This window comes from Lygodium microphyllum, chromosome 19 (genome assembly GCF_053477565.2).
Source record: "Lygodium microphyllum isolate KBCC chromosome 19, Lygodium_microphyllum_v1.1.10, whole genome shotgun sequence".
In the NCBI taxonomy this organism is placed as follows: domain Eukaryota; kingdom Viridiplantae; phylum Streptophyta; class Polypodiopsida; order Schizaeales; family Lygodiaceae; genus Lygodium; species Lygodium microphyllum.
In genome coordinates, this window is record NC_141153.1 from 98330710 (window position 1) to 98619067 (window position 288358).

General features: G+C 40.8%; 2 protein-coding genes across 2 annotated transcripts in view; one reads left to right on the plus strand and one right to left on the minus strand.

Annotated features, from left to right (window-relative positions):
• Positions 1-109880: 109880 nt before the first annotated feature.
• On the minus strand, positions 109881-112571 carry LOC148020187 (glutamyl-tRNA reductase 2-like). Its single transcript, XM_087700494.1, has 3 exons — positions 112088-112571; positions 111720-111961; positions 109881-111539 (listed from the first exon to the last, which is right to left on the minus strand). The coding sequence occupies exons 1-3, from the start codon at positions 112350-112352 to the stop codon at positions 110409-110411; spliced, it is 1638 nt and encodes a 545-aa protein (XP_087556620.1). The 5' UTR covers positions 112353-112571; the 3' UTR covers positions 109881-110408.
• Positions 112572-285508: 172937 nt separating this feature from the next.
• LOC148020188 (putative fucosyltransferase 7) overlaps positions 285509-288358 on the plus strand; it is a 4366-nt gene continuing 1516 nt past the window's right edge. Inside the window, exons 1-2 of the mRNA XM_087700495.1 lie at positions 285509-286988; positions 287985-288358. The exon at positions 287985-288358 is cut by the window's right edge and continues 1516 nt beyond it. Of these exons, the coding sequence (XP_087556621.1) occupies positions 286601-286988; positions 287985-288358 (762 nt within the window). The 5' untranslated portion in view covers positions 285509-286600. The remainder of the gene's footprint in view (positions 286989-287984) is intronic.

A 288358-nucleotide genomic window follows, 5' to 3' on the forward strand; every position in this document is an offset into this window, starting at 1 on the left:
TTGGTGTAGGCCATTCTTTGACGCACTGAACCTTCTTAGGATCCACTTTAATTCCATCTTCTCCCACTATATGACCCAAGTACTCAACTTCCTTTGTCATAAAAGAGCATTTAGTGGCCTTGGCAAACAGTTTGTGTATCCTCAATATGTCAAAGACCTCTTTTACATGCTGCAAATGGTCTTCTTTATTCTTGCTATAGATCAAAATGTCATCAAAGAATACCAAAACTGTTTTAAAGAGCAATGGCTGAAGTATCTTATTCATGAGAGACTGGAATGTGGCTGGAGCATTTGATAACCCAAAAGGCATAACCATAAACTGGTAAAGACCCCTCTCCGTCCTGAAGGCTGTTTTAAATTCATCCCCTTCCTTCATGCGTATTTGATGATATCCCGATCTCAAGTCAATTTTGGAGAACACCTTGGCATCCTTCAATTCATCTAAGAGATCATCTATTCTAGGTATTGGATACCTATTCTTGATAGTGACCTTGTTGAGATCGCGGTAATCAATGCACATTCGAAAGGAGCCATCTTTCTTCTTCACAAGAAGGACTGGAGAAGCAAAAGGTGATTGGCTTGCCTTAATGAGACCCATTTCCAAAAGCTCTTTGACTTGGCGTTCTACCTCTTCTCTTTCCACTTTGGAGAGGCGATATGGTGGTTTGTTGATGGGCTTTGTATTGGGCAGCAAGTCAATGGGATGATCCACTTCTCTTTTGGGAGGAAGAGAGGTAGGTGGCTGAAAAATATCATCATATTCTTTCAGCAATTTACAAAGACATGGGTCCATGTTGTTGGTAGGAGAAGAGGGCTGATCCTCTTCAATCTTAGAAAGAAGAATGGTGAACATACATGCCTTTGCATTTATCTCTTTCTTAACCTTCTTGGGGCTGATCATCTCCATTCTTTTCTTTTCAACTCCATGTAGTGTTACTTGTTGTCCACACCATTTAAACTCCATTTCCATGTTGTTGAGATCCATGGTAAATCTGCCCAAAGATTTCAGCCAGTTGCAGCCAAGTATTATATCAATGGGACCCATTTCTAATGCAATTAGGCTCACTGATGTGGTGCACAATGGGGAAAGGGTGATAGGTACATTTGGACAGCATTGATTGCTCTTCTCAAAATTTCCATTTGCCACTTGGATTTTGAGTGATGTAGGCATTTCATGTGTATTCAATTTCAGCCCATTGAGTGACTTAGCATTAATGAAGCTATGTGTACTTCCCGTATCAATGAGTATATGAGCGGTCCTTCCCTTGATTTGACCTTTAAGGCGTAGGGTATTATCCCCTCTTGAACCACTCCATGCATCACTTGATATGGCACATAGCGATGGATGTAAATCAGTCCATGAATCATCCAAATAATGACCGCCCGGATCTAACTCATCATGGACATTCTCTTCATTTTCATGCGCCTCTTCTTGAGTTGTTGTGACATCAAGCTGAGCCAAGCTTCCTTCAATAGATTCAACATCGGAATCATCCTCGATGATCATGCTAATCTTCATATTTTTGGCCTTGCATTTGGACTTATGATCGGGTGACCATTTCTCTCCACATTTGAAGCATAGTCCTTTAGCATACATATCCTTGAGCTTGTCATTCGATACATGTTTGCCTTGAGTAGGGGCTGAAGTTTTGGCACTTATATCAGTTCTCTTTCCATCAAATCTATTTTCAGCATTAGGTCTGAAATTACTGCTTTGTTTTGACCCAAAAACAGTAGGAAAAGTGGGTATCTTGCTGTAGGTATTGCTGAAAGTATTTGATGGCTTCCCAATATGCTGAAAATCAGTTTTAGCATGCCCATAATGGCCTGATGTCCTTGGGAACTGCATAGGCTGAAAAGAATGCCCTGTTTTTGGCTGAAAACCCTTGTATTTCTGCCCATAACGTTCAGCCAATTGAATGGCAGCTTGTAGGGATGTAGGGTTCATGGCTCCAACTTCGGAAGAAAGAGTAGGTTCCAAACCAAATATGTATTTATTCAACTTGGCACTATCGGAGACCCCATGAACATACATCGAAAGGTTCAAAAACTGATTTGAGTACTCTCTAACCGAGAGACCACGTTGCTCAAGTGCATACCACTTTTTCTCTAACCGCTCTTTTTCAATAGGAGAAACAAAGACTTCAATCATAGCATTTTTCAATGCATCCCAAGACAAGAAGTCATGTCCCATCCTCGCCATATATCTCTACCAAGTGTGAGCATAGCCTTCTAGATGAAGGGCTGCAAATTTTACTTTGGCATTCTCGGGCCTTGGGTAAAGGGAAAAATACATCTCTAACTTGTCAAACCACTCCTCCAACTCCGTGGGTGAAGGGTTCTCTCCCTTGAAGTTTGAAATAATTATTTTCTCCTTGTACTCTCTCTCGTATTGAGGAGGTTGTCCATTATGGTGCTGGGCAGTATGGTGTTGTGGCCCAAAAGAATTGCCAAAAGATCCTTGCCTAGGATATTCATTATTTCCATGCCCTTATGCATAAGGAGTTTGCTGTCCATAATGCATACCATGACTTTGTGGCTGGAAATAATGTCCTTGAGGCTGAAAGTATGTGTTGCTCACATTGGGAGGTTGTCCATGCATAGGTGAGTTGAAAGGTGGTTGCTGCCCATTATTTTGCTGATTCCAACCATGATTTGACATGGGACTTGGCCTATTGGGCTGCACTTGAGTAGAGAAATTATGTTGTGGCTGTCCAAAAGCATTCAGGGCTGAATTAACATGCCCTTGCTCATAGCCACCAACATTTGCTTGAGGGTAAAATTGCTTGTAGAAAGAGTTGCACCCATGGATGTCTTCATCATGCTTTGAGTTTGTTTGCACTCTCTCTTGAGGATCCTGCCCATGTGGCTGAAAGTGACCCTTTTGTTGATGGAATTGTGGCTGAAGTGAAGTGGGCTGAACAAAATCCTTAGCTTTAGATGACTCTCCAACTTCAAATTGACCTACCACCTTAGGAGTAGGTGGTTTAGGTGTTTCTTCAGCCCTATGAGGATGTGGGACATTAAGACCAGCTGTAGGCAACATTTTCTCACCAAGAAGTGCTACAAGCTTGTCAATACCCAACCTCATACCCTCGAAACCTGATTTCATATCCTTTATGTCATTTGACAATTGTTGAAAACTGTTTGAATTCATTGAGATATGAGACATCTCTATGGGTTGATTGGTAGGGGAGTGGGTGGAACTTGCATCGATCTCTTCGTTCTCATAATGCATTCGGTAAATGGCATCTTGAGAAGTGTCATGTTCAACCCTTTCCTGTTGATGTTCACCCCTTTCCTGTTGATATTCCTTCAATTCTTCATTGATAGTATCCAAAACAGGGTCTCTCTTCTTATTCCTAGCCATGGGTTGATTTCTGTCCTGAATTTCCTGCAGTAGAAAAACTTGATTATCTTCACTTCTAGAGCTCCAAATTACGAGGTCTCTGGCTCTGTTCGAAGCTTGAAGAGCCCTCTATCCAAGATCTATCAAGTGCAGAAAATGGATGAGTACAGAAATTTCTATAAGGGATTTTCTATTGCTGTCTGAAAATTCCTGCAGGCAGTGAATACCCTGTTCTAGTCAATTAGTGGCTTGTACCATCAATACCAAGCATGTACCAACTTCATAACCCTGTAGGAGAGTCTCATACATCTGCCCATACTGAAAAATGACCTCTGTAACCAGTAAAATGGCTGTCTAACTCAATGTAGACTGCAATCTTTAATGAGGGTATGCATACATACTCTGTCCCAAACTTTAATGCTGAACCATAGTGTCTTTATCATAGGATGCATACATTTTACTGTAGCTATATGTCTTCATATATTTGCCATACATTCATGAGTACCATACATTTGCCAATATCTCAAGAACTCACTGCCCATAACTCATGCTGTAGGCTAATTTCAAGTGCCTTTGAGATTTGTACCTGCACCTAAACTTGAAAATACGTGGGATCCGAGACCCGAGGGGTTTGCAAAGTTCCCTCTCGGGCTGGGTTGCACTCCCCTTCAGGGTCCTCGTCGGTAGGGGAGGGTCACCTCTCTTTTGTCCTACCGACTCGCCCGGCATCCACTTTTCCTCGTGGGCAAGTACATGGCAAGTGAATTCTAGCTCTAAAAATCAGTATGATATGCATGGAATAGGAAGGAAATACAATTGCCTTTCATTTGCCCTTTTCATGATATGCAAGATTGGAACTGAAAAGGCTGAAATGTAAATGAGAAATGGAGAGGTATTTACCTCAGCAGTGACTCACTGCTTACAAAGCTTTTCTCACTTACCAATTGGGTAATGATTTTCTCATGATCAAGAGGCAAAATAGGCAATCAATTTCATGTCAGGGTTAGGCAATAAAGTTTGAGTAATGAAGCTCAAGAAATTACTGATTTCAGTGAATGAAAGTAGATGGGTAATGCTCATTCATTATGGAAGAGTTTGCGACATTTAGAGATGGCCATTTCAGTAAATTGAAGAGGTTTAGTAAAGACAATGATTGACATAACCTATAGGCTTCATGTAATGCATTAGGCTATGAATGAAAGCTTCATTAATCCTCTTATTTCTCTTCAACAATTGGAAATGAGATCAGCAATTGGATGTAAAGACAAATTAAGAGTGATTAGAGTACCTCATTTAATTGATTGGAGAAGAGCATTGTTGATGGAATGACCTTCAATCCCTAATGCTTGACATAGGTGAGTTGAGCTTGATAATCCGTCTAAAATCAGTCCAAGAGATCTTCAATATTCAAGAATAATCCCTTCCTTGATAGGCTTCAGCTTCATTAATCCCATGAAAGCTCCATGACTCCATGAATGCTCCAAATGAGGGTTGATGAAGACCGATTACCTTCTCTACTTGAAGTAGGTTGCAATACGTAATAGAGAGGGCTTCAATGTGTCCAAGAGATCCCGAAATTTGAGAGGGAATGCCAAAATTTAATGGCATAAAAGCTTCATGCTGTCCATTGAATACCTAGACCTCCATTGGCTTCAATCTCCTTCAATGTCGGTCCAATGTTGATGGATTCTTGAGGGGAAATGGTTGAGGAAGCTTCAGAGATGCTTTGCCCACAAAAGCCCCATGATTTGCTTTAAAAATTTCAGGAATCTTTGATGCTGTCCCAAACTGCCATAGCTAGGGTTTTGAAGAAGAGGGAAAACTCCAAAATAGTAAGAATCTTGAAGAAACTTGTGAGAGATCTCTTGCCCAGGGTTAGAAAGATCATTAGCAATGCTTAAGAGACATCCTATCTCTGAAATTTTTCCACGCAGTAAGGGAGTATGTGCAGGCGGCGCAAACAGCGTGAGTACATACTCATGTACCAGAAATCCACGATGATGCTAAGTAGCTATATTAGCTACTCCACTTGAAGCTCTTGAAGCAAGGAAGAAGGTCATGCAATCCATTCTCATGATAGGAGTAAGAAAGAGAAGATCTGATCTTGTCTTGGCCATGGATTCTTGTGGACAGCTTGAAGGAAAAGAGAAGAAACCCTTTGTTTCATGAAAAGTAACTCTAACTTTTCCTTTCTCTAAATCCTGTAACCATTAGTTTGTCCACTTACCCAAATTTTTGGCTCAAATCTTGATCACGTCCTGCTATTTTGGCTGGAGCCCTCCATTTCTTCCATTAGTAATGCCAAGAATCACCATCTTCATCCCTGTTTGTAGCAGAGCTTCACATGTAATTCCGGTTTGAAGCCTCCATGTCCTGTCAAGTCCTGTCACTCAAATTCCTAACTATGGTTTGCTCTCCCTAGCCTAGGAAACTGAATCTAGTACTTGAAAATGACTTCTGCAAGGACCTAAGCTACAGCTCTGATACCAATGTAATGAAAGCAATCAACCATGGAATGAAATCTAACTGAAATTGAAAATTAACTAAGCTACAACAAAGAATTAACAAATCTATTGCACCAAGACATCCTCATCATGTATTAATGGTTGGGGATTCAAGAATACATGACGGCCATGGCTGAGTGCTTCATAGGCTAAGAAGAAGCTAACTCCAAGAAAATGGTAAAGCCAAGATTATTGAATGATCAAAAGATGTCTTGCCTTTGGCCTCTAGTCCCTTTTATTCTAACCCTCTTTCCAAACTCAAGGGCTGTTCACACATGTACACATAGGCTAGGGCTAAATTTACAAAGGCTGGAATTAATCCAAGGTGCAAACATTAATGTTGTATTTTCCTTCATGACAGCATCCAACCACCACACCCCATACTCCCATGCCTGCCGACACTGACTATGACGCATATGTGACTGAGCTACTAGCACAACTAGACAAGGCAAAGGAAGAGAAGAAAGTGGCCTTGATGGAGCTAGAAAAAGAAAAAGAAATGTTAGCTGCTCTTAGGCTAGAAGTCTCAAGGCGGGGAGCCGACCAACGAAGAGAAATGAAGGCCCTGCAGGACCAGCTAGTAGCAAAAGCAAAGGAAGCCCAGGACAATGAAAGCCACCTTAGACAAAGGCTGGAAGATGAAGAGCAGAACCTGGTGGTAGAGCAAAGGAGTCTAAAGCTATTAGTGCAGCAATACAATGATCTACATCAAAAGGTTGCTCAAGTGGAAACGCTAAGACAGGAGGTTCAGGAAGGCGAAGCCAGTACACCACAAGAACATACCATGGAGCCCCGTTTGTGGCAGGAGCTAAAAGAACAAAACAGATTAATAAGTGAAATCGAGTTTCTGAAGAGTGAAGGGCCAGGAGTCTCAGTAGCAGAAGCAAAACGACTACAAGATGAAGCGCAAAGATTACAAGATGCGTTGGAGACCTCCCAAGAAGATGTAGAGGCCTTCATGGCCATGGCTTTCAATAAAAAAAGGCTATTCCTTGCTGAGATCCAAAGCCAAGAGCAGCTGGTGTAGGAAAAATCAGAAGTACTAGCCGAGGTGCAACAAAGGCTCAGCATTGTAGATCAAGCCAAAGGGATTATTGAAGAGCAGCTGGCTCAGAAGTCAAGAGAAAGGAACCAGTTGTGGTTTTTAACAAATGAGCAGCAACAACAGATAGTGACCATCCTGATGAGCCAACTGGAGGAAGAGAGAAAAAGGATGGAAGAAAGAGCTATGGATTAGGAAAGGAATAATTTTGACAGGATGAGAGACTTGACCGAACACTTGGCAGTGGCAGAATGCGAAAGGGTGCTTGCAGAAGCCAGGGTTGAAGCTGCCGAAATAACTACTAAAACACAGCGGCAGGGCTTCCTCAACACAGTACTCCATGTCATACAAGCTGAGGGTGATGATCCAGTGGAAAACGTGAAAAGAAAGTTGGAGCTGACCACCCGAGCTCTAAGATATGGTCTTCAAGAGCGGGAGCTCCCAACGAGTACAGGGATCACTAAGGAGCAACAATTCCACTACTTACGCTGTACGGGCCTTTCCACTGCTGAGCTCAAGGAGTTAGGTTTTGAGGAGCATGAATAGCCACCACCACCACCGCCAGTCATCCCATTTGTGGTTGAGCGACATGTCGAAGAGGGTCCGGATTTCGAGCAAGGTGATGAAGAAGAGCAACAAAGAATGCCGAGTCCGCCTCAACCCAATCTCCCACAGGAAGAACCTGCAGATGCCCATCTGCCTGAGCGTATAGTTGCAGCAAGGAGGAGAAGACAAGAATTAGCTGAGGAGGCCCAATGCCGAGCACACACAATTCCAAGACAACTTCCTGAAGAGCCCATGCCACTGAGAGGTGATGCACATCATGTAGAGACTGGCCCCAGGAGTTGGTCATCTGGCGTCAGCAAGAGTTCCAGGAGCTCTCATTTGCTTTCCCACGCTCTCTGGACCGGGCCCTGCCTCTGGGAGTCTTAGCCAAGATCAAGGATCTGGCTAATGAACTTGCAAACAGGTGGATTGAAGAGAGGAGCCTGATAATAACTAGGTGGCGACAAGAACCACAGGATTACTGGGAAGATAAGGTCAATCTGGTTCCCAAAACCGTCCAAGGCTACGAGGCATAGCCGAAATGGCGGAGGAGGATTTGGGACACCACTTTTGATGCATGGACCGCCTTTTGTAGTTCACTCCCCGAAGAGCGCAATGATCCTATCTACATGCCCTACCCCCATAGGCATGGAGTGGACTATGATAGAGACTTGCATGGGGATTAGGACTTCCCAAAAATATATAATGTAAATGCTAGGAGCCTTGAGGAATGCCTTGCAGACTTCTCTTCCTGCCCAGATCCAACTTTTTTGACCACTTGTAATTACCTCCGACTTATCAAATTCCTGCTACTCCAAAAACCCACAGCAGAGGAAGCCCATCTCCCCCCACTCTTCTTTGATATCAACCTAGGAATAGATAGTAGAGCTATGACTAGGTTAATGATGCGGGCTACTCTCCTTCCTTCCTTCTGTCTAGAGCTCTTAGAAAATATAAGTGACACTCGCTTCACAAGGTGTAATCACCCTTTCTTGTCAACCACTCCTCTTAGAGCTAAGGCCGATATTAAAGAATACCTACAAAGTCGTGCATTCTTATCTCAATGCCTGCGATCGCCCCGTGATTAAATGGGTGTGATATGCCTTGACAATTGTACTCCCTCTCTCATTCTCAAAAAAAAAAAAAGAAAAAAGAAAAGAAAAGAAAAGAAAGCAAAGAGCGAAAAAGCCACAAGGAAACAAAGACAAGGTGACTGGAGAGAAAGACAAGAGCAAAAAATAGCAAAGCTGAAAGATGAATCTACTACTAAGAAAGTTAACAAGGACAACACTTCACATGTGCTTGCAGTCTCTCTTCATTGTTATTGTGCACCACACTCACTGCATCTAGGGTTCTCCCTAGCCCCTTCCCTACTTCACACTTAGGGCACATCAAGGGCAGGACTTTCAGACCTGTCACCCTAAGTTTTGCACCGCACCTCCAACGACGCACAAATTGGGTCCTCAAGTGTGGGACATTACCAAGGGCTTGCCCAAGGTTAGACCCATCTCCCAGTTCCACTGGCACGGGCACATGCACTACACAGTGAGATAGACACACCCCCTAGGAAGTGCACAACTTTTCTTGCAGGTTATGTTCGTGTTTCAAGAACTGGCTGCTTGGCTAAAGAAGATCATCCACTACATCCTCCAATGACAAGGATTTTTTCCATGAGTCGGACATGACTCCATTACTGCAACTTCAGGAGCTTCGCTGCGAAGGTTTAAATGGCTCAACAGATTTCATATTGCCAATCGTTCGGGCTGCCATGACTGAACCAAATCAAGCAGAAGGAAAACCCAGTGATGGATCTGCCATTGGCTTAGATTTTGGAACCTCATCTTCCAAAGATGCATGCCTACCGCCTCAAGATCTACGGATCGCTTATTAATTCCACAAGCCTGAGGATTTTCAATGCAAGGTTCAAGATCTTCAGCTCAGCACTGAAGATCTTGAAATCAAACCTGAAGATCTTGAAATCAAACCTGAAGATCTTGAAATCAAAGCTGAAGATCTTCAAATCGAAGACAAGGATCCTCAGGATAACAAGATCTTCAAAACAAAGACAAAGATCTTCCATGCGAAGACAAAGAAAACCTTTGTCAAGACAGAGTTCAAGGGTGTTTCTCCAGGATAAATCCCTCCAACACAATTCTCCTAAGGGATTGCTTATTGATCAAGCGTTTCTGTTGACCAAAGGATAACTGGCTACCTATTTTCCACCAGCCAATTGGAACCTCTATCAGCCGTCATAGAATGGGAGTCACAATTGTGTGTGAAATCCCGAGCATTTTCATGAAGTCTAAAGCACGCTGGAATCTCTCCTGGTCATCGTCATCAAACTCCATCACCTCTCATTCACAAGCATCAGTGTCATCTATCCCACTACTTCCCACCACAGTGCCATGGGACTGGCACTTGGCTAGGAGGGGGGTAATGTTTACCTAATGTTTACCGCAACACAGAGGAGTGGGAAATGGAAAAAAGGAAATAGCAAAAGGCGCAGGACAAAAGGAAGAAAAAGGCGCCTTAATCGGTAACCAGACCCTCAAAAAATTAAAAGCACGGGCACGACCCTCAGGAAGTCTTAGAGTCGCCCAAGGAAAGTAAAAGAGTAAAAAGCGCACCATTAAGTGTGAAAGCGCTCCCGAATCCTTGTAAAAGAGCGCCAGGCTCACTCCTGTGCAAATTTTATGCATTAATTGGGAATAAGATAGATTAGAACTGTGGGAAATGAGAAATGGGCCTAGGCTAATGGCCGGCCATGTAAAAAAGGGGATGACCGCCCATGAAAAGTAGGGTATGTATATAAAGTTCAAAAAGTGAATGAGAAGATCATTCTTGTGTGTGGCCAAAGCTTCTTCTTCTTCTTCTCTTGTTTCTTGCCTTCTTGCTTGTGCTTGAGAGAGGGATTGAGAGAGTGTGAGGGAGTGAGTGAGTGATTGTGTGAGAGTGAGGGATCTTGGAGAAGAAGCTCTCCATCTTCTCTCTTCATCTGCCCCTCCTCTCTTCTCTTCTCTTGTCTCGCGCGTGGCTATGGAGGATGAAGCTCATGGGAGAGGGATTGAGGTTGCTTGAGCTTGCCTCAAGGATCGTGGAGCTAACGGTGTGCAAGAAAGAGGAGGGTACTCGATCGAGCATCAAGGTAAGCTTACTACACCCGTAAGGTAGGCATTGTGCCTCTGCTATGTGAGAGGTAGCCATGGCCGCTCGGTTCGAAACACGTGAGCAATAAGTGGTCCGTAGGTCTTGGGGTGGAGCTTGTAGCTCCCCTTCAGCCACTCATTTGATGCACCTCTAGTGTCACACATTGCTACAAAGTAAGTTTAAGCTTATATCCTCTAAAATATGTGTTTTCTATCAGAGCTGATATAGATGGACATCGACATCCTACTCTACAATCACGATTTTTGTATAAAGCTCAACATAGTCACAACAATTAAATCAAATACAAAAATGTACTCAACAAATAAGACTCGAATGTACATTGCTATATGAAAAGAAATACAACTATCTCAATAGAGACAAAAATTGATAACGACTCTGTTAACCCCAATGCAAAGAAAGCAAAAAAAAAAAGACATAGTGAAAAGTGAAAAAAGGTAGCTCGATTGAAGAAATAGGAGGAAAAAAGGCCAAAAGAGCAAGGACAACCTTAAAAGTTTAGGGCAAGCGCGAAAGAGAAAAGGCACATTTTAAATATAAAAGCACACTCTAAATCCTTGTAAAAGAGCACCAAGCTCCCTCTATGCAGTTTATAAATGTAGTCATGCATAGGTGAATGCACAATGCAAATAGAAAGGGAATAGGAAAAGAGGACCTAGGCTAAAATGATTGGGCATGTGAAAAAGGGATGGGTGCCCAAAGGGGATTAGGGTTTTGTGTAAAAGGTAAAAAGTGAATGAAGAAGCTCATTCTTGTGTGTGGCCAAAACTAGCTATCCTCTCTTCTTCTTCTCTTCTCTTCTCTTCTCTTGTCTTGGTGGGGCAATGGAGCATGGAGCTTGGAGCTTGAGGATCAAGCTTGCTTGAGCCTTCACCTTAGATCATGGAGCTACCGGAGTGCTTGAGGGAGTAGACAACTCAATTAAGAATAGAGGTAAGATCAATACACTTGTAGGTGTGAGAGTGCATATGGCTATGTGAGAGAGAGCCATTGCACTTGGCTTGAAATGCTTAAAGCAATAAAAGTGGTCCTTGGATCTTGGCGATCGAGTGAGAAGCTCTCACATTTTGGTTCAATTGTTGGGACAACCAGATTCAATCTTTGAGTGCTTACACGCTCCGAATCGAGCATTGAAGTAGGCTTTTCCTTGAAACCAATGCTTGAGATAGGTAGGAAGTGAGGGAGTTGAATATGTATTCAATCTCCTTTGCAAGTAAGGTTTTTTTTTTGGGATTTCGGTAAGTAGGTGGGATTAGTGTAAGAAGTTGCTTGTGATTTGGATGCATTTAGATAAGGAAGAATAAGGAAAAACAGAGAAACAAACTGTAGGATTATTGCTATAAAAATGGGGGCAAAACAGGAAGAAAAAGTGGCTTCAATGCATTGAGAGAGAAAAGAGAGAAGAAAGGGAGTGGAAGATTGAAGAATAAGGGGTTTAAGAGGTAGAGAGAGCAAAGGGAACCTCATTTATGCATTCAAAGTTGAGAGAGAGAGAGAGAGAGAGAGAGAGAGAGAGAGAGAGAGAGAGAGAGAGAGAGAGAGAGAGAGAGAGATGTTTGCAAGGTAGCAATCAAGTAAGGAGTGCTTTGATTTATGCGACCAGACACATTCGTGGGCTATGTGTGAGCTAGTTTGATAGCTAACTTCTTGTTGTTTGATCCTGGAGCTTGCTAGGGACTAGGACGAGGCATCGAGAGCATTGTGATGGATAGCAAGTCTACATTAGTTTTTACACTGCCGCGTTTGGACCATTTGATTCCTAGAATCAGACCATGTGACTGCCCTGAAGTTATCCAATTATCAAAATCAGACCGCAAAATTGGATCGTCCGATCGGACAAACATAACCATTCTAGAATCAGAGGGCCCAAAACATCGGAGAGTTTGACTATTTGATTTGGATGAATCACACTCGAACAAACTCAGACATCCCAGAATTGGACGTTTGATTTTGGGAGTCGGATGAAAAGCCTGCAAATCAAATGGGAAAACTAGACATAAAATTTTGACAAACTCTGACCTCATTAGACCCTATAGGGGCCAAGCCCTAGTTGTAGGATACCTCGGTAGATCCCTAGGTGAGTGAAAGGGACAATAGTGCCGATTGACTCGAGATTTGAGACTTGACAGTCTAGGAGTGAGTGCGGCCACTGACCATACCCCAATAGAGATCCAAACAGACAGCTTGAACCCACTACCTTTCAGAAGAGTGTTAACCTTACCACATGAAAAAGTGGAAAAAAAAGGAAAAGCACAAGTCAGGAAGCTGAAAGAGGCATCCCACAAGGAAATTAGACATGGACAAGCCCAAAAGTGCATGCATGGCCACAAGAAGTCCAAGGTGCAGCCACTAAAGCCGAAAAAGTGCTAAAAAAGAGAAGGTGCACCTTTGAATGTAAAAAAATCATTGTAAAAGAGCGCGAGTGTGCAAATTGTAAAGATAGATGGACGGTAGCAAGGAAGCTAGGAAGATAGGAGGACAATAGAAAAAAAGGGCCTAGTCCATGGCTGGGGCGGCCATGTAGAAGAGGGGATGACCGCCCAAAAGAGATAAGGGTTTTGTATATAAAGTTGAAAAGTGAATGACAAGCTCATTCTTTTGGTGTGTGCCAATGTGGAATCATCTCTTTCTCTTCTTCTTTCCTTCTTGCTTGCTTGTGTGTTTGAGAGAGGGAGTGTGAGAGTGTGAGGGAGTGAGTGAGTGTGTGAGGGTGAGAGATCAAGGAGAAGAAGCTCTCTATCATCTCCTCTCTTATTCTCTTTTCTTGTCTCGCACGTGGCTATGGAGGATGGAGCTTGAAGGTGGAGGCTTGAGGTTGCTTGAGCTTGCATCAAGAATTGTGGAGTTACCGGTGTGCACGAGGGAGGAGGGTACTCAATTGGGCAGCATCGAGGTAAGCTCACCAGAGAGATAGCATGTCGGCTATGTGAGAGGTAGCCATTAGTGCTCAACTTGAAACACTTGAACAATAAGCGGTCCGTGGGTCCTAGCAATTGGGTGTGAGCTCTAGCCTCTACATTTTGGTTCCATTGATGAGACCAACGAATTCGAGCCTTGAGTGCTTGTGTGCTTCAAATCGACTATTGAAGTGGCGTTTTACCCCCAAACCTGTGCTTGATATAGGTAGGAGATTTAGGTGCTTTGATCTTCGAGACAAGTAAGTGTTTGGAGTTTTTGATGAGTAGACAAGTAGATTACTTTAGCCGAGGGATTACTTTGTGATTTTTGGTTGCATTTAGGTAGATTAGGACCAATAACTTGCAAGGAAACAATAGGGCTTTGCTACTGTGAAATAGGTAGAACAGGGAAAAGAAAAGGGAAAAAATGAGTTTTGGGGGTTAATGTGTGCAAGACATGGAGTTGGAAGGTTAAGGATGGCTAGATAGGACCTTAAAAGCCCAAAACCAATAGGGGAGAGCTCATTTCTGCACTTTAGTGAGAGAGAGAGAGCTTGAGAGAGCTACATGTAGCACATAATGAATTGAGCATGTTGATTTCGAGTCCATCTTTCATTCTAGGTACGTCCAGGCCTTCCTTATGGTCTATTTACCTGTTTTGGAAGGTTACAAGTTATGCCGTAAACCCTAGGGACCCCTAGCATCGATTGAGTGAGCATCTGCATTTGTGTCCCACTTGTTGATGTCCGACTCCTAGAATTGGACCAATCGGACAGTTTGACTGGTAGAATTGGACAGTTTGACTAGTCAGTCAAACTAGGCTAGTCGATCGCGAGCACCGTTCGATCAGACCATCCGATCGGGATTGGTGCGGACCACTTTGTGTCTAGTCAATTGGACCAAACTTGGGAATCAGACCATCTTGGTCCGAGATTGAATGACCATCCAATCGAACATACCCAATCAGACTCGGACCGTCTGACTCCCAAAGTCAGACCACCCAGAATTAGATCGCCCGTTCGATTCTGGGGATTGGACCAATAGGAAAGAACAAAAACATGGACGAATTACCTAGCCTCTGACCAGAATGAGCTGAACCAGACCTGACACCCCCCGAGATAAAAAATCTGGCTTACAAAAGTCGAGAACATGGGAAATTGTGACCTATGGCCTAGAGGTAGCCTCTAGTGCCCTAGTCGAGAGTCCAACCCCACTTAGAGCTGAAACCAACTCATAGACCCCAATTCCACCCGGATCGAGTAGAGAAGAGTAGTAAAGACCCTAGACAATTCTTAGGAGCAACCAGAGAACATGCTTAGAGCCACATTAGGTTGCAATAGAAAAGGGGAATAGCGTGAGCTGCACTTTTCATTCTGCATTCGTACCCCACATTGATTTTATCACTTGAAGTGCCATGAAAAGCCAAACGCGTGATTTCGCACGATGCATGAAAAAGAGCACCACAAAAATTAACCCACCAATGGGAGAAGACCCTAAAACTAGGATGGGTGATCGAGAACCCCAAGCGTAGGACCAAAATCAAGAACCGACTCCATTTGAGGAGTGGATCTACCTGACTTGATTAGTCTCATAGACACCTTGGTGGAACAAGAGACCACAAACATGGCAAAGTGAGGCACTAACCATGGATGGGACGAAGAGCTTGACCTAGGTGGGTTCTCGATAGAAATCCATGTTGAGACTTCAAGCTCAATTGCTCATATGTATGTGTGTGTGATCGACATTACCTACAGTTGTGTCCAGTTGTACTCATGTGTGGGACATTAAATAAGTCGGGACTAACCACAGTTAGTCATGGTTAGTGGTGACCTAGTTGTACTATCTCTTTCATGTTAGTAGAGATTGAATAATGAAGCTGAATGAGATGAGCTAACTACTCACTCTTTGGCTCCACTCTGTCTCTCTTATCTTTGAACATGGTATCAGAGCCAACATGAATGGGCTCTTTGGAGCATGGCATTAAAGGAGTCTGGATCTGGAGCTTGAAGATAAGAGTCTCTACTGAAGAAGAAAGGCTACTATTGTTTCTATCAAAGTATTTATCAAGGTTTATGCTTTGTGCTTCTGCAAGAGCTTGTTGTCGCTTGTTTGGGAGTTTCATAAGGCTTCATTGAGCACATGTGAGTGGCCATTTGACATCAAAGACATCAGATTTGAAAAAACATCATCAAAGGAGAATGTGACTAGAGCCCATTTTTTTGCAGAGGCCATATCTTGCTATACAGAAATGGATTTTGGCGAAATAGCTTGTATTCCTGACCGTTTCGACGTGGTCTACAACTTTGCAGATTTTTTTTTCAAATTCTTCATAGATTTTGAGATATTTAGCACAGACCTATGCAGACTGGATGTTTATTATAGTAAACAGCAGGTGGTTCCAGGGTGCTGGTGGCTTTCATCCTAACAATGTATATGTCTTATTCTCATGCATTTGAGCATGGTTCTGGAGTATCAAATGCTTAGCTTTGGAAGGTTTTAACAGGCTTGAAATCTGTCCTGAACTGTGGACAACAAGTATCTATTACTTCTTGAAGTAATCTATGACATTGGATAGTATATGTAGACCCTGATTATGGACATATGTATGTTGGATGTTGTATAAACTGAAAAGAGCATTGAATGTTGAATTTTTGAGCTAAAAATCAATTGCATTGACATGATTATTGGCTGTACATGAACAATATAGGAGTTATATGACATTGGTTCTTGAAGACAGGGCATGTATGAATGTTGGTATGATCATGTCTTGGTCTCTACATTTGTTGGTATATGTATGCTATGATTCGGGAAGCTTTTGAGCTTGGATTACCCTTGTTTTGGTTGCGTATTGGTTGATTATTATCATCCGAGAAGATATTTGGCATTTGTACTTGCTGTACATGTACCATAGTGTGCTCGAAAGGTCATGTATGGACCTCCTGCATATAGTGGCAAATGTCTGGGATGTTTTGGGGCATGTTTGACACATTTGTTGATTGTAGACTGTATGTTTCTCTACTGTCAGTAAGATTGAATGTACACAGGGTATGCAACAAGTACATGCTCTATGAACTAGTTGATGTACCTACATGCTATGCCACTTGATTGTGGATGTATCTGACATGTTTATGGACTGAAATACTATGAATTTAGCAAGGATTTTCTTGCAGAAAAGTGTCATAAAAGTTGAAGGCTGAAATTGGTCAGTAAGACATCTTGGTCTGTTGGGAGTCAGGCATTGATATCAAACTGTATGCTGCAATATGGCAAATGCTCAGGGAACTGATAACATCACCCAAATTGTCAGTGAGCTTGATAACAAGAACTTTGCACTATGGAAGTTCAAGATGCAAAATTTTCTAATTGGTAGAAGATATTGGGATTTATGCATGGGGATTGAAGTTGAACCTGAATTACCTGAATGGAATCCAACAACACAAGATTAGTGAAGAGCTCACCGACAGTGGTCGGAAAGAGCTAGCAAAGTACTACGTTGGTTCTCTTTGTGCATTTCTGATTCAATGGCTATGCAGATTACAAGTTGTCATTTCCCGAAAGATGCTTGGGATATAGCAATTTAATAATATGTCCAAAAATAGTAGGAGCATTCAAGCATACACGACGAAGATAAAGACCATAGCCAACCAACTGGCTATTATTGGGTCTAGTGTTTCAGAGGATATGACATTGAATGGGCTTGGCAAGGAGTACAAGACATTTGATACTTCTATTTTTGTAAGAGTAGAACTCCTGATTGGGATGAACTACTTGCATTACTGCTGCATGAAGAAGTAAAGCTTGGTCTTAACATAGGTTCTAGTTCAGTCTCAAGGCAAAGACAATGTTCTCTACTCTAGCCAGCATGGCACAGGTGGCAGAGGCCGTGGTTCTTTTTGAGGTTGAGGAGACACTCAAAATACATATGGACAACAATAGCAGAATGCATGGAATAGCTCGAATATGCAGGGCCATCGAGGATCTTGTGGCTTTAGAGGTAGGGGGAGATCACTTAGAGGCAGAGGTGGTGGATCCTGGCAGTCAAATGAGCAGTCTAACAAGGACAAAGACTATCATTATTGGGGAAGATATGGGCATATTGCCAAATATTGTCATAAGAAGCAAGCATACATGAAAGCAAAAGGCAGACAACATGGAAATTAATGTGCTTAGCAAGACAGAGATAAGAAATGGTACATAGATTCAGGGGTCTCTAATCATATGACACCCCATGGAGAATGGTTTGATGAGTTAGTTGTAGGTTCTCATGGATATGTCCACACTAGGGATGATACCCAACATGATATTCAGCATACAGATGTGGTCCCATTGCTTATGCCTAATGGCAAGAAAAAGAGTCTACATGATGTGCTTCATGTACCATCGATGACTAAAAATCTTTTGTTGATTGGAAAGATGGCAGCTCAGAATCTGTAAGTCAGATTCAATAAGGATGGATGCTTTATCGAGCAATATGGTAATGACTGCAAATTAATTGCTAATGGTAGAAGGGATGGCAGAATGTTTATGTTGGATGCATCTATTCTGGAATTGAAGGCAGCCATGTTTGCCCATGATGATGGAGTTGTATGGGATGTTGAAATTTGGCATAAATGTATTGGCCATGTAAATGTTCAGAAGCTGAAATCTATGCAACAAAAAGAGGTTGTACTTAGGCTACCTAAGTTCAAATACAATGATCTTGGACATGTATGCTCTGCTTGTCAATTCGGGAAACAAGCAAGGCTTTCTTTTATGAGACATGTCAGGAACAATTCTCATCCATTGTAGTTAGTACACTCGGATGTATGGGGTCTACCTCATAATGCTTCTTTTGATGTCTCTTTCATTGATGATTTCAGCATAGATACACATGGCTGTACATTATGAAACACAAAGATGATGTATTTGAGATGCTTTTACAAACTTCAGAAAGCATGCTGAAAATGAATTGGGCTGTTATATCTCATGTTTAAGATAAGATGGAGGGGGAGAATATGTATCTAAAGCGTTTGACAGGTATCTTGCCAAATATGGTATAAAAAGATAGCTTACTTGCAGTTATACACCATAGCAGAATGGTGTAGCAGAGAGGAAAAATCGTGTGCTTATGGAATTGGCAAGGGCAATGCTTAATGAAAAGATTTTGCCAAATGCTTATTGGGTTGAAGCAGTGGTTAGTGCTATTTATGTGCTGAGAATAGAACTCCTACAACTGGGATTCATGATGTAACTCCTTATGAGAAGCTGTATGGGAACAAGCTTGACATTAGGCATCTTAAGGTGTTTGGTTGCATTGCTTATGTGCACGTTCTTGATAAAAAGAGGAAGAATTTGGATCCAAAAGCTATCAAGAGTGTTTTTTTTTGGGTTATGCACAAGACAAGAAAGCTTACAAATGTTAAGTACTGTCCACTCAGGAGATCTTGATCAGCAGAGATGTAGTTTATGATGAGCTGGCTTCATGATATGGTAATCCTATTGCAATGGTTTTTGATGGATCAGCCAGCACTATTAATACTAAAAGTTCTTCTTCAACGAGTACTTCTATGAGTACTTCTATAAGTGGTCCTACAGGTGATGCCTCATCTATAGTTAGTCCTTGGACAGGATGACTACGTAATCGTACTCCTACATGCATTGACACGGATATGTCAGTGAGGGGGAGATTGGATAAAGGAAAGGAAAAGATGTTTGATGATGTGATTGGTCCGCTTACAGCAAGATATAAGTCACTTGGCAGTGATAGTTTGGATAATGAGTTGGGAATACCTTCAGTTATGATGCCTGGTGTAAGGCATAGCAGGTATGTGCCGCCTCATGAGAGGCAAGCTCAGAGTGAACTGCAGTTAAGAAGGTTTGAAAGAGTCAGAAAACCACTTGACAGGTTGACATATAGTGGATATTCAACCTGTCATTATGCTTACATGACTAGAGTAATAGATTTCAAAGAACCTATGAAGTTTGATGATGTAGTTGTACATGAGAATTGGTGTGCTACCATGGATGAAGAATATGCAACATTGGCTAAAAATGAAACATGGAATTTGGTCAAGTTGCCTGAAGGAAAAGTACCCATGGGCTGCAAAGGGGTCTACAAAGTAAAATGCAAGTCAGATGGTTCACTAGAACAGTATAAAGCTAGGATGGTTGCTAAGGGATATGCACAACAATATGGCTTGCATTATGAAGAGACTTTTAGTCCAATTGCCAAGATGGCAACAATGAGAATGGTCATTGCATTGGCAATGTCTAAGGGCTAGAAATTATGGCAATTGGATGTTAAAAATGCTTTTTTGAATGGTGAATTGCTTGAAGAAGTGCATATGGAGCAACCTGAAGGCTATGTTTATCTTTTTTGACATATGTGTGTAAGCTAAAAAAAGCTTTATATAGGCTGAATAGGCACCGTGAGCATGGAATGCGCAGATAAGTAGTTATTTACAGTAGCATGGATTTCAAATAGCTCATTCAGATCAAAGTCTATTCATGAAGAAGACAGATCATGGTTATGTTTTTCTGGTGGTTTATGTAGATGATCTTATCATCACTGGAGATGATAAGATCAAGGGATTTTTGAAATTAAATCATTGCTATAGGCTGAATTTAAAGTTAAAGATCTCGGAGCACTGAAGTATTTTCTTAGGATTGAAGTTATACCTACACTGTAGGATATATGGCTGTTGCAAAAACAATATGCTCATGATATGTTGTAGAAGTATGGCATGACGGAGTGTAAAGCTATGGAGACACCCTTGGATCAAAATGTCAAGATGGCAATTGATGTTGGGATTGAAATAGAGAATGTAACTATGTATAGACAGATGGTGGGCATGATCTACCTTACTATCACTCGTCTTGACTTGAGTTATGCAGTGGTGGGACCGATCAGTCAATTCATGCAGAAGCCTTGTAAGCCACATCTAGATGCAGTCAGGAGGATTATGTAGTACTACATGAAGAGTACTATGGATTATGGGTTGTTTTATGAGTATGGGAAATCCCTTGACTTGACAGGTTATACTGAAGCTGATTGGACTGGTTGCCTATGAGAGGAGGTCAACTAGGTTATGCATTTGGTTTTGGCAGCAGTATGATCAGCTGGAGTAGTAAGAAACAACCTACCGTTGCTTTGGATAGCATTCAAGTGGAATGCAAGGGTGTAGCATCAGCAGCATGTGAAGTAGTTTGGTTGATGAAATTATTGAATGACTTGGGGATACAGTTGGACAGCAAAGTCAGATTGCATTGTGATAATCTCAGCAGTGTGATGTTAGCTAGCAATCCCATCTATCATGCTAGATCCAAACATATCGAGGTTCATTATCATTTCATCAAATAAATGGTACTTGTAGGGTAGATTGACTTGTTGCATGTGAAGATTGAAGACCAGGTAGTAGATATCTTTACCAAATCACTTGGTAAAGAGAAGTTTATCTACTTTAGATAGCTACTTGGAGTTCAATAGTTAGTTTAACCTTGAGGAGGAGTGTTGAGACTTCAAGATCAACTGCTCATATGCACATGTGTGTGACCAACATTACCTATAACTGTGACCGATTATTATACTCATGTGTGGGACATTAAATAAGTCAGTGTTGACCTAACCACAGTTAGTCATGGTTAGCGGTAACCTAGTTGTACTATCTATTTCATATTAGTAGAGATTGAATATCGAAGATGAATGAGATGAGCTGACTGCTCACTCTTTGGCTCCACTCTGTCTCTCTTATCTTTGAACAATCCAGTGGCTAGTCACCAATTACAACCTACAGAGCTAGACAAACCACCACAGTAGGACGTCCGAGGATACCATAGCAGACTTCGAAGAGGAGAGGAGACTAGTGTGGGAAGCTTTGCAAGGTATAGTGGCATACGATAGGACGTCCGAGGATACCATAGCGGACTTCGAAGAGGAGAGGAGGCTAGTGCGGGAAGCTTTGCAAGGTATAGTGGCATACGATGAGGAACAACAAGCCAAAAGCTTGCGACAAAACATAGAAATGCATAAGATTAAGCTAGTGCTAGCCCTGGCAAGCAAAAATAGGATAGGACCTAACGCAGAGAGGGAAAGAGTGCTGGAAGGCGATCCCTCATTGCTTGTAGGAGTAGGGGTTAAGTGGGCTCTAAGAGCTAATTAAGAATTCGTATCGTGGCTAAGCAGCTAGACAAGTACTAGCCAAATGATGACCCATATAGCTTCATAGAGCAGTTCGAGCAAGTCTGCGAGGCCAACAGCCTCACCAATCTCACTTTGTGCTCACAAGGTTTGGTCTATGCTTAGGATATAAGGCTAGGACCTAGTACACATGTCTAGACGCTGTTGAGCGGATTGACTTCAAGGACCTCAAGGGTCTCTTCATTAAGAGATTCTTTGAGCCTGGGTACTCTGATAACCTTCTGGTGCGGCTGATGAATGTGAAGTAGAAAGACAAAGAGGACATTAAAAGACTATGTCATCCATGTGTGGAGCCTCTTCAAGAGGATCCCAACTGGTGATTCGACCTACCGAAAGAGTGGTCTCCACAGTCTTCATCAATGGGAGATATGCAGGAACTCTACAAGGCCTTGGTAGATAATTCAAGCTTGTAGCGAGACGCACTAGCTAGGGTCTTTAATGAGGCAATCAGAGTGGATGACCAACTCAAAGAGAGAAGCTCCAAGATCTTGATTCAAGAGGAGACAAATGCTAGGAACTCTGAGAGAGTTTCAACGTCAAGTGAAAGACTAGGCCCCCTAGTTCTTAGGATAAAGGAAAGGGCACGGATGCAAGTCATCAGGGAGCTAGCAGAGATGAAGATGGAGCTAGCAAAATTACAAGAAATGATGAGACAACCAACCACCCTCACATCCAATGTGTGTATTGTAGTGGAAACCACATGCCAGCTGAGTGTCAGGACTTGAGGTCCCAACCTTGCACCAATTGCGGTAGGTTTGGTCACAATGTTGTGCATTACCGACTACCAAGGAGACTCCCGTACTCACAACCATATGGATATCCTCACCTAGCGAATAAGCCTCAAAGCTTCTTTGAAAGGGGACTCGCATTGGCTCTCCCTGCACCTAATGATGCCAAACCAGTGATTCCTAGGATGGAGATAAACCCCACAGGCATACCTAGACCACATGGACCGTACATAACCCATCCATCGAGTGACGCTCCAGTCCGCTATGTGGAGGAGTCGTATGACAAGGAACCTTATGTGCACCCCTATGTATTGTATGACAAAGAGGGCAATGCAATCCTTATGGATAACTGACCTATACCAGTGATGGTGTTAGGTAAAGGTAGAGGTAGAGGCTTTGGAGGGCGAACCCAAGAACCAAAGGACTTGTGGACACCCAGGACATATATCCTCACATTCTCGCGAACGGGAGTAGACTAATTGGGAAAAGGCCAACCTTAGATGCACAGAGTGTGGAATCACTCACATGTTTGCAGAATGCCCTAGGTAAAGAACACCCTTTAGGATGGCAAATGAGCCATCTGTACCATTGGGGATGTGTGGAGTTCAAACGTTCACAAAGAGGACACACCCACCCCAATGCATGTCATGATCCGCGCGCATACAAAGCAGATTGGCACTGCCTGGACCCAACAACTTAGATGCAACCTTTATTGAAAAGAAAAGTCACAGGCAAAGAAGAAAGAAAGTTGACGGAAAGGTCACACTAAGACTGAGAGTGCCATGATGCTATCTACCGGAAAAAAAGTGACAGATGTAGAGGCAAAAATGTCAGCTCTAAAGACAACCAAAAAGGGGAATGCAAAGGAAGCACCAACTTGAGGCCATCGAAAAGGTTAGGGAGTGGGTGAAAGAAGCCTAGGAGCACCTAAAGAATGCTAAGTCCATATTGGAAGGTGAGATCGATGATATCTCAAGTGTAAGCACACTAGTCTCGCCTCCATGACCAAAGTCGAGAGATGCGACTGTGCCGCATCTCTCGACTTTGGTAAGCACAGTAGTCTGGCCTCCAAAGTCAAGAGATGCGACTGTGCCGCAAATAGTACCACTTAAATAGAGCCTACACCTACATGTCAGCTAATCAGTTAGGGCCATTAGCCAAGAAACACAGTGGGTTGAAGGAGCAATGGAGCAAGGGGCAACTAATTTACACGATCATGATGCAGTAATTATGATACCTAGCTTGATGCTGTACTCAGTGCCAAAGTCCTTACACGTTAATGCCTTTTGGGAAGGCACTGAAATGCATGAGGTCTTACCGATCCTAGCCCTAGGAGACACCACAAGAAAGGGAATTGTGGATATGGGAGTAGGAGTTAGTGTGTTGAGCCATGCAGTACTCTAGTACTCGGGTAATCTTCTTGTTGAGAATGCTAGGTTCAACGTCACCCTAGCCAATGGAATGAAAGTGCGACCATTTGGAGTGTTAAGGAACTGGCCCTTGAAGATTGCAAGAATCCAATTCTCTGTTGAATTTATAGTCATGAAGGGAGTGGACTATGACATCCTGTTAGGCCGATCCTGGATGTGCAATGCACAGGTCATAGAAGACTGGGGCAATGGTTTGATCTTCTTAGGCAATTAAACAGAGGTAGTAAAAGTAGAGATGGATACATGGAAGACCACAACAGTCGACCTAGACACCATCTACACACCATGCTGAAGGGTGATGCGCAAATTAGAAAATTTTACGGGCCACTGACCAAATATATCCCCTGCCATGAGGATGAGCGAGATTGGATGCATGTGCTTGCCACGATTGATCTGCCATTCTTAGATAGTGAGGAGTATGAATAGACCACTAGGACAATTGATAAGCCCAAAAACATACCCTCAGTGCCAATCTACATGATGGTCGAGCAGACAATCCAACCCCATCAAACTCCACGCCCCCAATAACAAGGGAGAAATCTTGGAGATCCTAGAATATCTGACAAGCAAGCTGACTAGCAATCTAGCTGCTAACCTTAAACCTCTCCAAGATCTCTTGGACGAACCTAAGTGGCAATGGACCAAAGTGCACGACTTACATACAATTGGGCCTTGGTCACCATCGAGAAGGAAAGACCATATCAAGACCTAGGAGATGATGAGTAGTCACAGAGGAGGATGGTTCTAGCGAAGAATATGAGGATTGTTTTTCTTTTAGTGATGGAAGCGAAAGAGAGATGGACACGGTAGAATATGAAATTGAGGGAAGGATGATAGAGAAAATTCAAGCTGACTCCAACCCACATAGGAAGAATGCTTTCAGAATCGAGAGAGGAGTCATGTGCATGGATTGCGATAGAGCCTAGCTAGAGCATGTAAGGGCAATTGACTACGACTAAACGGGCATTACCCAACCAAGTGCTTCACTAGTGCTTAAGATAGAGTCATCGTCCAAACTAAGACCAGTGGGCGAGACTCCCTCTTCTAGCAAAGACGGAGGGTTCGATTCTGAGTCATAGGTAAGTTCAGATAGTGATCTTGAGATGTCACAACCACCTAAGACTAGACATTCCATCTCAAGCACCAAAGGTTGAAGGAAGAACAACATAAACAGCCTAGGGATATGCAAGCTAAAGAGAAAAGGAAGCCGCAAGACCTACCAAAGAAATTTACTAAGTTTAAGAAGGGCAATAGGGTAGTGATCTTGCAAGCAGCCGAACGACAGGGACAAGCAAGCGAACCAATAGAAGGACCAGCCAAGGTCAAGGAGGTTGATCTAGCTAAGGAAGGGAAGACATCCCGACTTGTCTTTATTGCCAATGACTTGATCGAGGAAGAGGAGGCAATTCTCCCTGCTCTCTTGAGAGAGTACAAGGACATCTTTGCTTGGTTCCTCGATGAGTTGAAAGGGGTAGATCTGAGTGTCGCAACTCATAATATCCCCATGACCCCCGATGCAACACCAATCAAGTAGCGACCGTACCCTATGAATCCCAAGCATGCTCACGTGGTCAAGGAAGAAATTGACAAGCTACTAAGGGCACGATTCATTCACAAGATTGAGCACACGGAATGGGTCTCGCCCATAGTAATCATATTGAAGAAGAATGGAAAGATCAGAGTGTGTGTCAACTACAAGAAAGTAAACACTGCTACTAAGAGGGACAATTATCCACTGCCATACACCAAACACATGCTCGATAGAGTAGCGGGCAAAGAGGCCTACAATTTTCTGGACAACTTTTCACGATACAATCAGGTGCAAGTGCACCTTGACGACTAGGCACAAGACTGCCTTCACCACTGAGTGGGGCGTCTTTGCTTACATAGTCATGCCTTTCGGGTTGACTAATGCACCTGCTACTTTCTAGAGGCTCATATGCACAATATTCAAGGATATGCTTAGGAAAAAGTTAGAGGTCTTCATTGATGACTTATATGTTCACTCCAATTGGAAGGAACACTTAGATATGTCTTTGAACAATGCAGACTATACCGTCTCTCATTAAACCTCTTAAAGTGCTAGTTCTGGGTAAAGCACAGATGCATCCTAGGGCATGCGCTGTTCAAGAACGGCATTGCCAATGACTTCTCAAAAGTCAGGGTTATTGTTGATCTTCCATCCCTAATCGATTATAAGGGAGTTCAATACTTCTTAGGCCATACAAGGTACTATCAACAGTTTGTGCTAAACTATGCATTGATTGCTAGACCCCTGTACAAGCTATTGACAATATTCGAGTGGACCAAGGAATGCTAGCTTGCATACGAGGAATTGAAGAAGGCTCTAACCACCGCACCAATCTTAAGAGCCCCACACTGGAGCCTAATCTTTCATGCTCATATTGACGCTTCGAAAGTCATAGTAGGAGCTGTGCTTAGCTTGGTGATCACAATCTAGACTATCCAGTGAGGTTTACTAGCAGACAACTCACGGATACAGAAATGAAATACTCCACAACCAAATAAGAGGGATTAGCCATGGTGTTCGTAGTAAAGAAATTTCAGCATTATCTCTTGGCTATGCCCTTTATTTTCTTCGTTGACCATCAAGCCTTGCTATATCTAGTAAACAAACCTTATGCTATAGGATGCATATCACGATGGTTACTTCTGCATCTCAAATTTGACTTCTCTGTTGTCGTACACAAGGGAAAAAAACACTATATGTCAGATCATATGTCTTGCATATCCACAAGAGAAGCTGCTGGACAGGGCATTGGAGACAAATTACTCGACGCACATCTATTCACTCTATCTAGCGAAATAGATATGTTTAGATTTGACTTGACACCATACTGGACATATGACATAGTCCATGTACTTGAGCATGAACTACTTGACCAACCTATAGAAAAAGCTTGGCTGAAGTGACTCATTCTCAAAATCCAACCCTATCAATTAATAGCAGGCCAATTCTATCGGCTAGGGCAAGATGGATTGTTGCGGAGATGTATGTGTGAGCACAAAATGCATGACATACTAGTGGAGGCGCACAAAGGAATTGCAAGAGGACACTTCAGTGGAGATACGACAGCCCGCAAGGTGCTGTAATCTCAATTGTGGTAGCCCACACTTTTTTGAGATGTGGCACGACTCATAAAACAATGTGACGAGTGTCAAACAACGGACCAAGGTGCCAATTTGCAATGACAAAATGGAGCCGAGTCCCATTGTAGCACGACAACCATTTGAGAAATGGGAGATCAATTTCATTGGGCCTATCAATCCTGCGGTTCAATATTCACAAGCCAAATAAATCATCGTTGCAACTGATTATCTCACAAAGTGGGTGGAAGCTCGAGCCACCCCAAAGAATGCCGCACGAACCACTGCTAAGTTTTATGGGAGTAAGTAATCTCTTGATTTGGCTGCCCCATCGAACTTGTCAATGATCAAGGTACACACTTCATCAACGAGGTGATTGCTCATCTCCTATTCACCCCCTAGCCTTGTTGATATCCAGGCATCACTGTTAGAGGAGGAAAAGAAGTTAAAAACCAAGGAAGAACCAAGCACCTCTAGAGATGAATATGCATTATTTGTTGGCAACAGGTACAAAGGCAAGAAGGACCAACTTTTCTGTGACTTCTGCAAAAGGACCGGCGGACACACCGAGAAGTTCTGCCACGCCAGAAAGAGATCCCAAAAGGCCTATCTAGTTGCAGTTAAAGAAGAAGAAGAAAATGGAGTAAAAGAAGAAGAAGAAGACCACCAGGAGAATGACCAAACCTCATCAGTCCTTCTATTCAAATAAAATTTTTTAGCCTTGTATTGCCTAGCGCTAATGCTTCGGACATAAACTTATAAACTCCTCATGTAGCCTTGTACTATAGCCTCTATACACTTTGTGAGGCCCTGCTACTAGAATCCCAAATGCACAATAGGAGAAGTGCTACCATTCAGTTTCCTATAAAGCATTGTACTTACACACTTTTTCTATGTAGTGAAAGTACTCTTTTCTTTCCACCAGTAAAGTGTCCTTGTCACTGTCCACACACAAGATTGTGCTTACACACTTTTTCTATGTAGTGAAAGTACTCTTTTCTTTCCACCAGTAAAGTGTCCTTGTCACTGTTCCACACACAAGATTGTGCTTATGAGTCCAAGTCTCAATCTTGGAACCTAATTCACTTGCGTGACAATTTGACTTGTCAGTGTCAATGTCTTCATGAGTTCATTCTTCCTATTTCAACCTCCATAGCTTCTGCCATAGCCATGTCCTAGATCCAAGTTTTTAACAATACCTAGATTTGGGTACCTAAAGCCAAGACCACCAATGATATTATTCAAACGGCACCCTCAAGCTTCACCACACAAAACATCAAGACAAATCAAGTGTCAATGCCACTAAAACCTTGGCTCTGTAGGGCCCATTGCCCTTCCAAAACCTAAATTGGTTGAGACTCAACAAGTCTATCAACCAAAACCATAGACAGCTACTCCTAAACTGCCTCAACCTCGCCCTGCTAGTACCCCAACCACCGCCAAAGCATCTGGTAGTGCGTCACCCATGTCACAAGCCATCCCTAGTGCACCAATGCCATAATCGCATCCAAAGCTTCACCTAATAGCTACTGAACTATCTAACCCAACCAAACCTCACCCACCTACTGGCCTTAGACCCTTTTACCAACGGAGATCCATTCTAACCTTGTCCGTCGACTTAGTTGAGAATACATGCAATGACTTGGTTGCCTGCCATAGATGCTTGGATGCCATGTTTACCATGCTTGCTAAAAGTTACGATCGGACTTAGGTCTTTTAGATGAGCCTTTAGGAACAGAAGTGCAAACACTACCTTGCTCATGGGAGGAATCTAAATTTGTATTTATCAAAACCTCCCAAGCAGTCGAGGAACTCATTGCCACCAAGCTCTCCATTGAACAAGCACGCAAACAATGCTTGATCACATCTTATGTCAAGAGCAAAGTCCTTGCCACGGACTAAGAAATTGAGAAGTTAAAGCAATTCGATGTCGATGACTCCTCTTTTACACAAATGGTATGCTCTTCGACTTCAGTGGGAATAAGAAGGATGCCAAATCATGACCAATGCTGAGCAATGACATGCCATTAAGACCTCCGAGTATGATCCCACTTACATAGCTCCTACCTCTTTTAGGGTATTGGCCATTACTCATCTCAATCGATCATTGGAAGATCATGTCATGAGCCACCCTTACCTAGATATATTCCTTGCTGGGAAGAAGAGCTACACATTGCTAGCAAGATCGACTTTGGTGACCTTATCACTGATGTCCTCACCTATATCACAAGTAGGCACCAGACCTCATGATATGGATCGCCATGCTCAATTGGAATATAACCCACAATTCTATGCTTGGCTTCTGTAAGGTAATGTCCTGCCCATGCATGCTTAAATGACCTTAGCCCTTCGCTCTCCAATCCTGGGAAGGATTCAAATCATTCTCGGGGGAGGGAGGGGGTAAGGTGGAAAGGAAACAAAACAAGCATAAAAAGAAAGTTGGAAAAGAAGAATACTAACATAAACATCCATCAATGTCTAAAGGACAAGACTTAGAATGTGGAAACAATTATCATGAATATTTTTAAATCATGTGGATTTCTTGAAGCAGATACTTTACTCTATACTTAAGCATTTCATATTCTTAGGAGCTTTCATGCACGTTTTATCTACCTCCTTGAGGAAGTTGACTAAAGAAAACTAATGGTGAGCCATGATATATGACAGGAACCTAAAATGGCAGGGCAAGATAAATGTGGCAAGCTCCCATTCATGGAGGAAGAGCAAGAAAAGTATGGCTTGATGGTAGAAATGAGGGGTTATAGCTAGTTTATGTTCAAGCACACCCTAAACCTAGAAGATGCCATCATGGAGGAGTCGGCATAATACAACTTGTGGACCAATGCAGCCTATAGAAGTATGTAGAGAAGGTCTAGACAGGCAGTCGATTACAACAAGCAGGAAGTGCATAGAATTTCTGAGGAGCTTCAATGCCGAAAGAAACTATGGCATGGTGATGATAAGAAAAGGAGAAGCCTACCAAGTAGAGGTGGAATTAAGCCCTATGATGGTGGAGAAGGCCCTGGGTTTAGCCAACAGGACTGACAAATGCCCAAGGAGGGATGTGTATAACATGCTAGGGATGAGCAAGGCTGCTGTGCGCACAGTGGATGGGAGATAAGCTTGGCGATATCCCAAAACCTGAAATCAAAATGCAAGAAAAGATGATTCATGCCCTCTTCTTCAATCAAAGATACAATGCCCTTATGAATAGAATCGGGGTACCATTGCTAGATAGCATTGTGGTTGGATCCCCAAATGAGGTGGATTGGAATGCCTTCGTGCAAAAGACCATAAAAACTTAGCAAAAGCCTTGACCACAAGCACAATAGTAGCAGGTGGGGAGTTCCAAGCAAGTGAGGTCAGCCAAGAAAAAGTCCTCCTCTAAGGCACCCACCATCAGGTTCCTGATGGCCATCATCCAAGAGGCCTAGAAGGATGCAGAAGGAGGTGAAGAGGAAGTGGGGGAGACCCCTAATTGATTTCCGCACCCCGAACATGAGTAGTCTAGTGAGAGGACTATAAGTGATAGGGAAGAGCAAGAGACACAGTCTCTGGCAAGAGAGAGTCCAAGGCGCCCAAAGAAGAGAACCCCATCAAAGCCACATAAGGAAATGAAAGAAAGAATGACAAAGGAGGAATGGGCCAAGCTCAAAAGGTCCTAAAGAAAGTCCAAGAGGGCCAAAGAAGAGAGAAAAAGAAAAGTAGAGGAAGAGGTGGAAGATTTGAGGAGAAAGGAAGATGAAGACATAGTCGAGGCCATGCACATGTCGGTGGAGGAGACCTTGGGTGTAGAAGAGCTAGCCACCATGAGCCCCCGGAGGGAAGGAGAGCCAAGCGGTAGTGCCAGGGCCTCAAAGGTTGAAGCAATCCTGATAGTATCAGGCAAGGGCAAGGCCCCAATGCACCCCCTCCCATCAATCTTCACATCCCACGCCACGACCACCTTGACTGCCCAAGACACTGCACCACTACATGAACTAAAAGACCACGACCGCAAAGCTGACATTGAGTGAGGCAGGATCCCAAGAGGCAAAAGTTAGAGGCCTCCATGACTATAGCATCCCCCATGATGCCCCCCACAGCTGCAACATATGATGAATATGTCAAAGAGCTTCTAGCATAGCTAGAAGAGGCCAAGGAGGAGAAGAGAGCCGCAACAACATCCGAGTTGGAGATTGAGTGTGAAGCCTCAGCAGCACTCAGGTTTGGAAGCAACCCGCCAGGTAGCAAAGTATCAATGAGAAATCCAAGAGCTAAAAGAGCAACTCAAAGCTAAGGAAGGAGAAGAAGGAAAGTGGAAATTTTTTGCGCCCCCTCAATTCTTTGATTGATGCCTCTTGATGGCTAGGGGATGTAGAGAGAGGAAGGGAGATTGTTGATCTACTCCTTGAGAGGAACATGATGGCCAAAATCTTGCAGAATATGGTGGAGAATTAGAAAAACTGGTTTTTAGTATTTCTCTCTCCTCCCTCTCTCTCCTATAAGGGGTTACTCCTGTGCACTACCTTGAAGAAGGAATCAGGAAGGAGATTGGAGCAAATGATTATGGAAATTAATGGAGATGCTAAAGATTGATGTGCACCATGGAATTGAGAGCAATGGAGGCTCCGTCCGCTGGTCATGCAGTCATTTAATGCGTCTCGGGTTTCATGAAAACATGGTATGACTATTTTTTATGAAGGAAATGAAGTTTTTTTGACATTTTATGATGGAAATGATGTTCTTATGTGAAGAAACTTTGTGTGAGTGCTGTTTGTATTATTTTTAATTGTTGTACATCATAAAATTCTGATTTCAAAATGATTTACATGCCCTATTTAAATCTCGCAAATCCGAAATGCGGTTTTTAAGGGTAAAATGATGGTTTTGTCAGTTTGGGTGGGTGAAATGTGTTCCTATGGGAGAAAATGGAAAATAAAATTGAATTTCAATATGTTGGAATGGTTGGCATGAAAAAATAAGAAAACAATATTGATTTTTGTCAAATAAATACATAAAAATAAGGGATAATAGGGGAAAAAATAGAAATACACCATAAAAATAAGGAAAAATACAATGAGTTTTTTGTGAATGTATGGTAGTGGCGGAGCATGAGGTTTAGCCTGAATTTTCCCTATTGTTTTGTCAAAATTCATAATTTATCACATTTCCTATATCAAAACATGACAAAATGAACCCCTACACCTATGCAACGGAAGCACTACCTAAACGTAGGGGGTGGGGTGTTTGAGTGATGCGATTTAGGTGCTATTTTGCTGATGCATATCATGATATAGAGTTTATTTTATTTTAATTAAGGGGATAGTAGCATGAGCGTGGTCTCGGTGCTATCCCTACATCACCGCAATGAGTTAGTGAATGAGCATTGGAAAGCCTGGTTGTGCACGACACCTTTCTGATTGAAAATCATGTTTGAGCACATTAGGATCATCCACTTTTGCACGTGCATATCAATGATGGCATTAGAATATGAAGAACTGGATGCATAGTACGTGTTTTCCATTATGATGACCTACACTTGAGAGTGTGAGGGACAACCTAATCCATAGGCTAGTCGATCGAGTTTATTGGGGAATTTTTTGGTAAGGACACATGGTATCTCCTGGAACACATTCAAAATGAAAGAGTGGATCTTGTGTCGTGTGTACTTTATATTGGAGCGATGCCTCTTGGGGCCAATCCCCAAGGTGTAGGAGAGTCGCAGTGGAGCCGTGGCAATTAGCTGAGAGGAGCTTCCTTATGTTTGTGTTATGAGGCACTATGCCTATATGTTATGGGATCTCCCTCTGAGGAGAAGAGATGGTGAACGTTGGAATATGACTTAATACAAACGCAGAGTCTATTAGTGTAGAGTGAGGCTTAGACACTCCTGGCCCACGAGGCCGTGTGGTGGGGCTATCTATTGTGTGCATGAGGTCCGGATACTATAAGACCTATCGAGGGAAACCCTAAGCAAGATGCTAGGGGAAAGCAAGTTCTGAATCCTGATATGGAAGGTGGATCTCTAAGGCTTGTTGATAGTAAAATTGATCCTGAGAAGGATAAAGGATTGCCAAGAAAGAATGCAAAAGTTAAAAAAGAGGCACCAAAGCTGGTCCAAAGACCAAAAGAGAGAATGATTTGTTGGCGTGAGAAGAGAACTTTGGCTAACTACCATGACTTTGATCTAGCAAGTTCTCTTTGCGAAGTTAAACCAGATGTGAATCTCCTACAATTGATTAAACCGTCTCTAAGAGTACGCAAAGAATTCGAGAAAATCTTGCTTTATTGGGTATATTGTAGAACCTTTGGGCATAGCACCAGTGGGAGAAGATTGGTTTGATAATGTTGAAAAGCATTGCCCTAGGGTTCCAGCGTATGTGGATGGAATATTAGTAGAGCACGCTATCGTGGACACTGGATCCTCCGTCAATATCATGAGTTCAGACTTGATGGAGAGGCTAGGTCTAGAAATTCAAAAAGACGGCTCCACACTTCTTAGGATGGCGGATGACAATCTAAGACAACCAGAAGGTTGCATCACTAAAGTCCACGTTAGCATTGTGAGCGTGGAATGTTATTTGGAGTTTAGGGTGATAAGGTTTGTAGGACGTCCTAGCTATCGAGTTTTGCTAGGCAGGCCATGGATTTTACGAACAGACTGTCAAGTCGATATACTCACTGGTTGAGTGATTCTAGGTAGAGGTGCCAATCATGTAATAGTGGATGCTTACCTTGAGTCTCCTCGGAGTGAGAGAGCTCCTTAATCCTCTACTAAACTAGAAACAATAGATGATCCATCTAGTAGTGAGACGTCATCAAGTGATGGATCTAAAGAAGGGTCCACTACATAGGACATTTATCAAATAACTTTGAATGAGCCGATAAAGCCTCAAGATCGAATAAGAGACGCGTACGTTATTGAGTTGGACCTTGATATGCCTAATGATTCATGGCCAATTAAATTAGGTTCCATGCTCAGTTTGGAAGAGAGAGAGGACTATGTGTCCCTGATTTAGGAGTTTCGTGACATCTTCACTTGGAGCTATGACGATCTTAGGGGCATTCGCCCCAGTCTGGTTGTGCATTACTATTCTTGTAAAGGAAGGTACCCGCCCTCCCTGTACGCCAGAAAGTAAGGCATATGCCTTTTGAACTAAGGGACGGGTTTTGAGGAGCTACAGAAGTTGCAAAAAGCGGGTTTGATCTTCCATGTTTAGCATACTGAATGGTGTTCGCCAGTTGTGATTAGGAAGAAGAAGAATAATCAAATCCAGCTTTGTGTAGACTTTAGAGAGTTGAACAAAAAGACTGTTAAAGACTACTACTCGTTGCCCTTTATTGACTAAATTTTGGATCAATTAGCAGGTAGGGAAATATATTCGTTCATGGATTGCTTTGCGGGGTATAACCAAATGGCAATTGCTGAGCAAGACAAGCTTAAAATGACATTTATTACTGGCTTTGGTACCGTTGCATACCATGTGCTAGCATTTGGTTTATGTAATGCACTTGGTTTGTGGCAAAGAACAACCGACAAGACCTTTGGTGACATCTCCCTAGAGGAGTTGAAAGTATTCATTGATGACCTGGGGGCAGCCACCACAAGAGAAAGGCAGTTGATTATTTTGCAGAAGTGTTTTGAGCATTGCATACAATTTTGCATAGCTCTCAACCCACAGAAGTGCGTCTTTGGAGTGCCTTATGGGCTATTGTTAGGTCATGTGGTTAGTTTAGTAGGGATTGAGACCTACCCTGAAAAGATCAAGGTCATAGTCACCATGAGTCCACCATGTACTCCAAAGGAAGTATATAGCTTTCTATCATCATAGGTAGGGTATTATTGGAGGTTTATCAATGCCCTGGCAGAAAGAACGTTGCCATTGAGGAACCTATTGTCCTTTAACTGTCAGTTTGCATGGAGTGATGCTTGCAAAGTACCTTTTGACGATGTGAAGGAGGAGCTTGCCAAATAACCTATATTAAAAGCACCTAAAAGGGGCGAAATGTTCTATATATTTTCAGCAGCCACCGTGTATAGTATCGGCTGCTGCTTATCCCAAATTTGGGAGGAAAAGTGGTACCATTCGATAGCCTTTGCTAGTTGCAAGTTGGGCATATCAGAAATTAACTATACCTATATGGAGAAGTTGTGCCTTGTGATGGTATTTGTGATAAAAAAGTTAAGGGATTACATTCTTTATGAGAAGGTAGTTTTTTATACGAAGGCGAAATGGCTTTGATTGTTGTTGAACAAGTTACGGCCACCGGATCGTTTAGCAAAGTGGTTAATCACTTTGCAGGAGTTTGATTACGAGATCAAGAGCAAGTCACCAAAGCTACAGGGCATTGTAGAATGTCTTGTGGATTTCAGAGAGCCAAAAGAGGTCTTGGTTGAAGAAAGTGACACGAAGACTGGCATTGAGGTGATCAGATGTGATGATGGTATATGGCTATCCCAAAGATAGTATGGCTTGGATATGTTGTCCAAGTATGGTATGACAACATGCAAACCACTTTCAGTCCCGTTGGAGCAGAATGTAAAGTTGAGTGCTGATGTTGGGGATGAGATAAAAGACCCTACTATGTTTAGGAGGATAGTGGAAAGTTTGATCTACATGACCATTACAAGGCCAAAACTTGAGCTATGCTGTTGGTCTTGTGAGTCAGTTTATGCAAGTACCTAGAAAGCCACATTTGGATGCAGTCAGACACATATTGAGATATGCGAAGTTCACATTACATTATGGACTTTTCTATGAGGCAGGTACAGATGTACATGTGTTTGGATACACAGATGTAGATTGGGCTGGTAGTATGTCTGATAGAAGATCTACCAGTGGATACGTGTTCTCTCTTGGTAGTGCAGCAGTTACTTGGAGCACAAAAAAGTAATCTACAGTTGCTTTGTCAAGTACAGAGGCTGAGTATAGAGGTGCCGTTGTTGCAACATGTGAGGTAGTATGGCTGCAAAAGTTATTGGCTGATTTAGATGTGCATGTGGAAGGTCCAGTTGTCATTTATTGTGACAACATGAGCAGTATACAGTTGGCTAGGAACCCTGTGTTCCATGCCACGACAAAACATATTGAGATACACTACCACTTTGTGAGAGAGAAGGTACTAGCAGGTGAGATTGACTTTCAGCACACAGGATCAGATAGCTGACATCTTCACAAAAGCATTGAGTACAGAGAAGCTTCAAAAGTTTCGAAGCTTACTTGGAGTTGCAGAGATGTAGTTGAGCTTGAGGGGGAGTGTTGAGATGACAAGCTCAACACATGCGGACATTAATGATGGACCGTCTGGTTAGATGGGTCCACACGTCTACACTTAGCATGTCGGTGGTCATTATGACTCTCACATGGCCACTGACTCATTATTTATTATATTCAGGTTGTTACACCTATTTACAGAGCTGACATAGTTATAGCGCCAGTCGACTAGTGTAGTCGGTTATGCATTGTTTGACTTAGTAGGCCACTTTCCTTTATGTTGTATCTTATCTATACTTTGTGTATATTGTAAAGTGTGTGGAAGAAGAAGAAGAAACCAGCAAGAAAACGTTTTGGCCTCCATCTCTCTTCTTGTCTCTTGAGTGAGCTTCTCCTTGTGCATTCTGTGTGTGTTCGGCGTAGCATCTTGAGCAAGTCCCCCCACCGCGTGATTCTTGACACATTTTAGGAGCCAATTTTGGGGCATTCTTGAAGCATTTAAGGCCAATTCTAGAGCAGAAAAGTGCCCAAGAGATGCAAAAGAGCGACTTTTCATGGAAAATTCAATGGTGGCGGATAGCTGAGCTGGAGTTTTCCTAGGTGCATTTCAACGCCAGGAATCCAATGCAAGTCTCAGTTCGTCGATCGGAGGTCGTTTGGCCCCCCATTTAATCCCCGCAAGGTTCGGTGCTCTGAAGTAGCTATTGGATCCGAAAGCCGGAAAGAGAACGACGGGCCCAGATTTGTAGATTTCGACGTCACGAAGCCACCCGTCCAGATGTCGGATCTCAATTCCAACATCGTTAGGCCCCTCAAAACCGAAAAAACCACTTGCGAGTAGTGTGAAACCAAAAGGTTGGAACCGGTTTTTTCAAAGTTTAAAAGCTTAAAGCTCTTAATAAAGATTAAAAAAACCATTTTTTGCATACAACAGGGGGTGCAAATTTTTTTGCGCCCCCTCATTTCTTCGATTGATGCCTCTTGATGGATGGGGAATGTAGAGAGAGAAAGGGAGATTATTGATCTACTCCCTGAGAGGAATATGATGGTTGTGATCTTGTAGAATATGGTGGAGAATTGAAAAAACTGGTTTTTAGCCTTTCTCTCTCCTCCCTCTCTCTCCCCTCTAATGGGTTGTTCCTGTGCACTCCCTTGAAGAAGAAATTGGGAAGCATATTGAAGCAAATGATGATGGAGATTAATGGAGATGTTGAAGATTGATATGAAGAATGGAGTTGAGAGCAATGGAGGCTGTGTCCGCTAGTCATGCAGTCATTTAATGCGTCTCAGGTTTCATAAAAACACGGTATGACTATTTTTAATGAAGGACATTAAGCTTTTTTGACATTTTATGATGGAAATGATGTTTTTATGCGAATAAAATTTGTGTGAGTGTTGTTTGCATTATGTTTAATTGCTATACATCATAAAATTCTGATTTCAAAATGATTTACATGCCCTATTTAAATCCCACAAACCCGAAAAGCGGTTTTTAAGGGTAAAATGATGGTTTTGTCGTTTCGGGTGGGTGAAATGTGTTCCTATGGGAGGAAATGGAAAATAAAATTGAATTTCAATATGTTGGAATGGTTGAAATGAAAAATAAAAAAATAATATTTTTTATTGTCAAATAAATACATAAAAATAAGAAAAAAAAGAAATACGCTTCATAAAAATAAGGAAAAATATAATGAGAGTTTGTGAATGTATGCTAGTGCGGAGCATGAGGTCTAGCCTTAGTTTTCCCTATCTTTTTGTCAAAGTTCGTGATTTATTGCTTTTCTTACATCAAAACATGACAAAATGAACCCCTACACCTATGCAACGAAAGCACTACCTAAACGTAGGGGGTGGAGTGTTTGAGTGATGCGATTTAGGTGATGTTTATTGTTGATTTTGCTGATGCATATCATGATATAGAGTTCTTTGTATTTTAATTAAGGGGATAGTAGCATGAGCATGGTCTCGGTGCTATCCTTACATCGCCATAACGAGTTAGTGAATGAGCATTGGAAAGCCTGGTTGTGCATGACACCTTTCTGATTGAAAATTGTGTTTGAGCACATTAGCATCATCCACTTTTGCATGTGCATATCAAGATATGAAGAATTAGATGCATAGCACCTGGTTTCCATTATAATGACCTACGCTTGAGAGTGTGAGGGACAATCTAATTCGTAGGCTAGTCGATTAGGTTTCTTGGGAAATTATTTGGTAAGGACACATGGTATCTCTTGGAATACATTCAAAATGAAAGATTGGAGCTTGTCTCGTGCGCACTTTATATTGGAGCGACACATCTTGGGGCCAATCCCCGAGGTGTAGGAGAGTCGTAGTGGAGCCAGTGGCAATCAACCGAGAGGAGCTTTCTTATGTTTGTGTTACGAGGCACTATGCCTATATGTTATGGGATTTCCCTTTGAGGAGAAGAGATGGTGAATGTTGGACTATGACTCAATACAAATGAAGAATTGATTAGTGTAGAGTGATGCTTAGACGCTCCTGGCCCATGAGGTCGTGTGGTGGTTTTGTCTGTTGTGTGCATGAAGTCTGGCTAGTGCCATAGCCAGTGACGGCCCATCTGAGGTCCCATCAGTGTGCTTGACAGAGGGAGTGAGTGAGTGTACGAGGGTGAGGGATCAAGGAGAAGAAGCTTTCCATCATCTCCTCTCTTCTTCTCTTCTCTTCTCTTGTCTTGCACGTGGCTATGGATGATGGAACTTGAAGGTGGAGGCTTGAGGTTGCTTGAGCTTGCATCAAGAATTGTTGAGCTACGGGTGTGCATGAGGGAGGAGAGTAATCGATCAGGCATTGAGGCAAGCTCACTACACTCATAGAGAGAGATAACATGTTGGATATGTGAGAGGTAGCCATTAGTGCTCAGCTTGAAATGCTTGAAAAATAAGCTATTCGTGGGTCTTGGTGGTTGATTTAAATGTATAGCATGGATGTAGACCACTATGAGCGGTCATACTCGCATGAAACAGCTAGCACTATAGCTCAGATTGATTAAAGGAGTGTGATCTGCATTGATTGTGATTGAATTCACACATTTTGTCACATAAACACTTGGAATGGACCAAAAAAGCTGAAAGCCCGATTTCACATAGTGCATTTTGAGGAGCATACCACTAGCATATGAGTATCCATAACATTGAGGATTATTTTAAATAACAAGGAATTCACGCAAAATAAGATGAGATGAATGAACCCACTAGTAGGAGGAGACCCTAGACATTGAACAATTGCAAAGGACACCAATTGTCATACACTGGGAGCCTTGAATTGTCAAGTGGCTTCAAGAGCAATAGTGACATGTATGATTAGGGACATAGACTTAATCAATCTGATTGACACGCTAGTTGCTCAAGAAATCGACAACATATTAGGGGCCAGCACCAACCCTTAAATGACAAGATTGACTTGGGAGATGACTTGGTATGACCTACAAACCAAAATGGAGCATCATGGTAGACCAAACTAGGACATCATAGCTGATCTAGAGGAGGAGATAAGGTTGGCAAGGAAAGTGTTGCCAAGCATAGCTATCTATTACCAAGAGAAATGAGCTCAAAAGTTGAGGCAAGACATAGAAATGCGTGAAGTCCAATGTGTTTTAGCACTTGCCAACCAAGATAGGACATGACCAAATGCTGAGAGGGAGAGAGTGCAAGAAGCCGACTCTTAGACAACACGGCTCTGCACAAAATAGAGCAGAGCAGCCATGGCAACTTTGTTGCTGGCAAGACTAGGAATCACCTCAAATTGTAGGAGCCAAACTAAGATACTTATGGTTGCCAAGCAACTCGACAAGTATCAGCCCATCGACAATGACCCGTATAGCTTTGTGGAGCAGTTGTTCAAGCAAGTATGAGAGGCTAACGGCCTCATGGACCTTGCTCAACGCACACAAACTTTCAGACATTGCTTAGGAGACAAAGGATAGATGTGGTACACTAGTCTTAGACAATGCCAAATGCAATGGTTTCAATAACCTTAAGAGTTTCTTCATCAAGAGATTCTCTAAGGGGGATACTCTGACAACCTCATCATTAGATTGATAAATATTGGTCAAAAGGACAAGGAAGTTATTCGAGACTATATCACCCATGTGTGAAGTCTCTTTAAGAGAATCCTGACTACTGCAAAGCGACCTAGCAAATGCGTGGTCCCACTATGCTCATAAGTGGAATCCAAGCAAAGATCTTTATAAAGCCTTAGTGAGCAACTCAACCTTGCAAAGGGATGTGCTAGCTAGGGTCTTCAAAGAAGCCATATGAGTGGATGACCTACTCAAGGAGAGGAGCTCAAGACCCACAACTTGAGACAACACTACCTCTAGAACCTCAGAAAGAGCTATGTCTATTAGCGAAAGATCTAGCCAGAGCACCTAAGACAAGGGAAAGAGTATTGACTAGGGCCAAGAGTTGGCGGACATGAAGCTAGAGTTGGCTAGGTTGTAAGAGATGATGAGAAGGTCCACATGACCTGATGTGCAATTCATGCTTTGTAGAGCAAACCACCTTTTAATTGAGTGCATGAATCCTAGATCGAGATCCTGTGCCAATTCTGGTAGGTTTGGCTATGATGCAATGCATTGTCAATTATCGAGGCGATTACCATACTCACAGCCATACAATCAACCTTACTACCTAGGGAGTAGATTGCCATATTTCAGAAGGGGAGCTCCACTAGCTTTCCCAACACCCAATGCTTCAAAGCCATCTGTCCCTAGGATGGATATCAACCCCCATAAGGATACCTAGACCACCTGGATCCATCATGACCCACCCAACCATTGAGTGACGCTCTGATACATTGCATAAAGGAGCCAAATGAGGATGAAATATACATAATGGTCACATCTCGTATGACAAAGAGGGAAATCCCATCTTGATGGATTTCAGACCAGTGTCAGTGATGGCATTTGGTAGGGGAAGAGGTAGAGTTCTAGGAGGACAAAACCAAGAACTCGGATTTATAGTCACCTAGGGCACATCTCATCTCAATGCCTTGAAAGGGAGCAAGCCAATCGAGACAAGGCCGACCAGAGATGCCCTAAGTGTGGGATCCCACACTTGTACACCGAGTGCCCTAGGCGGAAACCTTCTACTAGTTTGGCTATCATGCCATTCATATCATTGGGATTGTTTGGAGTTAAAACACTTTATGGCAAAGCCAATCCAATTTTTCTGAATGTCATGAGCTGAGTATAGGCAAAGCAGGCTGATATTTCATTACCCAGACCTAGCAACTTTGACACAGCTTCAATAGGGAAGAAAAATCACAGAAGAAGGAAAAAGAGAGTTGAGAAAAAGATTATGCTTAAGATGGATAGTTCCACCACGTTATCAAAGGGGAAGTAAGTCACGAACGTAGAAGCACAGACATCTCCTCAGACAGTAGAAAAGGGAACTGCCAAGCTTGGAGAATATCCTGATTTGAGGCACCAATGAGAAGTAGTTGATAAGGTCAAGGAGTAGGTGAGAGAAGCCCAAGTGCACCTAAAGGATGTGGAACCCATTATTGAAGATGAGATCAATGAGCTCTCTAGCGTGAACACACCAATCTCGTTGATTCGGTTAGGATTAAGAGACGCATCCACACCATACGTAGCACCGCATAGATAGAGCATAGATGCCACACAGGTAGGCAGACTATCCAAGAGCATTGGCAAAAGAGTGTAGAGCCTAATGAAAAGCAAGCGGTTGGCAACTTTCTCACGATGTTGATATTGGCCCCCGTGACCCTACCTCTAGGAGAGCTACTCAGGTGGAACTTGATGCTATGGCAAGGGTTGAAGAAGTGGGTAGAATGACCTGATGAGCTTGGAGTGACTAACTTGCTTGACCATAATGTTGTAACACACATACCAAGCTTAACTTTGAACTCAATGCCTAAGTCTTTGCATGTAAATGCCTTTTGGGAAGGCATAGAGATGCACACAATCTTGCTTGTAAATGCATTAGGAGATGCTATAAGGAAGGGAATTGTAGATACAGGAGTTGGAGTTAGTGTGCTTAGCCATGTAGTCCTAGAGGCTTGGGGCAACCCACCTATGGAGACCGCAAGGTTTAATGTCACACTGGCTAACAAAATGTGAAGATTAGACTGTTTGGAGTGCTAAAATATTGGCCCTTGAAGATAACAAGAGCCCAGTTCTTACTGAACTTCATAATCAAGAAGGGAGTGGACACTACCACATCATGCCAGGATGACCACGGATGGGAAATGCACAAGTGATAGAAGATTGGGGCAAGGGTCTCATGTTCTTGAGCAGTAGAGTGGAGGCTGTAAGAGTCGAGATGGATACTTGGAAAACCATGCCGGTCAACCGAGATACCATCTCTGTCGCTATCTTAAAAGGAGATTCATAGGTTATGGGCCACTAATGAAGTATATCCCATGCCTCGAGAATGAGCAAGATTGGATGCATGTGCTAGCCACCATTGACTTGCCATTCTTAGATGACGAAGAGGATTATAAGTAGGTTGCAAAGATAGCTAGTGAGTCCCATAAATCTACAACATCTCAGCTGACCAAAGGGTAAGACCTCACCATCTGTGCCACTTTGAATGATGGCTAGGAGCCCTAGCAGTCAAACAAAACCTGACCTTTCCACATTCTGTCTAAAAAACTCAAACTCTAGGGGGCCCTTGAATACTTGACAAGAGGGTTGGTAGGCAACCCAGCTGCAAGTCTCAAGGCCCTCAAGGATCTCATGGACAAACTGAAGTGGTAGTGGACCAAAGTGCAGAACTTGAACCTAATGTACAATTGGGCAGTGATAACGGACGAGAAGAGGGTTGAGGCTAGAAGCCTAGGAGGCGATGAGCAATTAGAAGATAACAATTCAGACGATGAGTATGAACACTACTACTCTACAAATGAGGAAAATGAGAAAGAAACCAACATAATAGAGTATGACACAAATGACTAAGTGATTGAACAGATATGAGTAGACTCCAAGCCAATGAAAGCCAATGCTTTTAGGATGGAAAGAGGATTCTTTAGAATAGAATGTGGTTGTACTTGGTTGGATAAGCTAGGGGTGATAGACTACAAGAAAGTTGGATTAGTTCAACCAAGTGCTACACCACTCCTTAGAACAAAATTGTCCTTGGAGTTGCGACCACTAGGGGAAACTTCTTCTTCTAGAGAAGGTTGTGAGTTTGACTCTAAGTCAAAAGTGAGCTCTGAGAGCAACCTGAAAATGCCCTGACCACCTAAGGCCAAACGCACCAAGGGGGGAACCTCCCAGTCCACCTAAGGCATAGGCGGTTGAAGAAGGACAAAGGGAAGTAGCCAATTGGTTTGAAAGCCGAAGAACAATGAAAGCCTAGGACCTACCTAAGCACTTAAAAAAGTTCAAAAAGGGTTATAGGATAGTGATCTTGTTAGGAGCTAAGAGGCAAGGACAAGCAAAGGAACCTATCAAAGGGCTTGCTAAGGTCAAGGAAGCCAACTTGGCAAGGGAAGGGAAAAAGCCTTGATTGGTATTCATAGAGCTGATGGCTTGACCAAGCAAGAGGAGGATGATATCATTGCTCTCCTGTGATGTATTTTCTTAGTCCTTAGATGAACTCAAAGAAGTTGATCCGAGGGCCATAACATCCTGATGACTCTTGATGCAACACATGTGAAGCAGTGGCCATACCCAATGAATCCAAAGCACACACATGCTGTCAAGGAGGAGGAGATAGATAAGCTATTGAAGACCGGTTTCATCTATAAAATCGAGCACACGGACTATATATTATCCATAGTGATTATCTTGAAGAAGAATGGAAAGATTTGAGTATATATAAACCATAAAAAAGTCAATGCTGCGATAAAAAGAGATAACTATCCACTATCCTACACCGAGCACATGCTCAAGAGAGTGGCAGGAAGAGAGGCCTATAATTTCCTAGATGGCTTCTCAAGTTATAACCATGCACAAGTATACCCTAATGATAAGCATAAAATAGCATGTACAATAAAACGGGGCATGTTTGCCTATATAGTCATGCCATTCAGGCTAACAAATGCACCAACTATCTTTCAGTGCCTCATGTTGTACCATCTTCAAGGACATTCTTAGGAGAGAATTAGAGGTGTTTGTTGACAATCTATGTGTTCACTCCAGTTGGAGGGAACCCCTAGGAAAACTTCATGTAGTCTTTGAGTAGTGTAGGCTATATGACCTCTCCTTGAACCGCTTGAAGTGCCAATTATGGGTGAAACATGGATGTATCCTAGGGCACATGGTGTCTCAGAATGGCATTGCTATTGATTTCTCCAAAGTTAGAGTCATTGTTGATTTACCACCACCCACGAACTATAAGGGAGTTCAGTGCTTCCTGGGACACACAAGGTACTATCGACAAATTTTTTTGAACCATGCATCAATTGCTAGGCCCCTTTATAAATTGCTAATCGTATTAAGTGGACTAAGGAATGCCAAAGTGCCTACAAGGAACTAAAAAAGGCTCTCACAACCACACTGATTCTACGAGCCCAGATTGGAACATAACATTCCACGTGCACATTGATGCCTCGAAGTTTGTCATGGGAGCTATTTTGTGCCAGCCTGGTGAGAACAAAATCTCGATTATCCTATGAGATTTACTAGCAGACAACTCACTGATAGAGAGATGAATCACTTCACAACAGAGAGGAAAGGCCTAGCCATGGTATTCGCTATAAAGAAGTTTTGTATTTACCTTTTGGATATGCTCTTTGTCTTCTTTGTTGATCATCAAGCCTTGCTTTATCTAGTGAATAAACCTTGCACTACAGGGTGCATAGCTAGATGGTTACTCTTGCTTCTAGAATTTGACTTCTCTAGGGTTATACACAAGGGTAAGCATCATTACATGGCTGACCATATGTCCCGTATACCCACAGGAGAAGCCGCTGGATAGGGCATCGTAGATGACTTGCTCGATGTGCACCCATTTACTATGTCCAGGAGACCCTTTTAGGGTAGATCTAACACTGTATTGGGCTAATGACATAGTCCAAGTCCTAGATTATAGATTGCTTGAGAGACCTATAGAGAAGGCTAGGCTAAAACACCTTATCCTTAAGATTCACCTTATCAATTTATTGTCAGCTAGCCCAATAGAATAGGATAGGATGGGTTATTGTGAAGATGCATGTGTGAGCACAAAATGCATGAGGTGTTTACTGAAGCACATGGTGAAATTGTTAACGGACACTTCAGTGGGGTGATGGAGACATTATGGCATGCAAAGTGCTGCAATCTTAGTTATGGTAGCCCACCGGATTTTGTGATATTGATAAGTTCATGAAGCACTACGACGAATTTCAAAGAACCAAAGTACCAATCCATAAGGACAAGATGGAGTTGACCATGGTAATAGTGTGATAACTCTTTGAAAAGTGGGGGATCAACTTTATTGGGCCAATCAACCCTACAAAACAGCACCCAAAATTAGGTATATCATTGTAATGAGGGATTATCTCACAAAATGGGATGAAGCTTGGTAGGCCACTAGGAAGAATGATGCTAGGACCATGACTAAGTTCCTTTGGGAGTAGGTGATCTTGCAATTTGGCTACCTAATTGAGCTAGTTAGTCATCAAGGCACGCACTTCATTAATGAAGTGATTGCCCATTTACTATTTACATTCTTGATCATCCATATAAAATTATCACCATACTATCCTCAAGCTAACGATCAAGTGGAATCCACGAACATAATCCTAGTAAGCGTTGTTAACCCGAGTGCAAGAAAGCAAAAAGAAAATTAAGAAGTTGGAAGGCAAAGCAAAAAAGGCAGCTTGGCTGAATAAATAGGAGAAAAAAATGGCAAAAGTGCAAGGACAACCTTAAAAGTTTAGGGCAAGCACAAAAGAGGAAATGTGAATTTTACATATAAAAATTGCACTCTAAATCCTTGTAAAAGAGTGCCAACTCCCTCTTATGCAGTTTCTAAATGTAGTCAAGCATGAGTGATGGCATAGTGCAAATAGAAGGGGAATAGGAAAAGAGAACCTAGGCTAAAATGGTCGAGCATGTAAAAAAGGGATGGGTGCCCAAAGGTGATTAGGGTTTTGTATAAAAGGTAAAAAGTGAATGAAGAAGCTCATTCTTGTGTCTGGCCAAAACTAGCTCTCCTCTTCTTCTCCTTCTTCTTGTTCTTGCTTGCTTGAGCTTGTGCTTTTGAGAGAGGGAGTGTAAGGGAGTGAGTGTGAGAGACTGTGGTGGAGAAGCTCTCCATCTTCTCCTCTCTTCTTCTCTTATCTTCTATTCTCTTGTCTTGGTGGGGCAATGGAGCATGGAGCTTGGAGCTTGAGGATCGAGCTTACTTGAGCCTTCACCTTGGATCATGGAGCTACCAAAGTGCTTGAGGGAGAAGGCAACTCGATTGAGCATGGATGTAAGCTCACTACACTCATAGGTGTGAGAGTGCGTACGACTATGTGAGAGGTATCCATTACACTTGGCTTGAAATGCTTGAAGTAATAAGCGGTCCGTGCATATTGGCAGTTGAATGAGAAGCTCTCACATTTTGGTTTTGTTGTCAGGACACCAAGGATTCAAGTGTTGAGTGCTTGCATGCTCTGAATCGAGCATCGAAGTGGGGTTTTTCCCAAACTGGTGCTTGAGATAGGTAGGAAATGAGGGAGTTGAAGAGGTATTCAATCTCCTTTGCAAGCAAGTTTTTCTAGTTTTTTGGATCTAGTAAGTAGATGGGATTAGTGTAAGCGATTGTTTGTGATTTGGATGCATTTAGATAAGGAAAAATCAGGAAAAATAGAGAAACAAACTGTAGGGTTACTGTTGTAAAAGGGGCAGAACAGGAAGAAAAAGGGTGCTTCAATGCATTAAGAGAGAAAATAGAGAAGAAAGGGAGTGGAAGATTGAAGAACAAGGGGTTTAAGAGACAAAGAGAGAAAATTGGAGCTCTACATTTAGAGTTGTGAGAGAGAGAGAGATGGATAGGTTGTTTAAGGGCAGCAGTCAGGTAAGGAGAGCTTCGATTCATGTGGGCAGGCTATTTGTGAGTTGGTTTGATAGCTAACTTCTCGTTGTTTGATCCTAGAGCTTGCTAGGGACTAGGATGAGGCATCGAGAGCATTGTGATAGAATTTTGGCAGGTTGACATTAGTTTTCACCACCGTGTTCAAACCATTTGATTCTTAGAGTCGGCGGACCATCAATTGCCCCAAAGTTGTCCGATTGTCAAAATCAGATGCAATTGGATCGTCCGATTAGACAAACCCTAACCATTCTAGATGGCTCCAAAAATTGGATAGGGATATTTGATTTTGAATGAATTGGACTTAGACAGTCTAGAATTGGATAGTCCAGAATTGGAGCCCAGAATTGGATGTTCATTTTTGAGAATCAGATGAAAAACGTGCAAATAGGATGGAAAATTGAACATCAAATTTTGACAAAACTCTAATCTCATTAGACCTTGTAGAGGCCAATCCCTAGCTGTATGATGCCCCTATAGATCCCCACGTGAGTGAAAGGGGGAATAGAGCCAATTGACTCGAGAGTTGAGACCCGATAGTGCAGGAGTGATTGCATTCATATCACTAACCATACCCGAATAGAGATCCGAAAGGACAACCTGAACTCGTTACCCTTCAGACCACACTTCAAATGTATAGCGGGGATTTAGAGTGGACCACTGCGACTGGTTGTACTCGCATCATCGAACAACTAGCACTAGCCAAAATTGATTAAAGGGAGTGTGATATGCATCAATTGTGATTGAATTCACACATTTTGTCATATAAACACTTGGAGTGCACCAAAAAAGCTGAAAGCCTAATTTTGCACAATGCACTTGGAGGAGCACACCACTAGCATTTGAGTACTTGTAACGTTGAGGATTGTTTTGAATAACAAGTATTTCACACAAAATAAGATAAGCTAAATGAATCCACTAGTAGGATGAGACCCTAGACATCGAACAATGGCCAAGGACACCAATTTTCGTACACTAGGAGAATTGAATCATCAAGTGGCTTCAGGAGCAATAGTGATAGGCATGATTAGGGACGTAGCTCTACCCCACTTGATCAATCTGATCGACACCCTAGTTGCTCAAGAAATCAACAACAAGGGCTAGCACCAACCCTTAAAATGATGAGCTTGAGTTGGGAGAATTTCCAGTCGATATTCAACAAATGATGACTCGATATGACTTGCAAACCAAAATGAAGCATCACAATAGACCAACCAGGACATCATTAGAGGAGGAGATAAGGTTGGCAAGAAAGCACTACTAAGCATAGCCACCTACAACAAAGAATAATGAGCTCAAAAGCTGAGAAAGACATAGGAATGCATGAAGTCCAACACGTTTTAGCCCCTCGTCAACTAAGATAGGACAGGGCCAAACACTGAGAGGTAGAGAGTGCTAGAAGCCAATCTTATGCTGAGTGAGCTTCTCACCAAGCAACTCTTAGACAATACAACTACAGAATAGAGTGGAGCAGCCATGGCAACTTCGTTGCTAGCAAGACTAGGAAAGGACTAGGAATTACCTCAAATTCTAGGAGCCAAACTAAGATACCTATGGTTGCCAAGCAACTTGACAAGTATTAGCTCGACAATGACCCGTATAGCTTTGTGGAGTAATTCAAGCAAGTATGCAAGGCTAACGGCCTCAAGGACCTTGCTCAATGTGCACAAACTTTCAGACTTTGCCTAGGAGACAAAGGGCAGACATGGTACACTAGTTTAGACAATGTTGCAGAACCTAATGATTTCAATAACCTTAAGAGTCTCTTCATCAAGAGACACTTTGAGGTGGGATCCTCTAACAACCTCATCATTAGATTGATGAATGTGAGTCAAAAGGACAAGGAGGATATCCGAGACTATGTCACTCACGTGCAAAGTCTCTTTAAGAGAATCCTAGATGCCAGAGAGCGACCCAGTGAACGAGCGGTCTCCATTGTGTTCATAAGCGGAGTCCTCAATGAAGAGCTTTACAAGTCCTTGGTGAGCAACTCAACCCTGCAAAGGGATGTGCTAGATAGGATCTTTGAAGAGGCCATATGAGTGGATGAACTACTTAAGGAGAGGAGCTTGAGACCCACAACCCAATATAGCACTGTCTCTAGAATCTCACATAAGGGTTACGACCATTGGTAAAAGATCTAACAAGAGCACCCAAGATAAGGGAAAGAGTGTCGACTAGAGCTAGGAGTTGGTGGACGTGAAGCTAGAGTTGGCTAGACTTCAAGAGACAATGAGAAAGGCTGCATGACCTCATGTGCAATGCGTGCATTGTGGAGGAAACCACCTTTTCGCTGAGTGCATGGATCCCAGGTCCAGACCTTATGCCAATTGTGCTAGGTTTGGCCATGATGCACTACATTGTCGACTACTGAGGCAATTGCCATACTCACAACCATACAATTAGCCTTACTACCTAGGGAATAGACTGCAACCTTTCGAGAGGGGAGCTCCACTAGCTCTCCTAGTAGCCAATGATTTAAAGCTAGCTATCCCCAGGATGGATATCAAACCCACAAGGATGCCTAGACCACCCAGACCTATTGTGACCCATCTACCGGGAAACACTCTGATACATTATGTAGAGGAGCCAAATGAGGACAAAGTATATGTGAACCCTTAAATCTTGTATGACAAAGAGGGTAACCCCACCTTGATGGATTTTAGACCAGTGATGGTGATAGCATTGGGTAGAGGAAGAGGCAGAGGACTAGGAGGATAGAACAAGGAACCCATCATATGCTAGACTTGCGGCGACCACCCACTAGGACACATCTCATCTTGATGCCCTAAAAGGGAGCAAGGCAATTGAGACAAGGCCATCCTGAGATGCTCTAAGTGTGGGATCACACACTCGTACGCCAAGTGCCCTAGGCAAAAACCTTCCACTAGTTTGGCTATCGTGCCATTTGTACCATTGGGACAGTTCAAAGTTGAAATACTTGATGGCTAAGCCACACCAAGTCTGCTAAATGTCATGACCTAAGCACAGGCAAAGTAGGCCGGTATTTAATTACCCGGACCTAGCAACCTTGACATAGCTTTATTAGGAAAGAAAAGCTCTAGAAGAAGGAAAAAGAGGGCTGAGATGAAGATTACACTTAAGATGGATAGTGCCACCATGTTACCAAAGGGGAAGCAAGTCACGGACATAGAAGCAGAGACATTTGCTCCTAAGATAGCAGAAAAGGAAAGTGCCAAGGTTGGAGAATATCCTAATCTGAGGCACCAATTGGAAGCAGTGGATAAGTTCAAGGAGTGTGTGAGAGAAGCCCAAGCACACCTAAAGGATACAGAATCCATTATCGAAGACAAGATCAATGAGATAAGTTCAAGGAGTGTGTGAGAGAAGCCCAAACACACCTAAAGGATATGGAATCCATTATCGAAGACAAGATTAATGAGCTCTCTAGTGTGAGCACACCAGTCTTGCCTACTCTATTGAAATGAAGAGATGCATCCAAACCCCACATAACACCACGTAGATAGAGCCTAGATGCCACAGGTGGGTAGATTGCCCAAGATAATTGGAAAAAGAGTGTAGAGCCTAATGAAAAGTAGGCAGTTTGCAACTTGCTCATGATGTTGATATCGGCCCTGTGACCCTACCTTTAGGAGAGCTACTCATGCAAAACCCGATGCTATGGTGAGGGTTGAAGTAGTGGGTAGAATGATATGATGAGCTTGGAGTGATGACTTGTGTGACCATGATGTAGTAACACACATATCAAGCTTAACCTTGGACTCAGTGCCTAAGTATTTGCACATAAATGCCTTTTGGGAAGTCACATAGATGCATGCAATATTGCCTATCAATGCATTAGGAGATGCTACAAGAAAGGGAATTGTAGATACGGGAGCTAGAGTTAGTGCGCTTAGCAATGTAGTCCTATAAGATTGGGGTAACCCACCTGTGGAGACCGCAAGGTTTAATGTCACGTTGGCTAACATAATGAAGGTCAGACCATTTGGAGTGCTAAAAGTCTGGCGCTTGAAGACAATGGGAGTCTAGTTCTCAATGAATTTCATAGTCATGAAGGAAGTGGACTATGACATCCTACTAGGATGACCCTAGATGCAAAACGCACGAGTGATAGAAGATCAAAGCAATGGCCTAATATTTTTAGACAATAGATCAAAGGGCTATAAGAGTCAAGATGGATACTTGGAAGACCATACTAGTTGACCAAATCCCATCTCTGCTATTTTGAAAGGAGAATCACAGGTTAGTAATTCTTACGGGCCACTAACAAAGTATATCCCATGCCCCGAGGATGAGAAAGATTGGATAGATGTGCTAGCCACCATCGACCTGCCATTCTCAGATGATGAAGAGAATTATAAGCATGCTGTAAAGATAGCCAGTGAGTCCCATAAAGCTACAACATCTCAGCTACCAAAGGGTAAGAACTCACCATTGGTACCACTTTGCATGATGGCAAGGAGCCCTAGCAGACAACCAACACCTATCCCTTTCCACATTATGTCTAACAAACTCAAACTCCTGTTGAGATGACAAGTTCAACACATGTGGACATTAATGATGGACCGCCTGGTTAGATGGGTCCACACATCTACACTTAGCATGTCGGTGGTTATTATGACTCTCACATGGCCACTGACTCATTACTTATTATATTCAGGTTGTTACACCTATTTACAGCTGGCGTAGTTATAGCGCCAGTCGACTAGTGTAGTCGGTTATGCATTGTTTGACTTAGTAGGCCACTTTCCTTTATGTTGTATCTTATCTATACTTTGTGTACATTGTAAAGTGTGTGGAAAAAGAAGAAGAAACCAGCAAGAAAACGTTTTGGCCTCCATCTCTCTTCTTGTCTCTTGAGTGAGCTTCTCCTTTTGGATTCTGTGTGTGTTTGGCGCAGCATCTTGAGCAAGTCCCCCCACCACGCGATTCTTGACAACTCTAGGGGACCCTTGAATACTTGACAAAAGGATTGGCAGGTAATCTAGCTCCCAAATCTCAAAGCCCTCAAGGATCTCATGGTGGATGAGCCAAAGTGGCAGTGGACCCAAGTGCACAAGTTGAACTTGATGTACAATTGGGCATTGATCATCACGGACGAGGAGAGGATTGAGGCTAGAAGCCTAGGAGATGATGAGTAGTCAGAAGATAATGATTCAGACGATGAGTATGAAGACTACTACTCTAAAAGTGAGGAAAGTGAGGAAGAGACTGAGACAATAGAGTATGACACATACAACCAAGTGATGGAATAGAAATGGGTAGGCTCCAAGCCACAAAAAGTCAATGTCCTTAAGATTGAAAAAGGAGTCTTCAAAATAGAATGCAAGCCTACTTGGTTGGACCACCTAGGGGTAATAGACCATGAGCAAGCTGGATTAGTTCAACCAAGAACTGCACCACTCCTTAGAATCAGAGTTAGAACCACCCAGGGAAACTCCTTCATCTAGCAAAGGTTGTGAGTTTGACTCTGAGTCAAAACTGAACTATGAAAGCGACCCAAAAATTCCCCAACCAATTAAGGCCAAACACACAAAAGGGGACCTCCTAGTCCACCTAAGGCGTAGGCAATTGAAGGAGGACAAGAGAAAGTAGCCAAGGGGATTGGAAGACGAAGAGCAATAGAAGCCCCTATGACCTACCTAAGTGCTTCATGAAGTTCAAAAAGGGAAACAAGGTAGTGATCTTGTTAGGAGCTAAGAGGCAAGGACAAGCAAATGAACCAATAGAAGAGCCTACTAAGGTCAAGGAAGACAACTTGGAAGGGGAAGGGGAAAAGCCTTGACCTGTGTTCATAGCTGATGACCTAATTGAGCAAGAGGAGGTTGATCTCATCATTCTCCTATGAGAGTTCATAGATGTATTTGCTTGGTCCTTAGATGAACTCAAAGGAGTCAATCCGAGGGTCATGACCCATAACATCTCGATGACTCTAGATGAAACACCAGTTAAACAATGACCATATATGATGAATCTAAAACATGCACACACTGTCAAGGAGGAGGTAGATAAGTTGTTGAAGGCTGGATTCATCTATGAAATTGAGCACACGGATTAGGTATTGCCCATAGTGATTGTTCTAAAGAAGTGGAAAGATTCGAGTGTGTGCGAGTTATGAAAAGTTCAATGCTGCAAACAATGGAAAGAGATAACTATCCACTTCCCTACATGGAGCACATGTTCAAAAGAGTAGTAGAAAAAGAGGCCAAAATTTTCATGGATGGCTTCTCAAATTATAACTAGGTGCAGGTACAACCCGACGATAGGCATAAGACAACATTTGTGATGGAATGGGGTGTGCTTGCCTACATAGTCATGCCATTTGGGCTAACGAATGCACTAGCTACCTTTTAATGCCTCATTTATACCATCTTCAAAGAAATGCTTTGGTGAGAATTGGAGGTGTTGTTGTGATGATCTATACATTCACTTCAGTTGAAGGGAACACCTAGATAAACTTCATGCAGTCCTTGAGTGGTGTAGGTAGTATAACATCTCCTTGAACCCCTTGCAGTGCCAGTTCTGGGTGAAGCATAGATGTATCCTCGGGCATGTGGTGTCTTAGAATGGCATTGCCACAGACTCCTCCAAAGTCAGAGTCATTTTCAATCTACGACCACCTACAAATTATAAGGGAGTTCAATGCTTCTTGGGACACATAAGGGTACTATCGACGGTTCGTTTTGAACTATGCATTGATCTCGCTAGGCCCCTTTACAAATTGATGATCATATTTGAGTGGACCAAGGAATGCCAACGTGCCTATGAGGAACTAAAAAAGGCTCTCACAATTGCATCGATTCTATGAGTCCTAGATTTGGAACATTACATTTCACGTGCACATTGATATCTCGAAGTTCTCCGTGGGAGCTGTTTTGTGTCAACTTGGTAAACATAATCTCGATTATCCTGTGAGCTTTGCTAGCAGATGACTCATGGATATGGCTACACCCTTTTTTTTCTTCATTGGCCACCATCAAGCCTTGCTTTATCTAGTGAAAAAACCTTACGCTATAGGATGCATAGCTAGGTGGTTGCTTCTACATTTAGAATTTGACTTCTTTGTGGTTGTATGCAAGGGTAAGTAGCATTACATGGCAGAACATATGTCATGTTGCATACCCACAGGAGAAGTCGCTAGATAGGGCATTATCCAATGTGCACCTGTTTAGCATGTCTAGTGAGAGAGACCTTTTCAGGGCCGATCTAACATCGTATTGGGCCGATGACATGGTCCAAGTCCTAGAGCATGGATTGCCAGAGAGACCTATAGAGAAGGCTAGGCTAAAGCACATTGTTCTTAAGATTTAGCCCTATCAATTACTTGTCGGATAGCTCTATAGACTAGGACACATGATGGGTTATTGCAAAGATGCATGTATGAGCACAAAATGCATGAGGTGCTTCTTGAAGCACATGGTAGAATTATTGGAGGACACTTTAGTAGAGACATTATAGCATGTAAGGTGCTCCAATCTCAATTGTGGTGGCCCACCCTATTTCGTGATGCTGCTAAGTTCATGAATCACTACAACAAATATCAAAGGACCAAAGTACTCTGTAAAAGGACAAGATGGAGTTGACCTCGGTAATAGCGCGACAACCCTTTGAAAAGTGGGGGATTGACTTTATTGGACCAATCATCCGTGCAACACATTACTCACAAGCACATCATTGTATCAATAGATTATCTCACAAAATGGGTCAAAGCTCAGGCCACCAAAGAAGAATGATTCTAGGACTACAGCTAAGTTCCTTTGGGAGCAAGTGATTTGGCAATTTGACTATCCAACTGAGCAAGTTAGTGATCAAGGCACACATTTCATTAATGAAGTGATTGCCCGTTTATTGTCTACATTTTTTATCATTCATAGAAAATCATCACTATACTACCCTCAAGCTAACGATCAGGTAGAATCCACGAACAAAATCCTAGTGAATGTATTGACTAAGTTAGTCTCTACCTCACCCAACGATTGGGACAATAAACTCACGACATCGCTATGGGCCTATAGAATAGCCTACAAGATGGCCGTAGGGCAAACATTATTCAAGCTTACCTACGGGACCGAAGCAATCTTGCTTGTGGAGTTTTTGTTCCAAGCTTAAGAGTGGGAATACAAGAAAGATAGGATGGAAAGGAGACTAAAGCGCCTTTTTGAGACCCGCCCCACTCCTAGCTACCCATGCACTAATCTGCAAAAGACAAGGCACAAGAGCTGGTTTGACAAACATGTCAAATAACATGACTTTGAGCAAGGCAACCTAGTGCTACTGTACTCTATAAAGGGCTATAAGCAGAAGATGAAGTTTAGAGGAATGAGGCCTTTCAAGGTCTACAACAATAACATTAGAACTAGCAATGTAGGGCTTAAGATCTTAGAAGGAGAGGGCATAGGCTTCTTCAATGGCAATTGCCCCAAGAAGTACTTGTTGAGATATCGAGCTCCACTCGTGATATGCCAGGGTGACCGTTGTGTATTTATGTCACCGACGTGTCAGTTGCAGATGCGGTTGGTACACCGCCCATGAATAATAGCTACATGATAGCTATCCTTATCTACTCTAGTTCATGGCTCAGTTAGTATGCCACCTTAGTTAGTTGAGTTTGGTTTGAGACCCATATATAGGGTTCTTCTATTTCTTTGTATGAGAGTTCTTTTGGCTTACACAACTAAGAAGAGGAAAACTGTTTTCAGCCTCCACCCTTGTGTGTCTTCCCCCATTGTGCAAGCAAGAAAGCTACAAGTGAGACTCCTTCCTTCTCTCCCACAATCTTGACATGGTATCAGAGCCTTGTTCGTGGTAAGGAGCTCAAGAAAGCAAGCCAAGCTCGCGGTGATCTGGTAAGAGGAGCAGTGTTGCTTTCATTTTCTGTTTTGGGAGCAGATCTCTGCAGGTAGCACAGCCGGAAATTGCAGGAGTGCATTGTCTCAGGTTGAGACGCCCTTCGCGGTGAAGCAAGAGGGCAGTATATGCTGCGGGAAAGGGCTTTAGCCCTTGGCGACCTTATTTTTTTGATTTGAGGCCATTTCGGGGCTTGTTTTGGAGGCGGAAGTTTTCTGCACGCACTCAGGAAAAGGCCCAGTTTTATGCTGTGCAGCCACTGTTCTACAGGTCGGTGAAAAGTTTCTGTAGAAATTGCATCGTATGCTTGTGCGCAGAGACATTGGTAGTTACAGAATCATCCCTGTTGCCTGTTGATGCAAAATCGTCACTAGGAAGTGACTGTGTGATCAAATACCACTTTCGCCAGTTTTGCAGATTTGCCCTTGTGAGGGTGAAGCTGAGTTTTTGCAGTGACAGAATTTTTCGCAGTGTTCTGTAATGGCGTCTGATTCTCTCTCACAGATTGTCACTGAAAAGCTTGACAAGAACAACTTCCAAGCATGGAAGTTTAGAATGACGAATTTTCTTATGGGAAAAGGATATTGGGAATTTGTTGCAGGAAATGAAGAAGAACCAGTTCTTCCTGATGTTCCCAATCAACAGCAAATGCAGGCATTCAAAGCATGGCATGAGAGAGCCAGGAAAGTAATGTACTGGCTGTCTATCAGCATTTCAGACTCTATGATTGTGCATATTCAGGATGCAAGTACGCCAAAGGAGGCATGGGATACTCTGTCAAAGATGTATAGCACAAATACGCAAGCCAGGAAAATGCAACTCAAGCAAGAGTTGCACAATGTGCAAAGAGAAAATATGAGCATCAATGACTACCACATGAAGGTGAAGAAGATTGCAAATGCACTTGCTTCCATTGGGTCGCCAGTGGAAGATGATGATTTAGTTTCTGTGACCTTGAATGGTCTAGGAAAGGATTATGCGCAGTTTCGGACATCCATTTCCGTCCGTGAAAGATTTCCTGATTTTGAGGAGTTGATTGCTCTTCTAATTTCTGAGGAACAGAGAAATGGTGGTGCATCTTCTTCAGGAGGAACTTCAAAAGAAGCTGTCTTCTACTCAAATGCTGGAAGAGGTAGAGGCAGAGGTAGAGGAGGCCGATTTGGAGGCCGTGGTAGAAATCAGAATATGCAGCAAACTCAAGAAAACCAGTCCTATGGAGGAGGACGTGGTAACTCTAGAGGCAGGGGGAGCCAAAGAGGTCGTGGTGGATGGCAAAGAGGTCAAAATGCAAACAGTAATGTTGAATGCTACTACTGTGGTAAAATGGGTCATATGGTTAAAGACTGCTATAAAAAGCAGAATGACATCATGAATGGAAAACTGCAACAAGGGAATTATGCATCTTCTAGCAGACAGGGTGATGACAGAAATGAGCATTTGTTCATGGTGCAGCACATGAACAATTCTGTGACAAGTGCAGAAGAAAGCAATGATGTATGGTATGTTGACTCAGGTGCATCAAACCACATGACAGGTCATGCAGAATGGATGGAGGATGCAAGGAAAATGGAAAAACTAGGATTTGTGGAGACTGGTGATGATACTGCACATCCTATTGTGCAGATTGGAAAAATTCCCTTGTCTATGCAGGATGGAAAAAAGAAATACCTGTCCGATGTATTTCATGTCCCGAATATCACCAAGAATCTGGTTTCTGTCGGTCAAATGGTTGAGCAGGGCTTGCAGGTCAGATTTAATCCTCATGGATGCTTTGTTGAGGATATGAAAAATAAAGGTCGCTTGATAGCAAAAGGAAAGAAGAAGGGCAGAATGTTTACGTTGGATGCAGACATGTCTGAATTGAGTGCAGCAATGTTTGCACATGGGACCGGTGTAGTTGCAGATATTGATATCTGGCATAAACGCATTGGTCATGTTAATGTACAGCGACTTAAATCAATGCAGGCCCAAAATATTGTTGCAGGATTGCCTAAATTCAAGGTTGCAGAAATGCATAAGGTATGTGAAGCCTGTCAGTTTGGAAAACAGGCAAGGAAACCATTTCCTAGACATGTTCAAGAGAGTGAGAAGCCATTGGAATTAATCCACTCTGATGTGTGGACTACTAAAGCTGCATCTCTTGGAGGCTGTCATTATTTTGTCAGTTTTATTGATGACTATAGCAGAAAAGTTTGGGTGTATTTTATGAAAAAGAAAAGTGAAGTTTTTGGGCATTTCAAAACTCTTAAAGCTATGGTTGAAAAAGAAACAGGCCTGCAAATAAAATGCCTAAGGTCAGATGGAGGGGGAGAGTACCTCTCAAATGAGTTTGCAAAGTTCTTGCAGGAGCATGGCATAAAGCAGCAATATTCATGCAGTTATACCCCACAACAAAATGGAATTGCAGAAAGGAAAAACAGGCATATTGGAGAGGTATCTCGTGCCATGCTCAATGAAAAAGACTTGCCAGATTTTTATTGGGCTGAAGCAGTTGCTACAGCAGTCTACATAATGAACAGGACTCCCACTGCAGCAATACATGGAATGACTCCAGAGGAGAGGTATACTGGTAGGAAACCAGATATTTCTCATTTGAAAATTTTTGGTTGCATTGCCTATGTACATGTGCCAGATGAGTTGAGATCCAAGTTGGATCCAAAAGCTGAGAAGTGCATCTTTATTGGTTACTCTCTGCAGCAAAAAGGGTATAGATGCTATAACCCTTCTACTCGTAAGTTTACAGTGAGCAGAGATGTTGTTTTTGATGAGATGAGTAGCTGGTATAAACCAGTAAATGTGATTGATGATGTAGATGCACAAAATGGTAATGCTGCACAGAATTCACAGCAGCAATCACAAAATATTAGTGGACCTGGAGCGTCTTCTAGCAGTGGTTCACATTCTTCGCCATGGACAGGCAGATTGAGATCAGGAGAATCTTCTCAAAGCAATGCAGATAGTGGTATGCAGGTATCACGAAAAGGAAAAGAGAAGGTTGATCAGCCCATGTTTGATGTGAATGCAGGTCACTCTTATGTGGATGGTGAATCCAGTGGCTCAGAACAGAGCATTGATGATGAGTTGGGTATTTCTTCTATTGTTACACCTGGAGTAAGGAAGACCAGGGATGTTTTGAGAGCACCTGGGAGTGAACCCACTTTGCGCAGGTCTACCAGAGTTAGGTATCCTGTGGATAGGCTGAAATATGATGGATTTACAGCCATTCACTATGCATATATGGTCAAGGTGATACAGGAACCAGAACCCACTTCTTTTGAGCAAGCCATGGGAAAAGAAAAATGGGAGAAAGCCATGGATGAAGAAATGGATGCCTTGGAAGCAAACGCTACATGGGAATTGGTACCTTTGCCTAAAGGTAAGAATGCAATTGGCTGTAAGTGGGTTTATAAGGTGAAGCACAATGCTGATGGTTCTGTGAACAGATACAAGGCAAGATTAGTAGTCAAGGGGTATGCACAAACATATGGCATTGACTATGAAGAAACATTCAGTCCGGTTGCAAGGATGGCAACCGTAAGAGCAGTCATTGCTATGGCTGCATCAAAGGGATGGTCTTTACATCAGATGGATGTAAAGAATGCCTTCTTGTATGGTGATTTGCAAGAAGAGGTCTATATGGAGCAGCCACCAGGTTATGTGCATGCTGTTCATCCTGAATTTGTTTGTAGGTTGAAGAAAGCTTTGTATGGCTTGAAGCAAGCACCTAGAGCATGGTCTGACAAGATAGGACAGTATCTTGTCACTATTGGCTTTCAGATTTCCAAGGCAGATTTCTCACTTTATGTGAGAAAAACAGAGAAAGGTATTATGCTACTTGTCATTTATGTTGATGATTTGATTATGACAGATGACAGTGATGAAGATATCCTTCATGTGAAAATGCTATTGAAGCAGAAGTTTGAGATGAAGGATTTGGGAGAGCTGCGTTATTTCTTGGGCATTGAGGTGATTAGATCACCAAGTGGGATACAGCTCTTGCAGAGGCAGTATGGATTGGACATGCTGTCCAAATATGGGATGACAGGCTGTAAGCCTATTTCAGTTCCTTTGGAGCAGAATGTGAAGCTGAGCGCAGATGCAGGTGAGCTTCTGGAAGACCCTACTATGTACAGACGCATAGTAGGAAGCTTGATTTATATGACTATTACCAGGCCAGATTTGAGCTATGCTGTTGGATTGGTAAGTCAGTTTATGCACGCTCCAAGGAAACCACATTTGGATGCGGCTAGACGCATACTCAGGTATGTGAAGTCCACATTGCAGTATGGACTATTTTATGAGACTGGGGTTCAGATACAGTTGCATGGATACATTGATGCTGATTGGGCTGGTAGCATTTCTGATAGACGATCTACCAGTGGATATGTGTTCTCTTTTGGGAGTGCTGCAGTCACTTGGAGCAGCAAGAAACAGCCTACAGTTGCCTTGTCGAGCACAGAGGCCGAGTACAGGGGTGCAGCAATGGCTGCATGTGAGGTAGCTTGGTTGCATAAGCTACTTTATGATATGCATGAGCCTACAGATGGGCCAGTTGTTATTTATTGTGACAACATGAGTAGTATACACTTGGCAAATAACCCAGTCTATCATGCTAGAACAAAGCACATTGAGGTGCATTATTTCTATGTGCGAGAGAGGGTTTTACTAGGTCTTATTGATCTAGTTTATGTCAGCACAGAGGATCAGGTAGCTGACATATTTACGAAGGCATTGGGCGCAGAGAAGCTGCGCAAGTTCAGAGACCTGCTTGGTGTGCAGGAATTGGGATTGAGCTCGAGGGGGAGTGTTGAGATATCGAGCTCCACTCGTGATATGCCAGGGTGACCGTTGTGTATTTATGTCACCGACGTGTCAGTTGCAGATGCGGTTGGTACACCGCCCATGAATAATAGCTACATGATAGCTATCCTTATCTACTCTAGTTCATGGCTCAGTTAGTATGCCACCTTAGTTAGTTGAGTTTGGTTTGAGACCCATATATAGGGTTCTTCTATTTCTTTGTATGAGAGTTCTTTTGGCTTACACAACTAAGAAGAGGAAAACTGTTTTCAGCCTCCACCCTTGTGTGTCTTCCCCCATTGTGCAAGCAAGAAAGCTACAAGTGAGACTCCTTCCTTCTCTCCCACAATCTTGACAGTACTACCCTCCAAATGCATCCACAACACGAGCCTCCAATGCTGAACCTACTTGTAAATGTAAGAGTGGCCACTATCATTAAGATTGAGGAAGAGGATGAGGAAGTAGTGGCACCTGCCTACCTACGCATATCAATTGAGTGCCCATAAGACACATTTTTTTGATGCACTCATTGATGAGGGAGTTGATTGGTCAATGCCAGTTGCAACCTACTAATGTAAAACTTAGCCTATTTGGGGGGTAGTCCTACTCACTACTAGAAAAGTGAAAAATAGTGGTCTCTATTGAGATTGAAAGCCTTCCTATGATCTTCTATGTGATGTTTAACACCAAGACCATTGGTAAGGAATTGTTGCTAGGACACACATTCAAGAAACAAGCACATTGTAGTATATCGACAATGACTCGCATCGCATTCACCTCACCATTGGCAATGTTTGGATAGTGACGGCTTTCAGTAAGGGTAGCGTAGCTCCATCTAAGACCATAGCACCACTGGTAGAGGAACCTAGTGTAAGGTCTAAGGAGGGGGTTGTAACTTGCCCCACTTTGCCGAGACAAAACACCCGCAATCTAGAGGAGCCACACCCAAGACCATCGAGGAACAACTCAAATGGGAGCCCAAACGCCAACTGTAATCACCTAGAAGCTAAACCGCACAAACTATTAACCACAAAACATCATTCCTAGGCCTAGGAGGCAAAGCTACAGCTACCAAAGTAGACGATTGGCCAAGCTGTGATGGTGCCCAAAGGCCTATTGCGTGCTCAAGACTACTACGAAGGCAACAATTGGATTTGGTTGCCTAAGACTATAAGCAGCATGCATGCTCCTCAATCCTGGACCTCCAGCCCATCTCCACAAAACAATAAGCTAGCTAGGAATGAGAAATCAATTGACTCCAAAAGCACCAAATCCATAGAACCTCAACGTGTCTATTAACCAAAACCAAAACCAGCTACCCCTAGACCAACTCAACCTGACACTCCTAGTATCCCAACTACTCCATGAGTAGAAGGCAGTGCATCATCTAAGCTATAAGACCAATCCATCGCACAAGTGGCCGACAAACATCCCACTAAACAACCTAGGAGGTATGCATAAATAGTAGAGTCATCCAGCTTAACCACACCCCAAACTCTCACAGGCCTTAGACCCTCCTACGAGTGTAGATTTATCCTTACATTGGCCTCAGACCTAGCCAGTAATACAAGGGACGACTTAGTCACCTGCATTAGATGATTGGATGCTACCTTCACCATGCTAGCTAGGAGCTATGAATGGTTGGACTTAGGGATCCTAAGCCAACCATTAGTAATAGATGTACACTCCTTGCTATGCCGTTGGGAGAAATATGAGTTCGTGTTCATCAAGATTCCCAAGGTAGTTGATGAATTAGTCACCAATGAGATCTCTCAAGAACATGCTCACACACAATGACCTAAATGTACATACTAAGGTAGCCTCTGCCTCATGCAGCGACTGTTGGGACAATAAACTCATGGCAGCACTATGGGCCTATAGAACAATCTACAAGATGATCATATGGCAAACACCATTCAAGCTTACCTATGGGGTCGAAGCAATTTTGCTTGTGGAGTTTTTCATTCCAAGCTTGAGAGTGGTAGTGCAAGAAAGATGGGATGGAAAGAAGGAATGGACGGAATTCTTGGTAGAGCTAGAGCGCCTTTCTGAGACATGACTCCTAGCTACCCATGCGCTAATTTGTGAAAAGGAAAGATGTAAGAGTAGATTTGACAAACATGCCAAACAATGTGACTTTGAGCATGGTGACCTAGTGCTACTGTACTCTATAAAGGGCCATAAGTAGAAGATGAAGTTTAGAGGATTGGGGCCTCTCAGGATATGTAACATTAGTCAAACTGGCAATGTAGAGCTTGAGACCCTAAAAGGAGAGGGCATAGACTTATTCAATGGTAGTCACCTTAAGAATTACTACCCTCCAACACATCCATTGCACGAGGCTCCAATGATAAAACCCCCTGTAAACATAAGAGTAGCCACCATCACCGAGATAGAGGATAAGGATGAGGAAATGGTAGAACCTACCTACCTACGCATATCAATGACTGCCCAGAAGACACACGAGTTTGGCACACTTATTAATGAGGGAGCTAACTTTGATATGCTTACACACGATCATTGGATCCTCATTGGTCAACACCAACTACAGTCTACTAATGCTAAACTCAATCCATTTAGGGGATAATCCTACTCACTGTTGAGAAAGTGTAAAATAGTAGTCTCTATTGAGACTAAAAGCCTACCTATGATCTTCTATGTGATGCCTAACACTAAGGCCACTGGTAAGCAATTACTACTTCTAGGATGCACATTCAAAAAACAAGCACATTGCAATGTCAACTATGACTTGTAGTGCACTCACCTAGCCATTGGCAATGTTTGGAAGTGACAGCTTTCAGCAAGGGCAGTGCGGCTCCATCGCAGCATGTAGAGCCATTGGTAGAGAAACCAAGTGGAAAGCCTAAGAAGGGAGCTCGAGACTTGTCCCACCCTGCCAAAACAAAATGGCAAAAACCCAAGGGAGCCGCATCCAAGATCATTAAGCAACAACTCAAATGGGTGCCTGAATGGCCACTGTAGCTGTTTAGAAGCCACCTGAATCCGTAACCACAGAACCTTACACCCTAGGCCTAGGAGACAAAGCTATTGTATTTTTTTTCTTTGTAGCACTCCATTACAAACCACGATCCCACTGGCCTACAGACTCGATATGCAGAGAGACACGGTCTCACTGCATTAATCGACCGATTGTATGGATGCGGCAGCCCAATAAGTCACTCATCTTTCTTATTCATAGTTACTAATTTTAATTAAAATGCATTATTGTATGGTGGACTGATGTGTAGTTGTTTCTTTTTTTATAGAGTCCCTTCGATGCTCCTTTGCGGCGGGACAAGCTTTCGAATGGCGAGGATCTATAGCTCGCCCTTGGATCTGTGGAGCGTATATTCTCTTTTTTTTTTGTCATGTGATTTATGTAGCCATTTTCTATGCACTATGTTATTATCATCCTTTGTATCTTGCCATGGATGGTGGAAGCATCTTCTTCTTCTTCTTCTCTTTCATTCATGATCTGATTGCGGTGGTTATCATTCTGCATCTATCATGCTCTTTTATGGTGCAAATTTTCACTAGCTATATGGCCAATCTTACCACAATAATGACATGTCATCTGATCTTTGTTGTCGGTGTTGAATCCTTGACCTATTTCTTTGGGTTAAGCAACTCCTTTGGTGTATAAGAGATTTTCCCTAGATGATGGGATACCATCTTTTGCATTCTTGATTTTCTGCTTATTCTCTTCATCAAGAAGAGAGTGCTCAATATCTTTAAGTGAGAGACTTGGAACATTACTTAGGGTGGACACAAGATTCTCATATGGATCCTTATTTACACTTGCAAGCAGTACAACTATTGCTTCATCTTCATTAATATTCTTCTTAAGAGTTGCAAGCTAGGTTTTTAGGCTCTTGAACTTGTTAATGTGTATGGTCATGGAAGCATTGTCTTTTATATCCAGTTTATAAAACTGCATGAGTAATTTTACCTTTAAATTCTTTGCTTGGGTACCAAACTTCGTGTCAAGTTCCTCCCAACAAGCAGTTCTAGCATCTCTAATGCTAGAGATATGATGTAGCACATCATCACTTAGTCCCCATGTAATGATCCCTAGAGCTTTGTTGTTCATTTTTCCCCACTCGTTTGTCTTGAGCTGTGGTCTTCTTCAACGAACCTATCTTCATCATCTTTCTTCTTGCTATCTGTATCATCCTCAAATAGGTCCCACAAGTCCTTTCCCATAAGGTGATACATGGTCGTCTCCTTCCAGGCATGAAAGCCTTCTCTATTGAGCTTGGCTATTTTCTCAAGTTCAAACATTTTGAAGGATGTCTTACCACGAGTGTACTCAGGTAGTGTCTATCCTTTTACAATGATATTGAAGCTTATAAGAGATTTAATTACTTGGGCATTCCACATTAAAATTCTTTGTGTTTGTCATTGCAAGACTGAAGTAAAACCAACGATTGAATTGTTCTTGGATGTGCCAAGAAACATAGGTGTCAAGAAGCACTAGGTTAGTATCAAGAGATACTAGCTTGATTTTAGGCTTGATGTTGCCTGATTTCAGGTGGTGTACTTGAATTCAGGTGAGTTGCTCTCCAGATCTTCTTCTTGAAGGTTTATACTTGCTAGAGACTTTAGTGCTTGTAGCACAGTGATTAAAACCACTGTTGATAGCTTCACTGAGAGGAACTAGTGATAAATGTCAAGTTTTTGAGGTTTTGGCTATGGAGTCTTTAGGATTTTTGATAGACTTACTGGCAAGTTTTTTAATCATAGCTACCTGTAGAGGCAACCAATTGGCGAGTCCTTTGATGGGGAGTAAGCTCATTACCCCACTTTGATTGCCCTATGCTTGGAGAGGGAATTGCGGCATATGCGCACAACAACAACAGTACGATCACAGGAGGCACGGTTCTGGACATTGAGTGTGAATTTTTGTAATGCCATCTTGTAGAGGGGCTAATGTTGAGCTATGATGTAATACACAGAAGCACCCTAAGGTGTAGAGGATATGTCTAGAAGGAAGCTTCAATAGATATTGCTTGGTTTGGGAGATCCAGAGGCTCCAAGGTAGGTAGGTACTGTTGGCTATGGCTGCCATAAACTATAAAGTGAAGATAGAGATGAAAAATGAGGTCATAAGCTAGCATTGAGTTGGTGGACTAAAGTTGAGAAGGCTTGAGAGAGCAGAGAGGAGAGATAGATTGAGTTGGGCCATGCTCAGCTGAGCTTTGATACCATGTCAAAAGAGTGGATCTAGAGCATGGCTATGGTGGTTTGAAGAGGTAAAGTGAACTCATGAAGACATAGAGTTGAAGATAGAATGTCATACAAGTGAATTAGGTTCCAAGATTGATTATCTTGGACTCATAAACATAGTCTTGTATGGTTGGGACTCAGACTCTCAACTAAAAGAACAAAAGTACCATCATATTGCATTACTCATCTTGCAATTACAATGCTTTATAGTAGTTGGGTTGTTCCACTCTCCTCATTGTGCACATGGGATTCAAGACATCTCTTTCTAGAGCATACATCATTTGTCATTTCTCAACACTAACTACTCCATGAGCAAAAAGGCAGCCCATCATTTGAGCCGCAAGACCAATCATCACACAAGTGGCTGACAAACACCCCATTGAGTAGCTTAGGAGACATGCATCAGTAGTAGAGTTATCCAACTCAACCAAACCCCAACCTCCCCGCAAGCCTCAAACCCTCCTATGAGCATAGATCTATCCTTACCTTGGCCTCAGATCTAGTTGTAAATACGGGGGATGACTTGGTCACCTGCATATCAGACACTTGTACGCCACCTTCACCGTGCTAGCTAAGAGCTATGAACGGTTGGATTTAGGCCTCCTTGAGGAGATGCTAATAACATAAGTGTGCTCCTTGCCATGCACTTGGGAGGAATATGAGTTCATGTTTGTCAAGATTCCCGAGGTGGCCAAAGCCTTGATTGACATCAATATTTCTCAGGAGCAAGCTGTCAAACAGAAGTTGCTCACATCCTATAGTAGGAGCAAAGTCTCTACAACAAGCTAAGAGCTAGAGCGGTTAGCCAATTCTAACTCTTTCTTTATGCAAAAATGGTATGCTTTGCATTTCCAATGGGAATAAGAGGGCTACCAAATTATGACCAATGCTAAGTAGAGATGTGCAATCAAAACCGTTGAGTACAACCCTATCTATGTAGTTCCTGCCTCTTTCAAAGCCTTGGCCATCACACACAAATGATTTTTAGAGGAACATGTCATGGCCCATTCCTATTTGGATCGACACTCTTGATGAGGAAGAACTACATGTTGCTAGCAGGATGAACTTTGGAGACCTCCTAACCAATGTCCTAACCTACATTACACAAATAGGCATGAGGCCTCAAAACATGGACAGTCATGCCCACTTAAAGTATAACCTACAATTCTATGCTTGGTTCATGAAGAAATAAAGCACCACAAGCAAGTGCTTCACACCCTTAACCCTTCATCCTCCAATCCTAGGAAGGATTTTCATCATTCTCGGGGGGCAGGGGTAAGGTGGTGGAAAAGAAAACATGACTTGAACTTTAGAACTTCAAACCAAATTTCAAAAGCAAAAAAGGTTCAAAATAAAAAAGGACGAATAAAGGGAACTTGTACTTGAAGAAAATATTTTATGGAATTCGTGCTTGGAATGTGTGGTTTGCTTGAAGTATAAAAAGTTTCCATTCCTTACTGGAACATCGTACCACCATTCCATAATGTTAGATCTTGAACTTTTTTCTTTTTCGCAAAAAGTACTCTCAAAGGAGCTAATTGTAAACTTTTGTGTCATAATAGGAACTTGAGATGGCAGGCCAACTCCCGTTCTTAGAGGAAGAGCACAACAAATACCGATTAGCCACTAAAACACAAGTCTAGAATCAACTAAAGTACTGTAGTGTCAGCAATTTGAGAGTGCTAGTGAATAAGGAAGGCATGGTGAGATAAATTGTTAGCCAATGCAATCTGCACAAATACATGGAGAAGGTTGGCTAGAAAATCAACCATGGCAAATGCACAGAGTTCCTAAGAACTTTTGATGTAAGAAGGAACATTGGCATGGTGACCATCAGGCAAGGTGAAACCTCTAGAAAGGTGGAAGTTGCCCTTAATCTAGAAATTGTGGAGGAGATAGTGGGATTAGTAGAGAAGCCAAAGAAGAGACAAAAAAAGGATGTGTACGGGATGCTAGGTATGGATAAAAATAAGGTTTACACCAATGACAGAATCAACCTAGTTGATATTCGGGACCCCACCATTCGCCTTAGGCTAAAATAGTCCCCGCCCTTTTCTCAAGCCAGAGATATAATGCTCTCATGAACAAAACAGGTATACCATTGCTAGAGAGTCTTGTAGAGCTAGCACCTTGGATGAGGTAAATTGAAACACCTACATAGGGAAGACAATACATGCATTGGTGGCAAAGGTACTAGCCACAACACTAAGGGTAGTAGAAGGGGAGTCTCTGCCTACCATAGCGGAGTTCGAGAGGAAATAACCTACCTCCTCCAAGGCTTCCACTATAGGCTTTGGAGGAGTGTTAACTACCATCATTGAGGAAGCTCTAGGGGAGATATAAAGTGAAGTAGTAGAGGAGACCTTGGAGTCTCACTAATTCGAGAGGAGCATCACTCTTCCACCCCAACAAGCCCAACCATATCACTTTTAGTAGGAGAACAGAGGGAAGATAAAGTCCACAAGGAACAACATGACAACACACAGAGAGAGTTGCTAATGAAAAGGAGAATGAAAAACCATCTCAACAGCAAGAAGGCTCGAGAGAGAGGACAATCATAGTAGCAAGGCTCAAAATTTTGGAGCCAAGGGGACAAGAAAAAGGTTACTCTCAAAATCCCCATAAGAAGAACTCTATCCACCTCCAAGAAAAAAAAAGAGTTGCAAAGGGTGGAGGAGGAATCAAAGAGACTAGAAGAAGAGTATAGAAAAAGGAAAAAAGAGGAGGAAGAAGAGCTAAGGCAACATGAGGAGGAGTAGATTGCTATAACGAAAACAAAATCAAATATTTAGCCTATAAGCTGGCCCATTTTGAGAGAGTGGATGCCTCCTCTAAAAAGCAAAGCTGCAACTGTCAAGACAAGAATGCTGGAGTAACAATGCACATTCTTGAGCATGTCATTGAATGTTAGGTAGTCGAGAGGAGAAAAGACATTGGAACAACTAAAAGAAAACTAGAGCTAACAAGAAGGGCACTCCAATATGGACTCCATGCCACGACACCTAAGCCTCGACTTGGGAGTAGAGGAGCAACATGCTCACCTAATCTCAAGTGGCTTAACCACACAAGGAACTCTCCTTTTCTAGGGCTTGGGGAGCCAGAACAACAAATGTAGCCACCTCAATAGGAGCCACTAGAGCTAGTCCAGGAAGAAGGGCCTGATTTTGAATCAGGTCAACAAGAGAAAGAATGAGTGTAGGAACCGAGCCCTCTATGTGGCCACAAGTATAGTTAGAAGAGCAAAGGGCTACATGCCAAGCCATGCATTTCTTGGCAAATCTCTTAGGTCCCCTCGAAATGTAACTATTGAAGAGAGCATCGGGATGATGTCTAGCATACTCTCTCCCAATGTATCTTAAAATAAAAAAGGAAAAGAAAAATAAAAGAGAAAATAAATAAAAGACCCACACAAAGCAAAAGGAAAGGAACAAATAGCCTTTCCATGTAATATTACAGTGCCATAAACACTAACCTAGGGGTTCTCAAGTTAGATGCATTCGATGGCCTTAGTCGACCAGCTTCGTGCCCCCTAGCCCTCCCTATTCCCCCCACTTCACACTTAGGGCACATCAAGGGCAAGCCACACTTAGGGAGTTTACACTCACCTAAGGTTAGACTTGTCTCCGAAAGTCACACCCACAACGCCTCCCCTGTACACAAATTGGGTCCTCAAGTATGGGACAATACCATAGGCTTCCCTGATGTTTGATCCAACTCCCAGTTTCACAGGCATAGACATCCCGCACTACATGGTAAGGTAGGCATACTCCCTAGGTAGTGCACTTCCTTTTCCTTTTCATGTACATTTGACAATTTGTGACCAGCCACCAACTTTGGAGGCCCTTGTCATCCACTCATTCTACACTTGACCTCCACAACATCACATCCATCTTTTGATGCTTTTTCTCCACAGCCAATCTCCACGAAGCCCCATCATCAACCCACATGAAAACCCTTCAACCGTTTGAGCCCTAATCAACAAGTGCCAACAAGTGCCATGGGATTGGCACTCGCCTAGGAGGGGGTAATGTTAACCCCAGTGCAAAGAAAGTAAAAATAAAATTAAAAAGAGACAAGGCAAAGAGAAAAAAGACAACATGTGACTGAAGAAATAGGAGGAAAAAAGGCCAAAAGCACAAGGACAACCTTAAAAGTTCAGGGCAAGCGCAAAAGAGGAAATGTGTATTTTTAAAATATAAAAGCACACTCTAAATACTTGTAAAAGAGTTCAAGGCTCCCTCCTGTGCAATTTGTAAATGTAGATGGGTATGGGTGACGACACAATGCAAATATGAAGGGAATAGGAAAAGATGACCTAGGCTAAAATGGTTGGGCATGTAAAAAAGGGATGGGTTCCCAAAGGGAATTAGGGTTTTGTATAAAAGGCAAAAAGTGAATGAAGAAGCTCATTCTTGTGTGTTGCCAAAAATATCTCTCCTCTTCTTCTCCTTCTTCTTGTTCTTGCTTTCTTGAGCTTGTGCTTGAGAGAGGGAGTGTGAGGGAGTAAGGGAGTGAGTGTGTGAGGGTAAGGCACCATAGTGGAGAAGCTCTCCATCTTCTCCTCTCTTATTCTTCTCTTCTCTTCTCTTCTCTTCTCTTGCACGTGAAAATGGGGCATGGAGCTTGGAGCTTGAGGATCAAGCTTGCTTGAGCTCACACCTTGGATCGTGGAGCTACCGGAGTGCTTGAGTGAGGAGGCAACTTGATCGAGCATGGAGGTAAGCTCACTACACTCGTAGGTGTGAGAGTGCATATGACTATGTGAGAGGTAGCCATTGTGCTTGGCTTAAAATTCTTGAACCAATAAGTGCTCTGTGGATTTCATTGATCGAACGAGAAGTTCCCATAGACTCAATACTCATGGAAAACTAGTGAGCAGTCATAGAACCTTCGTGAAATCAAGTCAATTGATGAATACAAGACAATGGTAGTCCTACTGCTAGATGTTGTGTCTAAGGACAATACAAGTGTTAGCTCTACCTACTAGATAGCACTTAGGATGCCAGTCAAAGGATTGTTGGTCAAAGGGACACACGAAATATCTAATCGCCAAGCATGGGAGATCTTTGCCGTCAAATCCTCATTTCCACTGGATATTTGATCCCTTGATCTCCTAAATTGTGTCACCCTTGATCTTCTCATTCTCTTTCTTATATAGCTTGTTTCCTATTATGATATTCTCTCCATCTATGTGCCCTACCAGATGGTCTTCATCACTGCTCATGCACTCATTGGCTCATTAATGCACCATTGGCAACTCCTAGCTTTAAAGGCTACTAACCATTGCCACCTTTAACACTGGCATGTACGGTAGACTCAGACATCCACAAAATTAGTCATTGATATTGCTTTCATTCTCTCTATTGGGCGTATCATCCTATTGGATCTAGTTTGAGGATGGAGGTGGGCCGTTGAGGGCTAGAGGTGGGATGGGGGGCAGTAAGGGGTGAGGGGGTTGGGATTTGGCAGAGGTGGGAGGTTGAGTAGTCTCAAGCCAAGAGATTGGTATCAGAGTGGAGAGAGTGGGTTACGTTGAAGGTGGTGCTACTACAACCAAAGATCCATGGGAGTTTAGAGGGAAAACTATGGGATGTTGTGGTAAATGAGCTCTACCACCAGCTTCTTTAAGTAGATGGCTTTGAGATAGATTTGCTACTATAGCTAGTCATACTCAAAGATAAGTGGACAAAGCAGGCCCCCATCTCCAAAAGGACCAATAGAAATGAGTGGCTCTCTAGAGCTAGCGTTTTGAGGTTATTATGGACTAGTTGTATTATTGTACTCTTTCTGGAGTGCTGTAAAGAGTGGTACTCCCAATGGAGTAGCCTACTATCCTAGAGGAAGCTCATCAAGGAACTGCTGGTTGTCCCTTCACTACTAAAGTAACAATCCACAAAATCTAGTAAGTTGGCTTGTGGTGACCCTGATCACAAGCCAATTTACTTTGCTCTGTTGAAGTAATGATCCACAAAATCTAGTAAGTTGGCTTGTGATGATGCTTGCAAGTGGGTCCAACACTACGATTCTTGTCAAAGGTTGGGTCAAGCCTAGAGCTGGAGACCAAATCTACCTTTGGAACCCTTCTAGAAATGTAGTCTAGACTTCATTGGTCCGATCTCTTTGGCTATTGCTTACACAAAAAACAAGTATATCCTGATTGCAATTGATTATTGCACAAAATGGGTAGAAGCATATGCTCTACCAAACAACACCACCAAATTAGTTGTTAAATGTTTAATATGGGATATCTTCACCAGGTATGGAACTTCAATGGAATTGGTCAATGATAGAGGTATGCACTTTGTCAATAAGGTCATCAAAGAGCTCACCCCATTTTTTCTCATTGTGCACAAAAAGTCTTTTCCTTATTATTTGCAAGCCAATAGCTTAACTGAATCAACCAACAATGTATTATGTAAAATTTTAACCATGTTGGTAGATCAAAACAGAAAAGATTGGGATACCAAGCTTTGCATAGCACTATGGGCCTTTTGGACTTCCTTGAAGGTTGCTATTGACATGACTTCATACAAATTAGCATTCGGTTTGGAAGTCATTATACCCTTGGAGTATGTAGTATTCAAGTTTTAAACTCGTGGTACAAGATCTCAAAGGAATCACTTCCATTTCGACTGGAAGCCATTGCACAAGTAGAAGAAGATTGGATCTACAACACCTACATTTTATTCAAAATACAAGCTTGGAAAAAGCATCAACTGGATAGATTGTCCAAGAAACCACTTTTCTTGATGGTCTTTAAGACTCAAATGGGCAAGCTTAATCTCTGATGGAGCGGTCCTTTTTGGTTCTTTTATGATTTTGGCACTAACTCCTTCCATTTGATCGATTTATAGGGTAAGCTATTTTGCTAAATCTTGTCTGTGGATTTTGATTACATCACTATCATGCTGAAGGCCTCTAGTACCCATTCCCTACCAAATCGGATTCCCTTATCACTCCTTTGCAATTGAATTTTGAAAAAATTTTCCCACTGGTTGCCCATACATAGATCGAGTGGTTGCAAAAAGTCACTACTCTTGCTGACATGGTGCTCATTTATGAAGCCCACTCATTAGCTCACACTTTCAATGATAGCATGGTATATCAAAAAACCCATTCTAATCATGTCTACTTATGGCCTATTTTGCTAACATGGTGCACATGCATTGGCCATAGTCCTTTTGCATTAAGCACACAACCTTTTAAGAAGATTCTCCTTTTCAATACCGTTTTTTGTTGCCCAACACTTGTGTGCAAACATACTTTCACTTCTATTGCTTTCTCTATGTCTTGCCCTTCTTACATCTTGTTGCTATGGTGACCTTTCAACTCACCACATTGATGAGGAGATTTTCCCCCTGTGAGGTGTTTGCCAGGCTCATTCCAAGGCGCACCTTTTTTTAGTCCATCAATAGGTTTTCCAAATGATGCTGCGCAACGCTCCCTTGGAACATCACAGGGTTTGTCACTTAGACCCCACAGAGTCTACATTGCAATGGAAGAGTTCCGGCTACGAAACCACTAGGATCGACTTGAATTTCTAAGTTCCTAAAATCAGACGGGTCTCCTAACAGCCAGCTAGCATCAATAATTTTGAGTTTCTACTTCTATAGGATTACGGTGGACTTGCCATTGCACTTGGTTCAAAGAGAATGGGAGATGGAGGGGAGTGCGGTATGTCAACCTTCCAGCCCATAAGGAAAAATCCAATTCCGGCCCCCTAAAACAATGTAAGCTGATTTTACCTAATGCTTAGTTGGTCAATTTATCATTTTCCTATTTCTATTGCCAATTTAGAAAAGTTCCCAACTAATCGGGACCACCCTACTATTGGACAAACCCATCGGGGGTTACACCCACTGGCTTTCCTTTGATGACATAATTTTCTTAGTTTTTTAATTACCTACAACACATTTATTGGATTATATACACCCAAATTCCTTAATTAGTCCGTTAAATCATAGGTTCCTTTATGTAATTTATCTCACGTACATGCATACAATTCAAACAATCTTTGAATAAAACTAACTTCTTTATTATATTAGAAGCTTATTACAATTTCCATCTTTTCGACCCTGTGGAAGATACATAGAATTCCATGAGAGTATTCTACCCACCAAGATTCCACTCTTGTAACTAGTATTTAGGATTCTAGGATCCCATCCTAGGTCATGAAGGTGCTCGTCAGATTCTAGGAATAATGCAGAATTTATGGCTAGAATCCCCCCTGGCACCCACATTTCCTATGCCCAAGACTATCCCTATGGAAAGACCTTTCGCTACTACGTAGCTAGTCTAAGCCTCTCGAAGTGATAACCATGACCCCCTTGGAGTAGGGTCTTGCAGTAGTTAGCTTGGGGGTAGCCTAGTGCGACCTTTTCTTTTATCCTATTTGTCAATGTTTTCAATCAAAGATCTAGATTCTAGCAAACACAAATAGTCCTTTCAAACATATATCAAATGATGCAATGACAATCACATCATCGTGTAGCTCACAGCTTTCATAGCCAAGGTAGACCTTATCCTAAGGTAGCCTTAGATTATAATGAGGATTCTCCTCCCCATAAAGAAGTGTTGAGTACATCTCTTACAACCTCTTACAACATGTTAAGCAAGGCATGAATTTTTTGTTTGGGCTATCTTACCCAACATAAGCAAAATTCCTTAAAGAAATATATTGTGTCAATAGCTTAACTAGATAACTTACAAATCCTTTAAATAGAGTTTCACTTTTTAAGTGTTGCTGCGTTTGACAACAATTATATCGAGTTATTTTACTAATCTCGAGTGCACATAAATTCATATGTGCAATAACCTCTTGCAACTATTTCCATCATGATTCTACAATTTAGAGTCTCGATTAATCTAACTACAAATCATAGTGATTAATCATTTATGCATGTACTAGTATGCTTTCTAGATGAAATTGTCAATTCGTGTAAGTGTAAAATATAGAAGCTAATATTTTATGTGGCGAAATAATAATCTAGTAATGAATAACTTGGTTTAGCATGACAACATTGGGAATTTTTGTCTTTGCTCGCGCTTACATCACCACACCCGATGTTCCGTTGGTAGAGGCAACTCCAGCAACCTCAAGCACTCCTGTATTTATGGCAATACCTGTTCTTTGATCGGTCGCAGTGGTTCTCACGGTCTTTCCACCTCATCACTTTGGAGCCATCGTCCACGAGTGTGTTCAAGAGATAGGGAAGGCGGAATAAATTCGAGATGGGAGAGCATAAGAGAAGATAGCTTAGTCGAAGACTGAGACAAGAGGGATTGAGCTAACTCTCTCCCTTGCAGCCTCTTGCGGTAACTCCTCTCTCTCTCTCTCTCTCTCTCTCTCTCTCTCTCTCTCTCTCTCTCTCTCCCAAGCTCCTTCTCGCAGCCTCTTGGAGGGGTATCCTTTTACCTCCCTCTCTCTACCTCTTTCTCGTAGCCTCTCGGGGTCTCCTTGTACTTTTCTAAATTTCTCCCCGTGCCTCATATTTATAAGTAAATTAGAGAGGAAGGGTTGTGGCTGAGAAGAAGAGTTCTTTATGGAGGGGATCCTGGAAAAATCAACAAATTGAAACTTCTAGGATGCAATCTAATGCTCAAATCACAAATCTAATGGTTCCGTTGAAGGGGTAAAACCCCAAGACGCTTGATTAGAAATCTTCCAGATCACTCCTTCTCCTTGTTTCGAAGTGCTGTTTGCTACTTATAAAATGTAATCGCAACGCGCGCAATTTTTCCAATCCTTTTTTTCATTAAATCTCCAAAATTGGATTAAAAAACCACTTGTTTTTTTTTTACATGACACCGTGTTCTAAATGTTTTCATAGCTTTTTAAGATATTTATAAAAACTAATATCCAAAATATAAAAAATATGCTAGTTTTGTTTAAAAATCTAGTATTTTGGGACCATCTATACTATACACATTAACACTAGTGACTCATATGGCTCATAACTCTCGTTCATATGGTAAATTCCATGATGGGGGCTACAGTCCTTGTCAATCCAAAAAAATATCGGGTAACGATCCTTGGTTTTTTAAAATTAAAAAAAAAATTGTTAGTTATTAATGTTAGTTAGTTTTTATTTTAGTTAGTAACCTTACTAACTTGACTAACTAACTTTTGAACTAAGCAACTAACTTTTCATTGCATGGAAGTATTACATCCTCCTCCCCTTAAAGAAATCGAGATATCCTCATCTCAAGAGAAATTATGGGTAGTGTTGATGACGAAGAGCATTATCATCTATCCATGTAGCATCTTCTTTAGGATAATCCTTCCCCTCCTTGGTTAGGTATTACAACTTGTTGATCATCAAGGATATGATTTGAGTTAGCTATGTATACTTTCAATAAGCTAACATGAAATACATTGTGGATTTTTATATTCTCAGGGAGTTGTATCTTGTAAGTGCTTGGTCCTAAGCACTTGAGAACCTTATAGGGTCCATAATATCTTGGACTTAGCTTTTTAAATTCTCCTAAAGATAAAGAACTCTTCTTTGGATGGACATGGATGAAGACCATGTCTCCCTCTTTGAAGGTTCATTCTTGCCTTTTTAGATCAGCATATGCCTTTTGTCAGTTCTTGGCAGCTTGAATATCATGTCTGATAATCTTTATTTGATCACCCATTTCTTCTAACATTTTTCTCGAAGCTTCTACCCTTAGAGTAGGATTGGAAAAATTAAGTGGCATATGACAATCTTGACCATATAGTGCCTCAAATGGAGTCATTTGAATGCTTCGATGATAGGAGGCATTATAAGCAAATTCTACTAAGGGTAGATACTGAATCCACCTTTTTGGTTCCTTGTTGCAATATGCGCACAGAATATCCTCAATTACTTGATTAACTCATTCTGTCTGCCCATCAGTTTGTGGATGATAAGCAGTACTGAAACAAAGTTGGGTTCCAATGGCTTCAAATAAACACTTCCATAAATGTGATGTGAAAAGAGAATCACGATAACTGATGATCCTTTTAGGTAACCCATGTAACCGAAAAATACATTTTACAAAAAATCTTGTAATATCTAAAGCTTTGTAATTGGTTTTTGTTGGAATAAGGTAAGTGACCTTTGTTAGTATGTCTACTATTACCATTATTGACTTATATCCTCCTTGTACATAAGGTAACCCAACTACAAAGTCCATGCTAATAAACTCCCATTTCATCTAGGGAATGTCAAGTGACTGGAGTTTTCTTGGTAACTTGACACGTTCAGATTTTACCCTTTGGCAATTTAGACATTCAACAACATAATTAAGTACATCGCCCTTGAGTCTTTGCCAGTAATAGCTTTTCCTGATAGCATTAAGAGTTTTCGCATATCCAGGGTGTTTTGAAAAAGGAGAGTCATGTGCTTCCCAAAGTATCCTTCTCTTGAGAGTCTGACTTGAAGGAATGCATAGACTCATTTTGAAATAAGTAAGTCCTTTGTCTTCATCTGTAGAGAATTCTTGATACTTAGTCTTGAGTTTGGGATCTTGTTCCTTATTTTGAACCTCCCAAAACAATTATTGATAGTCTGAGTCCTTATTTGCTTCATCCTTAGTCAACTCGATGATAGAATTAGTTGGCATTGGTACCATTGTAGCTAGAGTTTCTGCCCTAGATGGTTCTTTAGCGATAAGAGCATTAAGGAAGGCTTTAAGACTAAGGGCATCTACTACTACATTTTCTTTACTAGGTCTGAACTTAATTTCAAAGTCATACTCTTGCAGAATTTCGATCCATTGTCATTGCCTCATATTAAGATCATGCTGAGTAAAAATCCACTTAAGCCTTTTATGATCTGTGACTAAGGAAAACTTATTTCCAAGCAAGTAATGTCTCCATAATTTGAGAGCGTGAATCACAGCTAACAACTCCAGGTCGTGAGTAACATATCTCTTCTCATGGGCTTTCAACTTTCTCGAGGAGTAAGCTATAGGATGACCTTCCTGCATTAGTACTTACGCATCCCAGTGCAAGAGAGCTAGCATTTGTGACAACTTTAAATTCCTTGCTTAAGTCAGGTAGCTTTAAGATAGGAGCAATTACCAAATTATGCTTTAGTTGCTCAAAGCTAGACTATTCAATTGGTGTTGTAACTTGCTTTTTGAGTAAGTCTGTAAGAGGTGTTGCAATTTGGACATAGTTTTTGATGGATATCCTATACCATCTTGTTAGACCTAGGAAACTTCTCACTTCCATGATAGTGGTTGGGGGCAGCAAATCTTGAACATCTTTGACCTTGGCGGGATCTACTGATATACCTTCAGCGCAGACACTATGAATCCCAAGTATTCAATCTTCCTTTTGAAGAAGGCACACTTCTTCTTCTTGGCATAAAATTTGTGTGTTCTCATCATCTCCAGGACAATGCAAAGATATGGTTCATGATCTTCTTCCTCATTAAAATAAGTTAGGACATTATCAAAGAATACAAGAACAAAGTCATCAAGATGAGGCTTGAAAATATCTTGCATTAACTTGTTGAAGGTAGCTAAAGCATTTGTCAGCCCAAATGACATAAGAATGAATTTGAAATGATCGTATCTTGTGTTAAAGGCAATCTTTGGAATAACTTCATTCTTGACTCTGATTTGGTAATATCCTGAGACCAAATATCGATCTTAGAAAAGATCCTTGCTCCTTGTAGATGATCAAGAAGCTCGTCTATCCTCAGGATAGAGTACTTATTCTTCACTGTTACGTGGTTTGGCCCTCGATAGTCGATACAAAGATAGAGAGTTCCATCTTTCTTCTTTTGGAATAATATTGGGGCTCCCCATGGTGAACTACTTGGCCGAATATACCCTTGTTCTAACAGTTGTTTGAGTTTCTCTTTTAGTTCGATGGCTTCAAGAATAAACATTTTGTAAGTTCTTTTTGCCACCACTAGAGCGGCTCCTGGAACAAGTTTGATCTCATGATCGACTTCCTTTTCCGGAGGTAACTCAGTTAACTCTTCAGGAAATATGTCGGTGTACTTTTTTAACTATGATGGTTCTTCTTCTGTGTTTGACCATCTTGATTCACCTTTTAAGCTTGATTAAGTAAATAGGTAATTCTTTCTTCTAGCCTTTCACAATTCGAGAAGCTTTTGCTAATTGAACTTTAGGTTCCCCTATTTCACCTTGTGCAGTTGTTATTTCACCGTTCAAATCTTGACAACCTATTCCACAATGGATATGAGCATCATTGGGAATCAGCCAATCCATTCCCAGTAAACATTCATAAGCTCCTAAGTTCATTACTCTGAACCTCATACTTGAAAGGTTTCCTCCAAGGTTAAACTCTACCTTGGGGGAGTTTGCTATGTAGAAAGTACTTCCTTTCCATTTGCTAATTCCACAAGAAGTTTTGATGCATTTACTGTATCTATTCCTAACTTCTTAGCACACTTGGGTGAAATAAATGAGTGTGTACTTCCATAGTCAATCAAAACTTTAAATGATTTACCTTGGTGACTAGCTGATGTTTGTATTACTAAATATTGATGATTTGGACCCTTCATGTGGAATGTAGCATGAACAATTTCTTTTTCAATATCTTCTTCCGTAATAGGGTCTTCCTCCCTATTAATCTCTTTTAGGCTAATATTTGACGTTCTTTCTCTTGCCATAGCTACTTGGCCACGGCCTTAGGTAGCTCTGCCTTGACCACGAAATTGGCCTTGGCGATGGTTTCCACCAAGCTCTAGGCAATCTCTCCTGAAATGTCTTGGCTCATTACAGTGAAAGCACCTAAGACCATCCTTATTTCCCTTGGTGGGAACAAAATTTCCAACTGCATTGGATTTTACCTTTTTCTTCTGACCTTGGTAGAATTGGCCTTGGGTTCCTTTTGCTTGACCTTTGAATCCTCCTTTGCTTTGGTTATTGTAGCTCCACAAATTATTATTTTTAGGCTTTGATTGTACTTCCCGCACAATAGGAGCACCTCGAATCAAAGCATCTTGGAGGTCTATTGGGTGCATTGATTCCAAACGAGTGTTTAGAGGAGAATTTAGCCCATTGCAGAACTTGGACACTTCTTAAGCAATATCCATGGAGGGTGCATATTTAAGAAGTGAAACAAACTTGGAGTAATACGGCTCCAGGGTTAGTCCCATTTGCTTCAAATTAAAGAACTCATTCATCTTCTGGGTACGATGAGCTAGAGGTAAATATCTTCCTCTTACAACTTCTTTCAGCAAATCCCAAGTATTGGTATTTTCAGGGACACCTTGATCTTGGCACCACTACTTCCACTAGAGTCAAGGTGCTTCACTAATTAATTTTAGCTTAGCTATCATGGCTTGGTTGGATGGGACAGTTCCAGCAGTAGTAAAATAATCTTCCATGTATTTGATCCAAAATTTTTCATCGGCTTCCACATTCTCACCTTTCTCATCAAATTCCGAAGGTTTGACTTGCTTTAAAAGATTCCTTTTCTCTTGGGCTTCGTTGGGAATTATTGTGGGTGCAAAATTCTAGGAAATTTTTATCAATTCCCAAGTTAAATTTTACGAAATTTATATAGCGTTAATATTAGATTTTGATACTTCAATTATTTCTCACTTAATTTATTGAAACAAATTTAATTAAAACTCTTTTTCCATTGCTTAAGTTAAACTACAATTTCAAAGATTCAAAGGGAAAATAAGGTTCAATTATTTCTCTGATTGATAAAGGATCAATCAATCTTTATTACAATGGATGTACAAGCTAATCAGATAGCTCACAGGCTCATCTTATTTTTTTCGAAAAAGGATTCACTGCTACAATCTAAGCATGACACTCTGATACATCCTTTATAAAGTAACTTGGATTTGGAGAGTAGATATCTAGGAATATATATTTGTGAGGGAGTTCAAGAAATCTATCCTTTTCATAGTTGCAGAGGCTAGAGCAACCTACAACTTTTACTTTGTCAGTTGGAAGGATCTTCGTAACTTCCTCATATGCCTCTAGTATACAGGGTTGAGTTTACACTGGCCTCATAAAATAGATAGATCTCGACAACTTTAAGATCTTCCATCCATTTTACCCTTCAGATTATTCTAAAGATAAGCTAGACGACTTGCATCAATATAGCAATATCATCCACTAATCATCCACCATCTTTCATGATATAGAGGTGAGGGGTTGTACAGCTGATCTAGTACCCGTATCATCTAAATTCTCCAGGAAAAACTAGATGAATGTATAGTTGACATAAACATTACTCGTCAGAAGATCAAGAATCGTTTCCAAGATTCGTTATTCTACCATAATTCAAAAATATACATTAACAAAGAGAAGAAAACATGTCCTAGGCTGTATTTTAAAAAAATATTTTCCTTAAGCTTACGTTGTATTCTATACTAGCGTGCACTCTGATACCAACTGTGAGGTGTCTGCCAGACTCATTCCAAGGCACACCTTTTTGTAGTCCATCAGTAGGTTTTCCAAATGACACCACCTAGCGCTCCCTTGGAACATAACAGGGTTTGTCACTTAGACCCCACTGAGTCTACATCGCAACGGAAGAGTTCCAACCGAACCCATTAGGATAGACCTAAATTTTCGGATTCCTAAAATCAGATGGGTCTCCTAATAGCTAGCTAGCGTCAATAATTTTGAGTTCCCTCTTCTATAGGATTACTCAATCTAAAGCAGACTTGCCATTGTACTTGATTCAAAGAGAATGGGAAATGGAGGGGAGTGCAGTATGTCAACCCTCCTATCCATAAGGCAAAATCCCATTCTGTCACTCTAAAACAATGCAAGTTGGTTCTACCTAACGACTAGTTGGTCAATTTATCATTTTCCTATTTCTACTGCCGATTTAGAAAAGCTTCTAGTTGACCAGGACCACCCTACCATTGGATGGTAGACCTTTTTAATTACCTACATCACATTTATTGGAACATATACAACCAGCTTCCTTAATTAGTCCGTTAAATAACAGGTTTCTTCACGTAATTTTTCTCACGGACATGCATACAATTCAAAAAATCCTTGAATAAAATAAACTTCTTTATTATATTGGAATTTTATTACAATTTCCATCTTTTTGACCCTACGGAAGATACACAGAATTCCATGAGGGTATTCTACCTACCAAGATTCCACCCTTGTAACTAGTATTTAGGGTCCTAGGATCCCATCTTGGGTCACAAAGGGGCTTGTTAGATTTCCTACTGCGTGAGACTATCCATATGGACAGACCTTTCGCTACTACGCAGCCGGTCTAAGCCTTTGGAAGCGATAACCATGACCCCCTTGGAGTAGAGTCTCGCAGCAGCTAGCTTAGGGGTAGCCTAGTGCGACCTTTCCTTTTATCCTGTTTGTCAATGTTTTCAATCAAAGATCTAGATTCTAGCAAACACAAACAGTCCTTTTAAACGTATATCAAATGATGCAATGACAATCACATCATTGTGCAACTCATAGCTTTCATAGCCAAGGTAGACCTTATCCTAAGGTAACCTTAGATTATAATGAGGATTCTCCTTCCTATAAAGAAGTGTTGAGTACATCTCTTACAACATGTTAAGCAAGGCATGAATTTCCTGTTTGGGCTATCTTACCCAACATAAGACAAATTCCTTAAAGAAATATATTGTGCCAATAACTTAACAAGATGACTTATAGATCCTTTAAATAGAGTTTCACTGTGTGGGGATGGTTCCGTAGATGACTTACAAATCCTTGTCAATTCGAAAAAAATATCGGGTTACGATCCTTGTTTTTTTGAAAATTAAATAAAAAATATTAGTTATTAACGTTAGTTAGTTTTTACTTTAGTTAGTAACCTTACTAACTTATTAATTAACTAACTAACTTTTAAACTAACCAACTAACTTTTAATTGCGTGGAAGTATTACACCCCCAAACCCTGAGGCCCTTATAAACACCCAACCATGCCCTTATAGACACCCAACCATGACTCCTTGTAGCTCACTAACTTCATCAATCTCTAGCTCACTATTGGTACAATAGTGATGTTGAGACTAGGTTTGAATCCTAAGCCAAATGGAGGAAGATTTTCAAAATTGGATAGATTGGAGGTCATTCATCACCTTAAGGTTTTGGGAGCTAGATGGCTAGCCCAACTATGGAAAATTTTGGTTAAGCGTACACTAGTGTGACAAATACTAGGTTGGATGACATCCCAGAAAGGGGAGATATAAGGGTCACCACCCAATTTCTAACTTGGTATCATAGCTTAGGTTGATGAGCTTGGGTGGCACTAGGACCTTAACCAAGGTATGACTTGAGGGGGGTGTTGAAAATGCAATCTACGCTTACTAGGGAAAACTAGCTCACTATTGGTACAATAGTGATGTTGAGTCTAGGTTTGAATTCTAGGCTAAATGCTAGAAGCTTTTCATAATTGGATAGATTGAAGGTCATCCATCACCTTAAGGTTTTGGGGGCTAGATGGTTAGCTTAATAATGAGAAACTCCTAGTTAAGTGCATATTGGTGCGAACAATACTAGGATGGGTGACCTGGGTACAAGGGTCCCCACCCATTTTCTAACTAACCCCAATACCCAAACCATCATGGAGTAGCTTCTCACAAGCTCCACGGTCCACATTCAGGCCACAAATATACCCTCTCTACAAAGAGAGTGTAGGAGAAGTTGTGCCTATCCAGCCATGGTGAAGTTACCTCTTCATTTCTCTAAGGGGAAGAGAATGTAATATACCCAACTTTCTTCAATCAAATATGCATGATCATCCCTATTTTCACTCGGTTGGCCACTTGTCAAGGCTACTTGTCAATGAGTTTTAATGATTACATATCCCCTTATAAGCTCATATTAGTTTATCTTCTATTTTAAAAATAATGTATTACTATTTAATTAAGATTTTCTTCTTATTTAATTAAATTATACCTATTTATCAAAATCTTATCCGGATTCATTCCATTTTTTCTTTAATTTGAAGATGTATTATCAATTTTCTATTAATCCTAGTTAATTAAATTTTTAAAATTACTATCATTATTAGATTTATTTTTAATTATTGATAAAATGTTAACTCAATTATACTTAGTAATAATTATTTGATTTACTAATATTTATTTTAAATTTTTGGTAAATTATTTAACATTTTTATACCCTAGATATCCTCTTAAAATTGTAACTTTATTTTAAATTTTAGAATTGTACAAATTTTAACTAAATGTGTGTGTGTGTGTGTGTGTGTGTGTGTGTGCATAATATGTATAAAATATAGTAATAGAAAAAGAAAAAAGAAAAACGGGCTTAATCTAAGACTAAGGGGGGAGCTCCTTTATGGGGTCATTCAATGTGGGGGGGGGGGGGGGGGTGGCGGGGGGGGGTGGGGCGCTGCCTTCTCCTCTAGGTTAATGCCCCCTTGCATGCGCCATTGTCTTGCTATACGAACCTTGGCCCCCCTCCCTCCACGTGTCCCCCCTTTAAAAGGAAGGAAAAATCTCTAGTCTTCCCTTTTTTATCAATTGAAGATTTTCTCTTTAAACTTAGGCTTACTCCCCCCCCCCCCCCCCCCCCCAAAAACAAAAAAGGTCCCCCGCTCCCCCCCACCCCGCCTTCTTTTTTCTTGGAAGAATTAATGCAAAAAAGTTTGCCTTATCCTAGGAGATTTTTTTTCTTCCTTCTAAACCTTCACATAAAAATGAAAACTCCCCCTTAGATAACAAATAAAAGAAGCCTCCCTTACTAATCAAATAAGTAAAGACGAATCTCCCCCTAGCCCCATAAGAGTTTTGTAGATATACCATAGTGTCGCCTACAGATGCACCAACATAGGTAGTAGTCACTCAATATTTGCTTGGGATGTGCTTTACATGTGATTCCCTATGGTTATAGTGGTGAACCCTCACATGTGTGGCATCATAAGAGTGTAGTCTTGAGATGTGCCTACATGTTGTATCTTTCTATTTTATGAACATAAGGATTCCTTATTGATATATTTTATATCACTTTGCATTGCACTATTTCTGTGCCTTATGATAGGTTATTACTCAAAGTCATGTGAAGGGTTGTAACTCTTGGTATCAAAGCAACTCTAGCATGAAGTAAACTAGGTTGATAGGGGAGCATGCTTATGCTTGTAGGGGAGATCCTAATGTTGTTGGAAGTAAAGGTGCATGTGCCTACGCTGCCCTTATTTACTATACATACCATGATCACACACCTGTACAATGTTGGTGGTGAGCATCCATCACTGTCACTTTATTCTTTATTCTTTCAATGATTATTGGATAAGGGAAGACCGATCGCATATTGTGATTGTTAGCATTTCCGTATATGGTGTCACTCTCTCTTGCTCTCTTTCTCCATCTATAATAGCTTTGCTTTGCTCTTGCTTGTGCTTGTGGACTTCCACTCAGGCTCTATCTTCAATTGGTATCAAAGTGGGCATTCGAGGAGATTCTTTATCCTTTTCTTTAATTGGGATTCAAAGCTTCAACTCAAGATATGGTAGCCATTATTTTTTCCTCTTGAGTTATGCATTATCTCCCCTTTTTTAGTCTTATTCTAGCTTGCTTGTGGCTTGTTGAGAAGCTTCCTAGGGCTAAGCTAAGCCTTATTGAGTGTTTATTGAGCTTAGAAATAGTCATATATCCATTTTGAGTGGATATAGAGCATGTTGCAGAAGTTGTGGACATGTATGGTAGCTTGATATCACTTTGGTATTTTGGTCATAACTTTTGCATGTGATATTGGAATCAAGTATTCTATAGCTAGAAACAAAGAGTGTGATGAGAGTTACAAATGTAAGTACTCATAGAGTTGATTTTGTGTAGTTTTCAATTCTCTATTTTATATAGAACATAACAACTTTGGTTTAGACACCTGATTGGTTTATGCTCTATTAATGCTTATGGGGAATGTTTGCAATGCTTGGATAATGCATTGATGCTCTAGAGAGGCTTTTGGAAAAATTAGATCTTGATTAGCTTAGTTATTGAAGTGTTTATTATTGTAATAATAGTTTATGCAACAAGCATTGATTTGCTTATGCTTTATTAATGCTTATGGGGAATGTTTGCAATGCTTGGATGATGCATTGATGCTCTAGAAAGGATTTTGGATCGATTAGAGCTTTATTAGCTTAGTTATTGAAGTGTTTATTGCTGTAATAATAGTTTGGGTAACAAGCATATAACAATGAGCTTCATGCTTTGAATGCCTATTGTGCTTACATGGTATTTCAGGATATGCTATGTGTTTACAGTGATGCCTAGCATTGATGTATGAACTTAAATGTGGTTATGAAATGCTTTGGCACTTGGATTTAAGCTACATTTGATGTACTTGGGCTTTGGTCAGTTGTTTTGAGTTTCCATGCTTACTCACTTATTGGTATTGAAGCTTCATTAAACACTTATGCTCTAGGATGTATTTGTGATGTGCTTGGGTTTCCAACAATGCTTTGATGTATATGTCTTGAGCTTTGCTTACTCATTTTGCATTTTGGACTTGATTTCACTAGGAGATGCTTGTAATTACTTGGTAGATCTTGGTTTGTTGAGACCGTGGGACTCTTGGTTCATGTAAATGCTCTCTTATATGCTATTGGATATAGTTACCTCCACTTTGTGGGCTAATTTAATTTCGTATGGTTTGGACATTGGCACTTACCTTTGTCAACAATTTGTTAGTGATGTATATATGCATATTGGTAATGTGTTGAGCACCATTGTTCTTTGCTCAATCAATTATGTTTGTCAAATACACCTTTGAGTTTATGACAAGGATGAATAACTTAGCAAGATTTGAGTTATGGAAACTTGGGAGAGGTTGAGAGAGAAGAGAGAAACTCTTGATTGGCAAAAAGTAATCTCGTTCAAGCCCTTTCTAATCTTCATTAATCTTAGTTACGCCAAGAACCTCCAAAATGGACCTCTTCTTGACCACGAGCTACCAAAATATCCAAAAACCCGCCATTTCCACTTCAGGTCTTCTCCAAGAGCTCTAAAATTGGTCACATCTAACTATAAAAAACCCTGATTGGTCACAATTTGAACTATGCCAAGTCCTATAACCAAATCTTGAATCCCAATTACTTAGAATGGTACTAGTATTCAGATTTGGACTTGAAAATGACATTTCCAAGAATCAAATTCAAGGCTCTGATACCATTGCAAATAAGATAATTCCCACAACAAGCTAAAAATTTGAAAATAAAAGAAGTACACTAAAATTCCAAGAAAGAAATAGCCAAGATAGCTAGGCTACAATAAATCATGTTACCGCTTGATAAAATGGTTGAGAATCACTCATGAGAGACTGCAACAGGATATCCTCCTCATGCTATGGAAGGACATGGAATCCACCCCAATGCCATAGTGGCCAAGGAGTAACAGCAACCCTCCCACGAACATAATCAACCACAAAACAAGGGACAAAGCACACAAAATCTATGTGTATGGCTCTGCCATTAATCTCAAAATTGAAAAGAAACCATAAATCTCTATTTTAATAATGAACAAATTTGTTATCTTCATCCATATCTTCAACCATTATGCAAGAACAAAAGGGAAAAGAGAAATTTCTGCACAAAAGATAAAGGAGAGAGAACAACTTTTTGCACCACCAAAAGGAGAATATGCAATTGGAGGAGAGAGAGGGAAGGGAAAGAGGCACATAACCACTCGTGCACTCTACCCCACCTCTTCCCCAAAAATCACACCCCTTCGTATTTTATTATTTCTTTGATTTTTTTAAATACATTTGATGTTATAAGGCCTTTAGCCTTTAATTTTGAGTATTCATACCCTTTACAAATGCATGCACGTAACACTTTTGTGTATACCATTTATTTATGATGAATGTGGATGTGGGCCCCTCATGTATCTATCTCTTTTTGGTGATTTTGTAACAACTTAGTATTATTCTCTTAACAAAAAATAAAAATATGATGCATGATTGGATTCTTTTGTGCCTTGTTTTTATGCTTCTTTTGAGTGTCATCAAGGAGTATACACTCTCAATGGATGGTGGAAAGTGGAGACCTCAAACAAGAAATATTTACAATTGGCAAAAAGATACTTTGTAGGTTACAACTTTACCTTTTATATCTAACCCTAGACTAAGGTTAGATATTGGCTAAGATATTATTTTACATTATTACATCCACTAGTAACTACAAGTAATAGACTACCAAAGTGTTGAGATGACAAGCTCAACACATGCGGACATTAATGATGGACAGCCTGGTTAGATGGGTCCACACGTCTATACTTAGCACGTCGGTGGTTATTATGACTCTCACATGGCCACTGACTCATTACTTATTGTATTCAGGTTATTACACCTATTTACAACTGGCATAGTTATAGCGCCAATCAATTAGTGTAGTCGGTTATGCATTGTTTGACTTAGTAGGTCACTTTCCTTTATGTTGTATCTTATCTATACTTTGTGTACATTGTAAAGTGTGTGGAAGAAGAAGAGGAAACCAGCAAGAAAACGTTTTGGCCTCCATCTCTCTTCTTGTCTCTTGAGTGAGCTTCTCCTTGTGCATTCTATGTGTGTTTGGCGTAGCATCTTGAGCAAGTCCCCCCACCACGCGATTCGTGACATCGTATCAGAGCTGCACCACTGATTGAGGCTAGTTTTGAAGGCTAAAGCAAAGGAGAGGAGCCAAGGATTCGAGCAAGCAAGCAATGGGTAAGAAGCTCTTCCATTCTCTACTTTTTCTCTTGGACAGTGCCTGTGGAGGCACCGAAAGTAGGGCAGAGCAAAAATCTCAAATTGCAGTGCGAATTTGGTGTACGCGAAGAGCACTGTGTATTTTGTAGATCAGCCCTTTAGGACTAGCCCGCTGCTATTTTGGCCATCTGAGGTCATTTCAGGTCCCGTTTTAGACTCGCAAGGTTGCGGATAGCAGTTTGAGATATCCTGCAATTTTAGCTGTGTCTGCCGTATACAAGTGCACAGGTTATAGATTTCAGATCTGTAAGTTCAAAGGTGTTTACCAGCAAATAAACATTTGCAAATTGGTTGCAGATTGCATGTATTATTGAGCAGACAGTAAAAAAGGCTATCTAGTGTATTGCTGTGTACTACAGGTCGAGGGTTGCAGAAGATTTGCTTGCTGTTTGGTATTAGTTTTGTGATAATGGCAGAGCACAGTGGAAACCCCATCATTGAGAAGCTCGACAAGAACAACTATCCTTGATGGAAGTTCCGTATCATCATGAACTTCCTTATTGGAAAAGGCCTCTACGAGTTTGTTTCAGGTGAAGAAAATGAGCCGGAGGTGAGTGATCCTCCAACTGCAGAAGAGACAAAGGCATGGAAGGAATGGAATGCAAAAGACAAAAAGGTCATGTATTGGCTGTCTACAGTAATTGACAATAGTATGCTGGGACATATTAGAAATGCATAGAATTCATATGCAGCTTTGACCATACTTGAAAGTATGTTTTCCGTAATATAAAGGCATGAAAGATTCAACTCAAGCAAGAGTTGAATACATTGAAGAAAGGGAAGATGTCTATCAATGAGTATGCACTGAAGGTAAGGAGCATTGCAGATGCCTTGGCAGCAATTGATGCAATGCCCGATTATGATGATTTGGTGTCGTCTACCTTGGGTGGACTTAACAATGAAAAGGCTTGGAAGTCTTTTGTAACTTCCGTATATGTCAGAAAGCCATTTCCAGATTTGGATGAGTTGGTCTCCCTTATGATCACTGAAGAGATCAACATGCAGAGTGAGACATCTAAAAAAAGTGGTGAACAGGTCCAAGCTTTCTACTCCAGTTCAGGAAGGGGATGTGGCAGGTCCTCTTCAAGAGGCCATGGTACAGGACATGGTAGTGACAACCAGCAAAACAGATTGAATCAGCAATTTGGCGATATGTAGGTTTCAAGAGGTCGTGGTAACTTTAGAGGCAGGAGGAGCTTTAGAGGAAGAGATGGATGGCAAAACAGAGATTCTAACAACTCTGGTATTGTGTGTCACTACTGTGGCAAAACAGGTCATATTGCAGCCCAATGTTATGCTAAGAAAGATGATATTCGCAGTGGTAAGTTGCAGCAAGGAAACTATGCATCGTCTTCACGATAGAATGAAGACAAAAATGAGTGTCTATTTGTTATGCAGCATATGTTGAATGCTGTTACAGGAAAGGGAACACATGATGATGTTTGGTATGTTGATTCAGGTGCATTCAATCATATGACCAGCCATGCAGAATGGTTTGGAGAGATGCAGAATTTGCAAAATGCAGGTTATGTGCAGACGGGTGATGATTCATGCCACCCAATTTCACACATTGGAAAAGTTCCCTTGTCCTTGCATGATGGTAAGACAAAGAGTCTTTCAGATGTATTACATGTGCCATCTATTACAAAGAACTTGGTGTCAGTCAGTCAGATGGTAGAGCAAGGGCTGCAAGTCAGATTTAATACAAAGGGCTACTTTGTAGAAGACTTCAATGACAAGTGTAGGTTGGTTGCAAAGGGAAGTAGAGTTGGACGTATGTTTACTCTGGATGCTGGAATTCCTACTATGAATGCTGCTATGTATGCTAAAGAAAAAGGTGTTGTTGTAGATATTGAAATTTGGCACAAACGCATTGGACATGCAAATGTACAAAGGTTGAAATTAATGCAGTCCAAAGGGTTGGTTTGCCTACATTTAGAGTTGCAGAATTTCATAAGGTATGCGAAGCATGTCAGTTTGGTAAGCAGGCAAGACAACCCTTTTTACATGACAGAGATGTAAGCAGAAATATCCTTGATATTGTGCATACAGATATTTGGGAACCTACAAAAAATGTATCTCTTGGAGGTAGTTCATACTTTGTCACATTCATTGATGATTGTTCTAGAAAGCTGTGGATATACTTTATAAAGGAAAAGAGTGAAGCATTTGAGCACTTTAGAACTTTCAAGGCTGCAGTTGAAAGAGAAACAAGCTTGAAAGTAAAGTGCTTGAGGTCAGATGGAGGGGGAGAGTACCTCTCGAATGAGTTCAGTGATTTTGTGAGGTCTCGTGGGATAAAGAGACAGTTCACATGCAGGTATACCCCACAGCAAAATGGGGTTGCAGAAAGGAAAAACAGGCATATTGCAGAAGTTGCATGCACCTTGATGGCTGAAAAGAATATGCCTAAGCATTTTTTGTCTGAGGCTGTTCATACTGTTGTTTATATTATGAACAGAACTCCCACAGCTGCAGTTCATGGTATGACCCCCGAAGAATGTTTTATAGGTAAGAAGCCTGATGTCTCATGTTTGGCTGTATTGCATATGTTCATGTGCCAGATGAGTTGCGGAAGAAATTGGATCTAAAGGCTGAAAAGTGTGTCTTTGTTGGTTACTCTTTAGAGAAAAAAGGGTATCGTTGTTATAACCCTGTCACATGTAAGCTCAGAGTGAGCAGGGATGTCATCTTTGATGAAACAAGCAGTTGGTATGCATCTAGTGGTGATGCATTGGATGATGATGATGATCATGACACTCATGTGCAAATTGAAAAGCAAGAATCACGGACTCTTAGTGGACCAGAGACATCATCAGGTAGTCCTTGGTCTAGGAGACTAAGAAGTAGCTCCACATCTTCAAGTGCATCTAGTAGCACGATAGGCAAAGACAAAGGAAAGAATAAAGTGTGAGATGGCATTAATGCAGTTCTTGATGGAGACTCCAGTGGCTCAGAGAGCTTGGATGATGAGCTTGGTATTCCTTCAGTGAGGACTTTAGGTGTGCAGAGAGCAAGCGTCAATGCAAAGACTCCATCGAGTGATCCAGTGGTACACAGGTCTAGCAGGGTGAGATACCCTGTTAACAGATTTGGTTTTGAAGGTTATGCAGCTCACCATTATGCTTATATAGTGAAAGTGATTGAGGATGTTGAGCCCACATGTTTTGAGAGGAGGCTGTTGGTCATGCTCATTGGGATGCAGCAATGGATGAGGAGATGGCTACATTAGAGGGCAATAAGACCTAGGATCTAGTATCATTGCCGAAGGGCAAGAAAGCTATTGGATGGATTAAGCATAATGCAGATGGTTCTATTAGTAGGTACAAAGCTAGGCAGGTTGCAAAAGGCTATGCCCAGAAATATGGCATAGATTATGAAGAAACCTTCAGTCCAGTTGCTAGGATGGCAACTGTTAGATGTGTGATTACTTTGGCAGCAGCCAAAGGTTGGAGGTTGCAGCAAATGGATGTGAAGAATGCCTTCTTGCATGGTGATTTGTAGGAAGAAGTGTATATGGATCAACCAATAGGTTATGAAGATTTAGAGCATCCCACATATGTGTGGAGGTTGAAGAAGGCGCTCTATGGGCTCAAGCAAGCACCTAGAGCATGATCTGACAAGATCAGAGAGTATATTGTCAATATTGGCTTTTATGTTTCTGATGCTGATCACTCACTTTATGTGAGAAAGGGAGATGCAGGTTTGGTCATCATAGTCATCTATGTGGATGACTTGATTATTACAGGTGATAGTGATAGTGGGATTGCTGAAGTCAAGGACTTTTGAAGAAGAAGTTTGAGATGAAGGATTTAGGTGAGCTAAGGTACTTCCTTGGCATTGAGGTGATCAGATGTGATGATGGTATATGGCTGTCCCAAAGATAGTATGGCTTGGATATGTTGTTCAAGTATGGTATGACAGCATGCAAACCACTTTCAGTCCCGTTGGAGCAAAATGTAAAGTTGAGTGCTGATGTTGGGGATGAGATAGAAGACCCTACTATGTTCAGGAGGATAGTGGGGAGTTTGATCTACATGACCATTACAAGACCAGACTTGAGCTATGCTGTTGGTCTTGTGAGTCAGTTTATGCAAGTACCTAGAAATCCACATTTGGATGCAGTCAGTCGCATATTTAGATATGTGAAGTCCACATTACATTATGGACTTTTCTATGAGGCAGGTACAAATGTACAGGTGTTTGGATACACAGATGCATATTGGGCTGGTAGTATGTCTGATAGAAGATCTACCAGCGGATACATGTTCTCTCTTGGTAGTGCAGCAATTACTTGGAGGAGCAAAAAGCAATCTATAGTTGCTTTGTCGAGGATAGAGGCTGAGTATAGAGGCGTTGTTGTTGCAGCATGTGAGGTAGTATGGCTACAAAAATTATTGGCTGATTTAGATGTGCAAGTGGAAGGTCCAGTTGTCATTTATTGTGACAACATGAGCAGTATACAGTTGGCTACGAACCCTGTGTTCCATGCCAGGACAAAACATATTGAGGTACACTACCACTTTGTGAGAGAGAAGGTACTAGCAGGTGAGATTGGCTTGGTGTATGTTAGCACACAAGATCAGATAGCTGACATCTTCACAAAGGCATTGGGTACAGAGAAGCTTAAAAAGTTTCGAATCTTACTTGGAGTTGCAGAGATGCAGTTGAGCTTGAGGGGGAGTGTTGAGATGACAAGCTCAATACATGCGGACATTAATGATGGACCGCTTGGTTAGATGGGTCCACATGTCTACATTTAGCACGTCGGTGTCATTATGACTCTCACATGGCCACTGACTCATTACTTATTATATTCAGGTTGTTACACCTATTTACAGCTGGCATAGTTATAGCGCCAGTCGATTAGTGTAGTCGATTATGCATTGTTTGACTTAGTAGGTCACTTTCCTTTATGTTGTATCTTATCTATACTTTGTGTACATTATAAAGTGTGTGGAAGAAGAAGAAGAAACCAGCAAAAAAACTTTTTGGCCTCCATCTCTCTTCTTGTCTCTTGAGTGAGCTTCTCCTTGTGCATTCTGTGTGTGTTCGGCGCAGCATCTTGAGCAAGTCCCCCCACCACGCGATTCGTGACTACAATGTCTACTCGCTAAGGCAGTGCTGAAAACTATAGTTACATCACTACTATAATAAATGCAACAGTATGACCAAGACCATTGGGGACAAACAATCAAGAAAGATCAAGCTCCCACTATCGAGAATATCTGGGTAACAACTAGAATATGTAAAAGAAACTAGTAGTAAATAGGCATACAACTAGTACTAAAGTTGATAATAAACTCAAGGATGTATGATTTCTTGACACCCTTGAGTTTATGAAAAAATTTAGTACTAGTTGTATGTCTATTTACTACTAGTTGCTTTTACATATTCTAGTTGTTATCTAGATATTCTTAGTAGTGGGAGCTTGATCTTTCTTGATTGTTTGCCCATAGTGGTCTTGGTCATGCTGTTGCATTTATTATAGTAGTGCTGTAATTATAGTTTTCAACATTGCCTTGGAGGGTAGACATTGTACTTTGGTAGTCTATTACTTGCAGTTGCTAGTGGATGTAATAGGTACATCATCTTTGGCATTGGTTGATAGTGGTACAATAGTATCTCAGTCCATTCAAATATGGGAACAAACAATGGAAGAGGAACAATGTATTTCTCGCTCTCTTGATACTTACAAGTTTCTACAGGTTTTACAGGTTTACACAGTAGGCATCCATTATTTTACATGTTTACTTTGATTCCCACAAGTTCCCCATAACCCTTTTCAGGGCCCTATAGGTTTTTATAGGATTTGTTGTATAAAGGGAGTTCTTACAGGTCCAAATAGGGCATTTATAGAGGTAATAGAAAGGGTGCAAGAAACTTTTGTACAACAATAATAATCTTATTATAGAAATTTCTATATTGATCCATAATTGGAGCTTTATATCTTGATACGTAGAGGGGATATTCAGCTTCATTTTAAATTGAAAATCTCATCGATTTGTTATCAAGAGCTCAAGATATTTCAATTTTACTGACAGGAGGTACAATGGGACAACACATGGACAACATACTAGGGTAACACTATTTGAGCTATAGAATACTTAGATTGGAGCTATACTTGGGGAGAAGCAAAGGATTTATTGACCAACCTCAATAACCAAGCTCATGTTGATGGAAAAAATGATGAAAGAAGATCAACCCAATATCAGCCAAGTAAAGAGCACATTTCAAATGGTCAAACCATGTCACTTCATTTTGGACAATCCTACCCTAGGCAACATTCTTGGAATAAGGATTCATGGAGACAATACTCTTACGGATAGCCAAATAACAATTTGCAACCATCGTACAATGAGGAATACAAAGAAAAGATCAATATCACCGAGTTCAAGGGGAGAAAATATTCACCTTTCGAAGTGGGAGGAGTGGATAAACAAACTTGAGATGCATTTCACTCTCTATCCTCAAAGTGATGAAGAAAAAATTTATTTTGTGGCTCTTTACCTTCAAGGCTATGCTCACACTTGGTGGTGATATATATGCAAGGTTAGCTAACACTTTTCTACATGGAAAGAGATCAAGCAAGCTATGCTTGATGCTTTTATTTTCCCTTTAGAAAAGGAAAAACTTTAAAGACAATGGTATGCATGGGCCCAAAGAAGAAATGCCCATTATAGATCATTTAAATACCTATTTGAATCTCTCTATGTATGTTGAGGGCATTTTAGATTTTGCAAAGTTAAACAAGTATATCTTTGGTCTTGACCCCACATTGTCATCGGAAGTGGGAGCTCAACAATTTAAAACTTTTCACGAAGTAATTCAATTGGTTGAAAGAAATTCTCAGAAATAAAAGAGAGATGTAGGGAATTTTCAGTAAAGAAGTTTGGGGAGTAATTTCTCCAATTAACCTAGAAGATATGGACAAGTTTTCAACCAACTAAGAAAGGGTTTCAAGTAGGAAAAAAAGGGTTTCAATAGTCATAACAATAATTATAGCAAAGTGCCAAAATTTTCCAATGTTTATGCTTCTAAACAGGGTGGGAAATATGCTCCAAAACAAGGACAAAATTTCAGAGATATGGCTAAGGCAAAAGGAAAATTTTCAAGGGCTGAAAGTGCTCCAAAATTTATCCAAAATAGTTCCAAGAGCAACTTCCTTCCTCATGACAAGCTTAGAAAAATACATGCCAAAGGATTGTGCTTTAAATGTGGAGAGAAGTGGTCCTAGGATTACAAGATGAAGTGTAAAGTAAAAAATTCCAAAATCGACATGGTGATTACTCAAGTTGTGGAAGTTGAAGAAGAAGAGGAACAAGAGGGAAATTTATTGCATGTTAATGCTTATCCAATGGTGGAAGAAATGCATGAAGAAGAGGATGTCACCAATGAAAAATTTTATGGTCCCATGGATGTGTTTTGATCCAGGTGGCACCAATGATTCTTATTCTTCCTTATGTGCTATTTCACATGATGCATGGATGGGCTACAAAGGAGAAAATACACTTAGACTCAAAGGTATCATTAATAGTAAAATTGTACATATTCTTGTGGATACGGGAAGTACTCATAGCTTCATCACAATACCAATTCCTTGAGCAGGTTGAAGTTGCTACCCATTGATATGGAATCATCCTTGTTAATACAAGGTGCAAATGGTGCTAATGAGTCTAGTAAAGAAGTATGTCCATGAACTCCTATTGAATTGTCTCCTACTTGCATAATAAAAGTGGATTTTTTCACTTTGAATATGGGACTAATTGATATTATCATTGGCTGTAATTGGCTTGGCAAATTTACTTTGGATTTGGAACAAAAGAAAATGGAATTTAATTAGAATGGAACGCACACAGAATTGAAGGGCATTGACCACAAACACATAGAGCTCATCTCCATGAAGAAATTGTTGAAGAAAATCAATATCAACTCATATATTTTTACTTTTTTTACTTATAAAACTAGATGAATGAGGACTAGATTTTAGGAGCTGATTTTGAGCCAGCCGTGCTTGAAGCATTTGAGGCTGTTTTTTAGCAAGAAGTGCATGAGAGCGCCAAAGACCAAATTTTCATGAAAAATCAAAGGTGACAGATGGTCAAATTGGAGTTTCCCTAGATGCATTTCGATATCAGGAATCCAACACGAGTCTCGGTTCATCGATCAGAGGTCATTTGACCCCCCATTTAATCCCCACAAGGTTTGGTGTTATAAAGTAGCTACTAGATCCGAGAGCTGAAAAGTGCATGACGGAGGTCAACGTGTTGGATTTCGATGCTGTAAAGCCACTTGTCTAGATGGATCTCAAATCCGAGTTCATTTGCCCACCTGAAATTGAAATAGCCACTTGTCGGGAAGTGTGAACACAAAGGACATGAACTGATTATTTTAACCTTAGGCTTTAATTAAAAGAGCTTAAGCTCCAAAAAAAAAATTTGACGAGGGGGGGCGCAAATTTTTTTGCACCCTCTCAAAATTTGATCGATGCCTCTCCAATTCACATATGTTGAGAGAGAGAGAGAGAGAGAGAGAGAGAGAGAGAGAGAGAGAGAGAGAGAGAGAGAGAGAGAGAGAGAGAGATGACTATGATTTTGCTTATTTTTATGGAGAAATAAGAAATCTAATTTTCTAGTCCTTCTCTCTCCTCTCTCCTCTTTGTGGTTGTTCATGTCAAGATTGTGGGAGAGAAGGAAGGAGTCTCACTTGTAGCTTTCTTGCTTGCACAATGGGGAAATAAACACAAGGGTGGAGGCTGAAAACAGTTTTCCTCTTCTTAGTTGTGTAAGCCAAAAAGAACTCTCATACAAAGAAATAGAAGAACCCTATATATGGGTCTCAAACCAAACTCAAATAACTAAGGTGGCATACTAACTGAACCACGAACTAGAGTAGATAAGGATAGTTGTCATCTAGCTATTATTCATGGGCGGTGTACCAACCGCATCTGCAACTAACAAGTCGGTGACATAAATGCACAACGGTCACCCTGGCATATCACGAGTGGAGCTCGATATCTCAACAGTTCATATGCATCAATTCAAGAGAGAGGGGGAGGGTTGTGATGAAGAATCTGGAGCAAATGATGATGCTGGAGCGATGGAGGATATAGATCGGGTTGAGAGAGTGCATCAATTGCAAAGAAGAAGCATCAGGGGTCTCCCGTCTATGAGATACGAGCCTTGAAATCGCGATTTCTATACGTAAGTGAGCGGTTCTTTTGTTTTATGGAAAATGGTTGAAGAAAGTGTTTGATTTTGATTGTTCTTGATTTTCCCATGTTGCATTCTCTCTTAAATATGAAAGAAAACCAGAAAATATGATGATATAATAATTTTTCACAAAACAAAAAAACCTGCAAGTTGCAGTTTTAATAAAAATAATAGAATTTGGGGTTTTTGTTGAGTGTTGTGGGGTCATATGGGATAGAAATGGATATGAAAATATTGCTAAGTGTCCTTGATCAGTGAGAACTCATAATTTTAAATTATATTATTTTTATGGATAAATAAATGGCAAAAATAGAAAAAATAAAGAAAAAATATTTTTTATGCCTAAAAAATTAAGAAAAAATACATTTTATATCTATGAGCATATAACAAGGTTGGATCATGAGGATTAAGCCTCAGTCAAGCCTTGTTTATATGTTATAGTGTGTTTTTATCGATTTTTACATTACATGAAAATGACATAAAAATGAACCTTACACCTACCCAACGAATGTAAAAATTAAACGGTAGGAGGGAGGAGGGTTTGTGAGAGTGGTTAGTTGTTGAAAATGATACAAATTCTGATCTATTTATCTATGCACAACATATAGGACAATTTATCATTTGAATTAAGGAGATTAGTAGTACGAAGAAATTCGGTGCTAGTCTCTATCAACGCCGCACATACGATTAGTTGGAAAGTCATTGAAGGGTTGTTTTCACACTTCACCTAGCTAGTGTCTAATGATAAAATGCTTGAGTAGAATGGTCATTCACACTTAGATTGAGCATAACATGGTATCAAACTTGGACACGTTGCAATTGTTTGCCAAATGTTGACCTACGTGGAGTGTGTAAGGAAACTTGAGCTGTAGGGTAGAAAAATGGTTTATTGGGGCAAGCTTGGTAAGGAAATATCAAATCTCCTAGATTTTTCAAAGTATATACGAGTGGATACTTTTCATATGTGCTTTATGTTAGAGCAGCCTCCTTTATGTTTGTGTTACATGGTATATCATGCCAAGATGTATGGGATCTCCCTCTGAGGAGTAGGGAAGGACAATCATTGGACTACGTTCTACTACAAACACAATATCTACATTAGTATTTAGGGCAGAGTGTGTCCCTTAGATGCTCCTGGCCATGAGGCCTTGTGGGATTGACTTGTGAGTGTTATAGAGGCCCTGCTAGTGCTTATAGATAGTATCAGGCCCATTTTTGGTTCCGACAGGTGGTGCGTTTTTCTCAAGAGCTGCCTACAAGTGGCATTTTTGTGCCTTGGTTAATGGGGACCTATTCTCTAGTGTATGATAGAAATTAGTGACCTAGACTCACAAGACTGTCAAGCGGAGCTCCAAAAGCAAGAAGGGGATGAACGAGCTAGATGGCGTGGGCTGAGATAAATAGAAGATACTCTCCGCAAAGGATTGGACCGATATCTTTGGAAGGGCGGGGTCATAATAACCCTAGCTTGACACATAGTCCATTAGGGGGAGGAAACTCTAGTTCTTACCCCCCTCCAATTAGTCCCTCCACTTCGAGTGGAGCTCTAGTTTCGGGTTGTAGATTTTATTGACGATGTGCTTGTATATAGTAAGAGTATTCATGAACATGAGTCACATTTGGTGACAGTCTTTGAAACTTTGCGGGAAGCAAAACTCTATGCTAACCCAGACAAGACGATTCTATGTTTAGCAGAGATAGAATATTTATGTCATATTGTATCTGCCGTCGATGGGATCAAGATGGACCCCAAGAAGGTGTTGAGAAATCAAATGATGTATGCCTAGAAGAGGCCTTATATAAGAGAGATGACAAAAGTTGTATGCTCCACAATGCTCTAGGAAGAGATGTCCAAAATCCCATAAGCACAAAGAGGAAAAGTGGTAATATCCAAAAGCTATATAAGCATGTACTTGACACTCATTTCAATGCAATGATACTATCAATTGTGTCACTCAAGACTATCTTTATGAGCCCAAGCTAATCTATCTTGGAACCTAATTCTCTTGAGTTACAATCCCTCATTCTGATAATGTATTGTGTTTTTGACTTGCGTCCACCATAGCTAGCTAGCTCTAGATCCAGGTTTCTCAACATGGTATCAGAGCCATGGCTGAGTTAGTTAGCTAGTGTGTGTCCTTTCTCAATCTCCTTCCTTATCATCTCCTATATCCCTCAACGCCATCATTGAGGCTGATCTGCAAACATTATAATGGGCCTCTATTCAATTGCTTCAGCATAAGGTTTTGGTACTTCAAAAGAAAGCCACAGAAGAGAAAGAAGAAGAGGGATTCTGTTGCTTCAAAAGAAATCCACATAAGAGAAAGAAGAAGAGGGCTTCTGTTGCAAACAAGTTTTTGATCACAGTCAACTACTTTATCTTAGAGCCAGCTGTGGCACACCACACTCTCGAGGAACCTTCAAAGCCTGGTGAATCATGATCCAGATCAGAGATTTGATATGTGGCAAGGAAGAAAATGAAGAAGAGATCTATCAGTGCTGCCTACTGTTGCTGAAAAGGAAGCTCAGACTCTCAGTCTCAACGACGTGCAATGACGTGCTCATAGCTAGTATCACATAGAAGGTTCATGTTGAGGGGCTTGTCCAGAGCTCTCGCCAAGGGAAGTGGCACCGCATTGCAAATCTGTCTGTGCTTTGACTGGATGTTTCCAAAGAGTCTGGCGTAGAAAAGATAGCTATGACTGTGAGTCATAGATACGTGCAAGCAGATGGACCTCATAAGGCCAATCATCTGGCTTTTGCAGTCCTTGGTGGCAAGGTCAAGCTCCAGGGCATCGCAAATGTCTCTGGCATCCAAGTACCGTCTTGAATTGATGGCATCATGTAAGGGGCTGTGTCTACATCCTCACGGCTCCATCTCAGAGCACGGCATTCAATGCAACTCCTGATATTGTCAATCACTAGCGAGATCAAGGGAAATATTTTTTTTTAAATATTTCCTTTAAGCTATAAAGTCTTTCATAAAGTCCATTCACACCTCCTTCTCCAAAACCACTCCATTCACAAGCCTATTTCACAACCAAATTGCCTTCACATTTAACTAGCTTTCACACTATATGTGTCTCAACTTGGCTTGAACTAAAAGTTACTACTCTTATCAAAAATCCTAAGAGGTTACTTGTGATTAGAGTGTCTATTGAACTCCTATTCTTGTAAGGGATTAGACATTTCCCAAGTACACTTGCAGTAAGACCTTCCCACAAGAAATGATTTTCTTGCACTATGCACAAAAGTCACAATTATCAAATCCCTTGTAAAACTCAATCTTCTTGTAAAAGGATAGACACTGCCCGAGAGTTCTCGTGGTAAGACCTCCTACTAAGATGACTGAAGTGGAACATATAGCAAAGTTTAATTGTGAAGGCTTCCATGCCTGGAAGGAGAAGACCATGTAGCATCTTATGTGGAAAGACTTGTGGGACTTGTTTGAAGATGATGCAGATAACAAGAAGGAAGATGATGAAGATGGGTTCCTTGACGAAGACCATTTCAAAACCAAAGAATGGAGAAGATGAATATCAAGGCACTAGGCATCATTGCCTGGGAACTAAGTGATGATGTGCTACATCATATATCTGGCATTAGAAATGCTAGAACCACTTGGGAGGAACTTGACAGAATGTTTGGTACCCAAGCAAAGAACTCAAAGGTAAAACTACTCATGAAGTTTTATAAACTAGATATCAAAGACAGTGCTTCTATGACCATGCAGATTAACAAGTTCAAGAGTCTAAAAACCCAGCTTGCAACTCTTAAGAAGAATATTGATGAAGATGAAGCAGTAGCCGTACTACTTGCAAGTGTAAACAAGGATCCATATGAAAACCTTGTGTCCACTCTAAGTAATGTTCCAAGTCTCTCACTCAAATATATTTAGCACTCATTGCTTGATGGAGAAAGCAAATTTAAAAGCAAAGATGTAAAAGAGACCAGCTCAAGGGAAAATCTCTTGTACACTAGAGGAGCTACTGGACCCAAGGGAAGAGATCGAGGATTCATCACCGACAACAGGAGTCGGATGACATGTCATTATTGTGGTAAAACTGGCCATATTGTCAGTGAAGGCTTCCACAAGAAAAGAGCACAGCAGATGCAGAATGACCACCACCAAAGTCAATTCATGAATGAAGAAGAAGAAAAAGATACTTTTGCTACCATCAACAACTCTGACAAATTGTTTTAAGGAATTTGTTTCCATAGTGGATATTGTAAAAACCCTACCAAAAATGTAAAGTTTCAAGCCTTAACTTGACTAGGCTGCTAGAGAGCTAGTTTCCCAAGCCATGTCATCATGTAGGGGGGGCAAAAGCCAGCAAGGGTAGAGACTCATCATTTGAGGGGGGGTGTTGAGAAATCAAATGATGTATGCCTAGAAGAGGCCTTGTATAAGAGAGATGACAAAAGTTGTATGCTTCAGAATACTCTAGGAAGAGATGTCCAAAATCCCATAAGCACAGAGAGGAAAAGTGGTAATTTCCAAAAGCTATATAAGCATGTACTTGACACTCATTTCAATGCAATGATACTATTAGTTGTCCCTCAATACTTTCTTTATGAGTCCAAGCTAATCTATCTTGGAACCTAATTCACTTGAGTTAAATCCCTCATTCTGATAATGTATTGTGTGTTTGACTTGCGTCCACCATAGCTAGCTAGCTCTAGATCCATGTTTCTCAACTGAAGGTTGTTGTGATACTTACTTGACCAACATCCCAAAATGAAACAGCTCTTCGTTCCTTTTTGGGATTATCGGGATTCTATAGGAGATTTATATATGCATACTCGTATATATTGCTCCTATGGCAGATTTATTGCAAGATATGGTGCCCTATGTGTGGACATCAGTTCAACAAGAAAGTTTTGAGGCTATGAAACAAGCAATTTCTACTGCCCCTATTCTCAAGATAGTTGATCCTGAGAAACCATTTGTTTTAGAAACAGATGCAAGTAGCATCGCGATAGGTGCATTCCTTAGCCAAGAAGGCAGACCTATAGCTTTTGAAAGCAAGAAGCTTTCCCCAAGCCAACAGAATTGGCCAGTTCATGAACAAGAGCTTTATGCTATTGTTCATTGCCTTAAAGTTTGGCGGCACTATTCATATGGTGCAGATTTTAAAGTTTATACAGATCACCATACCTTTAAGTATTTTTGTAGTCAACCAAATCCTCGAGGGTGCCAAGCTCGATGGGCGGAAATGATGCAAGAATTTCATATGGAAATTCTATACAAGAAGGGTAAGGATAATGTTGTTGCTAATGCATTATCTCGTATAATGTATCAAATGAGCTTTACAATTTTAGAAAGCTCATTGCTTCAAGAAATAAAGGAAGCATAGTTAGAGGACTCTTATATGGCAAAAATTTATCAAGCCATAGAATGAGACTCTTTGATTAGGGATGGACCAGATACTTCTATTTCATTACCTACTGTTATTTCTCATAAGGCAAGTTCATTTAAGAACTTTTCGATTGAGAATGGGTTTCTTAAACGAAAAGGCAAGATCTGTGTTCCTAGTGCACGAGAACTACGAAAGAAAGTTTTGTTTGATAACCATGATGTGTCTTGTGCAGGACATCCTGGTATTGATAAGACCATACAGCTTGTTAAAAGGACATTTTGGTGGCCAAAGTTGGCCAAGGATGTCTACCAATATGTCCAACAATGCTTTCAATGTCAAGTTAATAAAGCAGAAAGGGTGAAGCCACCAGGTCTGCTGATGCCATTACAAATTCCAGAATCTAATTGGAAAAGTGTTTCCATGGATTTCATTGTCGGCTTACCTAGAACCCAGAGACAAAAATACACTATCCTAGTGATAGTGGATCACTTCAGTAAAATTGCTCATTTTATAGCCATTCGCGAAAGTGTGGAAGCTCCACAAGTCGCAGATTTGTTTATTGATCATGTGTTTAGATTCCATGGTCTACCTATGTCCATTGTGTCTGATAGGGATGTCAGGTTTACTGGTCATTTTTGGCGTCATGTCTTTGGTCGTTTAAAAGTGACTTTAAACATGTCAAGTGGTGATCACCGAGAAACAGATGGTCAAATAGAAAGAGTCAAGCAGATACTAGAATACATGCTAAGAGCATATGTATCTAATAAACAAACAGATTGGGATACGCATTTGTCTTTGTTAGAATTTGTGTATAACAACAGACCTCATAAGGTGACAAGTTTGTCTCCTTTTGAAATAAATTATGGAATGAATCCAAGTTTTCCTAGTACAATAAGGTCAGATGAAAAATGCCCAACTGCGGCAGAATTTCTTACTGACATACAGGCTAATATTAAAATTGCTCAAGCCAAGTTACGGCAAGCTGCTGATAGAGCTAAGCATTTTGCATATAAGAAAAGTTCAAGTAGGATCTTTGAATTAGGAGAAAAAGTTTTTCTCCAAGTATCAACCAAGTCGTCTAGTTTATTGACTGGCAAATGTCCAAAGTTATCTCCAAGATATTGTGGACGGTGGAAAATTATTCAGAAGCTAAGTGATGTGGATTACCGATTGAAACTTCCTCCTGGATGCTGTGTTCATCCAGTGTTTCATGTTGGCAAATTAAGAAAGTATATCTCACGTGATGATAATCTAATTGATGGTATGGTACCTTTGCAGCAAGAACATGATTCAGTTATTGACCATGGACCAGACAAGATACTAGATTGGAGAGAGAAATGGTTGCGTAATCGTACTCTCCACGAGTATCTAGTTGCCTAGAAGGGTCTACCACTTATTGATGCTACATGGAAATCAGAAACTCTGATTCACGACACTTCCCATCACTAATCATTGAGGACAATGATTTTTGAAAGGGGGAGAGAATGTAAGGCATAATAACCTTCGGTCAGGCAAGTAGCCCAAGACGACCATTAATTAGTGTGTCCCGAATGTGTCTCGAACAAGGGTAAGAAGTTCCAAGGTCCGAAGCTCGGGGGATACCCCCATATTTCTTGCTAAATTGGGCAAGACTTGTCTATTTGGGAACACCAGTCGGGTGCACCATGAAAACAGGCCCTAGAGACCCGATTAGAAGGTGAGAAGAGGGTATATTTGGTTGGGAGGTGAGTAAGACACATAGAAAATCTTCTTCTCTTTCTCACATTAATGCCAAACATAATAACCTTCGGCCAAGCAAGTAGCCCAAGTCGGCCATTAGTTAGTGTGTCACGGACAAGGGCAAGAAGTGCCAAGGTCCAAAGGTTATTATGTCTGACATTAAGAAATCTGAGGGTATCCCCCGAGCTTCGGACCTTGGCACTTCTTGCCCTTGTTCGGGACACACTAATTAATGGCTGTCTTGGACTACTTGCCCAGCCGAAAGTTATTATGTCTGACACTACTTGCCCGGCCGAAGGTTATTATGTCTGACAACGGCCATTAAATAGTGTGTCCCGGACAAGGGCAAGAAGTGCCAAGGTTCGAAGGTTATTATGTCTAACACCTTCCAACGATCATGGAATTTTAAATATCTTGAGACATTTTAAATTTTAAATTGTGCATCGTTCTCTTAACTCACAAGACGAGGAGATACTATTCTATTCAACCCAAGGAGGGGATATGCTGAAAGTCTCTCATCCTCTTCTACTCTAATCCAAGAAGAGAAGACGTTGAAGAACCCTATTCTATTCTAACAATCCGACAGAAGTCATACCTCTACTCTCATCCCTACTCCGTCTACTAAAGAGAGAGAGAGAGAGAGAGAGAGATCAAACCTATTCTCTCGCTCTTGCTCTATACTAGAGAAAGAGCTACTCTTGTTCTTACCCTTACTTGCCAAGGTGAGAGAGAGAGAGAAGTATTGCTCTCCATGAAGCAAGAAGAACCATCCGTGAGGCCTACATCATCAAATCTTGCAATAACCATCATCATCATCGAGAGTCTTACACCTTTGCTAGCCGGTATTACTGTCGTGTTCTTCTTTTTCTACAAATCATATTTTTGTCATGGCCTCGAAGAGAAGGAATTCAAAAGCATAAATAGTGAGTGGCCTCGTTAACATGGAAGCAACGATTGGAGTTGCGAGCACGGGAGTCATTAACGGAGTCACGAGCGTGGATAACAACCCTTTACCAATCACGATACCATAGGTTTTTCTAAAAATTTATATCCGAATTCAATAGAAATAAGATAAGTCTCTTAAGAAATACTGCAATGTTAGAGAGTATTCACTTGGTAAATTATTAGAACATCTTATAGGCTAGAAACTGTTAGGAAAACTACGAAAACCTAGAACTCAAGAGAAATCATGATGAATTTTTCAAGATAAATTTATTAAGAACAAAATCTTGAAGAAATTAGTCAAGGATATAGTTTTAATCTTGAAGCTTTGATAGAAGATTTTAAAGACCGAAAATATCTCTAAGTTTGAAGACATAATTGCTTGAAGACATCAATCTTATTGGTGATTTTCTATATTAGATCATGATTGAATTAAGTATTGGAACTGATAAAAATTGAGGAGCCGTATACCTCCCCCAAGGATAGGTGCTCAATCCCTATACCAAGAGGGGATGTTTTTACCGCCGCTGACTCCAATGGCGAGAGGTCTCCCAGCAGGGATCGTATTAAGTAGGAGGTGGTTAGGGTGCCAGGGGGGCTCTGGCTAGTAAATCCTTTACTCACCTAGAAACTACTTGGTCCCTTGTATGGCCCGAGTTCTACCTGGGTCATCTAAAAATGCTAGCTATAGGTGGATTTGATCTTGGTGACGTGCAGATGTGCCAAATGAGACAACACGTGAAATTGTAATTTTTTCTCCTGTAGGGGCAGGAGAACACACATTATGGAATATAATCAATGAATTTGTTTTATTCTGATTGTATGTCTGTGAGTAAATTACGCAAATGAACAATTGTGCATAAAGGGATTTGTAATTAATGAAGCTATTTTTATATGTTTCACGTAATGTGATAGGTAATTAGATAACTAAGAAACTTCATAAAGGAAAGCGGGTGGATGGATTCCTGACGAATCCAGTTCTATGGTAGGGTGTTCTTGGTTAGCCAAGAGGTTTCTCCAAAAACAAACACTAGGAAGAAACTCTAAGAAGGGTCGATTCACCGATTTACCTAGGGTTTGGTCTTAGAACCAAACTGTAAATTATCTTAGGGAAAAGGTATAGCGGTTGTGCCAGAGCACTAGGGATTTCGTAAATCCTTAGTTTGCTATTGAAAAAAAGCATTGTACTCCATGAACCAAGGGTAATGGCAGTCGCTCCTTCTGGACAATAAGCCTCTCAAAGGACACCTCCGGATGTGAGTTAGTTGGTGATAGGTGACTGTTAGGTCAATTAGGAACCTTCAAGTCGGTTCTCAGTGGGTAATGGCAGGATGCTTCCCCTGCAGGGTAGACCTAGGGTTAACTAGCCTAACAAAATCCAATCATTCTTGTTAGAGTACGGATAGCGACGACTGGAAGGTAAACTCTGGGCGACTACTAAAACGTTACTCGTCACGTAATCAGGGCAGGTATGTTACAAAAAAAAACTCAATGAGAAAGGTGAATGAACTAAAAAGGAACATTAAGAAAACTAATGAAAATATATTGGGCATCAAAAAGAATATTGAAATATCTCGACTTTCAAAAAAAATCATTATTAACTTCACATATTTATCATGTCTTTTGTCAGATTTTGTAAGTAAGTAATAACTTTGGGACTACCAAAACAATTTAGACTTTGGAGATCTCAGCTAAAACCCAGAGGAGAGAATCACGAAGTGGACTCTACTATCTCCAAAAAAAATGAGACAAAAATACCATATTCTTGCACACATGGCAAACTCTCTTTGGCCCTTTTCTTAATCATGTATTTAACAAAAGTGCATTTTTGAAGCGTGTTTGGCCCTAATGCATGACAAGTAACGTGTTGATGCAATTAAGGGATCAAGAGATAGCCTACATCAGAACATAATATGCTAAGAGATAAGCACAAGAGTATATAAAACAAAGAGTCAAAGGGTTAGCAATCAATGTGAATGGACTCGTCAAAATTAGTCTAAATATAGAGTCCATAGATTTGCCTAAAAATACCAATGTAGTGCTAAAATGGGCTATCCTCTTGAGTGGTTGGGAGGTTAACCGAGCTTTCCTGACTTTCTGTGTTCACTTGAGGCTATGGTGGCCATGCATGAAGGTAATGCATGTATGCATGCATGACATAAATCTTTAAGAAATGTGATTTTGATCTTAAATGTAAAGCAAGAGCCTATGTAATTTATTTAAGTCAAGTGATGATTGAAAAGGCTTGAGATGTTATAGTTCACGTAGTCTTGTAATTTTTTCTTTTCCTACTTATTTGAATTGATTGAAAATGCTTGTTGATTGAAATGTGCTTATTTCATATCTACGTTGCTAGTTGATAGACTATTACAAAGGAAGTTATAAGTGACTTTGAGTTTGATGAATCCTCTAAGTATGATAATCATAGTCCATTAACAATGCACATCCATTGTCCTACTCCGAGTGCACTCGAAGCTCTCTCCTCATGCTCGAATAGGAAAACGAAGACGACGTTGGGAACATAATTCATTTCAACAACACAACACTACTATTCCCAATTCTTCTTTATCCAGGACCTCACATATTCCATGGGAGGAGGCCGGGGGGCCGTGTACAAAGACAGGGAGAATTACTTCACCTTCACCTTCCTGGCTCGAAGCCATACTTCCCTGCCCTCCAGTCGACGTGCTTCCACCTGCAAGCAGCAGCCGTTGGCTTGTGCCTGTCGACTGGCTTCAAGACGTTTATCGTGTTCTGTCTCTTCAGCCGGGGGGGGGTGGATGACCCAATCCAATAGGTTGAGTTCTCGCTTGTAGAACTTCTTGTGATCTACGTGTCCTTCAATGTCTAGGACCGTGTAGAGAGACTTCAGCAAGTCAGCAATGCCTTGGCCTTCTGTGGCAGACGGCGCCTGTCAAGGTCATCATTCCTGCCCGCAGGGAGCCAAACTGTGGTGATTGGACAAGCATCGGCTGCAACATGATGACGGAAGGTGTCGTCCTTTACATTTACAAAAGAATAGGGGGATCGATCAGAGATGATAATGGGAGAAAGCCACAAAATTGCGTTTTGTCTGGTTCAAACAGGGGAATGTGGCGTCCAGCCCAGGGGAAAGTGAAATTAGACGTTGAATTTCTTCCGCCAAGATGCCTGGCGAATGGGAAGGAAGTGAATGGGAAGATAACGTTTCCTTGTAATGCTTCAACATTGAAAGCGGGACTGCTGATGTTGGCCAAGGTTTCAGAGATTTCCTGTCATTAGGAACTGCAAGTGGAATGGTTGAAAAGACACCTAGTATCTAATCTAAAGCTGCTTTTGAAGAGAAATTTATGCCTATCAAGGGCAAACTTCCTTGTCTCGGAGAATGCTCAGTAAGGGCCTGAGAAGAGGAGTAACCTGTATTAATGCCAATATGACTTTTTGGGAAATTTACTCGGTAAGGAGTGGTTTGCTGATAAAGCTGTAATTAAATGCACTAAGTGGTAGGATTTTGCACAGTGGAACAATTAATACTTTACTAAAGCTTGGAAAGATATGGGAAGCAAGTGTCCTCACAGCAACTTGAAGCCATGGAAATATAGAGCAATTAGGACTTGACAAGCCACACCCAACAGACAGGCTTTACTATCAGGGAGCGTACCCATGAAGAAACTTCCTTCTCAATAACAGGTTGGGGAAGTTAAGAGGGTCTCTCCCTCCTGCTTGCTGTGTAAAAGGGCTGACGAATTAAATCTCTCATCTCCCTTGGGAATGCACAGAACTTAGACGGCCACAGAAGGAATTTGAAAAATGGTTGATACAGGTGGGATTCGACAGTGCAATCAATGAGAACAAGACTTTTTTGGAAATAGGTGCAGGTTGAAGCTTTGGAACAAAATTAGAGCTACTGTTATTAAATAGATCTGGAACTTCAAGAATTCTGTGCTGCATTACAAATGGAAGTGGAAATCAGTCTCTAACAAAGCCCCTTGTTTACTGATTGGTGTACCCGTTAAGAAAGGCATGAGCTTTTATTAGACATGATATGACTTTGCGTCATTCATGAAAGTTCAAATTCAAGTATGCTAAACACTATATAGAGACCACATAAGCTCTTTGGATTGCAAACGCCTTGGCATAATAATAAGCCCTCGATCAAACCAGAAGGATTCCATAGCTATTGCTTTCTAGACAGGTCAAGATATCTTGGCCTAAACAACCCTCCCCCCAGGCCCTACTATCCTTTGAGTATTTCAACCAGAACTGAATAAAGCTGCATTAGCTCAGCATCCATAAATAAACGAATTGAGCTTCTGTAATCATCCCTGTAGCTGGCGAGAATTGTCTATTGAAGCAGTTACACATCATTCCCACATATAAGGGAGGGGGATTGACGAGCATGCTTTATTTGTTTGATTAACTACAGGACATGTGAAAGTATGTACTGTTAGTTGAGATTTTTAGCCAAGAAGAATATACCGCAAGTACAATTGCCCTGCTGTGAGGAAAGGGTGCACAAGGAAGTCATAGAACTCCAACATCATTGACGAATTTGTTCGGCTTTGACTCTCAGTTGTTGCTCCATAGACAAGGCATTGGACTTCAAGTCAAACATTCGCTCTAATGCTTGCATGTTTTCCAGTGTTTCATTTACGGTTCGACTATCGGCACCATCACATCGCAAATGAGTCATAGGACCATGCAGAAGCTTATTGACAATACCCCGGCTCAAATCCTCAACAAGCTTCTTATTCTTCTTTGATAAGTCAGCTCCCATTTTTCCCAAGCATTTCTCCAGCTCAGACATTCGAACACTCTCAGCATACGCTCGCAACTTTTTGATGGTGGGTACTGTCTCAAGAGAATCTCGCCATGCCTCAAAGCTTTTCAGTTCCTCTTCAATGATGACTTGGGCTTCCTGAGCTTTCTTTCGCCTTTCTTCCTTATTGGCGGCAACCGCCTCCTTTAAATCATCCACATTGTACACCCGTGCATTCGCCACTTCACCCACACAGGCAGACACATTCCTGGGAACAGAAATATCAATGAAATGCCTTATTCCATCAACACCTTCTCCTGCAAGAGGTAGATTCTCCACGGTCTCCTTGAAAAATAAAGGACATTCTGACGCTGTGCTGGTAAAAATGACATCAGCTTCTCCAACACATTCAACCATATAATGCAGGGGCTGAAAAATCAATTTTGCATCTGGATATTCATCCTGTAAATCAATGACCCTCTGTTCAGTCCTGTTTACTATGGTCATACTCTTGCACCCCTTCGAAAGCAAATGTTTGACTAGCAGCTTTGACATCTTGCCAGCTCCAATAATAAGGATGCGTGCTTGTGAGAATCCAGACTCATTCAGCTTCATGACTGCCAGCTCTACAGCTGCAGAGCTGACAGAGACGGCTCCAGAGGCAATGCTGGTTTCAGTGCGGACACGCTTTCCTGCAGTAATGGCTTGCTTCAGCAGTCCAGTGAGGTTTCTCCCAAATCCCACTGCTGTTTGGCCAACCTTATATACTTGCTTCACTTGTGCAAGAATCTGGCCTTCTCCCAAGACCAAAGAATCCAGACCTGAGGCAACTCTAAACAAATGCTGAGTCGCATCCCTATCCCGCAAAATAAACAGATGCTCCCTTAACTCTCTTGAAGGGATCCCACTTGTCTGCAAAATCCATTAAGAAATGCAGGTGGCAAGGGCTCCATTTGAGAAACAAGTGCAGCAAATACAGACAGCTCAAATACAAGGAACCAAACAGGATGCAGAATGAAATGTTGCACATTCAGGTAATTGCAGAATGACACATAATGCAAAGGAATGGAAATCATGGATGTGATGGCGAACCTTGGTCATCCAATCGGTGACTTCTCGTATACCCCTGTGCCAAGAGAGGGCAACCACATAGATTTCCATGCGATTGCAGGTGCTGAGCACCCCTGCCTCCTCAATATGGGGTAACTCGCACAACTCTGCAATGGCTCGTGGCCATTCGGCTTCAGGGACCGCCAATTTCTCTCGCATTTCCACAGGAGCATTGTGGACACTCAATCCAAGAACCAGAATGCTGCTTCTCTCTTTTGTGTACCCTGCAATTGTTGTTCAACCAGGCCCAATCAAGTTACCGCAGAGCCAAGCTTGGACCATCCAGGCCCCAATGTGATAATCTCGACAATCTGAAATGCTCATTGAAGACACAGAGGCATGATACTTACTGTCAGCGGCCGCATTTTTCAGCTGCTCAAGGGCCGCGAGGCTTGCAAGCTTGCTGCCCTTGTGACTCGCAGGCATTGAAGGGCCGTCGAGGCTCAACCGAATGCTCAACCCACGTGGCATTTGCCGCGCAGCGGGATGCGCAATGTGAGGCTTGAGAGCCTGCAAAGATGGTCCGGTCCGCAGCAGGAGCGGCGTCTTCGAATCGTCAGGGAGGCCATCGCACACGGGGGAGCGTGGGAGGGAAGCTCCGACCGCCGACGCCATGGAGGAGGGGATTAGGGTTAGGCGGCCTTCTCTCTGTACCTCTTTGTCTGACTCAGTCTCCTTCCTGTCTCCACACACACACACACACACACTCTCTCTCTCTCTCTCTCTCTCTCTCTCTCTCAATGTGCTTACCTCAAGCTATTGCAATGGCCTGTCGGAGGTGGATGCAGAGAATCTGCATCAACCAGACCAGTCTCTGAGAGAGAGAGAGAGAGTAAAACCACGCAATAAAAAATGCCATCGCCAAGACACCAGAAAATGAGGCTGACGTGGCGCCTCAGCCACGTGACCCTGCCTGGTCTGCAAGCCTAAAGCCTGATTGGGCCTCCCCTTAACGCTATCCACACTAGTCTCAGTCAAAGGTTTAGCCTTTTCCACATCTGCTCAAAATCCCAAACACCTAAAAGATGGCCTGCCATGTCTTCCCCAATACTTGAAATTTAATTCAGTAGCGTTAGGATTCAACATGGAGCCCTATTTTTCATGGGACACTTTCTTCTCGACTTTGCTATTCCCACTAGCATGACAAATTCAAACATTACCAATCCATTGATAATCATCAAAAATTTATGTTCTTCATATTATCATGATTATAGACATAAGTGTATCACTAAATTTATATTCTTCACATTATTATGATTATAGACATAAGTACACAACTTTGTTTATGTTCTTCACATTATTATGATTATATATATAAATATACAAATTTGAACATTGCCAATCCATTGATAATCATCAAAATTTTATGTTCTTCACATTATTATGATTATAGACATAAGTATATCACTGAAAAATACAAACCACAATTATAACAATTGAAAACACTAAGCATATATGTCTTATACTGATGTTTCTACTACTTTATAGCATATTATATGAAGCAAATAATATTGTAGACGTATCCAATGCAACTACAAGTAATGTACCATTTTCTCATTATATGATATTGTATGCTCTAAATTCCTTATGGTTTTGGAGTGGCATTCCTCATTATTGCCCATCCATAAACATTTGCCGAAGTAGAAAACTGACATATGGCTGGCTGTCTAGCTTGCAAAACTACAAGAAAATAGCTCTCATGAGCTTGCAAGGGGTCTAGCAACTGATCACCAACATCTTGACCCTGACTGCTATGCATAGCTATGTCATCTGGGCCAATAAGTGCCTCATTTTCGGCATAAACAGCTTGCTGTAATGGCACTATAGCTGCTGTAAAATTAGCCATATAGTGTATTGAACGCTCATCAAGAGGCCTAAGAGGTGTCTGCATCTCATAGAAGACAGCATGACAGCTGCGTATGACCTGCTGGGCATCCAAATCCCATAATCTATAGGCCTTAAAGTCACCATCTCCATAACCAAGGAGGATACATCTACGTGACCTAGGCTCATGTGGCATACGTACAGATGCCTGGTAGCCGAACATCCTCAAGTAATCATAGGAGGGCTGCATGCCACTCTATGCCTCATGCGGTGTAATACCATTCAAGGTCAAGCACGACGTCCTGTTAACCAAATAGACTGCCGTCATAAGGGCCTCAGCCCAAAATCCATAAGACAACCCAGCTGTGGTAAGCATAGAAGCAACCTTTGCCTGTAAGGTCAGGCACATGCCATGAGAAATCCTATAATACCATGGGCACAAGAAATCAATGCCATACTGCTGACAAGAGGTCCGAAGGCTGGGAGAGAGCACATGACTCTCATAATCCATCTGTAAGCACCTAGGCTTGGTACTAGGTAGAATCCATAAACCTGTCATGCATAAATGTAGCATCCTCAATCTACACCAAGGGAAAAGCCCAAACACGGTGGGTAGCATGATCAACAAAGGTCGCAAAGTACGATGCTCCACCAAGTGACTGGGAAGGCGTAGGTCCATATATTGCACAATGGACAAGATCTAGAGGAGCATGCCTTGTACGATTGCCATAAGCCAAAGGGGCTCTGCAAGGACCAAGAGTACAATCAGGGCAAGCATTAATATTTGTAAGTGACATAGGAGGCAACAATGAGTCTAAACAAGACAAGATCTCCATCTCTCTATGATGCATATGGCCTTGGTGATAATGCCATAACAATGCATGTGGTATCCGGATAACTGCAACCATAGAATCTCCCACATGAGAGACATGCACTGGGTAATGAGAACCAACTCTAGAACCTCTGGCCAAAACCAAGCAACCACGACAGATCTTCCATGACTTATCCTGAAGAGAAATAGTATATCCTGCATTATGCAATTGACTGACAGAAATCAAGCTCTTATTGAGCATAGGAACATGTAAAACATCCCTGAGTATAAGAGAAGTCCCAGCTAGGTGTATATCCCCTGTACCAACAATAGCATAAGACTGCTCAAGATCCAAATCAATACATCCGTCAACCTTCGTGTAAGAAGAGAACCATGCTCTATGAGGGGTAACATGACAAGATGCCATAGAGTCCAAAAGCCAATCAGACGCATAGGCCTGATCACTAAGCAAGTAAGTTGTAGAGAAACAAGATGACAGGAGTACATGCTCAATTGCATCCTCGTTGGTAACAACATGTACCTCACCACTAGTAATAGTGGTAACACCCGCTGCATCTCCTGTATCTCTGACTCTCTGCTCATGGAAGCATACATTTGTAGAAGAAGAATATGTAGAATATGACAAGGAATCCAAGTCATCATGAATAGGGCTATCCATAGCATCCACACAGCTCAAGGAGTCGAGCGTTGTCCCAACATAGGGAACCTACTCATCAAGACAACTGTCAGTAGAAGCACAAGTGGTAGAAGCATACTACTACAAGTACTCTTCCATCCTCACTAGAGAGGGAAGCACTGAAGCATCAACTAGGGATACAGAAGCTCCCACATGAAAAAGACTCGTAGCTAAGTGCATGACATAACCAACCACAATATTGTAAAGGCCAAGACATCTATTAAAAGAGCATATGGTATTCAGTCATGAAATCAGCCCATAACCATAATGGCAAACATGACTCTACAGTACATCAGACCACATAGTAGCATCCAAGTTAGTGCAAGACCGATGAGTGGCATAAGATCCTACAATGGTCAAGCTCCAGGAGAAGCCCAAGTATCTGTACAACAACATCCAAATAAGTGGCTTTGTAAAGTACATGATATTAGACAAAGTGCATAGCTGGGTAAGCATCAAAAGCAACTGCTCTTTGACATGTATGGGCAAAAGCAACCCAACTAGCGTAGAAGCTAGGCAACACAGAAGCAACAAAGCCATAACTGTTAAACCCAAGCACTATCAAGAAGTCCACTGATCAAGGAGTAACCCGCAAAGAACCAATCACCAATGAGTAATGAAAGCTCAATAACCAACTGCCAAGATAATGGAGCAAGCACTGCTCAAACATGTATCTGCATCCAAGTAAATCCAAGATCCATAATCGGGGCATTAAGGGCCAAATAGCATCCAAGCTGCATAAGTGATAAGCCAATCAAATGCAAACTGCTCCATAAAATTCTCAAATGCAGGTCAATTCAAGCCCAAATATCTGCCATACTGCAGTGAATCCAAAAGCATCCACATCATATATCAATCCCATAATGGGTAGCACGGGGCATAAACCTTGTCAAGTGAGCTGCAAAGAAAATGACAGTGAACCAAGAATTAAGCTCTACTCTTTGATTAAGAAGTATCCGGGAGCATAAACATCAAAGTGGCATCATCCAAATACATCAGCATATCATCCCGAGTAGTTGGGAGCACCCGTAGACCATAGGCACAACCAAACTTGAGGTAAAATAACCTATCAACCAAGTTAGCATAAATCCCAACCAACAACAAAGTGTCCACATCCAAGGCTCAATAGCCCTCAAATAGCATACTCGGGCATAAACCATGATGTCCAAGCATCAATATATCCAACAGGACACCCGAATGTTAACAAAGAGCATTATGCATAAGTCGTCCCTGATAAAACCTTGCGCCTAAACAATGTGCCTAAACAACATACAGTAGTAAATCCTTGCATAAATTGAGCTATGGAAGCTCAAACCAAGTCCCAAAGCATCTCAAAACATTGGGCAAACATCCTCAAAGCATTTGGGCATCAAATATCAAGCCTCAGGAGCATCACATAAGCTAAGAGCATGGCATTTTTTTTAACTGTAAATCAACTCAGATCTCGAGGGGAAGAAGCCATGGCTGGCATTGAAGTGTGAGGTGCCCACCCATCGGCTTTCCAGGCACTCTTTTAGCGGTCTATCGAGAAATGAATCTAAGTGTTGCTGCTCGGCACTCCCAGGAAATGTTCCGAGTTTTTTCACCTAGGGTTTCCCGAATCCGCCTCGAACGGTTCCCTTAATAGCTTTAGTTTTCTAATTAGGTCCTACCACATTTATATGTGACACTTAAAGTCAGCTTCATTAATTAAGCCTTTTAGGGAACAAGGTTTGTTCACATAACTTATAGCACAGACACAAAAACATAGCAAAGCAATCTATTGACAAACAAGTTCAAACAAGTTCCTTAACTTATCTTCAAGTTAATCTTTGTCTCCTGCCCATACAGGAGAAATTATGTATCGCTTCTGTCCAACAGAAGTATCCCTTCTGCCCTGCAGAAGTAACTGGTCCAATTCACATGGCACCACAAACTCAATCCTTTATCTAGAATAGGATCTCCCAACATGCCCAGATGTTGGGGGCCACGGAGGTCTTCAACTCCATTCTAGACCTAGCAAGGGGTGTCCAGAGCTCCAACTGACCCGCAAGCTGTCTAGGAGTGAAACATCATTACCGTGGTTGGCCTTTTCACCACTCGACCTTCGGCCCATGAATTGAGCAGTGCCCTCTCAAGTTAATACACGGTGCGATCATGGAGGTGATCCACCCGTGCAATATATCCTTCCTTAATTAAATCCTTTAAGAATCAAGCACAAACAAGGCATTCAGCCCTAATATCATTCTCCAAGAAAACATTCCTTTATTCCCATGGCGACTTGTCATCGCAGACCCTTGCCATGCATTTACCATAAATCACAAGCACGTGGAATAATCATCCAAACAACAACTAACAACCAGTTGAATGTAAAAATATGTAGGATGTTGTTCGATCAACCAACAAAACCAATTGCATTCTTTCCAACCAATGCAAGAATAGACGATATAACATTTCCATCGTATATTTGCTCTCCCCCTTGGGATCTAAGAGCAATACTATGCAAACATGTTTCTTAACACTTCCTTCCTTCGGCTAGGGCATATGTTAAGGGTTCAAACACTATTCATGATGTAAATTCTATAGGTCACTTACCTTGATTGATAACCCAACTCTGGATTTGGATTGGAAAAAGTCATCGTTATCCGACGGAACCTAAGACATCTTAGTTTTAAACCTTATGATTAATTTCTTGTACTAGCTCTTAGTCAAGTCACGAGGCAACTAGAAAATTATCCTCATATATCAAACATGTTATAGGCATAATGTGTAAATACTTGATAAGATAATTACGAGATGATCTCAAGTAATTAGACTCCAATAGGCCTTGCATTGAGCTAGAATCTAGTTTTTCTTAATATTTGGGCTCTTAGGCTGAGTACTTTTGAAGTATTTAAACTTTAAACTAGTACTTTCTATTCACGATTCTCAATGTCATATTCTTTTAGTAATTATGCTATTTGTAACCCTTGACTAATTCTTCCTTGTAATTTCTCTACCAGCAAATAAGTCATATGTAACTAGGTGCAATTAACTTCCCTTGATATATGCACTTCACAAACTCCCTCTTTCGAGTAGGTGAGATGAAATTTATCCTTTCCCATGACCTATACTCGTGCATCATAGTATGGGGCCTAACGTATCTCATACGAGAATCAAAGCAAGCATCTATCAATTTGAAAATACATTTACTTACGATTGGAATCGTAGTTGGATTGACAGTGATGCCTTTGCTCGAAGCCTTGTTGCTGGTTGTAGGATTGTCATCCGCACACGACATTCTTCGCTTGGAGGCCATCGTTCGCAGGTAGACTCAAGAGATTAAGAAGGTGGAATAGATTCAAGATGGGAGAGCGTAAGAGAAGATGGTTAAGTCGAGGATTGAGATAGAGGGAATTGAGCTAATTCTCTTCCTTGCAGCCTCTCGGGGTGACTCTTCTTTCTCTCTCTCTCTCAAGCTCTCTTTCAAGCTCTTCCTCACAATCTCTTGGAGGGGTATCCTTCTCTCTACCTCTCTCTCGCAGCCTCTCGGGGTCTCCTTATGCTTTCTTATGCCTCTCCCATGCCTCATATTTATAGTGAATTAGAGAAGAGGGCTTGTAGTTGAGAAGTGGAGCTCTTTGTAGAGGGGGATGTTGGAAAGATCAGTGATCTGATGCTCAGATCATAAATCTGATGGTTCCATTGGCTTCGAAAGGGGGGTAAAACCCCAAGACACTTGATTAGAAAGCTCTTAGTTCACTCCTTCTTCTTTTCTCTGTTCAAAGTGCTGTCCACTGCTTGTGTACTGCGATCGCGGTGCGTGCGATTTCGCAAATCCTCTCTTTATTTTTTTCTTTTTATAAAATCCCCAAACTAACTAAAATATCACTTGTCTTTTCTTTTAAATGACATCCAGTTCTAAAAATCTCCATATCTTTTTTTTGGATAATATCTAAAATATCTAAAATATACTAGTTTTATCCAAAATCTAATATTTTTGGACCATCCAAACTATACACATTAACCTAGTGATTAATATAACTCATAAGTCTCATTCACGTTGTAATTTACGTGAAGGGTGGCTACGGTCCTTTTCAATCCGAGAAAAATATCAAATTTATAACTCTCGATTTTTCTAAATAAAATATTTAAAATTAAATAAAAATTATTAATAATTAATGTTAGTTGGTTTTTACTTTAGTTAGTCTTTAGTTAGTAATCTTACTAACTTATTAATTGACTAACTAACTTTTGAACTAACCAACTAACTTTTATTATGTGGAGATATTACATCCTCCTCCCCTTAGAGAAATCGAGATGTCCTCATCTCGAGACAATTTAGGGGTATCATTTTGGAACCTGTGGGTTATGGTCCCACCATGCTTTCGTTGCGCTACTTTGATCACTCACAGACATACGGTCTTTTGAAAAAATCAACCTATTGTATTTGATATATCCGAGTTTTGATGACAAGAGAAAATTTATTGTAGTTACATCTCATGGATATCTTCTAGGTTTTTCCTAAGCACTTGGTATATTCTAGATCACTGGAGCTTGTACAAATTTATTTCTTGTAAGCTCAAGTTCTCTTCGAGTTCCGTTGGGACAATTGATATAGTTATGTCCAATGTTGTGGCACTCGGAGCATCGATATTTAGGGTGCTTTGGACATTCCCTTTTGAAATGACCTAACTCCCTGCAATAGAAACAACGTTTAGGGTGCTTTGGACATTCCCTTTTGAAATGACCTAACTCCTTGCAATAGAAACAACGTGGAGCTTTATCACTTGTGGTCACAAGGTTCTTGGTTGTCCTTGGCAGGATTTTCTTCTTTAGACCAAAGTGTCCTACGATTCTTTTAGCAGATTGGAGTGGTACTTTATCTTGGAAACTACATTCCTAGATTGTCCTCTTCTTAGTTCGGGACTGAGCTCCATGGACAATTGGCTTTGCTTGTAATACTAAAGAATACTTCCAAGCTTCGACATTCTGTTAAGACCCAATCTATATTAGTTGAGAAGGAATAACTTAAGAGAAATTCATTGCACATTATAACTATCATTCCTTGCCAGAGTATCTCTAATCATTTGCAAGTTCTAGGCTCAAAATAGATGCAACTCATAATACTCAAGTTAACTGTAGTTACAAGAGTAAAGTTTATTCCGATACAAGTTGTATTTCATGTCGACAAAATTTCTAGGATTTCTAATAATCCTGAAGTGGTGTAGTAGGTTCTAAGTTTTCGTCTTCATCTGATTCCTCTATATATCTGAAGACTGCACTTGTATAGCTTTGTTTTCTTGGAGGCTCCGTATCTTCTAGACTTAAGTCAAGGCGGCCTGCTTGGACATGTCCTAGTTCATTGCAATGGAAACATTGACAGTAGGGACATCTCCTACAAATGTGCCCTATCTCTCCACATGTATGGCATCTCTTACCTAGATCTCGAGAGTCATCTTTACTACAAATTCTCGATTTAAATTCTTGGACGATTGGATTCGCTCGGAGTAATGCGTCTTGCAAGTCCGTTGGATGCATTGCTTCAAGACGGTGGTTCAGAGGAGTGTTTAGGCCATGGCAAAACTTGGATACTTGATGTGTAATATCCATAGGTGGTGCGTATTTTAGTAGGGTCACAAACTTTGAGTAGTAAGCTTCCAAAGTTAATTCTGGTTGCTTTAGCTTGAAGAATTCATTCATCTTCAAAGTCTGGTAGGTTGGTGGAAGGTATCGTCCACGTACAGCATCTTTCAGCTGAACCCAAGTAACAGCAGCTTCAGAAACACCTTCATCTTTGTACCATTGCTTCCACCATAATCGAGCCTGGCCAACTTGGCTATCATTGCTTGATTGGTAGAGGCAATTCCCGAAGCAAAGAAATAGTCATCCATCAACTCAATCCATATCTCTGCCTCTGCTGCGATGTCTATCCCTTCTCCATCAAACTCAGGTGCCTTAATTTGCTTAAGAAAGAATTTCTTCTCTTGCATGTCAACATTCGTGGGTGTAGAAGGTGCCTAACAATCAAGCCATACTCCTTAGATTATTTTGTTTAGGATATGTCTACAAACGATACATTAATCAATCATGTATCATTACAAAGTTCCGCTCTGATACCAACTGTGAGGTGCCCGCCCATCGGCTTTCTAGGCACTCTTTTAACGGTCTATCGAGAAATCAATATAAGCGTTGCTGCTCGGCACTCCCAGGGAATGTTTCGAGTTTTTTCACCTAGGGTTTCTCGAATCCGCCTCGCAACGGAATGTTCAAGACTGAACCCACTAGGATCGACCTGAAATTCGGGTTCCTAGTTGTTAAGGTCTTCTGATAGCATTCTAGCGTCGGGTTTTGGACATCCTACTTTACACAGAGATACCCAATCCGAAGGAGACCCATGCCGCACTTGGTTCAAAGAGAATGGGAAATGAGAGGGATGTGCTGCTCAACCTCTCTGCCCATAGGGCATAGTCCCATTCCGGTCCCCTAAAACGGCGTGAATCGAGGTTCTATCCTAACAATTTCTAAGGTCGAAGATGGTAAACCTTGTGAGAAGCCTCCCAGCTTTCTGGGACCACCCTGCCGTAGGATGGACCCGTCGGGGGTTCTGCCCACCTGCTTCCCTTAATAGCTTTAGTTTTCTAATTAGGTCCTACCACATTTATATGTGACACTTAAAGTCAGCTTCATTAATTAAGCCTTTTAGGGAATAGGGTTCGTTCACATAACTTATAGCACAGACACAAAAACATAGCAAAGCAATCTATTGACAAATAAGTTCAAACAAGTTCCTTAACTTATCTTCAAGTTAATCTTTGTCTCCTGCCTATACAGGAGAAATTATGTATCACTTCTGTCCAACAAAAGTATCCCTTCTGCCCTGCAGAAGTAACTGGTCCAATTCACATGGCACCATAAACTCAATCCTTTATCTAGAATAGGATCTCCCAACATGCCCAGATGTTGGGGGCCACGGAGGTTTTCAACTCCATTCTAGACCACCTAGCAAGGGGTGTCTAGAGCTCCAACTGACCTCCCGCAAGCTGTCTAGGAGCAAAACATCATTCCCGTGGTTGGCCTTTTCACCACTAGACCTTCGGCCCATGAATCGAGCAGTGCCCTCTCGGGTTAATATGCGGTGCGATCATGAAGGTGATCCACCCGTGCAATATATCCTTCCTTAATTAAATCCTTTAAGAATCAAGCACAAACAAGGCATTCAGCCCTAATATCATTCTCCAAGAAAACATTCCTTTATTCCCATGGCGACTTGTCATCGCAGACCCTTGCCATGCATTTACCATAAATCACAAGCACTTGGAATAATCATCCAAACAACAACTAACAACCAGTTGAATGTAAAAACATTTAGGATGTTGTTCGATCAACCAATAAAACCAATTGCATTCTTTCCAACCAATGCAAGAATAGACGATATAACATTTCCATCGTATATTTGCTCTCCCCCTTGGGATCTAAGAGCAATACTATGCAAACATGTTTCTTAACACTTCCTTCGGCTAGGGTATATGTTAAGGGTTCAAACACTATTCATGATGTAAATTCTATAGGTCACTTACCTTGATTGATAACCCAACTCTGGATTTGGATTGGAAAAAGTCATTGTTATCCAACGGAACTCAAGACATCTTAGTTTTAAACCTTATGATTAATTTCTTATACTAGCTCTTAGTCAAGTCATGAGGCAACTAGAAAATTATCCTCATATATCAAACATATTATAGGCATAACGTGTAAATACTTGATAAGATAGGTGCGAGATGATCTCAAGTAATTAGACTCCAACAGGCCTTGCATTGAGCTAGAATCTAGTTTTTCTTAATATTTGGGCTCTTAGGCTAAGTACTTTTGAGGTATTTAAACTTTAAACTAGTACTTTCTATTCACGATTCTCAATGTCATATTCTTTTAGTAATTATGCTATTTGTAACCCTTGACTAATTCTTCCTTGTAATTTCTCTACCAGCAAATAAGTCATATGTAACTAGGTGCAATTATCTTCCCTTGATATATGTACTTCACAAACTCCATCTTTCGAGTAGGTGAGATGAAATTTATCCTTTCCCATGACCTATACTTGTGCATCATAGTATGGGGCCTAATGTATCTCATACGAGAATCAAAGCAAGCATCTATCAATTTGAAAATACATTTACTTACGATTGGAACCGTAGTTGGATTGACAGTGATGCCTTTGCCCGAAGCCTTGTTGCTGGTTGTAGGATTGTCATCCGCACGCGACATTCTTCGCTTGGAGGCCATCGTTTGCAGGTAGACTCAAGAGATTAAGAAGGTGGAATAGATTCAAGATGGGAGAGCGTAAGAGAAGATGGTTAAGTCGAGGATCGAGATAGAGGGAATTGAGCTAATTCTCTTCCTTGCAGCCTCTCGGGGCGACTCTTCTTTCTCTCTCTCTCTCAAGCTCTCTTTCAAGCTCTTCCTCACAATCTCTTGGAGGGGTATCCTTCTCTCTATCTCTCTCTCGCAGCCTCTCCGGGTCTCCTTATGCTTTCTTATGCCTCTCCTATGCCTCATATTTATAGTGACTTAGAGAAGAGGGCTTGTGGTTGAGAAGTGGAGCCCTTTGTGGAGGGGGATGTTGGAAAGATCAGTGATCTGATGCTCAGATCATAAATCTGATGGTTCCATTGGCTCCGAAAGGGGGGTAAAACTCCAAGACACTTGTTTAGAAAGCTCTTAGTTCACTCCTTCTTCTTTTCTCTGTTCAAAGTGTTGTCCACTGCCTGTGTACTGCGATCGCGGCGTGCGCGATTTCGCAAATCCTCTCTTTATTTTTTTCTTTTTATAAAATCTCCAAACTAACTAAAATATCACTTGTCTTTTCTTTTAAATGACATCCAGTTCTAAAAATCTCCATATCTTTTTTTTGGATAATATCTAAAATATCTAAAATATACTAGTTTTGTCCAAAATCTAATATTTTTGGACCATCCAAACTATACACATTAACCTAGTGATTAATATAACTCATAAGTCTTGTTCACGTTGTAATTTACGTGAAGGGTGGCTATGGTCATTTTCAATCCGAGAAAAATATCGAATTTATGACTCTCAATTTTTCTAAATAAAATATTTAAAATTAAATAAAAATTATTAATAATTAATGTTGGTTAGTTTTTATCGTAGTTAGTCTTTAGTTAGTAATCTTACTGACTTATTAATTGACTAACTAACTTTTGAACTAACCAACTAACTTTTATTGTGCGGAGATATTACAAGAAGCTCCAAGCTCTAGGTCTTCAATCTGGGCTGAAATAATGCTGGGCCAAGCTCCACGATCAAGCTATGATCCAAAGCTCTGATACTAGTTGAAGGGGATGCAATGGTAGTGTAGAAGGAAAAGAGGAAGATGCATGAGAGAAGAGCACACACAATGTAGGTGCTATCTAACTGAGCTGACAGCCTTATTGCACTATCATATTATATATGAATAAATAATGGGAAGTCACAGTGTACACAGGCAGGCCCAGAGGCCTTTTACCCCAACATTAGCAAGAGTGAACTATGAGAGTGAACTTGATATGAGTGAACTTTCAAGATGAGTCATATAAGCAAACTTTCAAGATGAGTGAACTCGATATAAGTGAATGAACTTAATATGAGTGAACTTGATATGAGTGAACTTTCAAGATGAGTGATAACTAAATATGAGTGAACTGTCAAGATGAGTGAACTTGATATGAATGAACCTAATGAATGCACATGATATGAGTGAATTTTCAAGATGAGTGAATGGAATATCAGTGAATCTAATGAGTAAACTTAATATGAGTGAATGTGATATGAGTGAAATTTCAAGATAAGTGAACTTGATATGAGTGAATCAATATGAATGATAACTAGATATGAGTGAACTAGATATGAATGAACTTGATAATAAGTGAACTTGTATGAGTATAAACTCTAGCGAGAGTGATGTTCAATGAGTGAATTTACAGTGAGAAAGAACTACGATGAGAATGATATTTTAGTGCAAATGAACTCTAATACTAGGTGCGAATGATCCTAAGTATCAAATGGAAACAAGCAATAATTAACCAAATAATAAAATAATGGTGGTGTATTTGATCCTTGCATTTTGAGTTTTGTGTTTTTTGAGTTTTACTCACTCTTTTTTCTTCAATGCTCACACTATCAACCATCCATAATAAGAAAGTTGCATCTACAACATTGATACATGGATTGGCCAAGTAAAAATACTTGAAATTTGAGTTTCGCATTTTGCATTTTATGTTTTTGTGTTGTTCTCGCTTCAATACACACAACACCCAATAAGCATGATAACCATGATGTAACTTCTATCCACAATAATGTCACACAATTTATTTAAGCAAGAAAAGTTTGAGTTTTGAGTTTTAGATTTTTGCATTTTGTGTTTTTTTAAAAGGTTTTATTGTATTTTGATTTTGATTATGTATTTTTGTCTAGTTTAACAAATCCAATCTTTCCAATCTTAATCCAACAAACTAGTTCCTCTCCTAATCCAACCTTCCTAAACTAGTCACATGTATTTGGAGTATGCAAGTCACAAGTATGGATGATTGTTACCTCATCAGTCCCATCCACTCAAGTGGATAAGCCTCTTATTTTGCTACATGGTAGGAATATGAGAAGCTTCATGATTACACTGTCTCTTTTTTCGATTACAAAACCAAAATGTTGGGCTAAATGTACAACAATCAAGACATTGCATTGTCAAGATTGTGGGAGAGAAGGAAGGAGTCTCGCTTGAAGCTTTCTTGCTTGCACAATGGGGGAAGACACACAAGGGTGGAGGCTGAAAACAGTTTTCCTCTTCTTAGTTGTGTAAGCCAAAAGAACTCAAAATACAAAGAAATAGAAGAACCCTAGATATGGGTCTCAAACCAAACTCAACTAACTAAGGTGCCATACTAACTGAGCCACGAACTAGAGTAGATAAGGATAGCTATCATGTAGCTATTATTCAGGGGCGGTGTACCAACCGCATCTGCAACTGACAAGTCGGTGACATAAATACACAACGGTCACCCTGGCGTATCACGAGTGGAGCTCGATATCTCAACACTCCCCCTCGAGCTCAATCCCAATTCCTGCACACCAAGCAGGTCTCTGAACTTGCGCAGCTTCTCTGCGCCCAATGCCTTCGTGAATATGTCAGCTACCTGATCCTCTGTGCTGACATAAACTAGATCAATAAGACCTAGTAAAACCCTCTCTCGCACATAGTGATAATGCACCTCAATGTGCTTTGTTCTAGCATGATAGACTGGGTTATTTGCCAAGTGTATACTACTCATGTTGTCACAATAAATGACAATTGGCCCATCTGTAGACTGATGCATATCATAAAGTAGCTTAGGCAACCAAGCTACCTCACATGCAGCCATTGCTGCACCCCTGTACTCAGCCTCTGTGCTCGACAAGGCAACTGTAGGCTGTTTCTTGCTGCTCCAAGTGACTGCAGCACTCCCAAAAGAGAATGCATATCCACTGGTAGATCGTCTATCAGAAATACTACCAGCCCAATCAGCATCAGTGTATCCATGCAACTGTATCTGAACCCCAGTCTCATAAAATAGTCCATACTGCAATGTGGACTTCACATACCTAAGTATGCGTCTAGCCGCATCCAAATGTGGTTTCCTTGGAGCCTGCATAAACTGACTTACCAATCCAACAGCATAGCTCAAATCTAGCCTGGTAATAGTCATATAAATCAAACTTCCTACTATGCGTCTGTACATAGTAGGGTCTTCTAGAAGCTCACCTGCATCTGTGCTCAGCTTCACATTTTGCTCCAAAGGAACTGAAATAGGCTTACAGCCTGTCATCCCATATTTGGACAGCATGTCCAATCCATACTGCCTCTGCAAGAGCTGTATCCCACTTGGTGATCTAATCACCTCAATGCCCAAGAAATAACGCAGCTCTCCCAAATCCTTCATCTCAAACTTCTGCTTCAATAGCATTTCCACTAAAGTGACTACAAATGTAATGATTAACTTGATTGGATGTACAATGATAACAATAACACCTTATAGTGTTTTTTGTTTGTGATCATGATGGTTGCTTGCTTTAGGAGGTATAGTTTGTATAGAGTGTTGTACAATGAATACTAGGTGGATATTCACTACTTGATGTATTTCAATGAAATACAATTTCCCATTGTATTTATAATGTCTAAACAAGAAAATAGATAGAAAGACTATTGTCTTCAAGGTGATGTTCCTTTATCTCAACATTGGCTTCATAGTCCATTGTGCTTGAACATTGTTGTTCAATTCTCAAACAAGTTGGAATCTCTAAGTAAATTGGAGCAGAACTCATGGGTGTCCATTATGTTATAATTCCAACACCTTGAAGGCTTGGCTATAACTTGAAGGGTTGAAAAGTTGTTTTGTTCCTTTGTCTTGCTCCATGAGTTGGAAATGCAAGAGCTTGTCATATCAGTGAACCATTTTTGCAAGAGTCTCTCTAAATAGAATGCACATTTGTAAGTTTCCATAACTCATTCTATCATTGTCTTATACCACTTTAGGACCAAGTTGCTACAAGTTGTAAGCAAGCATCTAGTATTCAATGCAACTAATTAGTCCCTTGTTTTGGTTACATTTCCCATTACTTGTCCAAGAGAAAAGTCAAGCATAGGTGTCCATTCAAGCATACCACAAGTAATAACATTTATTAACTTGCTCATCCTAATGGACATATTGATGACACTAAGTAATCGTGTGTACAATTGGTTTGAAGGTATCACACTTTAAATGTACCTAGGCATATGAATGGTGACATACGTAGCATGAGCATATTTGAGGTGCCTTTCATTGATGCATGCTTGACATGTGCTCCATCTAGTATGCATATTAGAGTATCTTGCACTATTGAGCAATAGGATATAAGTGAGGGGCTGCATGAGAGTATTGCGAGTGTCCGTGTTGCCACTTGTAAGAAAGGGTCCACACTTGACACTTTGGACATATCTTAATATTGGGAGCAAGTTTTTGGCATTGAATTGTTTACCTTTTGGAAAACCTATCATGAAGGGAGTATGCCTTGAGTGGAAGTTCACGAGCAAAAGCAATAGCTATGGTGAAAAGAGTAAGAAAGCAAGAGCACAAGACACAAGATGTGGGAACTCCAATAGTCGCAATGTGTGACCGGCCTTCCCTTATTCAAATGTTATTGAAAGAATAAAGAATGAAGTAACACTGATGGGTTCTCACCACCTGCAGTGTTCAGGTGTGCGGGTACTATTAGTGTAACTAGTATATAGGTGGCTAGGCACATGCACCTTTATCCCCAACAGACCTCCTACTTAAAGGTGAATGTGCCCCTAGTGAGGAGAGAATGAGAAAAAAGTAATAAAGTAGAGATGCACATAAAGTACAATAGGATGAGAAAAAGATGCCATCTCATCCTACACCCATTATCTTCCTAAGGAAGGCAAAACATTCCATTGAGAGAATTTTAGTGAGTAGATTTTCCAGATTCTCATCAGTTGAGATCTTGATAAGCTCAACAAACTTATCCTCTACCACCTCCTTGATGAAGTGATAGCACACCTCAATGTTCTTTGACTTAACATGGAAGATTGATGAATTCTTGGCCAACTGAATAGCACTCATAGAGTCCAAATGTAGTGTAGGAATCACATTAGTCATGCCAAGGTCAGAGACATAGCTAGAGGTGAACTTCCTACTATCTATATGTCCTGCATAATCAGAGTCAAAGTATCCCATGACTCCTATATCCTAGCAACCATAACATATGCACATATCTGCTATGCCCTTTAGGTATCTCATGATACCCTTCACAACATCCCAATGCTCCAAGCTAGGTGTAGACATATAGTGTGCCAAGACTCCCACTGCAAATTCTATGTTAGGATGAATGGCTATCATAGCATACATCAAATTGCCCACTCCGGATGCATAAGCGATCTTGGCTATATTGGTCCTCTACTCATGTGACTATGGACAATTAACTTGACTAACCTTCACGTGAGAAGGTAGAGGAAAACCAATAGGCTTACCATCTTACATGTGAAACTGGTCAATAACTTTTTGGATGTACTCCTTCTATGATAGATAAAGGAGCCCCTTAGAGCGATCATGCATGATGCACATTCCAAGAATATGCGAGGCCTATCCCATATCCTTAATCTCAAAGCTCTTTTTAAGTTGAATTTTCAAGAGGGTTTTTTTTTTCACGGCATTTAAAAAAATGCCATATTGCACACAACGACCATCAAATTGAGAGGGGGGACTAGGTAGCTGAAGAACAACCATATCATATGATTACATTAGCCTCCTCCTGCGTTTCTTCACTTCCAATTGTTGCCTCTACCTTTGGAAATGACTGACTGATCAATGTTGAAGATCACGGATCTAGAGCATGGCAGCTATGGAGGTTGGAAAATGAAGACTATGTTCATGTTGTCATAGACCAAGAGAGACTGGCTGCTGTTACATAAGTGAATTAGGTTCCAAGATAGATTAACTTGGACTCAAGAAAATATTGTGTAATGAATTGACACAGACAAGGTACTAAGTGAAAGTACAAAGCATCATAATATATTGTATTGAAAGATGAACCAAGTACATGCTTTTATAGCTATTCAGTTTCTCCACTCTCCTCATTGTGCATATGGGATTCAGGACATCTCTTCCTGGAGCATACTTCATTTGTTATTTCTCAACACCCCCCCTCAAATGATAAGTCCCTACACTTGCTGGCTTTTGTCCCCCTTATAGATAACATGGCCCAGGAGACTAGCTCATAGGTAGCCTAGTCAAGTTAAAGCTTGAGACTTTACGTCTTTGGCAAGGGTTTTTACAAAGCAAGTCCACTATGGGAACAAATTCCTTAGAACAATCTTTTAGAGTTGTTGATGGTAGGGGAAACATCTTCTTCTTCTTCTTCACTCATGAATTGATTTTGGTGGTGGTCATTCTGCATCTGCTGTGCTCTTTTCTTGTGGAGATATTCACTAGCAATATGGCCAGTCTTACCACAATAATGACATGTCATCCGAATTTTGTTGTCTGTGTTGAATCCTTGACCTCTTCCCTTGGGTAGGTTTGCCTACATTTAGAGTTGCAGAATTTCATAAGGTATGCGAAGCATGTCAGTTTGGTAAGAAGGCAAGACAACCCTTTTCACATGACAGAGATGAGATAGAAGACCCTACTATGTTCAGGAGGATAGTGGGGAGTTTGATCTACATGACCATTACAAGGCTAGACTTGAGCTATGCTATTGGTCTTGTGAGTCAGTTTATGCAAGTACCTAGAAATCCACATTTGGATGCAGTCAGACGCATATTTAGATATGTGAAGTCCACATTACATTATGGACTTTTCTATGAGGCAGGTACAAATGTACAGGTGTTTGGATACACAGATGCATATTGGGCTGGTAGTATGTCTGATAGAAGATCTACCAGCGGATACATGTTCTCTCTTGGTAGTGCAGCAATTACTTGGAGGAGCAAAAAGCAATCTATAGTTGCTTTGTCGAGGATAGAGGCTGAGTATAGAGGCGCTGTTGTTGCAGCATGTGAGGTAGTATGGCTACAAAAGTTATTGGCTGATTTGGATATGCAGGTGGAAGGTCCCGCTGTCATTTATTGTGACAACATGAGCAGTATACAGTTGGCTAGGAACCCTGTGTTCCATGCCAGGACAAAACATATTGAGGTACACTACCACTTTGTGAGAGAGAAGGTACTAGCAGGTGAGATTGACTTGGTGTATGTCAGCACATAGGATCAGATAGCTGACATCTTCACGAAGGCATTGGGTACAGAGAAGCTTCAAAAGTTTCGAAGCTTACTTGGAGTTGCAGAGATGTAGTTGAGCTTGAGGGGGAGTGTTGAGATGACAAGCTCAACAGATGCGGACATTGATGATGGACCGCCTGGTTAGATGGGTCCACACGTCTACACTTAGCACGTCGGTGGTCAGTATGACTCTCACATGGCCACTGACTCATTACTTATTATATTCAGGTTGTTACACCTATTTACAACTGGCATAGTTATAGCACCAGTCGACTAGTGTAGTCGGTTATGCATTGTTTGACTTAGTAGGCCACTTTCCTTTATGTTGTATCTTATCTATACTTTGTGTACATTGTAAAGAGTGTGGAAGAAGAAGAAGAAACCAACAAGAAAACGTTTTGGCCTCCATCTCTCTTCTTGTCTCTTGAGTGAGCTTCTCCTTGTGCATTCTGTGTGTGTTCGGCGCAGCATCTTGAGCAAGTCCCCCCACCACACGATTCTTGACACATCAGTGAGGAGAGCAAGGAGGAAATGGGTACTATGGAGTACAGTACTGAGGGAAGGGTGATAGAGTAGATAAGAGAAGAGTCCAGGCCCCAAGAAAGGAATGGATATGAGATCAAGAGAGGAGCTGCGAGATTGGATTGCAATCACTCTTGGTTGGAACGCATAGGGGCAGTGGATTATGAGCAGGCTAGAATTGGCCAACCACCAGTGATGCCTATGTTTAGGATAGACGCACCTACCGAACTGTGACCACTCGGGGAGACTCCTTCCTCCAGTGAGGGTTGTGAGTTCAACTCGGAGCGGAGAGTGACCCTGAAATACCCATGCCATCCAAAACCAAATGCACCAAGGGGGACTTGCCGATCCACCTAAGATGCAATCGGCTAAAGGAGGAAAGAAAGAAACGAACAAAAGGACCAGACGCAGTGTTGAGATATTTGCAATCACACCTAATGTAGCCTCTTTGTATGAGGCAGTCTAGGCTTAGGACATCCAGGCTGCAGTAATCCTATATGCACAGAGAGGGAAGATTGCTACCCATCCAACAACTATAAAGCATTGTACTTGACTACCACTTTTCATATAGAATGAATACAATGTCATGATGCTTTGTACTTTCAATTAAGTGTTTTGTCATTGTCAGTCATACACAAGATTGTGTTTATGAGTCCAAGCTTCCATCTTGGAATCTAATTCACTTGTGTAACAAACAATGTCTTTGTTTCTATCATCATGAGTTCACTCTATGCCTACAAGCTGCCATAGCCATGCTCTAGATCCGCACATCTCGACATGGTATCATAGCCCAGTCAGGCATGGCATTGCTTCTCTAGCCTCTCTTGATTCCTCTCAACCTCTATCCAGCTCACATCTAGCTCAATGTGAGTGTATGACTCCAATTTCTCACTTGAACTCCATAGCCATTGTTTGGCAGCCATAGCCAGACAGGACATACAACACTTGGAGCTTCTATATCTTAGAATACAGGCCAAATCAGCTCATGCTTCCTTCTAAGGAATCATTCCTCACATTAGGACGCTTCATCTTGGCACGAGCAACCCTGACATTGGCCTTTCTACAGCCCAGCATTATGTGATTTCGCCATCGCTGTCCATAATTGCGCCTGCTCCTGTTTGTATTGCTGGCGCACTGCGTGCAGGTCACAATCTAGCCTAGGATCATAGGGCTTTGGAAGCCCATTAACCAAGCTTCATTACCATATAAAAATGTCTAGAAATGGTTGAGAATACAATGCACACAGACTGAAAAACCAGGGCTTTTCAGAAACCCTAGAGTTGGCAGCCATAGCCAACTTCTCAAAAGCTTCAATTTCCTTCATTGTCTCACTCTTTATTTACTCTATTTGGCCAAGCCAACTAATACCACTAAGATCTACTGATCAGATTTATCCATCACATCAGCAAGGAGGGGACTCAAGTTGAACAAGTTGAAGGGGTCACATCAAACATCAAGCAACAAACAAGCATCAAGAATCATCATAGTGTTTCTTGATACTCTCATAGTATCTTTTTGGCACTACCCTCATTTGTGTCCTTTGACACATTAGATTTCAACTCTCTTTTTTTTTGTTGGTAAAAAAAAAAAAGGCAAAGATTTGAAGTTGAGTTTGAATGCCAAACACACAGTTTTTTAAGTGGGTGCTTCTCAATAACATGTATCTTATGGCCCATTTACACTACATAGAAGATGTTACTCTCTCTACAGGAAGACATGGAGTTACCTATATCCAAATGCCATCAATGCATCCATTTGAAGACCTTGAAGACATGAAAGTGCAAAAGTTTGAAGATATTTCCGCTGCCTCAAAGATTGTACCTTTGCTTGAGGGGGACCATAAAGACAAGAACCAGATGACTAATGCAAGCAAAGTGAGCAACAAGTACATGATCAAAAAGAGCAAGCTGGACTACTCCGACAAGAAGACCTACAATGAATTGAAGATCTATGTCAAGAGTAATGCTGAAAACTGGAAGGGCCTACCGGTCCTTGATCCTATTTCTTACTGGCTTCTTTAGCCTTGTAATGTCTAGCCCAAATGTCTTTATCATAAGCTTGTAAAACTCCTCATGTAGCCTTGTACTACAGCCCCTGTAAGGCCCCTGTTATAGCCTTTGGATGACCATCATGTTTGTGGTACCCACACTTAGCCTTTTCTACAGACAGCCTCTGGTGTTTTGCCATGTTTATGGTGTGCCCACACTTTGCAGGTGTTACTTTCACTAAAGCCTCTACACACTTTGTACTTTCTGGTTGTGATTGAGGAGGGGTGTTGAGATATTTGCAATCACACCTAATGTTGCCTCTTTGTATGAGGCAGTTTGGGCTTAGGACATGCAGGCTGCAGTAATCCCATATGCACAGAGAGGGAATATTGCTACCCATCCAACAACTATAAAGCATTGTACTTGACTACCACTTTTCATATAGAATGAATACAATCATGATGCTTTGTACTTTCAGTTAAGTGTCTTGTCATTGTTAGTCATACACAAGATTGTGTTTATGAGTCCAAGCTTCCATCTTGAAACCTAATTCACTTGTGTAACAAACAGTGTCTTTGTTTCTATCATCATGAGTTCACTCTATGCCTACAAGCCGCCATAGCCATGCTCTAGATCTGCACATCTTGACATGTAGAATGACAGAAGAAACCGCAGGACCTACCCAAGCGCTTCACTAAGTTCAAGAAGGGCGATAGAGTGGTGGTCTTGCTAGGGGCTAAGAGGCAGGGCCAAACCAGCGAGCCCATCGAGGGACCCGTTGGAGTCAAGGAAGTCAACCTGGCAGGGGAGGGAGAGAAGCCTCGACCGGTATTCATAACAGAAAACCTGATCGAGGATGAGGAGGCTAACCTTGTTGCTCTCCTACGAGAGTACGTGGACGTGTTTGCCTAGTCTTTGGATGAACTTAAGGGGGTCGACCCTAGAGTTGTGACCCACAACATCCCTATGGTCCCTCATGCTGTTCCTGTAAAACGACGCCCTTACCCCATGAATCCAAAGCATGACCATGCAGTAAAAGAGGAGATTGATAAACTCATGAGAGCAGGATTCATCTACGAAATAGAGCACATGGATTGGGTATCACCAATAGTGATCATTATGAAGAAAAACAGAAAGATCCGAGTGTGCATCAACTACAAGAAAGTCAATGTTGCTACGAAAAGAGATAACTACCAATTGCCATACACTGAACACATGCTCGAGAGGGTGGCAGGTAAAGAAGCCTACAATTTCCTGGACGGTTTCTCGGGTTACAATCAAGTGCAAGTACGCCCCAATGACATGCACAAGACTGCCTTTGCTACAGAGTGGGGGGTCTTTGCTTACATCATTATGCCCTTTGGGCTAATGAATGCACCTGCAACCTTCCAACATCTGATGTGCATGATCTTCAAAGACATGCTCAGATGCTAGCTAGAGGTGTTTGTGGACGATCTATGCGTACACTCTAGCTAGGCTGAACACTTAAAGAAACTACAGGCAGTCTTTGAGTGGTATTGACTTTATAATCTCTCGTTGAACCCTCTGAAGTGCCAATTTGGGTGAAACATGGATGCATCCTAGGGCATGTGGTGTCTAAGAATGGCATCGCCACTGATTTCTCAAAGATCAGGGCTATTGTCAACTTGCCATCACCCAACAATTATAAGGGCGTTCAGTGCTTCTTAGGTCACACAGGGTACTATCGACGCTTTGTACTGAATTATGCATTAATCGCAAGACCACTGTACAAGCTGCTAATTGTGTTCGAGTGGATCGAAGAATGCCAACGTGCTTACGAAGGATTGAAAAAGGTTCTTACCACTGCACCCATCTTACGAGCTCCAGATTGGACCAGAACGTTCCATGTGCATATAGATGCATCTAAATTTTCCATTGGAGCTGTGCTGTGCCAACTTGGCAAACACAACCTGGATTACCCAGTGAGCTTTGCTAGCAGGCAGCTCACTGACATGGAGATAAACTATTCCACTACAGAAAGGGTGGGCGGGCCATGGTGTTTTCCATTAAGAAATTTAGACATTATCTCTTGGCAACACCTTTCACCTTTCTTGTTGACTATCAAGCATTGCTCTATCTAGTGAACAAATCTTGCACTATAGGATGCATTGCACGATGGTTATTGCTTCTTCTGGAGTTTGACTTCTCTGTGGTTATATGCAAAGGGAAACATCATTACATGGCAGATCACATGTCCCGCATACCCATAGGTGAAGCCGCTGGACAAGGAATAACGTACGACCTTCCAGACGTGCATCTCTTTGGCATGTCCAGTGACAAGGAATTATTCAAGGTTGATTTAACGCCGTACTAGGCTGACGATGTCATCCACGTGCTCGAACACGGTCTACCCGAGAGACCTATCAAGAAGGCCAAGCTTAGGAAGCTTATTGTGAAGATCCAACCCTATCAGCTGATTGCTGGGCAAGTCTATAGGTTGGGGCAAGATGGGTTGCTATGCAGGTGTGTGTGCAAACATGAGATGCACGACACATTGAGAGAGGCACACGTTGGAATCGTTGGGGGCATTTCAGTGGAGACAAAACAGCCCACAAGGTGCTGCAGTCTCAACTGTGGTGGCCCACGTTATTCCGTGACACAGTTAGATTTGTCAAGCACTGTGAAGAGTGCCAAAGGACCAAGGTCCCCGCGGGAACGACAAAATAGAATTGTCCCTTGTAATAGCACGACAACCTTTCAAGAAATGGGGCATTGACTTCATTGGACCCATTAGTCCAGCAGCCCAGTATTCACAGGCTCGATATATCATTGTAGCGACTGACTATTTGACGAAATGGGCGGAAGCACGAGCCACAAGGAAGAATGACGCAAGGACCACATCGAAGTTCTTATGGGAGTAGGTCATCTCGAGATTTGGGTACCCTATTGAGATAGTGAGTGACTAGGGTACCCACTTCATCAATGAGGTGATTGCCCACCTGCTGTCAGCCTACTTGATCATCCATAAGAAATCCTCACCGTAATACCCTCAAGCCAATGGCCAAGAAGAATCAACGAATAAGATTCTGGTCAATGTGCTCACAAAGGTGGTGTCCACTTCTCAGACCGACTGGGATAACAAGCTCATGGTAGCTTTATGGGCCTATCGGACAGCCTATAAAACGGCTGTAGGACAAATGCCCTTCAGGTTGACATACGGAATTGAGGCTATCCTGCCTTTAGAATTTTTTATCCCTAGCTTGAGGATAGTAGTGCAGGAGCATTGGGAAGGGAAAAAGGTTTTGACTAACCATCTTATCGAGTTGGAATGCCTCACTGAAACTAGATTCATTGCCACCCACACTCTAATTTGTGAAAAGGCGCAAAGAAAGATGTGGTTTGACAAGCACGCTAAACAATGTGATTTTGACCAGGGCGACCTTGTGCTGTTGTAGTCTGTGAAGGGTTAGGACCTTTTAGAGTGAGTGCAATCAACAGGATGGGCAACGGTGAACTTGAAACACTGGAAGGCGAGCGCATAGGATTTTTCAATGGCAGTCGCATGAAAAAGTACTACCCTCCCACACATCCTTTACATGAGCCCCCTATGATAGAGGCCCCTGTCCATGTTTGTGTCGCAACCATCACTGAGATAGAGGATGATGAGGAAGCTGTTGCTCTAGCTTATTTACGAATCACGACTACGGCCCAAAAAACACATTCTTTTGATGCTTTGATTGATGAGGGAGCTGATGTCAACATCCTAACCCGTGCTCATTGGACCCTCATTGGTCAACCCCAGTTGCAGCCAATTAATGCTAACCTTAGCCCATTCGGGGGTGCATCCTATGCACTCCTTGGGAAGTGCAAAGTCATTGTCTCTATTGAGTCCGAAAGTTTGCCAATCATCTTCTATGTGTTTCCCAACACGAAGGAGGCAGGCAAGGCATCGCTACTAGGGCACCCTTTCAAAAAACAAACCCATTGTTATATTGATTGCGACCTGTAGCGTATCCACCTCGCCATAGGAAATGAGCACGTTGTGACAACTTTTAGCAAGGGCAGTGTGGGTCCCTCCAAGATCGGCACTCCACTAATAGAGAAGACCATGCCTAAGGCTAAGGAGGGGGTAGTGATGTGTCACACCCCACTCAGCTTCCAAGACACCACCCCACCAAACCCACTCCTAAGGTCAAGCAACCTGCATTTCAATGGGTACCAAAATGTCAAGGTAAGCCTTTCCACAATAAGCAAACGCAACCCCGCAGACCTAGAAACTCTCATGCAAAGCCTAGAAAGCAACCTAGACACCACTAGCATAAACGCACCCTTAAGCCACGATGGGTCCCCATAACCCTATTACGTGCTCAAGGATACTATGAGGGCAACAGTTAGATCTGGGTTCCCAAGACATCTGTCCTTAAGAAGAGATCCCTTACACAGCTTGCGGCCCCACTTGCTTCAAGCAGTGTGTTCACTAATCAACTAGCCATACCTAAGACCCAAGCTGTCAAATCTATGACAGCCATGAAGGTCGAAACCCCAAAGCCTAAGCCCATCCATCGGCCAAAGCCGCAACCTGCAAGCTTTAAACCAACCACTACTAATGCTAGAGCAAAGTCTCTAGAGACTCTACCAATCAATCCCGTGCAGCTTGAACACACTATGTCTCTTGAGATCTCACATCAACTTATGCAGCAGCTAGATAACCCGTAATCATCTAACGCAACCGACTCTTGCATGCCCAAAGAAAATCACAATGAATGTTGCATGTCTTTTGAGTTGCAGGACACACAACAGCCTTCGAGATGGATGCTCCTCCCAAGGCGCAATCTAGTGGAACATCATCACTAATGCTTCCATCTAGTTCTATTCCACTGCAGCCCCACCAACACGTCTTAGGCCTTCATACGAGCGACGCTCATTCCTTGCTATGGGCAAGGACCTCGCTGTCAATTCAGGTGATGACATGGTCACTTGCATTAAAATGTTGGACAACACATTTACGACCTTTGCCAGAAGTTATGAGCGGCTAGACCTTGGCCTTCTTGATGAGCCCCTTGCTTCTCAATTACGTACCTTACCATGCACCTGGGAAGAGTACGAGCTCATGACCATCAAATTCCCTCAGGTTGCAACTGAGCTTATCGCTAGTGGTGAAGTCTCAAAAAAGAAAGCAATCATCGGCAAGATGCTGACCTCCTACCAAAAGCCTACCGACTCTGCACCAATCCAAGAGCTGGAAGAGCTCCTGAGCCTAGCAAGCTCTACCTCTTCATTCTTACATCGATGGTACACCTTACACCTCCAATGGGAGCGAAACAGTTGCCAAATTATGATGAATGCCGAGCATAGATGTGCAATCAAGGCTGCAGAATATGACCCCACGTATGTAGCTCCTACTTCTTTTAGGGTTATGGCCACCCTGCGTAACAAACTGCTTGACGATCATTTATTGGCCCATCCTTACATTGACCAATTCCTTACAAAAGAGGAGCTACACGTGGCTAGCCACCTCAAATTTGGCGATGTGCTCTACGATGTCCTAACATACATCACACAAGCATCCATTAGACCGCATGAACTTGACCATCATGCCCAATTGGAATACAACCCAAATTTCTACCTGTGGTGGCTGTTGTCAAATTAAGCACACCATGCTACACTTTAATGCCCTTGCCTCATCCTATTCAATCCTAGGAAAGATCTTCATCTTCCCATGAGGGGGAGGGGGTAAGGTGATCAGGAAACATAACACTACGCATAAAAACTTGAGAGCAAAGCGCACGTGGAAAATTCATGCTCCTCTTCCAGTGTGTTATTTCTCAAATTTCACGTTCTCGTGAAACTTTTCTAATTGTTCGAATCTTTCATAATGTCATAATTCAGTCTTGCCTACCCCATCAACACTAATTATGAGTACTGTCGCATGGTAGGTACCCACAATGGCAGGATAGGAGAAAGGCCATAAGCTTCCATTCACACATGGGGGATTCACTAGTATTAATAAGGAGACGTTACTTGCGTGCAAGAAATATATGAAAATACCCCTTATCTACCTCGTATTTATAGGACCTTACCTTATAAAATGTACCTTCCTTCCCTTAAATAACCCCCTCCCTTACACTCACGTGGTACCATACGATAAACCCTAGTGGACACCCCCCCCCCCCCCCCCCCCCGCCCCGAGCATTCATAGAAGAAGAACAAGCCAAGTACGTGATAGGTGTGGAGACACAAGGATTTAATCAGTTCACCTTCAAGCACACCCTAAACTTGGACGAAGCCATCCTAGAGGAGCCAACAGTAAAGCAGCTAAGTGGACAACTGTGCCCTCCGGAAGTATGTGGAGAAAGTGGGACAAGTGGTGGATTACAACGCTTGTGCAAAGTTCTTGAGGAGTTTTGATGCTCGTAGGAACTGTGGCACAGTGACAATAAGAAGAGGGGATGTTGTCCACCAGGTGGAGGTACCGCTTAATGTGGAAGTGGTGGAGAAGGCCCTTGGCTTGGCCCCCAAGGCAGTAAAGCATCAGAGGAGAGACATATATGCCATGCTGGGGATGAACAAGAGTGAGGTGCGCACAGTGGATGGAGAAATCTTGGCAGACATCCCAAACCTGAAAGTGAAGATGCAAGCAAAGATGGTCCATGTCCTCTTCTCAGGACAGAGATACAATGCTTTGATGAACAGGATCAGTGTCGCAGTGTTGGAAAGCATAGCGGCAAGGTCCCCTGAAGAAGTGGATTGGAACGGGTTTGTCATCAAGACCATCGAGATAGTAGTTAAGGCCCATGCTACGGGTGTAGCAACAGCTAGAGGAGAGTCCTCTGCCTCTACAGTGAGATCATCCCGCAAGAAGTCCTTTGCCCCACCAAGGCTTCTTCCATCAGATATGGTGGTGTACTAATGGCCATTATTCACGAGCCACCAAGGAAGCAGGGAGAATTGAAGAGATAGCCGCACCCCCCAGCTACTGGCCCATGAGGAAGACAGATCGAGTGAACACACCATGAGTGACAAATAAGTGCTTGAAGTGCCATCCACACAAGCCAAAGCTAGGGCACAAGGAAAGGTGAAGACGGCCAAAATCCAAAAACAGAGTAAGGAAAAGATAAGTAAAGAAGAGAAAGCCGAGTTGAAAAGAGTACAAGAGGAGTCCAAGAGAATGGAGGAGGAACGAAGGAGAACAGAAGATGAAGATATTGAAAGAATCAGAGAAGAGTTAAGAAGAGCCGAGGAGGAGAGGAAGAGGAGAGTGGAGGATGAAGCTGAAGACATGAGGAGGAAGGAAGCTGCAGACTTGGCAGAGGCAACTCAGAGGTTCGTAGAAGAGACCCATGGAGGGAGAGAGATGACACCACTGAGCTTTCCTAATGAGGCTGGAGTTAGTGGCAGTGTAGAAACGGCCCTGTGGTTGCAGGAGCAAGGCCCCACTGCACCCCCTCCCCTCTTCCCTTGTGCCACTCCTAGCTGAAACCACACCCACCATGACACAGGAGTCGGTGCCAGCTATGGACATGACTCAACTAATGGCAATGATACAGCTCCTGGCTAACAAAGTGGTAGAGATTGCCCTCGAAGCAAGAACAAAGAGGCCAATCGCAGCAGATGTAGAATCACGGCGAGACCCTAAGTAGTAGAAGCTGAAAGCATCGACAACTATGGCCCCTCTTACAGTGCCACCGGCAATAGACTACGATGCATATGTGGCTGAACTCCTCATTCAGTTGAGCCAGGCTAGAGAGGAGAAGAAAGTGGGCTTGGCAGAGCTGGCCATCGAAATGGAAGCCTCGGCAGCTTTGAGGCTCAATGTGTCCAAGCAGGCTACTCATCAAAAAGAGCTTAAGACTCTAAAGGAGCAGTTGGATGCCAAGACCAAGGAAGCTCAAGAGAGTGAGGATCATCTAAGGCGAAGGATGGAGGAGGAAGAACAAGATGCACTAGCCCTTCTAAATAGTCAAAAAAGGTTAATTCAATAGTATAATGAGCTGATGGAAAGGACCGCTCACTTGGAGGCACACTAGTAGGAAGAAGGCCATGAGTCGAGAGAGCGATGACAAGAGTAAGAGGATGACCTAGTGTTTCGACTATGGTATGAAATAGAGGAGCAAGGAAGGCTAGAAAGAGAAATCCAAGCCCTAGAGCAACAAAGGTAGGATGCCACAGGAAGAAGCACACAAGAGCTGAAAGATGACTTGGAAAACACAAAAAGTGATTTACCATTATGGAACAAGGAAGGAAAATAGCAGAAGAGCAGTTGAATCACCTCAATAAGGAGAAGACGTAGATGTTAGACTTAGTAAATGAGCAGCAACAGGTGGTAATGATGCTGTCTCGAGAAATGGAGGAGGGGAGGAGAAAGATGGAAGAAAGGGCACAACAATGGGAGTAGCAAAACTTCGAACGAGTCGGTGGTTGCAATATACTCTCCCTTAGTAGTAGGTAAGACCATGCATTTATGCACCCTAGACATCCAAGAAATAGCACCTCTAGTATAAAGACACAGATATACCCATAGGTGGACTTCTACTATCTGCATGTCCTGCATAGTTGGAGTTAGTGAAACCCATGACTATTGTATCTAGCCACCATAGTAAATGCATATACCTATACTACATTTCAAGTACCTCATGATATCCTTCACAACATCCCAATGTCACCAGCTAGCTGTAGCCATATAGCATGCCATAACTCCCACTGCAAATGCTATGTTAGAGCTAGTGGCTATCATAGCATATATCAAACTATCCACTATGGATGCATAAGGGATCTTGGCTATCTCAATGTTCTACTCATCAATCCGCTTGACTATCCTTCAGATGGAAAGGTAAAGGATAGCCAGTAGGCTTAACATCCTACACATGAAATTTCTCAAGCGCCTTCTGTATGCACGTCTGTTTTATGATAGGTAAAGGAGCCCCTTTGCTATGATGTGTATACCAAGAATATGTGAGGCCTACCCCATGTTCTTTATCTCAAATCTCTTCTTGAGCTGAGTCTTCAAAGTATCCAACTCATCATGAGCTCTCCTAGCAATCAACCTATCATCAATATAAAGTATCAAGATAATAAGGCTACTTCTAGGTGCATGATTAAGGCCATAAAGGCTCCTTCTCAACTTGCACACTAGGTATTTCTCCCTAATAAAGTCCCTAGGATGCTACATATAGATATCTTTATATAAGTTCCCATGTAAAAACATCGTTTTCAAATCTGTCTAATAAATGTCCATTTCTAACTACACAACCAAGGCTAAATTCAATTATAAGATAGTCATCTTGACTAGAGAAGAAAAGACTTCATCAAATTTGTCACCATGCTCTTACTTAAGACCCTTAGCAACCAATCTGGCCTTATATATTGACTTGAGACCTCCATGGGTACTCTTCAACTTGTACACCCACTTGCATATGGCAATGCATCTTTTCCACTAGATAAAGGAGTCAAATTTCATATATTACTTTTCTATAGTAAATAAAATATAAATTTCATGGCCCTCTCCCCAGAATAACTATCACCTCTATGCATGACCTCCTTATAAGTAAGGGGCTCACTAGAATCTGTTGCCATAACATAGTTCATAGAGGATGCAAACCAATCAAGCTAACACCTATATTTAGTAGACCATGTCAAAAGAAGATGTGGAGCTTGTACATTCTATCCAACATCATGAACATGGACTGCTTGAACATTAGCTACATACTATCTAGCTAGCTATACCATAATAGGAGGTTTCTCCTAAAAGATTGCCCTATATGCCTCAATTATCTACATAGGCTGTTTATGCATCTTCTCCTCTGGAAAACAATATAATGGATATGGATAAACTTTCAAGCCTAAATAGATCCCATAAGTGATAGGCTATCTCACCTATATCCCAAATAACCAAGAAATATGCATTTTACTAACTTAGAATCCAACTTATTACATTTGTTCTTGGGTACAAGGTAGAAAACCTCGCATCCAAAGACCCTAAGATATGTATACAAGGAAGGTTTTCTAGACCATACCTCCTCTGCTATCTGACAACTAATAGTAGTGCATTGGGATCTATTTTATCAAATCTAAAATATTAGTAATTACCTCAATCCAAAAATGTTGTGATAAGCCTACCTAACTAGGCATATTATGGACTCTTTCCTAAATGATCCTATTCATGCGCTCTACAACACCATTCTGGTGTGGGGTCTATAGATCGATCAACTAATGCCTAATATCCCTCTCATCACAAAAGTGCTCAAATTATTTAGAAAGATACTCACCCCCATTGTTAAACCTTAGATATTTTAGCCTATACCCAAATGAGTTCTCAACAAGAGCAAGCCAATGCTAAAAGGTAGATAAGACATTTGTTTTCTACTTAGAAAGATATGCCCAAACCTTATGCAAATAATCATCAATGAACATAACAAAGTACTTTATGCTACCCAATGATTGATAGGGCATAGGACCACACACATCAAAATGTACAAGATCCAAAGGCTCACCCATGTGCATAATGCCAAACTTCTTATGAGAACTATGGGTCTGCCTACCATAAAGAAAATGGTCGTAAATCAAAACATTGGTAATCAAGAGGCACAAAATACTATAAATGAGTAAGCATTTTCAGTCCCTTTGAGGACATGTGTCCAAGGTGACAATGCCATAAAGATACATGTGGTATGTTAGCTTTAGCCACCAAAACATAGTCAAGGGATCCAAATACAAATAAAGTATAGAGGCTGTTAGCCTTGGAACCTTAAGCAAAATTAAGATTTCCACAAGTAATCCTCCATGTGTAATCACCAAAGGATACATAATAGCTTGCCTTATCTAATTATTAAGAAAATAGAAGGCATTTAGTCAAAGCTAGTACATGATGTACATGACGTACAATAAAAGAGTTACCTAAAGGAAACTAAAGGAAAGCATCCCCAATGCCAACAATATTCAATGTCAATTCATTTCTTAGTCTCACAGAACCTGTCATATTGTGATAGGACTAAAGCTAATCCTTATGTAGGGCAGTATGAAATGAAGCCCCCAAATCAAGTAGTTAGCACTGAGATTATGTAGGCAAAGCATTAGTCAACTGAGAAAAATCAAGAGAGGAAGCGACCAAAATGTACTCATCATTTGACTTAGGTTATATGATATTTATCTCTTCAATCTTTACATTGGACTTACTAGGGACAATGCTGCAATCATCAAACTCTTCCTGCATTTTTCCCTTGCCTTTCACTTTGTTCTTATCATTACACATCTTATGACACTATGGCCAAATATAACCCTACTTCCCATAATAATGACATGTCAGGGATGACTTATGACCACGAAACTTATTACGAGATTACCTATGAGACTGGGATCTTTGTAAGTCTTTAGCACGAAAATCATTACCACTTTTAACTGTCATGTCTATCCCTAACCGTCAATGTATGAGAAATACTTGAGGCATCCACATTCTTTCAATTTATTTCCTCTATGAGTAAAGCACGCTCAACATCTTGGAGTTTCAAGTCATCCTTAGGTATATTACTACAAATGGCTATATAGAGAGTGTCCAATGACTTCAAAAGCGTCACAAGTAAGAACAAGGGAGATAGGTTATCCTTGAACTCAATGCCCTATGAAGTCAATTGGTTAAAAGTTAAATGAAATTCATTTAAATGTGTGGAGACACTAGTCCCTTCCTTCATGCAAAGATTCATAAGATGTTTCAACCAATACATATGTGATGCAAGACTTTTCTTGTCATAAAGATAGCATATATTTTCCCATAACTACCAAGAATTATCCTCATGTGCAACAATATTATAGTAAATCTATTTAGATAGTGACAATATAAGAGTAGATTTACATAGCTCATCCAACTGATCCCAATAATCATGATCCATGTCTTTGTGCTTTACACTCTTGGTTTTCAATGACCTAACCTACTTCTTTTAAACTAGTACCTACCATATTTACATCTTCCAATAGGTGAAATTTGTGCCATCGAGCTTTTTAATATTGAAAATAATACTATTAAATGAAAAAATATGTCATAATGATAGTATACTAGTGTAAAATCCAAGAGAATGGGCTATTATAAATGACTGCAAATCAACCCCCAAAACTCAACCAAAACAAGAGCAAAATAAGAGATAATACCGAAGTATGGAGTTGTCCACTGTAAAGAAGCTAATTCCCATAGCAAGCTAAAATACTAAAAATAAAAGAAATACACTAAAATTCTAAGAAAGGCATAGCCAAGGTAGCTAGGCTACCATGAATCATATTACCACTTAATACAATGGCTGAGAATGACTCATGACAGTCCTCCTCATGCTATATGAAGGGGCATGGAATCCACCCCAATGCCATGGTGGCCAAAGAGCATACACCCTCAATGGATGGTGGGAGGTGGAAACTTCAAACGAGAAATGTTTACAATTGGCAAAAAGATGCTTGGCAAGTTATAACTTAGCCTTTTATATCTAACCCTAGACTTAAGGCTAAATATTAGCTAAGGTATTATTTTGTTTTATTACAAGCCATCCCATCATAAAAGAGCTTTGTTCTCAAAGTTGATATTGTGACAAATTACATTGAAGATTGCAAAGATAACTCAAAGTATATGGATTCATGTTGAAATAAAACTTCAAGTTGAAGAAGATCATATAATTCAATGAAGGAAAAGTATATATGTTGAAGAAACTATTGTAGGCTATTAAAAACAGGCCGAAGTACAATGTTAGCTATAACTTGAAGTAGATGTGTCCAATTTTCATGTACAAACTATAGAAATATAGAGGACAATATGTAGTATCCAATCATGTCATCAAAATCCAATTTTAATGAAGATAAGGCAATTAATTTTTGTATAAAAATTTAATACAGCAAGTTGTGAGAAGTATCCTCTTAAAGAAACCATGAAAATTGTTCCAAATATGATGCACGTTGCCGTGAAGACTCTTCCATAGGTAAACCCTTCTACTTAATGAGATACTCCATTAGAATTTGGTTTCTTAGAACTTTCTCCCACTTTTACCAACAATCTTTTCGAGTTCATAAATGATCAAACAAACCATCTTCATCAAGGGGAGGTAATTCTTCAAGAACTTAAATTTCAGAGCCAACATACTTCTTAAGTTGAGATACATGGAAGACATTGTGGATACTGGTTGAAGGAAAATCAAGTTGATATGTAAGATCCCCGACTTGCTTGATTATTTTTTATGGACCATAAAAAAAATAGGCAAGTTTATTATGCCCTCCCTTAAGAGAAGCATAATTAGATTTTGGAACCTACAAGAAAACCCATTCATCTTTGTCAAATTCCACATGCCTTTATTTCTCATATGCATAGGATTTCATTGTCTCTTAAGATTTTTGAATATTTTCCTTGCATTGTTTCATAAGAGCCTTCATATTCTCTAACTCTTCACAAGCATGAGGATTCACATCATCATGAAACAATGCGGAAGGCACTTGAACTTTGTAACCATACAATGCTTCGAAAGGAGACATTCCAATACTCATGTAATGAGTATTAGTATAGCAAAACTCTACAAGGTCAAGCCAATGATACCATGCATTTTGTGTGTCATGGCAAAAGTTTTATAAATAGACCTCTAACCATTTATTGACCCTTTCAATTTGGCCATCCATTTGTGGATGATAAGTAGTGCTAGGAGTCAAAATAGTCTCCATAGAAGAGAACTCTTCCAAAAGTTGTCCATAAATTTTGTGTCACAGATAAACACAATCTTCATTGGCATCCATGAAGTTTAAAGACACTTTCTATAAGCCAATCAACCACTTGCTTTGTTGTAAATTGAACCTTTGTTGGGATGAAATGGACTGATTTAAATGTTATTCCACCCATGCTTTGTTGTAGGCAATCTCATGATAAAATCCATGCTAATGTTGGTCCACTTCCCATGAGGAATAGGTAGTGGTAGGCTGAAGCAATCCACCGGGTAGGAGTGTGGAATCATTGTTTTGTTGACACAAAAGACATCTCACAATATAATCTTTAACATCCCTCCAAATGGCTTTCCAATAAAAGCTCTTATGGATATTATCAAATGTCTTGAATAAACGATGATGGCTCACTAAAGATGAAGAGTGTATCTTGAAAAATACAGTGTTTGAAAGATGAATGAGGAGTCAAATAGTCCCATCCATGATGCCAAAGAAGACCATTATGCCACTTATAATTTGGATACTCTTCTCCTTTGTCTTGCTAAAATTTCTTTATTATTTCGGATGCTTGCTCATTAAGCAAGTACTCTCCTTGAATGTCTTGGATCTTATCTTTATGAATGGTGAAAATAGTGAAAATGGGACACACCCACATTCTTGACAAAGCATTCACTACCACATTACTTTTTCCAACTATATATGATAACTCAAAGTCATATCCTTGACCATCTTCATTGTTTGGGAGACAAATTTGGTTGCAAAAGAAAGTATTTTAGCACAGATTGATCACTTTTAACTTTGAAATGATTGCCATAGATACAATGATGTCACTTTTTAATAGCATGCAATATTGCTAACATCTCTTGCTCATAGACATGTAGTTGGTGCTCCTTGTCATCAAGCTTTCGGCTCTCATAAGCTATGGCTCCATGATCTTGATATATAACAACTCCTACTCTTCCACAATCATCCCACATATAATAACTCCTTAGAGAAGTCTGGGCACACAAGAATAGGTGTTGAAATTAGAAGAGATTTCAACTCATTAAAGCTTTTATTAGCTATGGAGTCCTGATAGGAAGCTTCTTTTTCAAGACTATCCATCAATGAAGCCACCACATGAGCATAATTCTTGATGAACATCTTATAAAAAGAAGATCATCTAAGGAATTCTCTCAAAGATATCAAATTCATAAAGGTAGGCCATTCTTTAATATATTTCACTTTGTTTGGATCCACTCTAATTCCTTGCTCTCCCACAATATGACCTAAGTATTCCACTTCATCTTTCATGAAAGAACACTTCATCATCTTGGCAAAGAATACATGTCTTCTTATGATATCAAAGACCTCTCATACATGATTCAATTGCTCATTCTTGGACTTGCTATAGATAAGGATATCATCAAAGAATACAAGGACTATTTTGAATAACAATGGTTGAAATATTATAAGGGCTTAAAAAGTAACGGGTGCATTGGAAAGCCCAAAAGGCATAACCAAGAAGTGATATAATCCCCTTTCAATCCAAAAGGTTGTTTTGAACTCATCCCCTTTCTTCATTCTAATTTGATGGTAACCTGAATGAAGATTTATTTTGGTGAAGACTTTTGCATCCTTAAGCTCTTCCAAAAGATCGTCTCAATGTGGAGAATAGGAAACTTATTCTTAACCATTGACTTGTTCAAATCCCTATAATCAATGCACATGTGAAATGATCCATCCTTCTTCTTGACCACAAGAGCACGGGAGAGGTAAACAATAATGGACTTGGTTGAATTAAGCCCATTTTCAGCAACTCTTTGACTTGTTGCTCCATCTCTTCCCTCTCAAACTTAGATAATAAATAGAAAGGTTAATTTATGGGCTTTGTGTTGGGCAGCAAGTCAATAGGATAGTCAACCTCTCAGTTAGGAGAAAAAGATGATGATGGCTAAAACAAATCCTTATATTCCTCAAATAGATCTTCCAATCTAGGGTCCCTTTTCTTTAGAGAATAAGATGGATGATTTGGTGGTTGATCTTCATTGTCGGGACCAAAAACAGGTCCGCGACACTAGCTATAGGCACTAGCCGCCAAGCCTCTATAACACTCATAAGACAACCCCACAGAGAGCGTCTAAGGGACACACTCTATCCTAAATACTAATGTATATATTGCATTTGTAGTGAAACGTAGTCCAATGATTGACCTTCCCTACTCCTCAAAGGGAGATCCCATACATCTTGGCATGATATACCACATAACACAAACATAAAGGAGGTACCCGCTCTTGCTGAATGCCATGGCCCCACTGCAGCTCTCCTACATTGAGAGGATTGGCCCCTCGATGTGCTCCTCTAACATAAAGCACATACAAATAGTCTCCAGTCTTATATACTTTGAATGATCTAGGAGATTTGATATTTCCTTACCAAGCTTTCTCCAAGAAACCATTCGTCTACCCTACATCTCAAGTTTCCTTACACACTCCATGTAGGTCAACATTTGGCAAACAATTGCAATGCGTACAGATTTGATACCATGTTATGCTCAATGTAAGTGTGGATGAATTGTGCTTGAGCATTTTATCATTAGACACCAACTAGGTGAAGTGCAAAAACAACCCTTCAATGATTTCCCAACTAATCGTACATGCGGCATTGATAGAGACTAGAATTGAATTTCTTCGTGCTACTAGTCTCCTTAATTCAAACGATAATCCGTCCTATATGTTGTGCATAGACAAATAGATCAAAATTTGCATCATTTTCAACAACTAACCACTCTCACAGACCCTCCTCCCTCCTATCGTTTACGTTTTGCATTCGTTGGGTAGGTGTAAGGTTCATTTTTATGTCGTTTTCATGTAAAAATCAATAAAAATATACTATAACATAGAAACAAGGCTTGACTAAGGCTTAATCCTCATGCTCGTTATATGCTCACGAACATAAAATGTATTTTTTCTAAACTTTTAGACGTAAAAACTAAAATTTCCCTTATTTTTCTTTTTTTTCCATTTATTTCTTTCTAAAAATGGGATATTTCAAAATTATGAGTTCTCATTGATTAAGGAAACTCAGTATTATTTTCATATCTATTTCTATCCCATATGACCACAAAACGCTCAACAAAAACCCCCAAATTTCATTATTTTTATCAAATCCGCAACTTATAGGTTTTACATGTTTTGTGAGAAATTATTATATCATCATATTTTCTGGTTTTCTTTCATAGTTCAGAGATAATGCAACATGAAAAATCAAGAAAAATCAAAATCGAGCACTTTCTTCAACCATTTTCCATAAAACAAAAGAACCGCTCATGCATAGAAACTGCAATTTGAAGGCTCGTATCTCATAGATGGGAGGTCGTTGACGCTTCTTATTTGCAATTGACACACTCTCTCAGTCCGATCTATGTCCTCCATCGCTCCAACATCATCATTTGCTCTGGATTCTTCATCATAACCCTCCCCCTTCTCTCTTGAATTGATGCATATGAACAACTACAAAGAGGAGAGAGGAGAGAGAAAAACTAGAAAATCAGACTTCTTATTTTTCTCATAAAAACCAGCAAAAGCACAATCATCTCCTTTGTCTCTCTGTCCTAATTGAGAATCTCTCTCTCTCTCTCTCTCTCTCTCTCTTTAAACAGATGTGAGCCGGAGAGGCATCAATCAGATTTTGAGAGGCCGCAAAAAATTTTGCGCCCCCCCTCCCCCCTCTCGTCAGTTCTTTTTTTGTTTGGAGCTTAAGCTATTTTAATTAAAGCCTAAGGTTAAAATAATTGGTTTATTGAAGGGACCTCAAATGGGCCGGCACTGGCTATGGCACTAGTCGGACCTCATGCTCATAACAGACAAACACACCAACACGGCCTCGCGGGCCAGGAGCGTCTATCTACTGCTAAAGGACGAACTGTCCTAAAGCCTAATCTATGTGTTTTTAGTTTTGTAGTCCAACGTTTTCCTTTCTATAAACTCCACAGAGGGAGAACCCATACACATTGACAATAAATGCCACGATAATCACATACATGGGAGGCAACCTCTCGGTGGAATCACCACGGCCCCACTGTAGCTCTCCTACACCGCAGGGATTGGCCCCTTGATGCACTGCTCAACATATAGAACAAACAAACAAACTCCACTCTTTCATTTTGAAAGTATTCCAGGAGATACCATGTGTCCTTACCAAATGATCCCCCAAGAAACGAACGTCTATCCTACGGCTTAGGTTGTCTTTCCACACTCAAGCGTGGTTCATCATCATCGAAAACAGCTGCTATGCATCCAGTCCTTTGTATTCTGATACTATGGTTGACATGCACATGCAAAATTGGATGATCCTAAAGTGCTCAAACATAATTTTCAATCAGAAACGTGTTGTGCACAACCAGGCTCTCCAATGCTCATTCATTAACTCGTTGCGACGATGTAAGGATAGCACCGAGACAACACTCGTGCTACTATCCTCCTAATTAAAATACAACAAACTCTAGGTCATGATATGCATCAGAAAATCAGCAATAATCAGCACGCAAATCGCACTATTTAAACATCCCACCCCCTACATTTAGGTATTGCTTTCATTGCATAGGTGTAGAGATTCATTTTGTCATGTTTTGATGTATGAAAAGCGATAAATCACAAACTTTGACAAGGAGATAGGGAAAACTGAGGCTAAACCTCATGTTTTGCCACTACCATACATCCACAGACAATCATTATATTTTTCCTTATTTTTGTGAAGCGTACTTCTATTTTTTTCCTTATTTTCCCAATTTTCCTAATTTATTTGTCACTAAAGTATGCCATTTTTTATTTTTCTTGTTCCAATCACTTCACCATACTAACATTCAATTTATTTTCCATTTTTTCCCCATAGGAACACATTTTACCCACCCAAAACGACAAAACTATCATTTTACCGCTTAAAACCGCATTTCGAGTTTTACGGGAATTAAATAGCGTATGTAAATCATTGCAAAATCAATTTTTTTTGATAAAAAGCAATTAATCATGATGCAACCAGCACTCAAACAAATTTTCATCAAATAAGAACATCATTACCATCATAAAATACCAAAAACCCTTTATTTTCTTCATAAAAATGGTCATACCGTGTTTTTTTGAAACCGAGACGCATTAAATGACTGCGTGACCAGTGGATGGAGCCTCCATTTCTCTCAATCCAATGCTGCATATCAATCTTCAGCATCTCCATTAATCTCCATCACCGTTTCCTTCAATCTCCTTCCCGATTCCTCTTTCAAGATAGTGCGCTTGAACAACCCATAGAGAGGAGAGAGAAGGAGGAGAGAGAAAGACTAGATTCTGATCTCTTCATTCAGTCAGTCATATCTCGTGCGAAGGGCGGCAATAGGATCAGGGAAGAAGGAGGATTTGCCGGCTATGCTCTGTTGTATGGGTTATTTATATGCTCCATGCTTGATTTGTGAGGGGGGCCCGTTTTTTTCGGCGCTGATCAGACGTCGCCATGCTGCTGCCACACCACGAAAAAATTGGGGGGGGGGGTTGCCCCCTCCCAAAGGGCACCCCCTTTAGCCTTTAGTTTTTTGTCCACCTCTTCATTCTTGGCCAATTTCTAGCAACTTTCGCGTCCGTACTCCGATTTGACCTCTGAAAAATCGTGCGCGTCTATCTCGGCATCCCGCACTGACTGGCAGCTCCTGGCATCCCGCATGGCAGTCGAAAAAATTATCAAAAATCCACAAGTGTCGCTCGGTCGCCTTTTAAAAGCCGTCTTTCACTTGGTGCTTAAAATCGTCCTAGCTGCAGCCGCCGCCTTTGATGTTGAAGATTTTTTCCCTAAATTCTGGATTTTTTGGCAAATTTTAGGCACATTTCGGGCTCAAAAATCCGCTCTCATTGGTGACACAGGATAGGGCGACTCAGCCCGTTGAATCCCACAACAGATCTGGATAAAACAACCAAAGGAAGCATCGAACTAATACAAAATAGATACATATTAAAACACATCACAATGCTCACCCTACCCCTGACAAAACCAAGGCATGAAATCCACAAGGAGTAGGCCTAGCATAATTTGATAGAAAGTCCGAAGCTAGTCACTAACGAACTGCTCCAACACGGCCAAACTAAGAAGAACTATCAAAGAGGTCGCCCTAAGTGGTGGTCTGAACTACCTACCTAACTAAGGACAACACACCCCAAAAGCTCATACTAAGTGAGGACTCCTATAGCCTGATCAAGAAGTATTTTCTTTAAGCACATTTCTTCTTTTAGGCTTTTATTTTTCCATACTCGGGCGTGTAAAAAGGAGGGATCTGAGCATAGTGACCCAAGGAGAACAGGGCATCGGTCTCGGGTCCTGTCTAGGTACCCAAGAACCTACCAAGCCCTCGCGAGGCGACACTTAATCCTTTTCTGACGCTCACTTTTATTTTCGCTCCAACCTTCCTTACTTTCTTCTTTTCTAGCGAGATGCCACCCCTAGGAAGACAAGGCATCGGCCTCGGGTCTGACTAGTCCCCAGGAACCTACCAGGCCTTCGCAAGGCGATGAGCAACTGCTTATAAATTTTCCTTTCTTTTCTTTTCTATTTTTATAGGGGTTAGAACCCCTTTTTACACACCTTTGTATATATTTTTCCTTTGAGATATTCAGGTTTTTTTTTCCCCTCTCTATCATCATCATTTTTTCCTCCGGTAGGCTTCTCTAACTGCCTCACAACTAAGCAAGAACTCCTAGAACGGTTGCCTAGCAGGCTAGCAGAACAGGGTCACTAGAATTGCCTCCTAAAAACAGGTATTTCGGTGCCTGGCAATGTCTTTGCAGGAGGCAACGACTACTCAGCCCTCCCTCAGACATACCTAACCTAAACTGGGACTTCATGCCTTGGACGCTGGTCCCCAACAAGAAAAGAAAATCCCCCTACAAGTATACAAACACATATAGCATAAAAACACGGTACTCGTAAAGGAGAGATATCACCTGGATAGGGCCATGAGAAGCTTCTGCACGACATAGGCTCCGTCCAAGCTCTTCTTTAAACCTGTCTAGCATAGGACTAAAACAAGAAACCATTAACCCCACCCGTACTAAACAGATGACTAGCCTGGCCTAATGAAATAAATCATTTCACTACAAAAATTGATCGGCCCTCTTGGCCTAATGAAATAAAACATTAAAACCTCGCAAAACTGGCCCTCTTGGCCTAACGAGATCAAACAGAATAGCACCTACACATCCCTCCCTGAAATAGTACAGATATACAATACTATGCTCCTTTCCAAGAAGGAAAAATAGGGCTCGCAATCCTAAGCTAAATACATAAGATTATGACCCATCCCTCCTGCATATATAGCAAGAGGCATACGCATAACATGTTGTCTAATTAGCATATGGGTCCAGGATAACAATGGTAGATGGTCTCGGCTACTCTTTGCATCACCCATATCAACCATCGCCTACCATATATTGCATGCTCTGATAACATTCCCCACAAGCGACCGGGTCCTATCTCATTATTGATAGCAATATCCAAACTAGGACCACAGTTGAAGAAAAGGTCTTCTTCATAAGTAAGGTTTGCCAATGAATCCGCAAACTGATTCCAGTAACGTGGAATCAGCTGAAGAGACACTCTCTCAAACTCCTCAAGTAGGGTCATAGCAGTTCGATGATACATACAAAGGATGGGATTCCGCACTATGTATGTCCCATCTAGCTGATTCAAGATCAACTGGGAATCCCCTTTTACTAACAACTGCCGAATACCACCTTGCTTGGCAATATACAGTCCTAATCAAGGCTTTATACTCCGCCATGTTGTTAGTGAATCCTACCCCGAGATAAGCAGCTAACTTCATTGTGACTCTACGTCGGGGATCTTGAATTACTACTCCAACACTCCCTTTTTTATTAGGGGCCCTGGACGCTCCGTCAAAATATAATGTGTATGTCCACAATGGGTTTACATAGCCTGCCATCACGAATTCCTCTATTCGTAATTATGATAATCAAAATTTAGCATGTTTAGAGGATGAGCTGACGGCTTCATCCCACCTTCTTCATTAAACTCAACAGGCATACTTGTCAACATTCGTAAGCAGTGATGGCAGAAGACTTTGATCTCCCACACAAAGGTTCCGTCTTCTTGCTCAATCACTTTGTATCCTTTGCTCCACTAGATAAGTTTCCCCTGATGGTATCTCTGCTCCAGATGTGGGTGCTTCAAATAAGGAATTAACCGCCCCATCAACCAGCTTTAAGCTCTTTTGTAGGTCTCAAATCAGCCCCAACATGGACCTGCAATGCATTTCTCTGTGTTAGCATACTTAGAAATAATAAGGTTTAATCTTATTAAGATTAACCTTATTTTTAAATTCTACTCCCTGCAGATCAGCTAGTAGAGCCGTAGACCTATTTTTTCCTATCCTGACAATCTTGTAGGGGCCATCCCATCTAGGTTCCAGCTTCCCTGGAAACAACTCCCTATGCGCATCGTAGTACAGAACTAATTGCCCTTTTTTAAAGGTATACTTCTTTGCTTTAAGGTCGTGCAACTGCTTCATCCAATGTTCATCCAATGTTTAGCTACCTCCTGGTGTAATAAGCTCTGCAATTTCAGCTCATCCAGGTGGGCTATGGTCGTGAAACGTTCAAAGAGTGCATCCTCGTCTCCCAAAGAGTGGTTAATTGCAAACCCTATGGTTGGCAACTCGATTTCGAGGGGTAACACACACTCTTCCCCATAAACTAATTTAAATGGAGTATGGCCGGTAGCTCGCTTGAACGTTGTATTGTATGCCCATACTGTCACATACAACTTCTTGTCCCAATCTCGTTTCTTCTCAGAGACTATTTTAGACAAGATACCCACAAGCTGCTTATTAGTATTTTCGACTTGCCCGTTGGCTTGCGGATTATAGGGGGTCGTTTTGTTGTGTTTGATTTGCCAAGCTTCAGTCAGGCTTTGGATCACTTTATTCAAAAAGTGGGTTCCACGGTCCGACACTAGTTCCTTCGGTGGTCCGAAACAGCAGATAATCTGCTCTAAAAGGAAACTTGCTGTCTCTTTTGCATTGTCCTGCCTCGTCGCCCACACTTTTGACCATTTTGTAAAATAATCGGTTTCTACTATAATGTACCTCTTCTGAGTAGTAGACGACGGGGTGATAGGACCCACAAAGTCAATGCCCCACTTCTCAAATGGAAGGATAGCCAGATAGGCGTAAGTGGGCGTTTCCTATTCTCTCTGTTGTCATGTCTTTGATAGGTATCACATCTCTTAACGTACTTAAAGGAATCTTGGAAGATGGATGGCCACCAATATCCAGCTCTTAAAGCTTTCTGTGTTGTCAATCGTCCAACGAAGTGCCCTCCACACGTAGAGTCATGGCACTCTTCCAAGATGAAAGGAACCTCGTTAGGCATCACACATCAGCGATATAGATATCATCAATACCCTGCCAATATAGTGTTCCTGCAATCAAGGAAAACTTCAAAGCTTGTTGTCTGATTTTTCTCTTTTCTGATTTTGATAAACCAGCTCTAGTCTCTCCCGTTGATAGATAATGTGTGATAGCAGCATACCAAGATGGGATAGAAGCTGTATCAATTTTAAACATTTTTTCAATATCACTTCCTTCAGCCAAAGTCTCTTTCGTCTCCTCGAAATCCACAAGGCATTCCACAATACCTTGCAACCTCGGTGGCTTACTTTTAATCTCATAATCGAACTCCTGCAAAGTGATTAACCACTTTGCCAGATGATCAGGCGGTTGTAGCTTATTCATAAGCAATCTAGGACAACCTGCAAATCTTATCACCCTAAAGTCCAAGAAGCATTCTACACTTGCAACTGTAACATGGACTTTACTAACGCAACCTTCTGGTTGCCTTAGACTATCATTAGCCATTTTAAGAAGGGTGGAGCCATCTTTTTGGATGCTTAGACCCAACCTCTCCATCAACTCTGAACTCATGATATTGACGGAGGACCCAGTGTCTATGATAGCATGCTCCACTAGTATTCCATCCACGTATGCTGGAACCCTAGGGCAACTCTTTTCAGCATGATCAAACCAATCTTCCCCTACTCGTGCTATGCCCAAAGGTTCAACAATATGCCCAATACGCAAGATCTTCTTGAATTCCTTGCGTAATCCTGGAGATAATTTAATCAACTGTAAGAGATTTACATCTGGTTTGACTTCGCAAAGAGAACTTGCTAAATCAAAATCATGATAGGTAGCCAAAGCTCTCTTTTCTCGCCAAACCATTCTCTATTTTGGTCTCGGGACCGGCTTTGATGCTTCTTTTTTAGCTCTTGCCTTCTTTCTTGGCACTTCCTCATCCTTCTTAGGATCGACTCTTTTGTCAACAGGCCTTAGAGGTCCACCTTCCACGCCAGGATTCAGGACTTGTGTCTCCTTATCCCCTTGCTTAGGGTTTTCCTCGACCGGTTTTGCATTATCTTTATCACCCTCTTTAGCCTTTTGGCCTCTTATCATGGCTCGTAGGTTAGAGGTTTTAGCGCCATTGACATGTACAGCCTTGATAAGGCTGACTCCATTGCCTTGTGGCAACTTCTCTATAGTGGCCTTTCCCCTTTGCAGTATTTGTCTTGGTCCATCATTTTGCTGGAGGTTATTACCTTGCGCTCTATGATTAACTGGACCTGGCTGTTTACTCCCTTGTTGGAGGGAACTAATCTTACTCCAACAGGTAGCGGCTAAGTGGCCCGACTTCCCACAAATATCACATTTAACATTTGGACAGTTTCTAGGGAAATGTTGTCCGGTACACCACTTACAGCTGAATCTTGAGGGACCACCCTCTTCAGGGCGTCGACTCCCTAGCAGATTCTGCTGCTTCTTCAGGAAATTGACGTCAACAACTATTTGTTGATATTGTTCAGAAATCATGTCGGTGTAGTGCTTCATCATATCCTTAACTTTGCCAAGGACATTAGAGGCACTCGACTCATAGCCTTGATCGTCTATCCATCTTTCCATTGGCCTAACAATTTGATTGGGCATTGGTTGTTGATTCACAGGAACAACATTAGGGTTCGAAGCTTGGCCTCCAACATTTGGTGGAGCCAACTGACTAGCCATAGGCATAGTCACACTGGGAGGAGTTGGCAGCAAAGGTACATTTTGAACCATGCTTCCTCTCCCATTAGGGTTATTCATAGGCATCCCTTGACTTCCATTTATCAATGGTAAATTGCCTCCAGGTACTAGACCCGCATTAAGATTTATTCGAGAGGAGTAGGCCGTTTGTAATCGTGACTCTACTCCTTCTGCCCGCGTGATGGCAGTGTCTATATCAACCAAAGCCACACTGCTCAATTGTACCTGAATATTGAAATCCAATCCATGCAAGAAGTATTGCAATTGGGCAGCCGGCGGAATGGGAATGTAAGTTTGTAACTTACGAAATACTTCCTTAAACTTCTTGGCATAGGCTTTCACATTCTCATGGGGGTCTTGGCGTGTTACATTCAAAACATGCAACTAGTATTGGCCACCTCTTTTAGGGGCATATTCTCCTCGAAAAGCTGCATAAAATTGGTCGATTGTAGTGATGGTTCCAGTCTCTATACTATGATACCATACTGCAGCCCTTTTGTCATGTTAAAGAACATCATAAGATGTCCCTCATCTTGGATATGGTAATTAAACATTAATCTTTGGAATTCACAAATGTGAAACTCCGCATCTTCTTCGGCTAACCCATTAAAAATGGGCAAAGGAACTCCTAAAGCCGGAAGATCTGGCGTCCCTCTGCAGAAATTGCAATGGGTTGTGCCATGATGACAATCGGATTGACAATGGGAGTTTGGACTGATGGGATCACACCCCCACTTGAAGTGGGTTGACTTGGTGGAAGAGAGGAAGAACTTGTGCTTCCTCCTGCACCTAAAGGACTATGTGCAGTAGTTGGGTTACTAAGACCACTGCCTTTTATGCGTATCGGGCTGCTCCTTTGAGGAGAATAGCATCTTACAATCTCCAACCGCCGTCTAGCCCTCTCAGTATGTTTTGCTTTTTGTATTTCGGCTTGATGGTTCTTGTCAGAGGACATAAACCAACTTTTTGGTCCCTAAAAACCCTAGATTCGAGAACGACCACTTGTTGGCAGCTCTCGGCAGACGCACCACTGAAGGGATCTCAAATGGGCCGGCACTGGCTATGGCACTAGCCGGACCTCATGCTCATAACAGACAAACACACCAACACGGTCTCACGGGCCAGGAGCATCTATCTGCTGCTAAAGGACGAACTGTCCTAAAGCCTAATCTATGCGTTTTTAGTTTTGTAGTCCAATGTTTCCCTTTCTATAAACTCCACAGAGGGAGAAACCATACACATTGGCAATAAATGCCATGATAATCACATCATGGGAGGCAACCTCTCGGTGGAATCACCGCGGCCCCACTGTAGCTCTCATACACCGCATGGATTGGCTCCTTGATGCACTGCTCAACATATAGAACAAACAAACAAACTCCACTCTTTCATTTTGAAAGTATTCCAGGAGATGCCATGTGTCCTTACCAAATGACATATTTCTATTTTTCTCCTTATTTTTCCCATTTTCTTAATTTATTTGTCAATAAAGTATGCTATTTTCTAATTTTTTTTGTTTCAATCACTTCACCGTACTAACATTCAATTTATTTTCCATTTTCCCCCCATAGGAACACATTTCACCCACCCAAAACGACAAAACTATCACTTTACCGCTTAAAAACCGCATTTCGTGTTTTACAGGAATTAAATAGCGCATGTAAATCATTGCAAAATCAAAATTTTCTGATACACAACAATTAATCATGATGCAACCAGTACTCAAACAAATTTTCATCACATAAGAACATCATTACCATCATAAAATACCAAGAACCCTTCATTTTCTTCATAAAAATGATCATACCGTGTTTTTTTGAAACCCGAGGCGCATTAAATGACTGCGTGACCAGCGGACGGAGCCTCCATTGCTCTCAATCCAATTCTGCACGTCAATCTTTAGCATCTCCATCAATCTCCATCACCGTTTCCTTCAATCTCCTTCCCGATTCCTCCTTCAAGATAGTGCGCATGAACAACCCATAGAGAGGAGAGAGAAAGACTAGATTCTGATCTCTTCATTCAGCTAGCCATATCTCACGTGAAGGGTGGTGATAGGATCAGGGAAGAAGGAGGATTTGCCGGCTATGCTCTGTTGTATGGGTTATTTGTATGCTCCATGCTTGATTTGTGGGGGGGGGGCATTTTTTTCGGCGCTGATCAGACATCGCCATGTTGCCGCCACACCACGAAAAAAATGAGGGGGGGGTGTGCCCCCTCCCAAAGGGCACCCACTTTAGCCTTTAGTTTTTTTGTCCACCTCTTCATTCTTGGCCAATTTCTGGCAACTTTCGCGTCCGAACTCTGATTTGACCTCTAAAAAATCCTGTGCGTCCGTCTTGGCATCCCGCACTGACTGACAGCTCCCGATATCCCGCACGGCAGCTGAAAAAATTATCAAAAATCCACAAATGTCGCTCGAGCGCCTTTTAAAAGCCGTCTTTCACTTGGTGCTTAAAATCGTCCTAGCTGCAGCCGCCGTCTTCGATGTTGAAGATTTTTCCCCTAAATTTCGGATTTTTTGGCAAATTTTAGGCACATTCCTGGCTCAAAAATCCACTCTCATTTATGTCCTTTGTACAAAGTTTACACTTTTCGACAAGTGGATATTTCAATTTCGGGTGGGCAGACGAACTCTGATTCAAGATCCGTTTGGATAGTGGGTTTGCAGCATCGAAATCCATCAAGTTGACCCCTGTCATGCACTTTTCGGCTCCCAGATCTAGTAGTTGCTTTATAACGCCAAACCTTGCAGGGATTAAATGGGGGGTCAAACAACCTCCGACCGACGAACCGAGACTTGCATTGGATTCTTGGCGTCAAAATGCATATAAGAAAACTGCAGCTCGGCCATCTGCCACCGTTGATTCTTCATGAAAATTTTCTTTTTGGTGCTTCCCGGGCACTTCTTGCTCAAAAACGACCTCAAATGCTTCCTCAAATGCTTCAAGCATGGCTTCAAATCAACTCCTAAAATCCAACTCTCATTGACGACCATGGGATAGGGTGATTTAGCCTGTCGAATCCCATGAACAAATCTGCACATGGATAATCACAAAGAGCATCAAGTTGATACAAAAAATACATAATAAAACATTCCACAACTCACACCCTGCCCCTTGACAAAATCAAGGCGTGAAAATCCACAAGGGATAGGCCCAACATAATCTGACAAAAATCCAGAGCGAGTCTCTAACCAACTGCTCTAACACAGATTGGCTTAAAAGCCTATCAAAGAGGTCATCCTAGTGGTGGTTTGAATGGCCTACCTAACTTAGGACAATTGAATCAGGAGCTCCTACTAGGTGAGGACTCCTATAGCCTGATCAATAAATATTTTCATTTAACACAATTTCCTTCCAATGTTTCCATACTCAGGCATGTAAAAAGAAAGGAGTTGAGTGTAGAGTGACCTAAGGAGGCCTTAGGTCCTGACTCGGTACCCAAGAGCCTACCAAGCCCTCGCAAGGTGACACTTAATCCTTTTTTAACACTCACTCTTATTTTCGCTCCAACCTTCCTTTTCTTTTCTTTTCGGCTAGCTGCTATCCCTAGGAAGACAAGGCATCATGACTCGTCCCCAAAAACCTACCAAGCCTCCGCAAGGCGATAATCAACTATGTGTAGGAATTATCTTCCTTTGTCTTTTCCCTTTCTTCTTGAGGGGATAGAACCCCTTTTTACACACCTCTACAATTTTTATTTTGAGAAATATTTAGAACTTTCTCTTCTTTGATGGTTAGGCAGGCTTCTCTAACTACTTCACACTAGCAAGGACTCCTAGGACAACTGTCTAGCAAGCAAGAAGGACATGGTCACAAGGACTACCCTCTAAAATAGGTCTTTTAATGCCTGACAATGTCCTTGCAAGAGGTAGACGACTACTCAAATCTCCCCCAGATATACCTACCCTAAACCTGGGACTTCATGCCTTGATTGCCAATCCCCAACAATCAAAAGAAAATAATCCCCACATACACATATAACATTACCTGCTTAAGGGAAAAAGACTTAGAAAAGAGACAAAACCACCTGGAATGGCCACAAGAAGCTCCTCCACATCAGCAAAGGCTCCCTCCAATAGCTTCGTCAACCTGTGTGATGCAATTACTAAAACAAAAAAACCATTAAACGTACCTGCACCAAATAGACATATGGCCCTCTTGACCTAATGAAATAGAACATTTCACTATAACTTAAGTGGCCCTCTTGGCCTAACAAAATTAATCATTGAAACCCTAAAAAGAACCTGCCCTCTTGGTCTAATGGAATCAAACAAAATAGCTCATATATACCCCCCCCCTTTGGAATCATGTTGATGTACAACAAAATGCTCCATCCCAAGGAGAAAATAGGGCTCCTTCCATAAAACAAATGCATTGAATTGTGACCCATGCCCCCTGCATAAATAGCAAGAGGTGTACGCATAACGTGTCCTCTAACCAACCTATGGGTCCAAGATAACAAATGCAAATGGGTCTCGACCACTCTTTGCATCACCCATACTAACCATCACCTACCATAAAGGGCATGTTCTGATAAAAGACCCCACAATCCATCGCATCATTAATAGAGATATCCAAACTAGGGCCACAGTTGAATAAAAGGTCTTCTTCATAAGCAAAGTTTTCTAGTGAGTCCACAAACTGATTCCAATAACGTGGAACCAGCTGAAGAGACACTCTCTCAAACCCATTGAGCATGGTCATAGTAATGCGATAATACATAGAAAGAATGGGATTTCATAATATGTAAGTCCCATTTAATTGGTTCAATACCAACTGGGAATCCCCTTTTATTAACAACCAATGGATACCGCCCTTCTTAGCAATGTTCAGGCCCATGATTAAAGCTTTCTACTTCGCCATATTATTGGTAAATCCAACCCCGAGATAAATAGCTACTTTCATCACGACTCTACATCGGGGGTCTTTAATAACTACCCCTATACTCCCTTTCTTGTTGGAACCCCTCGTGGGTGCTCCATCAAAGTACATTGTGTACGTCCACAATGGGTTCACACAGCCTGCCATCGTCACCTCTACTCGAAATTATGATAATCAAAATTTAGCATGTTCAAGGATATAGTGAAGGCTCCATCCCACCTTCTTCGTTGAATATAACAGGGATGCTTGTCAAGATTTGCAAGTAGTGATGACAGAAGACTTTGATTTCCCAGACAAATGATATGTCCTCTTGCTCAATCACTTTATATCCTTTACTCCACCAAATAAGCTTTCTCTGATGATATCGCTACTCCAAGTATGGGTGTTCCAAGTAAGGAATAAGCTGCCCCATCAACCAATATTTTCTCTTGTAGGTTTTTGATCACCCTCACATTGACCTGCAAGGTATTTATTTCATTAGTGCATTTAGAGATAATAATGTTTAATCTTATTAATATTAACCTTATTTTTAAATTCCACTCCCTCAAGATTTTCCAATAATGCTGTGGACTTATTCTTCCCTATTCTTACGATCTTGTAGGTACTGTCCCATTTGGGCTCAAGTTTTCCTGGAAACAATTCTCTACGTGTGTCATAATATAGAATTAACGGTCCCTCCTTAAGGATACATTTCTTCGCTTTTGAATCATGCAGGTGCTTCATCCAATGCTTAGACACTTCCTGGTGCAACAGACTTTGCAATTTGAGCTCATCCAAGTGGGCCCCAGAGTCGTAAAGTGCTCAAAAGGGGCATCCTTGTCACGCAAAGAATGATTGATTGCAAATCGTATAGTTGAAAACTCAATCTCTAAGGGCAAAACACACTCCTCCCCATAGACTAGCTTGAATTGGGTATGGCCAGTGGATCGTTTAAACGTCGTGTTATATGCCCACAACATCACATATAGTTTCTTATCCCAGTCTTGCTTCTTTTCTGATACTATTTTTGATAGAATACCCACAAGCTACTTGTTAGTACTTTCAACTTGCCCATTCGCATGTGGGTTATAAGGAGCCATCTTATTTGTGCTTAATTTGCCATGCTTTAGTCAGGCATTTGATCACCTTGTTTAGGAAATGGGTTCTATGATCTGATACTAATTCTTTTGGCAGACCAAATTAGCATATAATATGCTCTAATAGGAAACTGGTAGTCTCCTTGTGTCGTCCTTCCTCATCGCTCGTGCTTCTATGACCACTTTGTAAAATAGTCAGTCACCACCACTATGATGTATCTCTTCTATGTAGAAGATGATAGGGTAATATGACCCACAAAGTCGATGCCCCACTTCTTGAATGGAAGTATAGCCGTAATCGAAGTAAGTGGTTGCTTCCTATTCTCCCTACTATCATGTCGTTGACAAGTATCGCATCTCTTAACATACTCGAATGCATCTTGGAAAATGGACAGTCACTAATATCTAGCTCTTAAAGCTTTTTGGGCAGTCAGAATGCCCTTCGCAAGTGGAGTCATGGCACTCTTCCAAAATGAATGGAACCTTGTCAGGCATCACACATCAGCGATAGATATCATCAACCCCCTGCCAATATAGTGTTCTTGTGATCAAAGAAAATTTCAAAGCCTACTATCTAATTTTTCTCTTTTTCTGATTTTGATAAATCGGCTCATGTCTCTCTTATGGATAGGTAATGCGTGATAGCAACATATCAAGATGGGATTGAAGTTGTATCAATTTTAAACATTTCCTCAATATCACTTCCTTCAGCCAAAGCCTCTTTTGGCTCCCCAAAATCCACAAGGCATTTCACAATATCTTGCAGCTTCGGTGGCTTACTCTTGATCTCATAATCGTATTCTTGCAAAGTGATTAACCACTTTGCTAAACGATCAGGTGGCTATAGCTTCTTCATCAGCAATCTAAGCCCCTCTGCCTTCGTCTAGAAAACTACCTTCTCATAGAGAATGTAGTGTTTGAATTTTTTAGTCACAAATACCATTGCAAAACACAACTTCTCCATGTAGGTGTAGTTGATTTTTGATATGCCCAACTTCTGACTACCAACTTTTGACTAGCAAAGGCTATTGGATGATACCACTTTTTCTCTCAGATTTGGGATAAACAATAGCTGATACTATGCATGGTGGCTGTTAAAAATATGTAGAATATTTTGGCCCTTTTAGGTGCTTTTAAAATTGTTGCTTATACTAGCTCTTGTTTCACATCATCAAAAGCTACCTTACAAGGGTCACTCCATTCAAATAAACAGCTAAAGGATAATAGATTTGTTAGTTGCAATGTTTTTTCTGCTAGGGCATTTATGAACCTCTGGTAGTATCCTACAGATAACAGAAATTTGTGTACCTCTTTCGGAGTGCGTGGCAGACTCATGGCGACTATGGAATTGATCTTTTCAGGGTCAGTCACCATGATCCCTACTAAACTAACCACACGGCCTAGCAATAGCCCATAAGGCACCCCAAAGACGCACTTCATGGGTTAAGAGCTATGCAAAATTGTCTACAATGCTCAAAACACTAATCAACTTCCTTTCTCTTATGGTGGCTGCTCCCAGCTCATCGATAAATACTTTCAACTCCTCTGGGGAGATGTCACCAAAGGTCTTGTATGTTGTTCATTGCCATGAACCATGTGCATTGCATAAACCGAATGCCATCACATGGTACACAAAGATATCAAAGATAGTAATGAAAGTTGTTTTCAGGTTATCTTCTTCTGCAATTGCCATCTACTTGTATCTTGCAAAGTAATCCATGAATGAATATATTCCCCTACCCACTAACTGGTCCAAAATCTAGTCAACAAAGGGCAACGGATAGAAGTCCTTAATTGTCTGTTTATTCAGCTCTCTAAAGTCTATGCAAAGCCAGATTTGATTATTTTTCTTCTTCTTGATAACAACATGTGAACACCATTCAGTGTGCTAAACAAGAGGGAAGATCAAACTAGCTTGTTGCAATTTCTGCAACTCCTCGAATAGCCCATCCCTTGGTTCGAAAGGCATACGCCTTACTTTCTGATGCACAGGATGGCTACCTTCCTTTAGAGAAATGGAATGAACAACTAGGCTAGGAGGAATATCTCTCAGCTCATCATAACACTAGGAAAAAATGTTGCAAAACTCTTGGATAAGGGACAAATAGTCCTCCCTTTCTTCCACACTGAGCATGGAGCCTAATGTAATTGGTCGCAGATCATTTGGCATACCAAGATTCAACTCAATTACATTCATGTCTCTTATTCAATCTTGAGGATCTATTGGTTCATTGTGTTATTTGATAGATGTCCTTTGTAGTGGACCCTTCTTTTGATTCATCACTTGATGAAGTCTCACTAGGAGATACATCTTCGAATGTCTCTAATTCTATAGAGGATAGAGGAGCTCTCTCGCTTTGAGGAGAATCATGGTAAGGATCTACTACCACACGATTGGCATCTCTGCAAAAAATCAAACAACGAATAGGTATATCAACTTGACAGTCCGGATCGCAAGATCCATGGCCTTCCTAACAATACTTGATAGCTTGGCCATCCTGCAAATCTAATAACCCTAAAGTCCACAATGTATTCCACACTAGCAACAATCACAAGGACTTTGATAATACAACCTTTAGGTTGTCTTAAACTGTCACCATCCATTCATAGAATTGTGGAGGCATCTTTTTGGATTTCTAGACTCAGTCTCTCCATCAATTCTAAACTCATGATGTTAACAGATGATCATGTATCTAACAGTACGTGTAGGTTGCAACCCCTTGGGCAATGTTTTTTAGTATGCTCCCACCAATCATCTCCTATTCATGCTATGTCCAAAGGTTCTACGATATACCCAGTACATAGGATCTTTTTAAATTCCTTACGCTCTCTTGGAGACAACTTAATGAGCTACAAGAGATTCATGTTTGGTCTAACTTCACAAAGAGAGCTTGCCAAATCGAATTCGTGATGATAATTTGCTAGAACTCTCTTCTCTCACCAGACCATTCTCTCTTTTGGTTGTTGAAGTGGCTTTGGTGCTTCCTTCTTAGCTTTTGCTTTTCTCCTTGGTAATTCCTTATCCTTCTTGGTGTCAGTTTTACTCCCTATGGGTTTTAGAGGTCCCCCTTCCATGTTGGGGTTAAGGACTTGCATCCCTTTGTCGTCTTGCTTGGGGTTTCCATTGACAGGTTTAACATTATCCTTGTCGCCTTCTCTACCCTTTTGACCTCTCATGACGGCCCGTAGATTAGAAGCTTCAATGCCATTAACCCATACAGTCTCAATGAGGCTAACTCCACTGCTACTAGATAGCTCCTCTACAGTAGCTTTACCTCTTTAAAGTATTTGTTTCAGCCCATCATCTCATTGAAGATTGTTCCCTTGCACATGATGGTTAACAGGACCTGGCTATCTACTACCTTGTTGAAGAGAACTAATCTTACTCCAATAGGTGGCAGCCAAATGGTCAGACTTCCCACAAATATCGCATTTGACGTTTGGACAATTTTGAGGATAGTGTTTCCTGCGACACTGTTTACAACTAAATCTTGAGGGTGCACTCTCTTCAAGGCATCTATTTCCTATCAGATTTTGTTGTGTTTTAAGGAAATTGATATCAATAGCTATTTGTCAATATTGTTCAAAAATCATGTCAGTGTAGTGCTTCACCACCTTACGAATTTCATTCTCCTCCTATAGACTCATCCTGAACAGGGGACTAGCAACCGGATTAGCTCCTGGGATGAGCTCAATCCTATGCTCCACGTTCCTACGAGGAGGTAAACCAAGAGGTAGATCAGATTTAAATACATAAGGAAATTGGGATCTTATTTTACTTGATAAGGCCGAAGGGATACTTGTGGAACTTCCACCTTTATCCGTGTCATCCTTTGACACCCATTTAGAAATATTTAAAATATAACAAAAGTAAAGAGACTTACGGTCAATCTTGAGTGCCTTGGTCATTGAGCGAATCTTCACTTCTTGGAGATCCGGTTCTCCGCGAATCAACAATCGTTGGCCCTTGTGCTTAAATTGATAAATATGAGAAGAGAAGTCAATGATAGGTCTCTTCTTTGCGTGCCATTTCTTGCTCAACACTAGGTCAAATCTTGCAAGCCGTATAATTTCAAAATCCAATCTGTCCTCATAGGACTGGATTTGTATAGGGAAGACAACAACTCGATGATCCCATGTCTCTGTACCCATCCCGTCAGCTAGCTCTACCGAATAACTATATTCTGAAGGGGTAGTCTTGAGCTTCAGCTTCTTGATGAGATTAGAGCTAATAACATTATGTGAAGAGCCCGTATCAAATAAAATACGCACAAGGCATCCTATCACTATGCCTTTCATTACAATGAGCTCAATGTCAGCAAACTGGTACCCCTTTTGTGCTTCAGGCGATAACACTGCATCTGGCACAATTGGTACTTTCTTTGTTACTGTGATGGCTAGGATCCATTCATGATAACCATAGTCATGTGGAGGTAACTCATTTAAGCCATCTCTCACCTTATCCACATTGTGCATTGGATTAAGCACCATTTGAGCACTAACTCTTGCCTTCTTGGAACAAGCCTTAAATTTATGCTGCCCCAGGCATCCGAAACAGAGTCCTTCTCTCATTGCTTTCTCCCTTTGCTATGGAGTGAGTATAGATTTATTGTAGGCTCTCTCAGCCAAGTAGATACCTTCCTCTTGGTACCTGTCACAGTCTTGATCATATGCACTTCTCTAGTGTCCTTCGCAGCATGAGGAGCACTAGGTGCAATTGCAGGAGTAAAGACAGGGCGTGCACCTCTAGTCCAAGGAAATCTCTGGGCCTTCCCATCTTCAAGGACTAGAGCAAGCTCTATTGCCTCATTCAAGGTTTTACATCTCTCCTTCCTGACAAGTGGCCTTAAGGTTTCTTTTAAGCCCATGACAAATTTATGCACTTGCAAAAAGTCAAGAATATGTTCAGGGACCTTTAACAGAATCTCTCTATAATTGTCCGCATATTCCTGGACAGAGTAGCTCTTCTGAGCTATGAAGAACCACACATCTAGAGCCCTTGTCCGCTCATCTAGAGGGACAAAATTATTATAAAACAATGTCTTAAATGCAATCCAAGTAGATGGCTCTGCATGATCCTGCTCAATTTTCTGCCACCAACGGTGAGCGGCATCCATGAGATTATATGTAGCTTGTTGTATCTTTAAAGCATCCTCATGAATATGGCATAACTTAAAACACTGCTCCCATTTAGAGAGCCACTATACCACCACATCTGCAGTCCTTTGTGCCGTTGTGCCATTGAACTTAGGCGGCTTAAGGTCTTTAAGCTGCCACTTAGCTTTTGGCAATGGAGGAACGACTACGGAGGAGTCATGTATAACTTGTGTGTCATGCATACATGCATAAGGTAAACTCTCATCTAGAGGTCTCTTGCCTTTATCCAAAGCATTTCGAGTTAAAATTTGCATTTGTTCAAGCAAAACTTGCATAGTGCCTTCCAAACTAGAAAGACGATTACGCACATCATTAGATGAAGAGGGCAATTCGTCATCATGCATAAGAGGTTCCTCTACATCAATGTCATTCAAAGGCATATCTTCAGTGTGCCTGACATGATTGATTAATTGATGTTTTGTTTTGTTTTTGGATTGATAATTCAAACCAACAAAAGCAAGGCAAGCATAAATACAATGTACTTTCAGAAAACTGCTATGTTTCCGCACAAGTATTATCCACAAGAAGCACACATGTCAAAAGCAAGCCTCTTTGTACATTCAAACAAAAGTGCAAAGCTGAATAGGTCAGCAAATCCTCTTTGAAACCATGCATAAACATCCAAATACACAGAATCCACACTCTCAAGGATACATAGACGCACTCAAAGTAGTGAATTTTAAGCCCCAAAAGGTAGAGATAAAGTGTATCTGGCACCATGAAAGCAATTTGAAATGTCCTCGCTAGTCAAAACCAGAAGTCAAATATTCTTAAATTCGATACTCATCGATGTAAGAAAACCACAGGAACTAACAGTATTGAATCGGAGTCCGTTGGAGCCCAAAAATCCCAATTTTTGCCCGCCTCAAGAGGTCACTTTGGTGAGAAATTTTGGAAGTGCTCCCAAGCTCAATTGGCAATGATAATACTTTAGAAGCTTGTCTTCAAATCATTCTCGAAGCTCGTGAAATTGGTTTGAAATTTGGATGTCGTACCAAGTTATAGTTCTCAGAAAATGTGCTCAAAAAGAGGAGAAAAAATACCCTTTTTTTTTACAAGGGGATGGAGGGCTCACAAGCTTGGTAAAAATGGGATTCTATCCCACATGTAGAGTGCCACAAGGAATTTACTAAGGATAAAAGGTGGAAGGGAGATAGTCATTCTCTTAAGTAAAAGAGAGAAAGCTCTCTCGTGTGATAGAGTGTGCCTTGCCTTGGTGGTGCTATTGGTGTGATTTTGGGTTGTTGTTGGGCCTTGTGGTGGGTGCTGCCAGAAAGAGGCGTTGCGTTGTCTTCTGTGGTGTGCTGCAGAGATGCCTTCATGCTACCCACTCTTGTGTGCTCTCGCAACTGCCGCACGATCTCACCTGTGTGGTCGTAACAAAAACCCCCAAATCTTTTTTTGGAAACCCGCGCGCTCTGATACCAAATGCGAGAAAGAGAAGAAGACTTTCTGTGTGTCTTACTCACCTCCCAACCAAATATACCCTCTTCCCACCTTCTAATTGGGTCTCTAGGGCATGTTTTCATGGTGCACCTGACCGGTGTTCCCAAATAGACAAGTCCTGCCCAATTTAGCAAGAAATTTGAGGGTATCCCCCAAGCTTCAAACCTTGGCACTTCTTGCCCTTGTCCGGGACACACTAATTAATGGCCATCTTGGGCTACTTGCCCGGCCGAAGGTTATTATGTGTGACAGAAGGATATCAAGAAGGATACACCTATCATTATTTATATCCTTACATATATTTGTGGTGTGCTTTAAAATTGCACATTTACAAAGGTCAAATGTATATTGACTAAGTACAATTTTTATGGAAGAGGATTTGGACAACATTATAGGAAGGCCCCCAATCCTTGGCTTTGTCTTACAACATCACTTGATAAACTCTTGCTTTGGGATTTGATCATGAGAAATACAAACTTAGACTAGGCATTTTGATTCCTTTGGATTTTAAGAAGACTGCATGCCTTTTAAACTTAAGGTACAAGCTATAGCACATGAAAAAGAAAATGAGATAAATGGTACTTCCAATTGGAATCTAAAGGATGTAAGGGATACCTTGGGGCTGCTAGACAATACATCCCCTGGATATAAGTTCAAAGTCAATGGTAAAACAATTGGAAAAAGAGATGAATGCTATTTCTCTTATATGAGTTTTTTGCCTCCCACAATTGTAAGTTTTGAGCTATAAATATGAAAACTTTGCAGTATCTTATCTTATTGAGTGACATTGTTAAAGAGATATTGTTCAATACAAACATATAAACCATTGTGAAGCAAGTTTCCTTTCGAATCAATAAAAATAAGATTATTACATTTACATAAGATAAAAATATTTTCATTACATCATGAGCTATAAAATTGAAGCTATATACAAGGATGAAAAATAACAAAGCATTCTTCCAAGTTTCTGTTTGCATCTATGTTTCTCCTATCTCTGGCACCTTCTCATTTTTTGGCCTTATAGCTTTTTTGTCACTTTCTACAAAGATCTCTAGTCTTCTCACAGGGGATTTTTTCTTTGATGCTGGAAGAATTTGACTTTGAGAGGTACTCTCTTCTCTTAGGCTAACGACGAGATAGATCAAACTTCATAGGAGAAAGTGTTGATATTCCTTTCTTTTTGGAGTTTGCCTTACTGGTCTTTGAAAATGACTTGTCCTTTTTGCCATTGTCATTACCATTGCCCTTATTTGAAGAAATCTGTGGAGGAGAGTCCGGATCGACTAGTGTGATTGCCCTATCCAAAATCAACTCAATACATTGCTCCCTTATCCACCACATATATGAGTCAGGGTAATCCCGATACTATTATAATAAGTGTAACAAGTTGATGAATTGATAAGGGTCCCTCAAAAAATGAACAATATGAAGAGACTTATATTCACCCCATCTATCTTGAGTATCTTTTGAATCTATTGTCATGTAAATATTTGAAATCACTCTTCATCCACAAGTATGCACATCACTTTGCAATGATATTTCTTGTTTGAGAAAGTTTTCAAGGATAAAAAATATTCTCATATGTGGTATCCAAAAAGTAGTCACAAGCATGCCAACACTACAAATGGAAACTTGTAACTAAAATAGACAAACAAATAAAATAAACCATTAATCAAAAAGTAAGCAACATTCCATTCAATGCATATTTTTGTTTGGCCATGAATATTGCTTAGAGAGTTTATGAGGATAGTTTCTCTAATAAGTACATCAATATATATAAGACTTCAATACCCTTTGCAAAGCCAATAGTAGTAAGAAATAAATACAACAATAAAGAAGTATATGTTAACCCTTTTGGAAAATTGCATACCTTTTAATGTAAGGAAAAAATATATGGTTGTTTGTGATGGAATCAAAGGATTTGAAAAACATTGCTATGTTTGAACCATATCTCGAAAACAATTCCATTGATAACAATTGGTCAATAATAAATATACTTTTGGAAAGTTCTTGACTAAGAGAAGCAATCAACGCCCTAAAACCAATAGTAAAAACACAGGAAAGTTATTTGTAATCAATAGCACAATCATTCTAAACACTTAAAATTTTGAGAATCAAAATGCCTTACATTATGCAATAATAAACTGCAGAGTTTGACAATTGAATATCTTGTTTCACTAGTATGGACTTGTCCTTAGGAGATATGCTAAGATAGTCCTCTTCTTTAGAAGTGCAAGAAACATTGATGACCATTTATCCATACACTTCACCCATCCTCTCATTATTAATAAGGCCAAGCAAAGCGATTTTTCTTTTGCAAATCTTATCCTTACTCTTCCATTTTTTCTTCCTGGAAAAACTCATGTACTCCTTGTTGGATATAGGTGTTTCATATCCTATCAATAGTAAGCAAGGGCCCCAATACCTTGTCAAACATGTAGTTAATTCAAATATGCTAAAATATTTGATTATCAAGGTGATTCTATGAGCATGAGCTACTGCTCAAGGTAATCAAGATCCTCTCAAGGTAATCAAGCCAATAACGAAATCTTCTAGTACCTCGTGAAGACAAAGAATCGCTACAAGTTGCCATTTCTTTTGAAGGCTAGATTCAGAGGACACTCTTGATAATCCATCAAAAATCGTCTTATAACTCTGATAAAACCTATCTTTGGAACGACATGCTGTGTGGCTCTAGGCCTTTCTTATCTCACTAAAACACTTTTGCATATAGTAGAACTTAGACCTCCTCTTTCTCCTAGTTGGCTTGGAAGACTCACTTCCTTGAGTAGAAGAGGGCCTAGCTTGATTAGTTGGCTGATTAGGTATCCTTGGGGAAGTTGGAACCTTGCTAGTTGGAGGAGAGGACTGTCCGTCTCAAGATCATAGGGTTGGTGTTATTAGCCACATGGACCTTGCCTTGAGTAGGAGGAGAAGACACAGTCTTTGCACTTGATCTTAGGAGCAACAACCTTTGGAACCTCTGATGGCCTAGCCTCTTGTTCATTACCCTTGCTGTTTATATAAAATTTCCTTACTTTCTGCTTTGTCCTTGCCATTGGCCTAACAGAAAATGATAGCAAGAACAAACAAACAATATCTAACTAAGGAAGGCAAGGTAGACCAATGGTGATTGGATTGATTGGGAAACATATGATATTGAATGATATGTTTATTGCAAAGTCTCTAATTCTATTTATAGGATGAGCTTTGTACTTGATATCACCTAAAGCAAGCGAATAGCCATCTGTGAGTTCTGCAAGAAATGGCCTTGATTTCTCCATGATTGTGATGCCATGTTTCCTAGTAAACTTCTTATTTTGAAACATTAAGAGGCTCCAAAGTTTGAAATTGCTTTAATACCTAGCTATCGATGTGATTTATAAACTCTTACAAACAACATAAAACTTGAAGTAGCCTCAGCAAACAAGGATGGGCCTTTTAAAAAAAATTAATTTTCATCTAGCCACATGGCCCCTACTATAGCTAGCTATCCATGTTTCTCAAAAATGAGGGCACAGTAGAGCTTCGCACTTGTAATATTTTATTAGGACAATGTTGAGTAATATGCCTAGGTCCTCCACAATAAAAACATAATCCTTGAGAGCATCATCGTTGCTTTTCTTAAGCTAATAGTGGCTTGATTAAACCAAATCAATTTGTATATGCTCAATCTTGATTTGTTGTCTTGAGAGATCATTGTTGTCATGGTATTTAGAGTTAATGAAGCCCCATGGAACTTTTCTTAACATCTCTTAAATAGAAAATTATCACATTTTATTGCAAGAGAAATGAAGTCACTTAATGTGTGCACCTTTGGTATTATCAATAAAAGATATTTTACATTATCATTATCCCCAATTAAATTGGCTAATGAAATAATCCTCATGTCAAGTCAAATCATAAGTAAGTTGTCGAAATTCAAATGCATAAGTTGATGTTAGTCTAGATCCTTGATGTAGACTTCTTATTTTGGTATCGACAACTCTAGCTCTATTAATGTCTTTGAAGATAATTGAGACTTCTTGAACAAAAGCATTGAAATCATAAAGTAGAGAAAATTCCTTCTTGAGTAAGGGTGAGAACCAAGAGAAAGTTGTAATGAGAGGAGTGTGCCAATAAGCCTATTTGAGAAGAATCATTAAGATAGTGCTCATGTTGTATGCGAAGAGCAACCATACTACTAGAAAAAACCTCTAAACTTTGATCTTGTTCCATTGAACTTTTCAAACATACCAACCTTTGGTATCTTCCTATAACTAAGAGAGCAGCTACAAGCCCTTTAGTCTTACCAATACCAGTTGTGAGGCTCTTGCGAGGCAAGTCTCCTCTAGTTCTAGTTTAAGCCATGTATCTCTAGTTCTTATCTTGTATTTTCTTTGATCTATCTTGTATCAACATCTTGTACTATTTTAATCTTGTAGTAAGAAGGGATTAGTGTGCCATGTGGAGACATGATGGTAAGAGTGGTAATGACTACCGTAGTAGAGACTCACAAAGATGTCAATCTCACGAGAAGCCTTGTAGTAAGTCTTGTGGTCAAAAGGCCTCTCTTACATGTTTCTCGGGACCTAAAATGGACCCAACACTGGATCAAGGGCTCTAGTCGAGCCTCCTATGCTCACTAATCCACCCTCATTGCCTTGTGGTCAGGAGCATCTGGAGGCCATACACTATAAATAAATCATGTGTTTGTATCGATTGAAGTCCAATGATTTTTCCTTCCCACCTCCAATAGAGGGAGTCTCCAAACATATAGATGATCAATACCTCGATTCACATACACAAAGAGCTCCCCCAGTAGGCTCCCTACGACTTTTTTACACCTCGAGGATTGGCCCTAGGATGTGCCATCTTACACATAGAACATGAATATAACAGAGTCCTCTCATAATTTAAATGCAATGATCCAAGAGACTATATATATTCCACACTTAATTGAGTTTCTCGAGATATCGTATTATCCTATAGCAAAGGAAAATCTTATACTCTCAATGTTGGTCGTCACCTAGACATACAATTGCCATGCATCTAGGATTTTATCTTCTGATACCTTATTTAGATTGCACATGTAAAGTGTATGGCACTCTGTGCTCAAAGAACTTAATTAAAAACTAGCCAATGTGAAGTGCACAAACAATCTTTTCATGCTTTCTTTCTACTGGCGTTGTGTTGTGTTGCTAGGGAACAACACTAGGCTAACCCATGCTATTGAACCTCTTAAAACTTATATGAACCATAGCCTATATGCTAAGATATGCAAATAAATTAGAAACCTAATTAAATATCTTTCCATTTTAGTCCCACAGTCCCTATCATTTACATTTAGATTGCTTGCACAAATATATAAAGATTTTACAATAATTTTTCATAGAAACAAGTCCTAAACACGCACTTTAACATATAAATAAAGAAAAACTAAAGTAGATCATCATGCTTTACCTTCATTACACATTCACAAAATTTCTTTTAATTTTTCATAAGTTTTAACATGTAAAAACTAATTTTTCTTAATTTTTTCTCTTTATTTGAATATTTTTAATGAGTTTTTCAATTTATTTACACATAAATTATTAATATTTTTGAGTTTTTTGATATGATGACTTATGTGAAGTGTGATCCTTCACTTTATCAATACATGTATTCTTTGATTCTGAGATAGGTTAGATGGTGAGATATTTCCATTCTTCTATATGCTGCCTATGCTTGCATCTTCTCCATTATCCATAGATACATGAATCATAGAAACATGAGAGTGTTTGATAACATAAGATTCATGGATTATCCTTTGAATATCCATCAATGCAATGGAATGAGTGTGAGCTTGCAATACACTCATAGTCTTATTGGTCATCACATTGCACATCATCCTTGGAAACTAGCCAAAAGATTCTTTGTGTACTACATTTATGCACCTTATCTCCATTCTGAAATGTCTTATTAAATTAGTTGACTATATCAGTTAAAAGATTCATAGGCTTGCCATATGGTTTCAACTCCTCATGAGTGAGGGTTCTCTTTATGGCTACCCCAACTCTATCATGTTGCCCTTTTCCATGTCCTGATGCTAAGAGCTTTCAAGTGATAATACCTAGACACAAAGTAGAAAGATCTTTGAGATTTGAATTGAGATGATGCACCATCTAACAATACCTAATTACATTGTAAAAAATGACATTTCTATTTCAGTCACTTGTCATGGAGAAATGTGTAAAATGAAGTGTCGTTTCCATAGTATCTCTTGTGTTCCTAGCATAAGTTCTGTGAACAAGTATCGTAGCTTAATTAGACTACCAATGCATAGATTGTATCTCATTCTGCATCATATATGAGTAATTCTCTCACCCATGAAAGAGACATTCGCATATGAGCCATCATGGTCATTGAGAAAACATGGTTTAAATAAATAGAGTAGCATATACAACTCACCCACTAGTCCACAATGTCTTCTACCTCAAAACTTCGATGTTAGAGCTATCACTATTTGTAACCTAGGAGTAGATAACAACCTTATTATTCCACCCACATATATCTGAGTCCAATTGGCTACCACGAGAGACATAAGGACCAAAAACACTTCAAAAAAGGTACTTGTAAGAAAATGATTAAGTTGTTAAATAGTTGTGATTTTGGAAGAATGAAACCTCTAAATTTGGTTGCTTAGATGTGACTAATGAGAGAATATTTGGCTCATTGAAGGAGTCAGCCATGAATTGCCCTCATCTTTTAATTTGTGTCAAGGTCACCTTTTCAACCATTTTTGTCTTAGAACTTGAGAGATTTTGTATTTTCAAGATATTTGCACCACAATCACTCCGTTTGCTCTTGTGTCTTCTTTTCACATACCATTCTCTTTTGCCATTTTTGTCTTTGCATCTACTTTCTATTAGTGTGAGATTCTTTTGTGGTTGATTTATTAAAATATTTAGCAATACCTCTTCAACTAATGCATGTGTATGCACATGCATGTACAAATTTACCATTCAACTAGATCCGATTTATACACCTTGGACAAGTATACATCATCAAGTGTACTGATGGATGAGATGGAGGCTAATAATTTGTGGAATACAAGGAAAGAATCATATAGATTTATGGATGAATGGAAATATTTATCTTGAGGACTCTTCAACGTGTAAACCTCCTCCTTTTTTCAATATTGATGACTACATAAGATATGTTGGAGAAGGTTACAATGGGATGCTTGGCTATTGTACAAGGTCATACTCTATATCTTATACATACATGGCTGTAACATGCCCATTGCCTATTGGTTGTCTAGGCATGTTTTTAGCAGTCCATCAAGAGACGAATCTAAGTGACGTTGCCCAGTACTCCCAAGGAATGTTACGGGGTTTGTCACCTAGTGTTTCTCGAGTTTGCCTCGCAACGGAACATTCACAGCAAATCCGCTGGGATCGACTTGAAATTTGAGTCCCTAGTGGTCAAGGTCTTCTGACAACATTCTAGCATTGGGTCCTCGACATCCTACTTTATGTAGAGATACCTAAGCCAAAGTAGATCCATGCCACACTTGGTTCAAAGAGAACGGGAAACAAGAGGGATGTACCACTCAACCTCTCTACCCATAGGGCATAGCCCCATTTCGGTCCCCTAAAATGGCATGAATTGGGGTTCTAAGCTAACAATTACTAAGGGTTGGTTTTGTCAGTAGAACCTTGTGAGAAGCCTCCTAGTTCTCTATGACCACCCCCTGGCCGTAGGACAGGGTGACCCGTCGGGGGTTCTGCCCACCCGCTTCCCTCAATAGGCATTCTTTAGTTATTTAATTAGGTCCTATCACATTTATGTGTGACATTTAATATCAGCTTCCTTAATTAAGACTTTTAGGGAATGAGGTTCGTTCGTATAACTTATAGCACTGACACAAAAACAGAGCAAGCAGTCATTTTGACAAACAAGTTTCATAACTTATCTTCTTCAAGTTAATCTTTGCCTCCTGCCCATATAGGAGAAATTATATGTCCCTTATGTCCCGCAAAAGTAACCGGTCCAAATCACATGGCACTACAATTTCCATCCTTTATTTAGAATAGGATCTTCTAACGCCACAGACGTTGGGGCCATGGAGGTCTCTCAACTCCGTTCCGGACTTGGCAAAGGGTGTCCAGAGCTCCACCTGACCCGTTGCCTAGAAGTGCCCTTCTCGGCTTGATCTGCGGTGAGATCTCGGAGGTGATCCACCCATGCAAAAAAACCTTTCCTTAATCAAGTTATTTAAGAATCAAGCACAGTCAAGGAAATCAGCCCAAATATCATCTTCCAAGAAAACATTCCTTTATTCCCATGGCAATTTCTCATCTCACAGATCCCCACCATGAATTTACCATCAATCACAAGTACTTGGAATAATCATCCAAACGACAATCTAACAATCGATTGAATGTTGTTTAACAAAACCAATGGTATTTTTCCAAACAATGCAAGAATAGTCGCGATAACATTTCCATCCGCATATTTGCTCTCCCCCTTGGGATCTAAGAGCGATACTATGCAAAATTTTAACTTGACTTTATCTTCCTTTCTCCTAAGGAAAAGAATGAGAAACAAATTTGTAATAATTATGATGCAAGACTATCTTTCAATGTAAAATAATTCTCGAATTATTGTGCAAGTTGTAATCAATTCATGGTTTGGCAGCACAAGGTAAACTCTTTAACCATTTATTTAATGCAAAACCTTCATAGGGTGGATGCAAGACTTTTAATGCAAGATCATTTCATGTACCATTGATGTATGTTTCATATAATCTTTCCTATGCATGTACCGTCTATGTGCATAACCCTTAAGGTAACCTTGTGAACCTTAAACAATATTTTCCTAAGTAAAGACTAATCGAAGACTTATCGATGCTTAATACTTTATTAGAGAGAGCAAAGGACTTCGACCTGAGTGGCCAGGGGTGGGGTGTTTCTCGTAGTTTCATCAACTCTTGTCACACTTGCACTTGAGTTTATTGCGACTCCCACAATGCTAGAGTTATGTCTTTTTTGTGCCATGATAGTACGTGGTTCTTCAACAGACCACCTCAAATGGCTTGATAGCATTTCGCTTAGACAGGGAAAGCCCTCATGGGGGACAATGGACATCCCCCCCTCTCTCTCTCTGTGCGTCAGCATGCCAAGGCCTCTTTTCTCTTCCTTTCGATGGGGGGGGGTGGAAGCTTGTGGAGAAGAGGAAAAGAGTAAACATGTGTGGCCACCCTGTAAGGAGGGGAAAAGGGAGGAACCTTCTAGAAGGCTCTCTTTCTGTGTGTGTGTGTGTGTGTGTGTACCCATGCATTGTTGAGGTGCCTTCCTCTTCTTTGATTGGGGGGGAAGGTGGGGACAAGTGGAGTAGTGGTGGTGGTGTCCGCCACCTGTTGCCATTTGCATGGTGGCAAGCAGACTGGTTGATAGCTAGTAGGGTGGTAGGCCACATGGCCTCCCCCTCCATCAACATTATCATCATCCTCTTCTTCACTTTCTCTTTGCTGTCATCCATCTACTTCTTCCTCCCCATCGTTATCGTCTTCTCCCTTCACCCCCACCACCTGTTCAGTGATGACGAGGAGGGGGGGGAGGGTGATAAAAAAATTTTCAATTACCTTTAATTAAAAAGGGGCGGTTCCTATGTGAAGGGGGGCGGGGATATTACAATGGCTTAAATGCACAAAATGAAAGAAGTATTATGAATTGCACAAACAAGTACTTTTGAGCTAAAAAATAAGATTGATATTTTAAATAATCATTATAAGTCATTACAAGACAAGTTAACATGCTTGAAGGAAACTCCAATAGGATTTAGAGAGAGGAAGAGACCGCTAAAAAATATAACCAACTGGTGTGAGAGAGTAAAGAAAAGAAGACTAAATCTTGCAAAGAAATATGCTTCTAACATATCAAGCATTAATATCCAAGAAAGTAAGAAGAGAATAATTTTTTTAAAGAAAACCATGAATAAGAAAGATATTTTGAGGATTGTTAAGCCATCTAAAAATATGGATATGAGAGGCCCAACCCTCAAAGAATTAGTAAAGGACTTAAAAGGCATGATACAACCAAATAAAATTGTAGAGATATGCGATATTATAGGTATTAGCTGGAAAGGTTATCATGCTATCTCTAGATTATGGTTTAGAAATCTTAAATGTAATAGGATAAGTGCATTTTGCTTGCCTCGAGCCCTTGTAGTATCGGTTTGCAAGGACTATTATGGATCATAAGATTCCATATGTTTTTGGGGAGTACATTCATATGGAAGGGTCTATTCCATACAAAAAGTAGAAAAGAAAATCTATCTTTGAATACAATGAATTTAACAATATACGACTTGATCTAAGAAGAGTGCAAAATTTAGTGGTCCACATGTATAAACTCACGATAGAAGAATGTCACAATCTTTTAAAGTTTGTCTCGAAGTTGGATGAAGCACATATTTAAAAAGGACAAAAGATATAAAGATTCAACATTTACATCATGAATTGGGTATTGGACTATAGAAATGGTGAGGGTTCCCTTTCTAAACTTGAGTAAAATGCTTGGACCTGTTCACTACTTCTTTCAGATGATTCACCCTGTATATTGATCTTTTCGGTCACATACATCAGGAGAGAGACCAACTTATCAAAATGTGGAAATGGCTTCCATATATATATAGAAGTGACAAATGATTTCCAAGCCTTCTCACTATTAAGGCCACCCAAAGTAGATGAAACCAAATCATCATCATCATCATCAAGCATTGTATCAATCGTTGCCAAAGCATCTACAATGCTTCTCACCTTCAAAACATACTCATTGATAGATATTGTTCATTTCTTTAAAGTATTCAATTTTTATTTGAGTTGAATATTTTGTGCCTTCGTATTTACTAAAATCATATTCTCAAAAATTATCCAAGGTGCATGTGAAGTTTCTACATTTTTGATATATCCTAGCATAGTATTATTAATGACTACTTTTATTCTTTGTATTCCATTCTTTCCACACCTTTAATTCATATGTACTTGTAGGATTACTTAGCTTTGGCTCTTTCTCTTCACCTAAAACAAACTTGTAAGGGCCTTTTCCAATAAGAAAGTTTGTTACACATAACTTTCATGATGGTTAGTTGTTCTTATCTAGCTTCTCAATGATCGGGTTTTCATTATTCTTTGCCATTATCATAAAAATGATACAAAACAATAAGTAGGTCTTTTGCAACCTTTCACAACAAGTACATAGTAATACACCAAGCAACCTTTTTTATTAACAAATCAATAATACATGTAATTTGCAACTTTTTACAGATAAAACTTATTGATTCTTGAAAACACCTCAAAAATTATATATTTGAAATATATAACATGTGCACCCACTTTTGGTCAACACAATTGAAATTGCAATATACCTTGAAACTACTGTCCGTAACCTTGTGACTCAAAAATAGGGCCCAAAACAACCTCAGATGGCCAAAGATCTGTGGGTAAGTCCTAAATGTCTTAGCTACATAATATATAGTGATTTTCTCACACACCAAATCTCACAGTAATTTGAGATTTTCACTCTGCCGTGCTTTTGGTGTCTCCATAGGCACTATCCAAGAGAAAGAGTAGAAGAATAGGAGAGTTTCTTACTTGTTGCTTGATTTCTCAAATCCTTACTTCTTTTTCTTTACTTAACCTTCAAAAATAGCCTCTCTCAATGGTTCTGCTCTAATATCATGTTAAGAATTGCATGGCGTGTGGGGACTTGCTTGAGTTGCTATGCTAAATACACACCATATACCCAAGAGGAAGCTTAGTCAAGAATAGAAGAAGAGAGATGAAGGCCAAAATGTTGGGGGTAAAGATGTCTCCGCCTAGCCACTCGTGTATTACTACACTGACAGCACCTACACCTGCATAGTGCAGGCAGCGAGCACTTGTCTCACCGTCACTTTATTCTTTATTCTTTTAGTGATAGATGAATAAAGGAAAGGCTGGTCACACATTGTGACTGTTGGAGTTCCCACATTGTGAGTCTCTCTTTCTCTTGCTCTTGCTCTCCTGCCATAGCTCTCCTATGCAAGCTTTGATCCTTCTCACCTTTCAAGTAGTATCAGAACATGGTTGCTTGAGCATTCAAGCTTGGTCCATGACTCCTTCAACATTCATTCGGATCCTTACATAATTGGTTCTCACTCTTGGCAGCCATATTTGACTCCTTTGAGCTCCAATCACTCCTTGGCTTCCCGAGCACCTACCTGGCCCATTTGGGAACCTTTAGGGCATTCCTTCAAAGGTATTGAAGCATTCTTTTGAGTCTTTATTTCAGTTTGCAGGGTACAACATGAAGGGGCAGCATAGCTCCAATAAAGATTTGAAGCTTCCCCATTTCATATATTGGCTTCTGCCTCATTAGGCTTGACAATGCTTTGTATAGGCCTTATTTAGGCCCTATTTGAGCCCCCTTCCACCCCATTAATGCCACGTGGACCAGTAGTATACCAGACAATATCAACCCTATTTGGGCCAGCTTGAAGATCTATACAATTCATTTTTTACTTTAGCCCTCCCTTGGCAATCATTGGCAACTTGAAAACACTTCATTTGGCACTTGGGAACACCCCCTTGATGCTTGGCATTGGTGGTTTATCATTGGGATTGATTTTTGAACTGATTTACCTCAATTGAAGACTAATTTCCACAGTCCACAGGCAGCCACAAACAGTGTTACATCAACACTTTATGTTTATGCTTGGATAGCATTGACATTTGATGCCCAGTTAGTCCCAAATGGTCCCCGAATGTTAGAGGAATGTATGACTATTCATTAGCCATAATTTGGAGCTGATTTATGGCCTGAAATACTCAGTTTTACATAGTAAACCACTTGTTAAAATATTGAGAATGCATGCTATGGACGATCATCGATGAGCAAATAGACAATCATAATGAGGTAGAAGCATTGACAAAGAAGAACAACTAATATTATCCAAGCATAGTGCAAGGGACAGCTGAATGATAATGAATGATGGAATGAGTGTGGGATGAGTGCCTTTTATAGGCTTACAGTAGGTGGTATTGGTAGGTGGAAAAAAGTGGAAAGGGACCATGGTAATCACCAACTGTGGTTTTAATAAACCATGCACACATGACCTAGTCTAAAGCTTTATTTGCAGTTTGTTTCTTTGCCTTGTTTGAACCAAACAAAGAGGCTATGGTGGATGTGATTACACATTTCTTGACACCCCTCCTCAATCACACCTTGGGGGTGAAGTTAAGGACATGATGAAGCACTATACCGATATTATTTCTGAACAATACAGACAAATAGTTGTGGACATTAATTTTCTTAAGAAGTAGCAGAATTTGATAGGGAGTCGATGCCCTGAAGAGGGTGCCCCCTCAAAATTCAGCTATAAGTGGTGTGGTGGCCAACATTTCCCTAAGAATTTCTTGAATGTTAAATGCGATATTTGCTGAAAGTCTGGCCACTTAACTGCTACCTATTGGAGTAAGATCAGTTCTCTCCAACAAGGGAGTAAACAACCAGGTCCAGTTAACCATCGCGCACAAGGGAATAATCTCCAGCAAGATGAGAGACCAAGACAAATACTACAACAAGGAAAGGCTACTGTAGAGGAGTTACCTCATGGCAGTGGAGTCAGTCTTATTGAGGCCGTATGTGTCAATGATGCTGAAACTTCTAATCTACGAGCCATAACAAGAGGTCAAAAGATCAAAGAGGGTGACAAAGGAATTGTAAAACCTATCGAGGGAAGTCCTAAGCAAGATGCTAGGGAAAAGCGAGCCCTGAATCTTGATATGGAAGGTGGACCTTTAAGACCTGTTGGTAGTGAAGTTGATCTTGAGAAGGATAAATGATTGCCAAGAAAGAAGGTAAAGGCTAAAAAAGAGGCACCAAAGCCAATTGAAAGACCAAAGGAGAGAATGGTTTGGCGAGAGAAGAGAACTTTGGCTAACTACCACGACTTTGACCTAGCAAGTTCTCTTTGCGAAGTTAAACCAAACGTAGATCTCCTACAATTGATTAAAATTTCTCCAGGAGTATGCAAGGAATTCAAGAAAATCCTGCATATAGGGTATATTGTAGAACCTTTGAGCATAGCTAGAGTGGGAGAAGATTGGTTCGACAATTTATGGAAGTATCAAGCTGATAATGCCCAAAGCCCATACTCACTACTGTTGATTGGACATCCACACTAGGAAGGGGATTGGTTCCCATTCCATCAATCCCAATTGTTGGCAATCTTCCAATGTGATGATATTCACCTCTAATCCACTGTCAAGCAAGACATTCTGGATGATATGGTCCTTGCACTGAATAGGAATTATTAGAATGATTAGATCAGATAGAGGGCCTACTAGAAGTGGTTGTTGTTGGATCTTGTGGACTATTTCCTTCAAAGCATGGGCCACCTCCAAGGTTTAGGTTGCCTCTATTTAGGCTGACCTTAGGATTCTTCTTGTGGGCTTTGCCGGCGTGGGTATTTAAAATCTAACTTTTCTACTTGACAGGATGAGCTTCTAATAGATTTCCTTTTTGACCTCTAGGGCTACTACTAGGGTTCTTCTCTCCAATGGGTTGTGAGTCTTCTCACACAATTTGTTTGGTTTTCTCTTTTGTTAAGCTTATTTTTCTTTATGCCAAATCTGGCTACGATTTGAACTTTGCAGACTTTAGATTGATGATCAAGTTGGGGCTTTGGTTCTTCCATGCTTGGTGGGAGTGAGTTATTCCATACTACTACAATCCTTGAGTTGGTGGGATATATACTGAGTAGACTCAAGCTGCTTGGAGCCGCCATGGCCGATTGCCGAGTTTAACCTCCGGGTTCAACATCGAGGCTGAATGTTTCATGGCTGCCAATTTGGTGGCTACATGTTCATGTGCGCGAAAACCAAGTCTACCAGTTGGTTGTGGACTTTTTCTTGCTCGGCCCACAAAGGGCCTATGGGCAACGTGACATCCTTGTAGGTCTTGTTGGACTGGGTAATCATATCCACCTCCGGTTAGACAATTTCTTGATCTCCACTATATTGGTTGGTATATATGCTAGGCCTTGTGCTTGTCATTTTTTAGCATCATATGCTTGGGTATTTGGATACTCAACTTGCCAATGTCCATTCTATATGCAAAAGAAGAAATGTTTAGCAAAGAGCCAAAATTTCCCTTGGCCTCTTCCACCTCTATTATGCCCACTGCAGCCATTGTCAGGGCGAGTTGTGAGTAGTCTTGATTGATATATGCAATGGTCCAAGGTAGGAATTGGATTGGCCTAGAGAATTTTCCATTGGTTGAAGTTGTTTACTTTGGTCCCTTGCCATCCTCCAAGATGGGCCATCTGGTACCTACTATTGTACCAAAAGTACTCGGTGTTGTACATGGCCATGTTGCAAATGTTGCACCATCTTTGGTTCAAGCCGCATTCAACCTAGACATGTTTGGGATTATTGCATTGTGTGCACGAGAGGTTTTTGACCTCATTCTTCTTGGTGTTTTTCACTATTTACTTTTCTTTTTCTTTCTTCTTACTCTTATATGGATTCCTTTCTTTCTCCTCCTTAGAATTAAAATTTGTACTATTGAATTCTACTTTAGGTCAGAACCAGAACTTGATTCAATACTATCATTATTTTGATTATTTGTGATAAGCTTTCCATATTTCTTTCCTTTTTCTAACTTTTCTTTTGATAGGAATTTCTCTAACCTGAGAGCTTTCTTATAAAATAGGTCAATGATATTACTGGATATATAATCATTGGAAGTGAATGCTTCTGAATAGGTTTATTAAAACCTTGAACATATAGGGTATTCAACATTTCAACTTTTGGATGCGCATTTGGATCAATGTGACTATTCAATATTGTAAATTTGGTGATTCACATCAGAAATGATCTATCACCTTGCTTCAGGTAGTAGAGTCTTTTAAGCTTTTACGCATCCTTTTGGCCTAGTTAGATCCCGAGTACAAAAGGATTATAGTGTTGAGATGGCAAGATCCACACATGTAAAAATTGATGATGGAATGCCTAGCTAGATGGGTCTACACAGCATGTTGGTAGTCATTATGATTCTCACATGGCTATTGACTTATCACTTATTATATTTAGTTTGTTGCATCTACTAGCCAGTGTAGTTATAGTGCCAATCGATTAGTATAGTCAGTTATGCTCTATTTGACTTAATATACCACTTTCATTTATGTTGTATCTTACCTATAATTTATTTACATTGTATTATGTGAGGAAGAAGAAGAAAAAAATAGCAAGAAAACTTTTTGTGAAAGGTGAGAATGATCAAGAGAGAAAGAGAAAGAGAGAGAAGAGAGACTCACAATGTGGGAACTCCAACAGTCACAATGTGTGACCGGCCTTCCCTTTATTCATCTATCACTAAAAGAATAAAGAATAAAGTGACGGTGATGGGCGCCCATCGCCTACAGTGTGCAGGTGCGGGTACTCTCAGTGTAGTAATACATGGGTAGCTAGGCGGAGATGCCTTTACCCCCACAACCTCCCACTTAAAGGAAAATCTGCCCTAGTGAGAAGTGAAAAAGAAAAAGAAAAGACAATACAACATGTGCACATGTACAATAGGATGAGGAAAGACGTCATCTCATCCCATGCCCATCAATCTCCTAAGGAAGGCAAATCACTCCATAGAGAGGCCTTTGATGAGCAAATCTGTAGGATTCTAATCACTTGAGATCTTGAGAAGGTCAATAGACTTGTTCTCAACGACCCCACGTATGAAGTGATACCTCACCTCAATGTGTTGCATCTTCAGATGAAAGACCATATTCTTGGCTAACTGAATAGCACTTATAGAATCCGAATGCAGTGTAGGGATAGCATCAATACCAAGGTCATGAACCAAACGGCCTAACCATATGGCCTCCTTGCAAGCCTTAATTGCTGCAACATACTCGGCCTTAGTGGTGAAAAGAGGCATACACTTCTGTACCTTGGACATGAGATAGCACCTCCAACATAGGTGAACACATAGCCAGAAGTGGACTTCCTACTATTCGCATGTCCTACATAATCACAGTCAGTGTACCCCACAACTCCTATATCATGGCTGCCATAGAATATGCATATATATGCAGTGCCCTTCATGTAACTCATGATGATCTTCACAGCATCCCAATGCTTCTTGCCAGGTGTAGCCATATAGTGTGCCACAACTCCACTTGAAAAGGCAATATTTGGATGAGTGGCTATCATGGCATACATAAGACTGCCCATTACGGATGCATAGGGAATCTTGGCCATCTTGGCCCTCTGATCATCTATCTACGGACAATCGGCCTGTGATACCTTCACATAAGAAGGCAATGGACATCCAATAGGTTTCACATCCTGCATGCAAAAGCGCTCAAGGACTTTATGAATGAACTCCCTCTGTGACAAGTAGAGGAGTCTTTGATGCCTGTTGCATCTGATGCGCATACCAAGTATGTGTGGGAGCTTTCGCTCAACCACCAATACCCACGGACTGCTTATTGTTTCAAGCGTTCCAATCTGAGCACTAATGGCTACTCTCACATAGCCAACATGCCATCCATATCTACGGGTGTAGTGAGCTTACCTCCATGCCGATCAAGTTACCTCCTCTCCCGCACACTTCGGTAGCTCCACGATCCAAGTGCAAGCTTCAAGCAAGCTCCATTCTCAAGCTCCACGCTCCAAGCTCCATAGTTGCAAGCAAGAGAAGAGAAGAGAAGAAGAGAGGAGAAGATGGAGAGCTTCTCCTCCTCGGTCCCTCACCCTCACACACTTACTCCCTCACACTCTCACACTCCCTCTCTCAAATACAAGCTCAAGCAAGCAAGAAGAAGAAGAAGAAGAAGGAGAGGAGAGCCACTTTTGGCCACACACAAGAATGAGCTTCTCATTCACTTTTCAACTTTATATACAAAACCCTAAATCCCTTTTGGGCAGTCATCCCCTTATCCCCTCTTTTACATGGCCGAACGTGGCCTAGGCCCTTTTTCCCATTGTCCTTCTATCTTCCTAGCTTCCTTTCCACCGCCCGTCTACATTTACAAATTGCACGGGTGAGAGCCCAGCGCTCCTTAAATTAAATCATGATGCACGCACTCTTTTACAAAAGTATTGACTTGCACTTTTCTTTGTGCACATTTTTCCCTTATTTAGGACTTTTATGCACTTCTTGTGTTTCTAAAATTTTCTTGGCACGCCTTCGTCTTCCGTTTCACTTTGCCTTGACCTTTGTCTTTTGCTTTAGCTTTTCCAGATTTTCCACCTTGTTCGTCTGACAGTTAACAGTATGTGAGAGGCATGTCCCAAATCCTTCATCTCAAAGCTCTTCTTGAGCTGAGTCTTAAGAGCATCTAGCATCATGAGCTTTCCCTGCTAATAGCATGCCATCCACATAGACAACCAAAATAAGCAAAGATCCATCATGGGATTTTTTCATGTACAAGCACAAATCCATAGCACTACATCTGTAGCCATGTGACTGCATAAAAGCATCAAACTTATGGTACCATTCCCTTGGTGCCTACTTCAAGCCATAAAGACTTTTCTTCAACTTACACAACAGGTGCTCCCTGCCAGGCTCTGCAAAGCCCTTAGGCTGCTCCATGTAAATCTCATCATGCAAGTCCCCATGTAAGAAAGCTGTCTTGACATCCATCTGGTACAAGTCCAAGTCAAGTTGTGCAACCAAAGCCAAGACTAAGCATAGGGTAGTCATCTTAACCACAGGAGAGAAGATCTCATGAAAGTCAATGCCATGCTCTTGCTTAAAACCCTTTGCTACCAAATTAGCCTTATATGCCATCTTGGGGTGTCCAAGGGTACTTTTCAGCTTGTACACCCACTTGCATTTGCAGAGCCTTCTTGCTAGCATGTAAGGAAACCAAATCCCAAGTCATATTCTTATGCAAGGAGTCTATCTTACACTACATAGCCATGTCCCATAAGTGACTATCATCCAATAGCTTTTGCTAGTTGGAAGTTGGGTATATCGGAAATTAACTACACCTATATGGAGAAGTTGTGCCTCGCAATGGTATTTGCGATCAAAAAGTTCAGGCACTACATTCTTTATGAGAAGGTGGTTTTTTATACGAAGGCGGAAGGGCTTCGATTGTTGTTGAATAAGTTACAGCCGCTTGATCATTTAGCAAAGTGGTTAATCACTTTGTAGGAATTTGATTATGAGATTAAGAGCAAGCCGCCAAAGCTTCAGGGCATTGTAGAGTCTTGTGGATTTTGGAGAGTCAAAAGAGGTCTCAGTTGAAGGAAGTGATATGAAAACTTTGTTCAAGATTGATACAACGTCTATTCCCTCTTGGTATGCTACTATAATGCACTATCTTTCTACAGGAGAGACTGGAGATACTTTATCAAAATTGGAGAAGAGGAAAATTAAACAACAGGCATTGAAATTTTTCTTGATCGCAGGAACACTATATCGGAAGGGTGTTGATGATATCTATCATCGATGTGTGATGCCTGACGAGGTTCCATTTATACTGGATGAGTGCCATGACTCCGCTTGTGGAGGGCACTTTGCTGGGCGATTAATGGCATAGAAGGCTTTAAGAGCTAGGTATTGGTGGTCATCCATCTTCCAGGATTCATTTGACTATGTCAAGAGATGTGATACATGTCAAAGACATGACAGTAGAGAGAATAGGAAGTGCCCACTTACGTCGATTATGGCTACCCTTCCATTTGAGAAGTGGGGCATCGATTTTGTGGGACCTATTATCCCGTCGTCTACTACTCAGAAAAGATACATTATAGTAGCAACTGATTACTTTACAAAGTGGTTAGAAGCATGGGCAACAAGGCAGGATAATGCAAAAGAGACTGCTAGTTTCCTACTTGAGCAGATCATCTATCATTTTGGTCCACCAAAGGAAATAGTATTGGACCGTGGAACCCATTTTTTGAACAAGGTGATTAAAAGCCTGACTGAATCGTGGAAAATTAAGCATAATAAGATGACCCCCTATAGTCTGCAAGCCAATGGAAAAGTTGAAAATACCAATAAGCAGCTTGTGGGTATCCTATCCAAAATAGTCTCCGAAAAGAAGCGGGACTCGGATACAAAATTATATGTGGTGGTTTGGGCATATAACACGACGTTTAAGCGAGCCACTGGCCACACCCCATTCAAATTAGTTTATGGGGAGGAGTGTATCTTGCCCTTAGAAATTGAGTTGCCAATCATTAGATTCGCAATCAATCATTCTTTGGGTGATAAAGATGCCCTATTTGAGCGGTTTATGACTATAGCCCACTTGGATGAACTTAAATTGCAGAGTCTATTGCATCAAGAGGTGGCTAAACATCGGATGAAGAGGTTGCATTGTTAATCCCAAGTCAAGAAGGTGAAAAAATGAATGAAAAAGAAAAAAAAGGATGGAAAAAGAGCAAAGACACGCAGGTAGCCTCTAAAGCTAAGCTGGGGCCAAAAGCGTAATTTTAAATGAAATGCACCTCAAAAAACTCCAAAAACTCGTGTAAAAGAGCGCCAAGCTCCCTCCTATGCCAATTGTAATATATTAGACGGGTGTAGACTAGAGGCATAAGGCTAGAAGAGGAAATAGAGAAAGGACCTTGCCACAATGGCCGGTCATGTAAAAAAGGGATGGGTGCCCATGAGATTTTAGGGCTTGTATATAAAGTTCAAAAAGTGGATGGAAGCTCATTCTTTGGTGTGTGGCTAACAAGAGTTCTCTTCTTCTTCTCTTCTTCTCTTCTTCTCTTCTTCTCTTCTTCTCTTCTCCTTGCTTGTGTGTGCTCTTGAGAGAGGGAGTGTGAGAGTGTAAGAGAGTGAGTGTATGGGAGTGAGGGATCAAGAGCGTGAAGCTCTTCACCATCTCCTCTTCTCTTCTTCTCTTCTCTTCTCTTCTCTTTTCTCGTGCGTGCGGCTATGGTGGACGGAGCCTGGAGATGGAGGAGGCTTGAGGATGCTTGAGCTAGCATCTAGGATCATGGAGCTACTGGTGTGTGCGAGAGAGGAGGCAACTCATATCAGAATCAAGGTACGCTCACTACACTCGTAGGATCGATGCCGCGTCGGCTAGGTGAGAGATAGCCATTAGAGCTCGCTTGAAACACTTGAAACAATAAGCGGTTCATGGGTCTTGGCAGTTGAGCGTGAGCTCCCTCTACATTTTTGGTTCCTTTGCCGTGACAAACGGATTCAAGCTTGAGCGCTTGTGCGCCTCATATCGAGCATCGAAGAAAGGGATTCATCCCCGAAATGGAGCTTGAGATAGGTAGGGAGTTTGGCTGTTTTGATCTTCGAAACAAGTAAGCATTTTGGGTTAATTAGTTAGTTTGATGATTGGAAAAATGGAGAAATCATTTCAGTTTGTTGCTTTTGATTCTTGTTGCATTTAGCGTAGGATAGGATTAGGAAATCGAATTGGGAAAGGGTAGGGTTTACCATTGCAAAACAGGGCAAAATAGGGCATAAATCATGCAAAAAATGGCAAAAATCTTGCTTGGGATGCTTAATGTCGGCAAGTGAGTGATTGGGAGCGTGAAAACCTTACCGGAGAAGGGGTTTAAGAGCCAAGAGGCCAAAGGAGAGCTCATTTGCAACCATTGCAGTGAGAGAGAGAGAGAGAGAGAGAGAGAGAGAGAGAGAGAGAGAGAGAGAGAGAGAGAGAGAGAGAGAGAGAGAGAGAGAGAGAGAGAGAGAGAGAGAGAGAGAGAGAGAGCGAGCCCCGCAAAGATTCGATTCGATCTCGTCATCGGAGAGCCTATGGCTCACCTCAGGTATACCAATCACTTCCCTTGGCACCCTAGTTAGGATTTGGAAGTTTGTGATTGGAGTGATTGTCTAAATCATGAGATTTGATCAAAATTGTCGTCGCACTTCATTCATCACTCCGCGTTTGGCCCGTCTAAGCGGCCCTTTCTAGGCCGAGTCCCAGAATTGTCTCTCGCCCTTGCCATTTGGCTTTTGCCATTTGGCCGACTCAGCTCGAAAACCCTAATCGGCCCTCGGTCCAAAGTCTACTCAAACCGTTTGAGTGACGGCACTCGGCCCCATTGACCAACTTGGCCCTTGGCCCAAGACCCGATTCGGCCCTCGGCCCGCGTCCGAGCGAACCCATCTGAAAGACAAGACTCAGCCCTCGGCCCATGTGTTCAGCCTGTCCGAATCACCCACTCGGCCCATGCAATTTGGACCAATTGGACCGAGTGTGAATTTGTCTCAAATTTTCAAAAATTTGACCTGACCTGCCTGGCTAGAGCTCAGCAGTGCAAACTGTCGCAAGTCCTTCTGACGCTCAAAACTTGATTCTGGCGCACGAAATAGACAAAATCGTAAGGCACAGCTGCTTAGCAGCTTGAGTAGGCTGTCGCGAGACCTAGAGACTTAGAGGCAACCCGCTGAGCCATAAAACCCTGATTGGACCAAAAAACGAGCAAGGCAACGTAATAGAAAAACCCTAAACCTCGTCAAGACAGCCAGAGAATTGATTGATAAAGCCTATCAGGCCCAAAACAAAGCGAGAGTGCATAAGACGCTTAAAGATTGTTTGCCGCACTCACCTTGAATTTCCACACTTGAAGTACACTTAAGGAAAATTGAAAGCCTGATTGAGCACAAGTACACTGGAAAGAACACACACACTGAGTGGAGATAAATTGAGGATTGTATTTAATAAGTCAAGGAACTCACTCAGATAAACCACTCAAGGAACCCACCAATAGAAGAGGACCCAAAGACGTAGACAACCATCAAGTAGGACCAAGCAAGCGGCACCAACGAAGTGGATTTGACAAACCTACTCAACCTGATTGATAGCTTGGTGGAGCACGAGAACTCGACTATGACAGAAGAAAGCTCAGACCGCAGGTCTAGCGAGGAACTCAACTTAGGCGTCTTCCCAGAGGCTATTCAATAGCTGATCAGTAGCTACGATGTGCACGCCCGGTATGAGCACCGCGGTAGGACAACTGATGCTATCATTGCAGACTTAGAAGAAGAGAGAAAGCTAGCCCACAAGGCATTACAAAGCATAGTCGAATACAATAGAGACCAGCAGGCTAGCAGCCAAAGGCAAAGCACGGAGTTGTGTGAGGTATAATGGATGCTGAAATTAGCCGGTAGAAATTGAACAGATCACGAGAGAGCTCTAGAAGGAGACTTAAAGCTGAGCAAGCTTCTCATGAAGCAACTACTAGACAACACTGCAGCAGAGCAAAGTGCCGCAGCATTGGCGACATCAGTGCTGGCAGGATTAGGAGCAACCCAAGGCTCTAAGAGCCTATTTAAAATCCCAATAGTCGTAAAGTAGCTCGACAAGTACCAACTCCACGACGATCCATACAACTTTGTAGAGCAGTTTAAGCAAGTCTGCGAAGCCAATGGCCTCAGCGACATGACTCAGCGCTCTCAAGCGTTCGGGCTCTGCTTAGGTGACAATGGTAGGACTTGGTATACAAGCTTAGATGCCGCAGAGTGAGCCAACTTCAATGGCCTCAAGAATCTCTTCATCAAGAGATTTGCCGAGCCTGGATACTCCGACAATCTGCTAGTACGACTGATGAATGTCAAGCAAAAAGAGAAGGAGGACATTTGCGATTACGTAACCCACGTGAGGAGTCTCTTCAAGAGAATCCCTACGGGTGAACGACCGACTGAAAGAGCAGTTTCAATTGCATTCATCAGCGGAATTCGAAACGAGGAACTATATAAGGCTTTGGCAGGAAACTTGAGCTTGCAACAAGATGACGCGCTAGCCAGGGTTTTTGAGGAAGCCATCATAGTTGAGGATCAGCTGAAAGAGCGGAGCTCCAAGAGCTCAAACTCAGAAGAAACCAACTCGCAAAGTTCAGAGAGAGTATCAGCCTCTAGTGAACGATCAGTCCCATTATCCCAAGATAAGGGGAAAGCCACCGAGACAAACCAAGAGTTGGCTGATGTCAAGATGGAAATAGCCAAGCTGCAAGACATGTTGAGATGACCAACGTGCCCACACGTCCAATGCATGTAATGTGGCGGAAACCACTTGCCAGCCGAGTGTCAAGACCCTAGGTCGAGACCTTGCGCTAACTGCGACAGGTTTGGTCATGACGTCGCGCATTGTAGATTGCCAATAAGAATTCCGTACTCACAACCATACGGCCAGCCTTACCTAGCGAACATGCCACAACCACTCTTTGGAAGGGGAGCCCCATTGGCCCTTCCTGTGCCTAACGACATTAAGCCAGATGTTCCGGATAGACATAAACCCTATAAGCATACCTAGACTGCCCGGTCCCTACGTGACCCATCCAACGAGTGATGCTCCATTCCACTATGTGAAAGAGCCAAATGAGGAAGAGACTTACGTATACCCTTAGATCTCTCATGATGACGAGGGCAACGCAGTCCTTATGGACTATCGACTAGTACTGGTGATGGCATTAGGGAGAGGATGAGGTAGAGGCCTAGGAGAGCAGATGCAAGATCCAATCATCTATTGGACTTGTGGTCACCGAGGTCATGTCTCATCACATTGCCCTGAGAGGGAGCAATAGAACAGAGACAAAGCTAACCTAAGGTGCGTTGAGTGCGGAATTACCCATCTCTTCGTCGATTGCCCAAAGCGGAAACCTTCTTCAAGTTCAGCCAATGTACCATCTGTCCCATTGGGGCTGTTTGGTGTGGAGAACCTCGATGGGGAGGCCACACCTATCCCATTGCGGGTCATGATCCGTGCCCAGACAAAGCAGGCCGACATATCACTGTTGCCAGGATCTAGCAACCTCGATGTAGCCTTGATAGGGAAGAAGAGTCGCAAGTGGAGAAAGAAGAGGTCAGAACCTAATATTGCACTGAAAACTGAGAGTGCTACAACTCTGCTTATTGGAAAGAAGGTCACGGATGCAGAGGAAGAAACTTCAGCCCCTAAGACGGTCGAAAAGGGAAGTGCCAAGGTAGGGGAATACCCGCATCCGAAGTGCCAACTAGAGGCCATAGAGAAAGTGAAGGACTGGGTGAAAGAGGCCCAAGAGCACTTAAGGGAAGCTGAGCCCATCCTAGAGGACGAGATCGATGATCTCCCCAGCATAAGCATGCCAGTCTCACCCCCTCGACCAAAGTCAGGAGATGCGACTGCACCACAAGCAGCACCGCTTAGGCCAAGCCTTGATGCTGTAGGCCCACAAATCAGTCACGGCCATTGGCCAGGACAATTCGGTTTAGGAGAGAGACGAGAAGCCAACGACCTCCTTATCACGCTAGTGACCACCCCTGTGACGTTAAGCCTGAGAGACTTGCTTAAGCAGCATCCCACCCTATGGCAAGACCTGAAGCAGTGGGTTGAGGGGTCATGAGAACAAGCTGCTGATCTGCATGACCATGATGCAGAAACACAAATATCGAGTCTAGTGCTACACTCTATGCCAAAATCCTTGCACGTTAATGCTTTCAGGGAAGGCACCAAGATGCATGCAGTATTACCAGCCCTAGCCCTAGGCGACACGACGAGAAAGGGGATTGTAGACACGGGAGTTGGGGTTAGTGTGCTAAGCCATGCAATACTTCAAACTTGGGGAAACCCACCTATCGAGACCGCTCGATTTAATGTCACATTAGCAAACGGCATGAGAGTAAGCCATTCGGGGTACTTAAAAACTCACTAGTGAAAATTGCATGTGTCCAGTTCTTTGTCGACTTTACAGTCATGAGGGGAGTGGACTGCGATATCCTATTAGGCCGACCCTAGATGCGCAATGCCAGAGTTATCAAAGATTGGGGTAACGGCTTGATCTTCCTAGGCAATAGAATGGAAGCTGTGAGGGTAGAGATGGATACTTGGAAGACCTCACCAGTCGACTTGGATGCCATCTTTGCGATGCTCAAAGGTAACGCTCAAGTCAAGAAGTCTTATGGGCCCTTGACCAAGTATATCCCATGCCCAGAGGATGAACGAGATTGGATGCATGTCCTTGCTACAATCGACCTTCCGTTCTCAGATCATGAGGCATATGAGCAAGCCATCAAGATGATGGGCAAGTCTAACGGCACGCCCTCCGTACCAGTTTGCATGATGGCAGGAACCCTTCGTGGGAGACCTAAGCCCGTCACATTCCAAGTGCCAAACAACAAAAGAGAAATCCAAGAGATTTTGGAATACTTAATGGATAAGATAGCTGACAATCCAGCAGCAAACTTCAAACCACTCCAGGATCTCTTAGACAAATCCAAGTGGCAATGGACTAGGGTGCATGACTTAAACCTCATGTACAACTGGGCCCTAGTCCTTGATCAACGGCAAGAGATATACCAAGCCCTAGGAGATAGGAGCAGTCTGACGCAAAGGACTCTAATGACGAGTACGAAGACTACCAATCCTTCAGTGATGAAAGTGAGGGTGAGATAGATACTGTAGAATACGACACTAAGGGACATGAAATAGAACAAATATGGGCAGACTCCAAGCCACAGAAAAAGAGTGTCTTCAGGATAGAGCAAGGGGTCATGCGCATGGATTGTGATCGTGCCTGGTTAGAACACATAGGAGCCATAGACTTTGAGCAAGCAGGCCTAGCCCAATCGGGAACGACACCAGTGCTTAAGACAGAATCACTATCTAAACTGCGACCACCAGGGGAGACCACCTCTTCTAGCGAAGATGGAGAGTTCGACTCTAAGTCGGAGGTAAGTTCAGATAGCAACCCAGAAATACCTAGGCCGCCCAAGACCCGATGCACCAAGGGGGACCTATCCGTCCACCTGAGGTGCAGATGATTGAAGCAGGAAAGGGTGAAACAATCCAGGGACACACAAATAGACAAACAACGAAAACTGCGGGACCTCCCTAAAAGATTTACGAAATTCAAGAAAGGAGATAGGGTAGTGATCCTGTTGGGTGCCAAATAGCAAGGGCAAATGAGCAAACCAATCGAGGGACCAACCAAGGTCAAGGAGGTGAACCTAGCCTAGGAAGGGGAGACACCCCGACCGGCCACCACGACCAGTCTTCATTGCCGATGACTTGACTGAGGAAGAAGAAACGAGTCTTGTCGCTCTCTTGTGAGAGTACGTAGACATATTCGCTTGGTCCTTGGAAGAGCTCAAAGGGGTAGGTATGAGTGTAATGACTCATAATATACCCATGACACCAGATGCAACACCGGTGAAGCAGTGACTGTACCCTATGAATCCAAAACATGCTATCAAGAAAGAGTTTGATAAGCTGATGAGAGTGCGATTCATTTACGAAATTGAGTACACGGACTGGGTATCACCCATAGTCATCATGATGAAGAAAAACAGAAAAATCAGAGTGTGCGTCAATTATAAGAAGGTGAATCCTACTATTAAGAGGGACAATTACCCATTGCCATACACTGAGTACATGCTTGAAAGAGTGGCGGGCAAGGAGGCCTACAATTTTCTGGATGGCTTCTCAGGATACAATCAGGTGCAAGTGCATCCTGCTGATAGGCATAAGACTGCCTTCGCCACTGAGTGGGGCGTCTTTGCTTACACAATCATGCCTTTCGGGTTGACTAATGCCCCTACCACTTTCCAATGCCTCATGTGCACCATATTTAAAGTCATGCTTTGCAAAGAGTTGGAAGTCTTTGTCGATGACCTCTACGTTCACTCGACATGGATGGAACACTTAGACAAACTCCAAGCAGTCTTTGAGTGGTGTCGCCTATATCATCTCTCCTTGAACCCTTTAAAATGCCAGTTTTGGGTGAAGCATGGATGCATCCTAGGCCACGTGGTGTTGAAGAATGGCATTGCCACTGACTTCTCAAAAGTCAGGGTTATTATTGACCTTCCACCCCCAATCAACTGTAAGGGAGTCCAATGCTTCTTAGGCCATATGGGATACTATCGGCGATTTGTGCTGAATTATGTGTTGATGGCCAGATCTTTATACAAGCTGCTGATTGTCTTTGAATGGACTGAAGCATACCAAGGAGCATATGAAGAGTTGAAGAAGGCTCTAACCACAACACCAATTCTATGAGCCCTAGATTGGACCATTACCTTCCACGTGCATATCGATGCTTCTAAATTTGCTGTGGGGGCAGTGTTGTGCCAACCTGGTGAATATAACCTAGACTATCCAGTGAGCTTGCTAGCAGACAACTCACTAAGACAGAAGTGAACTACTCGACGACAGAAAGAGAGGGCTTGGCCATGGTGTTTGCTGTGAAGAAGTTCCGGCATTATCTATTGGCTACACCCTTTACCTTTTTCGTGGACCATCAAGCCTTGCTATATCTAGTGAATAAACCTTGCGCTACATGATGCATAGCTCGATGGATCCTTTTGCTTTTGGAGTTTGGCTTCTCTGTGGTTGTATGGAAGGGAAAACATCACTACATGGCTCACCATATGTCACGCATCCCCACAGGAGAAGCTGCTGGAGAAGGCATTGCCAATGATTTGCCAGACGCCCATCTCTTTAACCTTTCTAGCGAGAGAGATTTATTCAAGGCCAATCTAACGCCATATTGGGCAGATGACATAGTCCAAGTGCTTGAGTATAGACTACCTGAGCGACCGATAGAGAAGGCAAGACTTAGGCGACCCATTCTCAAGATCCAACCCTACCAGTTGATAGCAGGCCAGCTGTATCGCCTAGGGCAAGATGGATTGCTGCGCAGATGCGTGTGCGAGCATGAGATGCACGACGTGCTCTCAAAGGCACACAATGGAATTGCTGGTGGACATTTTAGCGGAGACACGATGGCCCGCAATGTGCTGCAGTCTCAACTATGGTGGCCAATGCTATTTCGTGATGCAGCAGGATTTATTAAGCATTGTGGCGAGTGTCAGTAGACAAAGGTCCCGATTTGCAAGGATCAAATGAAGTTGACCCCAATCATTGCATGACAACCCTTCGAAAAATGGGGAATCGACTTCATAGGACCCATCAGCCCCGCTGCACAGTATTCGCAGGCCAAATACATAATTGTGGCCACAGACTACCTAATGAAATGGGCAGAAGTGAGAGCAACACAAAAGAACGATGCTCGAATGACTACTAAGTTCTTGTGGGAGCAGGTAATCTCACGATTCGGCTGCCCCATCGAAGTAGTCAGTGACTAGGGCACACACTTCATCAATGAAGTGATAGCGCATCTCCTATCCACCTTCCTAATTATCCATTGAAAATCCTGTCCATACTATCCTCAAGAAAACGGCCAGGCAGAATCCACGAATAAGATTCTTGTCAATGTCCTGACCAAGGTAGTCTCTACCTCGCATAGTGACTGGGATAACAAGCTGATGGCAGCCTTGTGGGCTTATCTCATAGCTTATAAAACGACTGTCAGTGGCTGCTAGACCCCCTTTAGGTCGACCTACGGAACGAAGCAATTCTCCCTGTAGAATTCTTCATGCCTAGCCTAAGAATAGAACTTCAGGAATGATGGGAAGGAAAGGAGGCATGGATGCAATGCCTAGTTGAACTCGAATGCCTCTCAGAGACTCGCCTTCTAGCTACTCATGTGCTCATATGTGAGAAGGCACGACACAAGAGCTGGTTTGACAAGCACGTCAAGCAACGCGACTTCAAACAGGGCAACTTAGTGCTCCTATACTCAGTTAAGGGGCATAAGAAAAAAATGAAGTTTAGAGGTCTTGGACCTTTCAAAGTTCGTGCAATTAGCCGAACGGGCAACGTCGAGCACGAGACTGTAGACGGCGAGAGAATAGGCTTATTCAATGGCAGTCGTGTCAAGAAGTACTACCCTCCCACACATCCTTTGCATAAGCCATCAATGTTGGAACTGCCTGCTGTCAAAGTACGAGTAGCCACAATCATTGAAATCGATGATGAGGATGAGAAAGCCGTAGAGTCTGCATATCTGCACATCACGGTCACTGTTAAGCGAACATGCACCTTCAATGCCTTAATCAACCAGGGAGCAAACTTCAATGTCTTGACTCGCGATCATTGGACCCAACTTGGCAAACAACCATTGTAGCCTACTAATGCCAAATTAAGCCCATATGGGGGCCGCTCATATGCACTTCTCGGCAACTGCAGAGCCACCGTTTCTATCGAGTCTAAGACTGTACCAATGATCTTCTACATGTTGCCAAACGCCAAAGACACAGGCACGGAGTCGCTGCTAGGGCAAACCTTCAAAAAGAAAACTCATTGCAACGTTGATTATGAGTTACAGCGCATCCACCTCGCCATAGGCAAAGTTCGCATTGTTACAGCTTTCAGCAAGGGCTGCGTGACCTCATCACAGTCCGCAAGGCCACCGGTAGAAGTATTAGTAGCCAAATATAAGGAGGGGGTAGTGCTTAGCCACCACCCACCAATTATCAAGAACCGCTGCTCATAGCAGCAAAAGCTAAGGCCCAACAGCCTAGGTTTCAATGGAAGCCTAAACAACCGCAACCGCCGCCTAGGAGTCGACACACACATCCTCATACGACCCGAAACTCTAAACCTAGGAAACTAAGACGTAGTCACAAAAATCGACGCATGATCAAGAAAAGATGGGTCCCTAAAGCCCTCTTGCACGCGCAAGGATACTATGAGGGAAATTCCTGGATATGGATCCCTAAAGCCCACACGGCCAAAGGCACCACTCATACGCCGCCCTCAAGCTTGATCACCCCAAGTCCCATAGAACCTCAAAACCACAAGCTGCAGCGCTTTCCAGACCCACATCCATCAAGCTCATCCGTGCACATGCCCAAGAGAGTTGAACAAGCCTATCGACCCAAACGACAGACATCCTCACATGAGTCATCACCCACTAGAGCCAATCCAACTACCCTAATCCATTCTGAAGGCAGCAGTCCATCAGACATCGCTGCTACTTCTCCAGTCCTAATCTAAGAGGTCCAATTGCCATCTCAAGAACACCCACAACCGAAACTATTCATTGTCAAAGGCTCTAGTGCTATCAAACCCCAACCACTAGCATGTCTTAAACCCTCCTATGAGCAAAAATCATTTTTGACACTGGCCTTAGATCTAGCCGAAGATATGGGGGATGACATGGTTGATTGCATTAGACAACTAAATGCCACTTTCAGAGAGCTAGCTCTGAGCTATGACCACTTGGACTTAGGCCTGTTGCCCGAACCCTTTGTAACCAAAGTTCGTACGATGCCTTGTTCTTGGGAGATGTTTGAACTTGCCTTCTCAAAAGCAGCTAACTCCGCTGCTGAATTGCTCAACAGCGAGATCTCCAAAGAGCAAGCCCTCAAAAAACGCCTCATCACGTCATATGATCAACGAACCACTTCTGCCATCACTGACCAAGAAATTGCAGAATTATCAAAACTTGTTGATACTGAATCCCCGTTCTTGAGGCACTCGTACACTTTTAGGTTGTAATGGGAAGTTGAAGGGTGCCAAGTCATGACAAATGCTGAGCAGCGCCGTGCAATTAAAACAATGGAGTATGATCCCACTTATGTCATGTCAACCTCGTATAGAGTGTTAACCACTCTTCGTGGCCGACCCATGGAAGAGCACATCAAAGGACACCCTTACCTCGATCGCCTATTGACTAATGAAGAGTTACATATTGCTAGCCGCGTCACTTCTGGTGACTTTCTAATAGATGTTCTCACTTACATCACATGCGTGGGCATTTGACCTTTTGATCTAGACCACGAAGCTTAGTTAGAGTACAACCCCGATTTCTACACTTGGTTCCTACACCGGTAACTCCTAGACCCATTGCAGAATGCCCTTGACCTCCTTACCTTCAATCCTAGGAAGGATTCTTCTCAAGCTAGAAGGGGAGGGGGGTGAGGTGAATCAAATTAAAACCAAGGAAAATCAAGAAAAATGCATAAACACGTAAACAACAAGTGAGGTAGGAAAAATGGCACGAGAACTTTGAAATAAAGGGCAAAAAGTTAAAGTCTGAAGGGAAGATTCTACATTGGATTGGATTTTAATGCTTTCATTCAATAAACATATAGAGTATTTCTTTTCTAGCAAATTATTATTTTGAAAGCACTAATGGAAACTTGGGATCTTGACAGGAATAAAAGATGTCGCAGCAAGACCGTGCCCACCGACTTCCGTTCACGAAGAAGGAAAGAACACAATACCGCATCACCCTTGAAAATCGTGCCTACAACCAGCTCAAGTTTCGAACCATTCATAACATAGAGGGTGTGGTGGCCAAGGAGGAAGCGGCCAAGAGAGTCATCGAGCATTGCGACCTCACCAAGTACCTTGAGAAATTTGCGCAAGAGCCTAATCACAAGAAGAGTGTTGAGTTTCTCAGGACATACGACCCTGACCAAGAGTGCGGCACCGTGACGGTGGGAAGGGAAGAAAATGCTAAATAGGTGCAGGTTCACTTAAACCCAAACTTGGTGGAGAAGGCATTGGGATTGGAGCCAAAGATAGAGAAAAAGCATATGAGGGATGTTTATGCCATGCTGAAAATGGAAAGGGAGGAGGTGCTAACTAATGACGGCATCAGCATGCAGGACATTCCTGATGCGGAAGCCAGACTACAAGCGAAGCTAGTGCATGCACTCTTCTCTAGCCAGCACTAAAACTCCTTAATGCATCGAATCAACGTGCCTGTGTTAGAGAATGTAGCAACTCACACCTTGGATGAAGTCGATTGGAACGGATATGTACGCAAAACCATTAACCAGGTGGCTAAAGCACTAGCTTTAGGAAGTACACCAGCAGGTGGGGAGTCCCCAACTTTCAAGACCATAGAAAGAAAGAAGGCCTCGTCCAAGGCCTCATTCATTGGCTATGGAAGCATTTTGACTATGCTCATCCAGGAGGCAATGAAGGAGACACAAGGTGCAGAAGAAGAAGAAGGAGAAATGCCTGACAGGTCATTCTCTCACCAGGACCAAGAGAGGTCCAGTGTGACAGGATCGAGAATGGTGAGAAAGGGCAGGAACAAGAAGAACAATCGGGAAAAAAGCAGGCCAAGAAACCCAAGAAGAAGACATCACAAAAGAAAAAGAAGCACGATGAAGGCCACAAGAAGGAGAAAGAGGATTTGGAGATGGCAAAAAGAGAATCCCTCAAGGAGGCCGAGGAGAGGAAAAGGAAAGAAAAGGAAGAAAAAGAGAAATTGGAGGAAGAGTGTAGGAAAAGTGAAGAAGAAAGGAAAAGAAGAGCTGCTGAGGAAGAAGAGGAATTGAGAAGGAAGGAGGGGGAGGACTTGGTCGAAGCTACATGCCAGTCAATCGAGCAGCAGAGCAGGGCCGATGATCTGGGAGCCTTGAGCCCGCTGAGGGAAGAAGGGCCTGGTTCCAGCACGCAGGTACTAGAAATCACACCGCTATCCTTGAAGGCAAAGGCAAGGCCCTTATCCACCCTATCCCTACCCTCATGGTGCCTCCCACCGAACCAACCACCCTTACCCCTAGCATCCCCACCAGCGCAGATGTCTCCAACTTCATGGCACGAATGCAATATTTTGTTAATAAAGAAATGGCCCAGGGAAAGAGCACGGAGACCATGGCCACGTGGCAAAAGAGACCAGCCACCACAGATGCTAGGTCGAGACAGGACCAGAAACGTCAAAAAGTGGAGGCCTCAACCACTCCAATCCACACAATAGTGATGCCACCAGCCAATTACGATGAGTACGTCACCGAGCTGCTCTCCTAACTGGAGAAGGCTAAGGAGGAAAATAAGATAGTTGTGGCTAAGTTGGTGGGGGAAAAGGAGCCGGTAGATGCATTCTAGCTCAAAAAGACCCGCATAATAGCAATGCAACAAAGAGAGATCTCTGATCTCAAACATGAATTAAAGGCCAAGGAGGACATGGAGGATGAAAATCAGGAATTGGTGTAGATGCAAAGAGAGTATAAGCTCCTTCTGATGCAACATGCGGAATTGGAGGTGAAAACTGTCAACATTGAGCAAATGATGGAGGAATTGAATGCCAAAGAAGAAGAGAGAAAGCAAGAGATGGAGCAGCAGTAAAAGGAGATCGAGTCTATGACCAATCAGCTACACTTGGGAAAGAAAGAGCAAGAGAACATGAGCAGGGTATTGAAAGACCAAGAGTAGAAGCTCGTACAGAAGCAGGGAGAGAGCTCTGTAACACTAGTATAGAAGCAGGGAGAGAGCATGGAAGAGATGAACAAGAGAGCATAGGAATGGGCAATGCAGAACGAAAAAAGGGTGAAGACACTGGCACAACGCCTTGTTCTGGTAGAGAAAGAAAAGATCCTCGCAGAGAGCAAAGCAGAAGCCGCCCAGACAGCCTTCAATGCCCAGCAAAAGGCCTTCATTAACACACTAATAGACACCACCCGCCCAGAAGAAGGAGAGTCATTGGAGGTGGTACAAAAAAAACTCAATATCGCAGGCAGAGCTTTGCACGCAGGGCTGCAGATGCCACCCCAACCTGGGGAGGTTAGGTTGAGCCTAGAAGATGCCCCCCAGGAAATTGACGCAATGGGCTTTGAAGGAGCACAACAAGGAGATCGGCAGGGGGAGGAGGCTGAGCCTGAATTTGATATGGGGAGATTCAGAGAAGAGGTGATCCCACAACCCCCCTCGCTGCATTCCCAAGAGCAACAACAGGTTGATCCATCTGCGGAGAGATAAGCCACACTCAGGGAAAGACGGAGAAAGTTAGTTGAAGAAACTAGGAAGCAACTAAGGGCCAAGCCAGTCGTGCAGCCATCCGCACCCCTCCCACCGTGCCTGATGACATTCCCGCTGGATTCCATGCAGATCTGGTACTTTGGGAGCGGCAGGAAAGAGAAAAAGACCCATTCACCTTCAGCTTCCTCATGCCCAATAACCTGTGGAGGGTCTTACCACTCAAGGTGATGGAGGAGGTGATCGCGATTGGTAGTTGACTAGGACAAAAGTAGCTAGAGGAAAGGGAGAAGACCCCCACTCTTTGGGAAAATGAAGATGCTGAGTTTTGGCAAAACAAAGTGTTTGAAGTACCACATACCATACAGGGATATAACTGCCAACCCCTATGGAGAAGGCGGGTGTGCGACATTAGCATGCTCACCTGGATGGCTTTTTGCAACACCCTGCCCTACGAGAGGAACAACCCCACGTTCATGGTGTACCCTCGTAGGTAGGTGTGGATTTTGATGCCACTCTCCATGAGCGTTATGATTTTCCTATCATCTACAACTCTAATGTTGTCTCCTTCGAACATGCCCTCCTCTTCAACTTGGAAAGCTTGGATGACTCCATGACGCATTTCCTCGTGGATTTCTCTTCATGCCTTGATCCAGCTTTCGTAACTACATGTAATTATCTTAGGTTACTTAAATTGTTACTTAAGCAGGACCCGATTCCACAAGAACATGGACTGTCTCCCCTCTTCTTTGACCCTAATGCCATCGACAACTGTGCCATGGTGCATCTGATGATGAGGGCTAGCCTCCTCCCCTCTTTTTTCCTAGCTCTCTTGGAAGATATGAATGACATCCAATTCATTAGATGCAATCATCCTTTCCTCTCCACCATCTCCCTCCACGTCTGCATGAATCTGAAAGGATACATACAAAGCTATCAATTTTTGAGAAAATCCATCCTACCCCCTTCTCTGCCTAATTCAGATGATGATAATTAGGCACTAGCTGTCATTCTACTAGTGTAATACTATTTAAAAAAAAAGAAGAAAGAAAGAAAAAGAAAATCATAAAAGGAAAAGCAAGAAGAACATTACACACGGAATGGACAAAATAACTCACTTGTGCAGAAGCACTTAGCACCACATAAAGCACGATCACTGCACCTAGGGGTCCCCAAGTTAGGCATGCCCGGTGGCTTTGGTCGGCTGGCTCTGCTCCTAATCCCCTAGCCCTTTTTGCTCCCCCACTTCACGCTTAGGGCCCATCAAGGCCAGGACATACCTAGGGAGGTAACACTCGCCTATGGTTAGACCTGTTACCCTAAGCTACTTGCACTGGACCTCTCTTTGCACGAATGGGGTCCTCAAGTGTGGGACATCACGCAGGCTAGCCTGTGGCTAGACCCAACTCCCCATTCCACCAGCACGAGCACAATGCACTACACAATAAGATAGACACCCCCCTTAGGTAGAGCACTGCACCTTTTCCTTTTAGGCATCACAAAGGCGACAAACCACCGACTTGGAGGCCCTCGTGATCCACTTGCTATCCATTTGGCTTCTCCAACAAACATAATTACCAAGCTTCCACAAGCACCCGAGTTTATATGTGGCCCTACCCTCACACGACTACTTTGCCAACTGCCTATTAAACCCCAATAAAAGTGCCATGGAACTGGCACCCGTCTCGGAGGGGGTAATATTAACCCCAAGTCAAGAAGGCGAAAAATGAATGAAAAAGCAGAAAAAGGATGGAAAAAGAGCAAAGACACGTAGATGGCCTCTAAAGCTAAGATGGGGCCAAAAGCGTAATTTTAAATGAAATGCGCCTAAAAAAACTCCAAAAACTTGTGTAAAAGAGTGCCAGGCTCCCTCTTGTGCCAATTGTAAAATATTAGACGGGTGTAGACTAGAGGCATAAGGCTAGAAGAGAAAATAGAGAAAGGACCTTGCCACAGTGGGTGCCAGTCATGTAAAAATGGGATGGGTGCCCATGGGATTTTAGGGCTTGTATTTTAAAAAGTGAATGGAAGCTCATTCTTTGGTGTGTGGCTAACAAGAGTTCTTCTCTTCTTCTCTTCTTCTCTTCTCCTTGCTTGTGTGTGCTCTTGAGAGAGGGAGTGTGAGAGTATGAGAGAGTGAGTGTGTGGCAGTGAGGGATCAAGAGGGTGAAGCTCTTCACCATCTCCTCTTCTCTTCTTCTCTTCTCTTCTCTTCTCTTTTCTCATGCGCGCGGCTATGGTGGATGGAGCTTGGAGATGGAGGCTCGAGGATGCTTGAGCTATCTAGGATCGTGGAGCTACTGGTGTGTGCGAGAGAGGAGGCAATTCATATCAGAATCAAGGTAAGCTCACTATACTCGTAGGATCGACGTCGCGTCAGCTAGGTGAGAGATAGCCATTAGAGCTTGCTTGAAACGCTTGAAATAATAAGCGGTCCATGGGTCTTGGTGGTTGAGTGTGAGCTCCCTCTACATGCATGATCTAAGAGCGAAGAAATATACCTTTAAGAAAGGGGAGTTAGCTCTATACTACGATGCACGTAGGGAGCTATTTCCAGGAAAGATGGAACCTAGATGGGATGGCCCTTACAATATAGTTCAGTTAGGTAAAAATAAGTCCACGGATTTATTAGTTGATGTACATGAAGTGGAATTTAAGAATAAGATTAATTTTAATAAGATTAAACCTTATTATTTTTGAATATGCTAACGCATTAAATGCATTGTAGGTCTATGCTGGGGTTGATTTGAGACCTATAGGAGAGCTTAAACTAGTTGATGGGGTGGTTAATCCCTTATTTGGAGCACCCATATCTTGATAAAAGATATCATCAGGGGAAGCTTATTTGGTGGAGCAAGGGATACAAAGTGATTGAGCAAGAAGATGGTACCTTTTTGTGGGAGATCAAACTTTTCTGCCATCACTATTTGCAAATTTTGACAAGCATCCCTATTGAGTTTAATAAAGAAGGTGGGATAGAGTTGTTAGTTCATCTGCTCAATATGTTGAATTTTGACTATCATAATTACGAATAGGGGAGTTCTTGATGGCTGGCTATGTAAACCCATTATGGACGTACACGTTATACTTTGATGGAGTGTCTAGGGGTCCCACCAAAAAAGGGAGTGTTGGAGTAGTTATCCGAGATCCCCGACATAGGGTTGCAATGAAATTAGCTGTTTATCTCGGGGTAGGATTCACTAACAACATGGCAGAGTATAAAGCCTTGATTATGGGACTGAATATTGCCAAGACAGGTAGTATTCAATGGCTATTGGTAAAGGGGGATTCCCAACTGATCTTAAATCAACTCAATGGGACATATACAGTCGGGAATCCCATCCTTCGTATGTATCATCACACTGCTATAACCCTACTTGATGAATTTGAGAGCATATCTCTTCATCTCATTCCACGTTATTGGAATTAGTTTTTTGATTTCTTAGGTAATTTTTCTTATGAAGAGGACCTCTTCTTCAATTGTGGTCCTGGTCCAGATGTCGCTCTTGATAACGAGACGAGACCTGGTCACTTGTGGGGAATGTTATCAAACCACGCGTTATATGGTAGGCGATGGTTGATATGGGTAATGCGAAGAGTGGCCAAGACCCATCTACCACTATTATCTTGGACCCATAGGTTGATCAGACGATATGTTATGCGTATGTCTTTTGCTATATATGCAGGAGGTATGGGTCACAACTTGATGCATTTAGTTTAGGGCTGAGAGACCTACTTTTCCCCTTGGAATGGAGCGTATTTTCGTATATTTGCTTCTTCCAAGGAGGGATCTATATGAGCTGGTTTGATTTCGAATTTCAGGGGAAAAATAGACTTCGTCGAAGGCGACGGTTGCAATCAATATGATTTTAAGCGGCAATGTCCGAAAGTGCTTAAAAGACCCACTAGATGACAGTAGGTGAATTTTCATAAATTTTTAGCGTGTCAGACGAGACCCTGGGAGAGGCCCAGCAGTGCGGGACTTCAAGACGGACGCCCAGGGTTTTTCAGACTTCAAATTGGACATCGGACGTGGAAGAGGGAGTGCCCAGGAGGCCAAGACCCAAGGTTAAGTGGGAATGGACTTTAAAAGTCCCAAAAGTCATGCCTTTTGGGGGCTCCCAAAGGCCCCAACAAAAAAAAATCAAAATTGTGGGGGGGAGGGGTTCGTTTTTTTGACGTGAGCAGAAAGAGGATGCCATCATCCCACGATTGATGGAGATGGGCTATGGGGCCTGTAGACAACCCCCCCAATTGATCTCATGCCTGATCTACATTCTATTTTCACTCCTCATCGCTTGTCTCTGCATGTGTAATGACTTCCCGGTTGTGGAGATCAGAATTCAGTATTTCTCTCTCCTCTTTCTCTCTCTTGCATAGAGGCACTTCATGTGGCAAGAATTAAGAAGAGAATCGGGTGATGGATGCTTGTCCGGGAGGCACCAGATTGTTCCAAGAGGCTGAGGAGGTTGAAGGCTGAAGCTCTATGCTGAAATCCATGGCTAGTGGGTCGATACAAAATCCCAATTAAATATTCAAAAAAACCCAAAACACGCAAAAAGGCGGTATGCTCTATTTTATGGAAGAATTTTGCTTGTTTTTAATCGTTCATGATCTAAATGGTGTGTGCATGGGCTGAAATTTTATTTGAATGTTCCTTGCATTATGTTTGAGGGCTGCAATCACTGTTATGCAGAATCTGTATTGATTTACAGCAATTATAAATTTTCAAAACTTGAAAAAACACTAATTTTGATGGAAATTGATAGTTTCTTTGATTTTGAGTGGGGAAAAATGAGTGGACATGGGATAAAATAAGGAAAAATGTTGAGTTTTAGTTTCAATGATCAATCATTAAAAAAAACCAAAAAATACCTATTTTTATTAAAAATAAATAGAAAAAATAGAGAAAAATAGAGAAAAATGGGTTTCTTGCGTTCGAAAAAAATGGAAAAATAAGATCTATGTATGTGAATGTCTGACGGGGCTGAAGCATGAGGTTAAGCCTCAATTTGGCCTTGTCCTTTGTGTTAAAGTGCGTATTTATTGCTTTTACATACAAAAATTGACATAAAAGAACCTCTACACCTATGCACCGCAGCAAAATTTAAATGGTGAGGGGGAAGATGATGTTATACAACAATTTAAGCGCTGAAGTAATACAAAGTCTAATTGATGCATAACATTTAGGATGTGGTTTATTTAGAAATAATGGATCTAGCAGCATGAGGGTTGCCTTGGTGCTAGGTTCCTACAATGAAGCATTGCGTATTAGCGGAAATTCATTAAAAGGGCTGTTTTTGCACGACACATAGGCTAATTTTATACCATAATTGTTTGTGTACAATAAGGCATACACCATTGCATGAATCATACACACATGGTATCTATTCCTGGCATGCATAGCAATTGGTTGAATGATAAATGACCCACGTTTGAGAGAGTAAGGCACCCAAGCTGTAGGTCTAGATGGTGGGTCCAAGGGGACAAGTAAGTGAGGATTGGTACATTCCTGGAACGATATATATTGGTACCAAGAGTGGAGTCTGTTTCTTATGTGTTATATGTGTTAGCCACATCGAGGGGCCAATCCCCAAGGTGTAGGAGGGTCATAGTGGGGCCGCAACAATCAGCCGAGGGGTGTCTCCTATGTTGTTCTACGTGGTGAATTACACCAATGTACGCACGATGGCAGGGCAATCTGGCTTGTAGATGCTCCTGACCGTGAGGCCGTGGGGTTGTCTTTTGCATGCTAGAGGTCCGGCTAGTGCTATAGCCAGTGCCGGCCCATTTTAGGTCCCATCAATAGGACATGTGTGGTTTAAAATTAAGAGGGTCCAGTAGCACGAGAATGCTTGGTGTTGGCCCTAAGCAACAAAACAATATCAATTGAGAGAAAATGCATGAAAATACATATTTTTCACCTTCACAATGCTAGTTGTTGATGAATGAACTTGTTTGAGCACTAAGAATCATACACAATTGCATTGCACGTAAAACATGGTATCATCTTGGATGCACAGGGATTGTTTTCATGAACAATGACCTTCATATTGAGTGTGAGGTATCGTAAGCTGTAGGGTTAGTGAGTTGATCTCTTTTGGGAATATTTAATGATGATTACCTATTATCTCCTAGATTGATCGATTAAAAGAGTGGATTATGTATTGAATTTTCTTTATGTGTTCACAGCACATCTTGGGGCCAATCCCTGAGGTGTAGGAGAGCCATACTGGGGCTGCAAAAATTAGCTGGGGGGGAGGGGGGGGGCACTCCCTTTGTCTATGCTTACATAGTGTATAACACCGATATGTATAGGGACTTCCTTTGAGGAGTGTGGGAAGGATTATTCGTTGGATTACAATCCATACAAATGCAAAGTTCTATATTCGAGGTTAGGGTAGTATACCCCTCGGACGCTCTTGGGCTACAAGGCCGTGTGGGGTAGTTTGAGGTGTGTAGTAGCGACTAATGCCTTAGAGCCATGTTTTAGGTTTCGATAGGTAGTACATTTGTCGAGAGCCGCTAATAAAATCCGGTCTCCGAATCTCGGTCAATAGGGACTAGTTTATAAGTGTATGCCAAAAGGCAGTGAAATAGATCCAAAAGATAGTTAAGCCAAGCTTCAAAAGTATGAGGAAATATTCTTTGCAAAGGAGTGGTTAGATATCCCTACAAGGGAGGAGTCTTAGTAACCCTAGCCCCTTGCATAGTCTTTGTTTGGGAGAAGGAAGTTTTAGTACTTTCACTCTTCCAATTAGTCAGCCCACTTTGAGTGGAGCAATAGTTCCCATCGTTCAAACTCGTTTAGCGAATCCAGTTGTCACCATGGGGCAATCCATTGTAATCCCGATAGGAGCACCGGACTTGCCAACCTTAGAATTTCCTCTACCTATTTTTAATGGGTTAGCAAAGGAAGATGCTGAACTTCATATTAATGAATTTCAAAAGTTAATGTTGAATTGTCGAATCCAAGATGAAAAACACTTGATAATGTTCTTTAATATGACTCTGAAAGGATGAGCTACAATATGGTATCACGGTTTAGAGGCTGGAGCCATAACTACGATTGATGTATTTTTTGTGGCCTTCCAAAGAGAGTTTTCCCTTGAAAGGGGAGGTCAACATCGGCTACATGTTCTCAATGTAACATGTCAAGAACCTCATAAGAATATTTGAGGCTATGCCAAGGAGCTGAAGGAAGTATTTCAATAAGTTACAAACCTATATTCCTACTCTAGCTCTGCTACTTAGATGCAATACTTTTTGCATGGGCTGGACTTTAACATTCAAGTGCAACTGAGCAGTGTTGCTATTGTTGACATTGGTATGGCTATTACATGATCAGAGGAGGTAGAGTGGCAATTACAAGTAGCCCATATCTCTAAGGCAAACTGAAATCTAAGTCTAGATGTTGAAAATACTTTGGCATTGACGAATGGAGGTCAAGGGACACCCACGAGTACTTCTAATGGGAGAGGAAGCATGATTCAAAATGTGCCCATTTTGCTAGCTTCTCCCAGTGTGACCATGCCTATGGCTAGTTGTTAGATTGCTCCACTAAGTGTTGGAGGCCAAGCAATAAATCCTAATGTTGTTCTAGGGAATCAACAGCCAATTTCTACTCAAGTGGTTAGGCTAATGGAACGACATGTAGATGATTGCGACTATGAGTCAAGTGCCTTAAATGTCCTTGGCAAAGTTAAGGATACGATGAAGCACTATATTGGCATGATCACCAAACATATAGACAAATAGTTGTTGATGTTAATTTTCTTAAGAAACAATAGAATTTGAGAGGGATTTGATGCCCTAAGAGGGTGCCCAATCAAGATTCAGCTGTAAGTGGTGTGGCAGCCACCAACATTTCCTTAGGAATTATCCAAATGTTAAATGTGACATATGTGGGAAGTCCAACCATTTAGCTAGTATCTGTTGGATAAAGATTAGCTCTCTATAGCAAGGAAGTAAACGGCTAGATCTAGTCAACCATCGAGCACAAGGAAATTATCTCCAACAAGATGAGGGACCGAAATAAGTACTGCAAAGAGGGAAGGCTATTGTAGAGGAGTTGCCTATTAGTGGCAGTGGAGTCAACCTTATTGAAGTTGTTTGTGTTAAGGACATTGAAGCTTCTAATCTACGAGTCAATACGAGAGGTCAAAAGGGTAAAGACATTGACAAAGACAATATAAAACCTATGGAGGGAAATCTTAAGAAAGATGATAAGGGGACACAAGTCCTTAACCCCGATATGGAAGGCAGACCTCTAAAAGCCATTGATTTGGTAGATTTGATGCTAAGAAGGATAAGGAATAGCTAAAGAAGAAGGAAAAAGCCAAGAATGAGGCACCAAAGCCTATTTAAAGACCAAAGGAGAGAATGGTCTGGCGAGAAAAGAGAACCCTTGCTAGCTATCATGAATTTAAGAAGGTTCTTTGCACTGGGTATATTGTGGAGCCCTTGGGAATAGCATAGGTAGGAGATGATTGGTGGTTTGAGCATGCTGAAAAGCATTGTCCAAGGGTAGCATCATATGTTGATGGCATATAGTGGATCATGCTATTTTAGATACGGGATCCTTTGTCAACATTATGAGTTTGGAATTGATGGAGAGGCTAAGCCTAGAAATAAAAAAGGATGCCTCCACAATTCTCCAAATGGCTAATGATAGTTTAAGACAGCCTAAAGGGTGCATTACTAAAGTCCATGTGACTGTTGCCAAGGTAAAATGCATTTTTGACTTTAGGGTGATCAGGTTTATAGGGTGACCTAGCTATCAAGTATTGCTAGGCCATGGATCTTACAAGCGGACTGTCAAGTTGAAATACCCATTGATCGGCTGATTTTTGGTAGAGGTGCTAGACATGTAGTAGTAGATGCCTACCATAAATCTCCTCAAAGTGAGAGAGTTCCTTTTTATCCTCTACAGAGATAGATACATTGGAGGATGCAGCTAGTAGTGAGACATCATCAAGTGATAAATCCAGCAAGGGGTCCACTATAGAAGATATCTATCAAGTAACTCTGAAAGAATGAGCCAATAGAGTCTCAAGAGAGGATAAGAGATGTGGACGTAGTTGAGTTAGACCTTGGTACGCTGAATGATTCACGGCCAATCAAATTAGGGTCCATGTTTAGTTTGGAAGAAAGGAAGGACTATGTGTCCTTGATTCAGGAGTTATGATGAGTTGAGAGGTACTCCTTCCAGCATGGCTATTCATACCATTCCCTTAAAGGAAGGTAGTCTCCCTATGTGACAAAAAGTAAGGCATATGCCTTTCGAACTAAGGGACAGGCTATTCAAGGAATTGACAAAACTACAAAAAGCTGGCCCAATATTTTTGATACAACACATGGAGTGGTGTTTGGCAATTGTTATCAGGAAGAAAAAGAATAATCAGATTTAGCTTTGTATAGTTTTCAAAGAGCTTGATAAGCAAATGCTTAAGGATTACTATCCACTACCATTCATTGATCATATTTTAAATCAATTAGTAGATAGAAAAATCTATTCTTTATGGATTTCTTTGCTGGATACAATCAAATGGCTATTGTAGAGGAAGATAAGCTAAAAATGATGTTTATCACTATCTTTGGTACCTTTGTGTATCATGTGATGGCCTTTGGTCTATGCAATGTGCCTGGGTCTTGGCAATGTACAGCTGATAAAACTTTTGGTAACATTTTTCCAGAGAAGTTAAAAGTCTTTATCGATGATTTGGGGGAAACCACCACAAGGGAAAGACAACTGATTATTTTAAGAAAATGTTTTGAGCATTGCAGATAGTTCTACATTGCTCTCATTCCACAAAAGTGCATCTTTGGGGTGCCCTATGGGTTTTTACTAGGCCATATGGTTAGCTCGGATGGTATCACGATTGACCCTAAAAAGATAAAGGTTATAGTCGCTATGAGCCCGCCACGCACTCCAAAAGAGGTACACAGCTTTCTGTCATCATCAGTGGGATATTATTAGAGATACATTGGTAGAAAGAACATTGCCATTGAAACAAACTTGTTATATTTTAATTGTCTGTTTAATTAGAGTGAAGCTTGTCAAGTATCTTTTGAGGATGTGAAGCAAGAACTAGTGAAAGCACCAATCTTAAAGGCACCCAGAAGAGGTGAAGTCTATTATATATTTTCAGTATAGTAACAATGCATATTATTAGCTATTGTTTAGCTCAAATTTGGGAAGAGAAGTGGTATCATCCAATAGCCTTTGCTAGTCATAAATTGGGGATATTTGAAGTCAACTATACTTATATGGAGAAATTGTGCCGCCCTAAAATGGTTTTCACGATAAAGAAATTTAGGCACTATATTCTCTATGAGAAGGTGGTATTTTTCACGAAGGTGGAGGGACTTAGATTGTTGATGAACAAGTTGCAACCGCCTGATCATTTAGCAAAGTGCTTAATTATATTACAGGAGTTCGATTATGAGATTAGGAGTAAGCCACTGAAGCTGGAGGGTATTGTGAAATGATGTGGATTTTAGGGAGCCAAAGGAAATTCTGGCTGAAGGGAGTGACATTAAAGGTTTATTCAAAATTAATATAACTTCCATCCCTTCTTGGTATGCAATTATAACACATTATCTATCTACAAGAGAGGTTGGGGATGCTCTATCAAAGTCGGAGAAGAGAAATATTAAGTAGGAAGCACTACACTTTTTTATTATTATAGCAGGTGTCTTATATTGGAAAGGAGTGTACAATATTTATCATCGATGTGGAGTACCTGATGAGATACCATTTATTCTTGAGGAATGCCATGATTCAACATGTGGTGGACATTTTGTTGGACAGCTCATTGCCCAAAAAGCTCTCCATGCTGGATATTGATGGCCATCAATTTTCCAGGATGCTTTTAGTAATGTTAAGCACGGTGATGTCTCTCCCAAAGACACAATGCCAGGGAGAATTGTAAGCGGCCTCTAAACCCTATTTTAGTAACATTATCCTTTGAAAAATGGGGTATCGATTTTGTTGGACCAATATACCCTTCATCGACTACACAAAAGTGTTATATTATTGTAGCAACATACTACTTTACAAAGTGGTTTGAAGCTCGAGCAACGATAAAGGATAACGTTAAGGAGACGACCAGTTTCATTATGGAGCAGATTTTTTACCATTTTGGTCCACCTAAGGAGATAGCATAAACATGCGTTTGATTAATTTTCTGGTCAAATCGAGGGGCACACTTCTTGAATAAGGTCATAGTAGCTTTGACAAAAACTTTGAAGATTAAACACAATAAAACTACCCCATATAATCTGCAAGTAAACGGTCAAGTCAAGAGTTCAAATAAATAACTTATAGGGATCTTATCCAAGATAGTGTTTGAAAGTAAGCAAGATTCGAATAAGAAATTGTATGTGGCACTTTGGGCTTACAATACGACATTTAAAAGAGCTACAGGCCACACCCCATTCAAGTTAGTATATGGGGAAGAGTGTGTCTTACCATTGGAATTAGAACTGTCCACTGTGCGATTTGCTCTCAATCATTTATTGGGTGAGGCAAAAGTATTACAGGAAAGATTTATTTCTCTTGCGCATCCTGATGAAGGTCGTTTTCATGCTTTATTACATCAAGAGGTAGGGAAGAAGAGAATGAAAGTACTTCATGACCTTCGGGCTAAAGGCCTAGTTTCAGGCTGCATTAGTGGATCCTTGTCTCTAGCTACTTATTGCCATGTTGAAGGATATATGATAAGCCCATAATGCTATTGGGAGCTTTGCATCCTAATCTATTTTGTGTTGCTCCACTAACTTGGTAAGGATTTTGCATAGGGTCTTGTTGGTGGATTTGACCATGCCATTTGCTTGCAGGTACTATGGAGAGGATTTCCTATGAATGACCATAAATAATATGGTCATATGGTTTATGAACTTATTGATGAAGTGACCTAAAATTCCACCTATAATACATCATGTATATAATGTGCGTTCAAAGGATATTGAGAATGCCATTTCTTTACATGCTATAAGGCCTTAAAATGACCCCTTTCACTTTATCAAACTTGCATATTTTTTTCAAATTGTAATTAAAAAACCCATTTTATAAATATAATTTTATAAATTTTACTAAATATAATACCATTTCTTTTGAACTCACGTAATATCTTACATGCTCTATAAGGTGGACCCCCAAGGTGAAGTGACTACCACAATCACTTACCGATTCCATGGGGAAACCATAGCAGGTGAAAATTATCATTGAATGAGCACTAAGCCACTATCTGGCTGAATTGTTCGTGAGTGCCTAAGTTTCTACCCACTTAGTGCAATAATCTATTGCAGTGAGGATATATATACTCTTGGTGTGTAAGATACCTCTAGTTGATGATGGGACCCACAAAATCCAATCCTCCATTTCTAAAAGGGTTCCAATAGCAAGATTGGCTTAAGTAGTAAGCGATCCTAGGGAAGGGGTTGACCAGCCTGCCGGCAAGAATCACACCATCGAACAAACTTGTAGACATCACCATCATGCATGGTAGGCCACCATAATCCTACTTGTTAGGTTTTCTTGTTCATGAGCTACAAAGTGACCTCTTGCAATTCCTTGATGATCTTATTCCAACATAGCATATGTCTCCATGGGGAGAGCCACACAATGTAGTACTTTAGATAGGTCCAATGGCAAATCTAGTCTAGGAGAGATTCAAAATGATGGCTACAAAGAGTCAATCATTTCTGCTTGTCCATCAGTCTAGGACTTAGCTTGTGTTCAGGAAGACCCTCCTTGTACCAAGTTTTGAGTGGATTAGGTGGATCAAGTGTTGGCAGCAATGGAAAAGAGTTGAATATTTGGAAAATCATCATTGAATCCTGAAGGAACTTCTTTGAAATCTAGTTGTAAGAGGAAATCTTCAATGACATGTTGAGATCCTACTCTATGCACCATTTTAAAGTCAAACTCCTAGAGCAATAGTATCCACCTAGCCAAGTGTCTCATGACATTTTGCTGCTTGACTAGGTAAAGTAGGTAGAATGATCCACATGAAAAAGAAAAAGACAAGAAAATAATGCCAAAACTTCCTAACTAAATAAATCATTCCAAGGCATTCTCATTTAGTGACATAATAGTTGAGGAGATTTTCTTGCTACCATAAAAGATGGGTTGGAACCATCAGTTAGAATCATACTGCATGATCACACTACCAATTACAATATACAATGCATCCACAAATACATTGAATGGTTTGTTTCAATCTACAAGGACCATAATTAGGATATTTGAAAGTAATAGCCAGATATTTCAAAATGCCAAATCCATTGCCTCATTCCATGGGTGAAGGCCGATTTAGGAATGTGGGCCAATTGATTCAAAGGAATAGTCACATGTGCTAGGAGGTGTGGATGCCATCCATGCTAGTGAACTTGCCCAAGAAATTGAACACAATACATGGGGAATTTTGCAACCATGGCTTGCATAATAATAGCCACCTTACAGGGATCCACAACAATCCCATCTCTTGAGATGACATGGCTCAACAGAACACCACCTTCTATAGCAAAACCACACCATGCAGTTAAGACTTAATACTAATTTCTTGGCATCTGATGAAGAATAGTCAAAGATGATGCAAGTATAGAAGTGCTATGAAAAATACACTAAAGTCATCTAGAAATACTCTCATGAAGTCGGTTAGGTAGGGTCCAAAGATTTCTTGCATGTCCTATTGGACAAGAATTCTTCAAGTGGAAGTAGATCACAATACAAACAAATACTTCCCATATTGTAATGAAGGCAATCTTGGGTTGATCTTTAGGAGTAAGTTGGACCTAATTGTATATGTTGAAGCTATCTAGAAAAATGAAAAGCCTCCAAAGACATCTGCATCTTAGCTTCCTGCCTTACTACTTCCAGTTCCATTTCCAATTCTGTAATATTTGCCTTCATCTTTGCATTCTCTACCCGAAGTGAGTGTTCTCCTATAGCCTCAAGACAAGCCTTGAACTTGTCAATAGGTGTTTCCAGATGCTCTTGAAACAATCTAGCTGCCTGGCCCCAGAGCTCCTTGATGTATTCAAACACCTATGCCCTCAATGAAGCTGCATCCGCATCAGCCAACAATACCTCGATTACTCCTTGCCCATCCAATGTAGCTTGCTCCAACTCCACCAAGGGCATCAACCGATTCATCAGGAAGTTGTTATCTGAAATGAGTTGAACAATGTTATCCTTCACTTCCTGAAACTACTTCTCTATTGCCATCTTCAAACCATCCGCCCAGCTTCGAAAATCATGTGCTGCTGTAAGAAATTCCACATAGTGACTCTGACTCTCTACTTCCACACGTACTAAGGCCTCCTAAAAAGCTTTTCCATCATCCATCAGCTCCTCCACTTTATCCTGCAACCTCTTAATCTCTCTTTCCATCATGTCGACCTTAGAGTTCATCCCCCTTCTGTTTCTCCAAAGTCAAAATCATAGCATCTTGATTGCAAATAAACCGATTCAAATCTGACAAACTTCGAACTGCATCTTGAACAGAAAATATTTCGATTCCCCTTGAATTGTATTCCTGTGAGAATGGATTTTCCTTAATTTCTTGTGTGATTGGAGTCTGCTCCCTAGAGCTCTCTCCCAACTTCTATAGAAACAAAGTAATGGTTTTGTTTCAGGATTCCGATCTTGGCATCATCGACTATTGAGGAAACAATGGTATATTTGCCACTTCTTTTTTATTAAGAGGCGGTCCCTCCTGATTCTTTAAGCCATGCCCCACTCCACTTTTTGACTTATCAAAGGACATCGACTCCAATATCAACTTCCTCTTCTTGAACTCACTTGCAGTCCCCTAACTAGATCTTCCCATAATACTAGTTGGTGATACCAATGGCACTAATGGGACCTGCAGTAGTACATGAAAGAATAAGGCTGCCAAGTAAGTGATAATTTTGCAAGAGAAGGGGATCTCCTCTTGTCCTTCAGCTCTGTCAACTACATCTTGTAAAAAATAAAGGTTGCCCAATCTATCTTTGACCCTCTCTTTGCATGATACACAGGTGCAAAAGCCTCTTTGGACATGTAGGCCGTCTTTACCAACAGAAAAACCACCAAATGAGCATAATGGTGAGCTACATAACCTTCAAAACAAAAACTTTTAACAGGGTATTTGACCCTGCTAGATCTTCGTACCACTGGATCACTCAATTGAGCCTTTACATTACTATGAGCTCTCTGTACACTTGGTGTCCTGATTGAAGGAATACCAAGCTCATCATTCAAACTCTCCAAACCACTAGAATTTCCATCAAATCCCAAATGATTGGTAGATGCATCATTACCATCTAGCACTTTATTCTTTCCTTTGTCCTTCCCTACAACACTTATAGATCCATCTGAAGATGTGGGGCTACTCCTTAGTCTCCCAGACCAAGGGCTCACTGTAGATGTAGTACCAGATGATATTTTTGGTCCACTAAGACTCCATGATTCTTATTTTTCTTTCTGCATATAGCTGTCCTGATCATTATCATCATCTAATACATCACCATCAGGTGCATACCAGCTGCCCATCTCATCAAAGATAACATCCCTGCTCACTCTGAACTCACTTGTGATAGGGTTATAATAGCGATACTCTTTCTTCTCTAAAGAGTATCTAATAAAAATACATTTTTCTGCCTTTGGATCAAGCTTCTTCCGTAGCTCATCTGGCACATGAACATATGCAACACATCCAAATACCTTCAAGTGCGATACATCGGGCTTCTTGCTAGTAAAACATTCTTTAGGAGTCACCCCATGAACTGCAACTGTGGGGGTTCTGTTCATAATGTAGACAACAGTATGAACAACCTCAGACCAAAAATGTTTGGGCATATTCTTTTCAACCATTAATGCCAGTGTGACTTCTGCAATATGCCTATTTTTTCTTTATGCAACCCCATTTTGCTGTGGGGTATACTTGCAATTAAATTGCCTCTTTATCCCATGAGTCCTCAAGAAGCCATTAAACTCATGAGAGAGGTACTCTCCCCCTCCATCTGATCTCAAGCACTGCACTTTTAAGCATGTTTCTATTTCAACAGCTGCCTTAAAAGATTTGAAGTGCTCAAACACATCACTCTTTTCCTTCATGAAGCATACCCATAGCTTCCTTGAACACTCATCAATAAATGTGACAAAGTATTTGCTGCCACCAAGAGATACATTCTGTGTAGGCACCCAAACATCTGTATGCACTACATCAAGTATTTTTCTACTCACTTCTTTGTCATGCGAGAAGGGTTGTCTTGCTTGCTTACCAAACTGGCATGCCTCATAGACTTTATGCAATTCCGCAACTCTAAAAGAAGGAAACCATGTAACCAATCCTCTGGACTGCATTAATTTCATCCTTTGCACATTTGCATGTCCAATACGTTTATGCCATATTTCAATATCTACAACTACTCCTTTTCCTTTAGCATATATAGCAGCATTCATTGCAGAAATTCCAGCATCTAAAGTGAACATGCGGCCAACTCTACTTCCTTTTGCAACCGACTTGCACTTATCATTAAAGTCTTCTACAAAACAACATTTTGCATTAAATCAAACCTGCAACCCTTGCTCTACCATTTGGCCAACAGACACTAGATTCCTCGTGATTGATGGCATATGTAATACAACTATCAGACTCTTTGTATGGCCATCATACAAGGACAAGAGAACCTTTCCAATGTGTGAAATTGGGTGGCCTGAATCATCACCCATCTGTACATAACCTGAATTTTATAAGTCCTACATCTCTCCAAACCTTTCAATATGACTGGTCATATGATTAGATACACCTGAATCGACATGCCATACATCATCATGTGTCCCCTTTACTGTAACTGCATTCATCATATGCTGCATAACAAATAGATGCTCATTTTTGTCTTCATTTTGTCGTGAAGACGATGCATAGTTTCCTTGCTGTAATTTACCACTGCGAACATCATCCTTCTTAGCATATCAATGGGCTGCAATATGGCCTGTTTTGCCACAATAATCGCAAACAATAGTAGAATTTTCAGAATCTCTATTCTACCATCCACCTCTTCCTCTAGATCTCCCCCTGCCTCTAAAGTTTCCTCGGCCTCCTGAAACTTGCATTTTACTAAATTGCTGATTGAACCTGTTTTGATGGTTATCGCCAGCATGTCCCATACCATGGCCTCTCGAAGAGGATCTACCACGTCCCCTTCCTGAATTTTAGTAAAATGCTTGAACCTGTTCACCATTTTTTTCAAATGAGTCACCCTGCATATTGATCTCTTCAGTAATCATAAGAGAGATCAGCTCATCAAAATCTGGAAATAAATCATCATCATCAGGCATTGCATCAATCATTGCTAATGCATCTGTAATGCTCCTCACCTTCAACACATACTCATTGACAGACATTTTCCCTTTCTTCAAGGCATTCAACTCTTGCTTGAGTTGAATCTTTCGTACCTTTGTATTTACTAAAAACATGTTCTCAAAAATTGTCCAAGCTACATGTGAAGTTTCTGCATTCCTGATATGTCCCAACATCGTATTATCAATGACTGCAGATAGCCAGTGCATCACCTTTTTGTCTTTTGCATTCCATTCTTTCCATGCTTTTAATTCATCTGTGGTTGGAGGGATACCCAGCTTTGGCTCCTTTTCTTCACCTAAAACAAACTCATAAAGGCCCTTTCCAATGAGGCAGTTTGTCACATAGAATTTCCAGGAAGGGTAGTTTTTCTTGTCGAGCTTCTCAATAATGGGATTTCCACTGTTCTCAGCCATTATCACAAACAAGGATACAACACAGCAAGCTAGTCTTCTGTAGCCTTTCACAGCACGTGCACAGCAATACACCAAGCAACCTTTTTCACTGATTGCTCAATAGTACATGTAGTTTGCAACCTGTTTGCAGATGAACCTTGTGTTTTCTCCCTGGAAAACACCTCAAAAATTACAGATTCAAAATTTGTAACCTGTGCATCCACTTTCAGTCAATATAGCTGCAATCATAGTGTACCCTGAAACTGTTGTCTGCAACCTTCCAGCTCTAACACGGGGCCTGAAACGGTCTCTGATGCCCAAAATAACTGTGGGAAAGACCTAAAGGGCCTATATTTAGAATATACAGTGCTCTGCTTGCACAGTAAATCTCACAGCAATCTGAGATTTTCACTCTACCCTGCTTCTAGTGCCTCCACGAGCACTATCCAAGAGAGAGAGTGCAAGAATGGGAGAGCTTCTTACCCATTGCTTGCTTGCTCAAACCTTTCTTCTTCTCCTTCACTTCAACCTTCAAAATCAGCCTCTCTCAGTGGCGCAGTTCTGATACCATGTCAAGAATCATGTGGTGGGGGGACTTGCTTGAGGAGCTATTGCGCCAAACACACACTGCATACACAAGACGAAGCTCACTCAAGAACACAAGAAGAGAGATGGAGGCCGAAATTTTTTCTTGCTGATTTTTTCTTCTTCTTCCACACACTATACAATGTACACAAAGTATAGATGAGATACAACATAAAGGAAAGTCGCCTTCTAAGTCAAACAATGCATAACCGACTAAACTAATCGATTGGTGTTATATCTTTGCCAGCTGTAGGTAGGTGTAAAAAACTAAATATAATAAGTGATAAGTCAGTGGCCATGTGAGTATCATAATGACCACCAACGTGCTAAGGGTAGATGTGCGGACTCATCTAGCCAGGCGGTCCATCATCAATGTCTGCACGTGTTGAGCTTGCCATCTCAACATATATAAGGTCATTCATTGATGCCCAAGAATCCTTGATTTCATATTGAAACTCCTCCTGGGCCTTTGCATTGCCTGTTTGTCTTGCCATGTTGAGTGTTGTCCTGCAAACAAACCCTCTGGCACAAAATCTGATATATCTTTGGCTAGGGATCTCTGATTGAGGAATCTTTTTAATTCAAAATGGAGGGAGAGTTCTCTCTATGAGTATATTAAAAAATTTTCATCACAAAAAAATGTTAGAATCGGTTGTGAGCAACTTTCTGTGGTTGTACAAAAGAGGATTGTAACCTATCCCAAAGGACCACTGCACACAAAAGTGGCTGTAACTCTCTAATGGGAGCTCTGACCCAGGAAAGGCCCTCTTCAAAATGGGATATGGGTTTTAAGCTTTAGTCCTCAAGTTCCTTTTGCTATAATAAGTTTTCTGGGGAGCAGACTTGGAATGCCTGCACCTGTCTCATAATCTATTTTGATCCCAATCAACACTGTTTGATATTTTTACGAGGCAAAATCCTTAGAAAACTGATTGTAGCATATACATAACCTTTGGAGCATACCATAGCATCCATACATGGCATGTGACTACTTGCAATGATTTGGCAAACTCAACAAGAGTCCCAAGTAGTATACATTCAATTCACTGCCAATACATGTGTGATATACATCTAATATACATTTCCAATGTTCTTCCAATGGTCTTTGGGGTAGGAATGGATTGTGCCTATACCTACAAAAAATTTATTGGGCTCCAAGACCCAAGGGGTGTGCAAAGTTCCATCTCGAGTCAGGTTGTGCACCCCGTTAGGGTCATTTTTATGGCCGGGGGGTCACCCCACTATTGTCTTGCAATCTTGCCTGCTATGGGACTTGATTACATCATCAGAGCAGGAAGAGACATGGTAGGAGCATTCTAAGATGATCAACTAGCATGAAATGCACAATTTGGAAATAGAGTTTTAGCTTTGATGAGATGCACGGTATATTCGAAAAATTGGATGGGGAAGGGTATTACCTCAACAATTCAATGACTCACTGATTGCTTAACTTAAACCTTTTACAATTGTTTTGGGTTTACTTTAAAAATCATAGCCAAGAAGATGGTTATGGTTGGAGTAGGATGCTTAGCTAAAGAGAGGGATTAATTGAACCACATGCATGAATGCATTCATAAATGATTGAGTAGATGAAGCAATACATTCCCTTGATTCAATCAATGCCAAGGGAGGGTTGATTCTCTAATTTCTCTCAAACAAGAGGATGGAGCTCAACATATGGATGAAGAGAGAGGTCAAGAACTATGAGACATACCTTAGACATGGTTGAAGAAGTGGTGTAGGTTGCCCAAATCAAGAACCCATGCTTCTTCTTTAATTCAACCCCCCATGGATGGAAAAAGGCCTTCAATCCCATGAAATGTTCAAGGGGAAGGTTCTTGAGCTGCTATACCAATGGCTCCCAAGGCAATAAATTGAAGATTCGTCTCAAGAGAGCTTGAGATTAGGTAAGGTGCCATGGATATTATTAATGTTTTCCACTCCAGGGTTTTAGGAGAGTGCCAAGATTAGAGATCTTAGTCAAGAGGTTTGAATCTTGCTCAGATGAGTGCCAAGAACTAGGGAATAAAGCCGAGGTCCATGCTAAGTGCTAGAGCAAGAGGAGAGGGACCAGATGATTCAATGCAAAATGTGCCAAAAATTGTAGAGCTATCCTTGGAGGCTCTATCTTGGAAAGATGAGGCATGTGGGTGCTCTACAAGCTGCCCAAGGTGTCAATGAAGTAGTGGGAGATGGCATTCAAGCGGAAGAAGAGAGAGGAGGAAGATATTGGGAGGTCTTGGACTAGAGGTTCCATGGCTACCTCAAGAAACTATGAGGAAGAAGAGGGAAACTCACTTTTAGGAAATATAGTCACAATTAAGCCATCCTCCAAGTATCGAGGGTCCTCCTTGGGTAAAACACCTCTAAAATTGAGTTGTAAAGTAAAAATGAGCTGCCATCTTTGTCTACTTGCCTTAAAATTTGGTCAAAGATCCAGTTCAAACTCTAAGAAATATTGGCATGGTCTTCAAGAAAGTTGTGAGATTTCCTGAGGTATTCCTTGTGTACTTGAGTAATTAGGGTTCGTGAGACGAAAAAGAACTAAATCTAAAGGAACGAGAGAGAGAATAATGATCAAAGTCCAGTTCTCTGATACCAACTGTAATGAAGTGAACCTAATAGGACCTAAGAGAGAGGAGTTCAGAAAAGAGAGAAAGAGAGTGACAAGGAGAGAGGAGAGAGAAATACTAGAAGAAGAGAGAGAAAGATATGAAGAGAGAGAGAAGGAGAGAAAGAAGAGGAAGGAAGCCATGGAACTTGTGAAGGTGAAGAGAGAGTTTCTTGATTAATGCATGATGACTGACCTAACCCGCTTGCACCTTAAATACCGTTGGTGTGATTGGTATTTTCCATGTAATTCCCATATATCCTATGCATTACTCCTACGCGACTCATGATGGATTTCCTAAGAGTTGTGTTACTAGTTAAGGGTAGAAATCTGGGTGAAAATTGAACCTTGATATTGTTACTCCCACATGGATGAAAGGAGAAATCGTAATAAAAATTTCTTCAAGATGAATAAAGAACTGTTTGATAAAGGATTGTTTTAGAGTGTTGTGATATAAATTATGTGAACATACACAATGACTTAAAAGGTTAATTAAGGAAATTTCATTTATGTGTTAAATCATAAGTGTGGTAGATAACTAGACAACTAAATACGTTCCAAAGAGGGTAACATATCTTGGCCCCTCCTCGCATGTGAAAAGGGCTTAAGGAGAGAGTTTATAAAGAAAAGTAAAATATAATTTATTAAATTTTACATTTTACATTTTACATTAAAAATAAAGAACCTTGGGTGATCATCAATTGCATGCAATTGATGCCATTCTATCTCGATTCCACCATGCCATCATGTCATCCACTCTAGCTTCCCCATTAGTAATCATATGCTCTTTTGGACTGCTATGGCATATCAAGAAGACCTACCACCATACAAATGCCTTAAATAGATCCATCCCATGCAACCACACATGAGCTCGATACTCGATAATGCTAATGAGAGAGAGAGAGAGAGAGAGAGAGAGAGAGAGAGAGAGAGAGAGAGAGAGAGAGAGAGAGAGAGAGAGAGAGAGAGAGAGAGAGAGAGAGAGAGAGAGAGAGAGAGAGAGAGAGAGAGAGAGAGAGAGAGAGGGCTACCCCCCTCCCCCTACTAAGGCTATAAAAAATCCTTACTGTTCAAGGCTTTAAGGAGGATTGATTTTTTTGGGGGGGAAGGCCCCACACACACAGAGGGAGGGAGGGAGGGAGGGAGGGAGGGAGGGAGGGAGGGAGGGAGGGAGGGAGGGAGTGGTGAAAGAAGAAGTGGAGAAGAAGATAGTGAAGAAGAAGGAGGAAAGGAAAAGGAGATAGTGAAGAAGATAGAGGAGGGGAAGAGAAATAGAGAGAGAGAAGAAAATAAAGGGGGAATACTAAAGGAGAAGAGGAGGAGAAGAGGAAGAATAAAAGAGACAAGGGAGAATAAGAAAAGGAATAGAGGAGAAGAGAAAAGGGAGATAGGGTAGAAGAGAAAGAGAGGGAAGTAGAGGAAGAGAAGGACATGGGAAATAAGAAAATGAAGGAGAAGTAGAGAGAGGATTAGAGGAATAGAAGAAGAAAAGAAAACTAGGAAGAGAAGATAAGAAGAAGAGAGAGTGCCAAGTGCAAGATAGTACATGTTGGTGGTAGCTAAGTGTCATTAAGATGACAGTAGCGATGCAATAATGAAGGCAACAGTGTAGCTGAGGATAGTGGTGGTATGACTTCAAGACACCATGGGAAAAAGGCTATATAAGGACTAGAGAGAAAGAGGTTAGGGATGCATAGCTACATAATTTTTATACATACACTTAACCAGTATTGGCATGCTACCATTGTAGCCATGGTTATCTAGTTCGATCCTTGTATTTCTAAGTACTACTCTATATGGTCCTTATGGTCAATCCTTTGTATTCATCAATCTATGTCTTGTCCATTTTCTTACTATCTCCTAGGGAAACTATGGTGTATTGTTTGCACTCCGGTAAGAATTTATGTTCGTTTCTCTTGATACATGTTTGTTTTAAAGATTGAGCACTCATCTCACATGCACCAATCTATAATGTTAACAATTTCAAGTTTTTGATTTAAGAAATAAAGTTAGGAACTTAAAGCACATAAGTATTTCTCCTTGGAATATCACACCCTCATATTTTATTATACTTCCTTTTCTAGATTCCCTTCCAAAAAGTCATAGTTCACTCAACCTTGTTTGATAATCTAGAATGATGAATTGTTAGTTGCTTATTGTTCATTCTATCTATGTTGCCTATTTAGGTACATCCTATTTAATATGTTGTGTGAATAATGCATCTACAATGGTAGCATATCTCTGTGTCAAGTCGAAGTATGTTAAGGCTTTGGAATCTTACAGAGAGGATGCAGTCCAAATGCACCCAATGACCACAACTAGACTTGAAGTCAATTATACATGGTGACAACATTGATCTTTCTCATGAGCATAGACTTGTATGCACAAATCTACAAAGCTTTGGCTTCGAAAGATTTGTTTGGGTGATCTGGATCTTTTTTTACTAATGAGAAGTCAGAAAAAGGAGAAAAAATCAACTAAATCTACTAACAAAAGTCATCATTAGGAATCTAGTGACTACATTCCTAATGATGGCTTTGAAATGTTTTTGATTAAGGAGAAGTCAAAAAAAGGAGAAAAAATCAGTTGAATCTACTAACAAAAGTTGCCATTTGGAATCCTATGACTCACATTTGAATTCGAACCCACGGGAAGAGAATAGCAATGAGGAAGAAGACTTTAAGGATGAGGGATGATAGAAGCCTGCAACGTCCAAGAGGAAGGACAAGTTTCAAAAACCCTCAAAGGGTGCTTGTAAATTTATAACCAAAACCCTTTGGTGTACCAAGTGTAACAATTTGGGTCATCTAGTGATTGATTGCAATCTCAATTTGCAAATATTTGCCATCTGGCTACTCACAATGCATAGATTTGTAGGTACAATGCCATGAGTTAGATGGGACACATTGGGGAATGGCAAGGCACGAGAGAAGTGTAGCCTACAAATTGGTAAGGTGCAAGAGCAGCATAGCCTACCAACTAGAATACCCTTAGAACTTCTACAATAGTAGCATTGGCAGTTGCATGTACCCAACATGATTATCTGAGTCATTGTGTGGATTGTAGATCACAAGGTGTAATATTTCCACCTCGAAATATTGAAGACCCGTAATCCGCACAAAAATCAAACTAACATAATCTCCCGCATCGGTAAATGTGGTGGTTAAGTGATCCTGCGCGCGCGTCAGTAAACTCTAGCTGCGTTGTGCAAAAGTGAAGGCTAAAAACCCATAGGCCGCACGGGAACACCTCTTCAAAGGAAAAGGTAAATCGATAATGGTTAAAATTGAGGCAATTTTTTTATTATTAACCCCTCCCCCAGCCGATGCATGGCAGGGAGAGGGAGTGTGAGAAGGCTTGAGTAGACGTGGGGAAGCATGAGGGAGGGGAGCATGCAATAGCCACGTGTATGGCTATCTTCCCCCCCCTCTAACTATATGAACCCCCCCTCTCTCTAGCTTGAGAAGGGGGAGAGAGGGATGACTGCTGCTGTCGTGAAGCCCGTCGTGCTGCCCAGGCCGTCACCATCAGCTGCCACGCCACGCTACGCTGTTGCTGCGCCAGGCCGCCTCACCTCCACCTGCACCATCATCATCACAATCATTATCATCATCATCCTCCTGCTCATCGTCATCTTCCCCCTCTCCCATTTATCTTCTTCTCTCTCCACGTAGCTTCTATTCAGAAGCATAGAAGCTTCTAAAACAAGGCCTCCATAAGCCTTGTTCATCTACACCATCTCGGGTTTCTTTAAGAACCGTGATTGTAAGGCCGTGTCCTGCGCAAAGGAGAAGACATCGGGCAGAAAGGGATTCTAACACATAAAGGGCCCAAGAGGAGTTGCTGAACTGGAATTTGACTCATCAATGGCTCCTAAGAAAATGGCGAGAGGCACACACGCGGCCGAATTCGCGTGTGGATAACACCCCGAACCTCAATGCCCAGGTTCTTAGAAATTGATTTCGCATGGGAAGAATGCATTTAAGCATGTCTTTAATATACATAGTCGAGTTAAATACATTTGGAAATTTTAAACACAATTATCCATTCGTTTACAGTCATGCCTTTGAAAAATGCTTGCACTTCCAAGTTGCAATCTCCTTGAATGTATAATGCATAAATTAGAAGAGGGATTGTGCTAAGAAGGATAGAGCTTGTCGCATGTTGCACTTATAATTTAAATCCATGGACGTGATTCGTATAAAGGTTAATCTTAGATGCCATTGAATGTTGTCCAAAGAATTACATTGCATGAAAAGGAAACCATGAACTTTCCTGTTGCATGCGAGGATGCTTGCATTTTAAGTCGGGTTAAGTGCTGTAGAACGGATTAAGTCAATAATAGTCTTATGACATTCGCTCATTCATGGACTTCTTTTATCGAAGTTGTTTTAGAAAAGGATGCAATTACATATTTAAGCTTGAATTCAATGCATTAAGCGAAGGGTTATGAGCACAGTTCTTGATGAAATTCAACATAGGTTATATACGAGTTAGCCCTAAATTGTCAATCATTAAAGCTTGGTTCCGTTGCATCATTATAGTTTTAGCGCGAGGGAAAGAAATGATCATTGAAATCTTCTAGCTGCATAGAAGGAAAAGACTATGAATCGCATCTTTGCATGGAATGTTATGTCTTGCAATTATTTGCATCTCTTAGGAAAAGGATTTGCATCTCTTCTAAGGAAAGATCACCTCTTGTCGCAAGACAATTGGATCAGTTAGGTAATTCATTGTAAAGGGTGTAACTCAAATAATGACCACTTCAATGCGCTAGGTAGAGCTAAGCCGCATTAAAATTTTGCTTAGTATCGCACTCGGAAAAACCGACTTGATAATTTCGACCTCGAAGGTCCTACCCACATTCACGGAATATTAGGGTTAGTTAGATGCCCATACAATAACGATCTAGGGTTTTTACCCTAGGGTAAATTGGCCTAATACTAGACTTTTGATTGAGTTTAGAAACCCTAGGGCCAAACGTTGTCGGCCTAGTTTGGTTAGGGTTGGGTTGAATCAAGAGGACTCCCAAACCCTACATCTTGACCCAATGTATTTCTTGACCAAGGAGAACGCCGTTTGATGGGAGAAATGATCCCACAAGTTAGGTGCGACACTTGTCTCGTGCAACAAGTTGCAACGTCGCATGGCTTTGTGTTTAAATCACAAGATAGATTTGCCACTCCTAGGAACACGGTTGGTAGGTTCTAAGTAAAAGTTTAATTTGCAAGAGGATGAGTAGTCATCCTGCCACATCACCCTTCCTTGGGCCGATTTGCCAAGTTAGGGAAGTTATGTATTGCTTAGCAAGAAATTGACCAATCAAGTTAGGGTGACGAGATTGCCTAGGAATTATTGTCCCTAATGTAAGGAAACCTAAGGTATTTGTTGATTGGGTTAACAGGGTATAAACCCTAACCCAAGGATAAAAGGGTAAACAAGCAACGAAACCCTTGGGGATCTTGCCAAGTCGCAATTGACCCCGGATCGAATACTGGATGCATTCGGAGAGAAGGAATATACCTTAGTAGTTGGCCAAACAAATGACCACTGGATTGATTGTGTTTTTACAATTAGGAGCACTGTTTGTTCTTCTTTGCTCAAAGAATCTAATGTTGGAAAAATAACTAATGCTTCAGGTTGAAGGCCTAGAGGGAGAGGCAGCTTTAGTTACCCCTGACTGTCTGCCTGACCCTATCCAAGGGGGTTGTTAGCGCGTCGGGTACGTGGATTGAACTCGTTGTGAGAGGTCTCTCCGTGGGTGCTACTTGGAGCAGGAGGACGCTTGGGTGCCGGGGGGAGGGGGGGAGGGGGTTCTGGCTGTAAATCCCTTGCCTTTGGGTCGTGCACAAGAGGCTGACATGACTCAAGATTGGATCTTGAGGCCCGCATACTAGTCTACAGGTAGAAACTTGGATTAGTAATCCCTGAGGATTATGGATTGCCTTCGGGCGGATTATGGAATAGCCTTTGGGCGGATTATGGAATAGCCTTCGGGCTAGATTATATGATGTATTCCAAAGACTGATAAATAAGATCAATTGTTGAAAAGAAACTTGCTTGACATTGTTTTTCTATGTCAGTGCTAAGATTACGTGAAGGAATTGGTGATTAATTGGCTAATTAAGAAAGCTATTTTTGTTTGTCAAACTAAATGTGGTAGATAATTAGACAACTAAAGCAACCCTGAGCAAAGTGCAGCGGATGTGGCCATGGGTCCGTCCTACGGAAGGGTGGTCCCGGTTGGCCGGGAAATTTTCTCGAAGGAAATTGACAGCAAGGAACGATGACCTAGAATCTAGAGTACTATAGTCCCGATTTATGCTATTTTAGGGGAACGGAATGGGACTATGCCTTACGGGCAGAGAGGTCGAGCTTTGCATCCCTCTCGTTTCCCATTCTCCTTGAACCAAGTGCAGCATGAATCCGCTTCGACCCTAACATTTCTGCGTAAAGTAGTTCGCCTGGGGTTTGACGCTAGCTACCATTCTAGGAATTTGACCACTAGGAAAACCCTGATTCAGGTCGGTCCTAAGTGGGAATGGCCAGAATGCTTCCGCTTCGTGGCAGGCTCAGGAAGACCTAGATCGCAAACCCTGTGATATTTCATGGGAGTGCCGGGTGGCGCTTTCTCTCTTCCCAATGGGCTGCTAAGACGTGTCCTATGAGTGAATAGGTGGACACGTTACACAAGGAAGGAATCGAGGAGATTGAGAGGAAATTACCACCCCTCATATAAATAGTGTTTCTTTTGCATGAAGAAAGGACACTAGAGATTGGAGTGTCTAGAAGCCCATGCATACAATGTTTAGAAGAGGCAAAGTTAGGATCAAAATCCCTTTCCTTTAGTCAATATGGTGGAAATCAAGATCTACATGAGGCAAAAGTAAATGTGATTAGTTGATTGGGAAAAAAGCTCAAATCAATTGTAAAGAAGCCTACAAGAAATTTGTGGGCAAAACAGGAGAAAGTCTTCCACCAAGTGGCAAATGGATGGCAAAGGAACCAACGACAATGAGGGGCCTGCCAGCTGATTCCTACCAGATTCATTACCCATGAGAGTAGAAGGGATAGCAAGAGCATCGATGGTGATGTAGAATTTGCCATTGACTCTTGGTGTAGAGTCAATACCCCGTGAGGGCAAAAGGGAACCAGCCAACACCAGAAGTTGAGGCCAGTCTTTTTCACAAATAGTTCCAACTAATTTTGAAACACAAACTACATGGGGACTAGTCTCTATTATATTCCTTTGGGGATTTGATAAAGTAGGTCACAGTATTCAAGGTCCATTTGTTAAAAATGGTTCAACTAGATTTGCTTGTATTAGCAAAACTAGAAGTGGCATCCCTGACTGCAACCATACGGGAGGAGGAAGTCTGCAAGGTGTAGTAGGAGCCAATTCCACGAGACCATCGTCAAACCCCATATTCATATGATTTCTCTTTGTTTAAGGATCGAGTAATTAAAAATTTCTTGCTCTCAATAGTATCTCTCAGGAGTCAAAATGATCATAGTGGCAACTTGTTAAGATCTTGAGCTGATGAATTGGGAGCCAACCTCCTTTTTTTTAAACATGGGAAATCAGCAAAGAGTGCAGCCTCTTGGAATTATCTATTTAGTCTTGATGAAAGTAGCAAGTATTTCATTTCTAATTTCTTTAGTACTGCTGAATATGGAGCATGCAAGTGAGGATTACTACCTCTTGTTTGGATGGCGGCCATAGTTGCTGCTAGCCAGGGTCAATCATAACTAAGATTGTGATCAAGTAATCATTCTCACTGAACTCACAATAAAATCATAATCTTTTTAAACAAAATCCCACCTTCATCAATAGCTTGTAGATTGATGGTAGTAGAGATAGTCAACATGGTGGATGGCGTGGATGATGATGATGAAGCTTCTTTCTTAGCAACAAATGCACATTTGGAACCCTTCTATCTTGTTGATGTCATGCAAATGAGTCATCAATACTTGGATCTAAAATCTCCACTTTACCTTTCCCAAGAGTCGATACCAACATAGAATCAGATTTCCAAGGGTACAAAAATCCTAATTCTTGACTTCAGAGTAGAAGCCACACAATCTATGGCTATAACCAATCAAATGTAGTAGAATTACTAAGACAAGAAAGGAAGTTTGAAGCACAAATGGAAAAGGTGTCTAGGGTCCACAAGGATGCACTTTCCATAATTTATCTTGGTTCGGAAGATACTAAGCCAATGAAGATCAATACTTATATGAAACTTGAGTTCTGAGGGAAACTTATTGTGCTCTTAACCAAATTTAAGGATATATTTGCATGGGATTATTTAGAAATGAAAGGATTATTGGATCCTAGGTTCTATCAGCACTAGATTTTGCTCAAATTGGATGCTCTTCTAGTCCCACGCAAAGGTATTGCATGAATCTGCACATGGGCAAATTGATTAGGGAGGAGCTATCGACTCCTCTAAGTCAAATTTATTATTATCGTAAATCAAGCAAGAGGATTTTCCCAATTGTCATTGTCTTGAAGAAATATATTTAGGCTAGACCTTAGAAGACCTTAGAAAAAGTCATTTTAGTAATATGTATGGTCTTTTGTCCATTTTGGACATTTGTCAATTTTGATGATTTTTGGAATCTTGAAATGGAAGGTCATAGCTTTTCATAGCATGCTTGGGATTCAATTATGTTTGTATGTATGTTCAGGCGGTGGATTATTATGTAACTACGGTGGATTTTCTGAATAGGAGATGCAGATGCAGTCTGTCAACTTGTATTGTCTTATTTTCTCTATTCTTATTCCTTGTGTAGTTCATATCTGAGTGTCATAAGATAAGCAGTGTTGTAGAAAGTGAAATGTTTGTGATGTGAAGATGAAAGTTTAGTATGAACTCTGATTTTTCCCAATTTCCAGATAGAACGTCAGAATGCCATTCGAACTATCAAAACTATGTAATTACTGCTTGGCTATGCAACCATAATACACTGGCAATCACGGTTTTATGAAGGGTGTTCATGGTCGAGTTTGCTCTCTTCCATCGGAGGGACGAGTGCCATGCTGAGTAGTGGTTTTGGGGGTAGTTACATTGGCAGTTATGTTTTTTGGAAGTCAAATGTTGAATGATATTTCATTCTAGAGAATTCAAAGCAACCTGTTCACCTATATTTCACAAGGTGGGCAGCACGGCAGTGCGGTGTCCAGCAGTGTGCAGAAGGGCATGAAGGTGGTGAAGATAGTGGGATGCAAAGTGAAAATTCAGAGGATGAGTCAGATCAGGGTGCAGAGGAATTGGAGGATATAGAGAGTTATGGAGGATTTTTCAATGAATCTAGAGGAGTTGGGCAATCGGATATGATCTTTGTAGGAGGAGTAGTTTTGTAGTAGGTATTTGTGGCGAGAAGACACTTGCAGTTTGACCCTTTGGGAATTCAAAAAGGCATACCAATACGTCCTTCAGTGCATACAGCATCAACATTATCTTCAGCAGGGCATTGACCCCAAATATGCAAATGAATATGGCAGCAATGGCTAGAGCGCGGATTTACACGTCAAGTTCGGGACCTTTTTCGGGAAGTCCAAACAAGACCCCGATTGCCACGTAGCTCAATTTGAGACAAGGTGGCAGGCCAAAGGATTTGACAGAGTGTATGATGCGCAAGCCAAGATGTGATAATTCCAAGCAACACTTGAGGGAAGAGCCATGCAGTGGTTGAGCAATTTCAATATACGGCATTTTGCAGATTATGCAACATTAAGGGATGCATTTCTGAATAGATTCCGGAAGGAGAAAACTCCGAATGATGTGCTTATAAAAATCAAAGGGATTAAGCAGAGGAAAATGTTTGTGGAGGATTACACTCAGAAATTCAATTAGTATTTGAAGAGGCTTACAAATGCAGAAAGGCCTACAGATTAAATGTTGGCTAGATATTACATGCATGGGTCTGCGGAAAGAATTATAGAATGCAGTAGCAGGTGTAGATGTCACAGCACATTTTAATGCCTTAGTGGACACTGCAACAAGAGCAGAAAAGATATTTGGAGTTACAAGTCTGAGTTATTCAAGGAAGAGTTCTCAGGTGAAAAGGAAGAGGAAGAAGGAGAAGAAGAAGAAGAAATCTTTGGATGACAATAGTAATGATTATTCTGATACAGATACAAATTCCAATTCTGATTCAAAAGCAAGTAGCAATTTAGATTCCGACTCAGATTCTGATTCTGATTCTCATTTAGATAAAGGAGATAAGAAGAGGAAGCATAAGGAGAAGGGTAAAGAAAAGATCAAGGGGAGTTTAGTTCAAAAGATGGTGGAGAAGAAGTTGAAGGAAATGGGTGTCAAGCAGGAGTCAAGTAGCAAGAAGGCTCATTGTGAGATTTGTGAAAAGGATGGTCATTTGACAACTAATTACTAGTATAACCCAAAATTCTGAGGACAAATTCCGGAGTGGGTTCATCAAAAGATTCAACAAAATTTGGCACAGGCAAGTGGAGTGTTTCCTAATACTGTAGGATAGAAGAGGCCATTTAACAATTTGGGATGGCAAAGGTAGTAACAATAGTTCTCTGGATGGAGATCACCTTTCAATCAAGATAGGCCATTCAGAGGGAATTACAATCAAGGGTTCCGACCAAGATTTGGTGGATTTCAAAATTCTAGACTATGGGGAGGAAATTGGAATCAACAGCAAGGATGGCAACAGCCACCAACTTGGAATCAACAGGAACTAGAATCAACAAGGGTGGAATTCACAAGGCTGGAATCAGCAACCACAAAATGAGCATTTATCATAGCTACATGCCCCACCTGTGCAGCCAAGGGAAGAAGAGAAAGCATCTCAAAGCAATTTAATTGATGTGGAGATTTCTAAGGATAATGGGACAAATTGAGTGTCAGCAGATTGTTATCTAGAATGTGATTGTTCGCAATGCAAATTAGGTGAACTAGAAGTATTGGCGCTCACACACTCTAAAGCAAAGCTAAAATCACCTTTGGATTGGGAGGAACAGAAAGAAGTCAGAGATGACGTGGTTGAAGAATTGGAGAAATCAAAGGGAGAAGAGATTATATCCGAGCTAACGAAAAAGAAATTGAAGGAAGTGGAGAATTTTGAATTGACATCAGGAGCATTGTTTGAAGAATTGCTGAATACTCCTATGCATTTTACATTAGATCAGTTGCTTTCATTGGTCCCGATTTTCAAGGATAGTTTTTACTCAGTTACAAGGATGTCAACTGTTCCAAAGATTCAGACGCATTGAAGGAGAATGTTGGAAGCTATTGGATCAGTCCTGATGATGTTGATTTTAACATTCCAACTGTTAAGCTTGAGTTTGATGGTCACACATTTTTAGATGTTTTGTTAGATATGGCAGATCTGGAGTAAATATTTTGGGAGAGGCTGAATTTTCAAGGATGACAAATGTGAAGCTTGAAACGTTCAAGTAAGGATGGCGGACCAACGAAGAGTGCAACCGATAGGGATGCTGAGAGGGCAAACCCTCAAAGTGCATGGGTTGTTATTTCAAGCAAATTTTGTTGTTTTGAAAATGCAAGATGCATGTAATGCTTATTCAGTGCTATTGGGAAGACCCTGGTTCAAATCACCAAATCTTAAGCAATATTGGAAATGAAATGAAGTGGTTTTAAAGAAAGGGAAGAATTCAGTAAGGATTCCAATGACATCTATGTAGAGATTGCCAACATCAATAAAGCCAATGATGGCTCAGACTATTAATTTAGCTGAGGATGTTGCAGATGAGGAGGAAGAATGTTTTCTAGATGCCAATCCCAGTGTGGTACTAGTGTTTCAAGTTGATGTGGAAAGAATTGTGCAAAAATATGTTTGTCAGGAGGAATTTGGAAAGTGAGTTAAGGAGTCATCTGGTAAATCAGAGGATGTGGATGCAAAGCAGAATCTGACTCAGGAGTCAACCGTTTCTCATCAGTTAAAGCTGAAGGAGGATTTGGAATGTGCAGAAGGGGAGGTTGCACCAAAGGAGGCAATAACCAGAGCTGAATTCTTGTATGATAGGCTAATGGAAAAGGTTTCACGGGTCAAAGAGGATGATTTGCAAGATTTGAATTTGGGATTTGAAGTTAGCCCAAAAGTTGTCAAAGTCTGTGTTAATTTGGATGATGGATTTAAGGAGGATCTTAAGAAGTTGTTGCAGGAGTTTATGGATGTATTTGCTTGGGATTATTCTGACCTGAAAGGCATGGATCCAGGAGTGTATAAGCATCAGATCAATTTGAAGGAGGATGCAGTGCCAGTGATTCAGCAATGTTATAGGATGAAATTATATCCACCCAAGAGGACCATGAGGAGATGCATGAAGAAATGCCCCATGAATTGGATCGTTACTCTGACGAGGCTGATGGAGAAAATGACCACTCTCACCTTGACATTGGCATCCCCTTGATGTAAGCAAAGGAGCATCGATTCAATCTTGAGGCTAGTTAGCCCCCTACCTTGGAGACTGTGCATGGCCAACAAGGTATCATTGGGGTTGGCAGTATTCCCTTTAGCACCTATGAGATGGGAAAGCCCTCAACAATGCATGATGAGCCTATCATTCCATCCATGTTGCCAATCCGTCTAGCCCTTCCACGGGATAGACGGTCACTAGAAATGGTAGCTACATGCATACCCAAAATCATGCACAACATACTCCACAAGGTACTTATGGGGATAGCAAGGCATGCACGGCACTCATGGGAATGCACATGGTACTTTTGGGCACCAAGGCCATAATGTTTAGTTTGGGCAACATGGGATGTATGGGAAACATGCCCCATATGGTAATCATGGGAAGAAGGCCCTTATGGACAATTTGGCCAGCATGGCCCTCATGGATAGCATATGCATGGGCACCATGGACCACATGGAATTTATGGGTAGCAATGTACTAATTAGCTACATGAAAAGATTATTTTTACCAATTTTAATGGACAATCTCCCATCCCCGAATGACTTAAAAGAGTGGTTCTAAGCTAGAGGCTTATTTTCACATCTACCTATGCACCGAGATGAGGCAAAGATCCTATTCACCTTTCTTCCTTTAGAGGGCTTTGCCCATATTTGGTGGTGTTATACACAAAAAAAAAAAACTTCCATGATTGGGATGACTTTAAGATGCATATGATGTAGGTGTTTGTGTCCACAATAGAAAAGGAACGGTTGGAAAGAACATGGTACCATTTTGATTAACATAATCTCACCGTACGGGAGTGTACAAATCAATTCATGAACTTGATAAGGTATGTAGAGGTTATTAGTAATGATGCCAAGTTACATAGGTATATTTATGGTCTAGAACCAAGCCTTTTAGCTAATGTAATGGCTCAAAAGCCATCTAGCTTGTTTGAGACCATAGAATTAACTAAAAGACATGGCCAAAAGTATCACAAGAGTGACAATTTACAGCCTAGTTTTGGATAGCAAAGAACCCCCATAAGGAAATGCCAATATGGTGGGACTTATTGCAGCAATAACATGCCTAGTGGCAGCCCCAAAATACCTACTTTTTCCACTTTTAATGTTGGTAGAAAACAGGGTAGTTTTAGTAGCCACCCCAAAGGGAGACACTAAGTATGCTAAAAATAGACCCAGCAATGCATCAAGCCCAAGTGGTCAAAAATTTATTCCATGGAAAATGGTTAAGGAAAGAAAAGCTAAGGGTTTATGTTTTAGATGTGGAGGCAAACATATAGCCAATCATGCTTCTCAATGACCTCATAAGACAACCAGTGTCAAGTTTCACAACATGTATGTCTTGGAAGATTATGAACATGAGGATGAGGACATGAATTCTATGTTTGAATTAGTTCCTTGAGCAAAGAAGTTCAAACAATGTACCTAAGTGTACAATCACGATCATTTTTATGGTCGTTCATATGACCAGCTGCTAAGGTGTGATTCCTTTTTCCCGAATACTCCCACCATTCGATCCTGGATCGTTCGCGACTTGGCGAGATTCCAAGGGCTTGGCAAGCTAGGTTGCTTGTTTCCCCTTTTTCTTTGGGTTAGGGTTTGTACCCTACCGACCCTAATTATCAATTACCTTAGGTCTCCTTGTACTATAGTCAAATAGATCTTGGACAACCCCGTCATCCTCGGTTGGTCAATTTGCTTCTTGGCAATTCACAATTTCCCTAAGTTTGACAAATCGGTCCCCAAGAGAGAGAGTTGTAGTGGGGCGACTACTCGACTTCTTACGAATCTAGCTTGTAATTAGATCTTGCCTCCCTTGGCCTAAGATGTAGCAGTAGCATCTTATGGTTTAGTTGCAATAGCATCTGACCTTGCAGACTAGTTGCTTGAGATAGGTAGCAGTGCCTATCTTGAGGAATTACATTCCTTTGTCTGTCGATATTTCTAGTATTCATGTCTTATCATCAGATGATTCATGCATGGCTATGGCCAAGTCCTTCTTTTCCTTCTGGGGAGCTTCCTTCATGTGTTGGACATCCTTTGGCAATTCCTTGAGGGCTTTGTGGTGATCTATTGGTATTTTCCTTTCTTTCTCCCTTCTTGGCTCAGCTTTTTGGATTGACTGCTCCATACTTGGCCCTTGTTCTTCTCTTGGTCTCTTGTCTTTCATTTGTCCCACCTCTACCACGATTGGGTCTACTTGTGTTGACTCAAAGAGTCCTAAGGCTACAGTGATGACCCTAATGAGAGAACTTCCATAGTTGATTATGCAAAACTTAGACTCAGTAGTGGTAAGCTTCTCATTAGAGTTTTTGGGAAGGGCTTGATGTGCCCTTGTAAGGGAGTTAGAGACTTGTTCCAACCAAAAATAATTCAAATCCCCCTTAATGATTCTACTAGATAGGATCTCTTCCATAAAACCCCATGGGTATCCTTCCTATATGGGTGCTAGGTCTGTTTTTAAGTAAACAAGTGATGAAAAACTGGTGCAGAGATCCTAAGATCCTCCTCCCTAATAGCTAAAATCAATAGACCATCTAAAGTAACTACAGGCTTATCACTCTATCATTGATCTACTAGATGAGTTTTAAATATTTTACCCTTTCATAGCCCAAAATTCATGCAAGGAAAGGGAATGAAGGAATCTACCTAAACATGGATCATTATCTATGACAAAAACCACTTCAAAAATTGAGCTAGCTAAGATAGAAACCAAGAAGCCAAACTTCACCTATTGGAAAAATAAGAATCATCCTAACTTGATTGACATGCAATTGCTTAATGTAGATGTCGAATCCAAGGAAAAGTTGGTAATAACTTATGGACCAACAACTACAAAAGAGGGACCCATGTGGCCATCTTATGGTACTACTCTAGCTACACATGAATGCTCAAATGAGAACAAAATAGCACAAAAAAAGGTAATGGGCAACCACTAGAGACATCAACTAGCTTGCTTAAGGATCCCAAGTCTTTTAAAAACTCTTCACCTACACAAAAACAGGAAGTTGAGTAGCAGCAACCTCATGTAGCTACTCAACTTACACAAATCAACCCACAAGAACTAGCCAAGGACATTGTCACACCCAATCAGGATAAGGATTTGACCAAGCAGCAACATTAACTGACAAAAATAGCTAGCTATCTAACTCAACTACTACTATTTTCCAACCAGGATCTCAACTATCACAGCCTTTGGTTGTGATAGAGGCCACATCCACAAAGCAATAAGCACTTGTCAATCCACTCTTAAAAGTGATGTTTCAAAAAGCATATTCCTCATGTCCAGAACCTCGAACACACCTAAAGCCTAAGCACATGAAGAAAACTCTTAACCAGATGGCTAAGGAGATAGCACAACAAACTAGTGAACCAATAATGAAGTGTTTAGTACAACTAGGTGCAAAGTTGACATTGCTCACACATGCATATGCTTGCACTATTGGGAAATAGAGGGATGAGCAAAAACATCTCTTAGAAAAGCCATTTACATGGGACAAGCATCAACACATTTGCTCTTGTTATATGACCATTGCTAAAGAACTCATGAAAGATATGCCAAAAACCACATCTAGAGAGTTATATTTGACTCTCTCTTTTTACACCACCCTTTGCAAGACGAACATGGAAAAACTATAAGCATTAGAATGGAAAGGGAAAGAGCAAGGTGCCTTTGAGCAAAATGTCATTCTAACTAAAATCTAGCAACTAAAATTGGCCACCAACTAATGGCAATAGCTGAGCTAAGGAAAGCTCTTTGGACCTCCCTACATGACCCCACATAAATTGTTTCTACATCCCTACGAGTGCTATCAAGTGACCATGGTGTCAAGCTTTCAGCCAACCACTGTCCAATAACATCCCTTGTATGATAGACTCATTGTAGAAGAAGATTTGCACATGGCTAGCATGCTAGGAGTAGGAAGTATGGTTCTTGATGTCGGTGTATATGTATTTTGTCTTACCCAATGCTAGAAAATTTTGGATGGCTATGCTTTACTCCAGTACAATCCCGACTTTATCAAGTGGTTTAACCCATGGCTATGTGACACAAAACTTAATCTATCTCCTGATTTTTCCCTAGCACAATCCACTCCATATGGATGGCTATGGAACTATACCACTTGATAAAAGAAATGGAACAATCTCCTAGATTATTGAAATAGTTTCCTCTATTACAACATGATTCATCTAGAAATACTCATGGAAAATCATATCTCGATCATTCCCCCTGATTTTTTGAGAGCTGATTTTAAAGATGAATTTCAGGAGCAAAAGTGGCCAGAGACCCATAAAAGAAACATATTTGGTGGAAAATGGAACAATTATGGATTAAGGAACTGGAGTTCTCATAGATGCATTTTGATGTCGAGAATCCAATGCAAGTGTCCATTTGTCAATCGGAGTCTATTTGACCCCCATTTAATAACCACATTTTTTTGCATTATAAAGCAACTATTAGATCGGAAGCCGAAAAGCACGTGATAGAGCAAGAAAGCCATAAATGGTAGGGGGTCTGGGGCTAAAATGGAAAGATATTTGATTAAGTTATTGATTTCCTTGCATGTCTTAGCATATAGGCCATGGTTTATATAAGTTTTAAGGGGTTCAGTAGCACGCGTTAGCATAGTGCTATTCCTTAACAACAAAACACGGTGCTATAGAAAGAAATCATAAAAAGATTGTTTGTGTATGTCACATTGGCTGGTTTTTAGTTAAGTTGTTTGAGCATAGAGTGCCATACACTTTGCATATGCAATCTAAATATGGTATCAAAATATAAATTCTTGGATGCATTGCAATTGTATGTCTAGGCGATGACCAACATTGAGAGTGAAAGATTCCCTTTGCTGTAGGATAGTGTGATATTTTAGGAAATTGATTAAGTGAGGAATATAGATGGTCTCTTGGATTGTTATGTTTGTAGTATGATAGGATTCTGTTATGCTTGTGTTTTATATTGGAGGCGGTGCATCCTAGGGCCAAATCCTCGGGGTATAGGAGAGCCATAAGAGCCATAGCACTCTGCTAGGGGGAGCTCTTTATGTATATGAATTGAGATGTTGATCACTTGAATGTGTGGGATACTCCCTCTATTGGAGTTGGAAAGGGAAAAACCATTGGACCAAAAATTGATACAAACACGTGATTATTTAGAGTATTGTATAGCCTCCAGACGCTCCTAAGAACGAGGCTGTGAAGGTGGTTTGGTGAACATTGGAGGCCTGGATAGAGCCCTAGAGCCAGTATGAACCCCTTTTAGGTCGCGATAGTGGTGCATTTTTTGGGAGCCACTGATAAGAGACAGTTTTAAAATCTTGGTTAATTAGGGACCAATTGTTCATTGTATGCTAAAGAGCATTGAAGTAGATCCATTATTTTCTGATGGACACCATCAAGCTAAGATTCAATTGGCAAGAAAGAGTTGAAAGGGCTAGATGGCAAGTTGAGATCATTAGGAGATATTCTCTTAAGTGTAGTAGCCTGATATCCTTGAGAAAGAGAGGTCTTATTGACCTAATTAATATCCTAGTCACTCTATTCAGGGAAGGGGGAACCTTATTGTTCCCCTTTCTTGAAAAAGCTGATCTACCTCAAGTGGAAGTGTAACCCCACCAATATAGATCCCTAGAGCATCATGATGGTGCAGACCATTGCAATACTTGCAAGAATGTTAGATTTGCTAGCCTTAGGTTTTTCTCTACCCATTTTTAATGGGTTAACAGAGGAAGATGCAAAAATTCACATCAATGAGTTCTAAAAATTAATGTTCAACTATAAAATTTAGGACAAAGGACATCTCATGATGTTTTTCAACATGACTTTAAAGGAAAGAACTACATTGTGGTATCATGGCTTGGTGCTAGAACTATAACCATGATCAATTTATTCCTTGCAGTCTTTTGAAGAGAGTTTGCCAAATTTGGACAATATTGATCGCATGTTCTGAATGTGACACATCAAGAGTCTCATGAGAATGCTTGAGTGTATGCCAAGAAACTGAAAGAGGTGTTTCACAAATAACAAATGTCTATTTCTATTCAACTTGTTGCCTAATTGAGATACTTTTTACATGGATTAGACTTCAATATCCAAGTATAGTTGAGTAGTATTGATTTACTAATATAAACAATGCTATTATACAAGCAGATGAGGTAGATTCATGCTTACTAGTAGCCTGCACATCTAGGGCTAACCTAAGTTCAAGTCTAGGTTCTGAAAATAATTTGCCATTGATAAATGGAAATCAAGGTGCGACTAGTACATCTATAACCAATTCAAATGGAAGAGGAAGCATAATGCAAAATGTCCAATGCTACATGTCCCTCCTAATGTTGCTATGCCAATGGCTAGCCAAATGATTCCACTAAATAATAAAAGCCAAATGACAAACCATAATTTCATGCCAATTAATCAACAATTGATCCCTAATCAGGTGGCTAGGCTAGCTAAACGGCAAGTAGATGATCATGATTATGAATCTAGTGCGTCAAATGTTCTTGGCCAAGTCAAGGACACGATGAAGCATTAGACTGATATGATAATGGAACAATGTAGACAAATAGCAGTAGATATTAATTTCCTAAAGAAGTAGCAAAACTTGATAGGAAGTCGGGGTCTTGAAGAGGGTGGTCCATTAAGATTTAGCTATAAGTAGTGTGGTGTTCAACACTTTTTGAGGGACTATCCTAATGTCAAATGTGACATATGTGGAAATTCCAATCATCTAACTAGTACTTGCTACAGTAAGATTGGCTCTCTTTAGCAAGGGAGTAAGTAGCCAAAGTTACAAGGCATCATTGAATGTCTAGTGGATTTCGGGGAGCCAAAGGAAGTATTGACTAAAGGCTGTGATCTTGAGGGTCTATTCAAAATTGATATGGCCTCCATTCCATCGTGATATGTTTTCATAACACACTATTGATCCATAGGAGAGACTGGAGCCACTTTGCCGAAGGTTGAAAAGAGGAAAGTTAGGTAGTAAGAAATCAATATGGTCATAGATCTCTACCCTAGCAACTAGCCCGTGACAAGTCTAATAACACTCTTAGAGGTATCATTTTAGACCATGATATAACTCGATGTCGATGCGAAAAACTCAAATGTTGTATCTGCATGAAAGAAAGACAATTCACAATGTGTCATTCGATGCTCGCAATTACTCAATGATTGCGAAGGATTTAGGCTACTCTTGGCTTGCAGGAGAGATGAAAGAAAGATTTCTATCATGAAATCTTGAGGGAATGAAACCCTAGGGTAAACTTAGAAACCCTGATAGAGTTCTAAGAAGGAAAATGGTTACCAAATGATCAATTTGGATCCTAGATTGAATCATCTAGATCTTGCGATCTCAAAACAAGAAACCCTAATCTAAAGGTTGAAAAATTAGGACAATTACCATCCAAGAAATATTAGAAATAAATCCAATTGGGTAAATGCTCATTTTTGTCACATAAGAATGAGGGACAAAACAAGGGTATTCCCTACCCCCACAAAGGGGCATTGCCGTTGACACCAAGGCAAGAAAAATCCGAAGGTTGAATGCTAAGCGTTCAAAAAGGAACTCCACCTTAGCAGGTGTTTTGAGCACTTGCCCACATTATTGTTTGTGTTTGTAATTTAGGAGCACTATCTGTGAAAGGATTGTTTGACTCAAGCTCTCATAAGGAACTGGTATAATGAATTAGGAAAAATTCTTGGAGGGTGCACCAAACCACCCCCATAGCTGGCCGCCAACCCTATCCGAGGGGGTTCTAAAAAACTATGAGGTGAATATGGATTGAAGCTACCATGAGAGGTCTCCCTGTGGATTAGTTTGAATGTAGGAGGACACTTGGATGCCAGGGGAGCTTTGGCTGTAAATCCTCTGCCTCTAGGTCCTACCCAAACAATCTACGTGACTCGAGATGGATTCTTGAGGCCCTATTACTAGTGCAAGGGCAGAAACTTGGAGGAAAATAAGACTCATCCTCATGGATTGCGGGAATCGTTCTTTTGGACGAGACTTGTATCTCAGCTAAAATGTTAAGTTTACCTTTCAAGGAATTTGTCGGAACTATTTTCGTGTCAGTGCATAAAATTATGTAAAGGAGCATATGGCGAATGGGTTAATTAAGGAAGATGCTTGTATGTGTTACCACTAATGTGTCCTTAGGTAAGTATATAACTAAAGCTATTAAGGGAAGTGGGTGGGTAGAACCCCCGACAGGTCTGCCGTCCTACAGTGGCAGGGTGGTCCCAAAGAACTAGGAGGCTTCTCAACATTTAAATCGCGATGACGTATTGACCTTAGTTAATGTAGGGTGGAAACTTGGCTCATATTTTTTTAGGGGACTGGAATGGGACTTTACCCTACGGGTAGAGAGGTCCAGCAATGCATCCCTCTTGTTTCCCATTCTCTTTGAATCACCGCCGTTCTCGATTTAGATGCTTTGCACAACCATTAGAAACCTATAAAGATTTAGGTTGATCCTAATAGGGTTGGTCGAAATGCTTTGTTGCGGAGTAGACTCAAGAGTTGCTATTTGACAAATCATGTGACATTTCGTGGGAGTGCCAGGCAGCGTCTTTTAGATAAGACTCGTGATTGACTACTAAAACGTGTCGCGAGCCAAGCACTTTACAGTTGGTATCAGAGCAAACTAACAAATAAAACAATCAAGATAAGAATAAATCAGGAAGAGTGAAGTGATGTTTCACTAAAAAACATTTTTCCTTTTGCTCACTTCTGGATTGTTGTTGCTTCCAGACCTACGAGGCATGGAGCAGGTTCCTCATATTTCATATTATGTTCAGGATGACTATGAATTCTTCAAGTTATCGTAGAAGAACCAACATGATGGGGATCTTGGATTGGCTCTACAGCCCTTCATTGCTATATGTGGAAAGGCATTGGACGTGGAATGCAAGTTACTACTACATAGATGCCAACCAGCTTACTTATCTTCAAAACAATTTGAAGAGGCTAAAATGGTTGGAAGACTTGAAGATTATCAAGTTATTCATCTTCCATGAGGCATGTGTGAACTTGATCCTACACATCCGACGTTGGCAGGTAGAACATACTCATTACATCTATGAGGAGGTGGTCAAAGTCTTGCCAGCAGATAGAATTAAAGTAATGGGGCAGAATGAATGTCATGGCTATAAAAACGAGGATTTCGTGAACTTCCCATGACTTACCGCTTCCTGAGAATCCATTCCTCGAACCCATATTACTATTCTGTCCCTGTAGTAGCTGAATCCAACAAGGAATTATTAACCTAGCGCTGATATATCTCTTGAAAGGAAAATCATCCTAGCTTATCTCTATCTATCGAATAATTGTACTTGATGCTTATGCTTTTTTATGGATAAATAATAATTTTATGATCATTTGATTTGTTGCACAGTATTGATGAAAAATAATCTGCGTATTGAGATAAGTTGTGAAGAGATGTATAAATGCAATCTTAATGTAAAAGTTTAAATTGAAACCAGATACAACCCCAAATGTAGAACCAGAATCTTGTTTCCACACTAATCCCGGAAGAGGCACAAGAGAAGAATTTCTTCTCAAACAAATCAAACCACCAATATTTTATGGAAAAGGGAAGACTATTGAGGTTGATGCCGAAGTATGGATTGGATCCATGGAGGATTACTTCAATGTAGCATGAACAACACTTGCAAACCAGGCTATGATTGCCAAGCTTAAACTCACTGGCGAAGCTAGGCCGTGGTGGAAGCAATGGTGTAAAGATCAAGTAGTCATGGAAAGCACATTAACTTGGGATAAGCTAAAAGAAGTAGTGCAGGGAAGGTACATGCCACCTGCATACAAAACTTAGAAGATGAATGTTCTTTAAGTTGAAATATTTGGGTCTATCTTTGGAGTTGTACTACTCAAATTTTGTTTCCTTGTTAAAATATGCCCCAACAATGAGTATTTCCCAACAAGTCTTTAAGTTCTTTGATGGGCTGAATCCACCAATGAACACTCGATTGGGATCAATGCGTCCTTTGGATTTACAAGATGCATTGATAAGAGTGGGACCCATTGCCCAAGAAGTCTCCCAGGAATAATTGACCCTGGTCTCACAAAGACCAGAATCTAGGGATGTTGAAGGCTCAGTTTAAAAGGGCACAAGGACAGAGTCAAGGCCAACAAAAGAAGCCGAGGGCAAATGTAGTTAGTGACTTTGTCACCACCCAAAGAAATGTCCAAAGTTTGCGATGTTTCTAATGCAAGGAACTTGGGCACTTCAAAAGAGAATGTCCCAAACTTGGCTAGGATCATCTTCAAGGAAAATTCAATGGGCAAGCTAGGGCTACTCGTGGCCGTGGTTGTGCAGTAATGGGAAGGGTAAAAACTTCCAATATCACCATTAAGGAAATCAACGAAGAAGAAGAACTGTCCATGGAAGCTGAGATTGAGAGGGCATCATTTCATGCTGCTCTCCATAAAAAGAGCCCAAATCACCAATTTTCAGTGATCCAAACTCCATTGGATTACCAAGGTAAGAAATTCAAAACCCTGATTGACTGTGACAGTACTTATTCTTTCATTTCACTGGCTTGTGCAAGAAGGTTAGGGATAGCCACTGCAATTGCACCTACTTTGCTTGTCGAACTAGCAAATGGGCGAGAAATTACTTGCACTAGAAAAACTGCTAAGGTGGAATTTCTACTAAAAAAAGATCCCACATCTATTAAGCTCAGGGTAATGAATCTAAGAGTCCATGAGTGCCCATTCGGGATGGATTGGCTAGTCCCCAATGACACTCACATCCGTTTGTGGGAAGGGCAAAGTCTTCTTTCGAAATCCTAAAGGTGAGTTAGTTACAAATCAAGGAGAAGCTGGTAAACCAAAGATCCAGCTAACCAAGGCAACGTGAATAGCTCAAGGAATAAGGAAATGATTATCCATCTATCTGATCAAGCTAAACAAGCTAGAATAGATAAAAGACTCCAATGGAGAACAGTCATGGTTAAAAGAGTACACAAATGTATTCCCGAAAAAATTGACAGAATTACCATTGCCTAGGGAAGTGGATAATGAGATTAAGCTAGTATCAGGTATTGTACCAATTGCAAAAAGACCCTACAATATGTCCATTCATGAAGTTATTGAGTTAAAAGAACAACTCAAACAGCTATTGGACCAAGGGTACTGGACCAAGGGTACATACACCCTAGCAGTTCTCCTTGGGGGGCTCCAGTCTTGTTCCAGAAGAAGAAGGATGGTACACTTTGGCTTTGCATCGATTATAGAGGCCTAAACCAAGTGACCATCAAGAATAAGTATCCTATCCCAAGGATAGACGAGTTACTTGATCGATTGCAGGGAGAAAAATCTTCTCCAAAATTGATTTGAGGTCAGGATACTACCAGATCTATGTCAAGGATGAGGATATTCCTAAGACGGCATTCAATACTAGATATGGCCATTTTGAATTCACCCTAATGTCCTTTGGATTGACTAATACCCCTGCCACATTTAATAGGCTAATGCAAGACATTTTTAGACCATATCTTGATGATTTTGTACTTGTCTTCTTTGATGACACTTTGGTTTATTCCAAGGAAGAGGAGGATCATGAACCCCAAGTTTGCATAGTCCTTGAGACCATGAAAACACACAAGCTTTATGCTAAGAAGAAAAAGTGTGCCTTCCTCAAGAGACAAATCGAATATCTTGATTTATTATGTCGGAAGAAGGAATCGCTATAGACCCTAAAAAGGTTAAGGATGTCCAAGAGTGGCCTCCACCAACCACTTTCAAAGAAGTGCGCAGTTTTCTTGGATTAACAGGTTGGTAAGGATTTTCATTAAGTACTATGCCTTAATCGCGACGCCCCTCACAAATCTACCAAAAAGTAGGTTGCTATAGTGTGGATGCCCACCGAACAATCAAGTTTTGATAAACTCAAGCATAGCTTAGTGACAGCACCAATTTTGAAACTCCTTGACTTGAGCAAGTAATTCGAAGTTGTCATGGATGCTAGCTCACTTGCATTAGGATGTGTACTAATGCAAGAAGGTCACCCTATAGCATATTATTCGAGGAAGCTAAAAACCCATGAAAAGAATTATGCTACTCATGACTTGGAGCTACTAGCAGTTATTCATGCTCTCAAACTTTGGCGACACTATTTGCTTGGCAGCAAGTTCTCTTTGGTCACGGACCATAAGAGCCTCAAATGGATCTTCACCCAGACCGACCTCAATATGAGGCAACATCTTTGGATTAAGGTTCTATAGGAATATAAATTTGAGATCAGGTATCGACCTGGTAAAGAGAATGTGGTTCACTGATCCTTTAAGTTGCAAGGTGTTCCTCAACTCTCTTATTATGGAGGAACCTTCATTGGTGGAATCATTAGCAACTATGGTGTCAAGGCCTAGTAACCCTATCCTTGAATTAGCTAAGGAGGAAGCTAGCCATGACCCAGAATATTTGAAGATGATAAAGGAGATTTTGAAAAATGACCAAAACCCCAGAATTAAGATGAAGTATCAAGAATTCTCTGTCAATGAGGGACTTGTCTATTTTAGGACAAGATTATGCATACGCTCAAGCAAGAAACTCAAACAGAGAATTCTCTGGGAAGCACATGACTCCCCCATTTTCAAGTCATCCTAGAAATGTTGAGATCCTCAACATGGTCAGAAAGAGCTATCACTGAGAAAGATTGAAGGAAGATGTACTCAAATATGTCATGGAATGTTTGTCTTGCTAGCACATTAAGGCAAAGCATGCCAAGATGCCTAGGAAGCTACAACCTCTTGACATTCCCCAAATGAAGTGGGAATTTATCAGCGTGGACTTTGTTGTTGGATTACCTTCAATTCAAGGAGATATAATTTTTATTCGTGTACAACCAAGAAGAGCTCCTTATCATTGGGAGATTTTAAAAAGCTAATCCCAAGGTATTGCGAGCCCTACAGGATCCTCAAGTGCCTAGGGCCCAATGCCTACAAACTCCAACTCCTCAAGAAAGTAAAGCTTCACAATGTATTTCATGTTAGCCTACTAAAAAATATGTATCCAATCCTAGACATGTACTCAATGATCAACAAGTTGTAATGCCAAGCCAAGGAGTCCTTGAGCTCTAGTCAGATAAAATCCTAGACATTTGGGAGAAGAGATTGAGGAGTAGAACTCTTAGAGAGTATCTCATCTAGTGAGAGGACTACCCAGAAGAAGATGCCACATGGGTTGATGAGAGTATTCTCAACAAACAATACCCCAAATTTTTTTCGAGATGAGGGGTTATTACATCCTTTAAGGGGCACATGTGTGCCACACCTCCCTTTCCCCCCAGGAATGTCGACTGCATGGTGGTGGGCCAAAATGGCTGCCCAGATAGAAGGTAAGGAGAGGGACCCTGTGTAACACCCCCCCCCCCCCCAAATAATACCTCTCCTCCCTATAACCCCCCTCCTTGGAATGTCAGAGATACAATCCTCTTTTTCCCCTTACTGGCGGTTGAGAGAGAGAGAGAGAGAGAGAGAGAGAGAGAGAGAGAGAGAGAGAGAGAGAGAAGAGAGAAGAAGAAGAAGAAGAAGAAGAAGAAGGTTCAAGAAGTTTCCTTCCCTCCTCTTGGAGAGGGGTCACAAATACCCTCCCTTCCTCGCTATTTTGGCAAGAGGTGACTGGATTCAAGCAGCGTGTAGGAAATTCTTGCAAAAAGGAGTACACTGAGAGAAGAGAATGCCTACATTCCAAGCTCTCGAGAATGGACGCAAGCACAGAAGGAGGATCGGGCAAAGATGCCACCACTAACACGAATGGGCTATCGGGTATAAATACCAACTTGTCACTCCAAAACCAGGTACCACTACAATGTCTTGTCCTATGAATGGAGTGGTAGATTATAATTATCATGGAAAAGAATGATACATTTGCATCATATAGTTTGCATAACTTGAAGGGGAGATGCATAGGTTTGGATCTAAATCATGATGGTCATGATAATTACGAGTTGATTAACATTTATGGGATCTATGCAATATTAGGTTGATATGTAAATATACAAGCTCTTGCAAAGGATTGCATAAACCATCAAAGAGAGTTAGTTGCATTTACATAAAGCATGATCAATTCATGTACTTCATCTTAAAAATGTAAGTCGCAATGAAATTTCAAGGAATGGAAGTCTCGCATTCTAACATGAAATCAAGAAAAACCTGAATCTTGATTTGCGAGGCATCGTAGGTAGATTCGGTTACACTACACGATAGAAATTCATCTTAAAAGATAGATTCAAGATGCGCATACAAATTGTTAAACTCAATTGCAAGAAGCAATTTGATAAGTGAAAACTCTGAGGTGAATATGGATTGAACCTACCATGAGATGTCTTTCTGTGGATTAGTTTGAATGTAGGATGCTTGGATGCTAGGGGGGGCTCTGGTTGTAAATCCTCTACCTCCGGGTCCTACCCAAACAATCTATATGACTCGAGATGGATTCTTAAGGCCCTATTACTAGTGCAAGGGCGGAAACTTGGAGGAAAATAAGATGTATCCTCATGGATTGCAGGAATCATTCTTTTGGGCGAGACTTGTATCTTAGCTAAAATGTTAATATAAAGTTTACCTTTTAAGGAATTTGTCTGAATTGTTTTCGTGTCAATGCATAAAATTACGTAAAGGAGCATGTGACTATTGGGTTAATTAAGGAAGCTGCTTGTATGTGTTATCACTAATGTGTCCTTAGGTAAGTAGATAACTAAAACTATCAAGGGAAGTGGGTGGACAGAACCTCGACGGGTCCACCATCCTACGGCAGGGTGGTCCCAGAAAACTGGGAGGCTTCTCAATATTTAAATCGCGATGACGTATTGACCTTAGTTAATGTAGGGTAGAACCTTGGCTCATATTGTTTTAGGGGACTGGAATGGGACTTTACCCTACAGGTAGAGAGGTCCAACAATGCATCCCTCTCATTTCCCATTCTCTTTGAAGAAAGTGCGATATGAGTCCACCGTCTCGGTTTAAATGCTCTGCCCAAAGTAGATTCGATGCTAGAAGGTTGTAGGATGACTTAACCATTAGAAACCCAGAAAGATTCAGGTCAATCCTAAGAGGGTTGGCCAAAATGCTTCGTTGTGGAGTAGACTCAGAAGTCGCTATCTGACAAACCCTGTGACATTTCGTGGGAGTGCGAGATGGCATCTTTTAGATCAAACTTCCGATGGACTACTAAAACGTGTCGCGATCCAGGCATGTTACATGGATGGAGAATGCAAGTAATGTGAATTGTGGATCACATCTATGATCCTTATTCACTATACTAGGAAAGACGTTGGATGATAAGTGGTGGATATTGTCATATCGACACAAACCGTCTTGCCTTCCTTCAAACCAATTTGAAGAGGATAAGATGGATGGAAAACCTTAAAGTCATGAAGGTTTATTTATTCCATGAAGCCAGAGTGAATTCAACTTTATTCACTAGAGGCTGGGAGGCTAAACTAAATCGATATATTTATGAGGAAGCAACAAAGGTCATCCAATGGACCAAGTTATAGTTGTTGGTCGCTCTAAATGCTGCAACTACATCAAAGATGGACTTCCTGATCTTCCTTTAAAGTACCAATTTTAAGATATTATCTATTCTTCAAAGCCTGATTATTACCCAATGGATGTATCCAAATGCCACACTTAGATTGTATTAAGAAAATTTTCTCTCCCAGATAAATAGTCATCCCAAAATAAACCATGTATTTTCCCCTTCAGTAAAAGAAATTATTTTGTCTATCCATTGAATATGAAATTGGTTACCATTCTAGCATTAAGAATTACGAGTCAGTAGATGTATCTGAAATCCATGGTTAGATTCCTTAATTTAATTCAAAAAACTCTATCATGATGTAACCTTCTTTGAAAATTTAATATAAAGTATTTCTATCCTTCTGAAATGATTTCTCTTTTTGAAAAGATATGAGAAAATTGTATGATAACATTTGTAGAGCTAACTAGAGAAAATCTTAGGATACCACAAGAAGCTGTTCCTACCCTTAATGCTGTTGAGATCCAAGAAAAGAAGTTCCTTCTTAAGAAAATCAAACCACTTGAGTTTGATGGCCAAGTAAAAAATGTCGAGGTTGAAGTAGAAACATGGGTCGAGTCCATGGAAGATTATTTCATTGCTATTGAAATTACCCCAGCTAATCAAGCAATGATCGGCAAGTTAGAGCTAATAGGAGAAGCCTAAATTTGGTGGAAAAAATGGTGTAAAGACCAAGGAATCTCTGAAGCATCTATTAGTTGGGACGCATTAAAGGATGCAGTGCGAGGTCGATATCTTCTGCCAGCATACCACACACAAAAGATGAATGAAATCTTTGGTCTAAAGCAACTTGGAATGACACTGAAAGCCTATCACTCGAAGTTTATAACACTTCTCAAGTATGCACCGTCTATAGATATTGCGCAACAAGTATCCAAGTTTTGCCACGGATTGGATGATCCCTTGAACACATGGCTTGAAGCAATGTGTCCATTCAACCTCCAAGACGCATTGATAAGGGCAAGACCAATTGTATAGGAACTCCAGTCCAAACCAAGAAACAATAAGCCTTGAAAAATAAGTTCCAAAATAGAAATATAACTAGGGGCTATGCAAAAAGAGCCCAAGTTCAATTCCAATTTGCTAATAGCAAGAAGGCTAAGATGTCGATGGTGGAGAACTTTACTAGTAATAATAAGGATACTTTCAGGCACTATTATTGTAACGAACCTAGCCACATCCAAAGGCGATGCCCAGAACTCAGACAGAACAAATAGCAAAGCAAGTTCTGTAGAATGGATACCCACAATTAGAGGAAGAGTTGTCGGCATAACCAGTAGAAGATGATGAAGGTTCCACTTTGGAAACAAACATGGCGAGAGCAAGAATTTATGCCTCTGTCAACAAGAAGGGACCAAATCGACAGTCCTCAATGATTCAAACACCATCAACCTATAACTGTAAACCCTTTAAAATTTTGATTGATTGTGGAAGCACACATTTATTCATATCACCAAGGTGTGCTAGAAAACTAGGCATAGACATAATGCATGTACTTGGGCTAATAGTTGTGTTAGCTAATGGAAAAGAAATTTTCTCGACACAACAGACCAGTAAGGTGGAGTTTAATCTGGGTGGCAATCAGACCAACATGCAATTTAGAGTGATGAACATGGGAACCTATGAGTGTGTGTTAGGAATGGACTAGTTAATTCCCAATGATGCTCATATTCATTATGGAAATGGCCAAGTCATAATCTTGAATCTTCTAGGACAACAAGTGACCACACAAGTAGAAGCACAGAAACCAAAGATTCAATTAGCGAAAGATTCTCGAATTGCTAAAGGTTTAAGAAAAGACTTCCATGTATACCTAATCAAGTTAAATAAGACTGAACATGATAAAGAAGTCAAAGATGAACTGTCGTGGCTTAGGGAATATGTTGACATATTTCCTAAAGAATTAACTAAACTTCCACCACAAAGAGAAGTCGACCATGAAATCAAGCTAGTACCAGGGGCTGCAAAAAGTGACCATATCGAATGTCCATTCCAAAAGTCGCAGAACTAAAGAAACAACTCAAACAACTCTTAGATCAGGGATACATTAGACCTATTAACTCAGCCTGGGGAGCTCTGGTGTTATTTCAAAAAAAGAAGGATGGGACTCTCCGTCTCTACATTGATTATCGAGGGCTAAATCAGGTAACGATCAAGAATACGTATTCGATTTCAAGGATCGACGCGAACTACTTGATCGACTACAAGGAGTGAAAATTTTCTCCAAGATTGATATCAGATCAGGGTATTACTAGATCAAAATCAAGTAAGAAGATATCCCAAAAATCACTTTTAGCACAAGGTACGATCATTACGAGTTTATTGTAATGTCATTTGGATTAACAAACGCCCATGCTACCTTCAATAGATTAATGCAAGATATATTCAGACCTTATCTTGATGATTTCGTCCTTGTATTCTTTGACGACATCTTAACATATTCTAAGGATGAAGGAAGTCACGAGTCGCAATTGCGGATACTTCTTGCCTTGATTGCTGCACCTTTCACTGACCTACTCAAGAAGCAAGTTGCCATTAAATGGACCCAAGTTGAATAGTCTAGCTTTGATAGGCTCAAGCTAAGCTTAGTCTCACAGCCTGAATCCTCAAACTGCCTGATCTTAGCAAAGGATTCGAAGTGGTGACCGATGCAAGTTCTCTTGTCTTGGGATGTGTACTCATGCAAGAAGGACATCTAGTAGCACATTCCTCTAGAAAATTGAAGACTCACGAGAGAAATTATGCTACTCGTGACGTGGAATTACTTGCAACTATCCACACTCTTAAGTTATGGAGAAATTATCTACTTGGGAATGAATTCTCACTGGTAACCGACCATAAAAGTCTTCATTGAACTTTACTCAACCAGATCTAAATATGAGGCAATGTTGGTGGATTGAAGTCTTGCAAGAGTATGATTTTGAGATCAAATATAGACCATGAAAAGAGAATGTAATTGCAGATTCTTTAAGCCGCAAATCATTTCTCAATGCACTTATCTCACAAGAACCTCTTAGAGCTCAAACACTAGCTACAATGATATCAATGCCTAGCAATCCCATCATTAAGCTAGCTAAGGAGCAGGTGAATAATGATCCCAAATATAAAAAAATGATGAAGGAAATTCAGAACAAAGAACAAAATTCTAAGCTTAAGACAAAGTATCTTAAATTCTCTATTGACGAAGGACTTGTCTACTTTAGGAAAAGATTATGTATTCCTTCAAGTCAACAACTTAAGAAGAAGATACTATGGGAAGCTCATGATTCCCCATTTTTAGGACATCCTGGTGGCTATGCCAAAACTCTCAATGTAGTTAGGAAAAGCTATCATTGGGAGAATCTCAAAAGTGACATACTTAAATACGTAACCGAATGCTTGAGTTGCCAACGAATAAAAGTCGAATGAGTTAAGCTACCAAGAAAGCTATAACCACTTGATATTCCTCAGATGAAATGAATCCATTAGTATGGATTTTGTAGTTGGATTACCCTTAGTTCAAGGAGGATATAACTTGATCATGGTAATTGTGGACATGTTGACTAAGATTACTCACCTTATTTCGGTCAAAACCAGCTATAAAGCCTTAAATATTGCCAGATTATTTGTCAAAGAAATATTTAGACTTCATGGACTGCCGAAAAGAATTATCAACGATCGTGATTCTCTATTCACTTCACATTTTTGGAAGGGATTATTTGAGGCTCTCGATATACAACTTTGTTTTAGTACAGCTTATCACCCTCAAACTAATGGGTAGACAGAGCGTGTAAATTAGGTCATTGAAGACATACTTAGGGCATATTGTTGCAAAGAACCTAGGCGGTGGATACAATATCTACCTTTGGTGGAATTTGCTTACAATGCATCCTATCATCAGAGCATTTAGATGACCCCATTTCAAGCTCTATATGGGCAAGAATGTGTAACTCTGCTAAACTTCTTCGACCCTACCTTGAAGGTTAAAGCTTCTAAGAAGATGCTTGAAGAGATGGACGAACAAGTTAAAACCATCAAGCAAGATATACAAGCCGCTAAGGATCGACAGAAAGCCTATGCTAACCTAGAGAGAAAAGAGAGAACTTCCAAGAAGGGGATGAGGTTTTTATCCGTGTAAGCCCAAAAAGGAGTTCTTTATCCTTGGAAAAATTCAAGAAGCTAAGGCCAAGATATTGTGGACCTTACAAAGTCATAAAGGCTCTTGGACCTAATGCTTATAAGTTGCAACTTCCTAAAACCCTAAAAGTTCATGATATATTCCATGTCAATCTCTTGAAGCCCTATGTACCTAATCTTGATCATATTCTTGATGATCAACAAGTTGTAATGCTGAGCCAAGGTTTACTTGAACTTCAACCTGATAGAATCTTGGATGTAAAAGAAATAATCCTTGGGACTAGGACCCTTAGAGAATATCTCATCTAGTGGAAGGATTATCTTGAAGAGGATGTGACTTGGGTCGATGAGGTAACCCTTATGAAAGAATACCCCCAGTTTCTCTCGAGATGAGGACATCTTGATTTCTCTAAGGAGGGAAGAATGTAGTGTCCCCATTACTTAGTTTATTTTAATGTGTGTATACATTCCAAAGAAACTTGATTTATGTTGCATGTTTAAAAAAAAAACTAGTTCTAATTATGAAATTGACTCTCATTATGAAGATAAGTATTATTATTAATGAGGTATTATATGCCATTTCATGGAAGAAAGACTTGTGAGACCCTCCCAAGACTAGCTTATTAAAACTATGTTTGTAGTATAGAACAACAAAAAGAACTAGTCTAGTGGATAGTCACTTGGCAGTTAAGTGCAGTTGGGTAATGACACTGCCAGGATGGGTGACCTCCTGGGAAGATTTTCCTACAAGCTAGTGGGAGCTTCTCGCATGTAGCCAATAGCACCAATGAATCCTTCATAGCCCATTGCCAAGTATGCCAAGGCTAAGATGCCAAGGTTTATGCCTTGGTCACTGCCTTGGTCATAAGCCTTGCAGTGATGGCCGCTCGACGATGCACCACGCGGTGCTCGCCCATATATTAGTAAATTTTTATCTTCATGCTACAAAAATGGATCTCCAAGTGCTAAAAGAAAGCGTTCTCTCTTTGTCATCAATGATGTCATCAAAAAATGCTAAAAAGCAAGCGTTCTCTCTTTTACCCCCTGCAAAACTATAAATTGAGGGCTTGGGGATGACCAGGAAGGGGAACAAGAGCAATCTTGACAAGGAAGAGATGCTAATCAAGAAGGAGAAGACTCTATTCTGCGAGATGAAGAGACATCATTCCATTCAACCCAAGGAAGGGGATACACTGAAGGTCTCTCATCCTCTTCTACCCTAATCCGAGAAGAGAAGACACTGAAGAACTTTATCCTATTCTATTAATCCGGTTAGAAGTTAAACCTCTACTCTCTTCCCTATTCCGAACAATAACCATCATCATCATCGAGAGTCTGACACCCTTGCCAATCGGTATTACTGTTGTGTTCTTATTTTTCTACGAATCATATTGCCGTCATGGCCCGAGTTCTACTTGGGACACCTAAAAATGGTAGCTATAGGTCGATTTGATCTTGGTGACATGTAGATGCGCCGGATGAGGCAACATGTGAAATTGTAAATTTTCTCATGTATGGGCGAGAGAACACACATTATGGAACATAATCAATGAATTTGTTTTATTCTGATTGTATGTCCATGAGTAAATTACGCAAATGAACAACTATGCAGAAAAGTATTCTTTTTTAATTAATGAAGCTATTTTTATATGTTTCATGTAATGTAGTAGGTAATTAGATAACTAAGAACTTCCATAGAGGAAAGCGGGTGGATGGATTCTTGACGATGAATCCAATCCTATGGCAAGGTGGTCTCGGTTAGTCGAGAGGTTTCCCCAAAAACAAACGCTATGAAGAAACACTAAGAAGGGCCGATTCATTGACTTACCTAGGCTTTGGTCTCAGAACTCGAACTGTAAATTATCTTAAGGGAAAGGTACGGGAGAGCTGTGCTAGAGAACTGCGAGGGATTTCATAAATCCTTAGTCTACTACTGGAAAAAAGTGTTGTACTCCATGAACCAAGGGTAATGGTAGTCCCTCCTTTTGGACAAGAAGCCTCTCGAAGGACACCTCCAAATGGGAGCTAGCTATTGGTAGGTGACTGTTAGGTCAATTAGGAGCCTTCAAGTCGGTCCTCCATGGGTAATGACAGGACACTTCCCCTATGGGGTAGACCTAGAGTTATAGAGTCGGAATTTTTTTTCCGATCATTTTGGTTAGAGTATAGATGGCGATGACTGGAAGGTAAACTTTGGGAGACTATTAAAATGTTACTCGTCACATAATAAAGGCGTGTACATTACACTTAGATTTATCTTCTAGGGCAAGTTGGCAAACTTGGTTGTATCCACTAAAACCATCTAAGAAGGAATTATTTCATGACTAGCTACTTTATCCAAACTTATATAAAAACTAGGTAAGGGAAAAGGGTCTGAAATGGTTATCTCATTTAGCTTTCGATAGTCTACACACCAAGTAGTTTTGAAAATGGGAGTGTATTTAGGCATCACTTTTACTACTAATATAGGAAATACAAGGCTTTGCTAATGGAACTCAATCTAGTTATATGCGATGGTATTCACTGGTTATTAATGAAAGGTGGCTTGCAGTTAGTGATCAACCAATTGAATGGGACATATAGTGTGAGGGATCCCCTTCTAAGGATGTACCATCATGTAGCATCTGACACCAGTATATGTCCATCTTGGGTGAAACAAGAGGCATTGATGGGATGGTCCACAATAGAGTTAATAGATATACAAGATTTGCACCCCATTCTTGTTTGATTGGCCACACACCAACATACAATTTTGGGAGATTCGATGATAAAAAATCAACAACACCACTGATAATATCTAGTCCACCACAATCTAGGTACACTCAAGGTTTTTGCCATTCTCAATCACTATTTCTTTGGATCATTTGATGAATCTAGTTCCAACATTTAAGGACCATGCCTTACGAATGATTCAACTAGACTATCTTGTATAAAACATGCAAGAGGTTGTGGTTATGACAATGGAAGTTATCTCGAGGAAATTTGGAAGGTGCAGCAAGAGCCTATTGTCCCAGGTCCCTTATGCGATTTAAGCATTCTGGTCATTTTTGTCCAATATGGTGCTAGAGTCATTAATGATGTCCTCCTAGATATAGTGGATTAGGAGTCAATATCTTTATGCTAGTAACATGCAAAGCTTTTGGGCTGATGGACTGAGAGGAAACCCCATTTTTGGTATGCATGGCTAATCAATAATAGGTGCCACAATTAGGAATTCTTCTCTCTCTATTGATAGAAGTGGCAAGTATCCCCTTGGTTTCTTTAGTGGTTCTCAACATGGAGTAGGTAAGAGAAGATTGCCACCTTTTACTAAGAAGGCATTGGTTGTAGCAATCTCTAGGGTCCAGCATAATTGGGATTAAAATCGGCTAACCATTTGATTTGGTCATCACAATGTTCATTTCTCACTAAATAATATTTCTCCCCCACCAAGAGCATTCAAGATGGTAGTGGTTTGGGTAGTCGATATGGTGGAGGGGCTAGATGATGATGAGGAAGCCACTTTCTTGGTAATTAATGCCAATCTAGAGCCTTTCTATCTAGTGGATGTCTTGCAAAGTAGTCTCAATAGTATCTTATTGATGAACATGCCATTGAATGATCTGGTGTGTCCATGAAAAAATAGGAAAATAGGTAGTTGCTACATAGCTCATAACCCATACTAGCCCTTGGTGGCCAAAACATGACATGTTAGCAAGTCCCCATATTAGACCTAGGCTGATACTAGGAGGCAATTATAAAAGCCCCTCAAGACCATAGTTGAGAAATATATATTCAACAAAGGTATAATTAGTCAAGGATTTTGCAAAGCAATTCCACTAATGGTGGGGAATCAGCTAGCAAGTCACTGCCTTGAAGATCTCAAGGATGTCCAAGGAACCACCTTTTCTTTTTGCATTTCTAGAGAATATAGCATCTCGATTGCTTTAATATTTTATTAGAGTGGGTTACCATGTGCAATACTAGCTTTGGAATCTCTTCTATCTCTATGATGCTTATAGAAGGCAAGGAGCCTTTACCCTATCCTTTTAGTTTTTGAGCCTCATAAGCCTAGGAATTGGGACATTGTACCTACTAGTACCCTTCTTGCATATAGAAAAAACATCACCACCTTCAAGAGGGGTGAGGAAAACTACCCTATCCTTGACCTCCTCAACCTCATCCTTGATTCCATCCTTAACCTCCTTGACCCATGCTGCTAGGAGATAAATAATCTTGCTAAGTATAAGTGGTTGCAAGTGCCTATGCCACTGATGGTCTTAGAGCTCTCCAATTTTCATGCAACATGCCTTGCCATCCCCCATGCCATTGAATTGTGTGAATTGTACCAATAGATCTTGATAGTGTGGGTAGAAGTCTTGTAGGTTCTGTGGATCAATGTTAATTGAGATCACAATTGACCAGCAAATGGCTTGGATTATTACACTTGGTATACCAAAGGGTCTTCATGGCAAATTTGCAAGCACCCTCTGAGGATTTATGGGCCTTTTTCTTCTTCCTAGACTTCTTGGGCTTCTTCCGTGCCTCCTTCTTAGAGTCCTCCTCATCACTATTGTTATGCTCCTTGCTATCTAAATCCGAATGTGGGCCATTGTCATCCAAACTGTGACCTTTATCAATAGACTTGCTTGATTTCTTCCCCTTTCCTTTCTTATATTTAGAAAGCACAAACTCTACCTAGAGAGGTTGTTGCATGAAGTGGTGCAAATCATGTGATGCTAGATCCTCCGTACCTAGTGCACTAAAGATATTACATAACACTTGAAATTGGGTAATGTAGTTTTGGATAATACAATCACCTCGCTTCAAACTCCACAAACAATCCAACTTCTTAACTATCAATCATGTCATGTTGAAACCACTGTGAGTGAATGTTGCCTTTGCTACTCCATATTTAGGCCACCCTTACTCCTCTCCCAACCATGCCACTACCTTCTTTCACATATAGGATTTGAACACCACCTCTTGATGGGTTGGATCATTCTAATTGAAAAAATTAATATTGTAACCCACCTCGAGTTGCAAGATAAATGCATCCAAATCTCAGGATTCTGATCCTTTCAAATGAGGAAAATCTACCCTAGGCACTAGTGGATGATGGAAAGGAGGGATAGAAGGAACCACAACCAAATGGCGGAGGAGAATAATGGACTAGCCAATTTGATTAGGGATTGAGGGGTGATAGGTGAAGCTCAAGGAGATCCTTGAGGTAGAGGAAGTGACCCCACTAAGGGTGTGATGACTCAAGAATCTGATCCTCTTTAGGCTCTCCATCACTCTAAGAAGTATGCAAGCCAAGAACCTTTGAAGTGCAAGCTTGCCTTGATTTAGATTGTGAATAGTGCCCAATCAAAGGAGTAGTGGGGGTGTCACTAGACCTTAAGATCATCTGCACATATAAACTCATGATAGAGGGAAAGATCATCATGGCCACCAAGTGTAACGAGGTTTAGATATACTTAATGAATACATAAATCCACAATACTTGAACCCAAAATAAAGATATTCATACTAAAGATTGATTACTTCATTACATGAAAAACCAGAAAGAATTTAGAACACAAACAAATATTTGAACACTTTGCTCATTGAACATTGTATCTCATTAGAATACATTGTAACGATGACAAAAACGACCTTAATACCTAGCAAGAATTGACCCTTTTGTTGAAGTATGCTGCATGTACCAAAAATCATGAGTACTAAGGCTTTTTTATACCTTAGGCTAATCCTTAATAATCTTAACCCTTTTCACATTGAAGGCACAATTGAACTAGTTTTCTATTGTGTATTCACACTAGCATGGCACAAATTAGATATTTGATGGATTGTTTTCCGACTTGTTTGGACTGAACTAGTTAATAGTTTTTGTATTCACACCATAGTAGGGAAGAACTAGCTATTTAAAGAACTAAAAGGCTAGTTTCTATTATGTAACTTTCAAGTGCCAATTTGAAGGGGGAATTTTATTACAAAGACTCCAAAAAAAAAGTTTGAGCTTATTTTGCAATTCATTGATAGAAGTAAAAATTATAGAAAAGTAGCATGAAAATTCATCAATTTTAGACTTGTATTTTGATTCTTTTTTGGTCGTAGTACTAATACCATTTGAGCTCCAATTTTAGCATTTCTTGCTAGATAGCTAATGTATGACATATGGGTATGATGTATGGATATATTTGACAATAGTTAGATACATGTATGATAGCCATATCATTTGGGACTCAATTAACATGTATTTTTTGGGTGTTTTAAATGGTTTTTTGTCAATATTTGAGCGATTGATGCTTGAGACTTGTTCACACGCTTAAATAGTGGTTTGGTGCATTGCATATTGCTTTTTTTTTTTGAAAGTGTAGCTGCCATAATGTCAAAAACAACACATATCACTTAGATTATTAGTGATAATAAGTTGATTCAAGACAATTAAAATATATGATCATATAACACGGAATTTTTTTATATAAGGAGAGGTCTATGGGACCTCATTATAGGTAAAGATGCATACTCTAAACTTCTTGAACATTCCATGGAGAAACAAAAGAATGCCTACAAAGACTAGATAGGTAAAAACATAAAGGTTTTACATTAGATATCCATATGCATTTTAGAAACATTGATCCCGCACATCAAGAAGGCTAGCACATGTAAAGATACTAGGAAGATTATTGAGAAAATTTATGGCACTTACATAGAGGCAAGGAAGATACAACTAAAGTAGGGATTGCATGGTACATGGTGTAGGAATCTAGGCATTAGTGATCTCTTGTAGGGATAAAGAAAATTGCAAAGGACCTTGCCTCAATTAATGCACTTGTGGATGATGATGATTTGGTTTCTATTACTTTGAATGGACTTGGACCTGCATACAAGTCCCTTGACACTTCTATTTCCGTGAGAAGTGATTCTATGCCTAACTTTGAGGAGCGGTTGCCTTGCTACTTATTACTCAAGAAATTAAGTTGGGCCTTAGTAGTAAGGAAAATGCTAGTCAAGTTAGTGTATTCTACCATTAAAGACGTCATGGTAGTTCATCCAGAGCTATAGGATCTTCATATGGTCGTGGAGATATCTTTGTACATGGTCGTAACTATTTTGGTTGTGGGGATTTTATGCCTAGAGAGCTAGGGGAATATATTTTCTAGAGGTAGAGAATGATCTAGTCCTCATAGAGATGGTGCTTTGTCATTACTATTGGATAGTTTGACCACTTTTAGAAAGAATGTTACCATAAACAAAATGCTATGTCTATAAGTCATGGAAGAATACAATGTGGTCATTATGCAAGTGATTATGGAGGCACAAGCTATGGTTCTAGAGGTGATTCATCATCTAGAGGTTATCTTTTTGTTATGGAACATGTACTTGGTAGCATGACATGATTGGTTTTGGAATTCAAGAGCTACAAAAACCGTATAACACATAACATAGAATGGTTTGATAAGAAGCAACAAATACAAACTAAAAAGCATGTGGCTATGTGAGTTGATACTTACATTGACTCACATTGGTAGTGTTCCTTTGGTGACTAGATATGGAATAGAGAATAAGCTTGGATATGTCTTGTATGTGCCTATCATCACTAGGAATTTGGCATTAGTGGGGTTGATCAAGGGCTGCAAGTAAGGTTCAATAAATATGGTTGCTTCATTGAGGATTTTAGAAATGGAAAACTTGGGAGGTTGATTGCTCTTGGTCGAAAAAAATATAAACTTTTTGCAATGGACGTAGGAACTCCTATCATACAAAGTTCTCTATGTAGGGAGATTGGGACATGAACAAGACAAGGAGGCTCATTATGGTATAGAAGAATTGGGCATGTTAACTTATAAAGGTTGAAAAAAGTACAATCTAGATAGGTTGTTTGTGGATTTCCATGATTTGGCTATGTCAAATATGATCATCTACATGAGGCATGTCAATTTGGCAAGTAGTTTGTACTCCCATTTCCAAAGAAGGGGAGAATTAGTGCATATCCTTTGGAAATGGTACATTTTTATATATGGGGTCCACATCAAAATGCTTATTTGAGTGGGAGATGCAATTTTTACATAGTGCTTGAGATTAGATAATGGAGGTGAATATATGTCAAATGAGTTCTTTAACTATTTGAGATATCATGGAATTAAAAGATAGTTACATGTAGGTGTGCATTGCAGTAGAATGATATTGTAGAAAATAAGAATAGGATCATTGTTGAAGTTGCAAGAGCTATCATAAACCGAATGCACGCACCTTTGACTAATTGGACTAAGGTAGTACATACTATAGTTTTTATTGTGAATAGAACTCCTATAGCATTGACTCATCACATGTCACTGCATCAGAAGATGTACAGGAGAACACCTATAATTGCATATGTTAGGGTATTTTGTTGTGTATACTATGTTCATGTTCCTAATGATTTGAGGAAGAAAATGTAATCAAAGGCTACCAAGTGTATTTTCCTTTGTTATCTAGATGAAAAAAAAGGGTTACAAATGTTATGATCTTGTCATTAGAGAGGTAAAGAAGGCAGAAATAGCACAAGGAAAATAGCCTATGTGTGAGAATTCATAGGATGAGTCTATGGATGATGAGTTTGGGATACCTCATGTTAGAAATCCAAGAATATGGAGTGCAAGGAAGTATGTACCACCACATGCAAGAACAGGTGAAACATCATCTACTACACCTCAGGTGGGAAGATCGGAAATATTAAGATATCTAATTGATAGGTTATACAATGGCTTTATGAAGATGTGCTATGTATACATGGTATCTTATGTGTAGCATGTAGAGCCTACTTTCTTCGAAGAAGCTGTTGAAAGCAAAGATGGGAATAATGCAATGGATGAGGAAATGGATGCTTTGAATAAGAACAAGACATGGGATCTAGTAGAGTTACTTTATGGAAAGAAAGCAATTGGCTATTAAGTGGATTTATAAAGTTAAGTGCAAATCAAATTAGTCCTTAGAAAGATACAAATCAAGATTGGTTGCAAAGGGTTATAGCCAAACATATGGAGTGGACTATTTAGTCCAGTTGCAAAGATGACTATACTGAGGTCAACATTGGCTGCAATTTATAGCTTGAATTTATATTGAATGGATGTCAAAAAAAAAAAATTTCAATGGAAATTTGGAAGAGGAAGTATATATGGAATAGCCTAAAGGGTATGTTCACCCTAAGTATCCGCATTATGTATGAAAGCTAAGGAAGGCACTATATAGGGTAAAGTAAGCACCTAGAGATTGGTGTGAGATGATTAATAAGTTTTCATGCAGCATGGGATTTCAACAAAGCATGGATGATTATTCACTCTATGTTAGACACATGAAGGATATAATGGTGGTTGTTGTCATCTGTGTTGATGTCTGTGTTGATGATCAAAGAGAAGTTGTTGAAGTAAAGCATAGTTTGCACAATGAATTAAACATCAAAGGTCTTGGATTGTTGAGGTAATTTTTGGGCATTGAAGTAATTGATACTCCACATGGAATTTGGTTGGTGAAAATGCAATATTCATTGGAAATGTTAGAGAGGTATAAAATGATAGCATGTAAGCCAGTTGATACACCATTGGGGAACAAAATGTAAAGATAGTTGATGATGGATAGTATGTTGAGGATGTTACTATGTTTACGAACATGGTTGATCACTTGATTTAATTAACCATAATAAGATCAAACTTGAGCTATTCAGTGGGAGTGATAGTCCAATTCATGCAAAAGTCATGCAAATCACACTTCGATATAGTGGGAGAGTATTGAGATATGTTAAGAAGACAATTAGCTATGGCTTATGCTATGAGAAATGGATCAAGCCTACACTATGTGGATACATAGATGCAAACTCAGAAGAAAGTATAATGGATAGGAGATTGACTAGTGGTTATTATTTTTCATTTGGTTTTACCATGCTGAGTTGAACTAGCAAGAAGGAACCCATAGTTGCTTTATCAAGTATAGAAGTAGAGTATAGAGGGATAGCATTGGTAGTATGTGAGTAGAAATGGTTGAGAGTACCTCTATGTGATATGAGCATTGAGATTAAAGATTGATTCTACCATGTAAAAATAAAGCACATCGAAGTGCACTATCATTTCATTAGAGAGAAAGTAATTCATGGATAGAGAGAAAGGCTTGGTAGACGGCAAAACCAATGACCAAGTCTTGGATCTCTTTATCAAGGAATTAGATAAACACAAGTTTGAGTGCTCTAGATTTACACTTGGGATATTATATTTGCAAGCTCTATCCGAGGTTGAGGAGGAGTGTTGAGAAATAGAACATTGGTTAAGTCGTATTCTATGGTTGTATTAAAGTTGAAAACACATTGTGTGTAAAGTTTCCTAAAGTCAAAGCATTTATCCATTTTGAAAGATACTCACTTGCGTGAATTATGGAGAAGAGAAAATTTAAGTAAGACAAAGAAGAAGAAGGTGTATTGAGCCTTGAAAGCTTGTTCTCTCTCCCTTCCATTGCACATCCAAATCTATTTTTTCATATAGCCACTTAATAGTTTATCTAGTATTGGTCATCAAGTAGCTGCTTGTGCAAATCAGCTCAAACCGAACCAGACCCATTTCACACTTGGTTGAAAGAGGGCGAGAAAGGAGGGGGAGATAACCAATTTCTCTACTTATGAGGCAACTCGTGATCCCTAAAATGACACGAGATCAAGCTCTATAATATTTTCTAAGATGTTCACCGTCTAGTTCTTTCTAAAATCTTCTAAGTCACATTTTTGAAGGAAAACTCCTGATTCGTTTTGAGACCACCAATCCATAGGACACAGGATACCCTCCCACTTTCATTTTAAGATAGAAGTGTTTAATACTCTAATTACCTACCACAAATTAATTTGACAAATAAAATTAGTTTCTTTGATTAACTCACTAACACAAGTTTCGTTCATGTAATTTACACACAAATACAAAGATAATATCAAAAAATATTTGGAAGATAGTATAATAATTTATTTATCCACACCTTCTCTAAGGTGTAATACTAATCCAACAGTTTGTCCCTTCGCACTAGGACCTATATCCAAACATCTCGATAGCTGTGTCCAAGTCCAACAAATGCAATCTATAATCCATCCTTTATCTACAATAGGATCTTCCAACATCCACAAATATTAGGACACTGAGGTTTTGATCTCCATCCTAGGCTTAGCATGGGGTGTCCTAACCCACAAGCTACCATAGAAGTGAGCCAATCTTCCGTGGTAGCCTTCACACCATTCAATCTTTGGCTAGTGTATCAAGCAGTGCCGTTCCAGGTTTCTTGCTTTTACTAGCATCTTTTTTCTACAATGCAATCATGGAGATGATCCACTTGTGCATCAAACTCTTCTTGTTTGATAAACCCTTGGAACAAGTATAACTATTCCCCTTAGGGAATTATCAAGATCCAAACAAAAACAATGTAAATAGCCTATCCTTAAACTAAGAAAAGTAATCTTTTCCCATGACAAGTATACCATCTCTTCAAGATGAGACAAAATTCAAACAAATCCATTCATACTTAGGTTGCAAGTCAAGATAACACATTTCAAATCTCTTCATACCACATAAACCCTTAGAGAGCTGTAACTCTTAACCATGCACATTTATTTCTTATGGCATCACAAGGCATCTTAATTTACATGTAATTTAACCTAAGGATCACTAGGCTCCTTTTAGACTCATCCTTAGGAATATACATTATAATCTAGTTACTTTGAGAAACTTGCAATCTATGGATGCAATACAATGGCACTTACAATTAAGAAATACTCATTGTCCATAACTCTCTTTTGCTATTGAAAGGGTCATAAGAATAGATCAGACTCCAACAAGTGCATGTTTGGTCATAGTACCTTTATCAAGGTGCAATTTAATTATCATGGGAGTTATGTATATTATTTATAGCCCAATATTAGCATACTAGTCCATAGCCCAATAAGAGCATACCAGTAGGTCTAATTCATAATCTTACATATCATCATTTGAGTGATACTTTGAATAACTACCATTAATCATATGAGTCTAGCTTATTGCCCTTTACAAGAAGGTTTTTCTACTTTAGAAATCTAAATAATCCCTTTACCATGAACATTTCAAACACTTTACTTATCTATCTATCACGATATATATCTTATTTATATATCAACAATATTTTCAATACAAGATATTCAAATATACTAGAAGGAACATGGTAGGCTTATGGAGCAAGTGGTGTGTTTGTTGTGGTTGCAACTATGCATCCTACTCTAGAAGTGTGCCTCTTGGGTGCCATTTTCCCCCCTTTGCCTCCATGTTTCCTTTCTATATACCCATATAAACTCCTTGAAGACCCTCGTATGCTCCTTGAAGATCATTATGGTTGTTTGAGGGACACTTGTAGGCAAGATCTATAATGGTAACAATGGAGGATGATAGGGTGACAAAGGGAGGTATTCATAGTTAGGGTAGGGGATAGGGGATTATCTCATGCTTGGTAATTTGACGGAGGGGGGAATGCCTTGAAGTCCTCCTTCTCTCTCTCTCTCTCTCTCTCTCTCTCTCTCTCTCTCTCTCTCTCTCTCTCTCTCTCTCTCTCTCTGTCTCTCTCTGTCTCTCTCTGTCTCTGTCTCTGTCTCTGTCTCTCTGTCTCTCTCTCTCTCTCTCTCTCTCTCTCTCTCTCTCTCTCTCTCTCTCTCTCTCTCTCTCTCTCTCTCTCTCTCTCTCTCTCTCTCTCTCTCTCTCTCTCTCTCTCTCTCTCTCTCTCTCTCTCTCTCTCTCTCTCTCTCTCTCTCTCCCTCGTTGATGACAAGCATGAATTGCATTATGGTGTTGATGAGGCATTCAAGTAGTGATGTTGTAGTCCTTATTGATGATGACAAGATACAATATGGAGATGACAATTTGATCCGTTGATGCATATGAAAATGATTTTTTGTTTATGCTAACTGTGAACAATCCATTTTATGTGATCCATGATTCAGAAGAAATTGCGGCTTCAAACTGTGTACTATACTAAGCTTTCTTTACCTTTATTTTATATCTTTTGCCTCTACAAACCCCTGTTCATGAATAAAGGGGGAGGTGGTGGATATTATAGTAGCAAAGCCATCTTAGTTCCCCATGAGGACTCTTGATCCCCCAAGGTCATTCCATCTCTTGACTCATATTTGAGCTCATCCATCCCTAATGGGGATTGCAAAGCTCTATACCCCTATCATAGGCCATTGAGGTATTTACTAGCTCAAAGTCTCTCTAATCTCCTCTCAATCTCCTCCATTAAGGCAATGTAATAATAATATGATTGGCCCTTTTCACCACTTAGCTTTGGGCCTTGAATATCAAGTAGTGCCCTTCTAGGTTTATCTCAATCACTCTGGCATTCCCATTAGAGTTTGGGACTAGTCCAACTACTAATGGTTTATCTCAATCACTCTGGCATTCCCATTAGAGTTTGGGACTAGTCCAACTACTAATGGTTTCCTTGGTCCCATGGATCCAACAAGCATATATCCTTTTTTTTGTTAATCCCATGGATTCAATAGCCACATATTGTCTTAAATCTTTTTATTAATTCAAAAGAAAAATCATAAAACAAACATACCAGAGCAAGAAATACAAAAATTTTTAATCAATAAACAAGCTCAACTAAAGTAACACTTTTAATCAAAATAAAAATATGCAAATATAAAATAAAAAACTAAAACCCAAGTATCGTGATTCGTTATAATATGGTCTATATCCTTAATGCCATCTTCTTTATTACTCATTGGGGTATCTTCTTTGAGTTCTTGAGATGTTCCTTACCAAATGACCTCCTTTCCTTCATGCTGTCTCTTAGAGGCCATTGTTTAAAGTAGATTTGACAAACCTTCCATACAATTGTGAAAAAGGAAAAAAAGCTAGGCAAATTTCAATAGAGATGCAATGTGGTTCTAGAGAAGAGAGAAAAATCTTGGTGGATTTTAATAGAGCTTCTACGTGATGGAGGAGATGTAATTTCCTTGCGATCTGCAAAGGAACCCCCTCCCAACTAATAAAAATAATATAAATTTTTTTAATTCCCTCTCCCCTGTCATCACCGACAAGTGGTGGGTGGGGGAAAACGACAAAGAGGAGTTGTCGACGTGGGGGAAGATGGCATGGACGAAGCTGACGAGGAAGGAGGCAATGATGACGATGCCGATGAGGGGGAGGCCACGTGCCTATTACCCCTCCACGGTACCATGCAAGCCGACAGGTGGTGGGTGGGGGGAGGCCACCACCACTCCACATCCCCCCCAATAATACCCCCCTTACCACCTATAAAACACCCCCCCTTGATCGTAAAGAGGGTTAGGCGATACAACTTCTCCCCCCACCCCCTCCTTTCCGTTGAGAGAGAGAGAGAGAGAGAGAGAGAGAGAGAGAGAGAGAGAGAGAGAGAGAGAGAGAGAGAGAGAGAGAGAGAGAGAGAGAGAGAGAGAGAGAGAGAGAGAGAGAGAGAGAGAGGGAGGGAGGGGGAGGGAGGGAGGGAGGGAGGGAGGGAGATATATATATATATATATTTATATAGGCTGAAGATATGGCTCCCAAATGGAGGGAGACGTGCACCAAAAACAGTCCCACATCAAACAATGGAGCCACCGATTAGGGCATTACCATTAATGTGAATACAATGTTGGGTACGAATAGTTCATCTTTGAATACCTAGGTATCAATTGCCATCTTCTCTATTCGTGAGTCATAGGCTATATCGCTTCATTATGTGCATGAATTCATGTAAGGGAGTAGCTTGAATCTATTCCTATTGTTATGATTTTGCATTTTGATTGTTCCTTTTAACCCAACTTAGTTGCATATGGCTTATTTGATGATAGGGCAATTACAAGGAAGAATTAGTCAAGGGTTACAAGTAATACAATTGCTACAAAAATATGTCATTAAGAATCATGAATAGGAAAGTCCTAGTTTAAAGTTTGGATACTTCAAAAGTACTTAACCTAAGAGCCCAAATATCAAGAAACCCTAGATCCTAGCTCAATGCAAGGCCTGTTAGAGTCCAATTTGCATGAGATTATCTAACACTTACCTTATCAAGTGTTTACACATTATGCCTATAACAAGATTGATATATGGGAATAATTTCCTGTTGCTTCATGTCTTGACTAGGGGCTAGTACAAGAAATTGATCATAAGGATTGAAACTGAGATGTCCTAAGATCCGTCTTTTAACTACAACTTTCACCAATCCAATTCAGGGATGGATTATCGATCAATGTAAGTGATTAATAGAACTTAAGTCTTGTACAATGTTTGAAACCTTAACATATGCCTTGGTTGAAAGAAGGATGTGTTAAGTAAATTTTACATGGAACCGCTCTCCTGATCCCAAGGGGGAGAGCAAATACGTGATGGAAAGGTTATTACAATTATTCCTACAATTTTTGGAAAAAGATACCATTGTTTTTGTTGATTGATCAAATAACGTCCTAAATACTTTTGCATTAAACTAGTTGTTGGATGTGATTTGGATGATTATTCCAAGTGCATGTTTTTGAGGGTAAATGCATGGCAAGGGTCAATGATGACAAGTTGCCATGAGGAAATAAAGGAATGTTTTCATGGAAGATGATATTAGGCTGATTTCCTTGAATGTGCTTGGTTCTTAATGGGATTAATTAAGGATATTTTGTGCGGATAGATCATCTCCAAGGTCATGCCGCGTTTCAACTCTAGAGGGCACTGCTCGATTCACGGGCCAAAGGTTGAGTGGTGAAAAGGCCAACCACAGAAGTTGTGTCTCACTCCTAGGTTGCTTGTGATCAATGGAGCTCTGGTCACCCCTTGCCGAGTCCGGAACGGAGTTGTAGATTATCGTGAGCCCAACGTCTAGGGTGTTGGAAGATCCTACTCTAGATACTGGATGGAATTTATGGTGCCATGTGATTTGGACTGGGTACTTATATTAGACAAAAGGGAATATATAATTTCTCCTGTATGGGCACAAGACAAAGATTGACTTGAAGATAAGTTAAGAAACTTGTTTGTCAAAGGATTGCTTGCTTTGTATTCGTGTCTGTGCTGTAAATTACATGAACAAACCCTGTTCCGTAAAAGGCTTAATTAAGGAAGCTGATTTGAAAGGTCACACATAAATGTAATAGGACCTAATTGGAAAACTAAAGCTATCAAGGGAAGCAGGTGGGTGGAACTCCTGACAGATCCAGGGTGGTCCCAGAGAACTGGGAGGCTTCTCACACAAGGTTTTACCATCGTTTGACCTTTAGGTATTGATAGGTTAGAAACCAACTCATACTGTTTTAGGGGATTGGTATGGGACTATGCCCTATGGGCAGAGAGTTGAGCGCCACATCCCTCTCGTTTCCCATTCTATTTGAATGAAGTGTGGTATGGGTTATCTTTGGCTTGGGTATCTCTGCATAAAGTAGGATATTTATGATTCGACTCTAGCATGCTATCAGGAGACCTTGACTACGAGGAACCTAGATTTCATGTCGCTCCTAGTGGGTTCATCAGCCGTGAGTGTTCTGTTGTGAGGAGGACTCGAGAAACCCTAGGCAAGAAAACCTCAGAACATTTCATGGGAGTGTCGGGTAGCAACAATTAGATTTGTTTCTTGATGGACCACTAAAGCGTGCATGGACAGCCGATAGGCGGGCATTTTACAAGAGAAGAGAGGAAAAGTTTAGTAAATTTTGACACAGATTTTGTGCATGTGCAGGGATGAGGAGAGATGCTTTGTGGATTTTCATAGAGCTTTCATGCATGTGTGGAGAAGCTTGGAAAATTCTAATAGAGCTCTAGTACAATTGTAAAAGAGAGAAGGAAAGCTTCTAAGAGAGAGATCTTCCGGAACTAACTTTAGCCACACCTAATCATAAAACAATGTCTCCTTCAAGAGAGTTTTGTGTATATGATACCGTACTCCCCTTTATATACTAGTTGGGGAGGGGGAAGGGGGGTTTCTTTTAGTGATTGTAGCTTTATAATCAATAAAAGCTACCTAATTTGAGTGTTTTTAAATATATTTTGCTTAAATTTAGGAGTATCCATATTTTTACAAATTTAGGGATTCAAAAATTGCAAAAATGCAGCCTTTTCACACTCGTGTATAAGTTGAATGTAAACTTCATGCATATTAAATAGAAGTTAAAATGGCCATAACTTCTAATCTAAAACTTGAAAATTAGATCCATTTGAACCTTTGCAATCACAGTGGCAAGCTCTATTATTTTATGCTTGACTTTACATTTTTGAAAAACTTTAAAAATATCATAATTCAATATTTAGGATTTTCCATAAAGAAAGCCATAATAATAATATCTTTGAAAAATAAAAAAGGCAAGAATTTCAACACTCCCAGACATTACTACTCTTGAAGATATTGATGTGTAACAAAATATGCAACATCTTTGATTTCTTTCATGATTAAACATAACAAAATATCTAAGGTATCAAGGTGGATAAATGTGTGTGAGACTTATATCATCTTAGTAGGATAAGCAAAGTTGTATCATTGATCTACTTTTCTTTCTATGAAGAAAGATTGTATCCTATGGAGAAATGGTAAGGTAGTAATAGGAGCCAACAATTCCATCATCCACCACTACTTGCCATGGGATCAAATTGATCCTCGATTGGTTTTCCTTCTCAAGGTCTCCAAGATTCTTTAACATATCCCCTTCTCAAAACTTCTCAAAATGGGGTCATGTTTGTATTCAAAACAATCAAAACGGACCTTCTAAGCTCATATATGGACATATAATAATGAAATCCTCACCAAAATAGAAATTCTAGGTCAAGAATATTCTTATGTCTACTAATATTTGTCTTTCATCTCACATTTTGGCTAATGACACTATATTTTTCTCTAAGTAGTAAGTATTATCATATTCCTTATAGGTTATCATGTTAGCTCAAAGAATAATCCTTTTCTCCAAGTAATTAATACCACTAGTGTATAGAGGAAATAGGAATTGATGTAGAATCCTTACAAAACCTTGGCATAGAGGCCCAATTGAGAAGTTACTTTTTTTTCCTTTATAAAGCAAGACAAACATGTTGCTTTGATAATGCCAAGAAAATCTTCAATGTACCATATAATACATAGTATACCATCTTGTCAAACATTAGCAAGGATATTGGAGACAGACACTTAGTAGAGTTTTATTACAAGTGCTACACTTATTGTTCAGATTAATATCAATTTTTTTAGTGGATTAGTGCTAGGAATTTGCATGTGCATTGTGTATTTCTCATATTTGCTACCTAATGTTGCTATATTTCTGTTGTACAATTACATCAATATGTAGTGGCAAGTCTTTCAATATGCAAAATATAAAGAAATTGTGTTATTTGTCACTCAAATTTTGTCTAAATATTTAGGGTATTCCTACATACTTGAAAAGAGAGACAAAGTCATAGTAATTAAAAGATATGCTACTATTGCCCTCTATAATGCAATAAAAGTAATCACTTGTATTATTAAACATTCATTCTTTATATAGAAGGTTACATGAGTGATTGTTCTATAAAATAATGTGATGCAAATCGCAAATTTTGTACAAAATATCATTATACTAATGATATTCTTCACATTACATTTGTATCTTGTATGCTTTCTTTAGTGCGTTATGTGTTATTTGATGATTTTATATATTGAAGTTGTTTTCTATCAAAAGTGTAGAACATGTCATAGTGTGAGTTTGTTTTTCTTGAACCACCACCACCTCTTATGATTCTAAAGTACAATTTTCTTGCTTTGGTGTTGGGATTTCTGCATGCCCTATATACTCCATATTGGCAATGATTCGTAATTTTCAACAAAGTATGTTATGTGCTTACATGAAAATGTACTACATAAGTAAAAAATCTCATCAATTCAATAAAGACATCAGGTTAGGAAAGAAAGGGAAAAGATATTTTACTTGCTAAATAAAATAAGATGTCCTTCTTTTCAAAAGCTTTTAGCATTGCTTCCATCAATCTTTTTATTACCATCTTCAAACCTGAACAATAGGCTACATTGTTCCTATTCTTCCTCAAGAGTCATTTGAAATTATTGAGTTTTATCCAAATCTTTATACAATTATCATGGGATTAGTAACCACATTTGTTAGTTCACACTATTCTTTTCAATACTCCCATATTGCATTTGTTTAGACATGATCAAATTTGGAGAAAAATCTTCTAGCTTTTGCCTCTTCCATTGGCATTGTATCCAATACATCACTTGATTTTGTAGATTTTTACATATCCTTTTGAAGTTGCACATGGCCCCTATGAAATCCAAAATTCTAAAAAGAAGTTATTCACATTTATTGATGCAAGTAATTGAAAGGAAGTTCTTTAGATATCTTGATGCAAGTAACTGAAAGGAAGTTCTTTAGATCTCTTGATGCAAGTGTCTGAATGGAAAGCAAGCTTGAAAGAGTAGGGCTCAATCTAGAAATTCTTCACATTTCTTAATGTAAGTGTACGAGAAAAATGCAAGCTTGAAAGAGTAGGCATAATTCAAATGTAGGTGTCTAAAAGGAATGCTCCTTTTCATTAATCACTTGAAGCCCCACTGTTTGGTGCTAAACTATCAAGGCTTTCAAGTTATCTTTGTCTAATTGTGAAACCAATAGATGTTAATGATGATTTCTATTTAGATACTTGTTCCGTTTGCAATTTATTCATTTATTCTTCTCTTTGAGCTTCTCCAATTGCATCTTCATTGATTAGAGGTCGGTATTTACCTTAGCCAATGTGCTTGATGGTTCACCATATTTTACCTACCATCAACAATGGTTGTGATCAAGTATTCTCCTCGCATTATGAACCTTGATTTTCATGATAAGAGTGCAAACAATCGGAATATCCCAACAACATAATTTTTTTCATCTTCAATAAACCTAATTGTATCATGAAGTGTCCAAAATTTGGGTGGTTGACTTGTTTATGGGTTTGTGTTGAATATGACCCCCCATTTACCCCCAAACCAATGTACTTTTTACATTTGTCTCATAACATTTACATTTCTTCCATTACTATATGGATATGACTTTTTCTGCGTATTGCAGCTTCATTCATGGTTTTTGAAATGAAAAGAAAGACCTGAAATGTTCAAAGATATGCTTATGAGTGACTTATCAAGCTAATGCAAGTGTGAACACAATGGAAAATTTAGTCCGTAGTATATCAATTATATTGACAAGTTTCTTGCCCTTAGGAGTTCAAGCAATGTGCGAAGCTTCTTTCAATTATTCATGTTAATATACAAAAGGAGGAAGTGTGATAGTTATAAAGAAAGAATACAAAGCATTCAAATCATAATTATAACTTCTCAAATCAATGCAAGTGTAAATACAATGAAAATATTATGTATTAGCATTTCAATTCCTTGACAATATACTTGGTTCTTACAATCAAAATGAAATGGCAGCTTCTTTCAATAGAGCATACACATACATTTAAAAAATATAGAGAAATGTTAAGAAAGAAAAGAGATAACTACAAAGGCCCATATCAATGAAAAAACTTCTTAAAAGCTTTCAAATGTGAATACAAAGAAAGTATGTGCTCTTAGTTGTAAGAGATGGGGAATACAGGGAAAAATATGAGAATAAAATAATGAAGAAAAAATACCTGCTACATTGGCGGTATATAAGATGTAAGGGACTTGACATTTTTGGATCATTAGATTATAATAACAAGTCTCCTTCATCTTCTCTCCCTCTCTCCAACTTTCATGGCTTCCTTCCTTCCTTTTTTGTCTTTCTCTCTTCTTCTTCTAGTCTTTCTCTCTCCTCATCACTCTATTTCTCTCTCTTTTGCTTATCTTCTTCTCTCTCTTCTACAGTCTTCCCTCTTCTCTTTCTCTCTCACCAGTCCTCTCCTTGACAATTGGTACCAGAGCCATAGATTCTTGATCGAGTTGGCCAACATTCCATTCAATTATCCCTTTTCAATCACATGGATTTAAGAGCCACAGGTACACAGGTAAGACATGACATGGAGTAGCAGTGGAGTTATTAAGGATTTTGAACCACAAGGACTGCATGTCTGGAGCATTAATGGAGTCTTGGACCAACTTTGGAGACTGGAAGACCAAATTTAGCAGCTTGTCACTAACTTTGAGGTAAATTTTAGGGTTCTTGGTTAAAGAAGGGTTTCAGAGGACTTAAAGGAGACTATTTTCCCTTCTACCTTTTGAGAATAGGCATTTTCTTCTTCTTTGAGCTTTCTTCCAAGCTTTCATGGAGGAAATCCCTTCTACTATATTGATCACTTACTCATTGTGGGAGATAACTACAAGAAATGCATTCTTGACATTGCAAGCTTCTAATAGACAACCATCTTGATGATTATTCATGGAGTGATGGTAGCCATTTTCAGCTTGCAAGAGGTGTAGCCTCTTGTGTTGTTCTAACAAACTCATTACAGGTTTCTTCCTCAAAACGTGGAGTTGTTGTCCACCATTTTTTTTTCATGTCTTGCCAGCATGATGAGTATTCTCATGGGCATTATGCACCCAATGCTTATGCTTATGGCCAACATGTATATGCTAATGGTACACACTATGATCTGCATACATCTTATGATTATAGACAGTAGCAACATGAAAATGAACATGAGCAGTATGCAAGTACATCTGGACATCATATAAATGCTTATAGATATGATGTACCATGTCATAATGTAGAGTATCATTCCATTGAACCTTGGTAGCAGAATGGCTATTATGGGCAACATGCTTATGCTTATGAGCATCCACCTTTTCAGCAACATAGTCATGATTATACATGTGAACCTTCCTTAGTTCAACAACCCAATTCTTATAGACATGACAATAATGGTCGTGCTTAACCGTAATCTTCTAGCTTTGATGAGCAACAAGTTCATAACTACCATGGTATCCTATATCCCAATCAGTTCATACCTCATGATCATCCAAATGTAATGATGAGTTCTTTTCAAGGTGCTGGTGATAAAGAAGAGAGCAATGAGAAAGTTGAACAACAAGAAGGGGATAATGAGCAACACGATCAACAATAAGATGAGCAAGAAGACCAAGAAGATGTACACAATACAAAAAATCATGTTGAGATGATGAAGGAAATGTGTCAAATGAGAGCCACCATGGACATACTTAATGCCAAATTCTCTAAGTAGTTGGAGATTCAACTAAGGCACTCACAAATGTAGATGGTTATGCTGAAGGTTTTAGAATCTTGGAGAAACCTCATGATGATCTTCTTGAGCATCAATTTACACTTAATCAAGGTTTACAACAACCATTGAACTCATTTGATAATGAGTACCTTGATCATGGTTACAATGACTGGCATATGCCTGATGATGATGCAATACATGAAGATGAAGATGGAATTGTGCTTCCCTATGATCTGGGAGATTATGGATATGATTATGGACTTGATTATGGGGATAATTCCTTGTATCCATTTGATCCGGGTGGATTGGAGTATGTGGTTGATGGCCATTCTCTTCTCTTGGGCAATCATTATGACGAAATACCTTTTGATTCAGGATTTTAATGGATTTCTTGGGATCTCATTTAGACCAACATCCATCTTGCAGGCAATTTCTTATTTTTGGTAGTCTCTTTTGGCTGAAGATTGGTTATCTATGGCTATATTTTACTGCAAGGAAGATTGTAGAAAACTCTTTGTTTTCAACCAGATTTGATTCTGAATTATGGATAGCATTTAATGCCATACATGGCCTGAAAGTACTTGAAGTAGACTCCATTTCTATGTGACAAACACCCCGATTGAAGTTACCTATCAAAAGTTATTGTAGGTTTACTACAGCAGGGCCCTGTGGTAGACACCATGCTGTCCATTGTCTACAACACTCAATTCCTCACTGAATATGGGTCAAATTTGGATTTTTCTTATTCCCCAATCATGCCCATACATCATATTGTATCCATGACCCAACATACATACATAACCCCCACATGATTTATTGAATAATCCCTTGTAATCATGCCGTAGAGTAGTACTCTGGACTGCCCTACCTTGCCCTATTTTCTAATAAGTGCCCATTTTGTTTTTGAGGGAAAAAACCTTTGGGTGGGGATGGAATGTAAGAGGTGGGGAATATAGGGGAAAAAACGGGAATAAAATAATGGAGGAAAAATGCATGCTACACTGGCGATATATAAGATGTAAGGGACTTGACATTTTTGGATCATCAGATTATAATAACAAGTCTCCTTCATCTTCTCTCCCTCTCTCCAGCTTTCATGGCTTCCTTCCTTTTCTGTCTTTCTCTCTCTTCTTCTAGTCTTTCTCTCTCCTTTTCACTCTCTTTCTCTCTCTTATGCTTCTCTTCTTCTCTCTCTTTTGTAGTCTTCCTCTCTTTCTCTCTCCCTAGTCCTCTCCTTGACATTAGTACAAAGAAAACCCTGGCAATTTCTTGCATCTTCCAATAAAAATGACAACTTAAGCTTTTTCCAATGTTGTGATTATAATATAAAGAAAGAGAAATGTTGAGAATATTTATTCTAATGCTAATGTGTAGATGACACACACACACACACACACACACACACACACACACACACACACACACACACACACACACACACACACACACACACACACACACACACACACACACACACACACACACACACACACACACACACACACACACACACACACACACACACACACACACACACACACACACACACACACACACACACACACACACACACACACAGAGAGAGAGAGAGAGAGAGAGAGAGAGAGAGAGAGAGAGAGAGAGAGAGAGAGAGAGAGAGAGAGAGAGAGAGAGAGAGAGAGAGAGAGAGAGAGAGAGAGATTTAAGAAGAAAAGAGAAGGAAGAGAGAAAAAGTAAACAAAACAAAAAATATATATAGAAGGTAAGAAAGAGAAAGATTTGAAAAAATTTAAGCCAAAAAATAAAGTGTAACTAGAATTTAAGTTAACATCTAGAGGTTATAATTAAAACTTTTAGGAGATGGGATGTTACTTTTGAGGTCTTAAATAACATATTCTGGAATGGGCTCATTAAATATAAAAGTAAAGAAAAGAGTGAGAAAAAAGAGAGCTATCACTCTTATTTAATAGAGTTCAATCCAAAAATTACATGAAATTTATCCTAAAATTAGATGAGATCAAGCAATTTATGAGGTGCCTTTCTTCCCTATTTTTATCCAGTCACTATATGATTAAGAAATTAATCCACCTACTTAAAATGCCATTTTTGTCTCCAATTTTTTCTTTATGTTTTTTAAATATCCTAGTAGATAATTTATCTTAATGAGACAGCTTCGGTTAAAGTGCTTGATATATTTTTGACAAGAACAATATATTATTTTTGAGAGCCAAGGCTCACTCCCATGCAAATTATAATATATCTTGGAGTGAGACAAGAGCATCATAGAGCTAGAATTGGCATTCTAAGAAGACTAATTAAAATTGGAAAGCATGCATAAAGTAAGAGAGGTCTGGTTCTAGGCCGCCAAAGAGAGGTTAGGGTGCCCCAAAAATCAAGCCACATATAAAATCCAAAAAATAAGTGGATAAGTTTACTTGTGTGGTGTGAAAGAGTAAGGGAGTGTATGTATTTATGTGTGAGCCCTATGTGAGCAAGAGTGAGGGGTCAATGTGTGAAAAGCTCTTTTTGTTTGTTCTTATTCTTCTTTCAATTGGAGCTATGAGAGGTGGAGCATACATAGGAAGTATCAATTGAATCATGGAGCTATTGACAAGCCTTTGCAGATTGACTACAATGAAGAGGTAAATCGGTGATTTCACTATAGTATTTGTGAGAGTTTGCAATGATTATGTGAGAGGTAGCCTTAGTTGCATCACTAGAAGTGCTTGAATGAATAAGCATTCCATCAAGTCTATGATCAAGTTCGGGAGTGATATCTGATATTTTGCATTATTGGAACCAACAAAATCAATTGAATAGGCATGTGCTCACTACTATAAGTGGCAAAATAGAAGCTTGCACTGTAAAACACCTCATAAAGAGCATATAAACAAGAAATTAATTTGTAGCATGTATTGGTCTAGCATCGTTTTCACTTTTCTAATTAGCATCAATCTGTAAGAATTGGTAGAACCACAAAGGATCAAGTTATAATGTAGAAAATGATTCAAATTTTTGAAAACTATTGGTTTTTGTTCCATACGGAGATAAATAGAAAGTACAGGGCTTAAAAAGCGAGGGGTTTAAGACAAAGTTTGTAATTTTTTACATTTATGGAGACCTTGCCATTACTTTTTGCTTTTTTTTTTTGGTCAATTTTGGGAAAGCTATTTAGATATTGGTGAGATTGAAGAGCATAAAGAATAAAAGATGTAGGTATTCACATAGGGAGGCAAAGGTAGCAAAGGTATGTGTCACTCACAACAATAGCTTCCACTCTATCCCTTACCAAAACAACTAGGTATGGAATTTGTGGGTTGATTGATTGACTGTCTAGGACCAACATTACAAGTGGTATTAGGGCATCAAACTTTGGTCCTTTTCTTCTTTCCTCTTTCTTCATCTAATTTCCTTTTCAAATCTCAAACCCTAGTTACTCAAATCACAGGTATAGGTACACCAAGAAGAACCATAGTTAGTTGCAGCTTTTTGGAGCAAGCAGGAGCTATGGCTAGAGACTTAGACATATTTAGAGGTAAAATGGATAAGTTAGTAGGTCATAACTAGAAGTAGTTGAGCCTACAATTATTAAGTCATGCAACCAAGATTTACCATAGGAATCTAATTGCTTCTAACAAGGACATTTGAGACATGCTATAAAAAGACTTTACCTAAATAATCTTAATCTCAAAGTTGCATGAAGCAAACATTTTATGAAGAAAACTTAAAAAATAATGTTAATTACCACAAGGCTATTACTTGTAAAAATAATGTTAATTACCACAATGCTATTACTTGTAAAAACTTTCCTTAATATTGCACTACTCAATTAATTGCATAGTCTTAAAACATTAGGGTTTGATTATACAAATAAACTTGTAGTGAAAAATAACCATAGGAAGGTAGCCAAAATCTTATTCACCACCTTGTAGAAATTATTGACATTAATATCTTGAAAACCTTACATTAACTTTGTAGGATTCATGAATGCAACTAACATTGCCCAGTTTAAAAAGGGTCATGATGAATGCCAACAACTAGTAAATGGTTTCTTGATTATAGAAATAAATACATGCTGAATGAAATATAAAGCAATTAAAATAATGGAATGTCATTCTTGTAGCCTTCACCAAAAATTAAATACAACAATATAATCATGCTTTGAAATAAGGATATACTAATAAAACTCAATAAAGCATGTTTGAATTATGTTATATACTATCGTGTTGTGTGCATATATGATATGCATATGTTTGTGTCTATCATCCCAATGAAGGTGTAGCTTTGTGTATTCTATGTTGATGCATATGTATAGACATGTGCGCATATCTTGGAGATTGTAGTGCACTTGAATGAGGCCAAATGTGATACAAACCTTCACTCTTATAAAGTGTGGCTTCTTAGCAATCACAATGTTAAACTCCAACTTTCACTCTTAGTAGCCTTCCTTCTTGAGCCAATCAATTTGCAATATCAATTGGGCATATCACACCTCCTTCAACTTGCCTCATCTTCCTTCTAAGACTAGGTAACAATACCATTTCTTCCTTCTAACTTTGACTAGCTCTTGTTTTTAAGTGAAATTGGGTAGATCACTCTACTTGGTTCTATAGATCTTAATTTCCTTCTCTTAGTATATTAGAAAACTTATAATAATTTACACAAATGACCAACAACTCTCTCTCTCTCTCTCTCTCTCTCTCTCTCTCTCTCTCTCTCTCTCTCTCTCTCTCTCTCTCTCTTAGAATCAAGTGGCTACCGTAGGGCCAAATGACTTGTTTAATAACCGACAGACCCAAGTTCAAATTTCACTTTTTGTTCCCATTCCTAGATGACTATACAGATGTGAGATTTGAGCTCAACTACTTCTAGTCACCACACACACACACACACACACTCTCTCTCTCTCTCTCTCTCTCTCTCTCTCTCTCTCTCATGTTTTCAACACCCTAGCATGTCACATGGCTCTTATACTTTTCTTCGTATCGCTCTTTTCCTCTAAAGACATATACATGGACACATACACTACCTTGATTAAGAAGTGTGTGCGAATGCTTGGCCTATAAATTGAGCATACCAAGGACAATGCATTCTTTTATAGGGTCATGCCTTTGTGATTTGTATATGCCTAATGCGTCTTTAACTATATATATATATATATATGTATATATATATATATATATCTCTGTCTGTCTCTCTCTCTCTCTCTCGTATTCCTAAGCATGTAAAAACTCTCATCAAATGTCATCATCATCGTTATCTTCTTCTCTTCTTCTTCTTCTTCTCTCGTTTAGGGTAAACCTTCTCACCTAAGGTTTTCCATCGCAATGGATCCATCGTTCCAAGGTTAGCCTCTTGGATTTTGTCAAAGGTTGGGGGGGAGACTCGGCTGACAACTTAACAAGTGCATTTGAAATTACGACTTAAAAAATACACAAAGAAGGATCTCCGCCGTCCGGGCTCCGCTTTCAAAAACAAGGGACGAGACGCGCAATTGAAATTGGACACATGCGAGAGCACATTCGAGCGATACCATTGGTGGATTAATGTCCACAAATCGACTGTTTTTCCAATTTCCTCTCTTCCTCCACCTTGTTCCTTGTCCCATGCATATTCTTCCTCTCTTCTGTGCTCGCTGTACATTCATTCCCAATTTCACAGGTTCTGTAACAATTCAGCCATTGATGTCAGGTTCTGTTATTATCCATATACAAAGATGATGATGATGATGATGTTGATGAAGATGAAAAGCCAAAAGGTGTCTCTCCTCATCTAACCTTGTAACCTCGCTCCAGATTTCTTATCATCCCACCCACAAATTCCAGCCTCACCTCATCTTCTGAGCTCGGTTTCTTGCAAAGATCTGTGATCACAGCTTGTGCCTCATCTCTCCTCCCTTCAGCTTGTATAATCTCTGCCATTTGGGCCAAACTCCCCTCCCTTCCATTGATTCATTGGCAAAGACTGCCGATAAATTCTGTCAAAAAAGAGTCTACCAATCATCCGCTGAACATAAATTTCCTCCCCCATAGCTTGATTTTATTGCCATTTGTTCCAAATCCCTCTCCAATTCATTGGTCTTCCGCAAAGGTCGCTGTTCAATCTTGTCAAAGAAAAGCAGAAGATTTCCTGAACACAATTCCTGGAAATGTTACGTGACCACCTGGCGCAAAAGAAACCATAGCCAGCAACCTCAGCTCAGAAATTTGAGTACAGTTGACTTCACCTGGCAGCTGATCTCATTTGGTCTGATCAACAAGAGAGGGCCCCAGAAACAAACCATGAGAGAGGAGCCTACATTTAAGAACAAATGGAGGTTCCCCTTAACAATATTCATGAAAGGATCCAGCAGCGATGGCTTCCAACAACTGCCAATTGCCAGCAATATAAGCAGCCCCAGCAATGGCCACGCCTCAGCTACTAGTAATGGAGAGGCCAAAAGCAAGAGGCCCAATAGGGCCCTTCAGCCTTTCGTCAGATGTGCCAACATGGTGCAGCACACCTCCATTAATGGGAAAACCTGTGCAGGGGCCTTGTCTGTTGCCTTTCTCCTCGTCCTCCTCTTCTTCATTGTGTTGTCCTACCTGGACTCCATACTCAAGCCTCTGGGATTAGATGCAGAGATCGAGGGCTTGCAGGACATGGGATTTGTGAGAAGTGCCTCATTCAGTAAGTACTATATATAAACCACCATGGCCTGTCTGTTTGATCAAGAGATTGGGTGACCTTAGGCCTTGGATCAGCTGTGAGATTAGGCAAGCTTTATTTTACAAACGGGATCCAAATGGTTCATTAATTCAAAGCTTGGATGGAATTGAACCATGTACTGGCGTGCTTTAGATGTGGGATTAAGCAAGGTTTATTGCATTAACAAAGGATTCAACGGTTCATCCATGCTTGGATGGAATTGAACCGTACACTGAGCTGCACCACATGTGACATTAAGCAAGATTTTCATTTTCAATGGCTCATTAATTCAATGTTTGGATGGAATTGAACAATAAATTGACCTTGATTAGTACTGAGATTTTGGTCCTTACCATTCTTTGAGCTGGATTAGGCGTGAGATTAAGTAACGCGGTTATTAAGCAACTGAACCCTTACACTAGCCTGGATTAGTCCTCAAATTAACGAGAGAGAGAGAGAGAGAGAGAGAGAGAGAGAGAGAGAGAGAGAGAGAGAGAGATGCCTTTCCAGCTCGTGTATTGAGTGATCACAAAAGCTCTCATCCGTTGGATCTTAACTATAAGGCAGCCGATTGTGACGCCCACATTGTGAGAGCTTTAATGACCCAGAATTGTAGCAAAATTTGACTCTTTTGTCCTCTCTATTAGATCACTCGCATCCTCTCTCGTCATTCAATCTTGTGGTTCAGATTCTTGAAATGTTGATCCATGAAGTACAAACCACGAGCTTGCATCTTTAGCATGATTCACAGATCCTCCGTCAAAATGGAACTCATTAGGATAATCAGGCATTCTGATACTGCCCATTGCCACCTAGTTAGCAGAGGGTGCAACTTGATGGTGAAAGTCTGAGACTAACGTTTTTGCAGTATCAAGTGTTAATCCATTAGTATCAAAGTCTTAATCATTCTCATATTAATGGGGGCTGCAATCTTCATCTCATAATGGTGATCATGGTGGTGCTATATATTTTGTGCAGATTGTAGTATTTTGGGATTGCAAGAGAAGTCCATAGTTGCGGAGCAGCAATACCATTCGTTTCCTTCAGGTCAAAGCCTCAAAAACTCATGCCAGAGCAAGTACCAACAGCACTGCTTCTGGAAGAACACCGGCCCAAAGTTCCACCCCCCTCCTGCATTCATGTCGGCTGTGAAGGACTACGAAGAATACCATGAGAGATGCACAAGGGGGTACAACCTCACAGAGCTTGCCTTGGGAGGAGATGCCCCCCAGAACTGTTCCTATCTGGTGTGGAAAGCCATGGACGGCATGGGCAACCAGCTGCTCTCCTTGGTCTGTGCCTTCATCTACTCCCTGCTCACAAGAAGGGCCATGCTCATAGCCACAGACTCC

Bases quoted from the DNA above. Each gene is read 5' to 3' on its own strand.
- LOC148020187 (XM_087700494.1), bottom strand. From the start codon at position 112,352: ATGGCGTCGGCGGTCGGAGCTTCCCTCCCACGCTCCCCCGTGTGCGAT. The intron at 111,962-112,087 runs GTAAGTATCATG...CAACAATTGCAG, and splicing joins GAAAAATGCGGCCGCTGACA to GGTACACAAAAGAGAGAAGC. The intron at 111,540-111,719 runs GTTCGCCATCAC...TGGATTTTGCAG, and splicing joins TCACCGATTGGATGACCAAG to ACAAGTGGGATCCCTTCAAG.